The sequence below is a fragment of the Crinia signifera genome, chromosome 6 (genome assembly GCF_055691185.1).
Source record: "Crinia signifera chromosome 6, ASM5569118v1, whole genome shotgun sequence".
NCBI classification, from domain to species: Eukaryota; Metazoa; Chordata; class Amphibia; order Anura; family Myobatrachidae; genus Crinia; species Crinia signifera.
Genome location: NC_139222.1, coordinates 275,547,939 through 275,826,485, shown reverse-complemented (window position 1 = coordinate 275,826,485; position 278,547 = coordinate 275,547,939). Strand labels below are relative to the sequence as shown.

At 45.5% G+C, this 278,547-nt stretch overlaps 2 protein-coding genes across 4 annotated transcripts; one reads left to right on the top strand and one right to left on the bottom strand.

Annotated features, from left to right (window-relative positions):
• Nucleotides 1-35,171: 35,171 nt before the first annotated feature.
• On the bottom strand, nt 35,172-273,414 carry LOC146007290 (killer cell lectin-like receptor subfamily F member 2). 2 transcript variants are annotated; one of them, XM_083145635.1, is made up of 8 exons: nt 273,376-273,414; nt 269,008-269,112; nt 201,451-201,534; nt 80,391-80,495; nt 74,866-74,937; nt 36,105-36,256; nt 35,893-36,005; nt 35,172-35,711 (listed from the first exon to the last, which is right to left on the bottom strand). In XM_083145635.1, the coding sequence occupies exons 1-8, from the start codon at nt 273,386-273,388 to the stop codon at nt 35,594-35,596; spliced, it is 762 nt and encodes a 253-aa protein (XP_083001761.1). In that variant the 5' UTR covers nt 273,389-273,414; the 3' UTR covers nt 35,172-35,593. The 2 variants fall into 2 exon arrangements, with proteins under 2 accessions (XP_083001761.1, XP_083001762.1); XM_083145636.1 differs by lacking the exons at nt 35,172-35,711; nt 35,893-36,005; nt 36,105-36,256; ... (1 more) ...; nt 80,391-80,495; nt 201,451-201,534 and adding exons at nt 259,880-260,577; nt 260,931-261,043; nt 261,148-261,296; nt 262,301-262,384.
• LOC146007289 (C-type lectin domain family 2 member E-like) lies at nt 95,090-118,226 on the top strand. 2 transcript variants are annotated; one of them, XM_083145634.1, is made up of 7 exons: nt 95,090-95,378; nt 96,892-96,939; nt 109,227-109,325; nt 109,432-109,482; nt 111,271-111,443; nt 115,174-115,283; nt 117,359-118,226. In XM_083145634.1, the coding sequence occupies exons 3-7, from the start codon at nt 109,271-109,273 to the stop codon at nt 117,489-117,491; spliced, it is 522 nt and encodes a 173-aa protein (XP_083001760.1). In that variant the 5' UTR covers nt 95,090-95,378; nt 96,892-96,939; nt 109,227-109,270; the 3' UTR covers nt 117,492-118,226. The 2 variants fall into 2 exon arrangements, with proteins under 2 accessions (XP_083001760.1, XP_083001759.1); XM_083145633.1 differs by having other exon boundaries at nt 95,090-95,494.
• Nucleotides 273,415-278,547: the final 5,133 nt, after the last annotated feature.

Below are 278,547 nucleotides of genomic sequence, written 5' to 3'. Positions count from 1 at the left end.
ATCGATTTCAACAGCTTCAGGTGTTGTTGACAAATTGACAGCCATTTTCACTTGGTTGCTGCTGCTGCCGGCTCCTGGTTCCATTGGAGATCATAAATACACAAATGGGAAGCAGCAACCAGGTATAATCACCCAAATGGATCTAGGTCCAGCTGCTATGCTGAGCATTTGCCCATTCCGATATTGCCCTGGTGTAGGAATTTATCCAATATAAAGTCCAGCAAAGCTCATGTGGTCCCAAGATCCTCGGTTGATGTCCATGGCATTCCCCCCTTCTGTGAAGGCTGCCATCGCAGTGATGAAGGTGTCTCATGTATGTCAGCCTATATCCAGGAGAGGTGACGCAAACCTGGTTTTATTGTAATTAGGGATGCCAATCCCGGGGCATTTTTTCAATCCCGGGATTCGGGATTGAAAAATGCTCAATCACAGGATTCCCGGGATCTCGGGATTGGCTTCCCTAATAATAAAAAGCACCCTGGCCGCCCGCATATTTACTTACATTTAGGGGCCAGGTTGCTGAGTGGGCGGCCGGGCTGATTGGGAGGCCGGGATTCGGGTTGCAGAGTGGGCGGGTGGGAGGGCTGCTGGTTTGCCGGGTTTATACGGTGGGGTGGCCGGGAGCCGGGATGGCTGTGCCCTACGCAGCGTGACTTCTGACCTCGTCACGCTGCGTAGTGCTGCACTGCTGGATATGGGAGAAGCCGGGCAGCGCCTGAGCGAGTGCTCAGTCGCTGCCCGGCATTAGACTGCACATGCGCAGTCTAATCCCGAAATCCCGGGTATGGAGTTTCCAATCCCGGGATTGAAATCGGACTTCTGACCTCGTCACGCTGCGTAGTGCTGCACTGCCGGATATGGGAGAAGCCGGGCAGCGTCTTAAGCGAGTGCTCAGTCGCTGCCCGGCATTAGACTGCACATGCGCAGTCTAATCCCGAAATCCCGGGTATGGAGTTTCCAATCCCGGGATTGAAATCCCGGGGTTTTGGGGGCCAAATCCCGGGATCCCGCATATCAAAAATACACATGATTATAGAATAAGTATCTAATAATAAAGAGGACCATATAAGCAACAATAATAAAAATATATATTTTCTAAAAAAGAGAGAAAGAGGGAAAAAAGACATATTAAACATATCTCAAAGCAAAGATCAATGCTACAAATACCATACTCAGAGGGAAGTTCAGCCACCCTTCACCGGCGCAACTTTCAGTCCACACACTAATGACAGAACTCTGGGGTCCGCAAACCCAACTCAGAACCCCGCCAGTGAGTGGGCTTAACAAGTGCTCCTAGTGAAGGAAAGAGATAACGTCACAACCCTCATTCATACCACTAGGTGCAAGTGTGCCAACCGTATATATCCAATAGGTTTCACGCCTACTCAATTTTTTTTAGGAGGTCACCACCTCTCATCTAGGCTAATATGCTCCAGAGCTTTAAATGAATATATATATATATATATATATATATATATATGTATATATAGAGTAGTGGTGGTGGATCGGCACTCCAACAATCATGGGTAAGTACCTGGGTGCCCTCCGGATCAGTATGATAGAGAAGCAGCAAACAAGCAATGGCACTCCCAGGAATTTTTAATGTGCAGAAAAAGAATCTCCAACGTTTCGGGGACTAGCCCCTTTGTCAAGGTGAAAACAAACAAGTGCAGTAAAACAATCCAACTTATATAGGGGGGTGCATAAAAATAATTACCGTGTGATGTCTTCCAGCCTGTCGGGGAACCGCTACCGGAAGTGTCAGCGCCGGAAGCCGGGCGCCGGATTTACGTCAGTGCAGTGTTACCGTCGGAGCGTCTGTGTGTAGTTATGGTTACCACACTCTGGGAGCGGTCATCCGGCTGCTGGGGGACATCCTGGTTACATAAAAAATACAACACAGTGCCATTACAAATATGCCATTACAAATATCATCTAAAATGATGCAAATACATTGCTAAGATCGCGAGCTCCTAGGTCCCGTGAATACATGTCAAAATTGTGTTTCAATGAACTGTGTAAATAAAATACATACACTGTGTGTAGTGTGTAAGGGTGAGTGAAAAAGGTACATGGCTGCGCTGACACGGGCAGAAGAATGGGTTTGTCGCCTAAGCGGGTGTGATTTGGGTCAATTGATATATGAATCAATATAAGACCAATGGGATTCGGAATTAAACAAGTTGCCAGGCTCCAGGTATAACAAATGAGGGTGTCACCAACGCAAATATGCGATGTTGGTCACTGGGAGCTAGTGGGCATTGTTAATGGTGATTAAAATATAACCAGAGTGACGATAAGTGAAAAGCGTTGGTTACGTAATAAGTCCGCAACCAACGTACCCTTTATACCTAGCTACGTGCGAACAAAGCGTAGCGCAGCGTAGCGTACCTTTTATTGTATTATGTATACCAAGAACCAATACCTTATTCAGAGATTCCTTCGCAGTACTTTGTCTCTAATCTGCGAATATACCTTATCGGACTGTGTCCGCAATATACCTTATCGCTATTATGCGAATAAACAGACACGACCACTGAATAGGAATAAGGAGATTAGAACTCCGTAAAAGGTTTGTATTTAAGTCCCTAATGGACAGAAGGGGGTTACAGAAATAAGAATAAACAGGTATAACAGGTGATACAATATACTAACAATGAATACTAAACAGACTCTGCTAAGGGGAGAGAAAACAGATACAAGACACAATCAGCCAATCAATACAATAAGGATAAATACCGTTAATGCAACCGTTTACCCGTCTCATCAAATATGCGAAGCGCAGTCCGGTCAGAGCTCACTATCGTTCAGGAATGAACTATAGTCCGGTAGGAAGGTCCAGGGAAAATAGATGTGCCGAAGAGAGTTTGGCTGCTCTGGGTCGCCTATCTTATAGGGTCAGAAGGGGGAGGTCAAAGGCCATTCTCATTGGTCAGAGATCATATGTCCGGTCCACTGTGATTGGAGGTTAGACGCTGTACCTGGTCTGACCAGGTGCAGGGGAGTGAACTTTAAGAGTCCTTTGTTTGGTGGTTTCGGCGTCAGCAAGGATAAGAACCGGTTTGAGCTAGTTTCCTTTGTTAACTACTTACAACAGAAACTGTCTCTGGAATATGGATTATGTCCATATCTCTCGGGCAATGTACATTGCGATATATTCGCAATGACCGGAATACTTCGCATAATGAGCTGAACGGAACGGTACTAAACACGATACAGATAGATGTATGCAGGGCTAACTAAGCTATGTGTGGCGTTCTAAACCTTTAACTATATTTTACTTAGGGTCAGTATGTATTTATGAATTTATGTGTGATAGTATGGCTACTCTTCTGGTCCACTTTGCCACGCATACTCGGGTATGGAAACTTTATTTGCGCAACTCTGCGAACCAAAATGGCGGCCATACTATCCTAAAATGGCGTGTGTGTAACTCGACTTCCATAGTCCACCCTTTAACAGTAATTATAAAACTGTTACAATACAAAAACATTTCACACGACAATACAGAAATTCATAATCCTAACAGAGAAATTGGGATACATGAATTAAACATATAAGGGGAGTAAACCATCTGCTCTCGGCCGATCCAGGATCATGGATAAACGATGGGCCGCATTTATCGAACAACCTACTCAGGGTCACGAAGGATAATGTACAATTTTGGGATAAAAATAAAAACAGGGGTGGTTACAACATATACACGTTCACAAATATGGTTTCTTTAAAGGGAGGTGGTTTCGATTTTAGGGTCATATACCAAACCCTGGTCTTCCTCTGTATCTCTCGTTCTTACACTCATGATTTCGGTACGTTTTGTCTTTCCCCGGGTCACCACCTTTATACATTTGAACAATAGCACAAAGACTATGATGGCACCACCGATACAGAGAAGGAGTTTTCCTATGCTAGCTATGATCCCTTGCGCCCATTCTCCTAAACCAGAGAACCAGTGCATTGGATTCAACCAGGAGGTCCATTCACTAACTTTGTTACCTATTTCTGCCAGGCTGATATTATGTTCCCTTCTAAATTCCCATTTAAGCTGAAGAATCTCATCCATCCGGTGATCGATGATTTCTTCTGGGTCTTCAGTATTGTTGGTGATGTATGTACAACATTTCACCCCAAACTGTGTAGAAAGGGTGACACAATATCCTCCTGTCATAGCTGTCAGATAGTTCAACACCATCCGATGTTGGACCAGCTCTCTTTTATATGCTTGCAACTCCTTCCCAGTGTATCTAAAGGTGTCATCATAAATCTCTGTGATGTTATCTACCAAGCTGGCTAATGCTTGTATATATTTAAAATTTATGACTCCTCTGGCGGTATGGGTGATGTCTAAAGCAATGAGGAGTTGGATACCGAACGACTCGTGTATCATTTCGGAAGCTAGGGGTACTTTCCTGATGGTTAAATCCCTTTTATGGATTTGGTCATAATGGGTATGAGTGTAAGGAGGAGAAATACCTCTGTGTATGTTCATCATCTCATCATGTGTGAGGGTCATCACTTCCGGTAACACTCTGCCTAGATAACAAATACCAACGTAGTTCATGGAGAGCCATTTGTACGCCCTCCTACCACAAATATAATAAACATCGTCAGGGAGAAAATAGGGGACAGAGTATTTCATGATCTTGTCACACATTATCCATAAGAACATCCCCGTCCCCTGTTCCCTGACTTGTTCCTCACAGATCTCTGGCTGTAGGGTTACATTACAGTAGCCGGCTGATACTCTGCCGGCCATCATTTTACTTCTCTTCACCGTGTAGACATATTTATAGTGTCTCCCACTGGTTCGGATTTTTAACAACAATTCTTTATCAATAGGCTCTCCATCTGGACGTTGGGAGTAAGTTATTGTCTGGTTATGCCATGTCACTTCCCAAGTACCAATCGCTCTGGAACTTGAGAAGTTCATACATACCAGGGATTTATCCACTTGGTATGGGTGTAATCTAAGACTAGGGGACCTGGTATACAGGTATCTCTTATCCAATGGCCTCCCCTTATTTAATACGCTTATCTCTGAAATATTAAGCGGGTATGGGACTAGGCCTACACTACTCCTTTTATGTAACACTTGTGAACACACCCAGCATTCTGTTTGGTTTAAGACCTTACCCACTAGTGAGTGGTAATCACTCAAAGGATGTCGGCCGGTAGTTGCCTTACTTGTCGACTGACATCGCTGGATGCATTCTTCTTCCATTTTAGGTTGACAATATCTACAGACACAGTACTCACCAGACAATAACTCATCACATAGCCCTTGAACTACGTTTCCCTCATACCTTTTACCTTCTCCTGTCATGGGCAAAGTTTCAAGCTGGTTTAGGGATTCTACCTCGCCCATATCTGGGTCCATTATTACACTGTCAGAACTCCGCTCCGATCGCTCTAGGATGTGGCAGCCACCGAGTATCTTTGGGTGAATAAAAGAACACAGAAAGAAAACAAAGACATATATGCATAACTGTGAACCTTTTGCTTGGAGTCCTTCCATCATCTCTACCAGGGGACTTTTATTTTGCTCTGCTCTTAGACCTTTGTTCGCTCAGGTTGCTCGACCTTGGCTGCTTCTCAGTGTTCCCGAAACAATGCTTCTAGCGACACTTCTTCTCTCTCGCTCTCTGCACACTGGGACTCTGGGTTACTGGCTTTCTTGCAGTGGGACGAATGTATCCAAGTCTCTCTCTCTGCGACTTTAATTGATGTAGTGCTGGTCAACAAAACTTGGTACGGTCCTTCCCAACGGTCTATCAAACAACCTGAGCGTAAAAAATTTCGGATCATAACAAAGTCTCCTGGTTTAAGATTATGACAATTCTCTGTAGGCATATCAGGGTTCAGTAGTTTCAGCTGCTTTTGTTGCTCCCTTAGCTGTTTGTTTAGCTTTAGGAGATACTGTACAGTTAGCTCATTGTTACATTTGAGATCATCCTGTGGGTCTATCATGATGTGTGGCTGCCGACCAAACAATATCTCGAAGGGGGACAAGTTGAGCGGAGTCCTGGGAGTGGTCCTAATGCTATACAACACAATAGGCAGTGCCTCTGGCCATAACAACCCTGTTTCAGCCATCACTTTACCCAATTTGTTCTTAATAGTACCATTCATTCTCTCAACTTTGGCGCTCGCCTGGGGACGATATGGAGTATGAAGTTTACTATTAATCCCCAGGAGTTTACACATGATTTGGAAGACCTCTCCTGTGAAATGAGTGCCTCTGTCACTCTCAATGACCTTTGGGATACCATACCTACAGACAAACTCCTGACATATTTTCTTTGCTGTAAAGGTAGCAGTGTTGGAGGCAGCGGGGAAAGCCTCCACCCAGCTAGAAAACATGTCAACACAAACTAATACATATTTCAAATTCCTACAGGGTGGTAACTGTATGAAGTCGATTTGTATTACCTGGAAAGGGCCTTCTGTAGGAGGGATGTGGGATGGCTCTGTTGGGATGGCTTTTCCAACGTTCTTCCTCAAACAGGTGAGGCATGACATTGCCACTCTACCTGCTTGAGAAGCGAACCCTGGTGCACACCAGTAGGCCTTTACCAGCTTGCACATACCTTCCTTCCCAAGATGTGTCAGCCCATGGGCCGCCTCGGCTAGACTAGGAAGGTATGCTCTGGGGGCCACTGGTTTCCCGTGTCCATCTCTCCAAAGTCCGGTAGACTCTTGGCCACATCCCTTCGACTTCCATACTGCTCTTTCCTGTGGGGAACACAAATTCTGCATGTCTATCAGTTTGGATGTGGATACTATGTTCAGTGTACAAAGGTTGGTAGGATGGGTGAAAATATTTACAGGGCATGCGGCCCTTTTTGCTGCCTCATCAGCGCGGCTGTTACCAAGTGACACCGGGTCCTTCTCTGATGTGTGAGCTTTGCACTTGATAACAGCCACTCTGTCTGGAAGCTGAATAGCTCCCAGAAGTCTCCTAATATATGTCGCATGCGCCACTGGTGTGCCAGCCGCCGTCATGAAATTTCGGAGGCGCCATAGGGCTCCAAAATCATGGACTACTCCGAAAGCATATCTGGAGTCGGTATATATGTTGACTGATTTTCCTTGGGCCAGTTCACATGCTCTGGTCAGTGCCACCAGTTCCGCTACTTGTGCTGAGTGAGGTGGTCCCAAGGGTTCAGCTTCCACAATACCTTCTCCATCTACTACTGCGTAGCCTGTGCACAGCTCTCCCGTGTCCGTCTGTCTATGACAGCTACCATCTGTGAATAAGGTTATGTCTACCTCACTTAATGGGCTGTCGCTTATGTCAGGACGTGCTGTGAAGGTCTGATTCAGGTAGGACATGCAATCATGTTTGTCCTCACTCTCACTAAACTCTGCTTTACCATATTCAGCAACATTCCCATCACCCTCCACCCTTTGTGCCTTGGAAGGCACATGAGGAAGGAATGTGGCTGGGTTTAGTGTGTTGCATCTTTTGATGGTAATATTTACTGGGGCCATCAGCGCCAGTTCCCATTTAGTGAACCGTGCTGAGGACACATGACGTGTTTGGGCAGAATTTAGGAGGGCAGAGACAGCATGGGGAGCATGAACAGTTAAATCGTGTCCCAACACTACGTCCTCACTCTTACTTACTAGTTGTGCTATTGCAGCCACACTTCGTAAGCAAGTTGGGAGTGAGCGTGCTACTGTGTCCAGCTGGCCACTGTAGTACGCTATTGGTCGGTTGGCATCACCATGTTTTTGTACAAGCACTCCTGCCGCACACCCACCTGATTCAGTTCCGTACAGTTCAAAGGGTTTTCCATAATCTGGCATTCCCAGTGCTGGGGCCTTTGTTAGGCTCACCTTTAGTTCCTCGAAAGCCAGTTCAGATTCCTCAGTATGAGAGACCCGATCTGGCTTAGTTGAGGAAACCATCTCTTGTAGTGGTAATGCCAGAATAGAGAAACCTGGGATCCAATTGCGACAGTATCCACACATGCCTAGGAACGTACGGATCTGATGCTGGGTCTGTGGTAGTACCATATTCTGAATCGCTTGGATTCTGTCGTCGGTGAGGTGTCTCAGCCCTTGGGTAAGGCAGTGGCCCAGATACTTAACTCTGGTCTGGCATAATTGCAGCTTATCCTTAGATACTTTATGTCCTGTCTCTGAGAGATGCATCAGCAGCTGTCTAGTGTCATCCACTGATGACTCCAGTGACTCAGAACACAACAATAAGTCATCAACATATTGTATCAGTATCGAACCACTCATGGGTTGAAAGGATTGTAAACAATCATGCAAGGCCTGGGAGAAGATGCTGGGGCTGTCTATGAATCCTTGGGGGAGTCGTGTCCAGGTATACTGTACTCCTCTGTAAGTAAAGGCGAACAGATACTGGCTGTCAGGATGCAAAGGGACGGAGAAGAATGCTGAACACAAATCAATGACTGTGAAATGAGTACAATGAGGTGGGATTTGCATTAGGATGACAGCTGGGTTTGGCACTACGGGGAATTGGCTCTCAACTACCTTGTTTACCCCTCTTAAATCCTGCACTAGTCTGTAGCCCCTCCCCCCGCTCTTTTTCACAGGAAAGATGGGACTATTGGCCGTGCTGGAAGTTCTAACTAGGATTTCCTGTTGGAGCAATCGTTGGATCACTGGAAATATTCCTAGCTCAACTTCAGGTTTTAAAGGGTATTGCGGTATTTTTGGGGCTATCCTGCCTTCTTTTAAGCGGATTTCTACTGGTGCTACATTTGCCATTAGCCCAGCGTCCTGTCCATCTTTAGTCCAAAGGGAACTCGGTATTTGTGCTGTAATTTCAGCTACCCTAGATGGATTTGATTCTACAACAGTGGAATACAACATTAGCCTCTGAGGACTGTCCAGCATATCTTGCACTTCTTGTGTAAGATTTTTAGGAGTATCTAGGAATACCCCATCGGGAGTACAATAGATGACACATCCCATTTTACATAGTAAATCTCTACCCAGGAGGTTAGTCGGGGCCGCTGCAGCCAACAGAAAAGAGTGTTTGTTATGCAGAGGCCCGATTGTAACCTCCGCTGGTTTCGTCAGTGGGTAATGTTGTATTTTTCCTGTTACCCCAATTGCCGCTACTGATTGGTTAGTGAAACCCAAGTGAAGAGGAGTGTTGAGAACAGATCTGGCCGCCCCTGTATCAACCAAAAAGGTTTGCCTTACTCCAGCTATATCAACCTTCACCTGAGGTTCTTCTCCAAGGTGTTGAGTTAATCTAACTGGCTGTAGGATACAGGTATGACCTGTTTCCTATTGTCTGACCTGCGTTGCCCTTAGCACAGTGTCAGCCATCAGATGGGGAGGAGGCATGTTGCGTGACCTGTCTGTCTCCTCCCATTGTCTAGGGGCTGGGTATCTCCGTGTCTCACCTCTGTGAGATTCCCATTCTCGCTTATGTGTTTGGTAACTCCTGGGGTTTCCTGCCCTACACTGAGCTGAGTAATGACCTTCCCTATTGCAGTTATAACAGATAATTTGCTTTCTACCTGTGTCCCTGGTGTTTCGTTGGTATGCAGCTTTGTTTGGGGCATTAGTGAGGGCTTGGATGCTAACCATCATCAGTTTGTCAGTTTGCAGTTCTCTGCGTTTCTTGATGTTACGGTCGTGGCCTACAGCAGATTCCCGTAGGGCATCCACTGTCATTCCACGCCAATTTGGAAAAGAAGTTTGGACTCTAGCTCTCAGGTTTTCGTTAAGCCCTTCCACCAGCACAGAGACAATCAGCTCCCTCAGGTGGGGGTCGTCCTTAGGCTCGGAGACACCAGTGTACTTTGATACCGCCATCAGACCCCGGTTGAAATATTCGCTAGCTACTTCACCATCTTGTTGTTTGATAGTGAATATCTTGCTATATTCCACTGCTGCAGGAAAATACACTCCCAACTGTAAGTTAATCAGGCGTATATTCTCCTGGTTGATCTCATCATTTATCTCCTTGTCCACTTTCAATCCACTATCCTGAATGAATTTCGGGATGTCAATGTGAGTGGGGAGACAGGCCCTCAACATGATTCTCCAATCCTTGTTGGTGGGCTCATCAGAGTTTCCCAGATCCCTTACAAATTTCCGGCACAATGCCAGATCTTTCCTTGGGTCAGGGAAATCTGTAATGATGGACCGCAGCTCTAACCGTGTCCATGGGTTTAGCATGGTCATCTTTCTGGTAGGTATCACACCCTCTCTGTCTGCCTTACCATAGGGAACCTCCAGTGTGCGTACAGGGTATGTTTGTACCACATTCGCATTACTGGGACCTGCTTGGGAGTCAATTGTGTCCGTGCTGTGTGGTGCATCATTACCTGAGTCCAATACTATGCTGTTGGCATCAGCCGTCTCCTCCTCCTGTGCTGGGGCCTCAACAGCGGGTTGAGCTTTTCCCTCAATCATATTAATTGCATGAGAGACGGCCAGTGCCAACAGCTGCTCGTTTTCCTCTCGGGCTTCCTTGTAAGGGGATAAGACAGGGTACAGGTTAGCAACGGATACATTGTTACTTATACTTTTCTTATGAGTCATTATCCCCTTCGGCACATATGGGGGTGGGGGAGCTGTTTCTATTGTGGCGGCGGTTGCATTTATATTGTGGCTGATTGCGTCAGGTATTGCCAAACCTCTGCTTCACCATTGTTCCTGTCCTTCCTTCTGCCACAATTTAAGAATATTTATATGCTTCACTCTCTCCTTACGACTGGAGAGTAGGCATATTTCATCTTTTACTGCCGATAAGATTTCTGGATCGAAGCTACCAACACTGGGAAATTCTAACTTGCTGCCTTGTGTCATTTTTCTCCATTTATTTTGGTAAACAACTGCGAGTTCACCGTGCTTCCTGCACATAATAAAAGCAGCCGATCCTTTTGGCCGGCTTGCTTCCTCCCTAACATGCACGTTATCACAGCGTGACCCGTTATTACCCATAGTTACAGGAATAAACGTTCACAGCTTAATAGATAATCGGTGGGTTATTTAAGTTGAGAGCTCCCCAACCACTCACTTCTCCACACAGCGACACTTCAACGCAATCAAGCGAAGAGCCCACAATGCGAGGTAATGTACTCAATCACCAAGTCTTTCAACTAGCAGCGAACTTCTAGCCAACTTGCTTGATGCGGCACAATTTTTCCAGGGTATAACAAACTTGTTTTCCTATACCCCCAAAAATCGGATTTCTAAAGTAGCTAATCGGAAACAAGTGCGTTCCGATATATCTTCTTGTACCCTCCTAGCGGAATTAATTCCACTGAAGGGGCAGTTCCTATGGGCACGTCGTCACGTGAACCCGGGTCCTAACTGGACTGTCCTACACTGGACTACACTGCGCTGAGTCGTGCCGTCACACACCCGTTCGCCTCAGTTATGTTTCACACTGGGCGCTGGTTACACCTTGGTCTTATGCATATATTTGAAATATTTCTGTACAGAAAGTTTTCCCAGGCCGGTAGCTTTTCACTAGATACTTATGCAGGTATAAATCCCTTACAACACTCTATAGGAATCTATTAAAATAATGCTTGAGTTGCTTGTTTAAAAAAAAATGAACAAAAAGAAAAAACTTATTTTCTTTTATTAATCACCGCCTCATTCGCAGTATATTGTTATACTGTTTAAATAAAGCTAGTGGTTAAATACTGTTCACCTTTGAGTTCCTATGTGTGCTGCATGTGCAGTACCAATGAACAGCCACGTGTGTACATGCACTGTTCACAGGCCGCCGATGAATCGGCCACCCACGTGTTCTATAGTGTATTTGCAAGGTTGCACTCGGGTTTCGCTATACGCAGTAATTGCGCTTAAATGTGGAATAAATCCCTTAACTCCGTCCGAAAGTTACGTATCAAGATGCGAAATAAATCCCGCACTTAATCCGTAAATCACGTACAAAGATGCGAAAATTTCCCGATATGGGCACGTGCGTGCGCACCTTGCGTAATACACAATAGACGCTTTACGTTACTGCAAAAGGCCCAGGACTTGTCGCCACGTGGCGGAGTCCCTGTTTTTGCGGTAACTAACAATAAACAATTATAGTTTTGCACGGAGGGGATCCTCTATGTACTATAATAAACACAGATTCCACGTGTGCGAACCTTATCGCACGTGGTACATATACTGTAATGAACAAGCAACTCAAGACACTATACCCCGTTAAACTACTTGTGGCAGACAGAAGTACAGTTTACTAAACACTTAATATATGTTTTAAAAACACGTGGTTTTCACTTATTGTACTCCGGGTTCAGCGCTAGCACTTCCCGAACCCCGCACCGCCGCGGAATCGGCCTATCCAGCAATGGAAACAAATAAATACTTCCACCCTTTTGCTGGTATAGGTCGATCCGCACGCCTGGTACTGAGTTCTGGACTGTGGAGCGGACGGACGAGCCCTCAATTGTTAATGGTGATTAAAATATAACCAGAGTGACGATAAGTGAAAAGCGTTGGTTACGTAATAAGTCCGCAACCAACGTACCCTTTATACCTAGCTACGTGCGAACAAAGCGTAGCGCAGCGTAGCGTACCTTTTATTGTATTATGTATACCAAGAACCAATACCTTATTCAGAGATTCCTTCGCAGTACTTTGTCTCTAATCTGCGAATATACCTTATCGGACTGTGTCCGCAATATACCTTATTGCTATTATGCGAATAAACAGACACGACCACTGAATAGGAATAAGGAGATTAGAACTCCGTAAAAGGTTTGTATTTAAGTCCCTAATGGACAGAAGGGGGTTACAGAAATAAGAATAAACAGGTATAACAGGTGATACAATATACTAACAATGAATACTAAACAGACTCTGCTAAGGGGAGAGAAAACAGATACAAGACACAATCAGCCAATCAATACAATAAGGATAAATACCGTTAATGCAACCGTTTACCCGTCTCATCAAATATGCGAAGCGCAGTCCGGTCAGAGCTCACTATCGTTCAGGAATGAACTATAGTCCGGTAGGAAGGTCCAGGGAAAATAGATGTGCCGAAGAGAGTTTGGCTGCTCTGGGTCGCCTATCTTATAGGGTCAGAAGGGGGAGGTCAAAGGCCATTCTCATTGGTCAGAGATCATATGTCCGGTCCACTGTGATTGGAGGTTAGACGCTGTACCTGGTCTGACCAGGTGCAGGGGAGTGAACTTTAAGAGTCCTTTGTTTGGTGGTTTCGGCGTCAGCAAGGATAAGAACCGGTTTGAGCTAGTTTCCTTTGTTAACTACTTACAACAGAAACTGTCTCTGGAATATGGATTATGTCCATATCTCTCGGGCAATGTACATTGCGATATATTCGCAATGACCGGAATACTTCGCATAATGAGCTGAACGGAACGGTACTAAACACGATACAGATAGATGTATGCAGGGCTAACTAAGCTATGTGTGGCGTTCTAAACCTTTAACTATATTTTACTTAGGGTCAGTATGTATTTATGAATTTATGTGTGATAGTATGGCTACTCTTCTGGTCCACTTTGCCACGCATACTCGGGTATGGAAACTTTATTTGCGCAACTCTGCGAACCAAAATGGCGGCCATACTATCCTAAAATGGCGTGTGTGTAACTCGACTTCCATAGCATCCATCAATAGGCTTTACCCAGTGTTCAGTATCAGACACATTCCTCATTTGTGGACGGTGTTGATCGCTGTGGGCTGCTGGGCATCCTTAGATAGGTTTGTACCCAGTGTTCAGTCTTATAACACAACTATCATGTATGGGCACTGGCATCAGGGGTTCTTTCAAATTACACAGTAATACCAACCAATATGGAAAGATATAGGATAGAAAGATGAGTCTGAGAAGAAAGCAAAGCACACTGCGATCGGCCTTCAAGGGCCCGATGTTAGGGCACCGTAGTTACGATCAAAACGGGAAAAAGATAGGATAGAGAGATAAGTCAGAGATGAAAACAAAGCACACTGCGATCGGCCTTAAGTGGCCTCAGCTGTGAGGTCAGTCCCATATTAGGGCACTCTCATTACATATCAATAACAGTCAATACGAGAAAAGAAAGGATAGAGAGATGAGTCAGAGATGAAAACAAAGCACACTGCGATCGGCCTAACAGGGCCTCATGTGTGGAGTCAGTCCCAAACCGGTATACATGGCAATGACACTCAAAAATCGGAAAAGATAGGATAGAGAGCAAGTTGGAGATGAAAACAAAGCACACAGCGATTGGCCTTGGAAGGCCATATTCTGAGATGTACTACATCTGCATACATGAAAAAGACACTCAAATTTGGAAAAGATAGGATAGAGAGTAAGTCAGAGATGAAAACAAAGCACACTGCGATCGGCCTATAGGGGCTACATGATGGAAAGCAGTTCACATAGTTATGACAATGAGACAATGGAAAAGAAAGGATAGGAAGATGAGACGGAGATGAAGACAAAGCACACAACAATCAGCCTGTCAGGGCAGTGATTGGTCTGAAGAACAGCATATATCATGAATGTTCGCAATAAGCGGCGACACACTAATGTGTGCACTAACACATATATATAGGCTCTCAATTGCTCCAGAACACTTTATAAAAAGATGTTCAAAGGGAGCTTGTCATTGAGCCCATGTGGCTTAATGCTGTTCAGACGGTTTATCCAGGTAGCTTCTCTTTTTAATAGTGCTCCATCTCTGTCGCCTCTCCTTTGTGTCTCTGGTATGTGGTCGACAATGGTATGTTTCAGGTCAGAGAGTCGGTGGGAACTTGCGGCGAAATGTCTCGCTACCGGCTCGTCATTGTCCTTGCCGGACAGTGCTTTGCCAATCGCTGATCTATGTAAAGCCATCCTGGTTCTGAGAGACCTAACAGTTTTACCCACATAAATTAAATTACATGGGCACTGTATAACATATATGACGTGGGTCGTAGTGCATGTCACTATATGGTTAATAGGAAATGTTCTGCCATCGATAGGATGGATGAACCTTGGACCAGTGAGCATGTGTTGGCACGTTGTGCAGTTAATGCACTTGTAACATCCATTCATTTTCCTCAGGAAGTTTTTCGAGTTGTGGTCATATAAAGATATGTTGGTCCGAAATGACATCACAGGTTTTTCATCTCCCTCTGACCACAACTCGAAAAACTCGTCAAATATCCCTCTTTCTGCGCCAATACAAGCCCGCTCACCCGCTATACCTCTAAGGTCCGTCGACAAACTGACGGTAACCGGCCCAGGGCGTTGAAAGTACTATGAGAGAAGGGTGACCTCTCCCATAAAACATACATTTATTCCGCCCTGAGCCCACATGTACATTAAGCTGGGCAGCAGCCGCTTGCTACAGAGGATTACACAGAGCATTCTTTCACTCTCCACCTCTGACCTGAAACCCTACAAGGTTGGGAACATCCCCACAATACCCTCAAAAGCCCACTCTCACCAAGTGGCAGCTGACAGTTGGAGTAGACAACCTGCCAGAGGGGAAAGGAGACTTTCCAGTCTCGAACCAGACTCTCCCTTTTGTTACGGGTATATAAAGTCGGTGGGACTACCCATACCTATTGGGCAGACCGGGACCTCAACCCTTCACTTCTACCTTACCCTACCTTGCTTCTTTCCATCACCCACCCTCCCATACTTCCCCTCCTCCCAATCCTATTCCTGTCTCCTTGCGGGAGAAATAGTCAGTTTATACTGCTACCTTTATCCCGTAATGAAAAAGTGTCTGTTTCAATAACTTTACATATACAATGTAAATACTCAGTGAAGCTTCACAAAGACCAGCTTTTTCGTGCGGGTCTCTCGTGATTCTGTGAGATAGATAACACATCTGCTCATTAGGCAGATTAATAAAATATTCACCCTTCCAAGGGACTACTAGTAACGGGGCCATAACAGGCCTGCATATTGTGTCCTCCTGTACTAGCAACGAGATTTATGATATCCTCCTTTCAAAATTGTGTAGAAATTTCATGACGATGTTGGAGGTTTTTTAATGATGTAATGGTTTAATCAGCACACTGTTGTAAACTGCATACATTGTAATCAACCCTTATATAAAGGTCAAATCTGCTGAGAATATCTCTGCTCAGGAAAGGAAACATTGTAGCATCCCACCATGGCTCTAACTGTGCGGAGTTTGTATATTCTCCCCGTACTTGTGTGGGTTTCCTCCGGGTACTCCGGTTTCCTCCCACAATCCAAAAATATACTGGTAGGTTAATTGGCTCCCAAAAAATTTACCCTAGAATGTCTGTGTGTGCGTGTACATGTGGTAGGGAATATAGATTGTAAGCTCCACTGGGGCAGGGACTGATGTGAATGGTCAAATATTCTCTGTAAAGCGCTGAGGAATCTGTGTGCGCTATATAAGAAACTGCTAATAAATAAATAAATAAATAAATAAGATAGAAAAGGATGTCTGCACTGTGATTCCTCTCAGGGAGGTGAAAAGGATCTAGACCTTCTTTAGGCTAACTGTGCTGATAATCTCCTCCTTTGAAGAGGAAATACTGTGATACAGGATTTATGTTCACGCTTGCATGTTGATTCTTTTTTGAGGTATTTAGCACGTCATGTAATTTTCTCTGCACGTACCAGGTAACCTGACCTGAGACTCACCAGACGATATATCTCTGGCCAGAGATAACAATTACCTGACCACAGTGTGTACGAATCTGTGGGGAATATGAATCTAAGTGCGTGACACTAATACATCAATCCCCTTAACGGGGCACACAGCATAATCATCAAGACATAGTGAACCTTATCTGGTATCAGCTATCCACCCAGCCTCCAAACACAGGTTTCCTTGCATCATCATAACCCTAAGATCTAGCCTGCCCACCGCAGGAACGTCCGAGCCCCAACAGTGGAACCCCTGAGCCTACAAAAACAAACCCCCTCCCCAAACTAGGGACCTACCAAATAGAGGTATATCCACTTTTGGCAGGGGATAGGGCCAAACCACTTTACTGGGGCTTCTATACACAATCTACCTCAGAGGAGGCATCAATTCCACTAGAGACTCTGTACACAATCAACCTCAGTGGAGATACCACAAGAGGACACAGTGCCCTAAGGGCACAGATATTCAAGTGTTACTGTAAACTTGTATATATGTTTATGTGTTTTGTGTTAAACATCTGTAAATGTCTGTCTAGTAATTATTTTATCCGATACTAAATAAAAGTTAATTTTTAGACTTCAATAACCCACCTAGAGGTGGGACATTCCACCCCTTATCACATTGTGCAACTAGCATTCTCCCACCTGACTCCCCATTTTTTGAGCTAGTACCTTTATCCCCCTAATATTTCATCTCTTATTATCTAATAATTAAATTTTCTACTGATTACTATATGTAATCACTAAACTAAAGAGTGCCCCAACACAAAAGAGAGTCGTTCCTTCTTCTTCTTTCCATAAACTCTTACTCTCTAGGGTGCACCTCCACATCCGTGATTTGTGAGGGAACCTCCTGTTCTCATAATTATAATCTATTGTGGACTTCTACAAATTTCTTCCCATACTTATCTACTACGACACTAACCTGTGCACTGGTCCGTCTTCCCCTCCCCCTTTCCCTCAAACGTCATGGCTGAGAGAGCGCTCAGCCAATCACAGGCCGCCCATTCATTGTATGGGCTTTTTTTTTTTATTCAGTGCTGACAGCTCCCGGCTCCCCCTGCCCGGCTCTATGCCGCCTGTGTCCCCCGCAACGTCCCCAGCCGCTGCGTACCCAGAGTCCCGCAGCGTCCCCAGCCGCTGCGTACCCAGCGTCCCGCAGCGTAACCAGCGTCCCCCGCTCTCTCCACCGCCGCCCCACTAGGTCCCAAATCGGGTGGTCGGACGTGCAGCAGGTCCGACCACCCGACGCAGATCCGATGAGCACGGGACCGCGCATCGGATCTGAGGGGACATCAAAACTAGCCGATTTTGGTCCGATTTCGCCCAGATCCGACTGATCTGGCCGAAATCTGACCAAAATCGGCTAGTGTATGGGGGCCTTAAGTCACTGTCTCCTGGGTTATATACTCTGTAATAGGGGGCTGTGGATCCCTTGTTCTCTGCCCCTGATACTTATGTCAGTGCCACCTGCTGATGCAGCTATGGTTGTGTGCCCTGTACTTGTCCTCTATTGTATTCAGCTGTATGTCACTGTCTCCTGGGTATATACTCTGTAATAGGGCGCTGCGGATCCCTTGTTCTCAGCCTCCTGATACTTATGTCAGTCCCACCGGCTGATGCAGCTAAGGTTATGTGCCCTGTACTTGTCCTCTATTGTATTCACCTGTTAGTCACTGTCTCCTAGGATATATACTCTGTAATGGGGAGCTGCGGATCCCTTGTTCTCTGCCCCCTGATATTTATGTCAATGTCCCCTGCTGATGCAGCTATGGTTATTTGCCCTGTACTTGTCCTCTATTGTATCCAGCTGTAAGTCACTGTCTCCTGGGTTATGTACTCTTTAATAGGGTGCTGCGGATCCCTTGTTCTCTGCACCCTGATACTTATGTCAGTGTCCTCTGCTGATGCAGCTGTGGTTATGTGCCCTGTACTTGTCCTCTATTGTATTCACCTGTTAGTCACTGTCTCCTAGGATATATACTCTGTAATAGGGCGCTGCGGATCCCTTGTTCTCTGCCCCCTGATACTTATGTCAGTGTCCCCTGCTGATGCAGCTATGGTTATGTGCCCTGTACTTGTCCTCTATTGTATTCAGCTGTAAGTCACTGTCTCCTGGGTTATATACTCTGTAATAGGGCGCTGCGGATCCCTTGTTCTCTGCCCCCTGATACTTACTGTATGTCAGTGTCCTCTGCTGATGCAGCTATGGTTATGTGCCCTGTACTTGCCCTCTATTGTATATAACTAAGTCACTGTGTTCTGCCACGCTGATACTTTCCCAGTGACCTCTGCTGATGCAGCTTTGGCAATGTATCCAGTATTTGTCCTCTGTCGGATTCACCTGTAAGTCACTGGTTTGCTTATAACACCATACTGTACTCTGTAATCAGATGCTGTGGATCCCTTTTGGCGCCATATAAAAAAAGGATAATAATAATTGTAATTTCATATTTATGATTACATTAACTTGGCCACAACTGCCAGCACTTGATCTGGTAATGTGAGAATTATCATACAGTATAATAACAGTGAGTGGAGGAAAGGCGACATCTAGTGGCTACATAACACAGTGCAGTGCAATTCTGAAAGAAAATGACAAGGCAACTAGAACACTCTGCGGTGTGCATCATCAAATAACCCGCACAGCGGGGAAAATAGGCACAAATTGGTAACAGTAAGAGCTAGTTTTGTCCAAAACTAAACAGAAGTTTTAATATTCTAAATGGCTCTAGAAAAGTAGCAATAATCTGATTGGTTACCTGGTGAGTCTTCACATTCAGGGGAGATTTATCAAACCTTCTGAAGAGGAAGAGCTGAGACGATGCCCAAAGAAACCAAAGGGCCAATTCAGATCTGTTTAGGTCCGAGTTCGTCCCCTTACCTGATGTTCGGGGTTTGTGCATGTGTATGTGTGAATATGGCAATGCGTAAACCCCCGGGAGTGAGCAGTTTCACAGTCACTGAGCCATTCGCACAAGTTGGGGATGGAAGGGGGCGGGCAGGGGCTGGCAACAAGGGAACTGTTAAAGTCGAGTTGCGCACACGCCATTTTAGGATAGTATGGCCGCCATTTTGGTTCCCAGAGTTGCGCAAATAAAGTATAAATACCCGAGTCTGTGTAACAAAGTGGATCATAAGCGCAGCCATACTAAAACACATAAATTCATAATACCATACTTACACCAAATAAAATATAGTTAATTAAAGGTTTAGAGCACTACACATAGTTTAATCAGCAATACACACTATGTCTGTATAATGTTTAGTATCGTTATGTTCCGTTTCTTATGCGCAGCACTCCGGTCATTGCGAAAACTTCGCAACTCATATAGTCCGATAATTACGGACAAAATCCATATTTCAAGGACTATTTCTGCTAAACTGTGTGAGACAAAGGAATCCAGTTATAACCGGTTCTTGTTGCTGTTTACGACCCCCGACGATGATGCCAACACACAAAGGACACCAAAGTACACTCCCCCTGCACCAATCCAAACCAGGTGTAATACTTTTCCCCAATCACTGAGGACTGGACATTCGAACACTGGACCAATAGGAATGGCCTTTGACCTCCCCCTTTTGACCCTATAAAGATAGCGAACCCTGGGCTGGCTCGGTCACTTTGGCACTGCTGTTATCCCCCTCACCATTGACCCGGGCTATAGTTCTATTTGAATATAGCGAGCTCCGACCGGACTGCGCTGCGCTATTCCATGACGGTAACATTTGTATTTCTGTTCTGTGTAATGTGTCTGATTATAGTTGTATCTGTTTTGGTTCCTTTGTAAGTGTTTTAAAGTATACTTATTATTGTTAGATAATTGTATCACGTGTTATCCTGTATTTTCTTCTTTCTGTAATCCCCTTTTGTCCGCTAGGGACTAAATACACTATTTTGGAGAATCTATCTCCTCACTTGTTATATCGTGGTCTCGTCTATTATTCGCAGCTAGCGATAGCGTATATTACGGACATTGTCCTTGAAAGGTATTCGCAGATTAGAGACTAAGTACTGCGAAGGGATTTCTCATTACTGTTATTGATTCAGCGTGTACAATACACGGAAAAGGTACGCTACGCTGCGCTACGTTTTGTTCGCACGTAGCTAGGAATAAAGGGTACGCAAGTTACGGAACAAGTACGTAAACTGCGCATTTCACTTATTGTTCTTTGGTTATATAAATATCAGCTTTAACAGGAACGCTTAGTGTTTTATGGGTGACCCCATACAAATGCTGGGCATTCCCCTGAGAACGCAGGTGAATTCGGAGGATAGCAACGGGAATAACAGCCAGTCTAGACTGACTTATTAACGGAGGGGAGAATAATCATTTGATGGTCAGCGACCATCGAATGAATTCTCCCCCGTTTTGCCGAATGCGAGGGGTTGTTTTCTCGTGCACACACAGAGATTACACGCAGCCTAGTGAACAAGTCTGAATCAGGCCCCTGAATTAAGTTCTTACTATCAATTTATAGAAAGTACTAGATAAATGTTAGCTAGAATCTGATTGATTGCTATTTCTCTCTCTGTTCCAGATAAGCCTGGTGATAGGACAATGGGAGCTCTAACTAGTAACAAACCGCTTGTCCCACAGCCAGGAACTCCATACCCAGCTAATGTAACCTTCAAGGACAGGACCTGCAAGATGGCAGGACATCCGGGGTCTTTAGGTCTAGAATTGTTATACCGTGAGGTCCGGTGGTCTTCGATGAGTAAGGACGTTAAGGACTTGCTTCCGTCCTGTGAGGTTTGTGCAGGGAACAAGTCTCCTTGTGGGTCAACTGTGGGTTCATTGCTACCCTTGTTTGTTCCTTCGAGACCTTGGTCACACGTTTCAATCGATTTTATTATGGATCTGCCTCACTCTTCGGGTCATGATGCCATCTGTGTGGTGGTGGATAGATTTAGCAAGATGGCACATTTCATTCCTCTTGTTGGCATTCCGACAGCCAAGAAATTAGCGGCACTGTTCATTTTGCATGTTTTTCATCTTCATGGGTTACTCTAAAGGTGCCCATATACGCACCGATCCCAGCGTGCATTCTGGGCTAAACTAGCATCCATCGCATCACATCACATGTGTTGCGCATGCAATGCAATGCGTGCGATAAAGACAGTACAAAAAGTATGTGCAGCACATAGTTTTTGTACTGTGCGATGAGATGAGCGAGAGCGCGCATCTGATCGCATAGCATCGCCGGGATCGGTGCGTGTATAGGCACCTTTAGATATTGTTTCTGATAGGGGTGTTCAGTTTGTTGCACAGTTGGCGGCCATTTTGTGAAGCTCTAAACATTAAGTTAAGCCCTTCTCTGAGTATCTCCCACAATCTAATGGTTTTTGCGATGTTATGTTTCTAAGTGCCATAATGATTGGGTTGAAAATGTACCCTTGGCTGAGTTTGCCTACAGTAATGCTTTTCACGCTGCTGCCAGGGTGTCTCCTTTTTTGTATTCATACGGGTACCACCCAAGAGCCAATTCTTTGTTTGCAACGGGGACCCATGTTGATGGCCTGCGCATAATCGCTTATGCGCATGTGAAGGTCGTCACTGCCGGCGGCCTCAGAGCTTGCATGGTCTCCGAGGCGCTCGCGGCAGGCGGCATGCAGGAGGTGGTCGGAGGGCGTTCCTGGGCATACCCACGAAAACGCTAGAAAATGCTGGGCATTCACTGATGAATGGGGACGGTCACCTGCCTTCTTCCCGGGGTGGGCAGCTGAGGTCACCGGATGTCTGCTGCCCGCCTTGTTCTCAGAGCAAGGCGCCGCTACTCTGAAATACCAGAGAGTGACTTAGATTAGTGAGCGCTACAGAAATCATTTGATGGTCGGTGACCATTAAATGATTTCGGGCCAACCTGCAAGGCCGAGAATGGCCAAACATCCATTCACAGTGCTGCGTGAGAATTCACAGACTAGTCGGGGCGGGCGTTCATACGGGCAGCGTTACATGGCTCGCAAAGCAGCAAACGAATGCTGCTTTGCAAGCCAACCAGAATCAGGGCCTGCTAGTTAATAACACCTTCCATTGTTCTCTCAATAAGCCAGCTGTCCGTCCACAGTTTGGGAGGCCTGCCCCGGATATGGTGGAGGGCCACAAGGAATATGTCATTGAATAGATCTTAAATTCCATGTTTGTCCATAATCAGCTTCATTTTCTTATTCATTGGAAGGTTATGGATGGAAGAAAGGTCTTGGGTCCCTGACAAACGGCTCTATGCTTACTGTTTAAAAAAGACGTTTGACCCCTCATCAATGGGGGGTACTGTTAGGAGGCAGCGATTACCCAGGGCTGGCGGCCGGGCAGGTATGGTGTCTGGTGGTGGCACAGAGATTCTGGCTTTGGGCAGGCAGCAGGCAGAAGTGTCAGGGTCATAGCCAGGTGAAGATGTGTAATAAAGGATCCTTGAGACAGACCAATGGTAAGGTGTAATTATTCGATATAAGCGCTTAGAGATATCTGATTCAATATCTGGCTTTAGGCCAATACTCAGTCCCCTTTTATACAATAAGAGATGCTGAGTAATACAATCATCAATAATTGACAAACAAGGCGTACATATTTAATTAAATAGGCGTACGTGGGCATATATGGGCATGCATCATCATAAATCATTATAGTTCTCCACGTATAGATAGATGATTGGTCATCAGATAACTTCTTTCTGGCTGTACTGACACCTGCATCTCCAGAAGATGGCGATCGGTACCACACTTTACAACTCCTTTACTTTAGATCACATTATCACAGGCAACGTCTTGAACTTCCGGCTCCTGACAAATGGCTGTGATGCAGACAGGGTCTGCTGTCTGAAATCACTGGCGCCAGTACCAGATTAAGGTCTAACTGGGCCTGGAGCTGATAACTATCAAGGGCCTATTATGCGCAATAATAGGGGTTGTGGCCAGCACCTAATAATGTGGTTGGTCTGCTCTTGAGTGTGTCTCTATTTATGTAACTACTTTCAACTAATTAGATAGATAGATAATGGTTCTCTTTTGTTAAAGCTAAGTAAAGGCCCAGCTCAGGTGTTTGGCCTCACAGAAGGCTAATCAGCACTTGCAGCTGTGCAAGGCCCATGTAGAGCTGCTGGACTGATCAGTGTGGGCAGACTGCCTGGGGAAACTGCAGAATCTCTGTGAGAGGAACAAGCTTTCTGATGCTATCCAGTAGTGACTGGAAAACTTGGTGTTTTGTTCAGAGATAGTTAGGGATATCCTGTGTTTAGTTAGCGCTGGACAGGCAAGGTATTTTCTTTTGTGTTTGTTTTTATTTTCTGCTGAATAAAACTGGTTGCGGCCAGTTGTACCCCAAAGACTGGACTTGTATGATTTCTCAGCTGCTGCTTGCACCCTTCTACCCCAGGAAAAGGCATCCAGTTCCACTACAGTGTTAAAATATATATATATATATATATATAACCAGATAGACGGCGTAGACGGCACTCTCAAACGGGGATTTGTAATCCAGGTAAATAAGCTCACACCGCAACAAGCTTAAGGTGCTAACAGTTTCGGAATGATTTATTCCTTCATCAGAGTACAATACAAACATGAACACGCACTTACCTAAGTAAGCTTCCCTCCACCTTCCCCACCACCGTGGACTCCAGTGTCCCAGCGAGAGTGACCAGGGGTGACGTCATCGGCGCCGCGCCCCGCATCAGCTCAAGCGGGTATCCATGGAGACCTAACAAACAAAAGATAAAAAAGCAGGATCGTGAATGGAACGGTCGCAAACTTAGGAAGGGAAATGGTTATAACAGTATACTTTTAGCTGCCACATGCAGCGTGCCAATGAGGCCAAAGTCATCCATAACACAAGAAGAGGGTAAAGAGAGATCAAAACAGCAGATGGATACGTATCACTAATAATGCAAAATGTGTATAAAGCAGAAGGCCAGCGGAGGGATAGCAGACATATAAGTTCAAAGATAACAATTCAAAGAGAGATATTCATTTAACCCCGCTGGGGCAATGGTGTTCAGTCTGAATATCCATGCAGCTTCATGCTGCAGTAACAGTTTCTGGCGGTCACCTCCTCTCTTGGGGGGGGGATACCTGCTCGATCATCCAGTAGCGTAAAGAGGGTAAAGTATGTTTGTATTCCTTAAAGTGGCGAGCCACCGGTTGGTCAGATGTGGCACCCTCCAATGCCAATTTGATGGAGGATCGGTGGGCTGCCATCCGTTCTTTAAAGGTTCTAGACGTTTTGCCCACGTAAAGGAGTCCGCAGGGACAGCGTATCGCATACACAACGAATCTGCTATTACATCCCAATACCTGCTTAATGCTGATCCTCTTTCCGGAGTGGGGGTGTTTAAAGGCATTGCCCGTTTCCAGAAACTGACAGGTGATGCACCCCGTACAGCGGTAATTGCCTGGTTTCTTCGTCAGAAAGTGGCCACCAGGTTTATTGCCCATACCATGGACATCGCTTTTAAAGAGATAGTTCCTCAAATTTCTGCCCCTCTTATAACAGGGCATGATTGTGGCTGATTTCAATTGCGGTAGATCAGGATCTTCAGATATTAGAGGCCAGAATTTTCTTGCTGTGCCAACAATCTCTTTGCTGTAAGTGGAGAACGTGTTAATAAAAGGTATCCGTCCCTCTGGGATTAATTTAGTCGTATTTGACTTCAAAGTATCATTTCTTCTCATTAGCAGCGCTCGGTTTTTGGCTGTTTTTAATTGATGAATGTCATAGCCGCGTAGGATGAATTTCTCCATCATAATGTCCATCTTTATCTCCGCATCTGTGTCTGAGCTACAGATGCGCCTGACACGCAGGAATTGGGAGAATGGAAGTCCTCTCTTTAGAGATGGGGGGTGGTGACTGGATGCTGTTAGCAGGTTATTACGGTCCGTAGGTTTCTGGTACAAAGTGGTGGTTAGGTCGGACCCTGATACCCCAATGAGGACATCTAGGTAGTGTATGCTATCACAACTGTGTTCAGAGGTAAACTTGATGTTCTCATCCAAGCCATTCAATCCCTCTAGAGTGGACAGCAGCAAATCTTGAGGTCCAGTCCATATCATCAGGACATCGTCTATGTATCTCTGATACAATGCAAGGTGTTCATAGATGCCTGGCCGAGATAGTAATATGTCCTTCTCCACCTCAAACATGAAGGCGTTTGCGTAGGTCGGAGCCACGCAACTGCCCATGGCACAGCCCCGTAGTTGTAGATAAAATGCCCCGTCGAATTGAAAATAGTTGCGAGTGAGAGTGCATTCCAGCAATTGCAAATAGAAACTGACATCAGGGCCATTGTACTTCTTGCTGCTCACTATCAGTCTGCGCGTAGCCTCTAATCCTCTCTGGTGAGGTATGTTGGTATATAGACTGACCACATCCATAGTACAAAGGATGCTGACAGTTGGTAGTGAGGTCAGTGCTTGCAGTTTTAATATAAGACTTGTAGTGTCCTTCAGGTATGTAGTCTGTTATTGTACTACAGGTTGCAAATAAGCGTCCAAATACTGCGAGACTGAATAATACAAGGAACCCCTCGCAGATATGATGGGGCGACCTGGTGGATGACTGGAATCTTTATGCAGCTTGGGGAGTGTGTATAGTAGTGGGATGGATGGATTGGTTGTTCTGAGAGCTTCCATGCAATACTGGGAAATGACACCTCTGCCGACTGCCTCTTCCAAAATCAAATCAAGTTCTTTCTTGAATTCTGTGGTGGGATCATATGTCAGTTTACGATAGACCTCAGTGTCATTGAGTTGCTTGTAAATGTCATTTTTATAAAAGTCCAAATCCATAACCACTACAGCTCCCCCCTTATCTGCGGGTCTTATAATAATGTCTTCATAGCGGCTCAGATCCCTGAGCGCCTTGTACTCCGAAGTTGACATATTGAGAGTGTTTGATTTCTGCTCCAATGATGCCTTGGCATCTAGGATTTTATTGTAGCTTTTGATGGACATGCTTGAGGATACAGGATCAAACAGGGAGGCTGTGCGAATGGCTGGTGGTAATAAACGAGGAATTGCTACTGTGTCACCAAAGTGTTCCTTCAGGCGCAGGGTTCTGCCAAATTTATGTGCTTCGATTTTGCTGGTAAGGGGATTATGCCGGTTGGTGGGGACAAAAGACAATCCCCGATTGAGGACTGCCATTTCTGTGTCCGATAGCGCCCTAGATGATATATTGTATACTAGGGTTTCTGAGGCCCCCTTGCTCTTGAGGATCCTCTTCCACTGCCCCCCTCTCCGAGACCGGGTTCTAGAGTGCCGGGTCTTGCCCGGGTCTTTGCCCCTAAAGGGGGTTTGCGTTGGTCTGTGGTTGCAGCAGCGGTTGGATGGTCTGTATCCGATGAATTGGCTGATGTGTCAGTCTCAAGGTTTTTCTGACGCCAGGTGCGAGCCCTCCTGCGAGTTTGCTGCGGGTGTTGCCTGGTATTCGGGTTGTTCACCCACTCGTACACTTTATGTTCAGTGTAATCTCTGCGTACAACAGTAACCTTGTCCCGTTTAAATTTAATCAGGTCAGATTGATATTTAGATATCTGTTCCTGAAGTTTGGACACCCAATCAGCAGATTTATCGCTCACTAGGGTGGGTAGATGCAAATGCTCGAAGCCAGCGATCTTTTCTTTGGTTACCCTTAATTCCCTTCCAGCCTCCTCTATGACGAGGAGCATTAAGTCAAAGGATGCCTTGTTTAGAATTGCTGCCCAGCGCCTGCAGAATTCCAAGTTGTGCCTTCCCAATGTCGGTATATTTTTGATTCTGAAACCTCTCGGTATCAGTTTATATATATAAAAAACATACAAAGATGGTCAGGAATTGCGCTAGATATGGTTTTTCAACCAGCTGCACCTCTGGAGCGACTCTCCTGTTAGTGAGAGACAAAAGTAGAATGCACGGAAGGGGGGGTGTCCAGAGTGCGCTCAAGTGATACCACTTAGCCACAGAGCTTGACTAAAAGTCCCAATTCAATGTGATCCTGGAGTCATTTGTATTCAAACGGAATGTTCATGAACTTCATAAATGAAACCGAAGACCTCGAGTATAAAAACCAATTCTTTATTGGAAGCCTAACGCGTTTCGTCTACACGACTTCATCAGGGGCATGGCATGGCCTAATACAGGCCAGAAATCCAGAGAGTAATGGCAGTAATGGACAATTTTCCTTTTACACGTATAGTCAGTTAAAATCTGAATAGGTAGAAACGAAAAATAATGATAACCAAGGATGAAAATCCAAGACCAGGTATTCACAAGACACTTCCTTCAAAGGTCAATACAAGAAAAGCTGTATGTAGCCCAGTACATGAGATCCAGAGAATAGGGAAAAAAGAAACCTACAGGTTTGGAGGTAGGGATTTCCGTTCACTCAATCAGTTAAAAATAGTAGTAAAAATCCGCAGTAGAGGAGTGTAGATGCTTACGAAGTCCGCAGTGATGAAACGCGTCAGGGCGTGGCCTACGACGCTCCCTCAACTCTGATCACTGGTCTCCTGGACGTGGTTTTCCTTTGTACGCTTCCCTGCAAGCCAGCTCTGCAGCGTTTCGAGTGCTACCAAGGTCCCGGTACAGTGTGAGCAGTTTGCCTTTGGTTTTAATAACCTAAGCCTTGTGGTACCCAGTCCACAGTGTTTTAATATATGGTACAAGTCTTTGATAAAGTGTACCTTGGATGTTTTATTCTTAATAAATTTTCACAATCAAAATACTGCACCATGAAGCGCCTTCTTTCTGCCTCTTTCTAGATCTTCTGCCCTGTGGATTCCAGGGATCTCAATATAGAGAAAGAAGCTGCTGCAAGTTTTATTTGAACTTTGGTGCTACTATCCCCTGCTTTATAAAACAGTGGACGTTATTAACTGGTATACTGTTGACTGACATTTTGGGCGCAGTTTATCAAATTTCTTTCTATATATATATATATATATATATATATATATATATATATATATATATATATATATATATATATATATATATATATATTCATTTAAAGCTCTGGAGCATATTAGCCTAGATGAGAGGTGGTGACCTCCTAAAAAAATTGAGTAGGCGTGAAACTTAATGGATATATACGGTTGGCACACTTGCACCTAGTGGTATGAATGAGGGTTGTGACGCTATCTCTTTCCTTCACTAGGAGCACTTGTTAAGCCCACTCACTGGCGTGGTTCTGAGTTGGGTCTGCGGACCCCAGAGTTCTGTCATTAATGTGTGGACTGAAAGTTGCGCCGGTGAAGGGTGGCTGAACTTCCCTCTGAGTATGGTATTTGTAGCATTGATCTTTGCTTTGAGATATGTTTAATATGTCTTTTTTCTCTCTTTCTCTCTTTTTAGAAAATATATATTTTTATTATTGTTGCTTATATGGTCCTCTTTATTATTAGAAACTTAGGTACTTGTGTATTTTGGCGGCGCCCACGATGAGGATCGCGTCCATCGTGTGTGAAAAATCGGGTCCATCGCGTCCATCGCGTCGCGTCGTGTGCATTAACATGGCACACGACGCGACCGACGCGATGGACCCGATTTCTCCATAGGCTTCAATGTTAAAATATTTTAACATTGAAATCGTGTCGGTCGCGTCGGTCTTGTGCCATTATAATGGCACAAGATAAGATGGACTTGATAAAGTCCATTTTACATGGAATAAAATGGGAAATGGGCCAATATGGCCCATTTCTCATTGTATATGTCCCCGTCATGTCCAAATATAACTGCCCCCCCATTGTGAGCGGCACCCCAGTATTGACGTCAACCCGAAGCGTGGCGAGCGCAGCGAGCCCGCGAGGGGCGGCGGTGCGCGTCCTCCGACCTTTTCATACCCCTACTATCCACGTCGGCGTGGAGTTGAGAATAGAATAGTGTGGCGAGCGCAGCGAGCCACCGAGCCCGAAGCGTGGCGAGCGCAGCGAACCCCGCGAGGGGACGCGGACACCTGTGAAGCCCGCGTGGGGGCTCGCCACGCTTCGGGCTCGGTGGCTCGCTGCGCTCGCCACACTATTCTATTCTCAACTCCACGCCGACGTGGATAGTAGGGGTATGAAAAGGTCGTAGGACGCGTACCGCCGCCCCTCGCGGGCTCGCTACGCTCGCCACGCTTCGGGTTGGCGTCAATACTGGGGTGCCGCTGACAATGGGGGGCATTTATATTTGGACATGACGGGGCCATATACAATGAGAAATGGGCCATATTGGCCCATTTCCCATTGTTTTCTATGTTAGATGGACTTTATCAACTACATTTGATCTTGTGCCATTATAATCACAAGTCCGACGCGACCGACAGTATTTCAATGTTAAAAATATTTTAACATTGAAGCCTATGGAGAAATCGCGTCGGTCGCGTCGTGTGCCTTAACTTTAAGGCACACGACGCGACGCGATGGACCCGATTTCTCCATCGGGTTCAATGTTAAAAATATTTTAACATTGAAGCCTAAGGAGAAATCGCGTCCATCGCGTCGCGTCGTGTGCCTTAAAGTTAAGGCACACGATGCCCGCGACGGGCGCCGCCAAAATACACAAGTACCGAAACTTATTCTATAATCATGTGTATTTTTGATATGCGGGATCCCGGGATTTGGCCCCCAAAACGCCGGGATTTCAATCCCGGGATTGGAAACTCCATACCCGGGATTTCGTGATTAGACTGCACATGCGCAGTCTAATGCCGGGCAGCGACTGAGCACTCGCTCAAGCGCTGCCCGGCTTCTCCCATATCCGGCAGTGCAGCACTACGCAGCGTGACGAGGTCAGAAGTCACGCTGCGTAGGGCACAGCCGTCCGCCCGCCCGGCCAGCCTTCCCGGCTCCCGGCCACCCCACCGTATAAACCCGGCAAACCAGCAGCCCTCCCACCCGCCCACTCAGCAACCTGGATACCGGCATCCCAATCAGCCCGGCCGCCCACTCAGCAACCTGGCCCCTAAATGTAAGTAAATATGCGGGCCATGTAACACTCTAGTATTAGCTCAGATCTTTCTTTTCAGGTAATTTTACAAAGGCTAAGATAAAGGTTAACAGGGTTTATTATATTACAACAATCCAGTTTGACAATATTTAAATGTTACATTTAACAGTTAGTTTTGCACAACTAATGAATTATTAAAATAAATATCTAAAATAACAACATTACTATAACATTAAAAATCAAGTATTTTTCTCTAAATTGCGCAATTTAGCTCTTAAAGGAAATATCTATTATGTGCACATAAAGGATCTTCTCCCTGTATTCACAGTTATAATCCTGAGTTTAACTTTTAATGTTTCTTGCACTGACAACTCTGTTTATAGATCCTTTCTGCTGCTCTTGCCTGCTGCTGTATTATATCTCCTACAGTAGTTTAATTAGCAATGAATGTCCTTTGGGGCCCTATAATCAAGCTGCAAAGTCTGCTTCTCTATCCCAAGTCTGTTCTTAAGCCCTAGGGAATAATTTCGGGTCCACCCCTATTGCCTTTCAGGGGTTTCCGGGGCTTGACTCACTCACTGTTTTTGTAGATTAGAGGGGCTCTGCGTAACTGCACACCACTGGCCTCAATCAGCTAGGCCAGGCCTATGACACAGCCCATTTCTGAAGCCCCTCTATGGGATTCATGACCAGCAGGATGGCGCGGCTTCCTGATGGGGACAAACACTGGAAAACTGTGCTGCGTCAATGGGAGTCGTCTTTTGGTAATTCTTGCCACATTTGGTGCCTCTGCAGCTCTCATGACAGTGCACACCCCTGCTCTGTCTCTCTCCTCAGCAACTGCTCAAACTGTCACATGCAGCTCTGCTTTTTAACCCCTCTCATCCTGGGCTTGTGGGGCTCTCACTCTGCCTGTTAGCTCCCTTCAGATTAACTGTCACTTATCAGCCTCCCCTCTCCCTTCAGGAGATTGGTACAGTCCGCAGCCTTGTAGTGGTGAAGTTTCTCCATCAAGACAGTTTGGGATTAACCCACCTCCCCTCCAGAAAGGGTTTCTTATATATTACTAAACTCTCCCTCTATGAGGGGATTGAATCCCTATATGTTCCCTCCATGAGGGATCTTCATCAAATAAATACATTTTACATACTTATTATATTATTTATGCATTTCTGGGATGTCACATGTTTCTCCTCTAGAAATATGGATGTCCTCACGCATTTCATCAACAACGACATAAAACATTACAATTGTTTAATACAATATTTACATTTTCATCTTCACAATTTCCGCGAAACTAAACGAAACTAATATTCTAGACCAACAATATATCAGATAACAAATTACACTCTACATCTGGCTAATATCTACGCTGCCTACGTGAGGTACCTTGGTTATATACCTTAGACCTCTTCAAATCCTGCTGGTATATCAGTTTTATCTCCTCAGAGGTTATAGTGGTGAACTTGAGGTCTGAGTGATACCAGTCTGGAAGAAAATTTGTCTCTGAATCTTTAGCTATGCTACGGGATTCTTCAGGAACCTTAGATTTAGAGTTTGACACAACAGAATCGGGGGAATTGGGTCTAAGGGTTGCCAATCCCCCAGCCACAGCCACACAAATCACTTCTGTATCTTTTTCTTGATCAGATGTGCTTGAAGCTGCTTGACTTGGGTCGACCATACTGAAATCGATGTCTTCAACTTTTAATTTACTGTCACAAACCACTTCTGGAGGCGGTTGCTGTTTGACCACATTCTGCAGGCTTTGCTGCACTGTCTCATTCTGTTTCTCCACAGTTTGTTTGTCTGTTCGTTCCACTAATTCACTTTGCTCAGGAAAATCATGTTGTTGTTGTCCAGATTCTTCTGTTCTCATGTGGCAATAAGGCCGCTGAGGATTAGTACTTTCTTCCGTACTGTGACCTTCTCCCGGTTCCTCTCCACCTCCATTGTGTCGAATATCCTGTTGACAGGTGCGTGGAGAATCTCTACAGTGTGGACAGGGCCAGTATTGGCTGTGATTTGTGACATATTTGTTGCCTTGCACTGGAACACCATTAGGACCTGTTACATTAATCGCTTTGATGCCCTTCTTTCCATTTGCCAAATCAAACTCTACTATTTCTCCCCTTCCCAGACTCTTGAAGCACTCTTCAGGGTTGGTCTTCTCAATGGCAGTATAATGCACATAGACTCTTCTTTTGGTGTCAGTTCGCTTTATAAATCCATACCCACGTGGTACACTAAACCACACAACATGACCTGAAATCTTTCTTGGGCTGAATTGCTGAATATCACTTACAGATGTTACTCCAGATACGCTAATCTGGTTCTGAACTATTGTGTTTGAGCCTATATCTCTGGGTCCTCTTTCCCAGGGTGGACCTACTCTCTCCGCTCTTCTCGTGGGTTGACGACAATTCCTTTTGATATGACCACTTTGGTTGCATCCTTGACATATTGGCCTCCCTTTTGAATCACAATGGTTAGTTGGTACTGCACGTTCCCGTTTTAGGTCTCTTAGCTCTTTTTTGATCTCAGATCTTGGGTGAGTTCAGCGATCTTGTCATTAAGGATCCTGATCCTGTTTTCATCTGTGGTGGGGTTGCCTCCTTGCACATTCATATTCGATCCGGTTCGTGGACGCCAAGTTTGTAACACTCTAGTATTAGCTCAGATCTTTCTTTTCAGGTAATTTTACAAAGGCTAAGATAAAGGTTAACAGGATTTATTATATTACAACAATCCAGTTTGACAATATTTAAATGTTACATTTAACAGTTAGTTTTGCACAATATAATGAATTATTAAAATAAATATCTAAAATAACAATATTACTATAACATTAAAAATCAAGTATTTTTCTCTAAATTGCGCAATTTAGCTCTTAAAGGAAATATCTATTATGTGCACATAAACGGATCTTCTCCCTGTATTCACAGTTATAATCCTGAGTTTAACTTTTAATGTTTCTTGCACTGACAACTCTGTTTATAGATCCTTTCTGCTGCTGTATTATATCTCCTAGTTTAATTAGCAATGAATGTCCTGTGGGGCCCTATAATCAAGCTGCAAAGTCTGCTTCTCTATCCCAAGTCTATTCTTAAGCCCTAGGGAATAATTTCGGGTCCACCCCTATTGCCTTTCAGGGGTTTCCGGGGTTTGACTCACTCACTGTTTTTGTAGATTAGAGGGGCTCTGCGTAACTGCACACCACTGGCCTCAATCAGCTAGGCCAGGCCTATGACACAGCCCATTTCTGAAGCCCCTCTATGGGATTCATGACCAGCAGGATGGCGCTGCTTCCTGATGGGGACAAACACTGGAAAACTGTGCTGCGTCAATGGGAGTCGCCTTTTGGTAATTCTTGCCACATTTGGTGCCTCTAAAGCTCTCATGACAGCGCACACCCCTGCTCTGTCTCTCTCCTCAGCAACTGCTCAAACTGTCACATGCAGCTCTGCTTTTTAACCCCTCTCATCCTGGGCTTGTGGGGCTCTCACTCTGCCTGTTAGCTCCCTTCAGATTAACTGTCACTTATCAGCCTCCCCTCTCCCTTCAGGAGATTGGTACAGTCCGCAGCCTTGTAGTGGTGAAGTTTCTCCATCAAGACAGTTTGGGATTAACCCACCTCCCCTCCAGAAAGGGTTTCTTATATATTACTAAACTCTCCCTCTATGAGGGGATTGAATCCCTATATGTTCCCTCTGTGAGGGATCTTCATCAAATAAATACATTTTACATACTTATTATAATATTTATGCATTTCTGGGATGTCACAGCCAGGGTGCTTTTTATTATTAGGGAAGCCAATCCCGAGATCCCGGGAATCCTGTGATTGAGCATTTTTCAATCCCGAATCCCGGGATTGAAAAAATGCCCCGGGATTGGCATCCCTAATTACAATAAAACCAGGTTTGCGTCACCTCTCCTGGATATAGGCTGACATACATGAGACACCTTCATCACTGCGATGGCAGCCTTCACAGAAGGGGAGAATGCCATGGACATCAACCGAGGATCTTGGGACCACATGAGCTTTGCTGGACTTTATATTGGATAAATTCCTACACCAGGGCAATATAGGAATGGGCAAATGCTCAGCATAGCAGCTGGACCTAGATCCATTTGGGTGATTACACCTGGTTGTTGCTTCCCATTTGTTTATTTATGATCTCCAATGGAACTAGGAGCCGGCAGCAGCAGCAACCAAGTTACAATGGCTGTCAATTTGTCAACAACACCTATAGCTGTTGAAATCGATAGCTGCAGGTGTCGCAGGTGCAGGTGTTCAGTGCCACTAACCTTACAGTGCCGTGCACAATGGAGCTCCATCTTATTTATTTATTATTAGTTTCTTATATAACACAGCATATTCCATTGTGCATTACATTAGGAGACAGTGATACAACAAACTGGGTATTTACAGACAGTCAAAGGTATGAGGGCCCTGCTCGCAAGCTTACAATCAGATACAGTAGTAGCGCCATAATGGCAGTCGTACATGGGTAAGAAGCTGTATCAGTGCACATAACGCACGCTGCTATCACGTCTCTCCCTTAGCGCAGGATACTGTATGTATTTGTATGTTGTTTTGGAAAATAATTTAAGAACAAATGCATACCTCCCAACTGTTCCGCTAATTGGACACCATCCCGTTTTCCCAACACAGGACACAGTGTCGTGCATGCTGGGAGGGGGGAGCCGGCAACAGCCTCTATCAGTGCACTGAGGGGAGCTGGGGGCTGCCTAGCTGTTTGGGGAGCTATGGGCACACCCCCCCCTCCCAGTGCTAGGCCACACCCTTCCACCTGATTCCCCGCCTACACCTTCCATGGCCCTGACCTTTTTTGGGCCCGATTCACAGCAGCCCAATGTTGTATGCTATTGAATTGATTTTTTTTATGTGACTTGTCAGAGATCTTGGATCAGTGAGACACATGTTCTGCAGATGAGGTTTGCAAGCAAAATGTGTTTAATGCGCAGTTGTTGTTGTTTTATTTTTAGTCCTATTTGGAACATACATCAGATGTCGGATATTTATCTTTAGCCATAAATGATCCATCAGCATACAGTATTCTCCTATTGCAGCAATGTCACACCATCACTGCTTTCCTCTGACATGTGAGTGTATGTGCAGAATTACATACACCAGTATAATAACCATATATATTTGTTAATGCACAGCTCCCCCCATTGTCATTCAGCTGGAACCTGTGTAAGAAAAAACAAAAATACAAAAATAAATTCACATTAGAATGTGTTGGAGCGAGGTTATAAGAATAAACCATTATACAATGGTAACTGTACTGACAGAAGCTGATGTTCATGTACACGGCCCGGATTACAGGTTATTGCTAGAACAATGGCTGGGTGTAACATCGGAGTCACTTACAGGCTGGTGTTATAGTGCCGACCATTCACCCATCTCCACCCATCTCCAGCCTGGTATAGTCCAATCCAAATATTGTCCCCTGTCTGTTTTGTGAGATTGTGTCTTATAAATGCCTAGAACACAGTAATACAACACGGTGATTGATTAATAATGAAAATAATATCATATATAAGATTATTACTGAGCCTCAAAGTAGAGCACAGACCGCTCACCTGCTGTCCCTGGTCCTCTATGACTGGTAGGTGGGCTCCCATCACCTCACACTGCTCCTGGCTCTGCTTCCATGTCCTTCCATGTGTAGCATCTGAATAGTAATAACAGATGTCCCTATACCTCAGCCAGTTCTCAGGACACAGTGCGCACCCTGTAACACACAATTGTCTTTGTAATGTTGTCTTATTATTATTCTACAGCTTTACCAGGTTACATTTTGTCTTTGGTTTGCATTGTAAATAAGGCATCAGAGTCCATTACACCCAAACATCAACATTATTTTCAAAGATGAGATCTACTAAATTTTGTGACATAGGGCAGTATTCAATGAGAAAAATTTGCCGTGTTTTATGGCGAGTTTGTGCTTTTCTCGCGTTGGACGGAGACTTTTGCTCTCAAAAAGTGAGCAACCCTATTCAATGTGCACTTCTCGCCGTCTTTCTGAGTGATTTTCGCCGTGTCTCTCTGTGTAGCAATTCTCCATCTTTTCATGGAGAAGTGGAATGTGAACTATTAAAATAAAAGTTTTTTTGTTTTAATTTTGGTGTAAAAAACTCAGGAATTTTATTCTGTGAAGGGGCATGCTATTTTTATATATATTTTAATTTAAAAATAAAATAAATATATATATATATATTTTTTACACAGAGCAGCCAGCAGGGGGCCGGGAGCCGAGCCGCTCATTAGATATTCATATATTCACTGCACCCGGTCATTACATGCATGATCGGGAGCAGTGAAAATACCCGGTCCCCTGCTGGCTCTGGGGGGGGGGGGCAGCTTGTGCTGCCTGGGTCCCAGGGAGCCCACCTCACCCCCCCCCCCCCCCACATACGTTCTGGGGCAGACAGGGAGACTTCAATCTTCCCGCCTGCCACCGTCCCACAGCTCCCTGCCTGCAGGGGTTAAGATTCGCCGCGAGGGGCAACTCGCCCCTCGGACATTGAATACAGAGAGAGCGAGTGGCAGCCAGCCCTCCGGAACACAGCGAGTGTGCAGCGAATCCTAAACAGGATTCGCTGCACACAGCGAAATTTCACATTGAATACTGCCCATAGTGACATAGGAGTAGATTTATTAAAGTGTCTGCTCTTTATCACCGGCCAATCAGCTCCTACTTGTCATTTTTCAAACCAAGCCTGTAACTTCACAGTTGGAGCTGATTGGCCGGTGATAAAAACCAGACTCTTTATCACTTCACCGAGCTTAATAAATCTGCCCCACAGGGTCTTATTCTAGTTCACTCTGTCTGACAAAATCCTTCTTAGATGGACAAAACCATGTGCACTGCAGGTGGGGCAGATGTTACTTGCAGAGAGAATTAGATTTGGGTGGGGTTTTACTTCCAGTGAGATCTATATTGTAGTGTAAAAATAAAGCAGCCAGTATTTACCCTGCACAGAAACAAAATATCTCACCCAACTCTGCGCATGTTACATCTGCCCCCCTGCAGTGCACATGGTTTTGTCCATCTAAGAAGGATTTTGTCAGAAAGAGTGAACTAGAATAAGGCCCATAGTTTGTGAGGTTGAATAAAAGATGTCAATCATTGTCCCGTATCTAGAACCTTCCTACATATTCAAAAACATTTTTTTGGCCAAAATCTCTGTTCTCTACATTTGACCTAATTAATTGTTGCATCTCTGGGTGTTTTTCTCCGTTAAAAATGCATCTAACCCTTTCTGAATTATATTAAGTGAATCAAACATCACAACCTTTTCTGGCAGAGAATTCCAAATCTTGACTGCCCTGACTGTGAAGAATCCATTCCCTCCCCAGCTCCATAATATCCATTAAAGGTGTGGTGCCCAGAACTGGATGCTGAATTCCAGGTGGGGCCTTTCTACCCGGGCCCGAGCCTGTCAGGGGGGCCCTGGTTAGGGCACAGCAGTGGTGCAAGTATGGCGGTACGGCGTAACGCTAAAACATATGGTGCCGGTACCCCGTACCGCCATAACAAATGACCCCCGACACTCACTGCACAGCCGGTGCCTGAGGCGGCGCGCAGGGTCTCCTGTCTCCTCTCCTGCCGTTATAGCAGTACGGCTGCATCCCCACTGCGTGCTGTATGCTGCCACTACGCCTGTTAAACTGCCTGACAGGCAGCGACGCCGGAAGCCCTGTCCAGCAGCTGATAATGTCCCCTCCGTCCCTCTCAGTAGCTGCAGCACAGGCAGGATGGGGTTTCTGCTTACATCACTGCCTGTCTCTCCCTCCGCACGGGCTGGTGCTGCTGCATGACATCCTCCCTCCCTGCTATGAAATACTTTCTGTTCCTGCCGTGCTATGACTACGAGGCAAGGAACTCAACTCCCTGCACCATACCTCCCAACAGTCCCGATTTTAGCGGGACAGTCCCGATTATCAGGGACTGTCCCGCTGTCCCACCCGCGGGCGGCAGTGTCCCGCGGTGTGGGGGGGCTGTTGGGAGTCCCCCCCTGTCAGCTGCTAAGCAGCGGGGAATAAACGCTGTGTGCATGCGCACAGCGTCTATTCTCACAGCCAGGGGGCTGGGGGCATGGCTAGAGGCTCACCGAGCCTCTGGGTCATGCCCCCATAGCGGCAAAATGGGGGCGTGGCCTCGCGGGAGAGCCGCGAGTATAGGCCACGCACCCGAATTAGGCCACGCCCCCGAAAAATTTCGGCACGCAGCAGCGTCCCGCCTGCTGGACTCACAAAGTTGGGAGGTATGCTGCACTCGGGTTACTGAGCCCCCCCCCCCCTTCATGCTGCTGCACGGAGCCCAGCAACCACACCAGTGAGTATTAACCCACTCACACCCTGGTTATATACTTACAAGTGTGTGTGTGTGTTTTCATTTTTTTTCTACCAGAGCTAAACATTGTGTGTATTTGGACCTCTACCTGGGGCAGTGTGTATTTGGGACCTCTACCTGGGGCAGTGAGTAACAGGGGTCTACTTGTCGCAGTGTGTAATGGGGGCTTAACCTGGGGTAGTGTGTAATGTGGGCTTTACCTGGGGCAGTGTGTAATGGGGGCTTTACCTGGGGCAGTGTGTAATGGGGGCTTTACCTGGGGCAGTGTGTAATGGGGGCTTTACCTGGGGCAGTGTGTAATGGGGGCTTTACCTGGGGCAGTGTGTAATGGGGGCTTTACCTGGGGCAGTGGGTTAAGGGGTACTTAACCTGGGGCAGTGTGTAACGGGGGCTTAACCTGGGGCAGTGTGTAACGGGGGCTTAACCTGGGGCAGTGTGTAACGGGGGCTTAACCTGGGGCAGTGTGTAACGGGGGCTTAACCTGGGGCAGTGTGTAACGGGGGCTTAACCTGGGGCAGTGTGTAACGGGGGGCTTAACCTGTGGCAGTGTGTAACGGGGGCTTTACCTGGGGCAAAGTGTAACTGGGGCTTTACCTGGGGCAGTGTGCAAAGGGGGCTTTACCTGGGGCAGTGTGTAAAGGGGACTTTACCTGGGGCAGTGTGTAACGAGGGCTTTTTACCTGGGGCAGAGTGTAACGGGAGCTCTACCTGGCGCAGTGTGTAACGGTAGTGTGTAATGGGGGTGCTACCTGGTGCAGTATAGGGCCGACAAACCGAGATTTTTTTTTGCCCCCCCCCCCCAACCGAAAAAACGTTCTGACTCCCCTGTTTGCAGGTACTTTACAGCAGCAGGAGCCGCAGTATCTCTGCATGGGCGCTGCAGCCACTATATTTTGCACCATTATATATATATTTATATAGAAATCCGCAGGGATGTTGCGGCATAGCAGGGAGCGGTCTCTCGCTCCCACTATGCCATTTACATGAATAAACATTACATATCTGGAAACCCCCCTTTGGAAATCCTAACAGCACCCAAACTTGCACCCTTTGAGGGTTGAAATAACAAACTTCACACGTCTATGGGGCAGCAAGCACCACTTTTTGTGTAGCTTTGGGGGAGTGCCTTGCCCCTGATAAACCACGCCCCTCAAATGGGACCACACACCTTTTTTTTGTCGCAAATGCATTATGGGTGGTCTGGGACCACCCATTACCATAATTCTAGATTCGCCTATGTCCCCAGCTATATAGCGCTGGTGCCTGAAACCGGGCATCGTAAGCAGCAGGAGGTCAGTGCTCTGAGTGCTGCGCTGCTATTCATGTCACTGGGGGATAACGGAAGGCATTGTGACACACAGTCCCCCTCCCCCCATGTACTGTCACCTCACTCTCATGTTCTGTCACTCCATTACACATACCTCTGTGCTCTGCCATTGCCCTATGTTCTGTAACAGTTACAGAACCTTCTGTGTTCTGACTGTCACTCTATCAAACCCCCCTCTCTCTCTGTCCTGTCACCCCACCTTGTGCTCACACCCTTATCTGGGTACTGTCCCCCCCCCCCCCCCCACCTGTGTTCTGTCACTCCCCCCCCCCCCTGTGTTCTGTCACCCACCCTGTGTTCTGTCAATCTCACTTCCTTCTCTGTGTTCTGTTATCTCCCTTGTGTTCTGTCACTCTATCACACACCCCTCAGTGTTGTTACTCTCTCTGTGTTGTGCCACCCTGAAAATCCCATGTTGTCACTGTGAGACACCCCTCATGTTTTATCATTGTGTCACACTCCCCTCTGTGTTCTGTCCCAGCCAGGGGTGGAAGTGTGGCGGTACGGGGTTGTACGGCGTACCGCTATAACATATTGCGCCGGTACCCCGTACCGCAATAACAAAATTCCAACAAGCATGTCACTGCGCATGCGCAGGTTTGCGCAGTGACATGAAGCCGAGGCACGGTGGCAGCACGGGCGGCCCAGTGAGCAACGTGCAGGAGAGCAGCAGGGGGAAGCAAGAGCTTATTGGGGAAGCCGCTGTGTTCCGCAATCCACTTCCCGGCAGCGGACAGGAGGAGGAGCAGGCGGGGCTTCCCTCTCATCTTTCCCCGGCTCCTCCCCTCTGCTTCCTGGATGACTGCCTGGGACTCTGTGTGCTCTGCTGGAGAGGCGGTGCCACCGGAGATCATCGCCAGGCAGCCGCGGCGTGGATACAGAGACAGCTGAGCCCTGCCTGCAGAGAGAGCAAGCCCATCTCACCCTGACCGAGTAAGTAAACTTATGGTTCCAATGCCCCCCAGTCTGTCACCCAATATCATCCTGTTTCTATATTCCTGTTACCTCACCCACTATGTTCCTGTCACCCACTAGCTACCTCACCCACTATGTCCCTGTCACCCACTAGCTACCTCACCCACTATGTCCCTGTCACCCACTTTCTCTGTCACTCACTAGCTTTATCACTCACTATCTCCCTGTCACACACTAGCTAAATCACCCACTTATCTGCCTGTCACCCACTATTACCATCACCTTTATCTCCCTGTAACACACTATCTCTGTCACCCACTAGGAACATAACCCAAAGTGTACCTTTCACACACTAGCTACATCACCCACTTATCTGCCTGTCGCCCAATATTTCCATCTCTTAACGCAAGAGCTGTCCTTTGCCTTAATTATCGCATATGTTACAGCATATGCGATAATTAAATATGCGATGGGCAGCGAAGGGGGGCGGAGATTCTTAGAGAATCTCCCCCTATCTCCCTATCAACCACCAGCTACATCATCACTATCTCCTTGTTACCCACTATCTCGGTCACCCAATATTTCTCTATCACTCGATATCTCCCTGTCACCCTCTCCCTCCTTGTCACCCACTATCTGTCACCCTTTACCAGACACCGCCTGTCTCTCCCACTGTCACCCACTGCTTCATCCCAGTCGACCAGTGCACCCCCCCATTTTCACATATGCAGAAGGACATGACTGATGTGATGGATGCTAGAAGGGATGGAATATCTTTGAAGGTTGTGAAAAGAACCCAAAATATGGGGCCTTAATACATAATGGAAATGCGTCCAGAAGCAGTGTATTATTTGTAATAGGTATTACGGTGTGTGGCATGTGTAATGGGCATTACGATGTGTGGCATAATGTGTAACAGGCATTATGGCATGGGTAATATGTATTGGGTGTGTGACATGTAACTGGCAGTCCTGTGTAGATTTTAGCCACGTGACTTCGGCGGGCAAATCCCTATTTACGGTTTGTCTGGCTCCTACACTTTGATCCTGGCCCCTACATTTTGTGTTCAGGATGCAATGCACAAGCCCAAACAGAAATGTCATTGTGTTCTAAAGTTTTGTCATGTAGCCACTCCCCCTTGTGTCATATGACCACGCCCAAAAACCACAACCATTTTTCGGCGCGCGGCACAGTACCACTAAGAATTTTTTTTCTACTTGCACCACTGGGGCACAGAGTTTTTTTTAATTTGGTGGCGAGTGCGCCGGAGTCAGCTGTTCAGCAGCAGCATAGGGAGTGAAGATGTGGACCAGTGTGGAGGCAGCAGCATCACAGAGGTCCTTCTGTGTCGTTCCGCTCTCCGACTCCAGGGCCTGCTGAGAGCCAGCCATGTGACTTGGGAGTTAACCGTGGCTCGGCGACAGGAGGATGCTTAGGGTTGGTAGTCCCTGGGTGCCAGGAGGAGCTGGGTCAGAGAGAGGCCACCTTCCATGGGAGCACCACCCACTTCACAGAGTCCAGCCCGCCCCCCACATTCCCATCCCAACCGCCACCAGCAGCAGCAGGTGCCGGTGCCATGTCTCCAGTCTAGCAGTCCCAGACCTTGTTCCCTTCCCATGTCCGGGTCACTGTGTTCCAAGGTGGAAGGTAGGTGGCTGGTTGTTCTGTGTCTGCTGCCTCTCTGCATGCTGCTGGGGCTGAGATCCAATTCTGGAAGTCAGCATGTAACCTCTGGCAGAGAATGATAACCCCTGGCAAAGAATGTAAACCCTGGCAGAGCATGTAACTCCATGGCAACGAGCATGTTAACCCCTGGCAGAGCATGTAACCCCTGGCAGAGCATGTAACTCCGGGCAGAGCATGTAACCCCTGGCAGAGCATGAAACCCCTGGCAGAGCATGTGACCCCTGGCAAAACAGGTTAATCCCATGGCAAAAGAGAATGTTAATCCCTGGCAGGGAATGTTAACCCTTGGCAGAGCAGGTTAATCCCATGGCAATGAGCTGTCACGGTCCGTGTGTGTCGCTTACCAGTCTGGGTGGTGCGGCGGGATTTGGTCCAGGTGCGTGGTCTCGGGCGTCTGAGCAGAACGCCAGGAGGACGCGGGCAGTCACCCGCTCTGACTGGTTGTCTTGGGCTGGCGCGGAGTGCCCTGTCCCAGTTCCTGAAGCTGTTCCTTCACTCTGGATGCGGGCACCGGCGGAGCAGCAGCTGCAGTACTTCCGGCCGCCTGTGGGGACTTCACTGACGCAAGGCATACTACCTCAGGCTCTGCCGCAGCGTCTGCACAGCAGGCGCCATCTTGGTGAAGCCAGCCAATGCAATCCAGGCTGAAGTCAGCAGCCTATCAGCGAATCCCAAGGGGGATAAAAGACTCATCTTTAAACAAAGCTGGCGCCAGTTCTTCGCTTGTCAATCCTGACTACCTGTGCACTTTCAGCGTCTTGCTCCAAGTGCAATCAGTCTGTGTCATCTGTGCACCTCCAGCATACTGCCTCAAGGTGCAATCAAGCCTGCTTACCTGTGTACCTTCTGCCTGGGTGCAATCTGCAAGCCACCTCCTGTGCACCTTATGTTTGGGTACAACCTCTGCTATCACCTGTGTATCTTCAGTCCGGGTGCATTCTGCAAACAACCTCCTGTGCACCTTCCGTTTGGATACAATCACCACCAGTCTCCAGTGTACCTTCCGTCTGGCTGCAGCCTGCACACCCCCTACCTAGGTGCTACCTACTGCAGTCACCTGTGTATCCTGGTCTTGCTACGACTGGCCCTGATTCCTGTTCATCATCTGGTCCTTCATCATCTACCCCGTGGCTAACTTCTACACGTCAGTGTCCACCAGCCCCAGGCTCCTCCCCGGTCCCGTATGAGAAGGACTTATATCCGTCCCGCTATCCTGCAAGCTACCCCGGTTCCTGGTCGTCTCCCGGGTCCACAGAATTCCCAGGTACTGACAGAAAGAACTGGCCAGATGGACTCTGCCTCAGTTCAGGAACTAATTAACCGCTTGCAAGCCTTAGAGGAGGGTCAGCGACAAGTGGCTCAGGCCATGCAGGGAATTTCCCAGCGTCAGGACTCTCTTCAAGCATCATTGCCTCAAGCTCCGCCGACTCCTCCTGTCATGGCTCAAGTCAGTAACCCTGCTCGACCCTCAAGTACCTCTGTCCTGCATCTGCCAGCCCCGGCTAAATTTGACGGTACTCCTCGAGCCTGCAGGGGATTCATCAACCAGTGCGAAGTACATTTCTCACTCCAACCCACAAACTTTCCTACAGATTTAACTCGTGTTGCCTACATAGTCTCGCTACTGTCTGGGTCAGCCCTGGATTGGGTGTCTCCCCTATGGGAACGTTCAGATCCTGTACTCACTAACTATTCGAACTTCATTGATGACTTTCGGAAAAGTTTTGATGAGCCCAGCCGGGTGACCTCAGCCGCGAATGAAATTCTGCGCATACGCCAGGGTACCAGGTCTGTTGCTCAGTATGTTATACATTTTCAGACTTTATCCTCTGAATTATCCTGGAATGAGGAAGCCTTGGTGTCGACCTTCTTGGCAGGACTTTCTGATCGTCTTAAAGACGAATTGGCAACACGTGACCTTCCCAGCACCCTCAGTGCCATCATTTCCCTCTGTAATAAATTAGACCTCCGGTTTCGTGAGAGACAAGTTGAGAGGTCCCGGCAAGAACGGACTCGATCTGTGATCACTCCCAGATTGGCATCTTCCGTTCCACCCCCCCGCTCCTGAAGAGCCCATGCAAGTCAATAGGGCCCATCTGTCTCCTGAAGAACGACAATGAAGGCAACGCCAAAATCTTTGTCTTTATTGTGGAGAGCCGGGGCATCTTATTGTCTCCTGTCCACGCCGTCCGTAAATCCGTTGGTCCTAGCTGGTCCTGGAGAAGCCAGGCTAGGATGTGCAGATATTTCTCCACTCAGGTCCGATTCACTTTTGTCTTTGCAACTTTCGTTACCTCAGGGACTAACCAAAGTACAAGTCCTCCTGGACTCTGGAGCAGCAGAAAATTTTATGTCTTTAAAATTTGTCAAGCAGCATCGTCTTGGAACTGTTTTGTTGGAGCAAGCCTATTGTCTTTCTGCTGTGGATTGCAGCTTCCTTCCTTCAGGGGTCAGTTACCCACCGTTCTGTCCCGCTCTCAGTTCAAGTCGGCTTACTGCACCGTGAGTTTCTTCAGTTCTTAGTAATCCCGAAAGCCAGTCACCCGATTGTTTTAGGATTTCCTTGGCTTCAGAGACACTCCCCTTATTTGGATTGGGGAACTATGCAAATCCTATCCTGGGGTCCTGACTGTCACCAATCCTGTCTTCAAAAAATCATGCCAATCCAGACCACCGCTACTGCTGGAGCTTCACTCTTGCCCTCTGCCTATCAAGCTTTTTTGGACGTCTTCTGTGAAAAATTGGCAGATAAACAACCTCCTCATCGCCGATGTGACTGCCCAATCGACTTGATTCCTGGAAAGACTCCTCCCAGAGGTAGAACATACCCTCTTTCTCTTCCAGAGACTGAAACCATGGCATCATATATTAAAGAAAACCTTGAGAAGGGGTTCATCCGACCATCTTCCTCTCCAGCTGGAGCGGGGTTTTTCTTTGTAAAGAAGAAAGACGGTGGCCTTAGACCTTGCATTGATTATAGAGCCTTCAATGACATCACCGTAAAAAATCGGTACCCTCTTCCCCTAGTCACAGAATTATTTGACCGGATCAAAGGGGCTACAGTCTTTTCTAAGCTTGACCTCAGAGGGGCCTATAATTTAATCCGTATCCGTGCTGGTGACGAATGGAAAACTGCATTAAACACAAGGGACGGTCATTACAAATATTTAGTGATGCCATTCGGGTTAAGTAATGCACCTGCTGTTTTTCAAGAATTCATGAATGACATATTCTGTGATCTTCTGTATTATTCAGTCGTAGTTTATCTGGATGACATCTTGATTTTTTCTCAGAATCTTCAAGAACACCGTCTACATGTCAAGGAGGTACTCCAGCAAAAATCTATTGTACTGCAAATTGTCCAAATGTGAATTTGAAAAACCCTCAGTCGCATTCCTGGGATACATTATCTCTGGTTCTGATCTTCACATGGATCCGTCTAAAGTGAAAGCAGTCCTTGATTGGTCCCGTCCTACTACTCTCAGATCCATTCAACGTTTTATTGGATTCTCTAATTATTACCGAAGATTTATCAAAAACTTTTCTTCTATTATCAGTCCTATTATGGCCCTCACCCATAAAGGGGTCAATGCGTCCCAGTGGTCGCCTGAAGCCATTGCTGCTTTCCACCGGCTTAAACAAGTCTTTACTGAAGCTCCTATCCTTACTCAGCCTGATTCTTCTCGACCATTCATATTGGAGGTAGACGCCTCTTCTGTTGGAGTTGGAGCGGTGCTGTCACAGAAAACCTCTAATGGTAAGGTTCATCCCTGTGGGTTCTTCTCCAAAAAATTCTTACCAGCTGAAAGGAATTATCCTATTGGAGAACAGGAACTCTTGGCCATCAAACTCGCCCTAGAAGAGTGGCGCTATATTTTGGAAGGAGCTAAATTCCCAGTATCCATCATCACCGACCACAAGAATCTTCTTTATTTGCGGAAAGCGCAATGCCTGAACCCCAGATTAGCCCGCTGGGCTCTGTTCTTTACAAGATTCAACTTCTCTTTGACCTTTCGGCCTGTATCTCAAAATGGCAAGGCTGATGCCTTATCTCGATCTTTTTCTTCTTCAATTGAGGATTAGTCTCCCGGTCCAGTGCTTCCAGCCACCAGATTTGCCAAGACCAAAGTAGTTTCCGTCCCTTCAGGGAAAACATTCGTAACTACGAAGTTGCATCCTGCCTTACTACTTTGGGCCCATGCTTCTCATTTTGTAGGTCATTCTGGAATCAAGAAAACTCTCGAGTTCATTAAAAGATCCTATTGATGGCCCTCTATGAAAGCCGATGTCACGTCTTTCATTTCTTCCTGTCCTGAGTGTGCTCACCATAAAACTTCTCGTCAAAAGCCATCCGGCCTCCTTCAGTCCTTGTCCATACCCGAACAACCCTGGACTCATCTCTCAATGGATTTCGTTACTGATTTGCCTGTGTCACAAGGACTCAACACCATCTGGGTCATAGTAGACCGTTTCTCCAAAATGGTACACTTTGTTCCCCTCAAGGGATTACCTTCAGCTCCCAAGTTGGCTCAACTCTTTATCAAAGAGATATTTCGTCTTCATGGCCTGAGTGAGGAAATAATCTCTGATAGAGGAGTACAATTCGTGGCAAGATTTTGGAGATCTCTGTTCAGCATTCCGAATTAAGCTTAAGTTCTCCACAGCATATCATCCCCAGACCAACGGGCAAACTGAGAGAGTGAACCAGGATCTAGAGACTTTTCTCCGTCTGTATCTGTCTTCTTCCCAAGATAACTGTGTTGAACTCCTGCCATGGGCTGAATTCGCACATAATAATTCATATCACTCTGCTACAGAACAGTCTCCTTTTCTTATTGTTTATGGCAAGCATCTTCGTGTTCCAGAATTTCAGAGACTCCCAGAATGCAACATTCCTGCAGTTAAGTCGTCTCTTCAATATTTTTCTAATATTTGGAAGAATGTTAATGCGTCTTTGTGCAAGGCCTCTCAGCGCTATAAAAAATTTGCAGACCATCACCAAATGGCAGTTCCCAAACTTCAAGTTGGAGACAGGGTCTGGCTTTCAACAAGAAACATCAGACTGCGAGTACCATCGATGAAATTTGCGCCCAAGTTTATAGGTCCTTATCCAGTAATCTCTGTCATCTTGCAAGTGTCTTATAAGCTTCAGTTGCCTCAGTCTCTACGAATCCCGAACTCATTTCACATATCATTATTAAGGCCTTTGGTTCTCAATCGCTTCCAGAACAAAGTCCCTCAACTACAGCAGCCTCAAGCCGACCATGGTGTATCCTTTGCTGTGAAAAGAATTCTAGACTCCAGAAAATGATACGGTCGGATTCAGTATTTGCTGGACTGGAAGGATTATGGGCCTGAAGAGAGAACTTGGGTAGATGCCACAGACATTGATGCTCCCGCCTTGATAAAGAAGTTCCATCAAAACAATCCTGGTAAGCCTGGTAAGTGTCCGGAGTCCACTCCCAAGGGGGAGGGATACCGTCACGGTCCGTGTGTGTCGCTTACCAGTCCGGGTGGTGCGGCGGGATTTGGTCCAGTAGCGTGGTCTCGGGCGTCTGAGCAGAACGCCAGGAGGATGCAGGCAGTCACCATTATGCGTGGGTGACGCTGCCTGCTCTGACTGGTTGTCTTGCGCTGGCGCGGAGTTCCCTGTCCCAGTTCCCGAAGCTGTTCCCTCACTCTGGATGCGGGCACCGGCGGAGCAGCAGCTGCAGTACTTCCGGCCACCTGTGGGGACTTCAGACGCAAGGCATACTACCTCTGCCGCAGCGTCTGCACAGCAGGCGCCATCTTGGTGAAGCCAGCCAATGCAATCCAGGCTGAAGTAAGCAGCCTATCAGCGAATCCCAAGGGGAATAAAAGACTCATCTTTAAACCAAGCTGGTTCTTTGCTTGTCAATCCTTAGGGAACACCAGCGTCCTGAGCTCTCCTGACTACCTGTGCACTTTCAGCGTCTTGCTCCAAGTGCAATCAGTCTGGGTCATCTGTGCACTTCCAGCGTCTGGCTCTAAGGTACAATCAGCCCATGATCATCTGTGCACCTCCAGCATACTGCCTCAAGGTGCAATCAAGCCTGCTTACCGGTGTACCTTCTGCCTGGGTGCAATCTGCAAGCCACCTCCTGTGCACCTTCCGTTTGGGTACAACCTCTGCTATCACCTGTGTATCTTCAGTCCGGGTGCATTCTGCAAACAACCTCCTGTGCACTTTCCGTTTGGATACAATTACCACCAGTCTCTAGTGTACCTTCCGTCTGGCTGCAGCCTGTCACAGTCTCCTGCGCACCCCCTACCTGGGTGCTACCTACTGCAGTCACCTGTGTATCCTGGTCTTGCTACAACTGGCCCAGATTCCTGTTCATCATCTGGTCCTTCATCATCTACCCCGTGGCTAACTTCTACACGTCAGTGTCCACCAGCCCCGGGCTAATCCCCGGTCCCGTATGAGAAGGACTTATATCCGTCCCGCTATCCTGCAAGCTACCCCGGTTCCTGGTCGTCTCCCGGGTCCACAGAATTCCCAGGTACTGACATGAGCATGCTGACCCCCTAATATGCAATGAGCATTACGGTGTGTGGAATAACATGTAATGGGGATTATGGCATGTGGTAAAATATGTAATAGGTATTACGGTGTATGGCATAATGTGTACTGCCCACTACAGTGTGTGACATAACATGTAATGAGCATTATGGCATGTGGTATAACATGTAATGGATGTGTGACATGTGTAATAGGCATTACGGTGTAATTTTTTGTCCCTGTATCCATCTTGGAAGCAGTGGCATAACAACGGGTCCGCAGAATGTGCAGGGAGCTCTGTCCATGGGGGCCCAATGATTTCTTTTGGTGGCCCTGGCTGCCGCTACATGACAGTGCGTACTACAGCTAAGTTTGTTGTCTATTTGTACCTCTAAGTTCTTCTCTACAAGTGATTCACCTAACTCTACCACATTTAGTTTATACATGATGCATTGGTTTCTGTACTCATAGTGCATGACTTTACATTTATCTATGTTAAATGTCATTTTCCAGGTATCTGCCCATCTCATATTTGTATAATATTTAGTAAAATATATATTATAATGACCCTGTTGTGTTCTCCTCCTTCCTGTACAGTATACTGTACTTGCCTACTCTTCAGGAACATCTAAGAGGCTCACGAAAATCAGGTGACCCTTCTGCTCTGTCCCCCCCCCGGAACCCCGGAAAGGTAGGCGAGTCTCCTGGAAATGCTCTCTCGGCTGTCCACTTACAAAGCACAAGTAGGCTTGCCAATGGGGTTTATTTACTAAGATGGGAGTTCTGCCCATTACAACCAATCAGATTCTACTTCTTATTTATTAAGCAGCTTATAGAAGACTATAGATATAAACTGATTGGTTGCTATGTAAATAAATAAACCTTGATGACTTGATTCGCTTTGAATAATGTCACTGTAGCCCCATCCCCCTACTTGTGGTTCTTCAAATACCTGCATTGGAAAGCTTGCTGAGACTTTGAGTTCCACAGCCAAACCCAATATGAAATCTCTGGTCCAAGAGCTTGGTGCTTATTTTATAAATACGGTAATCTCCAAGCCTTTTTTACCTCGTATTTTTGGAACCAGGACCGGCTAAAAGAGCTCACTGATCTGCACAGGCTTCTGCAAACACAAATGGCAAAATGGTGGTCCTGTGAATATGGAAAGGTCCTGCCGAGTTCGGCCGATGGTCTACTGGTTCATATTCGTGTTTTCAGCAGTGATTTTCATTAGTAAATGAGCAAAATTGGACATACAGTAGTTTTCCCTTTGTAAATTAACTGATGTGCGACTACCATCCAAGAATAGGTACAAATGGGACATTCCTACCCATTTATTCATAGTCATTTCCTTATAATATTTGGGTGGGGTGCAGTGGCGGCTCAAGAGCAAGGGCTACAGCACAGTTCAGAATCCAATTAGGGGAGTCACAACAACTGCCAGTAAGTCAGTTTGGAATGACAGTTGGGGCCTTATTCTGCTTGGTGAGATCCGTTCCGAATTCTTTCGTAAATGACCGAACGCCACGCTGTGCGGGCATTCTAAGAACACACACCCACAGATCGTCCGCATCCGTTCAGACGGACTCTCTAAGAAGAGGGAGTGTCTTCGGACTACATCCAAACGTGCGTGTGCGGTGGGAACACAAAGATTGTGCACGGTCTTACAGCGTCCGAACGGACGGGAAGCTGGCCGGACGCACTGATTTGGTGTATTTCCGCAAACCTCACTACTCTATTCGGAACTCATGCATCTGCAACATGACACACTTATGCAATTAGCCAACCTCATAAAAAATTGATTATTTTTAAATGTAATCAATTAATTCCTAATTGATACTTAAACACATTACTAGCACTTTAGATGAACCCTTACATCATGTTAAGTGGTATTACTTCATTGTTGCCCCTTTACCTGTCTTAGTGGTTCCAATTGAACCTGTGAAAAGAGTGTAATTAATCACTAATGAGTAGAGAAGTGGATTGTATTGTGGTCCGCTGAGAGTGCTTCAGGTGCGGGCATACTAATTGGGCGAACCGAATGCCTGGCGCATGAACAAGTGCTCTCCGCAAACTGAAACTTGCTTATGGACACGCATATTTTATGCGAGTTGGTTCGCTTGCAGTCGATGTCCTGTCCGAATGCACGCCTACCACAGTTCGTGCACTCCCACGTGTACGCCCAGAATTACGCCCACTTTGAAACCTCGCCCTTGTGTACGGCCGCATGACGCCCATATTATGCCCATATTTCCCGAGTCAATTCGGTGCACATTTCTGGACGGTATTGGTGAGAACGAGTGCGGATACACTACGTTGCACATGTGCATTGCATTGCCTACGCATGCGCAGACGGCTAAAATGCGCCCTCCGAAAGAATTCGTAACGGACCGCACCAAGCAGAATAAGGGATCCGATACGTAATGCCGGCGGTCGGAATCCCGACACTGGAATCCCGACCGCCTAAATCCCGATTGCGGGCTCGCTGCGCTCGCCACGCAGCGGGCCCGGTGCCTCGCTACGCTCGGCACGCTATTTTATTCTCCCTCTATGGGTGTCGTGGACACCCACGGAGGGAGAAAGTTTCGGGATTTCGGCGTTCGGGATTCCAGTGTCGGGATTCTGAACGCCGGGATCCCGACCGCCGGCAAATTGACCGCATCCCAGATTAAGGCTCTTGGTGGCCGTGGCTGTGACTCCCCTGTTTGAATTTTGAACTGTGCTGCAAATCTGCTCCTGATGAAGCTGGGAGCATGACCCCAGGGAAATACTTTGAGCCATTATCTGCACATTTGTACCACTGGACAAAGATTTTTGTCTGCCATATCCCAAAAGTATCACTACCAATATCCAGAGGTTGTTCCGAGGCGGCTACAGAACTGCATGATCACTCAATTCTTTCCTCCACCCATCTATGTGAAGCTGTGGGACTTACACCATTTACTCTGCCACTTCTAATTCTGTCTCTAATTTGGTACCAAATTTACTATTTTAGCATCTCTATATATCCAGTGGTAATGTGCTCTGTATGCATTTTTATTGATCTATTTCTAGAATAATATTAACTCGGAATTTCATATGTTTTAAATATCATTGCTTTCTGTTTAATTAACCCCTTGAGTGGTGAGTATTGCTCCAGCAATACTCACCACTCAAGGGCAGCAGCCAGTCCCGACTTCCCCCTCCTGTTGCAGCCCTCCCCCCTGTTGCCCCCCCCCCCTGACCTCCACCCTCATGCAATCTTATGCCAGCTCCCTGCCGCCATTCACACTGTAGCAGTGACCAGCTGGCAGGCCACGCTCCGGTAGGTTCGGAGTGGCTCACGGGAACTTAGACGCCCAAACTCCAGAGCACTTCCGAGTCCCCCTAAACCACCCCGCACCTTCCTGAGTGGGACTTGCCACCTGGTCACTGATGCAGTATAAATGTTGGTGGGAGCAGTGGCAGGGGAGCTCCGGTGTAAAATCACCAGAGCGCAGAGGTCAAGGTTACTGTTACTATCTACATTCTATTCGTTTTTGGTGATTATTTTGATGTTCTTTTCACAGTGGTCTTTCACAGCACTCACATGCAGCTGAGCTCCAGAGGGTGCTGCCGGCCGTCAGTGTGCCAGAGTAACTACCCCCAGCTTCACAGCCAAGTATGCACTGTGTCAGTGTATGCATCGTCAGTTGCTATGGTGATCATGCCTATCCGGCATGAAGCCATGCCTATCCGGGAGGCGCCGGGAATCACTGTGTCACACACAGCCGCGGCGGTGCGCGGCGTGCATATTACTCACACGATCGCTCCCGCCGTCGGCTAGCTGGTGGCGGTCTCCGGGTCAGCGGCAGCAGGCAGCGGCAGTCTGGTGGGCAGCAGGAAGCATGGGACGCCGGCAGGTGTAGCAGTGTGTGCTGTAGTGGCGCCGGGAGGTTAAGGGCAAATAGCAGATTGGCCCAGGTCTGAGGTTTCCGCCCATACTGACCTGACAGCCAATGGCAGCCGCCCTCTAGGGATATAGGGGATCTGCCTAGGGCTGTTCATTGTCAGTACAAAGATTTGCCTATGTATGTACTGTATGTACTGTACTGTTTAATCTGTATTGGAACACATCATTTGCTTGCAAATCTATGGGATCATGGGTGCGTATGCCATGATTCCTCCTGCCAAAGGGCCCCTCTTTCAAGGCATACATGCTGCAGCGCACTGCAAAGATATGAAAGGACCAGTGGCAGCCCATACCTTTTTGGGGGAGGAGGGGGGCGGGGGTACCGTGATGCAGGCAGCCCCCCCCCCCCACCCCCATCGCCGCCGGTTCCTGCAGAGTTCCTGGCACCTGTACTATGATGACAGGTGCCAGGACAGGCGCATGCACAGAACAAACATCTGTACTGTGCATGTGGTCAGCTTCTATGGGCTGCTTGGGCAACAGCCCATAGAAGGGAATCATGGTAACGGCACCTGTATAATACAAATGACAGGCACCGGGACCAGTCTGCAATTTTGCGTCCCGGAGGGAACACCGCCCAATGGGATTGCCTTGGTGATTGGCCGGCAGGGATGCAAGTATGGCGGTCCGGGGTGGTACGGCGTACTGGTAAAATATTTATTGCCGGTACCCCGTAACGCCATAACCAATTTTAGGGACTAATTCAGAGCTGACAGCTATTGTGAGAAACCTGTGAGGAGAGAGCCGCCGATCAGACTGACTCCTCCTGTTAATTTGCGGATGGATCACTAATTGTTATAGTTTTGCCATCTGTGCAGATGTAAGTGACTCTGATCCTTCCCTTATTCTGTGACTGAGACAGGCTAGAAGTGATCATCGCTGATGTCACAGACCCTCCTCAGAAATGCTGGGGCGCGCCAGTGTCTTCAAACCACTCCCAGAAAACGTATGGTTACCACCCCCAAACACCGGCTTCTTGTCATTCACACTGTGAATACACTGCAATTACGATCCATACACATACACTGTCGCTATTCACTCATTGCACATGCGCAGTGCATACAGTACAAATGTGCAGTCATTCAATAATGGCTCAAATGACGAATTTGCGGATTATGGCATCTGAATTACCTCCTTAATTAATATTAATATTTTTGCTAAGTGTATTTTCTACCTTTGCCACAGTGGTTTTGCCTCTATGATATAAAGATGGACACTCTCTTCTTTGCTCAGCTCTCGCCAGAACGTCCCCGCTGGCAAAAGGCGGCCGAGAGGGACTCCATCAGACTGGGATGCACATGCGTCTCACACGCACATGCGCCCCAGTCTCTCGGCGGCTAGGCAGTGGGACCCTGCCCGTCTCTGCTTCAGGGAGATGGGCAGGGTTAGGGGGGTGCCAGGAGTTGCTGCTGCTGTATTCAACCTGGGTCCCCCAGGACTTTTGTGCACCTAGGCACATTTGGACTGACTCTCACTGTGAGTGCCTATCTACACCTATATATATATATATATATATATATATATATATATCTTCTTGGACGGCCGGGCACTCCTGCCCTCATACGATGTAACTTTACCCGGTGCCTTCTCTTTGCAGATAATAATACAGTAGATGGATGAGCGGCACTCTCGGGTTTTTCAATAAAGAAATGACACTTCTTAGGTGCAAATTTCTACGTTTCGGTTTATTTCAATAATCCTTCATGAAGGTGATGAAGGTTTATTGAATTAAACCGAAACGTAGAAATTTGCACCTAAGAAGTGTCATTTTTTTATTAAAAAACCCGAGAGTGCCGCTCATCCATCTACTGTATATAATATACAGTATATATATATATATATATATAGTCAGGACAGATAGGCGGCACTCACAGGTTTTCTTAGTGATCAAAACGTGAAGTTTTATTCAAACACGATCCAACATGTTTCGGGTCTAGCCCGTCCTCAGGGATCAACAGTGTAGGTACAAGTGCACATATTTAAACATCTAGACAGAACCCGCCCCCTAATCAAAGCACACCACACCTGGAACAAGCTTACCTGCGGCGTCCATCGCCAGGTCCGGCTCCCGCCACCTCCACGTGCGTCGCTCCGCCAATGACGTCACATTGGGCACCCAATACTCCGTCCTGGAGCTGCCCGCCACGTCATCAGCCGTTGCCCCACATCGTGAACCGCAGCTCACAGCCAAGCCTCGCTCTGGGCGCCGCGGTGCGCCGTTTCCATGGTGATATTTCTAAAACATAGACAACAAATCAAAAATGTAAAAACCTGGTTAAGAGGCTTAATATAAGCCATTTAAGAGGCAGCGAGCTGCCATATCACTTGTGTTTACACAAAAAGAAGTGAAAAAAGTGACAAATACATAAAAACATGTAAAACATATATTACGCTGGAAATACATTTGTACACTGGGAGTTCTAACAATACTTCATAGAATACATTATCATAAAATTCATCAACAAAATCCTAGTGTAATGCCGATGCTTTAATTAATGGTATACTTTTAATTGACTTCTACCAGTGTAACTAAGAAGACCCCCTAGATCGCTGTCAGGAGTGTACGGACATCACGTCAAGCAGAGCTCAATGCATAAGATGCTTCATTACTATAAAATAAAGGCATTGCCAGAATGTTTTCAGATAAAGCTCTGCAGCCCGTGCTGCTCGTTCAATCCCCTTGGCGATAAGGTGTCCAGAACAAAAATCCATTTGGATTCTGCTTGTAGCAGTTTCCTACTCCTGTTGCCACCACGGACACTTTGGGGTATATGATCAACAATTTTAAATCTTATGCTTGCTATACTGTGTTTCATGAGAGCGCAGTGTCTTGCGACTGGCTGGTCGCTGGTGCCAGTACTGAGGGCCTGTCGAATTGATGACCTGTGGTTCGCCATGTGTTCTTTAAATTGGCATTCTGTCTTGCCCACATAGTATAAACCACATGGACAAGACAGAACATATACCACGTACTTTGTGGAGCATGTCACAGAGTGTTTAATAGGTATTTTACGACCTGTGTGTGGATGACTAACAGTGCTCCCAACAAGCATGGCTCTACAGGTGGTACACCCGATGCATTTATAACACCCCTTAGGGCGGGTTAAAAAATGACTAGATACTGGTCTTTTAGTAAGCTCAGTCACATCAACCTTGACCAGCATATCTGCAAGATTCCTGCCTCTCCTGTACGCTGGCATGATTTTTTTATTGTGCAAGCTTTTTAATTCCCTGTCCGAGGAGACTATGGGCCAAAGGGATTTCACTCTTTTAGTGTGAACCTCACTATTGGCCGCATGCTGTGTTACCCATGGAATTCTGTCTTTAAGTTGTTGGTCTGTATCATTATTTCTCTTTTTATTAGATGTAAGGGCCATTTCCCTAGACATCTGTAAAACTTTTTGTTTGGTGGCTACTAAATTGTCTTTCCTGTAGCCTCTCTCAACAAACCTTTCCTGCATGATGTCTAAGTCCCTTTTTGTCTGTTCCTCATCACTTGTGATCCTTTTGACCCGCAACATCTGTGAGTATGGGAGGCCATAACGCAACGCCTTTGGGTGGCAACTCTCATATCTCAGCAGAGTGTTGCGGTCAGTCTCTTTAACATAAATGGATGTATGCAATTTGTTATTTCTTAAACTGATTTTTACATCCAAAAAGTTAACATCTTGTGTACTCATGTTGTATGTCAATTTAGCGGGGCAGTTACTTTGATTGTGAGTGTCAAGGATGTTACCAAGTTCTTCCTCACTACCCAGCCAAAATATCAAGAGATCATCTATGTAGCGGAGGTACAGTAGCACCTTCCCTACATAGGTTGTCTCATAGATAAGCTTCTTATCCACCATATTCATGTAGGCATTGGCGTAGGAAGGGGCCACATTGGACCCCATCGCCACGCCAAGCCTTTGGCGATATGTTTTACCATCGAAGTAAAAATAATTCCGATGTAACACAAGATATAATAATTTGAAAAAGAAGTCCTGCTCAGGGCCCACATAAGCTGCCGATTCCTGTAACAAATTTCTGGTAGCACTCATACCCTCCTCATGGGGAATGCATGTGTACAGCCCCACTACATCGGCGCTGCACATGATCACGTTGTCAGGAAGATCACCCAGATTCTGTAAACAGGCAAGCAACATATTTGTGTCCTTTAGGTAGGACCTAGTAGATTGTACACAAGGATTTAGCAGTGCATCTAGGTAAGTAGAGACTACCTGATAGAGAGACCCCCTGGCTGATATAATGGGTCTGCCAGGAGGCCTCTCCAGTCTCTTGTGCACCTTGGGCAAGGTATAATACATTGGCATCAGCGGGAAGTCCGTTGTGAGGGCTTTGCCCAGGTCTGACGAGATAGTCTTATTATCCACCGCTGTTTTAATAAGAGAGTCCAACTCTAACTTATACGGGACAGTGGGATCATGCTGCAATAGTTCATACACCGCCGCATCATTCAATTGTCTACGACATTCAAAGAGATAGTCCGATAAGTCCTGAACCACCACTGCACCCCCCTTATCCGCCTTACGGATTATTATATCGGACCTTTTTTGTAGGTCTTGTAAGGCCATTCTCTCCATCTTAGGCAGATTAGGGATGTTTTTTCTGTCAACAGAATCACAGCTGCCAACAGCATCCATCATTCTGCTGAATGCCTTAATGGAGGGGCTAGCGCTGGGAGGATCAAATCTGGACTTGGGCTGTAATTTCTTAACTTGGCTTGGTATGTCCCCGGCTGTGGTAGTGACTGATGGTTTGTCACAGAAAAACTCCTTTAAACGGAGGGATCGCCCAAACTTGTAGCTATCCACTCTCCATTCAAAGTCATTAGACATAAAGCTTGGAATAAAAGATAGTCCTTTTGACAGGACCGCGGTTTCATACTCACTTAACTGTGTGCTTGACAAATTGAAGACCAGATTCTTTATTTGCGGCTGTTTTTCTGGCTTGCTTTGCCTTTTGCTTTGGCCGCCGCGCCGCATCCACCTCCGCTTCCCCCGAGTGGTTTTGGTCCCGCTCGGGTCGTAACCCCTAAAGGGGTCAATTTCTTGGAGGTTGTGGGTTGTTGACCATCAATGTCGCTAGCTAGCTTAGCTAAGCACAGCAGGGCCACAACCGGCATCATACGCCCATAACCGGCAACGCAGAGAAAGATACAAGCAGGCCGAGTTTGAGGGCACCAGCACGTCTGCTAGCGACACTGATGGTCAACAACCCACAACCTCCAAGAAATTGACCCCTTTAGGGGTTACGACCCGAGCGGGACCAAAACCACTCGGGGGAAGCGGAGGTGGACGCGGCGCGGCGGCCAAAGCAAAAGGCAAAGCAAGCCAGAAAAACAGCCGCAAATAAAGAATCTGGTCTTCAATTTGTCAAGCACACAGTTAAGTGAGTATGAAACCGCGGTCCTGTCAAAAGGACTATCTTTTATTCCAAGCTTTATGTCTAATGACTTTGAATGGAGAGTGGATAGCTACAAGTTTGGGCGATCCCTCCGTTTAAAGGAGTTTTTCTGTGACAAACCATCAGTCACTACCACAGCCGGGGACATACCAAGCCAAGTTAAGAAATTACAGCCCAAGTCCAGATTTGATCCTCCCAGCGCTAGCCCCTCCATTAAGGCATTCAGCAGAATGATGGATGCTGTTGGCAGCTGTGATTCTGTTGACAGAAAAAACATCCCTAATCTGCCTAAGATGGAGAGAATGGCCTTACAAGACCTACAAAAAAGGTCCGATATAATAATCCGTAAGGCGGATAAGGGGGGTGCAGTGGTGGTTCAGGACTTATCGGACTATCTCTTTGAATGTCGTAGACAATTGAATGATGCGGCGGTGTATGAACTATTGCAGCATGATCCCACTGTCCCGTATAAGTTAGAGTTGGACTCTCTTATTAAAACAGCGGTGGATAATAAGACTATCTCGTCAGACCTGGGCAAAGCCCTCACAACGGACTTCCCGCTGATGCCAATGTATTATACCTTGCCCAAGGTGCACAAGAGACTGGAGAGGCCTCCTGGCAGACCCATTATATCAGCCAGGGGGTCTCTCTATCAGGTAGTCTCTACTTACCTAGAAGCACTGCTAAATCCTTGTGTACAATCTACTAGGTCCTACCTAAAGGACACAAATATGTTGCTTGCCTGTTTACAGAATCTGGGTGATCTTCCTGACAACGTGATCATGTGCAGCGCCGATGTAGTGGGGCTGTACACATGCATTCCCCATGAGGAGGGTATGAGTGCTACCAGAAATTTGTTACAGGAATCGGCAGCTTATGTGGGCCCTGAGCAGGACTTCTTTTTCAAATTATTATATCTTGTGTTACATCGGAATTATTTTTACTTCGATGGTAAAACATATCGCCAAAGGCTTGTCGTGGCGATGGGGTCCAATGTGGCCCCTTCCTACGCCAATGCCTACATGAATATGGTGGATAAGAAGCTTATCTATGAGACAACCTATGTAGGGAAGGTGCTACTGTACCTCCGCTACATAGATGATCTCTTGATATTTTGGCTGGGTAGTGAGGAAGAACTTGGTAACATCCTTGACACTCACAATCAAAGTAACTGCCCCGCTAAATTGACATACAACATGAGTACACAAGATGTTAACTTTTTGGATGTAAAAATCAGTTTAAGAAATAACAAATTGCATACATCCATTTATGTTAAAGAGACTGACCGCAACACTCTGCTGAGATATGAGAGTTGCCACCCAAAGGCGTTGCGTTATGGCCTCCCATACTCACAGATGTTGCGGGTCAAAAGGATCACAAGTGATGAGGAACAGACAAAAAGGGACTTAGACATCATGCAGGAAAGGTTTGTTGAGAGAGGCTACAGGAAAGACAATTTAGTAGCCACCAAACAAAAAGTTTTACAGATGTCTAGGGAAATGACCCTTACATCTAATAAAAAGAGAAATAATGATACAGACCAACAACTTAAAGACAGAATTCCATGGGTAACACAGCATGCGGCCAATAGTGAGGTTCACACTAAAAGAGTGAAATCCCTTTGGCCCATAGTCTCCTCGGACAGGGAATTTAAAAGCTTGCACAATAAAAAAAAATCATGCCAGCGTACAGGAGAGGCAGGAATCTTGCAGATATGCTGGTCAAGGTTGATGTGACTGAGCTTACTAAAAGACCAGTAGCTAGTCATTTTTTAACCCGCCCTAAGGGGTGTTATAAATGCATCGGGTGTACCACCTGTAGAGCCATGCTTGTTGGGAGCACTGTTAGTCATCCACACACAGGTCGTAAAATACCTATTAAACACTCTGTGACATGCTCCACAAAGTACGTGGTATATGTTCTGTCTTGTCCATGTGGTTTATACTACGTGGGCAAGACAGAATGCCAATTTAAAGAACGCATGGCGAACCACAGGTCATCTATTCGACAGGCCCTTAGTACTGGCACCAGCGACCAGCCAGTCGCAAGACACTGCGCTCTCATGAAACACAGTATAGCAAGCATAAGATTTAAAATTGTTGATCATATACCCCAAAGTGTCCGTGGTGGCAACAGGAGTAGGAAACTGCTACAAGCAGAATCCAAATGGATTTTTGTTCTGGACACCTTATCGCCAAGGGGATTGAACGAGCAGCACGGGCTGCAGAGCTTTATCTGAAAACATTCTGGCAATGCCTTTATTTTATAGTAATGAAGCATCTTATGCATTGAGCTCTGCTTGACGTGATGTCCGTACACTCCTGACAGCGATCTAGGGGGTCTTCTTAGTTACACTGGTAGAAGTCAATTAAAAGTATACCATTAATTAAAGCATCGGCATTACACTAGGATTTTGTTGATGAATTTTATGATAATGTATTCTATGAAGTATTGTTAGAACTCCCAGTGTACAAATGTATTTCCAGCGTAATATATGTTTTACATGTTTTTATGTATTTGTCACTTTTTTCACTTCTTTTTGTGTAAACACAAATGATATGGCAGCTCGCTGCCTCTTAAATGGCTTATATTAAGCCTCTTAACCAGGTTTTTACATTTTTGATTTGTTGTCTATGTTTTAGAAATATCACCATGGAAACGGCGCACCGCGGCGCCCAGAGCGAGGCTTGGCTGTGAGCTGCGGTTCACGATGTGGGGCAACGGCTGATGACGTGGCGGGCAGCTCCAGGACGGAGTATTGGGTGCCCAATGTGACGTCATTGGCGGAGCGACGCACGTGGAGGTGGCGGGAGCCGGACCTGGCGATGGACGCCGCAGGTAAGCTTGTTCCAGGTGTGGTGTGCTTTGATTAGGGGGCGGGTTCTGTCTAGATGTTTAAATATGTGCACTTGTACCTACACTGTTGATCCCTGAGGACGGGCTAGACCCGAAACATGTTGGATCGTGTTTGAATAAAACTTCACGTTTTGATCACTAAGAAAACCTGTGAGTGCCGCCTATCTGTCCTGACTGTCTGCAAGGGTACAATACCCCATCGTGGAGGGCACCAGGTACTACTGAAGTATTCAACAGCGAGTGCCGGGCATCAAGAGTCTATATATATATATATATATATATATATATATATATATATATATATATATATATATATATATATATAGTAATATACATACATACAGCAAACCTGTTAGCAGAGTCTTTTAAGAAGTTTCATTTCTTTTGAATAAGGAAGTGACTGTGGATAGAAGACTCAGACAGTGGAAACTATATGAAAACAAACATTACCTATACACTTGTTACATAAACCACTGACCACAGGGCAGGTTAGGACCAGATACAAAAGGCTACTATCCAGCGGCTGCTCTTACCTCTGTGGAGGAGGGGGGCTGCTGGGATTCAATTTATTAACAATTCACCAATCTTTATCCGGCAGTGGCTGAGCCCTATTAGTAATTAACCTACTATGCAGTATGAATGGGCTTAGAATATAGTACACCCCATTGAGCAGTTATTGGGGGTCAGAGGTGGCTGAGATATCAGTCAGGTTATGCAGTGTAAACAATTCACGCTAGGTGTGGGTAGTATTACCGTCACACGCCTGATGGTTTACCGCTGTGACCCCTCCAGTCTACAGCCACTATCCCCTCCTGCTGGAGGATGTATGAGGTATGTGCCAATGCACGGCCTCAATAATGCAGGTTGCTGATTACTGCTGGAGTGGGGTGACAGATGGCAGACACCACACTCTTGATAAGCGGGTTCCGTGTGCTGTGGAAACCCGGGAACACACAGTTACACTATAACAGATCAAAATGCATTTGTAAGTGGGGAGGGGGTACAGGGGTTTGCACACTGAGTGTTAGGTCGGCGCACAATTCGCAAGAGCTTCGTCAGGACCAACCCGGTGGGCATCCAGAAGCTACTTAAGTACCTATCCTCCTCATCCATATTCATGTGATACAGGACCAGATACAAAAGGCTACTATCCAGTGGCTGCTCTTACCTCTGTGGAGGAGGGGGGCTGCTGGGATTCAATTTATTAACAATTCACCAATCTTTAGCTGGCAGTGGCTGAGCCCTATTAGTAATTAACCTACTATGCAGTATGAATGGGCTTAGAATATAGTACACCCCATTGAGCAGTTATTGGGGGTCGGAGGTGGCTGAGATATCAGTCAGGTTATGCAGTGTAAACAATTCACACTAGGTGTGGGTAGTATTCCCGTCACATGCCTGATGGTTTACCGCTGTGACCCCTCCAGACTATAGCCACTATCCCCTGCTGCTGGAGGATGTATGAGGTATGTGCCAATGCACGGCCTCAATAATACAGGTTGCTGATTACTGCTGGAGTGGGGTGACAGATGGCAGACACCACACTCTTGATAAGCGGGTTCCGTGTGCTGTGGAAACCCGGGAACACACAGTTACACTATAACAGATCAAAATGCATTTGTAAGTGGGGAGGGGGTACAGGGGTTTGCACACTGAGTGTTAGGTCGGCGCACAATTCGCAAGAGCTTTGTCAGGACCAACCCGGTGGGCATCCAGAAGCTACTTAAGTACCTATCCTCCTCATCCATATTCATGTGATACTAATTAGGAGGTGCGTTCGGTAAGCATGTTGGGCAGAAACCTTCCATGTAATTATAGGTGAGATTAATTAAAGTGTACAGATAAATAAGTGAAGAGGACCCATGAAGGAGAATAAAAATACATATACATGATTGTGAAGTGTCACTTCTGAAAGAAGAAGACTGGTTCATGTTGCTGCTTGGATATGGGAAGACAAAAGTGCAGGTGTAACATATGAAAACAAATGATAAAACAAGTGAACTAACAAAGTGAGAAGAGGACCCTCTCTGGGTTAGTGTAGCTGTCAAGAATTGTGACATCGAGATACTGTAGTAGCAAGGGGTTGGTGATGTTATTGTGATTGATGTGATGTGGCCAGTGTAGTGTCATCATTTTGGGTGTGAGATGAGTGTGAATACAATAGGTGTAGCTCAGATATTATCATAAAGGTGAGTGAGTAAATGTATTTGAAGGTCTTTTTATAACAGGCTGCCCTGTCCCCTGTTCAAAGTTTTAAGCCAGGATAAAGATATGAAAATAATCGTCATTTTTTTAGGACATGAAAGTTTTCTCATATTCTCCCGTAGGTAAATAGGCAGCCAAGAGTAATATTATAATGGTGCACAGCCTTATGAGAAGATGGTATAAAAATGTATCGAGAGATGAATCATGCGGATTATTACTGTAGGTAACTATCCCAATCCTGCTGAAAGATCTAAGTGGTCATTATAGCGTGGGTAGGAGGGAAAATATTTGAATGATTCGTTTCATAAGAAGACATGGTGGTGCGGAATTTCTTATAGGAAGACAGTATAGTTATTTTCTTCATTAACCCCTTCACGACAATTGACGTATATATACGTCATGGCCGGGAAGTACTTCCCGACCGTTGACGTATATATACGTCATGGCTTAAAACTGTCACTGCGTCTAGAGACGCAGTGACAGAGGGACGATGTCTGCTGTCCCTGACAGCAGACATGTCCCTGCATGCCCAGGGGGGGCTGCGATGCCGCCCCCCCGTCGCCGATCGCTGTGATTGGCTGTTCAGTGTGAACAGCCATTCACAGCGTTTTCCTGTGTCACCGGCGAATAACGTTCGCCGGTGACACGGGATCGGAGGTGATTGGTGCTGTAAAGTACAGCACCAATCACCGCGGGGTGTAAGGGTGACACTGGTGTCACCCCACCTCACCCCGCCCGCCCCCAAAGGCCGTGATTGGTCCGTCGGACCGACGGACCAATCACAGCCGTGGAGGGGGGTTTAAACTAACGGTGACTGCACTGCAGACGCCATTCCGGTCTGGAAAAGCGTGCAGTGCGGTCACCGTGCCCCACCTGCCGCCTATACTGACCAGAACCCTTACCTGATCATTGATCATTGATATTGTGACATTTTGTGACATCCTGTGCTGCATCTTGTGCTGCATCTTGTGCTGCTGCGATTTATTAGATAGATAGAGAGTTAGAGAGAGTTAGAGAGAGAGAGATAGAGAGAGATAGAGAGGCCTAGTGCTATATTTTGTGCTGCTGCAGTGTGATAGAGCTATAGATAGAGAGATAGAGAGAGATAGAGAGAGAGAGATAGAGAGAGAGATAGTGACAGATTGTGCTATATATTTTTTATATAACTGAAAGAGATAGAGAGAGATAGAGAGAGATAGAGGCCTAGTGCTATATTTTGTGCTGCTGCAGTGTGATAGAGAGAGATAGAGAGAGAGAGATAGAGAGAGAGATAGTGACAGATTGTGCTATATATTTTTTATATAACTGAAAGAGATAGAGAGAGATAGAGAGGCCTAGTGCTATATTTTGTGCTGCTGCAGTGTGATAGAGCTATAGATAGATAGAGAGAGATAGAGAGAGAGAGATAGAGAGATAGTGACAGATTGTGCTATATATTTTTTATATAACTGCTGCAGTGTCATAGAGTGATAGATAGTGAGAGATAGAGAGAGATAGTGATAGAGTGCTAAATTTTGTGTCGGCTGCCCCCGCCTTTTTGTGCTGATCACTATATCTGAGGTGATCAGCAACTTTTTGGGGGTACAGAGGTTTTTTTTTTTTATATATACCTGTCAGTACCACCAAAGGTTGTGCACCTGCTGCCCCTCACTGGTAATCAGTGTCGCATCACTGATCACCTTTTTTTATTTTTTGTGAGTGCTGTGGGGTCTTTTTTACATTTTTTTTTTACACACACTGTGATTTTGTGTGTGTCCTGTGGCCACTGTGCACTGATCAGTGACGTACATCACTGATCAGCTTTTTCGGCACAGGGTTGATCTATTTTTTTTTTTTTTTGATCAAATTCCTGTTGCCTTTGAGCGCTGTTCAGTGACGGACGTTACTGACCAACATCTGTGCTCAATTTTTGGCGCAGGACCTTTTTTTTTTTTTTTAACCCCTTCCATTTTTTTTTTTTTTAACCCCTTCCATTTTTTTTTTTTTTAACCCCTTCCATTTTTTTTTTTTTGAACCCTTCAATTTTTTTTTTTTTGTATTTTTTTTTTCTGCACTACATACACAATACACACTACATACCCCCTGGGTTGAAATAAAGTTTGTACCCCCCCCTACACTATACACGTGTTGAAACATTTCACTACCAGTAACACAAAAATATAAATGGCATCCCAAATGTCATCCCAAATGTCGTCCCAGTCATCCAGGAGAATGTATTCGGTGGAGGAGGCATATGCCATGCTTGCATCTGACTCTGACACAGCCAGTGAGGCAAGCGGGGAATTTGAAGGATTTGTCTTAAGCTCCTCTTCCTCCTCTGATGATGAGGGACCCCCTCAAAGACGCCCCCGTAGAGCAGCTGAGACCCCCCCCCCAATAATTGATCTCGTATGGACCCCACCACCAGACAATTTTGAGCCCCAGGTTCCTGAGTTTTTGGCCATCCCAGGAATCCAATTTGATTCAACAGGTCTCAGAGAAATTGACTTTTTCAAATTATTTTTCTCTGATGATTTTATAAATTTAATGGTGGACCAAACTAATTTATATGCCCAGCAGTTTATTGCTCAAAACCCCACGTCATCATTTGCTAGGTGGACCCCTGTAGATGCAGTAGAGATGATGACGTTTTGGGGTCTGGTGTTACATATGGGCATAGTAAAAAAGCCACAAATTAGGCAATATTGGAGTACAGATGTTCTGTACAGCACCCCATTTCACCGTATGGCCATGCCCCGGGCTCGTTTTGAGGCAATCCATAAATTTATACATTACACCGATAATGCACAGTGCCCACCCAGAGATGATCCCACCTTTGACAGGCTATTCAAAGTCAGGCCGGTCATTGATCATTTCAGTGCCAAATTTGCAGAGCTATACATCCCTGATAAATGTATTAGTATCGACGAGTCCCTTATACATTTTAAAGGAAGGGTTAAATTCCGCCAGTACCTTCCCAGTAAGAGGGCAAGGTATGGCATAAAAATGTATAAGCTGTGTGAAAGCACCACAGGGTACACCCACAAGTTTAGGGTATATGAAGGGAAGGATTCAAGAATTGAACCACCAGAATGCCCCCCCTCCCTCGTAGGTGTTAGTGGAAAAATTGTCTGGGATTTAATGCACCCCTTCCTGGATAAGGGTTATCACCTCTATGTGGATAACTTTTACACCAGCATCCCCCTGTTTAAGGCCCTTGGTTCAAGAGGTACAGCAGCTTGCGGTACTGTGCGCAAGAACCAAAGAGGCCTCCCCAAAACGCACATTGCCCAAGTAATGAGAAGGGGTGAAAGCAGGGGAATATGCACCGAAAATATGTTGTTGGTCAAATATAAGGACAAGAGGGATGTCCTTATACTGACAACAATTCATGGAGACAGTACCACCTCCATCCCTGTACGAGGTACCAGTACCCACACCTCCAAACCAAATTGTATCCTAGATTACAATAAGTACATGGGCGGAGTGGATCTTTCAGATCAGGTACTAAAGCCGTACAGTGCCCTGCGGAAAACAAATATCTGGTACAAGAAGCTGGCCGTGTATATCATCCAGATGGCACTGTATAACGCTTACGTGCTATTCCGTTCTACCGGCCAGAGGGGGACATTTATGCACTTTCAAGAGGAAGTCATAAAGAGCCTAACATTTGGGAATCAGCAGGCAGAGGGCCCCAGTACTTCTAGTACTGGCCCCCGTATTGTACCAGGGCAGCATTTTCCCAACGAAATCCCCTCCACTGCAAGAAAGGGCAGGACACAAAAAAGGTGCAAAGTTTGTTATAAAAAGGGAATAAGAAAGGAAACTATTTTCCACTGTGAAACTTGCCCCGACAAACCCGGCCTATGTATAAAGGAGTGCTTTAAAATATACCACACATCTATGGATTATTAGGTTCATCATTTCACCGTGCTTCGGGGGTCTTGCTAATGCCACATAGCACCCACCATTCATTCCACCAGAATCTGAGCTGCAAAATCCAAAAATCACTCCTTCCCTTCTGAGTCCTGCCATGCACCCAACTGGTATTTTTTGGTCACATGTGAGGCATTGCCGTACTCTGGAGAAATGGGGGCACAGATTTTGGGGTGCTTTGTCTCCTTCATTCCTTGTGAAAATGAAAAATTTTGAGCCAGAAGTACATTTTTGTGTAAAAAAATGTATTTTTTTCATTTTCACTGCCCAGTTGTACCAAAATTGATGAAACCCCTGGGGGTTTGAAATGTACACTATACCCCTAGATGAATTCCCTGAGGGGTGTAGTTTGCAAAATGGGGTGACTTGTGGGGGGGTTCCACTGTATTGGTAATGCAACATAGCACCCACCATTCATTCCACCAAAATCTTTGCTGCAAAATCCAAAAATCACTCCTTCCCTTCTGAGTCCTGCCATGCACCCAACTGGAATTTTTTGGTCACATGTGAGGCATTGCCGTACTCTGGAGAAATGGGGGCACAGATTTTGGGGTGCTTTGTCTCCTTCATTCCTTGTGAAAATGAAAAATTTTGAGCCAGAAGTACATTTTTGTGTAAAAAAATGTATTTTTTTCATTTTCACTGCCCAGTTGTACCAAAATTGATGAAACCCCTGGGGGTTTGAAATGTACACTATACCCCTAGATGAATTCCCTGAGGGGTGTAGTTTGCAAAATGGGGTGACTTGTGGGGGGGTTCCACTGTATTGGTAATGCAACATAGCACCCACCATTCATTCCACCAAAATCTTTGCTGCAAAATCCAAAAATCACTCCTTCCCTTCTGAGTCCTGCCATGCACCCAACTGGAATTTTTTGGTCACATGTGAGGCATTGCCGTACTCTGGAGAAATGGGGGCACAGATTTTGGGGTGCTTTGTCTCCTTCATTCCTTGTGAAAATGAAAAATTTTGAGCCAGAAGTACATTTTTGTGTAAAAAAATGTATTTTTTTCATTTTCACTGCCCAGTTGTACCAAAATTGATGAAACCCCTGGGGGTTTGAAATGTACACTATACCCCTAGATGAATTCCCTGAGGGGTGTAGTTTGCAAAATGGGGTGACTTGTGGGGGGGTTCCACTGTATTGGTAATGCAACATAGCACCCACCATTCATTCCACCAAAATCTGTGCTCCAAAATCCAAAAATCACTCCTTCCCTTCTGAGTCCTGCCATGCACCCAACTGGTATTTTTTGGTCACATGTGAGGCATTGCCGTACTCGGGAGAAATTGGGGCACAGATTTTGGGGTGCTTTGTCTCCTTCATTCCTTGTGAAAATGATAAATTTTGAGCCAGAACTGCATGTTTGTGTAAAAAAATGTAATTTTCCATTTTCACATCCCAGTTATACCAAAATTGGTGAAACCCCTGGGGGTTTGAAATGTACACTATACCCCTAGATGAATTCCCTGAGGGGTGTAGTTTGCAAAATGGGGTCACTTGTGGGGGGGTTCCACTGTATTGGTGCTTGGGGGGTCTTGCTAATGCGACATAGCACCCACCAAAATTCCACCAGAATCTGAGCTGCAAAATCCAAAAATCACTCCTTCCCTTCTAAGTCCTGCCATGCACCCAACTGGTATTTTTTGGTCACATGTGAGGCATTGCCGTACTCGGGAGAAATTGGGGCACAGATTTTGGGGTGCTTTGTCTCCTTCATTCCTTGTGAAAATGAAAAATTTTGAGCCAGAAGTACATTTTTGTGTAAAAAAATGTATTTTTTTCATTTTCACTGCCCAGTTGTACCAAAATTGATGAAACCCCTGGGGGTTTGAAATGTACACTATACCCCTAGATGAATTCCCTGAGGGGTGTAGTTTGCAAAATGGGGTGACTTGTGGGGGGGTTCCACTGTATTGGTAATGCAACATAGCACCCACCATTCATTCCACCAAAATCTTTGCTGCAAAATCCAAAAATCACTCCTTCCCTTCTGAGTCCTGCCATGCACCCAACTGGAATTTTTTGGTCACATGTGAGGCATTGCCGTACTCTGGAGAAATGGGGGCACAGATTTTGGGGTGCTTTGTCTCCTTCATTCCTTGTGAAAATGAAAAATTTTGAGCCAGAAGTACATTTTTGTGTAAAAAAATGTATTTTTTTCATTTTCACTGCCCAGTTGTACCAAAATTGATGAAACCCCTGGGGGTTTGAAATGTACACTATACCCCTAGATGAATTCCCTGAGGGGTGTAGTTTGCAAAATGGGGTGACTTGTGGGGGGGTTCCACTGTATTGGTAATGCAACATAGCACCCACCATTCATTCCACCAAAATCTTTGCTGCAAAATCCAAAAATCACTCCTTCCCTTCTGAGTCCTGCCATGCACCCAACTGGAATTTTTTGGTCACATGTGAGGCATTGCCGTACTCTGGAGAAATGGGGGCACAGATTTTGGGGTGCTTTGTCTCCTTCATTCCTTGTGAAAATGAAAAATTTTGAGCCAGAAGTACATTTTTGTGTAAAAAAATGTATTTTTTTCATTTTCACTGCCCAGTTGTACCAAAATTGATGAAACCCCTGGGGGTTTGAAATGTACACTATACCCCTAGATGAATTCCCTGAGGGGTGTAGTTTGCAAAATGGGGTGACTTGTGGGGGGGTTCCACTGTATTGGTAATGCAACATAGCACCCACCATTCATTCCACCAAAATCTGTGCTCCAAAATCCAAAAATCACTCCTTCCCTTCTGAGTCCTGCCATGCACCCAACTGGTATTTTTTGGTCACATGTGAGGCATTGCCGTACTCGGGAGAAATTGGGGCACAGATTTTGGGGTGCTTTGTCTCCTTCATTCCTTGTGAAAATGATAAATTTTGAGCCAGAACTGCATGTTTGTGTAAAAAAATGTAATTTTCCATTTTCACATCCCAGTTATACCAAAATTGGTGAAACCCCTGGGGGTTTGAAATGTACACTATACCCCTAGATGAATTCCCTGAGGGGTGTAGTTTGCAAAATGGGGTCACTTGTGGGGGGGTTCCACTGTATTGGTGCTTGGGGGGTCTTGCTAATGCGACATAGCACCCACCAAAATTCCACCAGAATCTGAGCTGCAAAATCCAAAAATCACTCCTTCCCTTCTAAGTCCTGCCATGCACCCAACTGGTATTTTTTGGTCACATGTGAGGCATTGCCGTACTCGGGAGAAATTGGGGCACAGATTTTGGGGTGCTTTGTCTCCTTCATTCCTTGTGAAAATGAAAAATTTTGAGCCAGAACTGCATGTTTGTGTAAAAAAATGTAATTTTCCATTTTCACATCCCAGTTGTACCAAAATTGGTGAAACCCCTGGGGGTTTGAAATGTACACTATACCCCTAGATGAATTCCCTGAGGGGTGTAGTTTGCAAAATGGGGTCACTTGTGGGGGGGTTCCACTGTATTGGTGCTTGGGGGGTCTTGCTAATGCGACATAGCACCCACCAAAAAAACACCAGAATCTGAGCTGCAAAATCTAAAAATCACTCCTTCCCTTCTAAGTCCTGCCATGCACCCAACTGGTATTTTTTGGTCACATGTGAGGCATTGCCGTACTCGGGAGAAATTGGGGCACAGATTTTGGGGTGCATTGTCTCCTTCATTCCTTGTGAAAATGAAAAATTTTGAGCCAGAACTGCATGTTTGTGTAAAAAAATGTAATTTTCCATTTTCACATCCCAGTTGTACCAAAATTGGTGAAACCCCTGGGGGTTTGAAATGTACACTATACCCCTAGATGAATTCCCTGAGGGGTGTACTTTGCAAAATGGGGTGACTTGTGGGGGGGTTCCACTGTATTGGTGCTTGGGGGGTCTTGCTAATGCGACATAGCACCCACCAAAAAACCACCAGAATCTGAGCTGCAAAATCTAAAAATCACTCCTTCCCTTCTAAGTCCTGCCATGCACCCAACTGGTATTTTTTGGTCACATGTGAGGCATTGCCGTACTCTGGAGAAATTGGGGCACAGATTTTGGGGTGCATTGTCTCCTTCATTCCTTGTGAAAATGAAAAATTTTGAGCCAGAACTGCATGTTTGTGTAAAAAAATGTAATTTTCCATTTTCACATCCCAGTTGTACCAAAATTGGTGAAACCCCTGGGGGTTTGAAATGTACACTATACCCCTAGATGAATTCCCTGAGGGGTGTACTTTGCAAAATGGGGTGACTTGTGGGGGGGTTCCACTGTATTGGTGCTTTGGGAGTCTTGCTAATGCAACATAGCACCCACCATTCATTCCACCAAAATCTTTGCTGCAAAATCCAAAAATCACTCCTTCCCTTCTGAGTCCTGCCATGCACCCAACTGGTATTTTTTGGTCACATGTGAGGCATTGCCGTACTCGGGAGAAATTGGGGCACAGATTTTGGGGTGCATTGTCTCCTTCATTCCTTGTGAAAATGAAAAATTTTGAGCCAGAACTGCATGTTTGTGTAAAAAAATGTAATTTTCCATTTTCACATCCCAGTTGTACCAAAATTGGTGAAACCCCTGGGGGTTTGAAATGTACACTATACCCCTAGATGAATTCCCTGAGGGGTGAACTTTGCAAAATGGGGTGACTTGTGGGGGGGTTCCACTGTATTGGTGCTTGGGGGGTCTTGCTAATGCGACATAGCACCCACCAAAAAACCACCAGAATCTGAGCTGCAAAATCTAAAAATCACTCCTTCCCTTCTAAGTCCTGCCATGCACCCAACTGGTATTTTTTGGTCACATGTGAGGCATTGCCGTACTCTGGAGAAATTGGGGCACAGATTTTGGGGTGCATTGTCTCCTTCATTCCTTGTGAAAATGAAAAATTTTGAGCCAGAACTGCATGTTTGTGTAAAAAAATGTAATTTTCCATTTTCACATCCCAGTTGTACCAAAATTGGTGAAACCCCTGGGGGTTTGAAATGTACACTATACCCCTAGATGAATTCCCTGAGGGGTGTACTTTGCAAAATGGGGTGACTTGTGGGGGGGTTCCACTGTATTGGTGCTTTGGGAGTCTTGCTAATGCAACATAGCACCCACCATTCATTCCACCGAAATCTTTGCTGCAAAATCCAAAAATCACTCCTTCCCTTCTGAGTCCTGCCATGCACCCAACTGGTATTTTTTGGTCACATGTGAGGCATTGCCGTACTCGGGAGAAATTGGGGCACAGATTTTGGGGTGCTTTGTCTCCTTCATTCCTTGTGAAAATGAAAAATTTTGAGCCAGAACTGCATGTTTGTGTAAAAAAATGTAATTTTCCATTTTCACATCCCAGTTGTACCAAAATTGGTGAAACCCCTGGGGGTTTGAAATGTACACTATACCCCTAGATGAATTCCCTGAGGGGTGTACTTTGCAAAATGGGGTGACTTGTGGGGGGGTTCCACTGTATTGGTGCAACATAGCACCCACCATTCATTCCACCAAAATCTGTGCTGCAAAATCCAAAAATCACTCCTTCCCTTCTGAGTCCTGCCATGCACCCAACTGGTATTTTTTGGTCACATGTGAGGCATTGCCGTACTCGGGAGAAATTGGGGCACAGATTTTGGGGTGCTTTGTCTCCTTCATTCCTTGTGAAAATGAAAAATTTTGAGCCAGAACTGCATGTTTGTGTAAAAAAATGTAATTTTTCATTTTCACATCCCAGTTGTACCAAAATTGGTGAAACCCCTGGGGGTTTGAAATGTACACTATACCCCTAGATGAATTCCCTGAGGGGTGTAGATTGCAAAATGGGGTGACTTGTGGGGGAGGTTCCTAACTTTTAGCACTTATGGTGCCTAAAAACCTACATGGTGCCTAAAAAAAAATCTCATAAAAAGGAGGCTCCAAAATCAAGTAGGTGCTCCTTCTATTATGAAGCCTGTGGTTTGGTCAACGTGCACACTAGGGCCACATATAGGATATTTTTGAAAACAAAAGAATTGGGGGAATCAATTTTTAGTCACATTTCTCTAGTAAAATCTACTGTATTCGTTAGAAAAATGTATTAAAATTGAAACTCTGCAAAAAAAAAGAAATTTTGAAATTTCACCTACACTTTGTTTTAATTCCTGTGAAACACCTAAAGGGTTAACAAACTTCCAAAATGCTGTTTTGAATACTGTGAGGGGTGCAGTTTTTGAAATGGCATCATTTATGGGGGTGTCTCACATACAAGTCCCTCAAAGTCACATCAGAACTGAACTGGTCCCTAAAAAAATCAGTGTTTGAAATTTTCATGAAAATTTGAGAATTTGCTATTCATATTGTAAGCCTCCTAGTGTCCAAAAAAATTAAAAGGAAGTTGAAATAATGATGGAAACATAAAGTAGACATATGGTCTATGTTAGTTATTAACTATTTTGAGTGGTATGATTATTTGTCTCACAAGCAGAAAATTTAACATTTTGCAAATTGCAAAATTTTCCATTTTTTCACGATATTTTGGTATTTTTCACAAAAAAACACAGACTGTATCGACGAAAATTTACCACTAACTTGAAGTACAATGTGTCACGAGAAAACAATCTCAAAATCACTGGGATAAGTAAAAGCAAAAAAAAGTTATCCCCACTTAAGTGAGACATGTCAGATTTGAAAAAAAGGGCTCTGTCATGAAGGCACAAACTGGCTCTGTCATGAAGGGGTTAAGGCCTCTGGGAGACATAGTTCCCATCAGGAATATTAGTCGTGTTTCCTGTTTGAGGAGTTCTCTGTCCCAATCGCCTCTGGGATATGCCCATTACAACTTGGACCATACCATACGCTTTCAGATCGTTGGGACTCCCTTGATGATATTTTAAAAAATGTTTTGCAACAGGTGTGAGAGCCTTCATTTGTCGTTGGTCTCCCTTCGCGTTTCTGATACTGAGAAGGTGCTCTGACGGTCTCTTTTTCAGGGGCCTCCGTGTCTTGCCAATGTAATGTTTCCCACAGGGGCCCTCCAGATTGTAGATTACCCCTGCAGTTCCACAAGTGATGTACTGGTTGATTGATACTAACATACTAACATTCTGTGCAGGGTAAATACTCACTGCTTTATTTTTACACTGCAATATAGATCTTACTTTGAAGTAAAAGCCCACCCAAATTTAATTTTCTCTGCACATGTTACATCTGCCCCACCTGCAGTGCACATGGTTTCATACATTTGAGAAGGAATTTGCCTTTGCGAATGAATAAGGGCCAGTATCATTCCAAATTTACCTGCAGTGGCTGTTACACAGAGCTGCTTCTGTATCTCCATAATCTCACTCTGGAAAGAACGGTTTTGATAAACTGTAAGAGAGAAATAAAGTTGTAACAATTGAATGCAGACAACAGCAAATCCACACAGCCACAGCCATCCACAAAGCCACAGCCACAGCCACAGCCACAGCTATGTATTTTCTGTTTTTCACATTAGGCATAATTATTCTGTTACAGTGTATAGGTATTTCCTTGGAGGATATTTATCATACAGTAGCTTGGAGTAAGAGAACACACACACACACTCGCAGACACACACACACACACTCACAGACACAGTCAATTAGCCTATCAGTATATTTTTGGATTGTGGGAGGAAACCGGAGTACCCGGAGTAAACCCACACAAGTACAGGGAGAATATACAAACTCCACACAGTTAGGGACATGGTGGGAATTGAACCCATGAACCCTAGGTAGCATATATTCGCTATCTAGAGAGCAGGCAAACACCATCTCGGCATACACCCCCCCCCTCCCCCCCATAGCATTTGCATTGGACTGGATGTGTACAGTTACACAACCATTTGCATGCGGCCACAGGAAGGAAAAAACATTCGATGGTCACTCACCATCGAATGATATTTCCTCCGATTCTGACCCATTTTCGATGGTGGGGGGTATTCACATGCGCAGACCCCTGTGCTAACGCCTTCGGTGAGTTTCCCACTCTCTTCTGGCATCGCATGGGCAGGGGGAGGCATCAGAGGAACGCCCATTGTTTTATGGGCATTCCCATGACAACACTGGGCTTTCCCCTGGGGAAGCAGGCGTGGCATCGCCTGGTTGGGGCACGTGGATGATGTCACATGACGTCAGCCCCCGCCCCACATTCAGCAGCAGAAATAAAAGTTAGTTTAGGGTGACTTTTATTTCCAAAGAGGAGAAAAATCATTCGATTGACCATTGATCATCAAACGATTTCTCCCCCCTTCAGCCTCATATGAGGGAATGTGTTCTCGTACACATCCCCTCATATGCTAGAGAGGGGATGTGGGACTGTGGGCGGTGCTGGCTTGTTCGCTCAGGCCTGACTTAGGCCCTAGGTCAGGCATGTCCAAACTCTGGCCCTCCAGCTGTTGTGAAACTACACATCCCAGCATGCCTTGCAATAGTTTTAGCATTCCCTAATAGCAAAACTGTGTAAAGGCATGATGGGACTTGTAGTTTCACAACATCTGGAGTGCCTGAGTTTTGACATGCCTGCCCTAGGTGTACTAGGGCAAATTTACTAAAATAAAAGGGCTCACTGCAAATCTCATTTGTCTGCCCCTAGGCAGTACAGGGCCGGGGCCAGTGTGATCAGCTATGTGTGTCTGATGGCCAGTGTGATCAGCTGTATGTGTCTGATGGCCAGTGTGATCAGCTAGGTGTGTCTGATGGCCAGTGTGATCAGCTATATGTGTCTGATGGCCAGTGTGATCAGCTAGGTGTGTCTGATGGCCAGTGTGATCAGCTATGTTTGTCTGATGGCCAGTGTGTTCAGCTAGGTGTGTCTGATGGCCAGTGTGATCAGCTATGTGTGTCTGATGGCCAGTGTGATCAGCTATGTGTTGCTGATGGCCAGTGTGATCAGCTATATGTGTCTGATGGCCAGTGTGATCAGCTAGGTGTGTCTAATGGCCAGTGTGATCAGATATGTGTGCCTGATAGCCAGTGTGATCAGATACGTGTGTCTGATAGACAGTGTGATCAGTTATGTGTGTCTGATGGACAGTGTGATCAGTTATGTGTGTCTGATGGCCAGTGTGATCAGCTGTATGTGTCTGATGGCCAGTGTGATCAGCTATGTGTTGCTGATGGCCAGTGTGATCAGATATGTGTGTCTGATGGCCATTGTGATCAGCTATGTGTGTCTGATGGCCAGTGTGATCAGCTATGTGTTGCTGATGGCCAGTGTGATCAGATATGTGTGTCTGATGGCCAGTGTGATCAGCTATGTGTGTCTGATGGCCAGTGTGATCAGCTATGTGTTGCTGATGGCCAGTGTGATCAGCAGTATGTGTCTGATGGCCAGTGTGATCAGCTAGGTGTGTCTGATGGCCAGTGTGATCAGCTATGTGTGTCTGATGGCCAGTGTGATCAGCTATGTGTTGCTGATGGCCAGTGTGATCAGCTGTATGTGTCTGATGGCCAGTGTGATCAGCTAGGTGTGTCTAATGGCCAGTGTGATCAGATATGTGTGCCTGATGGCCAGTGTGATCAGATATGTTTGTCTGATGGACAGTATGATCAGCTATGTGTGTCTGATGGCCAGTGTGATCAGAGATGTGTGTCTGATGGCCAGTGTGATCAGCTATGTGTGTCTGATGGTCAGTGTGATCAGCTATGTGTTGCTGATGGCCAGTGTGATCATATATGTGTGTCTGATGGCCAGTGTGATCAGCTATGTGTGTCTGATGGCCAGTGTGATCAGCTATGTGTTGCTGATTGCCAGTGTGATCAGCTGTATGTGTCTGATGGCCAGTGTGATCAGATATGTGTGCCTGATGGACAGTGTGATCAGCTATGTGTGTCTGATGGCCAGTGTGATCAGCTATGTGTTGCTGATGGCCAGTGTGATCAGCTGTATGTGTCTGATGGCCAGTGTGATCAGATATGTGTGTCTGATGGCCAGTGTGATCAGCTATGTGTGTCTGATGGACATACTCACCTTCCCCAGGTCCACTGCTCAGTGCTCCAGTGAGGGCTGACAGTCATCAGGGCTCCCTGCCGTTCCTTCGACACCTGGTGCAGTAAAGTGTTTGGCGAGTTGGGAAGAGTGGTGCGGGCAGCCATGTTGGTGGTGCATACACAGCTCATGGCTGCGACCTAGCATCACAGGGACAGAGCTTTTTTGCAAGCTTATCCCTGCATGTGATAATTGATCCCTCCATGCAATGCAATCAATTATAACATTCAGGATCAGGATGATGATAAGTCCCTAAGGCAGTGTTTTTCCACCACCATGCCGTGTCACACTAGTGCGCCTTGAGCTGTTCTCAAGTGTGCCCCCAGACCTAGAGATGCCCAAACCAGTTTACAGCCACCACCAGTTCAACTATTTACCGGTCTCTTCTTTTCATGTGATGGGCCAATGTATTTTATTTTTGTTACCTGTGGGGACCAGTGTGATTGTTTTTATATATGGAGGCCAATAGGTTTGTTTTTTTACTGTGGGAGCCAATGTCTTTTGCCCTGTGGCAATATTAAAATCTTATTTAGTGTTCCGCAAGGTAAAAAGGTTGAAAATCACTGCCCTAAGGGGTAAATCTACTAATATGGGAGTTCTATTGAAGATGGCATGTTACTCTGGGCAACCAATCAGATTCTACTTATTTATTTAGCACCTTCTAGAAGATAATAGAGAGAATCTGATTGGTTGATATCTTAAATAAAACTCCCATCTTATTAAATTTACCTCTAATACTGTTTTCCTCCAAAATCCTGGATCACACACCCAGGATTTGGGTGGAGCTCCATCCCATGTCCCCGATTCCATTGCCCTGTTTTCCCATTTTTTCCTGGTTTGCCTCCTTTTTATAGGGAAAACAGGGCAGCACGGGGGCACTGGCAGGAGATCAGTGGCAGGGGTCAGTGGTGGGGTGGGATAATTCAGTGGTGGGAGGCCACCAGCGGGGTCAGCAAAGGGCAGGCACTTGGGGGGGTGCTCAGCAACGAGCAGGCAGTGGGAGGCACCTGCACAATGGCCAGCCTCCCCCGCCCGGGTCAAATAACCTGGGTAAGAGCCATTTCAACAGCTCATTACCTGGGTTTTATCCACTATAAACCCTGCTCGAATCCCAGGTAAAAATCCCGGGTCACTAGACCTGGGATTTTTACCTTGTCACCACTTCCACTGACAAAGATAATAAACAGGTGCACGTTCATGTGCAAAAACCCGGGATTTTTAAGTCAGTGGAAAAGCGGTATAAGAATTACACTGCATTTGTTGTCATTGTTCTGGGAAGCAGCATTATCTATTCGTATCCTTATGATGCTGTTTAGATTGTGTTTGTAGCATTTTATTGTACTCTTATCGAAGTTGCGATATAGGCTGCATCATTAGCGCAATTTAAAAGTAATCTGGAAAGTAAAGCCGGCCATACATCTACAGATCGATTGTCAGATTGGGCTGGTTGGAACAAAATCCTGGTAATGGATGAGTGACAGTTTTTAACAGTTTTCCAGCATTTCAAAGCAAACAGTCAACTGTCATCTGCTCTCATCCATTACCAGGTTTTTGTTCCAACCAGCCAGATCTGACAATCGATCTGTAGATGTATGGCCGGCTTTAGTGTATAATTTCTTTTCAGAGTGAAAACTGAAGAAATCATTTGATGGTGAGCAACCATCAAATAATTTCTCCTCTGTGCATCCGCATGCTGTGAGGGGATTTGCTCGGAAGGGGGGGAGGGGGCAGACGTTTCGTGGGGCGGTTTGCCTGCTTGCACATTTTTTATATATCTACCTGGTTCTTACATAGATACCTCTACCCAGCACAGTGATTCGTACCTCCCCACATTGCAGATCATCAAATCAGGTCCTGCCGCGGGCGGTCCAAAAAAATTGCGGGGCTGAGGAAAGAGTGAATGGGGCCTCGAGTAAAGGGGCATGGCCTAGTGCAGAGACCCCCGTTTTAATAATTTTTGTGAGCGTACCCAGCGCTCTCCTAGCGACTGGGCAGCTCCACCGATGCCCTCACTGTCCTCCCTGCGCAGGCATACAGCATTTCTTCAATGATTACCACCTTTCCAATTAAGGTTAAGGGTCCGATTCTGATTCGCTCGCAGTGAACTGAAATCAGCCCTTGCCTCGAAGGTTGGGGTATGCGCATGTGCATTTCTAATGTTGCCGAGCCATTCACAGAGCGGTGCGGGCTGGGGGCCCATGGGAACACCCAGCGTTTCATTGGCGTCCCCATGAAAACGTTGGGTTCCCATGGGATTACGGGTGGGACGAGGTGTGCCGGGGCGGACGGTTGACATCGCATGACGTCAGCCTCCCGCCCTGTCTTCGTGCCGCTTCCCGCAAATATAAATCAGTCTCCACTGGCTTATATTTGTGAAGGCAGGGGAAGTCATTCGATGGTCGGGATCATCGAATGATTTCTCCTACTGCGGGCTCATGCGAGGGGAAACGGCGGCAGTGGGGCAGTAAAGGTAAAGGACTCAGTAAACTGCAAGCTTCTTGTTGGGTAACATAATGTATTGTATAGTCATAGACCATAAGCATCCTTTCACTCTGGCTTTTGTCTCCGTCTGGTAGTCCTTTTATGGCCGGGTATGTGACTTAATTTGCTAGAGAATTTGAGATTGCATAATATATATTGGTATTAAACTTCACATGATGTGAATACATATCTGCCATTCACATCATGGGGTTCTGCTAATGTATCCCAGGAGTTACCTGAATGCAACAGCAGGTGGCAGAGCTGAGCTGAGTATAATACAGAATAAAGGCGACAACCAGAAGCTGACACATCACACCTGTGACATCACTTACCAACCGCTTCAATGATGCGAATGAAGATGATATTGGCTCCAATTAGAAGGGTAATAATCACCCCCTTCCAGGAGGGCAGCCAGGGTTTTATCGGGAGAGCTTTATCTGCAAGAGATATAAATAAAAGGAGAGCGCTGTTACAGTGAAGCCTTTGCTCCAAACGGACGGCTCAATCATGTGCACTGCGTACCGTGCGCATGTGGAATCATTTCATAAACGATCAAGCTGCGAATTCGCTGCCCAGTAAAGGGGGAGTGAAACACGCCCAATATGTGACCTCCTTTTTATTATGCCACCCTGTCCCACCTGTTTCAGTACTTTTGGGTTATGTTTTGTTTGTTTCGTAACAATGTCCTATTTAAAAAAAAATGTAAATAAAAAAAAAATACTCTGAAATGTTTCATTCCCCACCCGACCTCTCTGCACAAGATCTGCATCTCTCATCCACACTTATTAATCGCTCCCACCTACACCTGCAGTATTTTTGTCAGGCAGCACCCACCCTATGGAATGTCCTTCCACACACACTAAGACTCTCCGCTAGCCTCCAAACTTTCAAGCGTTCCCTGAAAACTAACCTCTTCAGGCAGCCTATCATATTCCAGAACCCCCCCCCCCCACACACACACACAAACTCCCGTAGCAGTCATATATCTAACTGCATCCCATCAGGACTGTCTTGTAATCTGCTGGGACTGCCTTGCTATGGAATTCTATCCGTATGTATCCCTCCTATTATCCCTATAGATTGTAAACTTGCGAGCAGGGCCCTCCTACCTCTATGTCGGTTTGTATCTACCCACATAGGCGAATCTAGAATTATGGTAATGGATGGTCCCAGATCTAGACATAATATCAGGGGGACCTTTGCGCGGCGTAGCCGCACGGCAAAAAGGGGGTGTGGCCTCATGGGAAGGATGCATGGCATCACAAAAAGGGGTGTGGTATTACACTTTAGACCATACACAGTAATTCCCATTACACATTTTAGCAAACTCCGTAATACCCATTACACATAAAGCCACACGCCGTAATGCCAATTACACATAAGGCCACACACCATAATGCCCATTACACATTGTGCCACACATCATGATGCCCATTACATACTATATAACAAACCGTAATGCCCATTACATATTTGCCACAAGTGTTGCTTACCTACGTGCTCATTGCATGGGGGTTCTTGCTTGATGGCACCATAGTACCCATTACACATGTTGCCGCACACCATAGTACCCATTACACATGATGCCGCGCACCATAGTACCCATTACACATGATGCCGCGCACCATAGTACCCATTACACATGATGCCGCACACCATAGTACCCATTCTACATGCTGCCGCACACCATAGTACCCATTACACATGATGCCGCACACCATAGTACCCATTACACATGATGCTGCACACATAATGCCCCTTACACATGATGCTGCACACATAATGCCCCATACACATGATGCTGCACACCGTAATGCCCCTTACACATTAAGCCACACATTATGCGTAATGCCCACACATACAGCCACTTGTAGCGTCCCTTAAGCAATGCCCCCAAAAGTGCCACTTACTGTAAATTTTTATATGAGCCTTCGCTGCTGCTTCAGGGAGAGATGGAGAGCGGTGCAGCTGCTTCTATGGGGAGAGGAGCAGAGCGCAGCGCAGAGCACGCTCCCACTCCCCTTCTGGTGTCCCCTCTAGCCGAGTGGACATTTGAAATAATGTGTGCGCTGTTGTTGTGAGTGACATCGGGGAGCACGCCGGGCGCCGCCACCACATTATTAAAGGGGGGGGGGGGCGGGCTGAGGTGAAAGCGGGGAGAAGAATTGGAGCAGAAGCTGCAGAGGTGACAGTCATTGACAGTTCGACAGAGAGCAGGGAGCTGCCCGGCTGTATTCAGAGCACTGCAGGTCACAGCTGTTTGAAATAATACCCCTTTCACAACAGAAAATGCAGGGATTTACCCGGGAATATGGTCCCAGGAACATGCAGGGACATTCCCAGGCTGACCCCTTATACACCAGCATAGTCCCTGCATTTTCTGGTGTGAGGGGGAGAGACAACCACTCCCCTCTCCCTACCCCCCTTTAACCAACCAGCTATATCTTCGGAACCAACTGACCCATTTACATGAGACCAGTATCATATTGAAGAACTTTTGAGTTGGCTTCAAATGATTTTGGTCCCATGAAACTGGGCTGTTTGGTTCCAGAGAAATCTGCCCTCAAAAAACATAAACGTTGTGAAATGACATTTAAGAAATGTAAAAAAATGGTTTAACCTCAATATCCCTGGAACCAATGAACCCATATGGATCCAGCCTGGTATCAGATTGAAGGCCCAGCGATTTGGGTTAGACTGAGATCAACCTCGAGCTTCAGTGATGCCGAAGGGGGAACTGGCAGCCGTTGAACTGGGTGGGGGTCGGAATTAGCAGGTCCCATGTTATCCTCTAGGGAAAACGTTCCAGCTTTGCCTGGCAGTATCTTCAGTTCTAAGGGGGCTAGAGACACGGGGCTGGGCTCGTTGGAAAGCCCCATCCCCCAACTACACCCCCGGACCACCCCTTAGATTCGCCTATGAACATGACTCTTACCTGGCCTCTCCATGTTGTTAGCTGGCAGGGTAATGTCCACGTTCCTCTGGTACAGTAACTATATAGAGTACACACTGCCTGGTGTATGAGGGTTATATGATGGCACAGCCTGCGCTCTCTTCCTGTGTGGTTTACCCAGACTACAGGAACATTGCACGTGGTCACAGACATTCAGAGAACCGGCCCAGTGGTCAGTGGTGGTAGATGTATCAGTGCATTAGCTGCAGGAAACCAACCTCTGATGTGTAATCTGTAATAGGGTTTGGTGGGCATAATGTCTCAGGGCCTGATTCAGATTTAATCACAGAGGTGCGTTTTCGTAGCCCTGGTGATTATTGAATGACTGCACATGCATACGACCCGCAGTACACATGCGCAAGCTAGTGGTCCGACGAGACCATTGCAGGCTGCCCGCAGGGTGATTGACACCCTGTGGGCATTTGTGGGCAGAAACTCAGGGGAGAGTCCCATAAAATGTAGACATTCCTTGGCCGTTGGGAAGGGGGGTGGTCCTAGACACTCAGAAACCTTCTACACTAGTTCTCTGGTATTTGGATTCCATAATCAGTCACCTTTGCTCTTATGGCAATAGCTAAGCATGATGCACGTTACTGATTCTGAATCCAGCCGGTCTTATATTCTTAGGTTTGGTATATGGACATACAGGTACTACAGAAACTATAGGAGGGCTTATCACGGCTATAACCCTAAGAACATGCTCCAACTGATGTTGTGTCCCCTAGAGCAACTATAAGAGAATGGTTCTAGTAAACTTGCCTCCAGATCTACTTGTCTGCTGGGTACACAGTGGACGACATGCAGTATCAATGATATCGGCTGATGATTTCTCTTGAACTTCCCAGAATACCGATATAGGGGCTGATTCACATATATATGCGCCCCCCTGTACGTTTCCCCAATGGTTGTGAAACTGCGCCAACGCAGAACCCATCCTGTGCATGTGCGGTATGGGTCCCGTGATCACATAGCGAATGTCTGATTGAGGGGCAGACTAATTTGTGGGGAGGGGTGGCTGGCGTATCTGGAAATGGGGGGGGGGGTGTCATTCCTATTTTCCAGAGTGGCCAAGCCAAGTACAGTGATGCGATAAGCAGTTTCCTTGGCCTTGAAAGCTAGTCTGCAACAGGCAGCCTGATTAAGGTTATACTTACTCAAGTGGGGTGGGGGGGGGAGGGACTGGTGTGACTGGAGGACACCAGTGATATCTGACTTTACTCCTCATCGCCCTTTCTTCTCTGGCCCGCAGCAGCCAGATGTGCTGGTGGTGGGGATCCCCTTCCTCCTGTCTATCTCTCTCCCTCTCCTTCCCATCAGCCTGCCAGTGAGCAGTTCCACTCCCCTGTGCCCCCTCCCCACGCGTGGCTTCTTCCAGGAAGTGCACAAGGGGCAGGCCCCCCATCAGGAATTTTGGGTCCCAGGACTCATTTCCAGTCCAGGACCTCCCCCCCTCCTCACTTGATTTACTGTTACGCGGCTCCTGTTCCCCCATCTCCTCTTCCGCTGAGCTGCAGCCCAGAGCACAGGCTTATTCAATTCAGGATGCCGGCGGCCAATTAAATTGCAGCATTGGCTGGTGAGCCAATCATAGCTCACGTACAGGCAGCCGCTCTGATTGGCTGCCTGTGAGTTCTGATTGGCTCAAAAGCCAGTGCAGCATTTTAATTGGCTGATGGCGTCCTGGGTTGAATAAGCCTGCGCTCCGGGACCTGCTTTGTTCAGACTGTCAGGGGGAGCTGCATTGGGCAAAATGAGCTGCCCGGGTCCTTCCAGAGGCCGGGGCCAGGTACAGCTGTACCCAGAGAACCCCCCTATTGGCGGCCCTGACAAGGGGTCCCGACACAACAGCAGGGAATCCAAAGAGCCAGGAGGGAGGGAGGAGGTGAATTTCGGCAGAAGGGGCAGCTGTAAAAGCTTTGTTCTATAGAGTGCTAGCTTATAACTGTAGAGCCAGTGGTGGGATGTAGGCCATGCTTGCCAGGGCTGGCAACAGAAATCTTGGGGCCCTGTACAATTATATTTCTGGGGCCCCCACCTAATCCCAAATCCACACAACCCTCTTTCACTGCTCCAGATCCTGCTTTCAGGTTCAGACTTCTCTCGTTCTCAGTCCTGTTGACCTGGCTCCTGGCTGCTGCCTTCTGCTGGCCTGTCACTTTCACAAAAGAATGCAGAACACTACAAGCAGGCACAGAACAGACGACCTGCGCATGTGCTATAAAGTGCAGGAGCCAGAGACTGAGGCTACAGTGCCAGCGGCAGGTATGGCTGTGCACCTGCAGCCACAGGCCATGTGCACACACGGAGTAGATGGCTCTGAGCACCGAATGACAGGGCACACACACAGTATACAGCAGTGGCACACAGTGAGTCAGTCAGACTCAGCCACACACAGATGGTGCACAGTAGACGGCCTGGCCACGAGGGTCACTGACAGGCCAGCATCCGTGATGGGGCATGGAAGCTCTGGGGCCCTTGAGATTGCTGGGGCCCGTCACACTTGTCCCCCTTGACCAATGTTCCCTCTAATTTTATGAAGGCTGTGTGCGGCTAAAGATTTTGGCTGTGCAACTTTGGAATGAAATTAAAATTTTTGTTCGTCACTTATATATAACTGGAAAATGACGTTCAGCATTTGTGTCAACTTTACTTCAAAATGATATTAAACATTTAAACATTCAAAATACAGTACACAATGTAGTTAATTGGTGAAACACACATTAATTGAGTCCACAACTGCAAAAAGGGACCACTTCTGCTTTGTGCGCTCAGTTGTAATGTCTGTGCGCATGCTCCTCAAGGTGTGTGCGCGCGCACGTGCGCACAGCTTAGAGGGAACACTGCCCTTGACCCCCCCTGTCGCCTGCCCTGATGCTTGCTCATCTACAATGTCAGTGTCAGCCGCCTCCGGGTGCTACCTAGACATTTCAGGCAGAAGGACGGGGAAACCCCAAGGAAACTGTATCCTGATGATAGATCTACAGTGTCTAAATAGATAGTTAGTAGGTACACAGCAAAAGGTTGACATGCAGTAGGTCGACAAGGTCAAATGGTCAACATTGAAAAGTTTGACATGTAAAAGGTCGACTGTCTGAAAAGGTCAACATGATGAAAAGGTCGAAATGATTTGTACACAATTTTTTTTTAACGTTTTCATACTTTACCATCCATGTCGGCATAGAGGGAGAATACAATAGTGTGCCCCGCATAGCCAGGCACCGAGCCCTGAGCATGGCAAGTGCAGCAAGCCATAGCAGGGTAAATGTTACACTAATTGAGGATCTATGTCAACAAGTGTCAATGTTGACACCAACATTTTTTTAAAAACCATGTCAACCTTTTCAAGGTCGACCTTTTGACTGTCGACCTTCTGATCATGTCAACCTTTTGACCCTACTGTCGACCTACTGACTATCTAGACGGTGTAAATCTATCAATCCACAACCAAGGAAACAAACCCCAAGAAATCAACACGCATTAGGATGGGAAATACATTTTATTGCGCTGGAATTAAAGGGTCACAGCTTCGAAGTCATTAGGTTACATATGGTCACATATCAGTAGTGACACATACATCAGGGTTGCCTACCCTCCTGAAATGGCTGGGAGGCTCCAAAAAAATAGGGTCCCCCTCCTGGCCGCCCGGAATGGTGGGCAACCCTCCTGGATAAAAAAAAAAAAGCAAATCACGTGATTTAGCTCCACCCCCTCCTCGAAGTCCCCCAAATTGCGGGATTTGCAGTACAGGGGGCAGAGCTCGATGACATCTACTTCTGGCCCCACCACCGGAAGTGCTGCTGAAAGTCTTCTCTTCTGGCTTGTCCCAGAGAGGAGACTTTAAAAGTAAAGTAGGCAACCCTGACATACATGCACATTAAATGTGAGTTACAATAATATAATCAGCAATCCCGAACACAATCACCTGCATTCACTGCAGCACAATGCTGAAATCACAAATGTTAAGCATCCAATAGAGGGTGATAGGGAATAAGCTGCTCACTGAAAGGAATTTAGCACCCAAGAGGGCAAGTAAGAATAAGCTGCACAATGGCCCTTATTCTAGTTGATTCGGACGGATGCGTATTTCGGACAGGAACCGAGTGTTCTTAGCCCCGCCTACAGTACGGATCGCTCACACCATCCAAATGCGGTAAGACGCCAACGGATGTTTCATGTAAACACCTCCTGTGGGAACCTCCCCATCCTCCGATGGTTGCCGACCATCGAAGGGATGTACCGAGCGGTCAGGCAGCACCGAGTGCTCCAGACCATTCGGACATTTCTCCGTATGAAAGCAGATATATGGGCGGCCAGCTCACATCCGGCTATGTCAGATGTCCGCCCCCCACACGTGCGTCACGGCCGCATTACCATACATACACCCAGCGTTATCTTTGGAACACCCATGAAACGCGGGGCATACGCATATGGTAATGAGCCCAAACAGCCCTTCACGCCCCTCTCCACCCCCTGCTGGGATGGGTCCGACCGATCATTTTCTGCACGGACTTCAGGCCGTGTTCGGACGTGCGAGGCGTTCGCACATACGCAGATACACCTCTGCACATGCGCAAATACCAAAAATTGGCTGTCTGACCGCACACGGAGCCGTCCGACTCAATCAGAATAAGGGCCAATGTACAGTAGGGGCCAAAATTGTGGAAACCGTTTTGAAAAAGTGTATTTTTGAGGTTTGATGGCTCATAACATTTTTTTTAAGTAATACCATTAAATGATGTATCAATTCTCAGGGCCCTCACTCAGGATATAGGGGGTTATTTTGATCCATTTGGACGGGCATGACGTCAGCCACCCGCCTTGTCTTCAGAGGAATGGCCACAAATATAAGTCGGTCTCCACTGACTTATATTTGCGTAGCCTGAAGAAATCATTCGATAGTCTGTGACCATGGAGTGATTTCTCCACCAGCGGGACATGCAAGGGGATGTGTCATGGTTGCGAGGGGATATGACAGCAGGGGGGAGCGGCAGGAGGAGCGGCAGGGAGTGCCCTCTGGGATTTAGTAAGCTGCGAACCAGAATCAGGGCCATAGAGCCTATACAGGAACAGGAACGACCAGAAACACTGTCCTCACACTCATATCCCAGAGAGAGCTGAGAACAATCAACAAAGCTTTAGCTAATCAGACAGGTTTGACCTCGAGGCCCTTGGGGGAATACCACAGAAGAGCATACCTCCCAACTGTCACGATTACAGCGGGACAGTCCCGATTTTCGGGTACTGTCCCGCTGTCCCACCTGCGGCAGGCATTGTCCCGCTGCGGGGGGTGGCAGTTGGGAGACCCCCCAATCTAATAGAATAGACGCTGTGCGCATGCGCACAGCGTCTATTCTCGTATGAAAATGAGGTTGCGGCTAATTAGCATAAGCCGCGCCCTCATTTGCATACGCCCGCCGCCCTTTTCGGGCGGTCAGGCGGGGAGTGTCCCTATTTCTGCAACAGAGAAGTTGAGGGGGAATGGAACAGCACACATTCCAGTACAAAAATAATTCTAATAATGTCATCATGCAGGCATGTACAGATCCAGGTTGGTGGGAAGAGGAGAAGGTTGATCAGTCAGTGTTACACACACACACACACACACACACACACACACACACACACACACACACACACACACACACACACACACACACACACACACACTTTCATGCCTCTCTAATAAAGATAGTAAAAATTGATGAATGAAATCAGGCTTGTGGATATGCCCCCTTACATGCCATCTGCTCCACAAGACCCTCTATATGATATCAGAGCCACCACAAGCACTTTAAATGTCATCCTGTACATGCCACTGTATATGTAATCATCATGTCTCCCTATAAACCAGGGAGCTGCAGCAGACCAGCAGCTGCAGGCTTCAGCATGGCAGTTGTGGGTTCCCAGCCTGGAGGAACTTGCATCCAGGAGGATGCAAGTTCCTCCAATGATACCACAGGATTTTGAATCACGCACTCAGCATCAGGGCTCGGAACCCCATAGCTCCTGCCTCTTTTAATGGTCGCTGCAAAGCAAGATAGCTTAGTCCATCAGCAGACCTGTAGTGACTTTCATTCATACTGCACTTTGGGCCTTATTCTAGTTCACTCTTTCTGACAAATTCCTTTTTAGATAAACAAAACAATGCTGCACTGTAGGTGGGGCAGATGTCAAATGTGCAGAGAGAATTAGATTTGGGTGAGTTATTTTGTTTCTGTGCTGGGTAAATACTGACTGCATTATTTTACAATGCAATATAGATCTCACATTGAAGTAAAACCCCACCCAAATCTAATTCTCTCTGCACAAGTAACATCTGCCCCACCTGCAGTGCACATGGTTCTGTCCATCTAAGAAGGATTTTGTCAGGAAGAGTGAACTAGAATAAGGCCCTTACTGTTAATGTTTGTTTCAAAATGTACCTGATACCTGATTTGGTTGTACAGCGTGTACTACACTGTAATAAACAGTTTTGCATACTCTACTGTGTTTATTCATTCATTAATATTATGCTGTTGCATATACTTTACTAATTATTGATTTAGAAATGTGATGAAGGTGTAAAATCACTAAAAAACTAGTCATCCATAAAACCATCGATAATGCGGAAAAATCGATAATCCGGAACGGCACTGGAATCGATGATCCCGGAAAATTGGTGGTTTACCTGTATGTATATATATATATATATATATATATATATATATATATATATATATATATATATATATATATATATATATATATATATATATATATATATAAAGAAAACAGGATACCCAGCGCAAATAGTCCTCAAAAATGCAGTGTAATGTCCACAATCTCCATAAATGTGTGCTGTCCTCTCCAAAATTATATGCTTGCCAGCCTGGTAGTACATATAGCCACTGTCGACCTCTCCGATGGTACAATACTTTCACACAGAGTGTGACCCTTTTTATTGTGCTATTACTTTAAAAGTCACTGCCCACGCCCACATTCAGTATATAAGCAGTCTACTGTACAACAGAGATCCTGGCTGCTATGCAGAAGTACAGACGGATACTATCAGTTATCACACCCAATGTTCCAGTGCTGGACAGGGAGGAAACATGATTCCTGCTGGTGAAATTGGTCAGTATTACTGGTTATACAGCCATAGACTGGGAAATACACTGTAACATCTCCTCACACCGCGGACGTTATGTGAGCGAGCAGCGCTGCTACTGAGGACGTTATGTGAGTGAGTGGCAATGCTACTGAGGACGTTATGTGAGTGAGCGGCGCTGCTTCTGCAGCATTATGGGGTAAATTTACTAAGATGTGTCACCCCAGTTTGTCTGCCCCGTACCTTTAGAATGTAAGCTCTAACGAGCAGGGCCCTCTCTCCTCATGCGCTTTTCTTAGAATATATCTCTGCCACTGTTATAATAGCGTCAGTGTCCACTGTTGTAACTGTCTTTTTTATTTACCATGTACTTGTCCTAATTTGCATTTGTACTGTAAATCACAATCTCTCTTGTATTGTTCTTTGCTCCTCTATGTATTGTCAGGCGCTGCGGAACCCTTGTGACGCCATATAAATAAACAATAATAATGAGATCGAATGGGTATGAATGCTCTCATTCATACCCATTTAATGTGTTATATGGCAGGGTCCCATGCATCTGCTGATTTACAATCAGCCGAATGCAGCTGAGCAGCCGGATGCATTCGCCATGGATAGAACACTATAGCCGCAGAAGGGCCATGTTCTATGTGATGAGCAAATTTACTATCATTCGTACTGGTGAATTCAAATATGAATTCACCAGTAAATACGAATAAGTAGAACATGTTTTTGCGGCGCGTTTTGCTGAGCCTGGATGGATCAGTCTGATCCGTGCAGGCTTACAAGTGTAAAAAATAGAATAAATATATATATTTTTTAAATGGTGTGGGGGCCTCCCTGCACGGTTATATCCAGCTCACTGAACCAGTCCTGTTTTAGACATTCAGGGGGACAAAAAAGTTGTTGGTCCTGATTCCCAAAATATGGGGGACAAAATAAAAAGGGGTCACCTGTATTTTGACAATCAGCACCAGGTCCAAACAGCAGGGTAATGCCAAAGCCGGGGGAGACTTTTTATACAAGCCCCCCTGGTCAAAGCATCAACCCCCTGACTGGTGCTAGCCACACCCACAGTACAGGTCACACCCCCACATAATTGATTAAATCCTTATCAGTAGACACCCCCACACCATGCTGACCACTCCCCCTGTGCCAGCATACAATAGGCCAAATCCCAATATGCCAAACATTGTAGGCGCACTACAATGTTTGGCATATTGGGGGTTATTCTGGTTGACTCACAAGGCTGCAAATTCTCAGCCTTGCAAGCCCACCAAACCCCGCCTGGCAAATGCCGGGCCGCCCACTCCTCCCCTCTGGCTGCCCACACTGGCTGCGAATGGATGTTTAACATAAACATCCATTCACAGGCTCTGGGGACCCACCCCCATTATTCGATGGTCGCCGACCATCAAATGATAGCGAAGGCCCACGCATATGTAAGGTTGCTCTGAGCAACCTTACATATGCGTGTCTGCTCGGGGGGAAGTAGGCGGGCAACTGACATCCAGTGATGTCAGCTGAGTGCCCCCTGCCTGTCCGTCTTGCCCTCATTACTGTGAAAATGCCCAGCATTCCCATTGCCATATGGCAATGATTCTGCCCAGCGCCCCATGCCCTTCTCTGCCCCCACCTGCTGTGTAGGGTGTGTGCACGCACCCTGCATATGCACATGCGCAGAAATGCACACAGCACGACCATCGGTCCGGCTGCGAACGTATTCTGGTTGCAAATGGGGCATTAGGGTGTGTGGCATATTTTGTGAAGCGCATTACAGTGTATAGGATATTGTGTGAGGGGCATTACAGTGTGTCACATTATTTGTCGATGGTATTATAATGTGTGGCATATTGTGTAAAGAGCATTACAGTGTGTGGCATAATGTGTAAGGAGCATTACAAATAATGTGTGGCATATTGTGTAAGGAGCATTACAGTGTGTGGCATAATGTGTAAGAGGCATTACACATTAACAAAGGTGACATCGACTAAGATGGGAGTTCTATTTTACATAGGATGTTGCTATGGGCAACCAATCAGAATATTAATTTAACACCCGCTAAAAGATAGTAGACAGGATCTGATTGGTTGCCCCTAGCAACAACTCTTAGTAAATTTTACTCTGTGAGGGAGATGTACCAAGCCTTGGAGAGTGATAAAGTAGAGACAGATATGGAACCAGCCAATCAGCTTCTGTCATGTTACAGACTCTATTTGAAAAATGTCAGGTTGGTACTTTAACTCCATTAACTTTATCTATATAGTCCAAATCAAATTGAAAATGACACTGATGAATTGAACAGTGTTAGCTGCATTCGATGCAGATTCGAGCCTGATGTGCTGCTCCGCGGCAGCGGGATTGAAAGCGGCAATAGACTTGGCAGGGAAGCCTATTTCTGCATCGAACTGCCAGATTAAATGCAGCTCAATGCAGCATTCCCCCTCCCTCCCCCTCCACACTGTCCTCCGGTTATAGAACAGGTCAAACGACATTCATGTATAATGAGCTATGAGCGTGTGGTGCAAGCAGGAAGCATCTCACAAAAATAAAATATAAAATATAAATGACTAGGTGATTCATTGTGCCCTACGGGCGCTCTTCACACAGTTGTAGGGGGCTCCGCTCCCTTGACCTTGGAACGCCTGTATTGTGTGAGATATTATGGTTACTATTGTATGGAGTATTCCCTGGTGTGGGGGGCGGTGTGGGTGGGGGAAGGAGGGATGGGTGCGTTGGTACGACAGGTGATGGATTGGAGGTTGTGGGGTTGCTGTGGTTGGGTGCAGGTCTATTGCGAGATGAGAAGGTCTGGGTGCCGGGGTGCCGTGGGTGCATTAGTACCATGGGTGGGGGAGTGGAAGGTGCGAGGTTGCCGGAGGTGGGGGAGGGTGTTTAGTAGTGCTGTGGGTGTGTGAGGGTCTGGTGCGGGTGGTGGAGTTGCAGGCGCAGGGGTGCCGCATGTGGGTGGTGTGGTGTGGGTGGGTAAGGGGCGGGGGGAGGGTTTGCTGGTGTTGGAGTGCTGCAGGTGGGTGTGGGATTGGAAGTACCAGGGTGGGTTATGGAGGAACCCTGCATGCCTGTCAGGGATGAGCTGCTCCTTGATATGGTAAGTGCCCCCCCCTGCCGTGATCTCACCATTGCAGTACTGAGGTGGTGTTATAGAAGCTGCTGCTGTAGCTGGGAAACCCGTCCTCCATCACACCTGTTCTCCAGCCCCCTCACACAGACACCCTGGATCCGGATTCTGTGTCCGGGTCTCTGTCCTCCTGCCGCAAATATTTGAAATCTGGAAGCTGCATTGTCAACTGCTGACACACTCCTGGCTAAAGACAGATACCCATGTCTACCCAGGCAGCAGAGTTGACACGCACCTCCTGTTAGATAGCAGCTCAGGCACTCACCGGAGCAAGTCACCTCATAAGCCTGTGACAGACATGGTTATAATATACTACATGTCTGCCCGGGCAACACTGCAACACTAGCTTTGGTGACTCACGGCCACAGTGCTGCGATTAATAGCAAATTTGAGTCACAACTAGCCCAGTGTCGACATTGCGCTGTCAACTGCTGATACACTCCTGGTTAGGACAGACATCTATGTCCACCCAGGCAGCAGATTTGACACGCATTGTCAGGTGAATAGCAGCATATGCACCAGAGCAAGTGTCACTTTAAAGAGCCTGTGACAGACATTGTTACAATACAATACATGTCTGCCCAGGCAAACATTGTAGCACTAACTTTGAAGACTCAGTACATACAGCCATGGTGCTGAGACCAACAGTTACTTTGAGTCACAATTAGCCTAGTGTCTACACCAGAGCTGGGCAACACCGGCCCTCCAGATGTTAATGAACTACACATCCCAGGATGCCTTGCATCAGTTTCAGCATGGCCACATAGCAAAACTAATGCAAAGCATCCTGGGATGTGTAGTTCGTTAACATCTGGAGGGCCGGTGTTGCCCAGCCCTGGTCTACACTGATAGATCTACAAAGTGGACACCGAAACTGTAAATTGACAGCACTGTCTGTATGACTGATTTAATTATTCATTAAAGGTGCACCACATCTGTTTGTCCACCATATGTACCCATGATTGTATTAGTACCTCAGACTGTGCCCTACCTTGATTTTTCCTAAATTGTGGAATCACAACCACCATCAGTACTAATACCCCAGACCGTGCTTCATTCTCAATACCTCTTTCGAAAAGTGGAATTATAACCACGCATAAAATACAGTGAACTCTGCACATATGTCTATAAATGACCTTATGAACCAGGTATTACACTGATGTAAGGATAATTTTAGGGCATACAGACAGTCTTATAACGTGGACATCAGATTTTAAGATCATTGCCATACAGCCATAGTTTTGAGAACATCGGGTGTCTGCTACACATTTGAATTGCACCACATCTATCCGGGTGCACTGACTTACAATTTCCTTGTAGTCCTGAGACTGCGAAAATTAACACTGTTTCCGTGATACTCTATTGACACAGTAATAATAAATACAGCATCCATCCCCATACATATGGGACACGAGACTTACAGTGTAAAGGCAGTTTAACCCACTGTATAGAGAGTTAGGCATTTGCAACCCTCTCTTTAAGCGGATATAACATTACAACCTGTGACATCATACAATACAGCATAACTGAATTAGAACAGATAAAAGTGCGTTGCCAAGTAGCCACCGTCCTTTTAAATACACCAATTCTATCTTTTGTCCATCACTCTCGCTTTGTTTCATGTGTGTTTTATATTTCGCAAGTTTTTAAGATTAATAAATAAAGGTTAGATTTTATTGTTTAATTATTCCTGTAACAGGTGCACCACACCAAGGACAATCCTTTTTCTTGTTTCTTTTTGAAACGTTGCGTCCATGATCTCACCATTGCAGTACTGAGGTGGTGTTATAGAAGCTGCTGCTGTAGCTGGGAAACCCGTCCTCCATCACACCTGTTCTCCAGCCCCCTCACACAGACACCCTGGATCCGGATTCTGTGTCCGGGTCTCTGTCCTCCTGCTGGCCGGGGCTTGGGTACTGCTGCTGCTGTGTCCGGCTTCCGCCTGCTGAGCCTGGTTGCCATGACAACCTGCGGCCAGCGGCGGTGGGTTCTCCGGGCACACAGCAGGCTGCCTCCTGCGCTGACACCGCCGTGGAGGTGCTGGGCCACGGGCGGGGAAAAGAAGATGGCGGCGGCGGCTCCGGGATTTTGGGGAGGAGGAGTTTGAAGTTCCTCCATCCCTGCCTCCCAGTTGCAGGGAAGTAAGGCACGGCTGTGTTTTGTTTGCGCAGGCAGCGGCAGCAAGGGTCTCACGGCTAAGTGACTGCTGAGAGTGGGGGTGCTGCAGGAAGCAGGGGAGTTGGACCGTCGGAACCAGGTGGGGGTCAGAATTAGTGGGTCTCATGTTATCCTAGGGGGAAACCGTTCTCCAGTTCCCAGGGTCTAGCGATGGGGGGCCGGGCTCGTTGGAAAGCCCTGGTCCTCAGCTACAAAAATAAAATAATCTATGTCTTCAATGACAGGGGGGCACATGCCCAGGTGCCCCCCCCCCCCCCCCCCCCCCCGAATCAGCCCTTGGCTTCTTCTTGGGACCATAATAATAAGGCATTTATATCCAGGGCTATTTTTGTGCAGGCTCCAGCAGGAACTGAGGCCCTTATTCTAGTTCACTCTTTCTGACAAAATATTTCTTAGATGGACAAAACCATGTGCACTGCAGGTGAGGCAGGTGTTACTTGGGCAGAGATAATTAGATTTGGGTGGGGTTTTACACCTGCCTCACCTGCAGTGCACATGGTTTTGTCCATCTAAGAAATATTTTGTCAGAAAGAGTGAACTAGAATAAGGGCCACAGTTCCTGCTGGAGCCTGCACAAAAATAGCCCTGTTTATATCCTTATAGTATTCCAAGGTGGGTGGCAATAGTGTGAAAGAGACAACAATACAATAATCATGAGAGAAGCCATGCTGTCTGCTTTGAACTTCCACCTACTGTAGTTTCAGAAGTTATAAGTAATGCTGAACACTCTATATTCTTTGTTCTTGTATAAGTAAGTTAAGCCCTGCACCCACACTAAGGGCCTTATTCTAGTTCACTCTTTCTGACAAAATCCTTCTTAGATGGACAAAACCATGTGCACTGCAGGTGGGGCAGATGTTACCTGTGAAGAGAGAATTAGATTTGGGTGGGGTTTACTTCAAAGTGAGATCTATATTGCAGTGTAAAAATAAAGCAGCCAGTATTTACCCTGCACAGAAACAAAATAACTCACCCAAATCTGATTCTCTCTGCACATTTTACATCTGCCCCACCTGCAGTGCACATGGTTTTGTCCATCTAAGAAGGATTTTGTCAGAAAGAGTGAACTAGAATAAGGCCCTAAAACAGAGATCACATGAAGCAGCTCCAGATTAAGGTCCAGGATAGGAATGTCTTGGTACAGGTAGACACCAGGATGGCAGGGGTGTGGGGGCATACAGATTCAGCATCTTCCCATGTATTTCCTTATCAATATGACGTATGGAAACTGTATATGCATGTATCTTTTGAGTATATAAATCCTGTCGGACTCACAACTTGTGTGTGGGTGCTTTAATTTGTCTCCCAATCGATTGGTATAGTTCTTACAGATCTAAGAAGGACATTATTTAAAAAGTGGAGGTTAATCCTCTGCAAGTGTAGGACATGTTTCCTCGCCTCTTTCCAGTGTCAGCGCTTTCTTCACATAAGTATCCCTGTCCATTTGCTTAAATGTAAATTTTTCTTTCTTTACAGGTTATTGCGAACCACTAACGGGGAAACAGTTCAATAAGTCTCTGTCAGGTAATAATAGGATGATAAAACTAATTGTATACAGTAGTAATCTACATATTATTGTTTTAACAATAACCTAAACATTGATTCTTGCAATAAAATCCCTTATAAATAAGAAGGACTCGTACCCTATAGGTTGGTCTACTGGACAAGCCTTGAAAAAGAAACCATTGTGGTTTGGAAACGCGTTGGCCATGGAGCAGAGGGTGGACAACACTGGACTGAACTGGGAGAGGCTTCAGAGAGGCCTGGTATATGTACTGTATTTGCTGGCGTATAAGACTACTTTTCCCCCTGAAAAACATGCCTCCAAGTGGGAGGGTCGTCTTATACACCGGGTGCACTTATATAACAAACTCTATATTTTGAGTGGAAATGTTGGGGGGTCGTGTTATATGACGGCAAATATGGTAACATCTGCCTATTTAAAATCACATACATTTCACTGACTTAAGGCCCCCATACACTAGCCGATTTTGGTCAGATTTCAGCCAGATCAGTCGGATCTGGCCGAAATCGGACCAAAATCGGCTAGTTTTGATGTCCCCTCAGATCCGATGCGCGGTCCCGTGCGCATCGGATCTGCGTCGGGTGGTCGGACCTGCTGCACGTCCGACCACCCGACTTGGGACCTAGTGGGGCGGGGCGGCGCGGCGGTGGAGGGAGCAGGGGGGGCTGGGGACGCTGCGGGGGACACAGGCAGCATAGAGCCGGGCAGGGGGAGCCGGCCGGGAGCTGTCAGTAATGAATAAAAAAAAAAAAGCCCATACAATGAATGGGCGGCCTGTGATTGGCTGAGCGCTCTCTCAGCCAGTCAGCAATTGGCTGAGAGAGCGCTCAGCAGCCAATCACAGGTTGCCCATTCATTGTATGGGCTTTTTTTTTTTATTCATTACTGACAGCTCCCGGCCGGCTCCCCCTGCCCGGCTCTTTGCCGCCTGTGTCCCCCGCAGCGTCCCCAGCCCCCCCTGCTCCCTCTACCGCCTCGCACAGACGCTGTCCCCCGCAGCGTCCCCAGCAGCGGGGGACACAGACGTGTCCCCCGCCCCCCTGCTCCCACCAGCTCCCACCTCTGTAGCCCCCCCCCCCTGCTCCCCGGGTTTTTTACATGTGATAAATCGAGACGATTTATCACATGTAAAGAATGGCACATCAAGTGCCAATCTAATCAAGCTCCCCCGAGGAGCAGCCGGGGAAGCTCAGGGGGAAGTCGGGGGCGACTTGTCCTAAGGACAAGTCGCCCTAGTGTATGGGGGCCTTAACACGCTAGACCCGGCGGTAAACCGCTCAACAACGGGTATATGAATAAGGGTGTAATATTATCCAAAAGGGTGCAGCATACTGATTCCCATAAATAAAAACTTCTGTATCAAGGCCGAAAATGAGAGAGAAAGCCACATTAATCCCGGTGGTAATACCGCTGACTGACGGGTGGTAAATCCTGTACGGACAGACAGAGGCTATTAAGCATCAGACTCCGAGTTAAAGAAAAAATTGGGAACAAGTATAGTAAATGTATGCATGCATGCCCCCTCTATTTACAAGATCCGGCGGATAAACCGCTTAAACACGGATACAGCGCATTTCTGCAGAATTAAAAGTGACACCCTTAACGGTATACAGCGTGGCTTACAGTGATTAATGTTCTGTACTTGGAACAGTGGATAGTGGCACCTACTGTCTCATACCTGGGATAATGCACTCTCCCTAAACCGGCCGGATTTGCTACATCAATATTAGATGCGCAGGTATACAGTGCGAGTATATTAATATGGCAACCACGTTAGCAAGCATTCTGAGGTGAATTGTAAGGGCTGAAACTTGATTGTTGTACAGACATTCCTCACTTAACAACCTACCTGTTTACCGACCACCCGGACTTACGACCTGGGCCTTCGTTTAGCGTCCGTGCTGTGACTCTTCGGACTTACGAGTCACGACCCCGCCTGCTCTGATTTACGACCTGCCCGCCTACCCTCTCGCAGTTACGACCTGCCCTGCCTGTTTAACGACAAGCGCCTCAGAAGTCTTAAAGGGTTTTATATATGCTCGTTTAACAACCAATTCGCTTAACAACTGGGTCGTAGGAACCGAACCTGGTCGTTAAGTGAGGAATGTCTGTATATTTAAAAGCACAGATATGGTTATGAAAACCCCCGTTCTCTGTATTTGACAAGAGAATGGCAACAATATACAACAAGCCCGACAAGGATATAAAGCTAAAAAAATTCCATGTAATAAGGAAGCTGCCACTAATTAAATGCAATTTGGCAGTAACCAATATCAGTTTATGACACAGGACTATTTATGCCGAAGATATTTGATCCATAAACTTGTTCACACACATGCATCCCTCTCTCTCTCTTTAATGAATTTCACAAATATTTTCATCTCTTTATTCACATATGTATCTTTTTAATATTTCACCACGTCAAGGAAATCAGGTCTCCTTTCTATATGAGACTCTTTTAATTATAATAACAATAAAAGTTAATTTTTACGTAAGAATTATTATTTGGTCCTCAGTGCACCCGTAAGGATACTTCTTGTCTTTGTGGGTGTTTTAGGTCTTTATTTAAGTAATGGGTAGCACCCCCTACACTAATCTTAGGGAAGATTTTATCTCCCTAATTTCAGAAATTTCTGGGGGAAGAGGACCATTATTACAGCAATAGAAAATACGGTACTTGTTTCCTAGCACGGCGCCCGTCGTGGGTGATCGCATACCTTAACTTAAGGTATGCGATGGACGCGACCGACACGATTTTAGGGCTATTTTTAGCCTTTACCCCCGACAATGAAAAAATCGTGTCCATCGCGTCCATCGCATGCCTTAAGTTAAGGTCCCGATGTGACCGACGCGATTTAACATTGAATGCATTGTATTCAATGTTAAATTCCTATATAAAATCGGGTCCATTGTCTGCCTTTATAATGGCAGACAATGTAACCGATGCGATGGACCCGATTATACATAGGTAATAATGTTAAATGGTCCAATGGACCCAATTTTTGATTGTATACCCACCCTGATGGGTAATTAGTATGTCATATGCACCCCCATTGTTAATGCCACCCCACGTTGAACGCCAACCCGAAGCCTGGCGAGCGCAGCGAGCCCGTGAGGGGCGACGGTACGCATCCTCTGACCTTTTCATACCCCCACTTTCCACATCAGTGTGGAGTCGATTTTATATAGTGTGGCTCGCGGGGCTCGCTGCGCTCGCCACGCTTCGGGCTCGGTAGCTCGCTGCGCTCGCCACACTATATAAAATCAACTCCACGCCGACGTGGATAGTGGGGGTATGAAAAGTTCGGAGGACGCGTGCCGCCGCCCCTCGCGGGCTTGCTGCGCTCGCCATGCTTCGGGTTGGCGTTCATCGTGGGGTGGCGTTAAGAATGGGGGGGGCATTTGACCCATCAGGGTGGGGATACAATGAAAATTGGGGTCTGAGGGGCATTTAACATTGGGGCCAATGTAAAAATTGCGTTGATCGCATCGCATGCGATTTGGTTGCATGCGATGCGATCGATGCGATTTTTTAGCACCCGATGGATACAATTTTCATCGCTTGCGCCGTGCTAGGAAACAAGTACCGAAAATACTAGTGCGGGAATTCTTCCCTTATTTTGTGTCCATAACATCTGCCTATTTTTCTACATATGCTATGTGGACATTTATACTCGCTCTGCTTTCTTCCATATACTGCAATTGAAATTGGATACCTGGGTGATCTAACAGTGATGTGACCACCCCCCAACAAGCGATTTGGGTCTACCTTAAACAGTAGACCAACCTATAGGGTACAAGTCCTCCTTATTTATAAGGGATTTTATCAAAAGAATCAATGTTTGGGTTATTGTTAAAAGGATAATACACTATTGTGTTTTTTTCTTTCTTTATTTTGGGTACCAATTTAATGAAAATAAGTTTCAGTGCCAAGGAAACTGTTGGTATATTTTTTTGTATTTATTTATGTTTTGTATGTAAGGTGATTTGTACAACTTGACAGTATCCTTAGCAGGGACTAGCGCAAGGTTATTCCAAAAATCTTTCCTTTTCAACATATATTCTATTTACTTTCATCTAGCTCAGGCATGTCCAACGTTGGCCCTCCAGATGTTGTGAAACTACACATCCCAGCATGCTTTGCCACAGTTTTGCTATTAGAGAATGCTAAAACTAATGCAAAGCATGCTGGTATGTGTAGTTTCAAAACATCTGGAGGGCCAACGTTGGACATGCCTGATCTAGCCCCTTAACAAAAATCAGAGATTGACATTTTTGCCAATCTGCACATGTGACCGAGTCTAAGGTGCGACTGGGTTCAGTGACCCTAGTAGTGTGGTTGTGACCAAGCTTTTGTGGTTCAGTCTGAACAATTCAGTCTTCTGCAATGTGAGTGGTGGGCAGTGCTGCTGCTGATGGGAGCGACTGTCCGTGTCCCGCCTGCTGATGCTCTCTCAGCTGAGGCTGCATACATGCCATGTAAAGTGGTATGCTTATGTACATGGCGAGGGATCCGCGTGTGTGTCTGTGGGGTCCCAGTGATGAGCATCTCTTACAGTCCCTCCCCCCAAGGTGATCTAGGAGACAGGGCTGCCATCAGAAATTGTGGACTGACACCTGAAATGCCTGGTGGGACCTCCGGTGTGTGTAGCACTGGCCACACTACTCAATCTCTACATTACTTCAAGGGAAATGTGAGCTTTGTTTATGACAAATTATACTTTATAAACTCCAGTCCTGGGTCCCCTTTCTTTCCAGGCCCGGGACTTGAGTCCGCGCAGTCCCCCCCACCACTGATGGCTGCCCTTCTGAGAGATATCCCTGCCCCTCCCCCCACTGACCCCCTTCCCTCCTCATAATTTTCTTCTCCCCCTCACTCCTCTCTATCCTGACCTCACCCCTCCCAATGCCCTGAAAACTCACCATCCCCTGAGACAACCCCACCCTGTGACTCCCCTCACACCTCCCTGTGCCTCCTTCACTACTTTATCGTGTGTATTAGGGATACTGTACATGCAGATGACCGGCGGTCAGAATACCAAGTGCCCAAGGCTGCAGCCTTATCAGCCTATTGGTTAATCAGGTCTGGTCTGGGCCTCAGAAGAGGGTCACCAGGCATCCATGGGTGTGCTGGGACCATAGTATATTAAAGTCCCCCATATTAGCTGTTTTCCCGGAGGCTGCAGCTATGACCGGTACCACAGCTTACTGTTTCAGTGTTACTTGGGGACCAAAAGGTGGTTCCTGTGGCAAGGAAAGGGCATAAGCAGGGTCCGGTCACTTTATGGGTTCTCCTGTTACCTCTAAGGGGCACAGGAGGCACAGTAAAGTAATTGAAAAAAGTTGCTTACCTGTATAATAAAGGCTCCATCTAGTCATAGTGGATGTCTTCATGCCCACGCTGCCAGTGACCTTTGTGAGGGCCTTCCGGATTAGGTGATTCTTTGGGTTGATTAAAAAAGGAGGAGGCCAGAGGCTGGGGAGCGTGGTATAGTTGAGGAGGCCAGAGGCTGGGGAGCGTGGCATAGTTGAGGAGGCCAGAGGCTGGGGAGTGTGGTATAGTTGAGGAGGCCAGAGGCTGGGGAGCGTGGCATAGTTGAGGAGGCCAGAGGCTGGGGAGTGTGGTATAGTTGAGGAGGCCAGAGGCTGGGGAGCGTGGTATAGTTGAGGAGGCCAGAGGCTGGGGAGCGTGGCATAGTTGAGGAGGCCAGAGGCTGGGGAGTGTGGTATAGTTGAGGAGGCCAGAGGCTGGGGAGTGTGGTATAGTTGAGGAGGCCAGAGGCTGGGGAGTGTGGTATAGTTGAGGAGGCCAGATGCTGAGGAGTGTGGTATAGTAGATTTCTTGCTTTGGTTTCTTATTAAAGTTGCTACAGTAGTGCAGTTAAGTGAGACTTTTTTTAAGTACTTACTGTACAGTAGGTTTTCTTTATGTACCTATTTGTGAATGAGACCACAAAATGTTGCATTTTGCAGTTGCTCCTTGCATAGGCGCCAAAACCGTGGGTGCTCCGGGGCCCGAGCACCCAGGGAAAGCGAGGAGCACCCATGGCACGGACCACAGCAGCGGGGTCCCAGCAGCGGATATGCTGTCAGCAGCGGGGGTCCCTGCGGCGCATAGGAACTAGTAGCGGTATTAATACCGCTGCTAGTTCCCATCTTCCGAAGGGACCCTGCTGCTGACGGCATATCCGCTGCTGGGACCCCACTGCGGGGCATCGTATATATTACATTACGCTTGCTGGGTATGTATTTGGCGTGCAACGTAATGTAGTTCTCCAAACACATATGTATTTTTTGAGCCAAAACCCTGAAGACGGGAAGTGAGGTGGACTTCTGCCTGTTCAAGGCAAACGCCACACAATATGCTCCGAACCCAAGCTGCTGGCCATCACTCCGCGCACCAATGTACGTGCCAAAACCCATGGCGCCTGCTGCATCCATGAAAATCTCAAGTACTAATTTGGAAACCGCCTCTTCCTACCATAAACAAACTCCATTAAAGTCAACAAGAATTCTCCCATGTTGCTAAATCACGCCTAATTTTTTGTGATAGGCACAGGAAATGATGCAGCCTACGAATGCCAACCGTTGCTCTTTCCAAAATCCTACCCATGGGTATTACTCTAAAAGCAAAATGAAAGAAGCCTAATAATGACTGGGCCTGTTTAAGTGTAAGCTTTCCCGCCGCTAACACAAAAAGAATCTCGCCGTGCAAGCGTTTAACTTTATCCGCAGGGAGTCTGCAGAGACCCTCTAATGTCGATGCCTAAATACACTCTTGATTCACTCTTGTTTTGTCCTCAGCTAACGGGACCCTGAAACTACTAAAAAGTGACAAGCCATTTCTTGCAGAGATCCGAACCCGTCGGACCCACCAACAAGAAACCATCTAAATAATGAGTTATGCTATTATCTCCAGTAGCCTCCTGCAAACAACATTGCAGGACAGTACTGAAGAATTCAAAATAGGCGCAGGAGATAGAGCAACCCATGGGCAGGCACCTAACATTGCAATACTCCTTAGCAATGGCATCATCACTGAAGCCCCCAAGGACAAGACAGATGTTGAATTAGACAACATTTTCTGGGTACTTTTTGGGGTATCAAACAGGCAGGGACACTAAATCTGGAATGGGTGCTAACTCGAAGGGACCGATCATTCTACTGAATGCTACTTTGACCCATACCTTTTCCCTAATGATATCCATAAATTCCAAAGCCAAACGCAGGTTCCTGACCGGACCCTGCCCAATCACACCCAAGATTGGCAATGGAAAGCCCTTCAAAGATCCAAATTCAAAATTCTGCCTCTACCCTCAAGGGAAAATTAGACAACCATGGAAGAAGCAACAATAACTTTTTTGGAGTTGGAGCCCTATTCAACGACGGGAGCCATGGGACAGCGACTTTGCATCGCGAGGGATATGACCCCTGCTCCTGCCGTTGTCAGTTTGGACAGTCCTTAATGGCATGGCTATTACCGCATCTAAGGCAGGAATGTCGAAAACAACATTTTACACCTAATCTATACTGGCCTTTGGTAAATGCAAAACATTTCCCATGGTCAGATGTAGATGCGCCAGACGTATTACCGTACTGACGAGTTCCTGACTGCCTAACCCAATTCCTGCTATCCGCTTTGCGAGCCGTTCCCGTGGTTTGAGTGACTTCGACATAAAGCTCCATGTCCTTTTTCCCAAACTCGTAAACAACCTGACCGTGTTACTTCCGCCTGAATTGCTCAACAAAACTTCGCCAGTTTATACAAGGTAACCAACAGGTGAAAAATAAGGATTTGGTAGCGAACCAAATTCATGTATTCTTCTGGATGGGTCTCTAAAGCTGGCCATACATCAGAAAGATCGATCTTAAGAAATCCCAGGCAGTCCTTGGTGGTTTTGGGACACACAATCTACTCACAATCCATCATACAATCAGTCATACAATCCATCTGCTGATTGATTGTATGATTGTGTACACAAGATGTGCACACAATCTGCATACAATCCATCTTACAATCAATTGAGATTGTATGATTGGGTACAATATCTTTCTGATGTATGGCCACCTTTAGTAACATGCTGCAAATAAGAGCAAATTAGTGCAGGATCTAAAGGAATCTTCACTAAAGGAGCAATTTTTTTAGCAGCTAGTAGGGCTCTCCTATCCTTGCTGGTAAGGGCAAATATATTAACATAACGACCCTTCCAAATCCTATCCTGAGCACGAGGGCACAATGCACTGAGTCCGATTCAATGGTCACATTAGAAGAGTCAAAGCTAGAAGCTTGATGTGACCTACGCTTCCTTCTCTTAACCCTGTGATCTCCACCATCAAGGTAAAGTTTGGACGTCAAGGTAAAGTCTGAACCCCTACGCCTTCATCTTTTTTTATGTGAGCCTGAGGATTTTCCTTGCGTGGAAACCCTCTTCCCCGAGGAAGATGTCGAGCAACTCATGGACTAATTAACTGAGTCGCCAGCCACAGGTTGTCCAGAGGAGGAAACCCCGGCTATGGCAGCTAACGCAGGTGACAAAACCTGCAAGATAGCAGCGGCTAAAGCGCCCCCGGCTGAGCTAGTGTGACCCTGTACACCTGGACCGATGATTAACAGGGCATAACCACCGAAACTACAGCGGTGCAAATGGAGGAAATGGCTGATGCGTCCTATACCCACTGATGAGAAGCACTAGAAACCCCGTTGATTTCGTTGGCATAAGACCGACCCTAAACCACTCTATTCCTGTCAGAGGACATCAAGGCTTCCCCACCACCATCCATGGATGAAAGTCCAGAAGCAAAGCATCTCCTATCTTGTCTTCTGCTCCTGGTATTAACATGTGCTGCGGGTGATCCAAGGTATCTGACCTCACATCATGATTATTTTTGCCACGCCTTTTATGACCCGCTCCATCCAGAGCCGGGTCACTCGCCTGAACAACAGCACATCACGTCATTCCCCTGGTGAATTAATGGCATTGAAGGACTCAGGACTCATCACAGTTATACCACTGTGGGTGGGTCTAATCTGCCCCAGGCTGTGGCACTACTAACCCAGCAACACGCCTGTACCTAGCCAACATGACAATGCAAAACAATAATCCAAAAGAGTGACAGAAAAAGGGGGCTAAGTATAGAAATAGGAGCACAGAGTGGAGGGCCAAAGGTTCCCCGTCCCTGGTGAAGATGATTATACAAGAAGCAATATCCAGCATGGGATGCTGCTGCTTTATACAAAGCCGGCCTTGCAGCCTGAGCTCCTCCATCTCCCCCTAAATTGGGCTGATGGCCGATGCACAGGGGGTTTCAATGCACTCAGAACCCCCCCTGCATGCGCATAGTGATGTATTTATAACTTCAGGGGTCCGGTGCCAGCTACTCTGTGCCCCCCAGACGGCAGCAGAGAAAAACAATTGAATAAGCAGTTTCCCACTGCAGTTTACTGTGAGTATATTTATTGGGACTACTCTTTATAGAGTTTGATGGCAGATAAGACCCACATGGCCAATCTAGTCTGCCCATGTACATAACTAAATGAAAAGGGTTTTTTGTTGGGACCCAATAAACCTACAGTTTAATTTTGGAGTGGATTCATAGTGCTATCAATACTATAAACCAGACCTGGCCAACCTGTGGCTTTCCAGCTGTTGTGAAACTACAAGTCCCAACATTCCTTGCCAGAGTTTTGCTATCAGGAAATGCTAAAGCTGTGGCAAGGCATGATGGGATGTGTAGTTTCACAACAGCTGCAGAGCAACAGGTTGGCTAGGTATGGACGGTGTAATGGTTATATTACTGCCTCACAGCGCTGAGGTCATGGGTTCTATCCCCACCATGTGTTATATATACGGGGCAGTATGGACGGTGTAATGGTTACATTACTGCCTCACAGCGCTGAGGTCATGGGTTCTATCCCCACCATGTGTTATATATACGGGCAGTATGGACGGTGTAATGGTTACATTACTGCCTCACAGCGCTGAGGTCATGGGTTCTATCCCACCATGTGTTATATATACGGGGCAGTACGGATGGTGTAATGGTTACATTACTGCCTCACAGCGCTGAGGTCATGGGTTCTATCCCACCATGTGTTATATATAGGGGCAGTATGGATGGTGTATTGGTTACATTACTGCCTCACAGCGCTGAGGTCATGGGTTCTATCCCACCATGTGTTACATATACAGGGCAGTACGGATGGTGTAATGGTTACATTACTGCCTCACAGCGCTGAGGTCATGGGTTCTATCCCACCATGTGTTATATATACGGGCAGTATGGATGGTGTATTGGTTACATTACTGCCTCACAGCGCTGAGGTCATGGGTTCTATCCCACCATGTGTTACATATACAGGGCAGTACGGATGGTGTAATGGTTACATTACTGCCTCACAGCACTGAGGTCATGGGTTCTATCCCCACCATGTGTTATATATACGGGGCAGTACGGATGGTGTATTGGTTACATTACTGCCTCACAGCGCTGAGGTCGCGGGTTCTATCCCACCATGTGTTACATATACGGGGCAGTACGGATGGTGTAATGGTTAGCATTACTGCCTCACAGCGCTGAGGTCATGGGTTCTATTCCCACCATGTGTTATATATATACGGGGCAGTACAGATGGTGTAATGGTTACATTACTGCCTCACAGCGCTGAGGTCATGGATGGTGTAATGGTTAGCATTACTGCCTCACAGCGCTGAGGTCATGGGTTCTATTCCCACCATGTGTTATATATATACGGGGCAGTACAGATGGTGTAATGGTTACATTACTGCCTCACAGCGCTGAGGTCATGGGTTCTATCCCACCATGTGTTATATATACGGGCAGTATGGATGGTGTAATGTTTACATTACTGCCTCACAGCGCTGAGGTCATGGGTTCTATCCCACCATGTGTTATATATACGGGCAGTATGGATGGTGTAATGGTTACATTACTGCCTCACAGTACTGAGGTCATGGGTTCTATCCCCACCATGTGTTATATATACGGGGCAGTACGGATGGTGTAATGGTTACATTACTGCCTCACAGCACTGAGGTCATGGGTTCTATCCCCACCATGTGTTATATATACGGGGCAGTACGGATGGTGTAATGGTTACATTACTGCCTCACAGCGATGAGGTCACGGGTTCTATTCCCACCATGTGTTATATATACGGGGCGGCACGGACGGTGTAATGGTTAGCATTACTGCCTCACAGAGCTGAGGTCATGGGTTCTATTCCCACCATAACTCCAACTGTGCGGAGTTTGTATATTCTCCCCGTAGTTGCGTGGGTTTCCTCCGGGTACTCCGGTTTCCTCCTACAATCCAAAAATATACTGGTAGGCTAATTGGCACCTAACAAATTAACCCTAAAATGTCTGTGTGTGCGTGTACATGTAGTAGGGAATATAGATTGTAAGCTCCACTGGGGCAGGGAGTGAATGTTCAACTACAGTATACTCTGTAAAGCGCTGCGGAATATGTGTGCGCTATATAAGAAACTGTTAATAAATAAATACATAAATAATAGGCCTGTTATAAGCCTTCCGGCAAAGTTAGTGGCTGCCTATATTTTGCCTAATCAAAAATCTTTCAGTAGGAGGGCCCACCAGAGAAGAGATGGGGGCAGAGCATTGTAGCATAAGGCTGCTTTGGTCCCCAACATAGGGAAGGATTAAGTATTCTCCCTACATAGGGAAGGATAAGTACCATCTCCTTTTCTTGTCCCTCAGAGTAACCTAAATTAATATTTTTATATTAAAAAAATCTAATAAAAAATCCCAAAACATGAGATAACCCGATGAGGCAAATTATCTTCAAGCTTCTGCCCAATCTGGCGGAGCTACAGTCACTATTACATTTGATCTGTTGGGCCATCAGGAGCTGCTGGTACCCTCATTGGATTATCTATATTTTACTTTGCACAAATAACATATTTTCAGGTTAAACCATTAATATATTATTGTACAGCTGCTGTTCCTTGCTGTCTGATTATAGATATCTCTACGTTTGGGTTAATCTTATAAGGTGCGATATGCGGTCAAGGCATTGAACCTACGGTTGGCAATGGCACCCAACCTTGCACCCTTCCTGGACTGGTTTGTTTCATTCAAACAATATAGCTTGGAGCCTTATGTATGAATTCAGCCTGCATAAAGTGTTCTGCAATGATTTGCACCCACAAGGAGATCACTGTGGGTAATAGGAGGGACCCCTTTATGTTGTCTTAGAATTCTTTTTGTCTAAATCTTTTTATCTTTTTATATATAATCAATTTTAGAAGGAAGAAGAAATCTGCGTCTGATCCTGGCTAATGGGTTATTGATGACCGTTCTTTTAGTTGTGCAAATCCTTGTAACAGCTGTTCTCGTCGGGGCAGGTAAGCACCAACATCTGAGCGCAGTAACACCATAATCTGCAATACACAGACAGGACGGCGGTGCCCAGAGGACGCTCATTAAACTGTGATCTTTCTTGGGTTCCAGGTCACCATCCTAAAGAAAATAATGAGAGATCCACACCAAATACTTCTTTATGTAAGTTAAATGTACACATGGTTGGAATGTACACATGGTTGGAATGCGCACATGGTTGGATTTTACTCTTTTATATTGTGCTTCACTTAATAAACCTGTATCTGTAATGCTGCCCACTAATGACACTAAGATGACCGGATTTACCGGGCTACTTCTACAACGCAGCTATTCCTTCTCCCATAGACACCCCTCCTGTATTTTCTTGCCCCTGGGACTTCTGCCCATGTCAGGGATGGCAGCCTCTGTAGGCAGATGGTCAGAGCAGGCAGAGATGGTGCAGCAACAAAATAAAAATGTAATCAAGGCAGCATTGTTGGAATGAAAGCATAAAAAGTTTATTTCATTTGTACAATATGGATTAAAACACTGTAATCCGTCCAGTGGTGGAATATTAATAGGACACTTATATCAATTAATACCACAATGCAACACACCAATCTAGAATTCAATTATAATCCTGGCTCATCGCTGCAACAGGGGAAAATCATTTTATGGTGAATCAGTGGGGGGGGGGGGTCACGTGTTCGGCAGTTACCTGCTCTCTGGGCACTGGCCACCCAGTGAGCAGGTTTAAATTGGGTCTAGTGTGCCCACATTTGGATAGTCCATTACATTCTGGCCCTTATTCATGTCCGTTTGTTCGAACCCCGTCAGTGGGGGGGGGGGGGGTGCGAGTGACCAGTGGGGACTAGTGACGTGGGATGGGGGGTGTTACCGACCAGTGGGGACTAGTGGCCAGGGGGGGGGGGGGGTTTGCAGTGCTAGTGACCCAGGGCATAGGTGCCGATTCTGTGGGTGCTCAAGGGCCCAAGCACCCACAGGAATTAATGAGCACCCACATGCCCGTAACTCCAGAGTCCCAATGCCGGGCCACTGTATTTGCTTGTTGAGCCTTTCAACAGGCTTGAGCACCCACCAGCAAAAACATAAATAGGCACCTCTGACTCAGGGAGGTGTGTGTGTGTGTGTGTGATAGCGCTACTGACCCGGGGGGGGGGGGGGGGGAGGCGAGGTGGTGCCGCTGCTTACCCTGCTTCGGTACCATGCTCGCCGGCACCATATACTGAAGCTGTCGTGAAGCTTGATGACGTCAACCATGAGCGACCAGCAGGCGGCCGTGGCCATCGGCAAACTGGTCAAAGCCGCGGCCATTTTTTCATGGGGCCAAATGTGGTCCAGCACACCCAAATGTGGTCCAGCACACCGGGAAATGGCCCAGTTTACCGGCGGCCCAATCCACCCCTGGTGGTGCACCAGCCCGGGTCATTTGCATATGGCAACGCCTAGCGTTTCATGGGCGTTCCCATGAGAGTTCTGGGTGTTCTCATGCAAATGCTCCGATGACGCGGGTGCTGGGGGTGGCTAGCTGAGATCACCGGATGCCAGTTGCCCGCCCACTTCCTCCCGAGCAGCCACGCATATGTAAGTGACTTCACACGTAAATGTGTGCACCTTCGCCATCATTCGATGGTCATCGACTATCATTGATGAGGGTGGATCCCACTAGGCTACGAATGGATGTGACTGTGCATCATCCATTAGCAGGGCCTGTGAATTGGTGGCGGCCAGGCCACCATTCGCAAGGCGGGGTTTGGTGGACTCGCAAGGCTGCGAAATTGACCAGAATAACCCCCTCAGTGTAGCATCAGTCACACAGACACAGACGTCACATGGATTATTTCAAAGATTCTAGAGAACACATCAGTAGAATTGCTGTGATCTTTTAATGTAACTTTGCAAAACCAAAGACGATAAAATGCATTTTTCCCAATTATTATGTGGTTACAGCACAGTTGCCAGAAAAATACATAATAACAGCTTCACCATGTGTGGATGACTGGGTCTGGTTCCGGGGCAAATGTTACTATTTCTCTGAGACTGATGACACATGGACCCACAGCCAGAGCTTCTGCTGGTCACATAATTCATCCTTGGTGACGATTGATACTGCAGAGGAGCTGGTGAGTGTGACCATAAATGTTTTAGCTGTACATGCATTACACTACATTATACTGGGGACACATTACTATGCTCCATTAACGGTTTTCCTTGAACTCTGCTGTCATTGACGATATCGGGTCTCATTCAGGTTGGATTGTTAATCGGAGAAATTGCAGTTGATTGCCCCACTAATTAGGTGTAATTAGGTGGCATAGAGAAATGAGTTCCCCCAGCTCTGCATGACCACTTTAAGCCCTGTCAAGGATACAATTAGAGGTTAGAATTCAGCTTTTTTGCAACATTATTGTCAGCAGCAACAATGATATTGTGAAAAACCACACTAAGCAGCTCCCGCACTTGCCTGCGGCATCACGGGCCTGGTCATAGGCGTGCGCAGCCCATTTTATTAGTGGGTGCACAATAGAGGGGCGTGTCTATCACCGCCTACTGGGCGTGTCTAGTGCTGCCTACTGGGCGTGTCTATAACCGCCTACTGTGCATCAATGCAAACTAAATAACATTAAATAGAGTATACAGTGTTGGCCGGAACTCACGCAGATGATTTAATTGTATATAACAAAGCAGTGATATCAGATAGCCGCATACACACTAGGCAATATTTGTCACAATATTGCTCAGAAAGGGGCATATTACATGCTAGTTGCTAAGGGGATTACATGATCATTCCAGTGGGGATTATATAGTTGTTGTCAGGGGGGGTTTACAGGCTTGTTGCCACACCACCAAAGCACCTCCCTCCCTACGGCAGTGGCACATACACAGACGTTGATAACATTGAACATGGGCATCTGCTGCCGGCAGAGAGGAGGGGACAGGGTGGCAGCGGTGGAGAGAGAAGAAGCACGGAGGGCCAGATGTATCAAGCTTCAAAAAGGGATAAAATGGAGAGTGATAAACAGCTAGCCAATCAGCTCCTACCTGTCATGTTACAGGCTGGGTTTGGAATATGACAGGTAGGAGCTGATTGGCTTTTTGTTTATCACTTGCCACTTTATCACTATATCACTTTTATGAAGCTTGATACATCTGGCCTTGAAGGAGAAGGGAGTCCCGGGCAGCCAGGTCTCTCCAGTGGGGGACCGGACATTACACAGTGTGACCTGTGTCTGCCCTGTTAAAGCACCATCCGCACGTGAGCCCCAGTAACTACTACCCCTTTACCTCCATAGAAGAACTGTGTGCGGAGCTGCAGCTGGGTCATGCAGCCGCCAAGGACAGGAGGGAGCAGGGAAGCCACTGATACAAGCAGCGCCACTGGTATTTCACATGCGCCACTGCACTGCCTACTTTAAACAAATCAGTGCTTGTAGTCTGGGTCCAGAGCCAATCAGGTGCTGCCACTGCCTCACTGAAAATTCCAGCTAGCTTGCAGAAGGCGACGGCGCCGCATGAAATACCAGTCCGACGGCACTGTTTGTATTAGCGGCTTCCCTTCGCTCTCCTGTCTGTGAGTGGCAGCGTAACAGGCATCACCGCAGCAGGAGGAGGGGAATGCAGGCGGGAGGTCGGGTACGCGCTGAGCCTGTGACACCACAGCATTGTGCGCCGTGAGGTCTATAGGGGCAGAACCTGGTGCTGACTTCAATGGAGCCCCTACCGCACCTCAGGTCTGTGTGCCGCAGCAGCAACACCCGGCCATCGTGACCTATTTGGTGCGCGGGCTGGAGACCGGCGGCAGCAGGCAAGTAATGCAATCCTGACTGCCACCGGCCATGAATGAATTTTGCATGCAACTGTGTGGGGGGTGCTGGCGGTCATTAGGAGGTGCCTGTGCACCCCCGGCACCCCCCGTGCGCACGCCTATGGGCCTGGTACTCCTTACAGACTTCTCCGGCGCTGGCTCCCCCAAGCCGCCGCGGGGTCTGCAGGGGTCTTGTTACGCAACTGCTGCACCCCACTGCCCACATACATTACACTACTAGTGCTAACTTGCACCTCTCTCCATGCACACACTACATTATTCTACCACTTCGACCCCAAACCCCCCCACACACAGGCCCTGTGTGCATTCATTTACAAACACGAAACCTCTCTGCCATGTTACGTTGCTACGTGTTATACATCTGTGAGCAGCTGATATTCATATAATATATTGGGTGAAATGTAATAGGGTGCGATTTTTTTTTTTTGCGTTTTTTTCCGAAAAAATATGCAGTTTTCGGGCATTTCCCGAAAATCGCATATTTTATATGGTGCGATTTGCGGCAAAAAATTCGCATTTTTTGCAGCGAAATCGCACATATTGAAGTGGTGATTTTAAGTCACACTTCAATTCGCATCCAGATGTTTTCCCATTGGAAAGCATCTAACTCGCACATGTAATAGGGTGCGAATCGTGCGATTTTTTGTAAAGGTTACCAAAATCACAAAAAAAAATAGACCAGGTTCTGGCTGGCGAGTTTGACAGAACCATGCACAGATCATTGTGATCTTTGCATGGTTCTGTCCAAAAAAAGGGTTAAAAAAAAATTAAAAACAAAATGCGTGGGGTCCCTCCTCCTGAGCATAACCAGCCCCGGGCTCAAAGAGCCGGTCCTGGTTTCATAAAATCACAGAAACAAGCAAGTCAGGGTTCTGTGTATTTTATAAAACCAGCACCAGGCTCAAGGTCCGGGACTGGTTCCCAAAATACAGGTGACAAAATGACTAGGGGTCCCCCGTATTTCAAGAACCAGCACCGGGCCCAACCAGCCAGCAGGGTAATGCCACAGCCTGGGGGAGACTTTTTATACAAGTCCCCCCCGGCCAAAGCATTCAGCCCTCTGACCGGTCAGCATGGGCAGGGGTCCTGGGGAAGTGGGGACCCCCCAAAGAAGGGGACCCCCCCCCCTCCAGAACTTACCTGCCCATGCTGAAGCCCGGGGCTGTCCTCGATGCCCCTGGGCTGTGGGCATCGAACTGATGATTGTGTAAAAAAATAGAACAACTATTGTATACTGCTGTGGCACTATGAGTCCCAGCAAGCCTGCACCACATGCAGGGACTTGGAGAACCACAAGTCCCAGCATGTGGGGAAATAAAGGGCCGCTGGGACACACACCTTGAGGAGCATGCGCACAGACATTACAACTGAGCGCACAAAGCAGAAGTGGTCCCTTTTTGCAGTTGTGGACTCAATTAATGTGTGTTTCACCCATTAACGTCATTGTGTGCTGTATTTTGAATGTTTAAATGTTTAATATCATTTTGAAGTAAAGTTAACACAAATGCTGAATGTCATTTTCCAGTTATATATAAGTGACGCACAAAAATTTAAATTTCATTCCAAAGTTGCACAGCCAAAATCTTTAGCCGCACACAGCCTTCGTAAAATTAGAGGGAACATTGCCCGCGATACCTGTGATGTGGGCTGCAGGGGTCTCTGTCACCTCCCAGCAGCTGCCAGCGTCCCCCTGCATCTCCTCCTCCCCCCTGAAGCCGGATGTCCTCCCGGCTGTGACACCAGGGGGAGGAGGAGATCAAAGGAGGACGGGTGGGGGGAGGGCGCGCGGACGGCCATAGGCTTCTATACCCTGCCTTGCGAAAACGGGGAGGACGGGTATTGATACGTAGGAAAGTGCAGTAAAACGGGGGTTTTACCGCATTTTCCCTTTAGTACATCTCGCCCTACATATGCGAAATCGTGGCAAAAAATTTGATTTTTTAATGTGCGATTTGGTGCGTTTTTTCTCTTACGAAAAAAATCGCACCCTATTACATTTCGCCCATTATGTCTTCTATTCCCGACAGAGGTTTTTGTTCAGATTTAAGGGCATAGACAATCAGTGGATCGGTCTGAGGTGGAGCAGTGATCGGAATGTCTGGACCTGGACTAACGGAACATTATACAATGAGCAGCTGTAAGTGACTATGTTATAGGCTTCATTACCAATCTTACTGCATGTTCTGTTCTGTCCCGACAGCAGCACCAGTGATTACATATTTCTATACCAGTGGTTCGCCCAACAAAAGGTAGATATGGCCTTAGGTCGACACCTTATTAGGTCGACATGGGCCTCAGTTAGACAGGGTCATTCATAGGACACAAGCATTAGGTCGACATGGGGATGGTCAACAGTCAAAAGGTCGACACGGGGGTTTCACATTTTTTTGTCTGGAATGTTGACACATTCAACATGGACACTGAAAAAGTGGACCGCTCCGCACACTATTATATTCTCCCTCCACGCTTTAGTGGATTGTATGGCATGAAATACCACCTGTCGGCATATATCGACTCCCCCAAAAAGGTGAAAATCCCATGTCGACCTTTTGGCTGTTGACATTACCCATGTCAACCTAATGCCTGTGTCAACCTAATAACCATGACGACCAAAGTCTATGTCGACCTAATCAGGTGTCAACCTAAGGCCAAGTTGAACTTCAGTGGTTGACCTAAGGTATGTCGACCTTTTGACTGTCAATCTAATGACCGTTACCCTATAAGAGACAGTAAGTGACTAGAATACCGTTTTCAGACCGCAAATGCCGGGTTACACCGGCAGTTGCGGGGGGGGGGGACACAGGTCCCATCCCCAGAGCTACATGGCATATGCGGTCTGAAAGCTCTGACACTGACCCGGCTTATTGCCATGTCGGTGATGTCACACGGGGCGGAGCAGAGCGGCGGCGCGTCATCAGGGGCTTGGGAGGAGGCAGCACTTGGAGCTGACAGTGCTGCCTCCTCCATACTTTTCTAAGTACATCCCATGGTGGCAGGCTGTGGGGTGTGTGTGTGTGTGTGTGTGTGTGTGGGGGGGTAATATGATTATGGGAATACTACTGCTGCTGTTCTACATATTAGTAGTAGTTCTGGTACTCTTTACCTAGAACGGCGCCAGCGATTGAAATCGCGGTCGTCGGGGGTAAAAATCGTGGTGATCGCGGGCATCGCGGGTAAATCGGGATGGCCGCGATGCCCGCGATGACCGCGATCACCGCGATTTTCCCATAGGGAACAATGTTAAAACGGCAGATTGACCGCGATTTTACTGTTAAATGCCTCAATGGACCCATTTTGGGGCCAAATAGGCCAAATTGACCCTTAAATGTCCCCCCAAATTTTTAACGCCACCCCACGATCCACGCCAACCCGAAGCATGGCGAGCGCAGCGGTACGCGTCCTCCGACCTTTTCATGCCCTACTATCCACTAGGGCGTGGTGTGAGAATATAATAGTGTGGCGAGCCACCGAGCCCGAAGCGTGGCGAGCGCAGCGAGCCCCGCGAGGGGACGCGGATACCTTCACAGGTAGACGCGTCCCCTCGCGGGCTTCACAGGTGTCCGCCTCGCCACGGACACCTGTGAAGCCCGCGAGGGGACGCGCATAACTGTGAAGGTATCCGCGTCCCCTCGCGGGGCTCGCTGCGCTCGCCACGCTTCGGGCTCGGTGGCTCGCTGCGCTCGCCACACTATTATATTCTCACACCACGCCATAGTGGATAGTAGGGCATGAAAAGGTCGGAGGACGCGTACCGCCGCCCCTCGCGGGCTCGCTGCGCTCGCCACGCTTCGGGTTGGCGTGGATCGTGGGGTGGCGTTAAAAATTTGGGGGGACATTTAAGGGTTAATGGGCTCTGTGGCCCATTTAACATTGATTCCTATGGCCAAATCGGGTGGATTGAGCCATTTAACAGTAAAATCGGGTCCATCGCGCCTTTTAACATTGATTCCTATGGGAAATCGGGGGCATCGCGTCGCGGGCATCGCGGGTACATTTATGGCCGGCCGCGACGCGACCGACACGATTTCCATGTTTAACATTGGTTTCAATGGGAAATCGCGGGCATCGCGTCGGTCGCGTCGCGGCCATACATAAATGTACCCGCGATGCCCGCGACGGGCGCCGTTCTAGGTAAAGAGTACCGTAGTTCTCCCTATTGTAACATTGTGATGCTTTCAATCACAACTCACTGTTACCTTTTTGATTCTCCAGATTTCCAATCCATAGCTTGTCCGGCCATGCTGATAAATCCGAGTGTGTTTTCCTGCATCAGAATCAGGTCAAGAGTGAGAACGGAAATTATCCCAAAAAATGGATTTGTTCCACGGCTAGTTGTTTTTCCTGAGCAGAGCAATGATCATGTGATTCATGTTAGTGTATGAAACTGGCCAGACAGGGAAGACTTTGGCGCAGTTGGCCGGCTTAGCAGGCATTATTCCAGTGCGTGTGACTAACATTCCCTGTATTATCTCCATTGCTGATGAGGGTGGGGTAGCAGAGATCGGTGGGGAGGCAGTGGAGGGCTGCGGCGGGCTCCATCAGAACGGGGTGTGCAAGCATTTCTTGCAGATGGCGGCGATTGGTGATAGAATCGCAATCGCAATCTAATGAGAGCTGCTCCATCTGTATGTAATAGGGTCCAAACCCATCATAGGTGGGAGCCGACCGCCGGTATCTGATATTTTCTTAAACCTGCAATCATTTACAAGGTGGTATTGGTTGGTTTTGCCTTGTGAAAGGTTGCCGCTTTAAAAAAAATATATAATTCTATATGCCCCTATAGTTGAGTGTAGGTATAATATTGCAGCACACAGGTGTATAATAGTAAACCTACTGCATTAGATTCGGCACCCATTCTTCTTTTTAGTCACAGTATGGGGATATGTGGGGTTTATATTCCTGGATGTGGATTTTTGTGTTTGTGCTGATTGTCATTGTCTAAAATCTACGGTACTCTTTCCTAGAACGGCGCCCACGATTTTGATCTTGGGCATCGCAAGGTAAAAAATCGCGTCAGTCGCATCGCATGCGGCCAAAAAAACGCATGCGATGCGACCAACGCGATTACCGCGATTTTACATAGGGAACAATGCTAAATGGCCCACAGACCCCAAATAGCCACCCTGAAGTGTGAAATGGCCCCCCCAATTGTTAAAGCCACCCCACGATCAACGTCAACCCGAAGCGTGGCAAGCGCAGCGAGCCCGCGAGGGGCGGCGGTACACGTCCTCTGACCTTTTCATACCCCCACTATCCACGTCGGCGTGGAGTTGAGAATAGAAAGTGTGGCGAGCGCAGCGAGCCACCGAGCCCAAAGCGTGGCGAGTGCAGCGGATACCTTCACAGGCTTCACAGGTATCCGCGTCCGCTCGCCACGCTTCGGGCTCGGTTACTCGCTGCGCTCGCCACACTTTCTATTCTCAACTCCACGCCGACGTGGATAGTGGGGGTATGAAAAGGTCAGAGGACGTGTACCGCCGCCCCTCGCGGGCTCGCTGCCCTTGCCACGCTTCGGGTTGACGTTGATCGTGGGGTGGCGTTAACAATTGGGGGGGGCCATTTCACACTTCAGGGTGGCTATTTGGGGTCTGTGGGCCATTTAACATTGTTCCCTATGTAAAATCGCGGTAATCGCAGGCGATGTGACCGACGCGATTTACATTTTAACATGGATTTCTATGTAAAATCGCGGTCATCGCATCGGTCGCATCGCATGCCATTATAATGGCATGCGATGCCCACGATGGGCGTCCTTCTAGGTAAAGAGTACCAAAACTACTAAAGGCGCCCATTGGGGCTCATTCAGGCGCTGCAGCAGTGCAGCTATATAATGATTTATGCGCATGTGCAGGCTCTCTGGGCGAATGGACTCGGAGACTTGCATAGTGTCCAGTGTTGCCCATGGGGGCGCCTATGAAACACTGGGTGTTTCCATGGGAATGCGGATGGGATGAGGAATACCAGGGGCGGCCGGCTGATGTCACATGAAGTCACCCCCCTGTCCTGTCTTCGGCACGCAGCCCACAAATATAAGTCGGTCTCCACTGACTCCATATTTGCGAAGGCATAAAAAAATCAATTGACGGTTGGCGTCCATCGAATGATTTCTCCTGCTGCGGCTGCATGCGAGGGGTTGCGTCTTCATGACGAGAGGGGTTGGTATTTTCGCAACACATCCCCTCGCATGGTTGTGAGGGGATACGGCGACGGCGGAACAGGCCCTCTGGGAATCTGTAAGCTGCGATGCTCGAGTCAACCAGAATCAGGGCCTGGGCGTTCTCCTGGTGATCAGCCGATGACGCGGGGGTGGTCAGCTGACATCACCAGTTATCAGCTGCCCGCCCACTTCCTTCAGAGTACACACCCACATCTATGGTTGCTCTGAGCAACCTTAGATATATGTGCATGTTCCACATCATTCGAAGTCTCCTCTTCTGACCAATCCATACACTGACTCACAAAGACACGATAATTGCTCTGCATCCGCTTCCCCCAGCGTTTAATTCTATTTGTTTCCAGTAACCTGTTAATTACTTCTGTGCAGAGAAAGCTGCAAGTAGCGATCATTTTACATTTGTGTATTATGTATTATTACAGTATATCGCTAAGATGTCTTTCATATCTTGTTGTGTATGAAGTAATAATATATATTTTTAAAGTTAGTTTGTTTAGCGGCTTCAAAATGTAACCGTTCGCTTTGTACATATACATGTGCACATCATGTCCTATAACCATACTTACCTACTTTTGAAAACTAGTTTCAGGGAGAATATAGTTGGTAGTAGAATTTTAGACAGCGCCCTATTGAATGTGTCATGCTCCACCCAAAGGGCGTGTCTAGTTCCAAATATGGAGAGATTGTTAAAAGAGATTGTGAACGTGGCACCTAGAAGCGTGGGTGTGTACTGCGACATCTGAGAGGAATCTTGTAAAATGACTTATATCCAAATGTAGATGAGCCCCAAAGCAGTTAGTAAGAGATACTATACTTGGTAAAGTGCTGGGAAATGGTGCTGATGATTCAATGTAAATGTATCTGTCTCTCATTCCTTTTTATCCCCAAAAAATTAATAGTGAAATGGGGGCTAGGTTACATGAGGGAGATTGCTAGACTAATGTGGGAGAGAGGGAGATTACTGCTGTTTCAGAGGGCCTTATTCTGATCGGTGCGGCCCGATCAGAATATGCGGCCACGACCGTGCAGGCGAATCCCCGCCTTCCATACGGATCGCCACCTCCGTCCGTACGCGGATATGTGGCGATCCGCATGAAATTGGACGGGGATACGCCTCCTCCGTCTTGGGAGCAGCCCCTGCATTCGATGGTCGTCGAACATCGAATGCAGGGCCGCACGCTCCACCAGGTCCCGCCACACAAGACCACACGGACACTTGTCCGTGTGAAATCATGTATGGGGGCGGGCAGCTGACATCCGGCGATGTCAGATGCCCGCCCCCTACACACGCGTCACGGCCTCATTACCATGCATACGCCCCGTGTTTGCAGGGGAACGCCCATGAAACGCGGGGCGTATGCATAGGGTAATGAGGCTAAGTAGCCCCTCACGCCCCTCTACGCCCCCTGTGCGGCGTGTCAAGAATACGTGCGGCGAAATCGCCTGCACATGCGCAGAGTGACCTCTGCACATGCGCAGACGATCACCATCGGCGGGACGAACGCATGCGGAGAAATCCGCACCGATCAGAATAAGGGCCAGAGAGTCTCCTGCAGAATGAAAGAGGGTAGGTAACTATGATGCAACAGTGTAATGTGGGCTAGGTGACATGAGGGAGATTGCTATACTAATGAGGGAGAGAGGGAGATTACTGCTGTTTCAGAAAGTCTCCTGCAGAATGAAGGAGGGTAGGCAACTACACCTCTAACATACTGTACCAGTATAACAGTGTCCAGGGTACAGATAACTAGTCCCCTCTAGTCAATACCAGGAGCCATTTGTAGTCTGCTTGCCTGCAAATTAGATCCTGACCTGCAATCCCACTCCAGCCCACCATACCCTGCTGGTTCCTGTATACAGTACTATGCTTGAGAACTACATACCCTGCACAGTTCCCTACATACTAGCATTTCTACCAGTGTCACCCTGGACTGTAGATTGTAAGCTCCACTGGGGCAGGAACTGATGTGAATGTTCAAATATTCTCTGTAAAGCGCTGCGGAATATGTGTGCGCTATATAAGAAACTTAATAAATAAAGCACTTCCTCGCACTCAGCAAGTCCAGACCAGTCTGTCTGACTGTTATCCAGTTTAACTTTTCTTCTCTACATTTCCTTGTTCTCCGCAAGTCCAGACCAGTCCACCTGGTTACCTAGTTATTCTTCATATATTCTGTATCATTGGAACTAATGTAAAGGGGGCCACAATCTGTACTAGGGATGGCCGTCGTTGCCATTGCCATCGATGGTTTCCATCGATGGCAATTCTACAACTGGCCATCGATAGTGCTAAACTATGCAATAGATGACCATCGATATTTTTACATATCGATGATCTTCCATTGTGTTTGATTGATTGGCCTGTGGGCTAATCAAAACACGGGGGTGTTGGGGCGGAGCTATGCTCCGTTTCCCGCCACTTTGAAAAAAAAGCAAAACATAGTCTTGTTGTTCCATCGATGGAGGGAAACCATCTGGTTCTCCCCATCGATGGCAAAAGTATTCGGTGACGAACCATCGATGATTTTGAATCATCAATGGTCGATGGCCATCCCTAATTTGTACATCAGATGCAGTGAAGACCTGCAGTGTGTTAGATTCCACACCCCTGCACCGGGTTTCAAAAATCTCTAATACTAGTGTCTGATTTTACTTTAGCTCATGCAAACACAGAGGGTGCCTCCAGTGTGAGTAGGAGAGTGACAGGGAGAGGCAGGGGATGACACTATAGAGAGGTTGAGAGTGAGAGTGTCAGTGAGAGGCAGAGGGTGATTCAGTGGAATGGTTGACAGTGATAGGAAGTGGATTATATCAAGGGGAGGTAGTTGGTGATGTAAAGGATGACGGGGAGATGCAGTGGGTGATGCCAGGGAGAGAGACTAACAGGGAGATGCAGTGGGTGATGCCAGGGAGAGAGACTAACAGGGAGAGGCAGTGGGTGATGCCATAGAAAATGATGATGGGGGGGGGGGGGGGCACGAAGATATAATCACTGCGGATGGGGACATGAAGAAATACATGCTGGGGACTGGTAGGGACATACAGATATACAGTACTCACTGCTGAAGGAATACACACTGGTGACTGGGAGATGGGATCTTGAAGAAATACACACTGGTGGCCAGGGGCACAGGAAAAAATACACACTGGTGGCCAGGGGCACAGGAAAAAATAGACACTGGTGGCTGGGGGGCACAGGAAAAAATAGACACTGGTGACTGGGAGGTACATGATGAAATACACACTGGTGACCAGGGGGCACATGAAAAAATACACACTGGAGACAGGGGGTACATGAAGAAATACTCACTGGTGACTGGGGGCATGAAGAAATACTCACTGGTGACTGGGAGGCATGAAGAAATACTCACTGGTGACTGGGAGGCATGAAGAAATACTCACTGGTGACTGGGAGGCATGAAGAAATACTCACTGGTGACTGGGAGGCATGAAGAAATACTCACTGGTGACTGGGAGGCATGAAGAAATACACATTGGGGACTGGGAGATGGGGGGCATGAAGACACACACTGGTGACTGGTGGGGACATTAAGAAATACTCACTGGTGACTGGGCGGACATAAAGAAATACACACTGGTGACTTGGGGGGAGGGGGGGCATTACAAAATACTTTGAGCCCCCTCCTTGGACTGGAGATGTCGAGCCCCCTCCTGGGGCTGGAAACTCTGAACCCACTCTTGGGGTTGTACATTTGGAACCCCCACCCAGGGCTAAAAACTTTGAACCCCCATTTAGGGCTGGATGTCTTGAACCCCTTGCTGGGGCTGGAGGTTTGAACCCTTGGGACTGGAGACCTGACACTCCTTCTTGGGTTGAGGCATTAAACACTTCTCTTGGGGCTGGCAACACAGATACCCCACTTGAGGTTGGCAAAAGTGATGCTGTTCTTTCTGCTGCGGTAGTCCTACATCCATCGATAAAAATTCTTGTCCTAGGACCGAAGTTATAGACTCGGGTCTCCCTCAGAACAGAAGTGGTAGAGGATAGACTATTCCTAGTCTTTTGAAGGGAGCATTCCACAATAAAGTGGTCTGGATACCTACAATAAAAGAACAAACCCAGCAGTCTGCAATTCTACTTCAGACAGCATGGAACGTGGAGCAAACAGGAGTGTGGTACCTGTCACACAGGACACTGAGTGAATAAGAACGGACCACAAGTAATCTATATAATAAGTTAAAGAGTGTGTGTGTCTGTGTGTGTGCGTGTGTGCGTGTCTGTTGCATTGCGAACACACCGTGGCACTCAGAGCCACCAAATTCAGCAACAAGACACCTCTGGACCCGGTGGTGTGCACATCGAAGCCGTTTTTGGGAAATTTCACTTAGAAATTTTAAAAAACACCAAGTTTTAATTTGCCTTCATTGATGATCTGAGGAAAATATTGACGATCTGGGAAACCCTTGACAAAGGAACAACTCCACACCTGGGGCGAGATTTATTGTGTTGACCGTTTTTCCGAAAATGCGATTTTTGCTCAAATCGCCCTGTATCGCCGTTTTTTTAAATCAAATTTTTGCCGCGAAACCGCATATTTAATGAGGTGTGTATTCTGGCATGAAAAGTGCGAGAAAGTGCGATGTAGGGTGATTTTCGTGATGAAAAGTGCGATTTTTTTAGTCATGAAAAGGTGCGATGTTGTTAAAATGTGCGAATGATGCAGTAGCGCACACAAGGGGGGTTTCTGAGTACCCAGAAACCCCCCAGGAATATAAGGGCCCTAGTATGAAAGCTGAGGGTCCCCTCTTTCCATGGGTACAAGAATTTTAAAAATCGGCCCTGGGGAACCGGAGATATCTGACTTCAAAGCAGTGGTCCCCATCCAAGCCTGTTAATTGCTCTCCCCAGTCATATATTTCAGTTTCTGTCTGACTTAGAGTTTTTCTGAGGGACACTAGAATCTGGTCTATACTGTGCCCAGAACCAGAGATATCAGCCTTCAAGCAGCTGGTTACTGCTCCAGCTCCACACACCTGGTATGTGAATTGGTATGCTCCAACTCAGTTGGTAATATCCTCAATTCCATACCTGAGCCCTCTGAAGCATTTGCTTCATTTGATCCCACAAATGAAGATGAAGTATCTGCACTTTTCTCTGCCTCCCACTCTACTACCTCTCCTCTTGACCCTATACCCTCGCAAATAAGTAAATCTCTGTCTCCTGTGCTCATCCCAATCTTAACTATAATCTGTAACCTCTCTTTCTCTACTGGTGTCTTTCCTTCTTTGTTCAAACAAGCAGTTATTACTCCGATTCTGAAAAAACAGAATTCTGATCCAAGCTCTCTCTCAAACTACCGTCCCATTTCTCAACTTCCATGCACCTCCAAACTACTTGAAAGACTTGCCTATACTCGCCTCACACACTTTCTTAACTCGCACAACTTAATGGACCTGCATCAGTCAGGCTTTCGTGCCCAACACTCCACAGAGACAGCACTGACTAAAGTTGTGAATGATCTGGTCACTGCTAAGTCTAAAGGCCACTGTTCACTTCTTCTAGATCTCTCTGCTGCTTTTGACACTGTTGATCACACACTTCTCAGACAAACACTACAATCCATAGGTCTTAAAGATACAGCCCTCTCTTGGTTCTCATCCTACCTATCTAACTGCTCCTTTAGTGTTCGTTTCTCTGATTCTACCTCCCCTTCGCTACCTCTTTCAGTTGGAGTACCTCAGGGTTCAGTTTTAGGTCCCCTGCTTTTCTCAATCTATACCTCATCTCTTGACAAACTAATCAGCTCCTTTGGATTTCAGTATCATCTGTATGCGGATGATACTCAGCTCTACCTATCCTCCCCGGACCTTTCCCCATCTGTATTGAGCCGTGTCTCTGAATGCCTTTCTGCTGTTTCATCCTGGATGTCATCTCGCCACCTCAAACTTAATATCTCAAAAACAGAACTAATTATATTTCCGCCAATAAATAGTAGTTACCAACCTGATACCTCTATCTCTGTTGAGAAGATGACAATCACTCCTACCTCTCAAGCTCGCTGCCTAGGTGTTATCCTTGACTCAGAACTTTCCTTTGTACCCCACATTCAATCTGTCTCAAAATCATGCCACATGCACCTAAAAAACATATTTAAAATTCGCCCTTACCTTACACAAGACACTGCAAAAACTCTAATTCTTGCTCTCATCATCTCACGCATTGATTATTACAATAGTCTCCTTATTGGCCTTCCCCAATACAGACTCTCACCACTTCCTAGCCAGACGTTCATCGTCTGCAAAGCTACTCTGTCATTCACTTCATTGGTTACCTGTATTCTACCGTATTCAATACAAAATTATTTTACTTACACACAAAGCCATAAACCAAACACCACCAACATACATATCTTCTCTTATCTCAAAATATCATCCAACACAACCTCTACGCTCCTCCCAAGATCTGCGTCTCTCATCCACACTCATTACTCGCTCCCATTCCCGACTGCAGGACTTTCTTCGGGCTGCACCCACTCTGTGGAATGCCCTCCCAAGCACAATAAGACTCTCCTCCAGTCTCCAAACCTATAAGCGTTCCCTAAAAACTCATCTCTTCAGGCAAGCTTATCAAATTCCAGAACCAGTCATAGAACCTTGCATTCTGGTGGAATCGATGCAATAAAGAATACAGTATCTATCTTTATGTATCAATTCCTATTTCCCTATAGATTGTAAGCTTGCGAGCAGGGCCCTCCTACATTTTGACTGTCTGTAAATACCATGTTTTGTTGTATCACTGTCCCCTTTGTAAAGCGCAACGGAATATGCTGCGCTATATAAGAAACTGTTAATAAATAAATAATAAATAAATAATGTCGTTTTATATACTCGTTGGCGGATTGCTCTGCCACCTGAACTCTGATCTCCTAGTCCCCAATACCATTTGATAGGTGGGATTCTCTGGTTTTTAATTCCATTAAAATCTAAGAAATCTATTTCCTGGAACTGGAGATATCCGCAGTCAAGCAAGCTGTCCTCCCACCAGAAAATTATGAATAATAAGCCCACTCCACTATACACCCCTCCTCTGCATATTAAACATCCTCTACCACCCTGGAAGTTATGTATCAGGGCCCCTTCATTCAGCCCAATGCCCCCATCTCCCACCATCTGTGCAGTAAAGGGGTAATTAGTGGAAATTACTGATCCAGGCCACCCGCAGGACATCAAAGCTTCCGCTTATAGCACCCCCCACCCCTACCGCTGGAGGATAGGTAGGGGCCCCAATACATTGCTATGCCCAGGGGACATACACTGCTGTTATGTATATATATATATATATATATATATATATATATATATATATATATATGTATATATATTATTATTATTATTATTATTTATATACATTTGGTCTATCTATAATACTTTAACTGACCCGGCATATACTCGGTCACGTAAGTGTCCATCTCCGTGCTTTGCTCCGCCCCTCTGGAAACCCCCTTCTGAAATCCTGCGTTTGCCCCTGTCCTGTACATAACCAGCCCCGGGCTCATTGAGCCGGACCTGGTTCCAAAAATACGGGGGACAAAAAGCGTAGGGGTCCCCCGTATTTCTGAAACCAGCCCCGGACTCCATCAGCCAGCAGTGTCATGCCACAGCCGGGGGACACTTTTTACACAAGGTCCTCCGGCCGTACCATGAGCACCGTGGCTGGTCAGCCTTGGACGGGGTACCTGGAGGAGTGAGGACCCCCCCAATAATGGGGTCCCCCCCCAGGCTTCACCCGTCCAGGGCTGAAGCCCGGGGCTGTCACCGGCGTCCCTGGCCATTGGACGCCGGCCTGATATGGTTAAATTCACATTCCTAACATTGCTTAATACAGGAGAACTACAAGTGCCAGCAGACCTCCCCCGCATGCTGGGACTTGGAGAACCACAAGTCCCAGCATGCGGGGCATTAATGGGCCCGCTGGGACTTGTAGTCCACCTGTAAAAAGAATATTAAAATAAAACACACACACAGAAAAGTAAAACTTTATTACATACACATCCACACACCTCACTTTTACACCGCTATACATACCGATCCAGGATCCAGCGCTGGTCTCTCTGCAGCAGAGCCGGACAGCCCGCACTGACAGCGTATGCAAGAAAGAGGAGATATAGAAATCTATATCAATTGTTTAAGGCGCTTCAATATGAGTGTGCTTTGGCTTGTAGCAGCAATCTAAAATTGGGGGAGTCACCTCCAATACAGTAAACAAGAGAAACAAAAGAGTGGGTGATTGCGCTAGAACATATAATAGTATATATTTAAATAAAATAAATATAAAATGGTCAGGTGTGAATATATGATGGAAAATACATTTATTATACCATATTGAAAAAATATAAAATTAGATAAAAATGAGATTAAAAATAGGGACAATGATACAATAGTCACCCAAATCCTTGGAGAGGTGTGAATAGGACTTATTAGGGAGTTATCCCATCAGGATGAGGTAGTCCTAGATGAATATTTTTGTAATCCAAATTGGTGAGAACACTCGAGGACCGTTGCCGCTTGCACTCCACAGAATGGTTCCCGGGCGTGGTGTAAGAAGGGTGCTGGTGATCAGAGTCCCATTTGAGGTGCAAATCAAATGGGACTCTGATCACCAGCACCCTTCTTACACCACTTGGAGTTGGAAAATCAACAAATACATCCTTTATTTGGGACACTCGCTTTACAAAATCCAGCTGACCAGCCCACAACCACTATCCGAGGCAAGGCAACATCGTGGAGGCACGCCACCTCCTAAAAGAAGCCCGGGAACCATTCTGTGGAGTGCAAGCGGCAACGGTCCTCGAGTGTTCTCACCAATTTGGATTACAAAAATATTCATCTAGGACTACCTCATCCTGATGGGATAACTCCCTAATAAGTCCTATTCACACCTCTCCAAGGATTTGGGTGACTATTGTATCATTGTCCCTATTTTTAATCTCATTTTTATCTAATTTTATATTTTTTCAATATGGTATAATAAATGTATTTTCCATCATATATTCACACCTGACCATTTTATATTTATTTTATTTAAATATATACTATTATATGTTCTAGCGCAATCACCCACTCTTTTGTTTCTCCCGCACTGACAGCGGGCTGAACCGGCTTCCTCCGATGCAGCTAACAGCTTCTGTCGCGCTGTCCCAGCGCGACACAGGCTGAGAGCGTGATTGGGCGATGCGTCTCCATGGAGATGCATAGCTCAGCCCTGATTGGCTGAGCTATGCGTCTCCATGGAGACACATAAGCCGGAGACGCTCTCAGCCTCTGTTGCGCTGGAACAACGCGACAGAAGCTGTTAGCTGCATCGGAGGAAGCCGGTTCAGCCCGCTGTCAGTGCGGGCTGTCCGGCTCTGCTGCAGAGAGACCAGCGCTGGATCCTGGATCGGTATGTATAGCGGTGTAAAACTGAGGTGTGTGGATGTGTATGTAATACAGTTTTACTTTTCTGTGTGTTTTATTTTAACATTCTTTTTACAGGTGGACTACAAGTCCCAGCGGGCCCATTAATGCCCCGCATGCTGGGACTTGTGGTTCTCCAAGTCCCAGCATGCGGGGGAGGTCTGCTGGCACTTGTAGTTCTCCTGTATTAAGCAATGTTAGGAATGTGAATTTAGCGATATCATTCCGGCGTCCAATGGCCAGGGATGCCAGTGACAGCCCCGGGCTTCAGCCCTGGACGGGTGAAGCCTGGGGGGGGGGTATCCCTTTATTGGGGGGGGGTCCCCACTCCTCCAGGTACCCCGTCCAAGGCTGACCAGCCACGGTGCTCATGGTACGGCCGGGGGACCTTATGTAAAAAGTGTCCCCCGGCTGTGGCATGACACTGCGGGCTGTTGGAGCCCGGTGCTGGTTTCAAAATACGGGGGACCCCCAGACTTTTGGTCCCCCGTATTTTTGGAACCAGGACCGGTCCAAGAGTCCGGGGCTGGTTTCAGAAATACGGGGGACCCCTACGCTTTTTGTCCCACGTATTTTTGGAACCAGGTCCGGCTCAATGAGCCCGGGGCTGGTTATGTACAGGAGGGGGGACCTCACGCCAATTTTTTTTTTTTTTTTTTACTTTTAAACATATTTTACCAAAGAACCATACACAGATCACAATGATCTGTGCATGGTTCTGACAAAATCGCCATGTTTCTGACAAAATTGCCAGTCAGGATCAGGTCTATTTTTTTTTTTGAAGTTTAGACCATTTTTTTGGGCGATTTCCAAATTCGCATCTCATTAAAAATGCGAATTGTATATTTTTCAATGGGGAAAACATCTGGATGCGAATTCCGGAGTTAAAAAAAATCACACTTTCAGAAAGTGTGATTTTGCGGCAAAAAGTGTGATTTATGCCGCAAATCGCCACCCATTAAGTAGTCAATTTGGGAAAAAAATGAAAAAACGGCCGTTTTTGCGATAAAAATCGCCAAAAACCCAACATCGATCTCTAATAAATGTCACCCCTGATTTCATTGCTGTCAATGAGTACGAATGACACATTCTAACAATATGTTGAAGGCTTTAAACAATTAGGAATAATTGAGGATATACATAGACCACACATAACACACACACGTACACATTGTACACGCACACACACACACACACACAGTACACCATATACGCACACGTAGCACACAACACACACATATATACGTAGCACCCCTCACACACTTACACATTGGAGAGCTACACACAACAAAACACACACATAACACACTACATGCAGTACAACACAACACAGAACACACACACACTTAAACATTGTCCGGATACAGAAACACACAGAACACACACACTTAAAAATTGCCAGGATATGCACAGCACACTACACATACATATATACGTAGCGCACCTCACATACTTACACACAACACAAATAACACACAACTCACAGTACAACACGCACCCACATTCACTACAACACACACCCAAAAACAGTACAACACACAGAACACACACACACTTAAACATTGCACAGATACAAACAGCACACTACACACTCACATTTATATGTAGCACACCTTACGCACTTACACATTGCGCAGATACACACAACACACACACACATAAAATACCTCTAACAGCATTATACACACCCACATTCACCACACACACCCAAAAAACAGTACAACACACACTAAAACATTGCACAAATACACAAAGACACAACACACACATACACATACTGTATATACATAGCACACCTCAAACACTTACGCATTGGACAGATACATACAACACAACACACTCAACCACATACACTACAACACACACACAAAAACAGAACACATAAAAAATAATTTGCCATTTATTTAACAGTCTGTACCGGCAAATAAAAACTGTAACTAATGTACTGTTTTTTTTTTTTTTTCGTTTTTTCCATTATCCGTCTCTCCCTGGCCGGTTGCACTGATAAATTTTGTTGTGGACATTGCACCCGTTGATCAATACAAAGTGGGTACACTGCACTCACCCTGTTAGTCATTTGGATGTTAGGCACTGCTCTGCCTTAAGGGTTTCCCAGACCCTTTTGGTTCATAGATAATGTTTGGTCGATGGGCATGAGCGCTGCATGTATTTGTTTGAATGTTATGAGTGTAAGAAGTTGAAGAATAAGACTGAGATGAAGATTTATACAAACAAACAAAGAGTAATCAGTCCCAAGGCACAGTCACTCTTCTTCTGCCGGTCCGAAAGAAGGGGTCACCACTCAACCCCACGTGGATGCAATTCGTACAGAAAGGGACCAGGGGCGATGAAGAGGTGTTAACACATCCGACGAAAGGAATGGAAAGAAATGATGATAAAGGTTAGAACCTTGATGATAGGGATATAATCTTTATCACAACACGGGAGAGGGTTTTTCAATGGCGTACCCGTACTCACGCTCAAGATTGAAATTTGGTGCTCATAAAGGTATCTTTTGCAACACTAGGGGATTTCACCACAGGTGGATTAGAGTAACTGGATGCGTACCGTACTCACAAGTCGGAATTGCTGGTACAGGCGCATCAAGGTTTCTTTACTTAGGGAAGGGACCCAGGTCTCTCAATTGCAATATGAATCCATAATTTGCACCATATAAAAGACAAAAAGGCTTCTTTCAGGAAAGGGGTGTACACATTTATTGGTGTAAAAACAGAATATTGGGGAACACCAGATGGAAGAAGCACGGTACCTGGTGACTGGGGTATTGGCCTTATACCCCAATCATAACCGCATGCAAGTGGTGGATTTCCCCAAAGAAGTACAGCAAGGCTCCTCTCCTGCCAACGCGTTTCGACAGGATAACCTGTCTTTTTCAAGGCTTGGAGAGGAGTACACATTAAGCCGATATTTATACCCTGCACCCATTAGACCAACCCCGGAAGTAAGGGGAGGACCGGAAATGTGGAATTGTTCCTTCAAACACCGTTAGCCCAGTGTTATTAAGCCTTAAACACCTCTGGGGATATGTGGAGAGGTCCCCCTATTACCCTATGGTGTTTTCAGCTAGAAACGAGGGTTGTAAATCATAGAAATAAAGCCCTTCAGCCGCGTGGAACGCACGCACTTCGGGCTGTGGAACGCATGACGCCTTCCGGCGTCTGCGTCATATCCGGGTTCACAACGCGCCCAGCCGCATAATGTTTTCATGGAGCGCGGGGATGCTGTGTATATGCATAGATAAAGCTATAAACCAAGCGCAGAAAAACAAATAGGGCTAGTGATTGTCCTTGCTGCTGTCCTAGAAGGGATACTCAGCCCTTCTTAAACTCAAAAAGCAAAAATACACACAAATAGACAGCGCAGACTGGACACTCAATAACCCAAGAAATTAAAATTTTAAATTTGTTTATTTGTGCAAATCTCTTAGAAATATAGACAAATTTTAAAAAAGAGGTCACCGGCCGGTGGGGTTCATACAATACATGGCATTTTACATAAAATAACAAAAATATAATGATAAAAATAAATAAACATTGGAGCAGCTTTCAATAATGCATAATTCCAGCTTGGTTAAGCATATATAGGGTTAATTGCTTTTTCTAGCAGGGTTAGATTGAAATCAAGCTTTTTGTCAGAAGGCTCTTAGTTGACAAATTATGCTGTGCTACCTGCACAGAACTTGCTTTCAGCAGTTTGTTAGAAGATTAGTCAATCAGCCATACTATTTAGAGTTAGTGACAATTTGGCACATATAAGCAGAAAGAAAGCAAATGGATATACTTATGCTCTTGCTCTGCGGCTTGTGTGATGCTGTATAATTGTAATCCACTTTGGGGAGTATTTGCTGGCTCTGCCTTGAGTGTGTTCCCAGCTGATTTGGTGGAATTCTTATCAGCTTTATCCAGAACGCTCCGGCTTCCAGGTCCCCCACAGCAGTGCCTTTCGTGCCTCTCTTGTCAACAAACAGGGGCTGATGACGCGTTTCCCCGCCTCTCCTTAGTCAGCGGCTTCCTCAGAACGATCTGAGGTAGGATATTGGCAAGGATTGGATCTCGGAGTAGTAGATCCCAATTTTTTTGAAAAATGGATTCTACTTGACGGTGGTAACTATTGTAGTTTGAAATAAAGGCCACCTTTGTTCCTGTTTCTACTGGCTCTTTACTTTTTTCTTTTTCTTCCAATAATGATACTCTAGGGATACCGTCAACTTCCTCCAAAGCTTTATCTAATTTAATGGATTTATAACCTTTTTGTAAAAATTTCAATTTCATTTCTTTGACACTTTGCTCATATGTCTCGGGCTTCGAGCAGTTTCGATTCATTCTTATGAATTGTCCCTTAGGAACATCGGAAAGCCATCTGTTAAGATGATTGCTCTTATTGTTGATGTAAGTATTTGAGTCAGATGGCTTTATAGAGAAGCCTTTGGGAGGATTAATTAGAAACAAGGGTTTCCATAGATGCGGGGATTGCTCTATGTGTAAATTGTGTGTTACCACTGATAAAAAAACAGTGGAATTAACTTTTAATGGTCAGGTTTTTAAACTTAATCATTTTATGATATGTAATTCTAGATATGCAATATATGTCATTATGTGTACCTGTGATAAATTGTACGTGGGTAAGACCACCAGGACATTAAAGGTCCGGTGGTCTGAACATATAAGAAATATAAAAAAGGGTAATGTGGACCACCCCTTTTTCGCTACATTTTAAAGAGGTCCACCATTGTTCCCCAAATGAAATTAAAGGTTTTTGGGGGTTGGAACTAATAAAAGACAACTGGCGCCACAAAAATAAAGATACTAACTTAGCCAGGAAGGAGATGAAATGGATTTTTGACTTAAAGTCACTTTCTCCATATGGTTTGAACTCTGACTTCGAGCTCAAGTGGTTCCTCTAATTGTAAAATAATCAGTCTATTTTATGTGTTTTTTAATGTTTTCTAATAAATTTTAAATAACAAAATCAAATAATCTTTTTAATACCCACATACAATTTAATTATTTTTTTATGTATTTTTATTCTGCTGATATTTGTATTTGTATTCTGCTGAAATTTTCAATGTAAAAGCCGTTTTTTATTACCCTGGCACTTTCTGCACCATTGTTCTGCACTTTAAAAAGTCCTCAGACTTTCCAATATGGCCGTGCGTTCCAAAGCCTTGTTAATCATCCAGTCCTTTTCCATCAAAATGGCCGTGCGTTCCACGGCTATTATAGCATAGGGATCTATGCATATACACAGCATCCCCGCGCTCCATGAAAACATTATGCGGCTGGGCGCGTTGTGAACCCGGATATGACGCAGACGCCGGAAGGCGTCATGCGTTCCACAGCCCGAAGCGCGTGCGTTCCACGCGGCTGAAGGGCTTTATTTCTATGATTTACAACCCTCGTTTCTAGCTGCAAACACCATAGGGTAATAGGGGGACCTCTCCACATATCCCCAGAGGTGTTTAAGGCTTAATAACACTGGGCTAACGGTGTTTGAAGGAACAATTCCACATTTCCGGTCCTCCCCTTACTTCCGGGGTTGGTCTAATGGGTGCAGGGTATAAATATCGGCTTAATGTGTACTCCTCTCCAAGCCTTGAAAAAGACAGGTTATCCTGTCGAAACGCGTTGGCAGGAGAGGAGCCTTGCTGTACTTCTTTGGGGAAATCCACCACTTGCATGCGGTTATGATTGGGGTATAAGGCCAATACCCCAGTCACCAGGTACCGTGCTTCTTCCATCTGGTGTTCCCCAATATTCTGTTTTTACACCAATAAATGTGTACACCCCTTTCCTGAAAGAAGCCTTTTTGTCTTTTATATGGTGCAAATTATGGATTCATATTGCAATTGAGAGACATGGGTCCCTTCCCTAAGTAAAGAAACCTTGATGCGCCTGTACCAGCAATTCCGACTTGTGAGTACGGTACACATCCAGTTACTCTAATCCATCTGTGGTGAAATCCCCCAGTGTTGCAAAAGATACCTTTATGAGCACAAAATTTGAATCTTGAGCGTGAGTACGGGTACGCCATTGAAAAACCCTCTCCCGTGTTGTGATAAAGATTATATCCCTATCATCAAGGTTCTAACCTTTATCATCATTTCTTTCCATTCCTTTCGTCGGATGTGTTAACACCTCTTCATCGCCCCTGGTCCCTTTCTGTACGAATGAGATGAAGATTTGTCACGTTAAAGTGTAAAATTTACTCAATAAATCGTGAAAAAAATATATGTACATAGAAGTACAATCAAGAAATGACAGTAGGATTAAAAAGTAAATTCTGATTCAAACTGATAATTGTTTGGATGGAGGTAGGTTACGAAACAAATCTATAGGTGGAGGAGAGTATGGATATTGGTGGCATAATTGGTGTTTGGTACACCTACAGGTGGTCCCCAGTTGATGAGAAATTTTCACTACAGTATCACCTTAGGGGGATTTCCAATTGAGGTTCAGGTGGTCTTTTGGGGACCCCTTTACAATCCCGCTGGTCTCTTCTCCTGGAGCCTACGGTCTCCCTCAGTGATTGACTATCATTAAGGGAGACCATAGGCTCAAGGAGAAGAGACCTACAGGATTGTAAAGGGTCCCTAAAAGACCACCTGGACCCCAATTGGGAATCCCCTATGGTGACACTGTAGTGAAAATACCATCATTTGAGGACCCCCCTGTAGGTGTACCAAACACCAATTATGCCCACAATATCCATACCCCCCACCTATAAATTTGTTTTGTAACCCACCCCCATCCAAACAATTATTAGTTTGAATCAGAATTTATTTTTTAATCCAACTTTAATTTCTTGATTGTACTTCTATGTACACTTATATTTATTTTCACGATTTATTGAGTAAATTGTACACTTTAACATCTTTATCTCAGTGATATTCTTCAAATTCTTACACTACAATCCTTATCAATACACCCATTGATGATTGCGATGGCTGCATCGGTGGATTGGCCCGGCGGGTGTAGGGAAGAATTTGGCCCATTGCACCCATTGCAGTCCAGGTAGCGTGCCTCACGTCATGACATCTTGTGGCCAGGCCCGTGGACCTGCTCCCACACTCAGGGGCTGCCCCACTGTTTGGTAGAGATGGCCGGTGCATGTGTTTTACAAGTCTCCAGACCTCAGAAACTGCTGCAGGCAGAATCGGTGAGGGGAGCGGCAGTGGCAGGGAGCAGTGAATTTTTTATTAATTATGGCACGGTAAGTAACGCCCACCCCGGTCTCCACCCACTCAGTGCCTGTAATTACACACCCTAGAAACTGTACCATTGAAAGTATAGAAATGGAGGTGTGGCCACATCCCTTTCTGATTTTGTACCGATTTTTGACCCTCAGATGTTGGAGGGTATGTGATAGGTGCTAAATCTCAGGAGTGGATGTGGAATTCATCAACACATTCAAGTTATCAACTCAGGAGCGTTGTGTTTCAAACAACAACACCACACCTGATTTCATTGCCGTCATTGAGTATTAATGCAAACACATTCTAACATTATGGTGGAATCTTTAACAAATTCTGTAAGATGACATTTTCCAGCAATTTTGGAAATAAAAACCCCCCAAGGTTTTCCCGGGCAACGCCGGGTGGGTCAGCTAGTCATATATATTTGAGTATTACTGATATGGGTGTGTGCTACCACTGGACAAAAATTATAGAGAACACTTGGGAGAGGAGACATTGGCCCTTACTTATATCTGATCGCAGTACAAATTTGTTCTCAAAATAGGCAAATCCATGTGCACTGCAGGTGGGACAGATGTTACATGTGCAGAGAGAGTTAGATTTGGGTGGGGTGTGTTGAAACGTAAATCTAAATGGCAGTGTAAAAATAATGCAGCCAATACGTATTTACCCTGCACAGAAACAAAATAACTCACACAAATCTAACTCTCTCTGCACGTTACATCTGCCCCACCTGCAGAGCACATGGTTTTGACCATTTTGAGAACAAATTTGTACCGCGGTCAGATATGAATAAGGGCCATTGTCCTTAGTGTGGTGCACCTAATGGAATCTAATATATTTATTAGAGTTCAATAAAATTGTGAAATATATATAAAAAAACACACAAAACATATAGGAGGTTATTCTGGTTGGTGCGTAACTTTCCGAATTCTTTCGGAGCGGACCGCATGCCACGCTGTGCGGACATTGTAAGAACAAACGCCCACAGGTCCTCCGCATTCGGACGGACTCGCTCTCTAAGAAGAGGGTGTGTTTTCGGACAACATCCAAACCGTGCGTGTGCGGTGGCCACACAAAGATTCTGCACGGTCTTACAGCGTCAGAACGGACGGGAAGCTGGCCGTACGCACCAATGCAGTGTATTTCCGCAAAACTCACGACTATTATCTGAACTCATAAATCTGTCACATGACACACTTATGCAATTAGGCTACCTCATAAAAAAGGGATTGTTTGTAATTGTAATCAATTAAATCCTATTTGATACTTAAACATATTACTACCACTTTACATTAACCCATACATCAAGTGCTATTCAATCATTGTTACCCCTTTAAGTAATGGTCCCTTTAGGCAGCAATGCTTCCAATTGAAGCAATGAAAAGAGTGTAATTAATGAGTAATGAGTAGAGGAGTGGATTGTATTGTGTTCAGCTGACAGTGCTTCAGGTGCGGGCGTACTAATTGGGCGAACCGAATGCCTAGCACATGAACAAGTGGTCTCCGCTAAGTGAAACTTGCTTATGAAGACCGCATTTCATTCGTGTTGGTTCGTTTGCAGTCGGTGTGCTGTCCGAATGCACGCCTACCAGAGTTCGTGCACTCCCTTGTGTACGCCCATATTTACGCCCAGTTTTTCCCACTTTGAAACCACGCCCTTGTGTAAGTCCGAATGACGCCCAAAAACGCCCATATTTCCCGAGTCAATTCGGTGGACATTTCTGTACGGTATTAGTGAGAACGAGTACGGAGACCATGCGTGGCACATGTTGCCTACGCATGCGCAGACGGCTAAAAAGCGCCCTCCGAAAGAATTCGGAAATTACAGCACCAAGCAGAATAAGGCCCATAGTGATAATAACTCAGAGTAGAAAAAGGAAGAAGTGTTTTTTTTTAAAATAAGGTGGCAAGCAAGTGGTACACTGTATTAACTTTGTATATATCAATGGAAATAAAGGTTTGACAGTCTCCATCATTTCATTCAAATAAATTACAAGTGTTTGCGTTTTATTTGATAAGTATATGGGGTGTTTTAGCAGTATCTCACTTTATTGTAAATTTTAGGGTGTCTCACACTAAGGCCAGGCCAGGCATCATCTGAAACTGGTGTCTGATAACCACATTGCTGAAGGCAACTTCCTGGTCCTGGAGCTGAACTTTGCACTGATTGGAAGGGAGTACAAAAGCAGAAATAATCCATGGTGATGACTCAGGGAGCTACAGATGGAACCGCTCTCATCTAGCCTGCCACGGCATGCCTAGTTGCAAGGCAGCACAATAAGTGGCACAGCTTGGCATTTGGTGAAGGCGTTACCGGATGAGTGCAATACCAGCGATCATCCACCAAAGGTCGCTTTTTAAAATGTCCACTGCGCATGTGCACTGCAAAGATTTAGCGAGAGAATCCGGATTGCGTGTGCGTGAAGTGACTATTGAAATGCTCTGTAGTGCAGGAACTACTTTGCTACTACTGTGCATTACTGTACTGTCAAGTAAGTTAGACAATTTTATTACCAAAATACAAATGAATGGACGTGTGTATCATTACACTATTTTATAACTGGTTATGGGAACAAGAGAGCGAATACTGAGCATACAATTAATACTTTGCCAAGAATATGGCGTACATGCATGTGAGCATAGGCGTGCGCAGCACATTTTATTAGGGGGTGCACCGTCAAAGAGGTGTGTCTAGCACCACCTATTGGGCGTGTCTAACCCTGCCCATTGGGTGTGTCAATCAGGCATGTCTACCATCATCTATTGGCACTCGCTACAATATAAAACATCTCTCCGCCAATTTCAGTTATAATCTTCTAATTACTGTGTAACAGTACACGCAATTAAAATAAAAAACATATATGGATGACATATGTATGTAGTGAGTTGACAATGGTCTAATACAATTAACATTGCAAAACACATAATTAATTGATGGGTGCTCAGGGCCGGTGCAAGGCACCGGAGCGCCCCAGGCAAGTCGGGGTGGGGGCGCCTTGGTGTCTGCCGCCCGGGTACCTTTCCTGCGGCGCTGTAAAGCTGGCGGCGGCGGCAGCGGGGGGTCCCTGCAGTCAATAAGAAATAACAAGCGCTATCCGCCGGGCTATGCGGAAGCGCTTCTGTTTTGGAAACACTGGCCGCACGGCGCACGCTGATTGGCGGAATCTCAGCCAATCAGCGTGCGGCCAGTGTTTCCAAAACATAAGCGCTTCCGCATAGCCCGGCGGATAACGCTCGTTATTTCTTATTGACTGCAGGGACCCCCCGCTGCCACCGCCGCCAGCTTTATATACGCACATATACGCAGCAGGACAGGTACCCGGGCGGCAAGGGGGGGCGAAATACCGCCCTCCAGTGGCCGGCGCCCTAGGCAAATGCCTGGATTTGCCTAGTGGTGGTGCCGGCCCTGTGGGTGCTTCTTTTAATGGAGTACAGTTTTAAAAAGTAAAAGGTATTTCTAGCGGCCCGAGAGGTGTTCATAAGGGTGTGCACAGCATTAGGGTGTGCCTGTGCACCCCTAACACTCAATGTGCGCACGCCTATGCATGTGAGGCGTTTGTGAAAAAATAACCTACTGTATTGTACAGTAAAGTATGAAGCTACAGTACAGTTACTGTGGGCACAGTATAGGATCCACAGATACAGTATACCGTGTAATACAGCAGGAATGACATACTGTACAGCAGCGGTTCCCAAAATGTGCTCCGTGGCTCCCTGGGGTGCCGCGACGCTGTGACAGGGGAGCCGCCGCGCCAGAGTCCCGATAGGTAGCCGCATGTGGAGTGAGAACGGTGCCGTCAGTGAGTGACAGGCAGCCGTCTTTAGTGTGCACCGGGCGGGTGCCGGAATGAGCGTGGCGGGGGGCGGGGGGGCTGCCTGCGTTCTCTTCCTCAAGATTGGCTCCCTGGAGGGTGTCAATCAACTGTGCAGCCACTCCGCGGTGTGAGATGCGGACTGGACTTCCGGGGCTCCCTAGAGGAGGAGAAGATTGCTGAAGGCTGCTGATAAAGGGTGGTGAGTGGCAGCACATGTGACAGCTGTGGGTGGGGGTGGGGGGGGGTGCTGGTGGGTTATGTCTGGGTTTGTTAAAGCCACACAGTTAAGTGCTATGGGGGGGGGGGGCTGGGTTTGTAAAAGCCACACTGTGAGTGCTGGGCTGTGTGCCAGGCCCACAGCAGGGGTGTGATGTCCTTGCTGTCCTTGTCCCTATTGTCCATCTGTGTCCCTGCTGTTACTCTCTGTCCCTGCTGTCCTATTCCATCTTGGTGTCCCTGCCATCCCACTGCCTGTCCCCGCCATTCCACTGTCTGTCCCCGCCACCCCTCTGCCTGTCCCCGCTGTCACTCTGTCTGTCCCCACCACCTCTCTGCCTGTCCCCGCCACCCCTCTGCCTGTCCCTGCCGTCACTCTGTCTGTCCCCACCACCCCTCTGACTGTCCCCGCCACCCCTCTGCCTGTCCCCGCCACCCCTCTGCCTGTCTCCACCATCACTCTGACTGTCCCCACCACCCCTCTGCTTGTCCCCGCCGTCACTCTGACTGTCCCCACCACCCCTCTACCTGTCCCCGCCGTCACTCTGACTGTCCCCACCACCCCTCTGCCTGTCCCCGCCATCACTTTGACTGTCCCCGCCACCCCTCTGCCTGTCCCCGCCGTCACTCTGACTGTCCCCGCCACCCCTCTGCCTATCCCCGCCGTCACTCTGTCTGTCCCCACCACCCCTCTGCCTGTCCCTGCTGTCACTTTCACTGTCCCCGCCACCCCTCTGCCTGTCTCCGCCGTCACTCTGTCTGTCCCCGCCACCCCTTTGCCTGTCCCCGCCGTCACTCTGTCTGTCCCCGCCACCCCTCTGCCTGTCCCCGCCGTCACTCTGACTGTCTCCGCCGTCACTCTGACTGTCTCCACCGTCACTCTGACTGTCTCCACCGTCACTCTGTCTGTCCATGCTGTCAATCTCTCTGTCCTGACCAGAGCCTCCTCCGCACAGCTGCAGAAGACAACCACAGCCTCCTCCACACCACCGCTGACCACAGCCTCCTCCTCCACACCACCGCCGCTGAACCCAGCCCTTTCCTCTGCAAGGTACTATACATGTGGGGCATAAAATGTAATGGGCATTACAGTGTGGTGTCGTGTAATAGATATTATGGTGTGGCATCCTGTAATGGACATTACCGTGTGTGGCGTCATGTGTAACGGGCATTACGCTCCTATTGTCATGTAGCTACTCCTCTAGCTTTGTATCACCACACCCCCCTCATGCCACGTGTCCATTTCTGCATCAATGTACAGTTTCCCCTGTTTTCAGATGACTAATCTGAACGCCATGGAGTAGAAAGCATAAGTTTTCATTCCTTCATGAATCACACTCGCTATACTAAAGTATGGTGAAGCGATTCAGACGCAGAGCTTTTTTTGCACAGCGCCCCATTGAGGGGCCGTGTCATGCTACACCCAAAGGGCGTGTCTAGTTCCATATACAGATGGGTCAGGTCCCATCTTTGCAGGGGATGGCGCTGGCGTCGCCAGCCGCCATCCCCCACCAGCGCCATGGCGCTCGTGAGAAGGGGGCGCGCGCGCACGAGAGGCGCGTGCGCCCCCTTCCGACGGCGCTTCCAACCGTTTCCCCGGGTCCCCGTCGGCTTGCCGGCGGTAACCCGGGGTCCCCGCCTGCCCGCACCCCCCCTAACCCCCCCTAACCCTGTCCGTCTCCCTGAGGCGGAGACGGACAGGGTTTCCGTCACGCTAGCGACGGAGACTGAGACGCGCGTGCGCGTGAGACGCACGCGCGTCTCAGTCTCCTCGCTGGCGAGGCTGCTGGCGGGTCGCCAGCGCGTACGTTCTGGCGACCCGCCAGCAAGGATGAAAGCAATAACATACTGTATGGAGAGATTGTGAAAATAAATTGTGAACGTAGAAGCGTGGGTGTGTACTTCTCCATCTGATAGGAATCTTTTAAAATGACTTATATCCAAATGTAGAGTAGCCCCAAAGCAGTTAGTAGGAGCTACTATACTCTGTAAAGTGCTGGGAAATGGTGCTGATGATTCAATGTAAATGTATCTATCTCTCTTTCCTTTTATCCCCCAAAAATGTAACAGTGTAATGTGGGCTAGGTGACATGAGGGAGATTGCAGGACTAATGAGGGAGATTGCTGTTATTTCAGGGAGTCTCCTGCAGAATGCAGGAGGGTAGGCCGCTATGGTGCAAGGTCAGATAGGAACAACAGTGTGAGGGGTTCCGGTCGCTTAAAAGGGCTGACCCAGGTTATGCATATTCCAACAAATCATATGTATTATTTATAGAAGGTGAATTCTGTAAGATGACATTTTCCAGCAATTTTGGAAATAAAAAAAACCCCAAGGTTTTCCTGGGCAACGCCGGGTGGGTCAGCTAGTCATATATATTTGAGTATTACTGATATGGGTGTGTGCTACCACTGGACAAAAATTATAGAGAACACTTGGGAGAGGAGACATTGGCCCTTACTTATATCTGATCGCAGTACAAATTTGTTCTCAAAATAGGGAAATCCATGTGCACTGCAGGTGGGACAGATGTTACATGTGCAGAGAGAGTTAGATTTGGGTGGGGTGTGTTGAAACGTAAATCTAAATGGCAGTGTAAAAATAATGCAGCCAATACGTATTTACCCTGCACAGAAACAAAATAACTCACACAAATCTAACTCTCTTTGCTCGTTACATCTGCCCCACCTGCAGAGCACATGGTTTTGACCATTTTGAGAACAAATTTGTACCGCGGTCAGATATGAATAAGGGCCATTGTCCTTAGTGTGGTGCACCTAATGGAATCTAATATATAACGTATTAGAGTTCAATAAAATTGTGAAATATATATAAAAAAACACACAAAACATATAGGAGGTTATTCTGGTTGGTGCGTAACTTTCCGAATTCTTTCGGAGCGGACCGCATGCCACGCTGTGCGGACATTGTAAGAACAAACGCAAACAGGTCCTCCGCATTCGGACGGACTCGCTCTCTAAGAAGAGGGTCTGTTTTCGGACAACATCCAAACTGTGAGTGTGCGGTGGCCACACAAAGATTCTGCACGGTCTTACAGCGTCAGAACGGACGGGAAGCTGGCCGTACGCACCAATGCGGTGTATTTCCGCAAAACTCACGACTATTATCTAAACTCATAAATCTGTCACATGACACACTTATGCAATTAGGCTACCTCATAAAAATGGATTGTTTGTAATTGTAATCAATTAAATCCTATTTGATACTTAAACATATTACTACCACTTTGCATTAACCCTTACATCAAGTGATATTCAATCATTGTTACCCCTTTAAGTAATGGTCCCTTTAGGCAGCAATGCTTCCAATTGAAGCAATGAAAAGAGTGTAATTAATGAGTAATGAGTAGAGGAGTGGATTGAATTATGTTCAGCTGACAGTGCTTCAGGTGCCGGTGTACTAGTTGGGCGAACCGACTGCCTTGCGCATGAACAAGTGGTCTCCGCAAAGTGAAACTTGCTTATGAAGACCGCGTATTTCATGCGTGTTGGTTCGTTTGCAGTCGGTGTGATGTCCGAATGCACGCCTACCAGAGTTCGTGCACTCCCTCGTGTACGCCCATATTTACGCCCAGTTTTTCCCACTTTGAAACCACGCCCTTGTGTAAGTATGAATGACGCCCAAAAACACCCATATTTCCCGAGTCAATTCGGTGGACATTTCTGTACGGTATTAGTGAGAACGAGTACGGAGACCATGCGTGGCACATGCTAAAAAGCGCCCTCCGAAAGAATTTGGAAATTACAGCACCAAGCAGAATAAGGCCCATAGTGATAATAACTCAGAGTAGAAAAAGGAGGAAGGGTTTTTTTTTAAAATAAGGTGGCAAGCAAGTGGTACACTGTATTAACTTTGTATATATCAATGTAAATAAAGGTTTGACAGTCTCCATAATTTCATTCAAATAAATTACAAGTGTTTGCGTTTTTTTTTATTTGAAGTATATGGGGTGTTTTAGCAGTATCTCACTTTATTGTAAATCTTAGGTTGTCTCACACTAAGGCCAGGCCAGGCATCATCTGAAACTGTACATAGGGGGAAGGGCCCTAAACTGCACACCCTGGACATATGAGGTGCTACCTGCTGAGACTTGTAGTGCAGCAAGCAGGAGGAGGAGTTTGCAGGTGCACACTAAATATATATGCTAGACCTTTTAATATCTTGCTATATTGCATTGGAGGTTATTAGCATATTGATGGCCATTATTATGGGCTTGTACACCGCGTCCAGGTTACCTCAATAGGACAAGTTCCTAACACTACTCTGAGACAGGTCCAGGGCACAGGACCCCCCAGGCCAGCCCAGCAGAACCACCCCATGGCATCACATTAGTGTGAAATTAAAGTGATAGTAAAAGGGATAGGGGAAATTATATGTGGTAGGACTTACCTAGGTAAGAAGTAATAATAAATGTGAAGGGTGCTACATATATATTAACCCCTTCCCGCCGCAGCCAGTTTTTGCCTTCCTGACAGAGCCCTTTTTTTCAAATCTGACATGTATCACTTAAGTGGGGATAACTTTTTTTTGCTTTTACTTATCCCAGTGATTTTGAGATTGTTTTCTCGTGACACATTGTACTTCAAGTTAGTGGTAAATTTTCGTCGATACAGTCTGTGTTTTTTTGTGAAAAATACCAAAATGTCGTAAAAAAATGGAAAATTTTGCAATTTTCAAAATGTTAAATTTTCTGCTTGTGAGACAAATAATCATACCACTCAAAATAGTTAATAACTAACATAGACCATATGTCTACTTTATGTTGCCATCATTATTTCAACCTCCTTTTAATTTTTTTGGACACTAGGAGGCTTAAAATATGAATAGCAAATTCTCAAATTTTCAAGAAAATTTCAAACACTGATTTTTTTAGGGACCAGTTCAGTTCTGATGTGACTTTGAGGGACTTGTATGTGAGACACCCCCATAAATGATGCCATTTCAAAAACTGCACCCCTCACAGTATTCAAAACAGCATTTTGGAAGTTTGTTAACCCTTTAGGTGTTTCACAGGAATTAAAACAAAGTGTAGGTGAAATTTCAAAATTTCATTTTTTTTGCAGATTTGCAATTTTAATACAATTTTCTAAGGAACACAGTAGATTTTACTAGAGAAATGTGACTAACAATTGATTCCCCTAATTCTTTTGTTTTCATAAATATCCTATATGTGGCCCTAGTGTGCACGTTGACCAAACCACAGGCTTCATAATAGAAGGAGCACCTACTTGATTTTGGAGCCTCCTTTTTATGAGATTATTTTTTAGGCACCATGTAGGTTTCTAGGCACCATAAGATGCTAAAAGTTAGGAAGCCCCCACAAGTGACCCCATTTTGCAAGCTACACCCCTCAGGGAATTCATCTAGGGGTATAATGTACATTTCAAACCCCCAGGGGTTTCACCAATTGTGGTACAACTGGGCAGTGAAAATGAAAAATTAAATTTTTTTACACAAAAATGCAGTTCTGGCTCAAAATTTTTAATTTTCACAAGGAAGGAAGGAGACAAAGCACCCCAAAATCTGTGCCCCAATTTCTCCCGAGTACGGCAATGCCTCACATGTGACCAAAAAATACCATTTGGGTGCATGGCAGGACTCAGAAGGGAAGGAGTGATTTTTGTATTTTGCAGCTCAGATTCTGGTGGAATTTTGGTGGGTGCTATGTCGCATTAGCAAGACCCCCAAAGCACCAATACAGTGGAAGCCCCCCACAAGTGACCCCATTTTGCAAACTACACCCCTCAGGGAATTCATCTAGGGGTATAGTGTACATTTCAAACCCCCAGGGGTTTCACCAATTTTGATACAACTGGGCTGTGCAAATGAAAAATTAAATTTTTTTACACAAAAATGCAGTTCTGGCTCAAAATTTTTCATTTTCACAAGGAAGGAAGGAGACAAAGCACCCCAAAACCTGTGCCCCAATTTCTCCCGAGTACGGCAATGCCTCACATGTGACCAAAAAATACCATTTGGGTGCATGGCAGGACTCAGAAGGGAAGGAGTGATTTTTGTATTTTGCAGCTCAGATTCTGGTGGAATTTTGGTGGGTGCTATGTCGCATTAGCAAGACCGCCAAAGCACCAATACAGTGGAAGCCCCCCACAAGTGACCCCATTTTGCAAACTACACCCCTCTGGGAATTCATCTAGGGCAGGGGTGTCCAAACTTTTTGCGACGAGGGCCAGATTTGGTGAAGTGTAAATGTGTGGGGGCCGACCATTCAGCCTGACATTCTTTGAATCATTAATCACATCAGAATGGTCCCCCACTCTGCCCCCGTTCATTCTATGTCCCCCAGCCTGCCCCTTCACTGTATTTCCCCCAGCCTGTCCCCATTCACTGTATGTCCCCCAGCATGCCCCTCCTTCATTGTATGTCCCCTACTCTGCACCCATTCACTCTGTCCCCCAGCATGCCCCCCTTCTCTTAATGTCCATCAGTGCCTCCATTCATTGTATGTCCCCAAGCCTGACCCTCCTTCACTGTATGACTCCCATTCACTGTATGACCTCCATTCACTATATACCCATACCTCCCAACAGTCCCTATTTTAGCGGGACAGTCCCGATTATCAGTGTCCCGCGGTGAGGGGGGGGGGCTGTTGGGAGTCCCCCCTGTCGGCTGCTAAGCAGCGGGGAATAAACGCTGTGCGCACAGCGTCTATTCCCGCTGCCAGGGGGCTGGGGGCATGGCTTGAGGCTCACACAGCCTCTGGGTCATGCCCCCATAGCGGCGTCCCGAGTCCGGCAAGAAGAAAGTTGGGAGGTATGCGTACCCCATTCTGCCTCCATTCACTGTATGTCCCCCAGCCTGCCCCTGCTCCCTCTTCTCTGAATGGCCATAACTGCCTCCATTCACTGTATGTCCCCCAGCCTGACCCTCCTTCACTGTATGTCCCTCACTCTGCCCCCTCCCTTTTCTGTATGTTTATCAGCCCCCTTGTGTGAGCCAGAGGACGGAGAAGCAAAGCAGGCACTGCAAGGACAGGAGATGCTCTGCATGTTACGGGAGCAAGCTTCCCCCTTGCTGCACCTCCTCCCCACACACTGCTGTCACTGTGATTGTGGAGTATGGTGATATACGATTGCAGCAGTAGGGGTAGGAGGCCAAACACATCTGACTGTGGCGGCCGGCACCTCCTCACTGCAGCAGACAGCACGGTAAAGGCACGCTCGCCGGGGCCCCACCTTTAGTGTCCTGTGCTGTGCTTCCCACATCTGATGCTCTGCCCGCTTCCAGATGGAGGCTGCGGGCCGCTTGAAATGACAGCATGGGCCGCAATTGGCCCCCGGGCCTGACTTTGGACATGCCTGATCTAGGGGTATAATGTACATTTCAAACCCCCAGGGGTTTCACCAATTGTGGTACAACTGGGCAGTGAAAATGAAAAATTAAATTTTTTACACAAAAATGCAGTTCTGGCTCCAAATTTTTCATTTTCACAAGGAATGAAGGAGACAAAGCACCCCAAAATCTGTGCCCCAATTTCTCCCGAGTACGGCAATGCCTCACATGTGACCAAAAAATACCATTTGGGTGCATGGCAGGACTCAGAAGGGAAGGAGTGATTTTTGTATTTTGCAGCTCAGATTCTGGTGGAATTTTGGTGGGTGCTATGTCGCATTAGCAAGACCCCCAAAGCACCAATACAGTGAAAGCCCCCCACAAGTGACCCCATTTTGCAAACTACACCCCTCAGGGAATTCATCTAGGGGTATAGTGTACATTTCAAACCCCCAGGGGTTTCACCAATTTTGATACAACTGGGCTGTGCAAATGAAAAATTACATTTTTTTACACAAAAATGCAGTTCTGGCTCAAAATTTTTCATTTTCACAAGGAAGGAAGGAGACAAAGCACCCCAAAATCTGTGCCCCAATTTCTCCCGAGTACGGCAATGCCTCACATGTGACCAAAAAATACCATTTGGGTGCATGGCAGGACTCAGAAGGGAAGGAGTGATTTTTGTATTTTGCAGCTCAGATTCTGGTGGAATTTTGGTGGGTGCTATGTCGCATTAGCAAGACCCCCAAAGCACCAATACAGTGGAAGCCCCCCACAAGTGACCCCATTTTGCAAACTACACCCCTCAGGGAATTCATCTGGGGGTATAGTGTACATTTCAAACCCCCAGGGGTTTCACCAATTGTGGTACAACTGGGCAGTGAAAATGAAAAATTTAATTTTTTACACAAAAATGCAGTTCTGGCTCAAAATTTTTCATTTTCACAAGGAATGAAGGAGACAAAGCACCCCAAAATCTGTGCCCCAATTTCTCCCGAGTACGGCAATGCTTCATGTGTGACCAAAAAATGGCAGGACTCAGAAGGGAAGGAGTGATATTTGAATTTTGCAGCACAGATTCTGGTGGAATGTTGGTGGGTGCTATGTCGCATTAGCAAGACCCCCAAAGCACCAATACAGTGAAACCCCCCCACAAGTGACCCCATGTTGCAAACTACACCCCTCAGGGAATTCATCTAGGGGTATAGTGTACATTTCAAACCCCCAGGGGTTTCACCAATTTTGATACAACTGGGCTGTGCAAATGAAAAATTACATTTTTTTTACACAAAAATGCAGTTCTGGCTCAAAATTTTTCATTTTCATAAGGTATGAAGGAGAAAAAGCACCCCAAAATCTGTGCCCCAATTTCTCCCTAGTACGGCAATGCTTCATGTGTGACCAAAAAATGGCAGGACTCAGAAGGGAAGGAGTGATATTTGGATTTTGCAGCACAGATTCTGGTGGAATTTTGGTGGGTGCTATGTCGCATTAGCAAGACCCCCAAAGCACCAATACAGTGGAACCCCCCCACAAGTGACCCCATTTTGCAAACTACACCCCTCAGGGAATTCATCTAGGGGTATAGTGTACATTTCAAACCCCCAGGGGTTTCACCAATTTTGATACAACTGGGCTGTGCAAATGAAAAATTACATTTTTTTACACAAAAATGCAGTTCTGGCTCAAAATTTGTCATTTTCATAAGGTATGAAGGAGAAAAAGCACCCCAAAATCTGTGCCCCAATTTCTCCCTAGTACGGCAATGCTTCATGTGTGACCAAAAAATGGCAGGACTCAGAAGGGAAGGAGTGATATTTGGATTTTGCAGCACAGATTCTGGTGGAATTTTGGTGGGTGCTATGTCGCATTAGCAAGACCCCCAAAGCACCAATACAGTGGAACCCCCCCACAAGTGACCCCATTTTGCAAACTACACCCCTCAGGGAATTCATCTAGGGGTATAGTGTACATTTCAAACCCCCAGGGGTTTCACCAATTTTGATACAACTGGGCTGTGCAAATGAAAAATTACATTTTTTTACACAAAAATGCAGTTCTGGCTCAAAATTTGTCATTTTCATAGGGTATGAAGGAGAAAAAGCACCCCAAAATCTGTGCCCCAATTTCTCCCGAGTACGGCAATGCCTCACATGTGACCAAAAAATACCAGTTGGGTGCATGGCAAGACTCAGAAGGGAAGGAGTGATTTTTGGATTTTGCGGCTCAGATTCTGGTGGAATGAATGGTGGGTGCTATGTGGCATTAGCAAGACCCCCGAAGCACGGTGAAATGATGAACCTAATAATCCATAGATGTGTGGTATATTTTAAAACACTCCTTTATACATAGGCCGGGTTTGTCGGGGCAAGTGTCACACTGGAAAATAGTTTGCTTTCTTATTCCCTTTTTATAGCAAACTTTGCACCTTTTTTGTGTCCTGCCCTTTTTTCCAGTGGAGGGGATTTCATCAGGAAAATGCTGCCCTGGTACAATACGGGGGCCAGTACTAGAAGTACTGGGGCCCTCTGCCTGCTGGTTCCCAAATATTAGGCTCTTTATGACTTCCTCTTGAAAGTGCATAAATGTCCCCCTCTGGCTGGAAGAACGGAATAGCACGTAAGCGTTATACAGTGCCATCTGGATGATATACACGGCCAGCTTCTTGTACCAGATTTTTGTTTTCCGCAGGGCACTGTACGGCTTCAGTACCTGATCTGAAAGATCCACTCCGCCCATGTACTTATTGTTATCCAGGATACAATTAGGTTTGGAGGTGTGGGTACTGGTACCTCGTACAGGGACGGAGGTGGTACTGTCTCCGTGAATTGTTGTCAGTATAAGGACATCCCTCTTGTCCTTATATTTGACCAACAACATATTTTCGGTGGATTGTGCCCTGCTTTCACCCCTTCTCATTACTTGGGCAATGTGCGTTTTTGGGAGGCCTCTTTGGTTCTTGCGCACAGTACCGCAAGCTGCTGTACCTCTTGAACCAAGGGCCTTAAACAGGGGGATGCTAGTGTAAAAGTTATCCACATAGAGGTGATAACCTTTATCCAGGAAGGGTGCACTAAATCCCAGACAATTTTTCCACTAACACCTACGAGGGAGTGGGGGCATTCTGGCGGTTCAATTCTTGAATCCTTCCCTTCATATACCCTAAACCTGTGAGTGTACCCTGAGGTGCTTTCACACAGCTTATACATTTTGATGCCATACCTTGCCCTCTTACTGGGAAGGTACTGGCGGAATTTAACCCTTCCTTTAAAATGTATAAGGGATTCGTCTATGCAAATGAATTTATCTGGGATGTACATCTCTGGAAATTTGGCACTGAAATGATCAATGACCGGCCTGACTTTGAATAGCCGGTCAAAGGTGGGATCATCTCTGGGTGGGCACTGTGCATTATCGTTGTAATGCAAAAATTTAAGGATTAACTCAAAACGAGTCCGGGTCATGCCCATACGGTAAAGTGGGGTGCTGTACAGAACATCTGTACTCCAATATTGCCTAATTTCTGGCTTTTTTACTATGCCCATATGAAACACCAGACCCCAAAACGTCATCATCTCTACTGCATCTACAGGGGTCCACCTAGCAAATGATGACGTGGGGTTTTGAGCAATAAACTGCTGGGCATATAAATTAGTTTGGTCCACCATTAAATTTATAAAATCATCAGAGAAAAATAATTTGAAAAAGTAAATTTCTCTGAGACCTGTGGAATCAAATTGAATTCCTGGGATGGCCAAAAACTCAGGAACCTGGGGCTCAAAATTGTCTGGTGGTGGGGTCCATACGAGATCAATTATTGGGGGGGGTCTCAGCTGCTCTATGGGGGCGTCTTTGAGGGGGTCCCTCATCACTAGAGGAGGAAGAGGAGCTTAAGATGAATCCTTCAAATTCCCCGCTTGCCTCACTGGCTGTGTCAGAGTCAGAGGCAAGCATGGCATATGCCTCCTCCGCTGAATACATTCTTCTGGATGACTGGGATGACATTTGGGATGACATTTGGGATGCCATTTTTATTTTTGTGTTTCTGGTAGTGAAATGTTTCAACACGTGTATAGTGTAGGGGGGGTACAAACTTTATTTCAACACGGGGGGTATGTAGTGTGTAGTGTGTATGTAGTGCAGAAAAAAAAAATACTTTATACAGGAATTTGATCCCAATAAAAAAAAAAAATTGAAGGGGTTAAAAAAAAAAAAAAAGGTCCTGTGCCAAAAATTGAGCACAGATGTTGGTCAGTAACGTCCGTCACTGAACAGCGCTCAAAGGCAACAGGAATTTGATCAAAAAAAAAAAATAGATCAACCCTGTGCCGAAAAAGCTGATCAGTGATGTACGTCACTGATCAGCGCACAGTGGCCACAGGACACCCACAAAATCACAGTGTGTGTAAAAAAAAATTAAAAAAAGACCCCACAGCACCCTCAAAAAAAAAAAAAAAAGGTGATCAGTGATGCGACACTGATTACCAGTGAGGGGCAGCAGGTGCACAACCTTTGGTGCAACTGACAGTGCAACTGGCAGCAACTGACAGGTATATATATAAAAAAAAAACCCTGCACCCCCAAAAAGTTGCTGATCAGCACAGATATACTGATCAGCACAAAAGGGGGGGTAGCAGACACAAAATATAGCACTCTCTATCACTCTCTGTCACTATCTCTCTCTATCTCTCTATCTCTCACTATCTATCACTATCTCTCACTATCTCTCACTATCTATCACTATCTATCACTCTATGACACTGCAGCAGCAGCACTGACAGTTATATATATATAAAAAAAAACCTGCACCCCCAAAAAGGGGGGGTAGCAGACACAAAATATAGCACTCTCTATCACTATCTCTCTCTATCTCTCTATCTCTCACTATCTATCACTCTATGACACTGCAGCAGCAGCACTGACAGTTATATATATATAAAAAAAAACCTGCACCCCCAAAAAGGGGGGGTAGCAGACACAAAATATAGCACACTCTGTCACTATCTCTCTCTATCTCTCTCTATCTCTCTCTATCTATCTATCTATCTATCTATAACTCTATCACACTGCAGCAGCAGCAGGAAGTCACAAGAAGTCAGATCCAGGAAGCATCCAGCACGCTACAAGCAGTGATCAGGTGATCAGGTAAGTATTTTGCAAGGATCAGGTCAGTATATCACGGCAGATAGATACGGTGACCGCACTGCACGCAATTCCAGACCGGAATGGCGTCTGCAGTGCAGTCACCGTTAGTTTAAATCACCCTCCATGGCTGTGATTGGTCCGTCGGTCCGGCGAACCAATCACGGCCTTTGGGGGCGGGTGGGGTGAGGTGGGGTGACACCAGTGTCACCCTTACACCCCGTGGTGATTGGTGCTGTACTTTACAGCACCAATCACCACCGATCCCTGTGTCACCGGCGAACGTTATTCGCCGGTACACAGAAAACGCTGTAATTGGCTGTTCACATTTGAACAGCCAATCACAGCGATCGCCGACGGGGGGGAGGCATCGCCACCCCCCTGGGCATGCAGGGACATGTCTGCTGTCAGGGACAGCAGACATGTTTAAACTGTCACCGCGTCTATAGACGCGGTGACAGTTAAATGGCATGACGTACATTTATGCCATGTGTCGGGAAGTACATCCCGGCCATGACGTAAATGTACGTCAAATGTCGGGAAGGGGTTAAACAAACTAAAGGGGTGATTGAAAGTGTACGATATGATGCCATGGAGCAGCCCAGCAACAGAAGCCCAAAGAGCCCAGTGCCCCAAACACAGTCCCACAAACCAACACTCAGCATATATTTACAGTAGGACTTACCCTCATGGTGCCAAGCTGAGGTGTGCAGTCTTGAATGTTGGGACTCCAACCTAATTAAAAACAATCTGGGACAGGTGGGTGGGGTGCTAGTTAAGGAGGAAGGCGTCTCTAGTTCCTTCCAGTGTGTATGAATACACAATATATAGTACATAGGGGGAGGGGCCCTAAACTGCACACCCTGGACATATGAGGTGCTACCTGCTGAAACTTGTAGTGCAACAAGCAGGAGGAGGAGTTTGCAGGTGCACACTAAATATATATGCTAGACCTTTTAATATTTTGCTATATTGCATTTGAGGTTATTAGCATAGTAATGGCCATTAGTATGGGCTTTTCCACCGCATCCAGGTTACCTCATTAAGACAAGTCCCTAACACTACTCTGGGACAGGTCCAGGGCACAGGGCCCCCCAGGTCAGCCCAGCAGAACCACCCCATGGCATCACATTAGTGTGAAATTAAAGTGATAGTAAAAGGGATAGGGGAAATTATATGTGGTAGGACTTACCTAGGTAAGAAGTAATAATAAATGTGAAGGGTGCTACATATATATTAAACAAACTAAAGGGGTGATTGAAAGTGTACGATATGATGCCATGGAGCAGCCCAGCAACAGCAGTCCAAAGAACCCAGCACCCCAAACACAGTCCCACAGACCAACACTCAGCATATATGTACAGTAGGACTTACCCTCATAGTGCATATTGTTTTTAATTAGGTTGGTATCCCAACATTCAAGACTGCACACCTCAGCTTGGCACTATGAGGGTAAGTCCTACTGTACATATATGCTGAGTGGTGAGTGGCAGCACATGTGACAGCTGCGGGTGGGGGGTGGGGTGGGGGGGGGGTGCTGGTGGGTTATGTCTGGGTTTGTTAAAGCCACACAGTTAAGTGCTATAGGGGGGGGGGGGGCTGGGTTTGTAAAAGCCACACTGTGAGTGCTGGGCTGTGTGCCAGGCCCACAGCAGGGGTGTGATGTCCTTGCTGTCCTTGTCCCTATTGTCCATCTGTGTCCCTGCTGTTACTCTCTGTCCCTGCTGTCCTATTCCATCTTGGTGTCCCTGCCATCCCACTGCCTGTCCCCGCCATTCCACTGTCTGTCCCTGCCACCCCTCTGCCTGTCCCCGCCGTCACTCTGTCTGTCCCCACCACCCCCCTGCCTGTCCCCGCCACCCCTCTGCCTGTCCCCGCCACCCCTCTGCCTGTCCCCGCCGTCACTCTGACTATCTCCAGCACCCCTCTGCCTGTCTCCGCCGTCACTCTGACTGTCCCCGCCACCCCTCTACCTGTCCCCGACGTCACTCTGACTGTCCCCACTACCCCTCTGCCTGTCCCCGCCGTCACTTTGACTGTCCCCGCCACCCCTCTGCCTGTCCCCACCGTCACTCTGACTGTCCCTGCCACCCCTCTGCCTATCCCCGCCATCACTCTGTCTGTCCCCACCACCCCTCTGCCTGTCCCTACCGTCACTCTGTCTGTCCCCGCCACCCCTCTGCCTGTCCCCACCGTCACTCTGACTGTCTCCGCCATCACTCTGACTGTCTCCGCCGTCACTCTGACTGTCTCCGCCGTCACTCTGACTGTCCATGCTGTCAATCTCTCTGTCCTGACCAGAGCCTCCTCCGCACAGTTGCAGAAGACAACCACAGCCTCCTCCACACCACCGCTGACCACTGCCTCCTCCTCACACCACCGCCGCTGAACCCAGCCCTTTCCTTTGCAAGGTACTATACATGTGGGGCATAACATGTAATGGGCATTACAGTGTGGAGTTGTGTAATAGATATTATGGTGTGGCATCCTGTAATGGACATTACCGTGTGTGGCGTCATGTGTAACGGGCATTACGCTCCTATTGTCATGTAGCTACTCCTCTAGCTTTGTATCACCACACCCCCCTCATGCCACGTGTCCATTTCTGCATCAATGTACAGTTTCCCCTGTTTTCAGATGACTAATCTGAACGCCATGGAGTAGAAAGCATAAGTTTTCATTCCTTCATGAATCACACTCGCTATACTAAAGTATGGTGAAGCGATTCAGACGCAGAGCTTTTTTTGCACAGCGCCCCATTGAGGGGCCGTGTCATGCTACACCCAAAGGGCGTGTCTAGTTCCATATATGGAGAGATTGTGAAAATAAATTGTGAACGTAGAAGCGTGGGTGTGTACTTCTCCATCTGATAGGAATCTTTTAAAATTACTTATATCCAAATGTAGAGTAGCCCCAAAGCAGTTAGTAGGAGCTACTATACTCTGTAAAGTGCTGGGAAATGGTGCTGATGATTCAATGTAAATATATCTGTCTTTCTTTCCTTTTATCCCCCAAAAATGTAACAGTGTAATGTGGGCTAGGTGAAATGAGGGAGATTGCAGGACTAATGAGGGAGATTGCTGTTATTTCAGGGAGTCTCCTGCAGAATGCAGGAGGGTAGGCCGCTATGGTGCAAGGTCAGATAGGAACAACAGTGTGAGGGGTTCCGGTGGCTTAAAAGGGCTGACCCAGGTTATGCATATTCCAAAAAATCATATGTATTATTTATAGAAGGTGATTTTTGGTGACAATCCCATTTTAACCACAATCGATAAATGAGGTACCATTTTAAGATTAAGTTCTCTGTTTCTGGCAAATTGTTAATTTGCAACTGTACATTGTATTTTTTGTTTAAAAATCTGTGTTAGAAAATTGACTTTTGGCCCTTAGAGTGCTTTCCCTGGATGCGTTCATATGGCACGGCTAACGGGGCCTACAAACGTAGTGTTTTAGGGGCATTTTGTAAGTGATCTCACTAGATTGCTTACAACATGCCATAGTGTTAGTGATGCGTTGCCCTGCACGCCGTTATTGCCCAGTGATTAATATCCACCACGTGGGATATTAATCGGTCCGGTCAGGGCCAGTTTTTGCTGTGTGCTGAGCAATATTGCTGAGCGATCTAGCATCAGTCAATATGGTCAGCTGCATCTCCTCGTTTGTAGGCCCCTTAAGATGATCAGTTTTGCTCGGCTAATCAAAATGGTTACAAATTAACTGTCTCTTCTTTCATCCTACTACAAACCACCAACTTCGCTATAAAATGTATTGTATTTTATTTGCATGCAAAATTGTTGCACGGGACACCTAGTTACCTATATTTGTATGCTAAGCAACTGGGTATGATCCATTGATCAGCCTTAATTGTATGATTTCCCCTGACATCTCCCCTGTTTTTATGGTGCTGCTTTTTGGAAGCACAATTTAACTTATCTGATAGAAGCTACAAAGGATTTGCCTTCAACTTAAATTCATTTATTGTGATTGCTCCAGTACAAATGGAAAGGTTTTTGAACACTGGAAAGAAGACTGGTAGTGAAGAAAAGGATGAAGAACCACAGACCAGTGGCGCAATTGGGAAGAAAAGGAAACATCGCAGATACGATGATTCTTATCTAGACATCGGTTTTACATCTGTAGATGTCAACCATGAAGAGCGTCCACAGTGTGTAGTTTGCCTGAAGATATTATCAACAGAAAGCATGATTCCAAGCAAACTAAGACGCCATTTGGAGACCAATCACCCTACCATGGCTAAGAAACCGCGTGATTTCTTCATCAGAAAAGCTAAAAGAATTAAAAGATCAAAAAGGCACATTTTTTAAACAAGCATCCATACCAAGCAATGCTTTGCTTGCATCCTACAAGATGGCACATAGAATTGTGATGTGTAAAAAGCCTCACACCATCGCAGAAGAACTGATTCTACCGGCTGCAATGGATTTGGTTAACACTATGGTTGGGGAATCAGCTGGAAAACTGCTTTCGAAGGTACCTTTGCCAAACAATACAATCAGTCGCAGAATCCAACATATGGCTGAAGATCTACAGGACCAGTTAATTGAAAAAATGAAAGGGAAGGATTTTGCACTGCAACTAGATGAGGCAACAGACAGCAATAAGGATGCTCATCTGATTTGCTACGCACGCTTTATAGATGGTGACAAAATTGTGGAAGACCTTCTCTTTTGTAAAACTATAACCGCCGGTATAAAGGCACAAGACTTGTTTCAGATCATTGACACTTTTATGATTGAAAACCAGTTAGACTGGACAAAGTGCTGTGGTGTCTGTACTGATGGTGGCCGTTCTATATCTGGCTGTTATGGAGGATTGCAGGCACTGTGGACCCACTGCATTATCCACAGGGAAGCGCTTGCATCGAGGCATCTGAGTCCTCCACTGAATGCAGTGATGGAAAGTGTGCTGAAAGTTGTAAATTTTATAAAGACTCGGCCACAGAAGGCAAAGTTTTTTAGAAAAATGTGTGAGGATATGGGCTCTGAGCACACATCTTTGTTGTACTACTGCAGCTCACGATGGCTCTCCCTTGGCAATGTACTTTCTCGTGTTTTTAGATTACACCAGGAACTCTACTCCTATCTTGCCGAAGAAGAACACAATTGTGCCAATAATTACTTGGATACTGTTTTTTTGTCCAAGTTAGCCTACCTATGTGATATCTTTGATAATCTGAATGCACTGAATCTCTCACTGCAGGGAAACAACACCCACATTCTGAAACTCTCAGAGAAGGTATCAGCATTCAGGAAAGAATTGTTTCTTTGGAGAAGAAAAGTAAATGAAGACGTTACGATGACTGTTTCCCCATGTTGCATCAGTTTGTTACATCCAATGATGTTTGTTTGACACATGAACTTAAATCAGTTTTTGAGCAGCACCTAAAAAACCTCAGTGACCGGTTTGAAAAATATTTTCCTGAAAATATGGAAAAGTTTGTATGGATCCAAGATCCATTCAGTACTAGCGCCCCAATGGAATTTACTTCTGTAGAAGAAGAAAAACTAATCGAGCTGTCCTGTGACAAGACCTTGAAAGCAAAATTCAGCAGCAGAATTCAAGAATTCTGGATATCCATTAAAGATGAATATCCGATGCTCAGTGCTAAAGCACAGCAAATCCTTGTTCCTTTTGCAACAACATATTTGTGTGAAGCCGGGTTTCAGCAGTTGCTGTAATTAAAAGCAAGTATCGTTCAAAACTCAATGTGGAACAGGAAATGAGGGCAACAGTGTCCAAGCTGATCCCAAGGTTTGAAAAGTTGTGTAGTGCACAACAGGCTCACATATCCCATTAATAAGTTTTAGTGATTGTTGATCACTCTTTAATAAATGCCTCTTATTGTTGTTTATTTTGTTTAATGTTATTCCTGTTAACGAGTGCTGTCAATTGTTCTTTGAAAGAAATCGAATTAAAGAAATATATTTTTTTCTTGAATTTATGTTTATTATTTTTACAAACAAGTTAATAATAATTTTAGCATTAACTACTTTAAAAAAGGGACAGTTCGGTTATTATTTTGGCTTAGGGGTGCTTTGAAAAAGTCATGGAGACCCAAAGAGTTCCTTGGACTGAAAAAGTTTGGGAACCACTGCTGTACAGTACAGTACAGTACAAGCAGGACAGACTGGAGCATAGAAGAGGTTAACATACTGGCTACCGGCTGTCAGCTAAGGCTTCATGGGAGCACACAACTATTGAGATACAGTAGCAAAGGTATACAGTAGAAAACTAGTTTCAGGGAGATTTTAGCTGCTAGGAGAATGCGCCACTGAGAGAGTGTGTCACGCTCCGCTCAAAGGGCGTGTCTATTGCAACTAAGGGGTGTGTCCTGCAGTGGCAGAATAAAACAATCGCACAAGACTTATGGATTGTGATAAGAAGGTTTTTATCTGGCTCTGTGCCAGCAAAAACGTTAACTGTTTGTATGCACCTAGTGCAGGGGCTGGCTGGCAACTTTTAGCCTGGGGGGCAAGTCAAGAGCACTGGCCCATAAGTAGCGCATAAGTGGCCCATAAGTAGCGCATTGTTAAATGCAGGTTTTTAATTAAAACACCACAGGCAGCTCTCCTGCATAAATAAATAAATAACAGGACACCACAGGCTGCTCTCCTGCATATGCAAAGAACAGGACACCACAGTCTACTCTCCTGCATAAATAAATAATAGGACACCACAGACTGCTCTCCTGCATATATAAAGAACAGGACACCACAGGCTGCACCCCTGCGTAAAAGACAGGACACCACAGGCTGCACCCCTGCGTAAAAGACAGGACACCACAGGCTGCTCCCCCTGTATAATAATAATGCCATGATGCCACAGGCTGCTCCCCCTGTATAATAATAATGCAATGACACCACAGGCTGCTCCCACTGTATAATATAATAATAGTAATACCATGACACAAATTATTATACAGAGGGAGCAGCCTGTGGTGCCATGGCATTACTTTTATATTATACAGGGGGAGCAGCCTGTGCTGTCATGGCATTATTATTATTATACAGAGGGAGCAGCCTGTGGTGTCATGCCATTATTATTATACAGATGGAGCAGCCTGTGGTGTCATGGCATAATGCCATGACACCACAGGCTTCTCCCCCTGTACAATAATAATTATGACACCACAGGTTCCTCCCACTGTATAATATAAAAGTAATGCCATGACACCACAGGCTGCTCCCTCTGTATAATAATAATGCAATGACACCACATGCTGCTCCCGCTGTATAATAATAATGCAACGATACCACAGGCTGCTCCCGCTGTATACTGTAATATAACAATAGTAATGCCATGACACAAATTATTATACAGGGGGAGCAGCCTGTGGTGCCATGGCATTACTTTTATATTATACAGGGGGAGCAGCCTGTGGTGTCATGCCATTATTATTATACAGAGGGAGCAGCCTGTGGCGTCATGGCATAATGCCATGACACCACAGGCTTCTCCCCCTGTACAATAATAATTATGACACCACAGGTTCCTCCCACTGTATAATATAAAAGTAATGCCATGACACCACAGGCTGCTCCCTCTGTATAATAATAATGCAATGACACCACATGCTGCTCCCGCTGTATAATAATAATGCCATGATGCCACAGGCTGCTCCCCCTGTATAATAATAATGCAATGACACCACAGGCTGCTCCCGCTGTATAATATAATAATAGTAATACCATGACACAAATTATTATACAGAGGGAGCAGCCTGTGGTGCCATGGCATTACTTTTATATTATACAGGGGGAGCAGCCTGTGCTGTCATGGCATTATTATTATTATACAGAGGGAGCAGCCTGTGGTGTCATGCCATTATTATTATACAGATGGAGCAGCCTGTGGTGTCATGGCATAATGCCATGACACCACAGGCTTCTCCCCCTGTACAATAATAATTATGACACTACAGGTTCCTCCCACTGTATAATATAAAAGTAATGCCATGACACCACAGGCTGCTCCCTCTGTATAATAATAATGCAATGACACCACATGCTGCTCCCGCTGTATAATAATAATGCAATGATACCACAGGCTGCTCCCGCTGTATACTGTAATATAACAATAGTAATGCCATGACACAAATTATTATACAGGGGGAGCAGCCTGTGGTGCCATGGCATTACTTTTATATTATACAGGGGGAGCAGCCTGTGGTGTCATGCCATTATTATTATACAGAGGGAGCAGCCTGTGGCGTCATGGCATAATGCCATGACACCACAGGCTTCTCCCCCTGTACAATAATAATTATGACACCACAGGTTCCTCCCACTGTATAATATAAAAGTAATGCCATGACACCACAGGCTGCTCCCTCTGTATAATAATAATGCAATGACACCACATGCTGCTCCCGCTGTATAATAATAATGCAATGATACCACAGGCTGCTCCCGCTGTATACTGTAATATAACAATAGTAATGCCATGACACAAATTATTATACAGGGGGAGCAGCCTGTGGTGCCATGGCATTACTTTTATATTATACAGGGGGAGCAGCCTGTGGTGTCATGCCATTATTATTATACAGAGGGAGCAGCCTGTGGCGTCATGGCATAATGCCATGACACCACAGGCTGCTCCCCCTGTGCAATAATAATTATGACACCACAGGTTGCTCCCCCTGTATAATATAAAAGTAATGCCATGACACCACTGGCTGCTCCCTCTGTATAATAATAATGCAATGACACCACATGCTGCTCCCGCTGTATAATAATAATAATGCAATGACACCACAGGCTGCTCCCGCTGTATAATAATAATGCAATGACACCACAGGCTGCTCCCGCTGTATAATATAATAATAGTAATACCATGACACAAATTATTATACAGGGGGATCAGCCTGTGGTGTCATGGCATTATTATTATACAGCGGGAGCAGCCTGTGGTGTCATTGCATTATTATTATACAGCGGGAGCAGCATGTGGTGTCATTGCATTATTATTATACAGAGGGAGCAGCCTGTGGTGTCATGGCGTTATTATTATACAGCGGGAGCAGCCTGTGGTGTCATGGCATAATGCAATGACACCACAGGCTGCTCCCGCTGTATAATAATAATGCAATGACACCACTGGCTGCTCCCTCTGTATAATAATTATGCAATGACACCACAGGCTGCTCCCGCTGTATAATATAACAATTGTAATGCCATGACACAAATTATTATACAGGGGGAGCAGCCTGTGGCGTCATTGCATTATTATTATACAGAGGGAGCAGCCTGTGGTGTCATGGCATTACTTTTATATTATACAGGGGGAGCAGCCTGTGGTGTCATGGCATTATTATTATGCAGAGGGAGCAGCCTGTGGTGTCATGGCATTACTTTTATATTATACAGGGGGAGCAGCCTGTGGTGTCATGGCATTATTATTATGCAGAGGGAGCAGCCTGTGGTGTCATGGCATAATGCCATGACACCACAGGCTGCTCCCCCTGTACAATAATAATTATGACACCACAGGTTGCTCCCCCTGTATAATATAAAAGTAATGCCATGACACCACTGGCTGCTCCCTCTGTATAATAATAATGCAATGACACCACATGCTGCTCCCGCTGTATAATAATAATGCAATGACACCACAGGCTGCTCCCGCTGTATAATAATAATGCAATGACACCACAGGCTGCTCCCGCTGTATAATATAATAATAGTAATGCCATGACACAAATTATTATACAGGGGGAGCAGCCTGTGGCGTCATTGCATTATTATTATACAGAGGGAGCAGCCTGTGGTGTCATGGCATTACTTTAATATTATACAGGGGGAGCAGCCTGTGGTGTCATGGCGTTATTATTATACAGAGGGAGCAGCCTGTGGTGTCATGGCATAATGCAATGACACCACAGGCTGCTCCCGCTGTATAATAATAATGCAATGACACCACAGGCTGCTCCAGCTATATAATAATAATGCAATGACACCACAGGCTGCTCCCGCTGTATAATATAATAATAGTAATGCCATGACACAAATTATTATACAGGGGGAGCAGCCTGTGGCGTCATTGCATTATTATTATACAGAGGGAGCAGCCTGTGGTGTCATGGCATTACTTTAATATTATACAGGGGGAGCAGCCTGTGGTGTCATGGTATTATTATTATGCAGAGGGAGCAGCCTGTGGTGTCATGGCATAATGCCATGACACCACAGGCTGCTCCCCCTGTACAATAATAATGACACCACAGGCTGCTCCCCCAGTATAATATAAAAGTAATGCCATGACACCACAGGCTGCTCCCCCTGTATAATAATTTGTGTCATGGCATTACTATTATTAATAGTAATGCCATGACACAAATTATTATACAGGTGGAGCAGCCTGTGGTGTCATGGCATTATTATTAATATACATGAAACTGAACAGCACAGCAGATATGTAGTTTTTTATGTTAACTTACCACTGTGTCTGTCACTGTCTGTCAAATTTCAGTTCCCCTCTCTGCGTCTCTGCGGCGGCGGCCTCCTGAAGTGTCCCCCACGCCACGAGTAGTTTAACGGGCGGCCCCAGCCTTCCTCCAGTCCAGTGCAGACGCGTGGGTGGGAGGCGTCAACGTCATGACGTCCCCACCGCACCTAGCGTCTGCCGACTGCCACTGCCGCCCGCCGGGGACAAGAGGGAACAGGCTGCCGGCCGGGGCCCTCCTCCACGTAGCCGTGGAGGCCGGCGGCCATGTTCCTGTGGCCGCAGCCCGCAGATATCATATAAAAAACCACAGGAACATGGCCGCCGCCGGCAAAAAAAAAAAAAAAAAAAGCAAAGCGGCCGCGGCGGCGCGGCCCGCAGCACAGCAGCCAGATCGGCCTGGGGGGCAGATGGCACCCTGCCCCCCGGCCCAGCCCGCCCCTGACCTAGTGGGAATTTGGAGTGTGCAAGCAGCCTGCTGCATAGTGCTCTGCTTCATATATTGCTCACACAGCAACAGCCGCTCTGGCTTCTGACTATTGCAGAACCTATACACTGCAATACTCAGTCTGTGTATATCACCACATAGGCATACTGTCATTGTTTGTATTTAAGTGGGGACATTACAATCTAACCATTTGTGGCAGGAGGGCACGAGCAGAGAACTCATATCTGCTGCAGTAACCTGACCACACACTGGTTAGTCTGTCTCCCGCAGGTCTGGCACACAATCTCTGCTTAAGAGCAGGATTCATGGTAATAAGAGGGAATACAATATAATTACAAATCCCCAATATTTAGCTTAGATTGTGTGAAGCCACAGACCAATATTGTATAATCAATCCTCAGGCTTGAGGACAATTTCAGTAGAACAGAGCTTATTGCAGTGTAACCTATCTGGGTTAATTGATACACTCAACACAATCTGCATAAATTGTTTCCAATTGTTACCTGAACTGAAGAACACAGCACCATAGAGCTGTTTAGCCAATATACTTCTAATAACTGTGTCTGTTCAAGGGAATCTTATAAATTCCCAGATTGAATTAAAACAGGAGCCTGTCTGACAGTGGACTATATATACGTACGGTTTAAGCACACACAACACGCCCGCACGTGCTAAGTTTTTAACACACTTTATTGTCTTTTGTTTGTCTATCTGTGTTTTTTTAATAATTTTTCGCTTGCTTCTAATATAAATAAATAAAAGCTAAGTTTTATGTACAACATTTCTTGTTGGTGCACCACACCAGGACAAATTCTTTTCTTTTCTTGTTCTCCTTGAATAAAACACTGGAACACTCTGGGCCTGATTCAGATGTGGATGTAGCTGCCCTTGGCACTGCACTAAATGTTTGAAAGAAAACTCTTCTGATTCTCTTGCTACCTAACTGTGTGTGTCTGTGTGTGTCTGTGTGTGTCTGTGTGTGTGTGTGGGTGTGTGTGTCTGAGAGACAGAAGAAAATAGAGGTGCATATATCAGAAATTGAGAAGTGTGAGAGACACAGAGGAAGGAGAAAGAGGCAATGTGTGTGAGAGAGGCAGGGAGATAGAGGGATGCAGTGAGGCAGGGAGGGAGATGGAGAGAGAGGCAGGGAGGGAAAGGGAGAGAGAGGCAGGGAGGGAGAGGGAGAGGCAGGGAAAGAGAGGGGGTAGGGAGAGAGAGGTAGAAGGAAATATTGCACTGTGCCCTTTATCTTGTGTATAGGCAGCATTGTTTACCTGAACCAATGGTCGCCAGGTCTTCTGCTCACCAGGGCTGGCAGCTCAGAGTCTTCTGCCTGCCAACACTGATGGGGAGAGAATGGGACAATTGGCTTCGGCAGGGTTGCTGGTGGCGGGCAGAATGGGACTGTGGCAGCACCACTTACTGGGGGATAACGGGACTGTGGCGGCGCTGCATGCGTCACTACATTTACAAAGGAAATAAAACTTCAAAAGGATGCAGGGGAGTGCCTGCTAGGCCTTGGGGCCCCCCAAACACCCAGGCCCCATAGCAGTTGCACCCTCCAATAGTTACACCACTGCACCCCTATATTACATAACACATCCCCCCTATATTACAGCCAGTACACGCACTCCCTGTACTACATTATACACAGTCCCCACTGACCCTTTCCACACTGCGCCCCCACTGACCTTGTCCACACAGCTCAAGTACACACAGTCCCCATTGACCCTGTCCACACAGCCCCTGTCCACACTGCCATCAGCCTTCACTCCCCCATACCACACAGCCCCCACTGACCCTGTCCACACTGCCCCCCCCCCCATTGACCTAGTCCACACAGCCCAAGTACACACAGTCCCCACTGACCCTGTCCACACAGCAGAATGTACAGCACCCACTCCCCAGCATGCACAGCTCCCACTCTCCCAGGATGCACAACACTGACATGGCCATGTTGCTTACTGCTGCTGGTTACACGGATGATGCTGTCAATCCTGCTCCCACTGTTTGCCGCTGTTCGCCTCTCCTGCTCCCGATTTCACTGCTGCAACTGATAAAAGCACTACTGCACCTTAGTTCACTGTCGCTCCTGCTCCCGCTGCCTCTCCTGCTCTCAGCGCTCCCACTGCTGCTGCTGATTGTGCAGCTGCCCTTCCAAGTCTCTTCTACACTTGGCAGTATGGCTCCATCCTTACAGCCACCGCTACCCACACAGCCCCACGGCAGCCGGCATTTAAATAACATGACAGGTTGTCACAATGTTGCCCACGCAGGCCCCGCCCCCAGGACTTTGGACTTGCGCATGCGCAGTCTACATTTCTAACAAACTGTGCGAAAAACCGGGAGGATGTGGTGTATTTCTGTGGGAGCGGGAGGTTAATTGAAAAACCGGGAGCCTCCCGTAGGCAACCCTGCAGTAGGTTCCACATGTGTAAGGGCACTGCTGTTCAACCTCCTTCTTTTTAAAAAAAAGAGCAGAATACTGTGAAAACAACTCCAGAAGCTCTGAGATGCTCATGCATCTGACTGAATGTTGTATTGGTGCTTCATTTGCATTCAGGCCAACCTTCTTTGTGAAATGAGCAGTCTACTGTAAAACAAATAGAGAATGGGGGTCTCGTTTTATCTGAGATGCTGGTGCGTCGCATTGCTTCTGATTGGGAGCACTGTTTACATATACTCAGGAGCACCAGTCGCTATCACCAAGAGTCGTGTTCTCTAAAAGCAGAATAAAGTATTCACAAATGTATGTTCTTCACACAGGAACTACAGTTGGACAACATGCCTGCAATTATCAACAAACCTATGAGCAAGAGAATTGCGAACATGAAAAAAGACCAAAAAAAAACCTACCAAAGAGATCCAGGCTTGGCTGAAGGAAAGTGGGATTGTAGTCAGTTTACAAACAGTGGGGCAGATGTATTAAGCCTTAACAAGAGATAAATGCAAGGGTGATAAAGAGAGATAAACATCCAGCCAATCACCTGCTAACTGCCATGTTACAGGCTGTGTTTGAAAAAAGTCAGTAAGGAGCTGATTGGCTAGACGTTTATCTCTCCTTATCACACTTGAATTTATCTCTTGTTAAGGTTTAATACATCTGTCCCAGTGTGCTTTCATGCTTTGGAGAGAATAAAGGCCAGAAATGAAATATCTGCTATGAAATGCTCATGGTAAAACCTGCACTGTACAGTACTGTTTGTTTAACTGACTTACAGTACTGTATATAGTATTAACCTTTTCTGTTATAATACTGTATAGTGAAAACCATAAAACATTACTTTTCAGTCATTGCGCAGTTCATTCATTCTTAATTATCAAACTGTACTGTAGGAGAGCGCAACACATTGTGGAGGAATTAACTAGTGAGAATGATGAATGCACTGCTCTACAAATCAAACACATCTTCAAAGCCAAGTATGACTATGACATATCACTCACCAGCATTAGAAGATTGCGTCGGAAAATAGGATGGTCCTATGGGGCTACAAGGTAAAAGACTGTACAGTATGCAGTGTAAAGCAGTAATGCACACTTTTCACAGTTTATAATACTTGTAATGCTGTATACTGTATTTAATGATATTTTTGTACTGTGGACAGAACATCTCCCATGATTAGCAATGTGAATATAGAAAAGAGAGCTGACCAGGTACGACGATGGATTCAGAGCAGTGAAACATTTGTCATTTTCACTGATTAATCCTCAGTTGTGTTCAAGAGGTTCTCACAAATGTCATTCTGTAAGCATAACCAAAGCATCCATTGAAGATCCACGTGTGGGGAGCCAAATCACCATTAGAAGCTGGTGCCATGTTAATGTTTAAAGGTACAGTACTACTGTCTATTTGATTCAGTGCTTGTGTTTGAAACAAATATTGTACTGTACACTACAATAACAATAGAATTTGGTGCTTATTAATAAAACAACACTGTGTATTGTTATTCATAGTAACATAGTAATTAAGGCTGAAAAAAGACGTTAGTTCAACCTGTCTGACTTGTAACTACTGACGTGAGTAAGTCATATCTATAGGATTCCCTTAGTGACCAAACATGTATCCAGTTTTTATTTAAATTCATTACCAGTAGTTGCTGTAACCACCCCACCGGCAATGAGTTCCAGAATGTTACTGTGTTAGAGGCCGCACGAGCAGCTCCGGCGCTCGCCCGGCGGCCTCTAAGCAGCGTGTCCCGGCTGTTGCTAGGCAGCCGGGACGCCGCTGCCTCATTGCTCCCGAACATCCGGCGGGCGTTACAAAGCGCCCGGGATGTTATGCACGGCCTCTTCCTCCCCTTTCTCCGGTTGCCTAGGCGACGGGGGATGCCTGGCGGCCGCAGGGAGAAGGAGGTGGAGAGCTCAGCTGCACAAACTTCTAATTAGCAGCAGCAGCTCATTGGAGAGCTGCCTTATTTAAGCTTCCTGGGCAGGCCGGTCAGACGCCGGTTATAGTTCTGACCTGTGTGTCCAGAGTGTCCCCAGTTTCTGGGTCCTGGTTGCTCCCGTGTCTGTCCAGCCTGTCGGCGTTCGTGCGCTAGCTTTTTCCCAGCGTTCCAGTACTCGTTTCCTGGTGTTCCTACCCAGTGCTGCTCCCACTTGTCTGCTGCATCTCATCTCACAGATAAGTTGGGGGTCTCCCCACCTTTTGACACTTGCACTTATATTTTCATTATTACATCTACCCTACCCCGACATCCTTAGATGATCTCATGCAGTTAGCCATCAAGGTGGATTGGCGGTTTCGGGAACGCCAAAGAGAGAGAGAATCTGGGGTACTGCCCTCACACCCTTATGGGGATACCCCGGAGGATACGGGTGAAGAACCCATGCAGATAGGGGCCACACGCCTGTCCGCCTCCAAAAAAAATCGCAGGAGGCTCAAAGGCCTGTGTCTCTATTGTGGTGGCCAGGGTCACCGTGCCTTGGTCTGTCCTTTAAAGTCGGGAAAAGACAGTGCCTAGGTGATTTCAGGGAAATTCACTTACGCCTATCAAGCTTTTCTCCCCTAGATTCAGTCGTAATTCATGTAGTTATCTCTTGTGGTGATAAGGTTTCAGCAGTTGCTGCCTTTTTGGACTGTGGTGCGGCTGGCAATTTCATGGACGTTAGTCTGGCCAACACGTTAGAGGTTGAGCCCATACCTCTTGGGAATACCTTGTCAGTCTGTGGATGGGATGGCCTCCCGCTCTCCAACGGCAGCATTTCCTCATGCACTCCTCCTCTCAGGCTGTCGTGGGGGTGCTTCATTCTGAAGAAATCTCTTTTTTTCTTTTTCATTGTCCTTTGGCTCCACTTGTCCTGGGATTGCCTTGGTTAAGGAAACATAATCCCAGCATTAACTGGGCTTTGGGGGAGATCACACGGTGGGGGTCCTCCTGTTCCGACAACTGTCTGACATTACCTCTCCGGACCTCTCACCCTGTCTTCTTGTCCTTACCTCTTCCCTATAGGGAATTCTTAGACGTGTTTTCCAAGAAAGAAGCCGATATATTGCCCCCTCATCGCTCATTTGACTGTGCCATTGACCTTGTCCCTAACGCTAGGCTGCCCAAGGGGCGATTGTACGCCCTATCTGTACCAGAATCCCATGGACCTTTATATTAAAGAAAAGCTCGAGAATGGGTTTATTCGCCCATCAAAGTCTCTGGTTGGCGCAGGTTTTTTCTTTGTGGAGAAGAAGGATGGGACACTGCGCCCCTGCATCGACTATCGGGCCCTAAACAAGATAACTGTAAAAAATTCCTAGCCTTCATTTCGGTCTTGTTTGATCAAATTCAGGAGGCTGTAATTTTCTCCAAGATCGATTTAAGAGGGGCATACAATCTGATTAGAATTCGCCAAGGAGATGAGTGGAAGACAGCATTTAATACACACACCGGCCACTATGAATATCTGGTGATGCCGTTTGGGTTGGCCAATGCTCCCGCTGTCTTTCAGGACATTATTAACGGCCATTCCTGGGGATATTTACAGTAGTGTACCTGGATAATATTTTAATCTTTTCCAAGAGTCTTTCGGAGCAATCAACAGCATGTCAGAATGGTGCTCCAGAAACTGCACGAGAACCATCTGTACGCGAAGTTGGAAAAATGTGAGTTTGAGGTTACACAAATCTCTTTTCTTGTCTATATCATCTCTCCCAAGGGTTTTTCGATGGATCCTTGCAAAGTTCAGGCTATCCTGTCTTGGGCACGTCCCACCAGTCTGAAAACGGTCCAAAGGTTCTTGGGATTTTTGAATTACTACCGCAAATTCATTTGTTTGTTTTCTGATATTGTCGCCCCCATTGTGGAATTGACCCGAAAAGTGGCAAATCCTTGAGTTTGGTCCCCACAGGCCATCGAGTCCTTTGACAGACTAAAGAAAGCCTTCTGTTCAGCCCCCATTTTACATCATCCTGATCCTAGAGTTCTGTTTCTAGTCGAAGTTGACGCCTCGGATGTCGGGGATGGGGCAGTCCTTTCTCAGAAAGATGATCATGATCAGAAAGTCCACCCTTGTTCCTATTTCTCCTGCAAATTTTCCTTGGCAGAGAGGAATTATGATATCGGTAATCGGGAACTACTGGCCATTAAATGGTCCTTTGAGGAATGGCGTCATTGGCTGGAAGGAGCAAAGCATGTCATCACTGTGGTTACTGACCATATTTGGCCTCTTGCATTCTCACCTCTCAGTCATTAGCTCCCGAGGAGACTCCGCAAGATCGGCTGTTTGTCCCTGAGAAGCTGCGGGAATTGGTTCTCAAGGACTTTCATTCTAGTAAGGTTGCTGGACACCCAGGAGTTACCAAGACCCTTGAGCACTTATCCAGAGTGGTCTGGTTGCCTGCCATGAAGCAACACGTTTCACGTTTCATTTCTTCTTGTCTCGTTTGTGCTAGACATAAATCCTCCAGACTATCACCGGTTGGTCAGCTTCTTCCCTTGTCCATTCCTGAGAGACCATGGTCCCATATTTCCAAGGACTTTATTGTCGATCTGCCTCAGTCTCCCCATTTTACCACAGTTTGGGTCACGGTCGATCGGTTCAGCAAGATGGCACACTTCATACCATTACGCAAGCTTCCCACAGCCAGAGAATTAGCCCAGTTATTCATTATGCAGATCTTTAGGCTTCATGGTCTCCCCAAGGATATTGTTTCGGACAGGGGATCTCAGTTTGTGGCCAATTTTTGGAGACGTTTTTGCTCCAGTTTGGGGATACAGGTCAGTCTTTCCTCTGGGTACCACCCGCAGTCCAATGGACAAACCGAGAGAATCAATCAGGCCTTAGAACAATACTTTTTATCCAAATGTCAGAGTAATTGGGCAGAGCTTTTACCATTGGCCGAGTTCTCTTATAATAACACCTATCATGTGGCAACCAAGAAGTCTCCTTTTCTTTGCAATTTCGGTTTCCACCCCAAATGTATTCTTTCGACATCCCCATGGACTCCTCCTGGTCCTCTTCCTCGGTGATGTCACAGCTTAGAAGATCATCATCAAGCCCTTAGACAGGCCTCGGCATGATCCAAGATCTTCTTTGATAGACACAGAAGACAATGTCATTTTAGGGTTGGTCAAAAGGTGTGGTTGTCTACTCGTCATATCAAGCTTCGCCAGAGATGTCCTAAACTGCGACCCAAGTTCATTGGACCGTTCCTCATCACCGAACAAGTCAACCCGGTAGCGTTCAGGTTGTGGCTACCCAGATCATTGAGGGTCAATAATGTCTTTCATTGTTTTCTTTTCAAACCGGTCTCAATTTTTTCACAGTCTTTGCCCGGTCAGACCGTTAAACCAGTCATTGTTCAGGGCCATAAAGAGTTTTTGGTTGAGCGTATTCTGGATTCCAAGTTGGTCCGGGGTCAGCTTAAATTTCTTTCCATTGGAAAGGCTTTGGGGACGAAGAGAGATCTTAGGTGCCTGAGAGATCTTTACATGCTCCTAGGTTAAAGGCGGAGTTCTTTAAACAGTTCCCATGGAAGCCTGGGGCCAAGGGTTCGGTGACCCCTCCTCAAGGGGGGGTACTGTTAGAGGCGCTCGCCCGGCGGCCTCTAAGCAGCGTGTCCCGGCTGTTGCTAGGCAGCCGGGACGCCGCTGCCTCATTGCTCCTGAACATCCGGCGGGCGTTACTAAGTGCCCGGGATTTTATGCACGGCCTCTTCCTCCCCTGCCGCAGCGGTTGCCTAGGTGACGGGGGACGCCAGGCAGCCGCAGGGAGGAAGAGGTGCAGCGCTCAGCTGCACAAACTTCTAATTAGCAGCAGCAGCAGCTCATTGGAGAGCTGCCTTATTTAAGATTCCTGAGCAGGCCGGTCAGACACTGGTTATAGTTTTGACCTGTGTGTCCAGAGTGTTCCCGGTTTCTGGGTCCTGGTTCCTCCCGTGCCTGTCCATCCTGTCGGCGTTCGTGCGCTAGCTTTTTCCCAGCGTTCCAGTACTCGTTTCCTTGTGTTCCTACCCAGTGCTGCTGTGGTGCTCCCACTTGTCTGCTGCATCTCATCTCACAGATAAGTTGGGGGTCTCCCCACCTTTTGACACTTGCATTTATATTATCATTATTACATCTCCTGTGTATTGTTACATCTGTTTGGTATTATTACATCTTCTGTGTATTGTTACACCAGTTGGGTATTGTTACATCTCCTTGTGTATTGTTACACCTGCATAGGTTATTCTCTATTTCTTATTTCACTTATACCATCCCTGAGTATTGTTACTCCTGTACAACCTTGTATATTGGGGGTCTGGGGGCTCCTCGCCTCATTTGAGTTCTAGTTAGCATTTCCCCTTGCAGTGGCGTAAATTCATCCCTGTTGCCCAGAGGCAAGATGAATATTGGTGCCCCCCCCAGCACACACACACACGTTATTCAAAATATATATATAGTCTGTTATGAATATATATTATATACTGTATATATATATATATATATATATATATATATATACAGTATATATAGAGAGAGAGAGAGAGAGAGAGAGAAAGAACATATATATATTTCAGAACTCAGCCACAGAAGCATATTTGATTGCTTTCAATTAATGTATTTAAATTAGCAGAGGAGGGTAGGTGTCCCCCTTGAAAGCAGGAGCCCGTCGGCAGATGACTCTATTGCCTCCCAGAGTTCTGCCTCTGTCCCCTTGCTCTCTCCTGGCCTTGGCGGGCGCGTTATCACTCATAAGACCTGTTGGCATCGGGGTTGGAGCCGGACTAACTGGCTCCTTTGAACGCGGCTATTAGAGGTGAAGCCTAGCTCTGCACGCGTCCGCCAATTCCAGTCTGAGGCAACGGAGGTAGGGCAGGCGAGGACGCCCCCAGATCCTAACACTGCTCTAATGGTGAAGAATCCTCTTCTTAATTCAGTGCAGAATTTATTTTCCTCGAGCCTCAGTACATGGCCGCGTGTCCTAAGTATAGGCCTGTTAGTGACCAATCATCTCCCTGTTCCATATGATTCCCAATCCTGTATTTGAATATACTAATCATATCACCTCTCAACCTCCGTTTCTCCAGTGAAAACATATTCAGCCTGGTTAACCTATCTTTACATTCTAGTGATTTGAGACCTTTCACTAGCTTAGTAACCCTTCTCTGTACCTGTTCCAATTCATTTATGTCCTTTTTAAGTTGCGGTACCCAGAACTGAACACAATATTCCAAGTGTGGTCTCACCAATGCCTTGTAAAGAGGCACTATCACATTGGCATCCCTTGAATCCATTCCCCTTTTAATGCATGCCAGTGTCCGGTTTGCTTTTGCTGCTGCACTTGAGCAGTGTGCACTATTACCCAATTTTTCATCTATAATGACCCCCAAGTCCTTCTCTACAGCAGAATTCCCTATAATAACTCCATTTAGCCTATAAGTAGCTTGTTGATTTTTGTTCCCATAACAAATTACTTTACATTTTTCAACGTTAAACTGCAGTTTATTTAAGTCACTTTGTAGTGTTTCCACAACCTCTCCTGAGTTAATTTCCTTACTCAACTTTGTGTCATCCGAAAATATTGCAATTTTACTCACTATGTCACTTTCAATATCATTAATAAATATATTAAACAAGGTGGGTCCCAATATTGAACCTTGTGGGACTCCACTTTGGACCTTACCCCAACTGGAATGTATGCCATTTACCACCACTCTCTGTCCCCAATTGTGCAACCAGTTTTTAATCCAATCTTATGTCTTTTATGTCTCTAAGGATCATGGATAAACAATTTTTCCAAGAAAAATTAGTAGAGGGATGTATGGTCCCATTCGTGCAAAAACATTACCAATTGCATAGACTTTTACAGGATAAGGATCCCAAACACTCTGGTGGTGTGCATTCCAAATTGTTGAATATCCCTGAGGCAGAGTGAGTATTGCTTTAATACCTTTAATACTTTAATGCTGTACTTTTATGGTTTAATAAAGTATTTTTGTTTTAAAAGTTTTTTTATTTTCTAAAAAAAAAAAAAAATGTAAATACTTTACCGTACTAAGAAGAAGTAATTTGGATCACCCTCGGGCGCAGCTGCTTGTGGGTCTCAAAACACTTATTTGAGGAGTCACCACCCCTCACAACAAGGATACACAGTACAATTTTATAAGTGGAAACCCTCTAGCGCTTAAACATGAAAGATGGTACTTCCCTTTATTTAGCGTGGATACTTCTTTACAGACAGGTGTATGGGATTGTTCGTCCTTGTGATTCAACTCTCATAGATTTTTATAGTACATGTAAAAAATGGAGAGTACAGACATCAATATTCCACACTATATAATTAATTTCTACACCCGTGCGAATGGATGGAGGCTGTGAAGTATTCTTTCTTCCACCCGACAAAGAAGGGGACAGACAGATGTAATCTGTAGGAATGGTGCGTACCAAAACTCACATAAAAATGTGGCTGGTTCCACACATCAAGGTATCTTTAAATCTTAGGTGCGTACCCAACTCACAATTAGGAAGAATGATATCCTCACATAAAGGTATCTTTTAACCAAACGAAATAAAGAATTCTGTCAAAGGGGTGCGTACCCCAACTCACTGGTGCAAATGTTGTAGTACTCGCATCAAGGTATCTTTTGAGGCCACTCAGTTGATAGATCAGAAAGGTGCTTTAATAACTTCCACATCCAGAAGTGACAATATAAAATAAAATCAAACAGAGTGATCACTGTGACTGCCGTGTACAATAGAACAGTAGTGAAAACTTGGAGTCTACAACCTGGGGGGTCTTCCGGACGATCCAGCCAGGGAGTTGGTCAGTCAGAGTTCCAAGGTCCAGCAGTCATCCAGGGATCACCTTCCTCTCAATACACACAACGCGTTTCGATCCACTCTGGGATCTTTTTCAAGTGTAAAGAGGATCAACTCAGATGGGTTTATATACCCATGAACAGGAAGTGATAGGACTTCCTGTTTCCTGTGGTCCGCATAATCATTACAACGATTTACAATAATAAAAAGCATATAGTACATTCTTTCCTGTTACAGTCTTTAATAACATTAGCCCCAGGTCGATTATCCTATAAGAAATATTAATATAAAAGCACCAGCGTGCAGCAGACGCTGAAAGCCGCGATCCCGGAAGTGTAGTGCGTTCCACCGCACACACTTCCGCGTGTCAGCGTGGCCGGAAATTCGGCTGCCGCTATCCCAGAGCCAGAGACGTCATGACTCTGTTGTATGGATACGCGGCGCCCGCTGATGATGTGTGCGCTCCAGCGCATCACAACTGGGCTGGATATGCGGTTCAAGCCCACCTAGAATGGTAAAGCCGGCCGCGTCATATAGATACGCGGCGCCTGCTATTGATGTGTGCGTTCCACCACATCAGAAATATACGATAAGAAGTGTATGTGTTTATTAAAGCACAAACACTAGTCAAAAAGGTGCGATTAGGCACACAGTAAAGAGTAAATAAGTACAAAATATTGATAATTAAAAATTATTAAAAAACTGGAGATAAAAAATAGAGATAAAAAAACCTATTTGGAGAATTGACCATGGGCTGTACATAAAATACATAAAATCACATATAACATTTGATAATAACAAAGTGCGTTAGTGAAATTCATTAGTTGCTTCCAGATAGATGAAATGATATACTAGGGAAAAAGAAAACATATCTCAGAATGCATATAATGAACACATAAACAATATGGAAACTGTTCATAAAAACCACTTTAATTCAAAGTCACTATTGTGGCCGCTTGGAGATAATGTATTGAATTTGAAAATATATTCCATCTCCGCCTTTGCTAATTTGCTTGCCACATCTTTATCTCTTAAATCTGAATTCACCATTTTTAACCCATAAAAACCTGATATGTAGGTAGGGGAACAATTATGTGAAGTTTTAAAATGGGCGGACAGAGCATGTGTTTCAACTCCTTTCTTTATATTGCGCACATGTTCGGCAATGCGGACTTTTAAAGCCCTTGAAGTGCGGCCAATATAAAACTTATTGCATGTGCATCTAATAGCATACACTACATTTAGGCTATTACAGGTGATGAAGTCACAAATTTTTGCCTCTTTCCCATTTATTGAGATCTCAGTAATTTTTAAAGAGTAAAATTACTGAGATCTCAATAAATGGGAAAGAGGCAAAAATTTGTGACTTCATCACCTGTAATAGCCTAAATGTAGTGTATGCTATTAGATGCACATGCAATAAGTTTTATATTGGCCGCACTTCAAGGGCTTTAAAAGTCCGCATTGCCGAACATGTGCGCAATATAAAGAAAGGAGTTGAAACACATGCTCTGTCCGCCCATTTTAAAACTTCACATAATTGTTCCCCTACCTACATATCAGGTTTTTATGGGTTAAAAATGGTGAATTCAGATTTAAGAGATAAAGATGTGGCAAGCAAATTAGCAAAGGCGGAGATGGAATATATTTTCAAATTCAATACATTATCTCCAAGCGGCCACAATAGTGACTTTGAATTAAAGTGGTTTTTATGAACAGTTTCCATATTGTTTATGTGTTCATTATATGCATTCTGAGATATGTTTTCTTTTTCCCTAGTATATCATTTCATCTATCTGGAAGCAACTAATGAATTTCACTAACGCACTTTGTTATTATCAAATGTTATATGTGATTTTATGTATTTTATGTACAGCCCATGGTCAATTCTCCAAATAGGTTTTTTTATCTCTATTTTTTATCTCCAGTTTTTTAATAATTTTTAATTATCAATATTTTGTACTTATTTACTCTTTACTGTGTGCCTAATCGCACCTTTTTGACTAGTGTTTGTGCTTTAATAAACACATACACTTCTTATCGTATATTTCTGATGTGGTGGAACGCACACATCAATAGCAGGCGCCGCGTATCTATATGACGCGGCCGGCTTTACCATTCTAGGTGGGCTTGAACCGCATATCCAGCCCAGTTGTGATGCGCTGGAGCGCACACATCATCAGCGGGCGCCGCGTATCCATACAACAGAGTCATGACGTCTCTGGCTCTGGGATAGCGGCAGCCGAATTTCCGGCCACGCTGACACGCGGAAGTGTGTGCGGTGGAACGCACTACACTTCCGGGATCGCGGCTTTCAGCGTCTGCTGCACGCTGGTGCTTTTATATTAATATTTCTTATAGGATAATCGACCTGGGGCTAATGTTATTAAAGACTGTAACAGGAAAGAATGTACTATATGCTTTTTATTATTGTAAATCGTTGTAATGATTATGCGGACCACAGGAAACAGGAAGTCCTATCACTTCCTGTTCATGGGTATATAAACCCATCTGAGTTGATCCTCTTTACACTTGAAAAAGATCCCAGAGTGGATCGAAACGCGTTGTGTGTATTGAGAGGAAGGTGATCCCTGGATGACTGCTGGACCTTGGAACTCTGACTGACCAACTCCCTGGCTGGATCGTCCGGAAGACCCCCCAGGTTGTAGACTCCAAGTTTTCACTACTGTTCTATTGTACACGGCAGTCACAGTGATCACTCTGTTTGATTTTATTTTATATTGTCACTTCTGGATGTGGAAGTTATTAAAGCACCTTTCTGATCTATCAACTGAGTGGCCTCAAAAGATACCTTGATGCGAGTACTACAACATTTGCACCAGTGAGTTGGGGTACGCACCCCTTTGACAGAATTCTTTATTTCGTTTGGTTAAAAGATACCTTTATGTGAGGATATCATTCTTCCTAATTGTGAGTTGGGTACGCACCTAAGATTTAAAGATACCTTGATGTGTGGAACCAGCCACATTTTTATGTGAGTTTTGGTACGCACCATTCCTACAGATTACATCTGTCTGTCCCCTTCTTTGTCGGGTGGAAGAAAGAATACTTCACAGCCTCCATCCATTCGCACGGGTGTAGAAATTAATTATATAGTGTGGAATATTGATGTCTGTACTTTACCGTACTGTTTTCTTTAGATCCCCGGACATGAATCCAATTGAATTGGTGTGGGCTCAACTGAAGCGATACATCGGGAATGTTGTGAAGCCAACAACAAAACAGCAGCTTTTGGATGGATCTGTCATTTCTGGGTAGATGTGCTGACACTGGAAAACTAATAATTATATAAATCATCTGTATAAAGTATTGCCTGTTATTGTTGAAAGAAATGGTCAAGCCGCTGGTATGTATTACTGTACTGTACGCAGAGTGTTATGAATAAAGTGGAATCTACTGTTAAGCATTATTATAAATGATTGAACTATACACTGTATCTCATATCATCTGCTGTCATTAAAAAGTTTATTCTGTGTGATGTCACCTTTTTTATTATCCTGTACCTCTTTACCTTGTTCTCACTGTTTGTACTGCATCCCATATCATCCATCTGCTGTCAATACCAAGTGTTTCTTTCCAGTAGTGGCTGAGTCCATTGAGCTATGGTGCATCAGTGTTACGACCCCCCGTCCCCCCAAAAATATAAAATACAAAAACTAGATAAAATCTTAGAACAAATCAACAATTTGGTGCACCAGCACAAGAAGGATTGTGAGGACCCTTCACAGCTGTTCTGTGGGGGAGGGGGGAGGAAAGTATTATTGTACAGTACAGCACAAATATATTGTACAGTGTAGTATTGGTAATACAGTACTGTACTCTATCTTGAGGGGAGTATACACAGGGGTCTTAGTCCTGGCAATTTGCACTGAGCCCCCATACCCCAATGCCTAAACCTAACACTTCACTAGGATTCGGTATGAAATCCCGACGGTCAAAATCCCGACAGGGTCAAAAACCTGAATGGGTCAAAATACCGACATGGACAAAATCCCGACATGGACAAAATACCGACATGGACAAAATCCCGACATTTAAAATCTCAACAGGGTCAAAATCCCGACATATAGAATGTACAGGTGAAACAGTCTACATGCCTTTCGGTCGACATGGTTTTTTTAAACTGTTTTTTTACTCGAATGTCGACACAGTCGACATGGACACAGTTGCAAGTGAACCGCAGCCCCTCGCATCGCTCGCTTCGCTCGCAATGCATCGGGCACGGTGCCTCGCTGCGCTCGGCACACTATTTTATTCTCCCACCACACCATAGTGGATGGTAGGGAATGAAATACCGCCTGTCGGCACATGTCGGTTCAAAAAAAAGTGAAAAAACCCATGTCGACCTCGCACCTGTCGACCGAAAGGCATGTAGACAAATTCACTTGTACATTCCATATGTCAGGATTTTGACCATGTCAGGATTTTAAATGTCGGTATTTTGTCCATGTCGGGATTTTGACCCATTCGGGATTTTGACCCTGTCGGGATTTTGACTGCATCCCCTTCACTAGAAGCCTTAAACTCCCCGCTAGTGCTAAACCTAATGTGGCTACTTCCCCCTCTCCTCCCCCCCCCCCATAGTAGAGCAGTGGGGCTGATCAGAAATCCTCCCAGACCCCCGTGGAGTGGCGGCTTGGTGGCAGCCGCAATCCCCCCCACCCTACATGGAGGGTGTGTGTTGGTGAGCAATTTGGCGGCCCGACTTTCTCCCCAAGGAGCGATCCGGTGGTGGTGGCCGCATCACCCCCCCCCCAAAGCGGGTGAATGTTGGGGTGCCACCCCACACACACCTGGGGTGCTGCAATGACTTGCCCAGCCCTGACCACACCACCTAAACCTAGCTGCCCCACAGCATAACCCTCCCTCCCCTTCTAGCTGCCAAACCCACTCTTGCCACAGCCTAAAGTCCACAGTGCATAAAACCTTAACACTACTGCTACCTGCATGCTTGCATCGGGATGCCAGTATTCAGGATCCCGTGCATGCACATTTGGGGGGTAGTGAGTGGGCAGCTAACATCCGGTGATGTCAGCTGCCCGCCCCCAGCACCCTTGTCATGGGGTGATTTCCATTTATTTATTTTTTTAGTTGCAGTTTCTAATATAGCGCAGCAGATTCCGTTACAGTGTCTTATATAGCGCAGCAGATTCCGTTACAGCGTCTTAAATAGCGCAGCAGATTCCGTTACAGTGTCTTATATAGCGCAGCAGATTCCGTTACAGCGTCTTATATAGCGCAGCAGATTCCGTTACAGCGTCTTATATAGCGCAGCAGATTCCGTTACAGTGTCTTATATAGCGCAGCAGATTCCGTTACAGTGTCTTATATAGCGCAGCAGATTCCGTTACAGCGTCTTATATAGCGCAGCAGATTCCGTTACAGCGTCTTATATAGCGCAGTAGATTCCGTTACAGCGTCTTATATAGGGCAGCATATTCCGTTACAGTGTCTTATATAGCGCAGCAGATTCCGTTACAGTGTCTTATATAGCGCAGCAGATTCCGTTACAGTGTCTTATATAGCGCAGCAGATTCCGTTACAGTGTCTTATATAGCGCAGCAGATTCCGTTACAGCGTCTTATATAGCGTAGCAGATTCCGTTACAGTGTCTTATATAGAGCAGCAGATTCCGTTACAGTGTCTTATATAGCGCAGCAGATTCCGTTACAGTCTCTTATATAGCGCAGCAGATTCCGTTACAGTGTCTTATATAGCACAGCAGATTCCGTTAGTGTCTTACATAGCGCAGCAGATTCGGTTACAGTGTGTTATATAGAGCAGCAGATTCCGTTACAGCGTCTTATATAGCACAGCAGATTCCGTTACAGTGTCTTACATAGCGCAGCAGATTCCGTTACAGTGTCTTATATAGAGCAGCAGATTCCGTTACAGTCTCTTATATAGCGCAGCAGATTCCGTTACAGTGTCTTATATAGCACAGCAGATTCCGTTACAGTGTCTTACATAGCGCAGCAGATTCCGTTACAGTGTCTTATATAGAGCAGCAGATTCCGTTACAGTGTCTTATATAGCGCAGCAGATTCCGTTACAGTCTCTTATATAGCGCAGCAGATTCCATTACAGTGTCTTATATAGCGCAGCAGATTCCGTTACAGTGTCTTACATAGCGCAGCAGATTCGGTTACAGTGTGTTATATAGAGCAGCAGATTCCGTTACAGCGTCTTATATAGCACAGCAGATTCCATTACAGTGTCTTACATAGCGCAGCAGATTCGGTTACAGTGTGTTATATAGCGCAGCAGATTCCATTACAGTGTCTTATATAGCGCAGAAGATTCCGTTACAGTGTCTTATATAGCGCAGCAGATTCCGTTACAGTGTCTTATATAGCGCAGCAGATTCCGTTACAGTGTCTTATATAGCGCAGCAGATTCCGTTACAGTGTTTTATATATTGCAGCAGATTCGGTTACAGTGTCTTATATAGCGCAGCAGATTCGGTTACAGTGTCTTATATAGCGCAGCAGATTCCGTTACAGTTTCTTATATAGCGCAGCAGATTCCGTTACAGTGTCTTATATAGCACAGCAGATTCCGTTACAGTGTCTTACATAGCGCAGCAGATTCGGTTACAGTGTGTTATATAGAGCAGCAGATTCCGTTACAGCGTCTTATATAGCACAGCAGATTCCGTTACAGTGTCTTACATAGCGCAGCAGATTCCGTTACAGTGTCTTATATAGAGCAGCAGATTCCGTTACAGTCTCTTATATAGCGCAGCAGATTCCGTTACAGTGTCTTATATAGCACAGCAGATTCCGTTACAGTGTCTTACATAGCGCAGCAGATTCCGTTACAGTGTCTTATATAGAGCAGCAGATTCCGTTACAGTGTCTTATATAGCGCAGCAGATTCCGTTACAGTCTCTTATATAGCGCAGCAGATTACATTACAGTGTCTTATATAGCGCAGCAGATTCCGTTACAGTGTCTTACATAGCGCAGCAGATTCGGTTACAGTGTGTTATATAGAGCAGCAGATTCCGTTACAGCGTCTTATATAGCACAGCAGATTCCATTACAGTGTCTTACATAGCGCAGCAGATTCGGTTACAGTGTGTTATATAGCGCAGCAGATTCCATTACAGTGTCTTATATAGCGCAGAAGATTCCGTTACAGTGTCTTATATAGCGCAGCAGATTCCGTTACAGTGTCTTATATAGCGCAGCAGATTCCGTTACAGTGTCTTATATAGCGCAGCAGATTCCGTTACAGTGTCTTATATAGCGCAGCAGATTCCGTTACAGTGTTTTATATATTGCAGCAGATTCGGTTACAGTGTCTTATATAGCGCAGCAGATTCGGTTACAGTGTCTTATATAGCGCAGCAGATTCCGTTACAGTTTCTTATATAGCGCAGCAGATTCGGTTACAGTGTGTTATATAGAGCAGCAGATTCCGTTACAGTGTCTTACATAGCGCAGCAGATTCCGTTACAGTGTCTTACATAGCGCAGCAGATTCCATTACAGTGTCTTATATAGCGCAGCAGATTCCGTTACAGTGTCTTATATAGCGCAGCAGATTCCGTTACAGTGTCTTATATAGCGCAGCAGATTCCGTTACAATGTCTTATATAGCGCAGCAGATTCTGTTACAGTGTCTTATATAGCACAGCAGATTCCGTTACAGTGTCTTATATAGTGCAGCAGATTCCGTTACAGTGTCTTATATAGCGCAGCAGATTCCGTTACAGTGTCTTATATAGCGCAGCAGATTCTGTTACAGTGTCTTATATAGCGCAGCAGATTCCATTACAGTGTCTTATATAGTGCATCAGATTCCATTACAGCGTCTTATATAGCGCAGCAGATTCAGTTACAGTGTCTTATATAGCACAGCAGATTCCGTTACAGTGTCTTATATAGCGCAGCAGATTCTGTTACAGTGTCTTATATAGCGCAGCAGATTCCGTTACAGTGTCTTATATAGCGCAGCAGATTCCGTTACAATGTCTTATATAGCGCAGCAGATTCTGTTACAGTGTCTTATATAGCACAGCAGATTCCGTTACAGTGTCTTATATAGTGCAGCAGATTCCGTTACAGTGTCTTATATAGCGCAGCAGATTCCGTTACAGCGTCTTATATAGCGCAGCAGATTCCGTTACAGTGTCTTATATAGCGCAGCAGATTCTGTTACAGTGTCTTATATAGTGCATCAGATTCCATTACAGCGTCTTATATAGCGCAGCAGATTCCATTACAGTGTCTTATATAGCACAGCAGATTCCGTTACAGTGTCTTATATAGCGCAGCAGATTCTGTTACAGTGTCTTATATAGCGCAGCAGATTCCGTTACAGTGTCTTATATAGCGCAGCAGATTCCGTTACAATGTCTTATATAGCGCAGCAGATTCTGTTACAGTGTCTTATATAGCACAGCAGATTCCGTTACAGTGTCTTATATAGTGCAGCAGATTCCGTTACAGTGTCTTATATAGCGCAGCAGATTCCGTTACAGCGTCTTATATAGCGCAGCAGATTCCGTTACAGTGTCTTATATAGCACAGCAGATTCCGTTACAGTGTCTTATATAGCGCAGCAGATTCAGTTACAGTGTCTTATATAGGGCAGCAGATTCCGTTACAGTGTCTTATATAGTGCAGCAGATTCCGTTACAGTGTCTTATATAGCGCAGCAGATTCTGTTACAGTGTCTTATATAGCGCAGCAGATTCCGTTACAGTGTCTTATATAGCGCAGCAGATTCCGTTACAATGTCTTATATAGCGCAGCAGATTCTGTTACAGTGTCTTATATAGCACAGCAGATTCCGTTACAGTGTCTTATATAGTGCAGCAGATTCCGTTACAGTGTCTTATATAGCGCAGCAGATTCTGTTACAGTGTCTTATATAGCGCAGCAGATTCCGTTACAGTGTCTTATATAGCGCAGCAGATTCCGTTACAGCGTCTTATATAGCGCAGCAGATTCCGTTACAGGGTCTTATATAGCGCAGCAGATTCCGTTACAGTGTCTTATATAGTGCAGCAGATTCCGTTACAGTGTCTTATATAGTGCAGCAGATTCCGTTCCAGGCCCTTATTCTGATTGACGCGGACTTTACCGCGTACTTACGGATCGCGTCTTTACGGCGTCTGCGCATGCGTGGAGAACGCTACGCGCATGTGCCACGCCTTGACTCGGTACCAGTTCGGGCAAATCCCGTCCAAAACTGTTCACCGCTATCAGTCGGGAAATAGGGGCGTATTATGGGCGTCATGCGGAATGACACATGGGCGTAGTTTCAAAGTGGGCAAAACGGGGCGGAAACATGGGCGGACACGGGGGAGTACACTTATGTTGGGGGGCGTACATTCGGAAACCACTCCGAATGCACGCGATCAAAAAGGGCAGAAATGTGCGGTGTCCACAAGTGTACTATTGCTTTGCGGACACCACTCGTTCATGCGGTAGGCGAACGTACGCCTAATGACTACAACCATTAACACCTGAACCCAATAGAATCTACTCCTTTACTCATTACTCACTAATAGGCCGCTTGTCAGTGCTTTAATTGAAACCATTGCTGCTTCAAGGAAACCTTAGTAATCCCCTACATATGCTGTACTTGTCCCACACTTAAAAACTGCTAACAATGGACATGACTGAATATTAATACTATCAATACACATGTGTATTAGACATGTATAATAAGTGGGTCATGTGATGTATTGCAGAAGATACTTCATAGTGGGTTGTTTGGCGTAAATACTCCGCTTACGGGCGGTAGCACCGCTTGGCTCCCGTTCGGATGCGGTATTTCCGAGCATATACTCTGTAATACTCTGTAATACCGTGCAGAATCGGAGTGTTTCTCCCGCACACGCATGGTTTGTATGTCGTCCGTAAACACGCCCTGTTCTTAAAGAGTGAGTCCGTCCGAATGCGGAGGACCCGTGGGCGTTTCTACGGACGATGGCCGCATGCGGCAAAACACCGTGGCGTGCGGACCGCTCCGTAAGAATGCGGGAATATCCGCACCAACCAGAATAAGGGCCACAGTGTCTTATATAGTGCAGCAGATTCCATTACAGTGTCTTATATAGCGCAGCAGATTCCGTACCAGCGTCTTATATAGCGCAGCAGATTCCGTTACAGTGTCTTATATAGCGCAGCAGATTCCGTTACAGTGTCTTATATAGCGCAACAGATTCCGTTACAGTGTCTTATATAGCGCAGCAGATTCCGTTACAGTGTCTTATATAGCGCAGCAGATTCCGTTACAGTTTCTTATATAGCGCAGCAGATTCCGTTACAGTCTCTTATATAGTGCAGCAGATTCCGTTACAGTGTCTTATATAGTGCAGCAGATTCCGTTACAGTGTCTTATATAGCGCAGCAGATTCCGTTACAGTGTCTTATATAGCGCAGCAGATTCCGTTACAGCGTCTTATATAGCGCAGCAGATTCCGTTACAGTGTCTTATATAGTGCAGCAGATTCCGTTACAGGGTCTTATATAGCGCAGCAGATTCCGTTACAGTGTCTTATATAGTGCAGCAGATTCCGTTACAGTGTCTTATATAGTGCAACAGATTCCGTTACAGTGTCTTATATAGTGCAGCAGATTCCATTACAGCGTCTTATATAGCGCAGCAGATTCTGTTACAGTGTCTTATATAGCGCAGCAGATTCCGTTACAGCGTCTTATATAGCGCAGCAGATTCCGTTACAGTGTCTTATATAGCGCAGCAGATTCCGTTACAGTGTCTTGTATAGCGCAGCAGATTCCGTTACAGTGTCTTATATAGCGCAGCAGATTCCGTTACAGTGTCTTATATAGCGCAGCAGATTCTGTTACAGTGTCTTATATAGCGCAGCAGATTCCGTTACAGTGTCTTATATAGCGCAGCAGATTCCGTTACAGTGTCTTATATAGCGCAGCAGATTCCGTTACAGTGTCTTATATAGTGCAGCAGATTCCATTACAGCGTCTTATATAGCGCAGCAGATTCCGTTACAGTTTCTTATATAGCGCAGCAGATTCCGCTGCGCTTTACAATAGTAGACAGTGATACAACAAACTGGGTAACAACAGACTTAGAGGTAGGAGGGCCCTGCTGCAAGCTTACAATCTATAGGGATATAAGAGGGAAACACAAGGACAGGCACCAGTAATAGCATAGCAGTCCCACCAAGTTACAAGTCCAGAAGGGAAGCTATATAATACATAAGTGCCTCAGAGGGTTTTGTGTGCGGTACTTAAATATGATAGGCTTGCCTGAAGAGGTGAGTTTTCAGGGAATGCCCAGTGATTGCACGGAAATGCCCATGAAATGCTGGCCATTCCCATTAGCATGACTTTCTGCCACTGCCCCACGTCTGCACCACAGTCTTGTGTGCATGCGCCCAGTGAAGAGTCTGTTCGCCATGGCCGCATGCACCCAGCGTATGCAAATCAGTCCCAATAATCAGTCCCAATGTGAACATGCGGCCGGGTATGGGCATAAGGTCCATAGACCAGATGTAAATTCAGCCTATTGTCAGAAAGTGCCAATGTTTCTGGCTGTCAGACATATCAGCACATTGAGTATCCCCCCTACGGTGCAAAAGAATTAGCTCTATTGTATGTGCTGGGATACCATGGGATATCTTACTGCCTATTACATGTACACATGACACGATAGAGGACAATGTATCAGATATACACTTCTGGCAAAATGCGATCAACCTCTGTTCCCTAGCAAAATATTGAATAGCTCATTCCTAACTCACTACCTATAGCCTGGCTCACTACCTATAGCCTGGCTCACTACCTATAGCCTGGCTCACTACCTATAGCCTGGCTCACTACCTCTAGCCTGGCTCACTACCTCTAGCCTGGCTCACTACCTCTAGCCTGGCTCACTACCTATAGCCTGGCTCACTACCTATAGCCTGGCTCACTACCTATAGCCTGGCTCACTACCTATAGCCTGGCTCACTACCTCTAGCCTGGCTCACTACCTCTAGCCTGGCTCACTACCTCTAGCCTGGCTCACTACCTCTAGCCTGGCTCACTACCTCTAGCCTGGCTCACTACCTCTAGCCTGGCTCACTACCTATAGCCTGGCTCACTACCTATAGCCTGGCTCACTACCTATAGCCTGGCTTACTAGCTATAGCCTGGCTCACTACCTATAGCCTGGCTCACATGTTGTGGCTATCCCCCCTGAAAGGATAGAGACAGCAGCATATGATCACACAGGGTCTTTTTTTTTATCTGTGTTGGTGTGCATTATGTGCTGCTCCCGCTATTTATACCCAATTCAGACATACACAAAAAAAACTTGACTGTATGTCTTAAAGGCTATTTCCGGGATTTTAGTCGACTAAAATCCCAGGTCCTGATTACCCAGGATTTAAAAAAAAAAAACTGAATTGTACCGGGTTTAAAATCCCGGATGGTATGTCTAAAAGGGGTATGAGTGACTTCAGGATAAAACTTATTTTTTAGTTAATTTTAATATTTGTTTAATTAGAGTATCTGGTGTCCATAATGATTTGGCTAATGCTAGAATGGTATGAAAAACTGCATAGCCAGCTGCAAGTTGCCGACAGTCAGTGTTCCCAATAAAATAACATTCAATATAATGAATACATACTTATATACTTATAACATGACATGACATAAGGTCAAATTGCATTTGGAATTTATTGGATGGATTTATTGCATATATTGTACAGTATACTGTGCTGAGTGAGCAGAAAATAAATATCACAGTCAATACATAGTTGCAAGCAAGAAATCCCATATTTCACACTTCAATGTATCAATACTTGCAAAATGTACAAAAAAAAATGTTACTAACGTTATATAGAAATATCTTGCAACAAACATTTATACATAAACACGCCCACATGTTACCACCTGCAACAGCGCACCCTACTGTAACCTCCATGATACTTTTCAAAAGTAAGCAAGTATGATAGAAGTTTGAATATTCAATGCACTGATTGAGAGGGATGTAAAGTATTTTTGAGAGGTGAATGCCTTGAATATACTCAATAATTACTTCTATTATAAACGTATAGTGATGTTACTCAGGACTATTTTTCAGCAGGCTCCAGCAGGAACTGAGGTCCTTGTTCTAGTTCACTCTTTCTGACAAAATCTTTCTTAGATGGACAAAACCATGTGCACTGCAGGGGGGGGCAGATTTAAAATGTGCAGAGAGAATTAGATTTGGGTGAGTCATTTTGTTTCTGTGCAGGGTAAATACTGGCTGCTTTATTTTTACACTGCAATATAGATCTCACTTTGAAGTAAAACCCCACCCAAATCTAATTATCTCTGCACAAGTAACACCTGCTTCACCTGCAGTGCACATGGTTTTGTCCATCTAAGAAGGATTTTGTCAGAAAGAGTGAACTAGAATAAGGGCTTCAGTTCCTGCTGGAGCCTGCTGAAAAATAGCGCTGCTTATACTTAAATAATATGCTGATCTAAACCTTTAGTAAGTTTGCTCAGAGATAAATTCATATATATACTAAGTAATGGTGTAAAAGTATTATACTCTGAGGATATTTGCAGGTATAACACTTCCTGCTTCATCCCATACTTGCCTACCCTCCCAGAATTGCCGGGAGAATCATGAAAATCGCCCAGAAAGAAGGGCAAGTCTACCGCATGCTCTCCTAGCTCCTGTACCTCCTTCCACTCCAAGACAAATGCCAGAACTCTCGGCTCTCCAGGGAGGGTCTAAAATGGCACAAATCGCGTCATTTTAGCCCAGCCCACTTCCATGGGAGCTGCAAATCGCATGCTTTTTGTGAAAAGGGGGCAGGGCTTGGTGACATCCACCTCCTTTTCACACCTCCGCCCCCTCCCCCCAGCCATTTGTGTATTCGTTCTAGGATTCTACCGGAGAGGCATTCCAAAAAGTAGGCAAGTATATTTCACCTCTTTATTAAGGCGAAGCAGGAAGCTGTATTAACATCTTGGATGCTGAAGTGGGGGATTGAAAACTCCCTCCTCAGGCGACTGCAGCCAGTGCCTTCACAGCTCATCAGCTTAGTGCTGGCACACTGTGTCTCACCCCCTGGCCAGCTCAACGGGTATGCATGTGTTCTCGTTACTCATGCATATCTCCCGTGGACCCAGGAGCCGGCAGCAGCCAGGTTAGAGTGACTGTTAATGGGACAATGACAACTGCAGCTGCCGAAATTAATAGCTGCAGGTGTTGGAACGTTCAGTGCCACCAACCTTCCTTTCCCCACACACTGGAACGCAATCTTACAGATAGTAGTGCCAATAATGGCAGTCATACATGGGTAAGAAGCTGTATTAGTGCACATAATGTACAGTGTATGTACCCCAATGTACAGCATATTTGCTGTTTTGGTTTTTGTGTGTTTGTATGTTATGAAAAACACATTTAATAACAAATGTTGCTGTTTATGTAATGTGGCTGTCTGCCTCAAGGAGCGCATACACTACAGCGATTTGTCCATGAAACCGTCCCAAATTAGATGTGTATGACATGCCATCGGGTCCGATGCAGGTCCAACCTCCTGTGATGGGAAACGCATCCTCCCCTCCCCTCCTGTGATGGGAAACGTATCACGTTCCTTCCATCACATGTGAAAGGACCGCATGCGTGATCCTGGCACCCGGGAAGGTGCGGGGCGGCTCGCGAGGGATCGGATGGCCATACACTGCTGAGATAAATCACAGTAGTGCATGGCCAGCTTTAGATCACTGAGACACCGGCTCTACAGATGAGGGTTGCAAGCAAAACATGTTTAATATGCAGTTGTTGTTTTTTAATTCTTATTCCTATTTGGAACATACATCAGATACTGTATTTACATAAATGATCCATCAGCATACAGTATTCTCCTATTGCAGCAATGTCACACCATCACAGCTTTCCTCTGACATATGAGTTTATATGTAGAATTACACATACCGGTATGATAACCATTTCTACTCATTAATGCACAGTTCCCTACATTATCCTCCAGATGGAACCTGTGTAAGAAAAACAAAAACACACACACACACACAAATCGCATTAGTATGTTCTGGAGGTTCTAAGAATAAATAATATTACAATGGTATAATAAAGGGACAATAGAACCTGTGGAAGGCGCAGTGAGCCACCGAGCCTGCATCGTGGCGTGCGCAACATGGCGAGCTCAGCAGGCCAACAAGGGGCTTCACTGAGCTTGCCCCAGTACTTGCCGGAGTACCGGCAGTTGGGATTCCGTTGTCAGTATACTGACCATGGGAATCCCCACTATTGGAGCGTCAAACCACACCCATGTTCATGTACATGGCCTAGATTACAGGTTATTTGGTAGAACAATGGCTGCGTATAACATCGGCGTCACTTACAGGCTGGTGTTATTGTGCTGGCCGTTCACCCATCTCCACCCATTTCCGGCCTGGTATAGTCCAATCCAAATCATGTCCCCAGTCTGTCTTGTGACATTGTTTGTTATAAATGCCTAGAACACAGTAATGATTAATATTCTATTTAAATATAACAAATTATTTAAGATGGTTTTATTGTGCCTCAAAGTAGAGAAAAGACCACTCACCTGCTGTTCCTGGTCCTCTATCACTAGTAGGTGGGCTCCCATCACCTCACACTGCTCCTGGCTCTGATTCCATGTCCTCAGTGTAGCATCTGAATAGTAATAACAGTTGTCCCCATACAGCAGCCAGTTACTAGGACACAGAGCGCACCCTGTAAGACACAATTGTTTTTGTAACATTCTGTTTTTAATCTACACCCCCCTGTGACCAAGCGCACCGCGAAACGTACGTTAAAGAAGGGATACCGATCACGTGGTGCACACACGTGACTGGCCGGGCAGGAGCTCACACAGGGACATCGCTACAGAGAGACGGCAGCAGACCTGACACCAGTCAGACCGGGTCAGGTCCCCAGGTAACCACTGGCTTAGTCCAGTGGCTTCCCTCCTTATCACCCATCGGTCTCACTAGGGACCAGCCATTTATGTCTACCTGCTATTTAATGCAATTTTCCTATATCTGTATCTGTAGCACTATACCGCCCCCCTGTGAGCACAAATAGTATTACAGCTCAAGAGCTACACTTCTTGAACATATCTCTGCCTGATAGGTGACTACCGATTTTTAAGAAAATGATCCAATGATTATAATCCTTATATACCTATACCAATACCATGGTGATATCATAGGATACATGAGGATCAATAACTAATCACTGGAAACCGGTTGTCTCCTTTCCCCTAGGAGGCAAAGTTTGCCCCTCACCAAACACCACACATTTTTGCGGCGCTCTAAACACAAAGGTGACATACAATAAGGAACAATATTTTAGAGCATATCCAATAAAGATTTATTAATTTTTAAATTGTATCAAAAACATTCACCAACAACAGTGACATAAGGGTGCCCCCACCCAGAGTTTTATTTTCCACTTTACCTCCCTTGGCAAGCCTACATATTGCTATTCTAACTCCGGGGTGCACCACTGACTGTCCCACAAATAGGCACCCATTGGCTCAGAGCCACTAAGGTGCACAGGGACACACAGATCCTATCTAACAGGTAAAAGTCAGTTTCTCATTGTTGTCTATTTATATTAGAATTTTCATACATACTTGTGCGGTCATACTCCTTTTCCCAATTCCCCTTTCCCACCTTTATATAATCTACAGCTTTGCCAGGTTACATTATGTTTGGTTTGCATTGTAATAAGACATCAGAGTCCATTACACCCAAACATCAACATTTTTTTGTCAAAGATGAGCTCTACTAAATCTTCACATTGCACTAATGGAACTTGGCATATTGATCACTGATTGGGCGCAGCAAGTATATAGTATCGTGACCCTGTCATGTTCTCCTCCTTCCTTTACAGCATACTTGCCTACCCTCCCAGAATGGACAGGATGCTCCTGAATATCGGGTGGCTCTCCAGGACCCTAGAGAGGTGGGCAAGCCCCCTGCATTCCCCTCGACCCTCATCCTTGGCCATTTTCTTAAAGAGCACAAATTGTATGGAGGGTGAACCAATGACGCGATTCTGCATTTCACAATCTATACCTCATCTCTTGGCAAACTCATTAGCTCTTTCGGATTTCAGTATCATTTATATGTGGATGATACTAAAATCACCAGTGGTTTTGAGTCTCTGAATGCCTCTCTGCCATCTCATCCTGGATATCTTCTCGCCTCCTCAAACTCAATAGTTTCAAAACTGAATTACTTATATTCCCACCAGCTAAGAACAGTTACCATCCTGAGATCTCCATCATTGTTGACAACTTGACAATGTACCCAACCCAACAAGCTTGTTGCCTAGGGGTCATCCTCGACTCTGAACTGTCCTTTGTTCCCCATATTCAATCTGTCTCAAAATCATGTTACATGCATCTAAAAAATATATCCAAAATACGACCCTATCTCACATAAGACACTACTAAATCTCATCCATGCACTCATTATATCCCGCATTGATTATTGCAATAGACTCCTAACTGGTTTTCCCAAGAACAGGCTTTCACCAGACTCTACATTCCCCCCAGAGAGGTGGGCAAGCCTCTTGCATTTCCCCTGACCTCCAACCTCGGCCGTTTTCTTATAGAGCACAAATTGTTGTATCAAAGGTGAACCAATGACTCGATTCGCATGAAAACATGTGAGGGTGGCTTTGCAAAACCAAAACACTACAAAATGAATACAGCAGGAAAGCCATCGGGGAGTGACTGTGTAGACTCCAGTCTCGGGCCAAGACAGAAAGGGGGCCCAGGACTAGAGTCTGTCAAGTATAATTAGTCATTTCCCTTGAAGCAATGTAGAGGTTGAGAAGTGAAGCCAGGGCTGAAGACACAGGTCTCACCAGGCATGGCCAACTGTTCAAGAAAATGAAGGGGACCCTGCCTATGTTGTCAGTCCTGGGCCCTAAATTTCTGATGGAAGCCCTGGCATACTGTAACTCTAGTCCTTATAGATGATGTAATCAAACTCTTCTGATGGCGTTGTCCAACTGTCATATAAATATGAAAAGTGAAAATACCTACAATAGTGTAAACCTGATGGAGCATTCGGTACTTGTTTCCTAGCACAGCGCCCGCAATTTTGATTGTATTGATCGGGTCGGAAAAATTGCATCGATCGCATCGCATGCCAACCAAATCGCATGCGATGCGATCGACACGATCGACCCGTTTTTTCAATGGAATCAATGTAAAATGGTCACTGAGACCCGATTTTACATTGATTTCAATGTAAAAAGCCCCAAAAACCCCCATTTTAATAGCAACCCCCCCTCATGGTTGAAATGCCCCCCCCCCATTGTTAATGCCACCCCACTATTGACGCCAACCCGAAGCGTGGCGAGCGCAGCGAGCCCGCGAGGGGCGGCGGTACGCGTCCTCCGAACTTTTTATACCATCACTAACCACGTTGGCGTGGAGTTGATTATATAAAGTGTGGCGAGCGCAGTGAGCCATTGAGCCTGAAGCATGGCGAGCGCACGCGCATAACTTCACTAGTATACGCGTCCCCACGCGGGGCTCGCTGCGCTCGCCACGCTTTTGGCTCGGTGGCTCGCTGCGCTCGCCACACTTTATAAGATCAACTCCACGCCAACGTGGATAGTGGGGGTATGAAAAGCTCGGAGGACGCGCACAGCCACCCCTCGCGGGCTCGCTGCGCTCGCCACGCTTCGGGTTGACGCCAATAGTGGGGTGGCGTTAACAATGAGGGGGCATTAACCATACTTTATAACCATATACAATGAGAAATTGGCCATATTGGCCCATTTCCCAATGTTCCCTATGTAAAATTGCTTTGATCGCGTCGGTCGCATCGCGGCCCATTATAATGGCCAGTGATGGACGCGATCAACGCGATTTTCTGTTTCACCGGCAAATAAACTGATGATTGACAGAAAATCGGGTCCATCGAGTTGATTGCATGCCTTAAGTACCTTAAACTTAAGGCATGCGATCAGCGAGACGGGCGCCGTGCTAGGAAACAAGTACCGAGCATTCTATACCACACACTTGTACAGATTATAAAAGTAGTATTGGCCAAGACTCTCCCAGATGTGTAGAGCACCACACTGCAGTAACTGACACCCCTGTGTAATCTACAGTATATATTACACTGTGAGAAGGAGCTGATATTATGCGTATTTAACACAATACTGGCTGACACATAAAGGTTTCTTTAGACCCTTCGGGTTTTCAGAATGATAAAACTGTGATGTAGCATTTAATATGCAACTACAGGCATGGTCGATATATATAGGCATACCTACAGATGGAACAGCTCTCATTAGAGCTGCCCCTGGCGATTCTATCACCATTCACCGCCATCCGGCACCCACCAGAAAGGGCATGCATGTGCTCAAGATGCTTACATTCTCTGTTCTAATGGAGCGCGCTGCTTGCCTGACAGCTGCCTGCACCCCCCTAAACCTGACCATCTCCCTGAAGCAGAGAATGGCAGGGTTTCCACCATCCGCCGCTGAGTGAAGGGGATGTGCGTGCGCGTGAGACGTTCGTGCATCCCTATCTGATGCAGCGCCTCTCCGCCAGCGACCACCAGTGCAGGGAATCTGGTGATTCCCTGGGCTGGCTGAGAGGTGCTACATCTGTATATCATTTGAACTTCTTGAGTGCCAACGTTGCTGTGAGAGCTGGCGCTGCTTATATATATATATATATATATATATATGACAAGGGGACAGCACTCCAATAAGGGCAGAACTGAGCCGGGGTGCTGCACTAAAGAGACAGGTAGCAACAAGGGGACAAGTGGCACACACTCGGTCTTTCAATACAAAAGGTAGAAGATACTAGGACCTGTTATCAACGTTTCGAAGTTTATTCCGTTTTTAAGATAAGAACCTTCTTATCTTGAAAACGGAATAAACCCCGAAACGTTGATAACAGGTCTTAGTGTCTGTTACCTTTTGTATTGAAAGACCGAGTGTGTGCCACTTGTCCCCTTGTTGATATATATATATATATATATATATATATATATATATATATATATATATACACACACACATTTTAATGTACAAAAAAAGAATGGATTTTAAAAAAAGAATCACTCCTGTGCGGGATCCGAGCCCTAAGCACAGCTGCTTGCCTATTAAGGCCTGTCATCTCATTGACACCTGATGCAGGAACCCGTAAGTCTTTTGTAGGAGGTGGCCGGTAATTGCCGGTGGTGCTCCGGGCTACGTTCAGAGTTTTTCACAATGTAAGCAATACTATTCAATTAAAAAACCCTGTATTTAATGTACATGCTTTTGTAAGTCTAGCAGTAGTTTCTGCCCACCGCCATTTTGTAAATATGATTTGTAGTTGCTCATTCAGCCCTAGGGACTCGGTGGAGAAATGTCTGCCGGGCTTAGCCCATACTTACAGAGCTAAGCTTCGCATTTACTATATAGGATCATAAATCCTATGGGTCTGGGTCTGAAGTAGCAACAACATAGCATATAGGCCCTTATTCTGATTGGTGCGTACTTTCCCGAATTCTTACGGAGCGGTCCGCACGCCACGCTGTGCGGACATTGTCCGTAGAAACGCCCACCGAGCCTCCGCATTCGGACGGACTCACTCTTTAAGAGCAGGGCGTGTTTACGGACGACATCCAAACCATGCGTGTGCGGTGGACACACACATATTCTGCACGGTCTTACAGCGTAAGCACGGTCTTACCGCGTCAGAATGGACGGGAACCTGGCCGTACGCACCAATGCGGTGTATTTACTCACAAATCCACACTATTCTCATAAGACCCAAATCTGTGCCATGACCTGCTTATGCAATTAGGCAACCTCATTCAAAAGGGATTGTTTTTAATGGTCATCTATTATTTATCTAATTGATAATTAAACACTTTACTTCCACTTTAGATTAACCCTTTCATCATGCTAAGTGCACAACGTTTTTTCTTGCCCCTTTACGCCCATGTGTTATCTATGCATATACCTTTTGCACCTTACATAACTAAACACCATTATTTAAAGTTATATACTTATAGTTATATTTATACTGTAAAATAAAATAATAACACACAGACCACTTCGAACTTTCAACACAAATATTTATTACAACAGAACAAAATATTTAACTTTAAAAAAAAATACTCCAGCAGGTCACAGACAGCCTCCACCTCTGCGGCCATCACAAGAAGGTGCTGCCGCAGTCTGAGTAGGGCCCCTCTTAAGCCCTCGCCTTCTTGCCTCTGTGGATCTGTGGGCATGTTAAAGGGGGAACAACATTAATTATGCTATTCAGGTTGACCTTGTACAGTCAATCCTAAGTACCTACAGCATGAGAAATCATACATACAAACAATTACATAGCCAATACTGTTTGTTATGGTAAAAATAAAAATGGGCCCACACACCCACACACACTGGCTTACACAAATGAATATGTGACTGATAAAAATCTCCTGCCTTAACACTCACCAATCTACTAGAAAGCTACATCCAATACAACATGCCACATTTTGCCATACATATATACCTGCATGTCGCTGCTTAATAGCTAAACTGCATGATAGATACATACATAGATGGATACATGGATGGATGGATGGATGGATGGTTACATGGATGGATGGATGGATACCACATTTAAAGGCTAGCCTAGTCCCTCTACCCCGTACTTCCGGATTCATAGTCACATTGCCAGATAGGTGAAGCCAAACAAATAGAAAGGCCCTCCATAAACAAAAACGCATCACCTACCTGAGGCTTCAGATTCCACGTTTGCAGCTTGGGCCTATAACCCCTATGTGTGTCTGTTGTAACCCACTTTTGTTTATTTATTACTAATAGAGTAAAACACACTAGATTCACCAGTGGTACCTAACAAATAGTACTACCACCAATTATTAATGATGCCTTATGTTTACCTACCAATTCCTTCTTCCTCCAGCACTTCACATGCCTCCTCCTCTTCAAGAACCTCCTCGGCCACCTCCTCGTGGCCCATAAACTCCTCGGCCACTTCGTCTGTGGCCTCCTCCATGGGTTCTGTGGCCTCCTCTTTGGCCACCTCTGTGGGCTCCTCCTCGGCCACCTCTGTGGGCTCCTCCTCGGCCACTTCTGTGGCCTCCTCCTCGGCCACTTCTGTGGCCTCCTCCTCCTGGCCCTCTTCACGGGCCCGTCTTGCACGGTCACGTGCTGTAAGGGAAATCAAAATGCAGAGTGTTAAATAAGTCACATGAATTGTTCATTCATCCTGCATCCCAAAAAATGACATATTACACACACATTACAGCATGTCTAACATGAGGTACCACACAGATAGAGTATGTCATGGTTAACTCATGATGAACCAGGTTACCTTATTGGGACAAAAAAGGTCATGTAAGCATTAATGTACAATTGCCCATTTAATGTGTAAAAACTTACATCGTGCAATGCTGGCCCTTATTTGCTGGAGCTTTTCGGGCTCCAGGCGCCTCAGATCAGGCCATCGCCGCTCCAGCTGGGCGATGGTCCTGTGCACCTGGGTGCACGCGAATATGCGCCTGCGGGCAGCCACATATGCTTGCCGCTTCTGGCGGTTGCTAATGAAGGGCCCCGCACGCCCCAGCCTGCTCTCCATAACAGAGACCAGTGCCCTCAGCTCCGCGGCAGAGAAAGGTGCTGCTCTGCCATAGGCCGCCATCTTAGCAATGGCACAATTCAAGCAATCATGTCCTGTAATTGGTTGTTCAGAGTAATATTTGGTATTAACTTTATTGTTCATTTTGGCATTAACAGCGTGTATGCGCGACAATAGACGGCTAACCCATTGCATCGCAAAACAACACTTGCTGTACCTTTGCATAGTTTAGCAGACCATGCCATTACTAAGGATCTCCTAAACAGACAGGGTGAAAGAAGTTTGCAACCCATTATATATAATCTATTACATTCACCAAACATGGGTGAAAACAACAGGTGAAATAGTCTGCATCACTGGCCAGTTACACCGAACTCTACAAGGTACTAAACAGCTTTATTATAGTGAAAGCTATACAGCAGAAACATAGCAAATAGTGCCAGACCTTTTCCCAATATTAGGCCATGGTGCCATGTGTACACTTACCTTCTACTGGCCCACACTAGAGATGTTGAAAGAAATGTAGCTAGCATCAAGGCAGAATTTGGAGACCTTTCACATGTGATTTTGATGCTAGCACTGATTACTTGTGCCTAAGTGGTGGACTGGATTTACATATGGAATGGGTAGTGTCATTTGTACTACATACCACGTGCTCAGTACAGATGTACATTCACATATACATGTCATGTGTGACCTCAGTTTTATTTGGTCATTGGAGTACAAATCTGCAATTACCTACTAAATCAGACTTACTAAGTTTGCCTGTTTTTTTTTAAAAAATTTCCGCAGCTAGGGGCATGGCCTATGCGCCGCACGGATGATGCTGCCGTACGGAACGCGGCCGTACGGAACGCAGGGTGTCGCTGATGTACGCCAATTACAGAAATAGGATATAAAGGTGTGTTAGACAAATGCAATGTTGTTGCAAACATGGCTGGATCTCTATCTGAGGAAGAGCAGGAGTGCCAGGACCTGTTCGCCCGCATGGACTCCAGCACCACCTATGTCCCCATCAACCCAGACCAGCCATTGGGAGAACAGCAGCAAGATGGGCCATCTACATCAGGCCAATCGGTGGCTGGCCCATCTTCAGCCTCAGCAGAATCATTGGGATCACAGCAGGTGGCTTCCCAACAGAGTAGCCTGCCCAGCACTTCGAGTACAGCGACAGGTGGCCGTGCCAGTGGCAGTGGTGGTGCCAGTGGCCGTGGCCGAAATAGGGCAACAGAGGAACCAACCACCAGAAACATGGCATTCGAAGCGCAGGAGCTTGCCATCCTGGTGCCCCGCGCACGGGATTGGATCGAGTGTCCACAGGACCGGTTGACACACACAAGGAGATGGAAGATCTGGGAGGACATAACGGCGGAGATTAATGCGGTGGCTCCACAAGTTCGTGAGACGGAGCACGTTAAGAAGAGGCAAGTTCATGTGTGTTACATTTGAGCAGTACAAGACCAGTCATGTTTACATTAGATGTTAGATGGAGTTGGTCAATGGACGGTCACGTTGCTTGGAGGCATAGACATGTTTGCCATGTCATTTAATTGATAGTTATTGTAGGGTGAGTGTGAGTGTATCTTCTAAGGGTTGGGTGTCAAATTTAATATCATGTAAGTTTGGTGTCACGAGGCACATGTTGTAATCTGTTGCAGATTGCAATGGGTGCTACAGCAAACATGAGGAGTGACATGTATTAATATGTACACTTTGATTGCAGGTGGCACGACTTCAAAACGAACCTCAAGAAGAAATTGACCCAGCGGTGGGAACACAGCCACACCTCTGGGGCTGGCCCCATGCCATCAAAGCTGAAGCTCACCCCCCTGGAAGAGATGGCAGAGTGCTGCATTGCAGTCGAGGAGGTCCGGGGGGTGAGCACCATGGACAGCGAGGCCCCAGCGGAAGTCATGGCTTCTTTGCTTGAAGGTAATTATTTGCCATGCCATAAGTAGCTGGTTCTATTTTTGCATGGAATGTGTTGTAATTGTAATGTTTTCTTTCACCAGCATCCCCACCGCTTGGTCAAGAATCTCTTGAGGAGGTTGAGGAGTCTGTGCCACCTGCCACCAGTACCAGGCCCGTGCAGCAGCAGCAGCCACTGACCGCGGCTGAATTGAGCAGCTGGGGGCAGGTGCTTGGCCCTATTCAGCAGCAGGGAGAGTCGGCATCAGAGCGGGTGCGTAGGACCGAGGAGGTCTTGCAGGGTTTGGTCAGCAGCCACCAGAGTATCGCTGGGAGCCTGCAGGCTATGGCTGCCACCCAGCAATCAATTGCTGCTAGCCTGCAGGTGCTGTCTGATCAAGCCCTGCGGCAAAATGACCTCCTCCTCCACCATAATGAGCTTATGGTGGAGCTAGTTGCCAGCAATAGGGTCCTATTGTCATCCGTTTCTGGTGCATTCCCACCATCAGCACTCCCTGCTGCCAGAGGGGGAAGACCATCCCCCCCCCCTCCCCAGCATCTGCTCCACCTGGCTCACCATCTGACCGTGGCCGTGGCCGATGAGCTGCTGCACGTGGCAAGGAGCCTGCCAGGGGCAAACGTGCCCGCAAATGAAAAATGAACTTGTGTCCGCATTAATCTCCACCCTTATGTCTTCCCAAATCTTTCATTGAGCTGTGTGTGTCAGCTTCCTGTGTCCAATTCCGTGCAGAGGGTACCCACATTTGCCCTCGTTTCGAATGTCATGTTTGGTTCCCCTGTTGCCCTGTTTCGGCTACCATTACTGTGTGCTGTACTTGAAGTGTTGGTGCTATACTTTTGTTGTGAAGCCACCTGATGTGTTCCTAATGATTCTGCTGTGGCTATGTATGTCTACAATACATGTATTTATTATATATTATTTACTTTTATTCCTGCAATGGTACCTTTTAATTTGTGACGGTTTCTAAATTATTTTTTAAGTTCATTTAATAAATGTTTTGTTTTTTCCCCCCAAATGTGTGGTTTAATTGATACATGTAGAAGTGACATGTGTATTTGTATTATTAATATTAAGTTGTGTTCATTAGTTGCAGTGTGAAAGTGTGTGAAAAGTGCAGCATATATGTGTGTGCTTAGTAATGTTCCATTTAAGCTGCAATGGTTCCAATTGAAGCAGTGAGAAGCGTGTAATTAACAAGTAATGAGTAAAGGAGGTGATTGTATTGTGTTCACCTGATATTGGTTGTAGTGATTAGGCGTTCCGTTTGCCTAGCGCATGACCGAGTGGTGTCCGCAAAGCAATACTTGCTTATGGACACCGCATATTTTTTGCCTTTTTGTTTGCGTGCATTCGGCGTGCTGTCCGAATGCACGCCTACCGAAATAAGTGCACTCCCTCGTGTCCGCCCATGTTTCCGCCCAGTTTAGCCCACTTTAAAAGTACGCCCCTGTGTATTTCTGAATGACGCCCATAATACGCCCATATTTCCCGAGTGATTGCGGTGCACATTTCTGTACGGTATTAGTGAGTATAAGTACTTAGAACATGCGTGGCACATGCGCATAGCGCTCCCCACGCATGCGCAGATGGCTAAAAAACGCCATCCGAAAGTATTCGGAAATATACGCACCAACCAGAATAAGGGCCATAGTATTTATAAAATGGTTGCAGGCTGAGACTATCGGCCACAAGGGAGCCCACCCTTGGAGCTAAGTTCAGCATAACCAAGTAAAGTGGAAGCAAGGAGGTTGGTATATGGCGATGGTACTTCACAAATCCATCTCTGACAGTGTACGGTAATTTTAATTAGTGGATCAAATGCCATCCAGCCAAGAAGCAGTGTATTGTATTATGCCTTAGTATGCCATAATGGGATATTTTAAATGGTGGGACAAGGAAGCCAGGATGGTGGTCCAACATGATACATAAGCATGGCTACATCTGTATGTTGTGCTGATTGGCTCACCACGGCTGTTTCCCATTGGTCGCCAATTCAGTCTTGCAAGCTGCCAGGAACCGGCCAGGCTGGGTAACCCTCATTTTATGCAGCCTGCCAAACCAAGCTGTTGGTCACGATGGTGATCTGAGGCAACATCCATGTGTACAGCACTTTGATTGCAAATGGAAAGAATGAGGTTTCTATTTCATATATTGTAGGAAGCATCGATTTCATATAAGCACCTGCTGCATTCGCATTTTGGTGGACAGATTTACAAATCCCCTTGTGTGAGCCTCTGCAATTCCTCCGATCTCTGAATCAGGCCCACATTGCACAATTATTTATCAGTTGGTCTCCATGAGATATCCATAGATGATAGAGCACTTACCTTGTAGTGTCCCATTGGAGCTCACACAGAGCTGCTTTATCTCTGTTTTACAGGTCACATCATTTGTATTGTTATACTGATACACTGAAAGAGACAGAAGAGCGATTTAGTATCTGTTATTTAGGTTGGAAAATGATGCAGAGCCATCCAGAGGGGGGAAGCGGGTACTTTTTACTTGGGCCTGGGTCTGCTGGAGGGGCCCAGGGCCTGCTCCCCCTTCCCACATTGCAGGGAGCCGGGCAGTGGGGAGAGAGATACCATCCACTAGGGCATGAACTGAGAATAGAATAGTGTGATGAGCGTAATGAGGCACCATGACCAAAGCATGGCAAACGCAGCATGCCATGTGAGGGGATGCGGGGCACCGATATAGTGTCCATGTCGACTGTGACGACATTCGGGACAAACAAAGTAAAAAACCCATGTTGACCTTTTGACTGTTGACCTTGTCCATGTCGACCTAATGCATGTGTCGACCTTATGACCCTGTAGACATTAGCCAAGTTGGCCTTTTGTTTGTGTTGACCTAAGGCCTGTGAACCTTTATTTGGTGACCTGTCCTCTTTTGTTCAATTACTGGGTTTCCCACCCCCGGTCGGTGGCCTGCCCACCCGCTAAGGTTTTTTTGATTTTATATGGGGCATGGCTATGCCCCCTCCCACAGGCCACCCCCATTTTACGGGACTCAGCAGGGCTGTCAGCACCCCCAGTATTACCAAACAACTTGAACCATCATCTTTAACACACTTTTCATGAAGTGGGCAGTCACGCCTTTATCTGATAAATACAATGTTATATGGGGTATATTTACTAAAGGTCGATTTTCCTAGATTTACATATGTAGCTGGCCTCATTCATTGCTGGCGCCCATCAGATCCTCTCCTCTGGTGAGCGCCAGCGATAGGGACACGCGTGTGTCTCACACGCATGTGTGTCCCAGTATCATGGTGGCTGGGCAGAATCTCCCTGCCCGTATCCGCTTCATATACCTTTTAAAAACTGAGGTCAAGATGGGAGTGTATCCAGTAATACAGCGATTGTTACAACAGGAAATCCTAGTTCAGACGTCTAGCATGGCCAACAATCCCATTTTTCCTTTGAAAAAGAGTGGGGGGAGGGGCTACAGGCTAGTGCAGGATCTTAGAGGGGTAAACAAAGTAGTTGAGAGCCAATTCCCAGTAGTGCCAAACCCAGCTCTCATCCTGATGCAAATTCCGCCTCACTGTACCCATTTCACTGTCATTGACCTCTGCTCTGCTTTCTTTTCTGTTCCTTTACACCCTGACAGCCAATACCTTTTTGCTTTTATGTACCGATGAGTACAGTACCCTTGGACCCGCATCCCCCAGATATACAAAGACAGCCCTAGCATCTTCTCCCAGGCCTTGCATGATTGCTTACAGTCCTTTCAGCCCATGAGTGGCTTGATACTGATACAATATGTTGATGATTTATTGTTATGTTCTGACTCACTACTGTCATCAGTAGCTGACACTAGACAACTGCTGATGTATCTCTCAAAGACAGGACGTAAAGTATTGAAGGACAAACTGCAGCTACTGTATGCCAGACCAGGGTAAAGAATCTGGGACACTGTCTTACCCAAGGGTTGAGACATCTCACTGATGACAGAACCCAAGCAATTCAAAATATGTTGCTGCCACAGAATCAGCAGAAAATCTGTACCTTTTTAGGCATGTGTGGATACTGTTACAACTGGATCCCAGGTTTCTCAATTCTTGCATTACCACTGCAAGAAATGGTCTCCTCTACTAAGCTAGACCGAGTCTCACATTCTGAGGAATCTGAGCTGACTTTTGAGGAGCTAAAGGCAAACCTAACAAGGGCTCCAGCCAGTGGCGTAACTAGAAATTTTGCTCCCCCCTGCCAAAATAAATTCTGGCGCCCCCCCCCCCCCTTTTTTTTGGTAAAACAAGCAGGACTGGCTCTTGCCAATTCAGTTCCCAGTGCAACCTGTAAAAATATCCCCTCACAAACTTTTTTTTTTTAATAGACTTTTTATTGAATTTTTAAGAACAAGAATATAACATACAAGATTGTTATACACATCAAATAGCGGTCAGGCAATAACCAGACAATTTCCATCCAACATACTAATATCTTGACCACATTTGCCTTGAAGTTGAAGTTCTTGGATGAACAAGATCATCAGAATTGAGCATAATGAGAATATAGCAATTCCTATCAGAACCTCTATTTTGATCAACTCTTATTTAAAACAAGCCATTCACCCTCTCCCGGCCCTTCACAGCGTTCCATATGGCCAGGCTAGCATGGCATAAAATCTTTATCCAGACATCCTAGACTGGATGGATTATTTCAGTACAGGTCAGTTAGGCATCACTTCTAATTTGTAAAGATACTGCTAAGGCATATGTTACCTTAACTTAGCAAAAGGGCATCTCTAAATAATCCTTGATTTAAGCCCAGAGAATTTTGTATTATTATAAAAGTGTCTTAGGACGAGTAAGTATCCGGTGAGTGGATGGCGGTAATTGTGAAACTAGGCACTAATGTCACCCAAGATTGGAGTTAAACAGTGCAAACCTTCAAACATATAAACATATAATATAGCTACGAAGACAGAGAGGGAGGGGGAGGGGGAGGGGAAGTAAGTGTTTTGATAGGGGTAGCAGCGATCAGCCAGAACAACATTATTTGTACATCATAGGTCTTACTTTAATCAATTCGTATATAAGCATTGAGTTTCATCAAGCTAATGCATTATCCTTTTCCATACAGATCCCGACAGATGTGGAAGACTAATAATTCAAAATAGAGCAGGTTCCTGAAATCATAATTATCATGCTATTGGATGGCCAGTAGGGAAATGGCATGGTAGATTCTACTCTCCTGTCGGTCTATCCAGTATCAGAGGGCTGACTTTACTCCACGAAGAGGCTTCAAAGTAATTTAAGATAATGTGTCTAGAGTCTTCATCTAATGACATTATGTAATCGTGCCATTTTTTTTTTAAATTATGTATAGAGCTATTTTATTGTAAGATGACGGATTTTAAATCGAAATACAGATATTGCAATATTAAAGATTTTAATTCGTGAATACTGGGTGCAGACTTTTTAATCCAATATTTTAGAATTAATTTCTTTGCTAGAGTAAAAATTAAAACTAGAATAGGGATATTTTGTGAAATGGTAGGATGTACATTTGGAATTTGGAAGTTCAGTAAGAGACAAATCTCAGGTTGCATAGTTATAGATGTTTGCAGCATGGAATTAGTATATATAATTGTTTTATTCCAAAATCTACGTACTTTGGAGCATTCCCAAAAGCAATGAAGATATTTAGCATTAGTCATGGAACATTTATAACAATGCCCTGGGTCCTCCGCTACCATATATTTCCTTTGAGCCGGAGATATAAAAGCTTTATGTATAAATTTTAAATGCGTTTCTTGAAGATATGCCGAAGGCAAGAATTTGGTTAGTAAGCAATAGTTCTCTATATAATTTGCCGGCGTATCTAGTCTAGAGGATAGGTCAGGTTGCCATTTATTTTCCAAGTTTTTCATTTGAGTGCTGAGAGGGAAATTAGCCTCTATTAGGTGAGGATATAAGAGGTTTAGTCTGTATTTCCTTGAGACTCTGTGGTGTAAAATATTAAGAATCGGGTGAGAGGGAAAAGTGTTATTTGGTGGAAAGTTTAAAGATTGGGCATAGTGTCTTACCTGGAGGTAAAGATAAAATTGGGTGTTTGGGATTGAGTAGGATTGAGCTAGTATATTAAAAGGCAGAACTCCACCGCCTGGGTCGAAGACCTTGGTCACCAGAGACAAGCCACTTTGTTTCCACTTTAAAATTGTAGCATTAGAAAGGGAGGGGGGAAAACTGGGGTTACCCCAAAGCGGGATATAAGGGGAGACATATGGATCGCGTCTAAGTTTCTTGTGTAAATAAATCCAATTTAAGTAAGTATCTTTAAAAATAATATTATCTAGTACCACTTTCGGAATATCCGCAGACCTCTGGTGAAGTAAGGCTGCCGGTGAAAAGGGGTAAAAAGTGGCACAATCTAAATCGTTGTCCGTATAAACGGATTGTTCTAACAGCCAATCACCCGCGTATCTGAAAAGAACCGAAGCCGTATATGCTTTAAAATCGGGTAGTCGCAATCCTCCATGCGATTTAGGAAGTGTTAATCTATTCAATGCAATCCTTGACCTCTTGCCCCTCCATAAGAATTTCGATAGGGAAGAATTTATTTTTTGTATATCTGCCTGTTTCAAGGCTATAGGGAGGAGTTGGATAAAATAAAATATTTTGGGAAATATAATGGACTTAATTACCGCTGCTCTTCCGAGCAATGAAAGAGGCAGTTGGTTCCAGGTTTCCAGAAGCGCTAGGGTTTTAGTGATGATCTGTGTGTAATTTGCCTTATAAAGGTTTTCAATTCTATTTGTTATGGTCACTCCTAGATATTTTATCTGGGATTGAGCTATTTTAAATTTATTAAAAATAGGGATATTAGAAGTATCTGCCGTAAAATTCCCCACAAAAAGTAGTTCAAATTTGTCTAAATTAACTTTATAGCCCGATATTTGACTAAAGTCTCGAATCAAGGTTAAAATAATAGGTATTGATGTTTGGGGTTTCGTGACATATAGGATCATGTCATCAGCAAAAAGTGATAACTTTAGTTCATACTTATTGATAGAGATACCTGTGAACCCCTCAGACTGGCGGAGGAGAAGAGCTAATGGCTCTATAGCAATGGCGAATAGGAGGGGGGATAGGGGACAGCCCTGCCTCGTTCCCTTGAACAATTGAAAGAAATCTGAAATCTGTCCGTTACTAACTATTTGGGAGACTGGTTTGCAATAAAGTAATTTAATATAGCCAATAAATTCTGTCGGAAAACCAAACAATTCCATCGTTTTATATAGATGGGGCCAAAGGACAAGGTCAAAGGCCTTTTCTGCATCGATAGACAAGATTATACCAGGAGGGAGAGGGTTATTAACATTTTGCATTTTTTGTATAGCCGTTATTACTTTGCGGACATTAACCACAGACTGCCTTCCCACAATAAAACCTGTCTGATCAGGATGTATTATTAGGGGCATTAACGGTTTCAAGCGTTCTGTCAAGATCTTTGCTAATATCTTGTAATCGGAATTTAACAAAGAGATCGGCCTATAGGATCCTGGATTCGTCAAGTCTCTTCCCGGTTTCGGAAGGGTCTTGATAAATGCTGCATTAAAAAGAGTTGGGGGAGATTTGGTTTGCAATATGTGGTTAAAGGCCTTAGTCAAGGGTTGGACTAACTGACTTTCCATCATTTTATAAAAATTATTGCCAAAGCCGTCTGGGCCTGGAGCTTTCCCTTTTTTCAGAGCTTTTATCACTTGCGTTACCTCTTCCGGTGTTATTGGATCCGAAAGTGTTGCAATTTTATCTGGCGGGATTTTCGGGAATATAATCCTAGAATATATCGATGGAGAGACATCTTCGTCTCCCTCCGCCGGTATATTGGGGGGGGGTTCGTGATAATATAAAGTGGAGTAAAAATCTTTCAAAACCTGTGCTATTTGTGAGTTGGAGGAAGTCAATGTCCCGTCCGCCAGTCTGAGGGGTTGAACCGTAGACGGGTTCCTAGTACCATTTAGCATGTTGGTTAACAGCTTACCTGTTTTGTTACCGAAACTATGATAGCGGTAGTTGATACTGTAGAGGTATTTGTTACCTCTATTGTGTAAGTACTCATTTAAATGCGTACTGGCCGTATTATATAATTGGCGGTTGGTGGTTGTGGGGTTTTGTTGGTATCTAGTGTACGTTTCTGTTACTTTTTGTTGGAGGGATAAGAATGCAGAGGAATAATTTTTATTTAACTTAGCTACATAAGATAATATATTGCCTCTTAGCACTGCCTTAGCAGTCATCCAAAACAAGGAAGGATTGGAGTCGGCATGTGACTGGTTATTAACACAATACTCACTCCAATCTTTTTTCAGCTTATCTCTAAAAGCGGTTGATGTTAGGAGGTGGTTCGGGAAACGCCAGGTAGATCTGGTAGAAGGCTCATCGGTCACAAGCAGTTTAAACCAAACAAGTGAATGGTCTGAGACCGTAATTGGCTCAATCTCGGTGGCTGTGACTCTCGGGAGCAAGGCCTCCGACCCCATAACATAGTCAATCCTCGAAAAAGTATGATGTGCAGCTGATTGGCATGTATACTCTCTAGCTGTGGGATTTAATACTCTCCATATGTCTATAAGTCTAAGTGTTGTGGCCAGTTGGGGAACACCGAATTTAGGTAAAGTTGCAGTGCGTGTGTCGCGATTTGATCTGTCTAAGTAAGCGTCAGAGACCAAATTAAGATCCCCACAAACTATCATCTTCGTATCCATAAGAGGGGTTAGATCTCTGATTAATCCATTAAAAAACACTTTCTTATATGTTGTAGGGGCATAAATATTACATAAGGTGTATAGGTGTGTATATAAGGATATCTGAGCAATTACGTATCTCCCCTCTGGGTCCTCTATTGTCTTCACCAATTCATAGGGGATATTCTTTTTAATTAAAATAACTACCCCTCTAGACTTTGAATTATAACTTGCAGCAGCTAACAACTTCCATCCTAGCATCTGTAATTTGACCATTTCTGAGGGGATAAGATGGGCCTCTTGTATATACATAATGTCTAATTTTAGTTTATTTCCGTACACCAATATCTTACGTCTTTTAGCGGGAGAATTAAAACCTCCCACATTGAGGGATCCAATCTTTAATTCTGCCATGGCTTACATTGATGCTGATAAAATACGTTGCCATACCTGAATAGCTGTACCCATACATTAATAAGCACGTCACTGCAGCTGAGAAAGGGAAAGAACACAAGGGAGGGGGAGACAAGACAACAATTCCTAATAAAATCACAAATAAACAAATAGAGCTCGAAAGGCGAGCTGCCCAGCTGTAAATAACCTAATGTCGGGCCACGGCCCAGTCCAAAAGACATAATAATAACTTTAGTGTGTCCTGCACACTCAAACATTTAAAACTGGAGCGAGCTCCCTCCGGATCGGCTTAGAAGTAGCTTTAGCTAAGCTCGCCTGAGTCGGGGGGTGAAGATGGGGGGGGGGGGAGGAGGGGGAATAGGGGGGGAAGAGAGAGGCAAAGGAAGGGGGGGTGGGGAGGGGAGGTAGGTGGAGGGGCACAGGATTAAGAAGAAAAGGAGGAGGTGAAAAGGAGCATGAAAGGGATGTAAATATCGGCAACTATCGTAACTAACAACCATACAAAACATTTCCTCACAAGATTGTATCTCGTCAAATTTAGCAGAAAGAGAAACAATAAACAAAAAACAAAGGATATACGTTACTATATCCGTGAGAGGTAAGTTAAGTTGACGCCAGGTTATTATAGGAAACTTTCCCTAAAGTTAGCCACTTTAAGGCGTATCAGAGATGTTTTCCCCATTGTGGTGAATTTCATTACGTAGAAATTCAATGGCGTCAGCTGGTGAGGTAAAGTCACATTGGGAGTCTTTATGGAAAATTCTCAGTATGGCAGGATAAAGTAACGCAAATTTGATCTTTTCCGCAACCAATCTGCTACAAATAGGAGTGAAGACTTTACGGGCCTTGGTCACTTCCGCCGAAAAGTCTTGAAACAGTCGTAGGCTATTACCTTCCCATTTTAAATTCGAAACTTTCCTGGAGGCTCTCCATAAAGTCATTTTATGAGTATAGCTTAAGCATTTGAAGATGAGGACTCTAGGTCGTGTGTTGCCAGGGCGTGGAGGGGGACCCAACCTGTGGACTCTCTCTATGACCATTGAGGAGCATTCAGCTTTGACATTTAGCAATTGTGGTAGAGTCTGCCCCACGAAAAGGTCTAGGGCCGGGCCTTTGATAGATTCCGGTAGTCCTATTAATCTCAGATTGCTCCTCCTCGACCTATTTTCAATTTCCTCGAGCTTATTAATGATGTTATAGTTTTCTTTTTCAAGTCGTTTTATCTCACATTGGGCCTCAGCTAGATCATGGGCTATGGACCCAACATTATTCTCAACAATGTCAACCCTATGTGTGAGGTTTTGTAGTTGGGATGTGATGTCAGTCACCGCTTTAGCCAATAAGGGGGCCATAGTAGAGGTAATCGCATCTACCATGTCATCATAAGTTAGCGGGACCAAATTGGGGGGATGATGTATGTCGGTGTCGTCATCTTGGTGTTCTGGCGTAGCCTTTTTTTGCGCAGGGAGAGATGATTCGGCTTCAGAAGATTTAGAGTTCCCAGGCCCTCTTTTCACCTGTATTCCGCTCTGTTGAGCTGAGCGTTGGGGAAGTGGGGTTGTCTTAATCCTTTCCATTCTATTATTATTTGTATTATTTATTTAAAGAGGTGCAGATATTATGAGGGTCAGGCAGTGTAAAGGCGGATAGCCGTATTCAATATTCAATGAGAAGGTCGCATCCGGAGTGGAGCTAACTCAGTTATTTGTCACTCCATGTCATGGATCTGGATCTCAGTTCTCTCTTAAACCTCCCTTGCAGCAGCTCTTGTAATAAGCAAATGTTTATGCTTAGAAAAGGGGGTCAGGGAGACTCTGCAAAGTAGACTCCAGCGTCTCTATACAACCCAGGTATTATCCAGCTGTACCCCTCTATGCACAGGCTGTATAGGAATACTCTGTTTACCCACTCACCTCCAGCTGAAAGTATACTAGTGGGAAGCTGGTGCATCAATAGGTGCAGTTGATGACCATACAGGGAGCAAGCATATATTCCCCTCTTTTTTTCCTTTTATTATTTTTTTTTTTTTTTTCTTTTTTCCGTTTTAATATTACTGGAGGGGGGATTAGTCTGTAACACAGGGCATATAGGTGCTGAACCTGTGACCCTGATGCGATAGATATGTATAGGGGTCAGACCGGCAGGTACCTTTAGTGTAGCAGTTCTGAGGTACTGGTGGAGATGGTCGGAGTGTCCAGGGTGCTCTGGGAGGGAGCCAGCTTGAAGGGATTGATCGGTTCAGGCAATCGGTCCGGGCCGCGGCCTTCCAAAATGGCGGGCGCTGCTGACAGGCGCCGAGCGTCGCAACCCGCAGGAGGAGATGGAATTCCTCCCCGGCTCTGCGGCTAGCTCGGGCGGCTCTGGGGGTGTTCACACGGCGGCAGGAGTGTCCGGAGATCGAAGCAGGCAGAGATTACCGGTCTTTAGTTCGGTGTGTCACGGAGCTCCGATGGAAAGCCGCCTCCCAATATGGCTGCCAAGCCACGCCCACTTCCCCCCCCCTCACAAACTTAAAAAAAACACACAAAGAATTTATGAAGAACATAAAGAACCTATAGCGTGGCAATGCTTAGTAGAAGATATGCCGCACACTGTAATACCCCTTACACAAGATGTCAAACACTATAATGCCCTTTACACAACATGCCACACACTGTAATGGCCCAGTACTCCTGCTTATACATAGGATGCCTACAGTAGTGTCCATTACACAATGCCCTTCATACAATGCCCCCAGTAGTGCCTCTCACTGTTCTGAGTAGGCCCCATACTCCCATAGGTCATAAATGCGACATTCATGAACACAGTATCTCAGCACTGCCTTATTGCTTGCTAGGACCCAAATAATATGCAAAAAAAGCCCAAGAAAGGGGGGATTGGGTTTAGGTACTAGTGATTTAGGGTTAGGCTGTGGATGGAGATTTTAGGACATGCAAGGCAGGGGTTATGGTCAGGCTTAGGGGTTCGGGAGGCTCGGTTTAGACACAGCCCAGTATATTAAGATTCACACGCGGCACAACAAACCATGGGGTAAAGTTCTATTGAAGATAGAATGATGCCCATAGCAACCAATCAGATTCTAGCTTTTATCTTGTAGAATGTGCTAAATAAATAAGTAGTAGAACCTGCTTGGTTGCTATGGGCATCATCCATAGCACATACACAAAAACAAAGAATGATTCCCGCACCAGTCTTTTATATTCGTGAGACTGTCCTATCTCCTCTAATATGAGTATTTTCTGGGGAAATTCCCCTATATTTTTTTCAAAAAGGAGGTGCCACCTACTACTTAAGACACACATTTTTACAAGAAAAGTAAGTATATTGTAGGTGCACTGAAAGTCACAATGTTTGTTTTTAAGATTTAACTTTTATTTTGTTCATTAAAAGGTGAAATATTTAAAATATGAAAAAGATAAAGAAAGAAATATAGTTTAAAATATCAATGACCCCTGCTCCCCAAACAAAATTATTGTAGGGTTCTCTTATCCCTGTGTGCTTCCTATATGATTTGTATTAGCACTTTTCTCCCTGTTCAGTTTAAGTAAGAGATATTTTGTGCTTAAATGTTGCGAATTTCTATATTGCAATAGATCTTTATGTATCAGATCTTGTCTTTTCTGATTCTTTCAGATTAATGTGTGTGTTCAGAGTTTAATTTCGTTATATTTAATTAATACAACAAACTGACATCTCATATTTTCTGCAGACAGATTTTGTCAAATATTTTGCAGAGAGAAGTGCAGTTTTTTATTGTATATATCTCTCATGCAGCTGTACTATAGTTTATCAATCATAATAGATTATACCTTGCGGGCTGACAGGGGCTGTGGGTTGGCTGTCAGAAATTGTATTGATGTTGTTATGATATTATTATTACTGACAGTATTTTACATATCCGCAAATAATGCCCACTGTATTATATATTACAGTACTTGGGGTTTAAGTTTTAATATTACTGATTGCACAGAGGTGATGGATAATTCATAACCTCTTTATTCCATGCTCATGTATTGGATAGGCTCTGATTGTATTATGATTAGCTGTCGCTGTATATATCTCCAAGGCCAAACATTGTCTATTTATTATACAGATTTTAGTTTTAAGGTGTACAGACACTGAGCTATATCTGTTATTAGTGCTATTCAGTAAGCGATTATGTAACCCAGCTCATAAATATAATACCTAGTGCTTAGGTTGTCTTTTCACGGATTGTACAAGTGTAATATACAATAAATAACCACTTTATTCCATACTTCTGTATTGAACATATACAGTTATTATTGTGACTAGCAGTTGTTATATATTCTCCAAATTTCAGCACTGTTTATTAATATTGATTTTCAAGTGCTCAGTCACTGAGCTATATCTGGTATATATGCTATATAAATAATAGTCATATAACCCAGCTCATGAGATGGAGATGGATGGTTATTATTACGTTTGATATGCTGCGGTAATGCAAAAATACTGCCGCTGTCAGTTATTTCATAAATGTTATTATTGCCCACTGCGTTTAGTATTGCCGTATTGCGGGCTTATTTAACAGTTCTCCAGCGGCTATGAGTCGGCTGTAACAAGCCAGAGAATATGCTCATACCGCCGCTGTCTATTATGAATGTCCGGGCAGCTCCGTGTCTCACGGGCTGCACGGAGGCTGTGAGCCGGCTTCTGTCAGCCGGATACGCACCCACGCCGCTTCTGTCACTGTATCTCGGCTACTAGTACAGACTGCTTAACTCCGTAACACATCACATACATTTCATTTCATTTCTACAACATTAGGTGCATTTTTAAAGAAGCATAGGATAGGGAGCTGAGGTCATTGCTAGCCAACGACCGTTTCACCAAGCTTCCTCAGGGCATCCTTAGCACGCCCATCTTAGTAAATGTGTGCCCAGGTTGCGTGGGTACATCTGTAGGTGCTGGATTGCATGAATACTTTGGATAAGATCATTCTTTTGGGACTATATATAAATAAATATATCTGATATATATAGATATAGAGATGATATATATCAGAAATCGTCAGACTCCATAACAGATCCATTCATACATATACACTTACCCCCCCCCCCCCAACACACATGTTCCACACATGCTTTCCACACACTCACATAAACAAATAAAATAAAGGGGAAAAACAGCTCCCATGTACTGTACACACACGCACAACAAATAAATACACAAATGATTGCCACACTGACACTCCACATATACAGTATATTTGCGCCTACTAAAGCAATTACCTGTAGTGTATTCTAAAAGTGAAGAGCCTTGCAGGACTCGGAGGCTGGGCTGATGCTGGCTGGGAGGAGACGAGTCAGTGCTGCAGAAGGGAGGTCAGGGGACAGGAAAGAAAGAATTTGTAAATGAGCTCAGCTCATTGGTGGCTGGTCTCTGGGGAGGGGCTGGCTCCATATTCACGGACACAGCAGCTGTGTGTAAATCAGGAAGCTGCCTGTGACACTAACACTGCCAACTGTTCCAGCCCTGAACCTCTACATCTGAGGACATGCTGGGGCTGCGGGGCAGGTGTCAGACTTTCAGAGCAGCCAGGAGAGCACTCATCATTCCTCCCGGCCGCCCCCTGCCCAGCCCGCCCTGTCTGCCAGCATATAGCAGTCAGCCACTAAAGCAAAGCCACAGGGAGCCCGGAATAGATAGCAGCACAGCGTGTAAGGTGGGTGGGCAGCGGGCAGGGTGGAAGGGGGAGTGCTCTCTGGCTGTCTGTGTGAGGACGCTCAGTGACCCTGTCACTGCGTCCTCACACAGCCAGAGCCGTATCCTTATTGGCTGCTGCTGCTCTCTTGCTGCTGGCTTTGGAGCGTGAATCTGCGCCCCGGGGCACCTGCTCCCCCCCGCCATTGCGGGGGCTGCGGAGCATTAGCTACGCCACTGGCTCCAGCACTGGGAATGCCAGACTATGGGAAACCATTTAAATTGTACTGTACATAGTCAGCTGGATGTGCGGCAGGAGTTCTTACTCGAAAAAAACATGGTGATGCCAATAGACAAATAGTGTACTACAGTGGCCAACTGGACACAGTGGCACGCTAACTCCCCACTTGTTTACATAGTGTAGCTGCAATAGCGCAACTAGTAAACAAGAGTGAGGTATTACAGTAGGACACAATTTAACTGTTTATGCTCCCCATGCTGTATTGGCTCTCCTAAATTCTGCCCAGACTCGACATGTGTCATCAGCTTGGTTCACCAAGTGGGAACTGGCCACTGATGGCCCCAGTCAATATCACCATAAAGAGATGCAGCACATTAAACCCAGCCACATTCCTACCTCATGTGCCCACCAAGGCATTGAGTATCAATGCAAACACATTCTAACATTATGGTGGAGGCTTTCACAAATTACAATCTGGGGCCTCTGGCACAGCATAAGATGACATTTTACAGCAATTCTGGAAATTAAAAAAAAACAAAACAAGGTTTTCCCGGGCAACGCCGGGCGGGTCAGCTAGTACAGAATAAAAGCGACTAAAAGAAGCTGACACGTCACACCTGTGACATCACTTACCAACCGTAATGATGCGAATGAAGATGATATTGGCTCCAATTAGAAGGGTAATAATCACCCCCTTCCAGGAGGGCAGCCAGGGTTTTATCGGGAGAACTTTATCTGCAAGAGATATAAATAAAAGGAGAGCGCTGTTACAATGAAGCCTTTGCTCCAAACGGACGGCTCAATCATGTGCACTGCGTACCGTGAGCATGTGGAATCATTTCATAATCGATCAAGCTGCGAATTCGCAGCCCAGTAAAGGGGAATGAATCGGGCCCAATGTGTGACCCCCTTTCCATTATGCCACCATGTACCACCTGTTTAAGTACTTTTGGGTTATGTTTTGTTTGTTTCGTAACAATGTCCTATTTTAAAAAATAAATAAATAAAAAAATACCCTCAAATGTTACATTCCCCACCCGACCTCTCCGCTCTGCACAAGATCTGCATCTCTCATCCACACTTATTAATCGCTCCTTTCACAATTGCAGGACTTTTGTCAGGCAGCACCCACCTTATGGAATGCCCTTCCACACACACTAAGGGCCTTATTCTGGTTGGAGCGGCCGGGCCGTACGCGTACGTCCCGGGGTTTTTCATGATCTGCGCATGTGCAGATACGCTAATGCGCCGGCGCGAACACTCCACAACGCTTACGGCCGGTGTCTCAACGTGCGAAAAAACCTGTACGCGAGTGTACGGGTAATGGGGCGGCATAGGGGCGTGTTGATGGGAGCGGCCGAAATAATGAGGGAAAATGGGCGTAAATATGGGCGTACACGGGGGTGTGCACCAGAAATGAGCGGTGCTACTACCGCACGATCGACTAAGGCACCGTTCATTTCGGACACCAAACAGGCGGCCGCCAACCGCCAGCTCAAACCACCCCTACAGATACCGCATTCCAGCGTGCGCCTGAGTTGGCTAATTAACGCTGATTACTACTCAAACACATACACCTGAATGTAATAAGCAATGCTGCAGTCTATTAAGTCCAAACCATGATTTCACTACCTGCAAGCCACACACACAGCACGCAAACACATTGGAAGCTTATGTTTCTATACTTCTCCACAATTAAAGGTTTGTTTAATTTAAGGTAAGAATCTTTTTATACGCTAAGGTAGGTATTTGCTAAACAGACACATTCACTACGTGCTTTCATCGACTTTACGCAGTAGCACACTCAATCTACACAAGTCGACATGTGTCAACGTGTTCACTCTAATACTAACATAGGTTTTGTATTTAGGATACAATAACATAAACCACATCTAACACCTACAAAGGATGTTTCAGCAATGTTTGAAGCCCATGACCACTATTTTCCACACAATCTTTGTATAGTACCCAAAATAATGACCTGTACCACTATCTCATCTGCTATGATTTGGATTTGACTACACTCTGGATGTAAGATGCCACCAATCACATTATTGCACTCTCATCTCTCTAACAAAGGATTCCTACATCTGCTTATGACACTGTCAAATCATATATATTTAAACAGTTATGCATGTTTGTTCACAAGCTAATTTATCATGTTTGGCCCATTCACACATCTTTTTTTAGGGAGGACACATATGCATTCCTACACAAATGTACCTTTTCACCCTTGTTTGTCTGCCTCACCCACTCCATGAGGAAAGCATTGTTCTGGACCTGCTTTTACCTACTACTGTAGGAGCTACCTCACCTGCACACAAACTGCTTTCTCACCTATTAAGTTGCTCTGCACATGTGCTGACACAAACTAATTAGCAGGGAAAAGTTGGATAGGAACATGGGAATGGCCATGGAGAGGGTTACACATGGGAAACTTCGACCACACTTCAACAAATGTTCAAAAATACCCTGGTCAGTAAGTACACATAAATCTAGTATTTGTTTCACACAAGAAATGACACATACCACAATTTAGATTTAATTAGTAAAATAAATGTATTTGCTGTTCAGCATCACAGCTTGACACTTTAATGTGAGAAATCAAATAAACAAATAAAATAGACACACAAAAAATAAAACAGCCAGAACAAGAGGTTGCATATCTCCAAACATGTGTTGCCCTGCAAATGCAATGGTGAAAGAAATGGGGACACCAGAATACGTACTGCAACAACCAGGGTGAATACTAAGCAAGATACACACCACCAAAAAAAAATATCCTGCATTTGTAGAGGTCAAAATACGAACTTTCATGCCCATGGCACGCAAATGGATCGATGGCCAACTCAGGAAGCGGATGTCCAGTGCAATTTAAACCTTTGGCCTCCAACCACAGAGGAAGTGAACCAGGTCTCATTTGGGCCCTTTTTTGCCCCTTTTAGATGGGGCCTTGGGGACAGGGGCCTTTGGCTCAGCTGGCTTTCGGCGTCTTCCCCTAGTCGACACAGGAGGGTCAGCCGAGGTGGAAGGTTGGGGAGCAGTTTGGGGTGGGGCAGCAGATGGGGGATTGTCCCTTAGGGACCTGGCGGTGGACAGCTGCTCCGCAAGAAGTTCATTCTGGCGGCTGAGGTGTTGGCCAATGCTTAGCATGCCAGCCGCCAGAGTTTCATTAATGCGGTTCAAGGCCTCAACCTGCAGCTGGTTTGTGGCCTTCCACTCCGCCAGAAAATCCGCCACCTGCTGCTGACGGATCGCAGCATCCACCCCTTGCTGCTCGATCCTGTCCAGCGTCAGCAACAGGCTCTCATTCCATGTCTCCTGTGGCTGGGGCTGGGGGCGACGTCTTGGTGGAGGCTGGACCACTTGCTCCACCTGTGGCTCTGCAGAGGAAGATGCTGCCGGTACATCCTGGCTTTCTGCTTCTGCTAGGATAAGATTGAAAACAATGTCACCATCACATACGCAATAAAAAATATCTTTCTAAATACAATGCATTACTGTGACTTACCATCAAAAGCAACATCAAAGACCTCCGCCGGGAGCTCACTGTCCATATTGGAGATCCCCCTGATCTCCCCCATATCGATCACGTCACAGGAGTCCAGCTCCAGGGGGGTATACTCCAAATGGTCAGGCATAGGACCTCTCCCGGTGGACATGCTGTGGTTGTACCGGTCAGTCATCTTCCTCTTCAGTGCACTTTTGAAGTCAGTCCACCTACAAGTTTAAAAATACAAATATCACCATGAGATATGTGCACCACTGTGCTACGTGTAGGGTTACCACCTAGTCCCTTTAATTCCGGACACATGTTACTTACACAGGTTCTGTGGCAGTTTAAAATTAGGTGAAGTGGAGTCTTGAAGTCAGCCAGCCACAGAACCTGTGTAATTAATATGTGTCCGGAATTAAAGGGACTATGTGGTACCCCTAGCTACGTGACATTTCCTAGTGTGGGTGATCTTATGTTTTTTTGCCATATGTGTCCCACACACACATTCATGTCTCAATTAGGAGGCATTTCAGTGTCTCATCTCATTCATTAGGCCACTAAATGCACATACATACATCACTATGCAGAAATGACATCATCCATGGCCAAATTAGGCACCTCCACCTGGTGTGAAACTACACATTCCACCATAGCTTGACAATGTGGTTATTATGGAGTAATTTAACTATGGAATGGCATACTGGGATGTGTAGTTTCTCACCAGCTACATGTGCACAGTTTGCTCATTCTTGTTTCAGTAGCATCATATGGAACATGTTACAACAACTCTTTCAAAAACACACTTTCTCTTGTCCCATCACATACTTCACATGAGCAGAACTGTGCCCATAACCTCACATCACACCAATGGTGCATGTTTCATATATCAATGTGGGTTTTTAGACATGGTTGTGTTCACATGTGACATTGAAGTGTAGCACTATCTACAAACACACCTTTCTATTAGTCTCAAAACATACATGTAACATATGTACACACATATGACATTATCAGGGGGACAAAGACCAGGGCAATTTTTCAGCAGTCTCCAGCAGGAACTGAGGCCCTTATTCTAGTTCACTCTTTCTGCCCAAATATTTCTTTGATGGACAAAACCATGTGCACTGCAGGTGAGGCAGGTGTAAAACCCCACCCAAATCTGATTATCTCTGCACAAGTAACACCTGCCTCACCTGCAGTGCACATGGTTTTGTCCATCTAAGAAATATTTGGCCAGAAAGAGTGAACTAGAATAAGGGCCTCAGTTCCTGCTGGAGACTGCTGAAAAATTGCCCTGACAAACACACTAACCTTTTCTTCACCGCGTCCCAAGTTCTGACCACTGGTGACACCTGGTTCACTTCCTCTGTGATCTTGTCCCAAAGGTTTCTCCTTGCACTGGCACCCGGCTTCCTGGTTGCCAATTCAATCCATTCGCGTGCCCTGGGCACTAGAATTCGCATTTCGGCCTCTACAAATGCAGGGTTTCTCTTTCTGGTGGTGGTATCCTGCTCAGTCCTCACCCTAGATGTTGCAGCCTGTTTTCTGGTGGCCCCATTTCTCTCACCATGCACCTGCTGGGTCACACCTGTTTGGAGAGATGCAACCTCTTGTTCTGGCTGGTTGCTTGGCCCTTGTGGAGCTGGTGGAGGTTCACCAGGGCCTGTTACTGAGGAGCCCGCTTGATCTTGCAGGCTACTCCTCTCTTGGGCCCTCCTTCTCCGCTCCTGTTCCCTCTTGTTCAGTGCATCAAGCAGGGATTGTGCTGTAGCTCTCTGCAGAGCGTCCTCAGCTGCGGAATCGTCTGAGTCAGACATGTTTGCAGCAATTGTGGGCTGCATCTGACTGAATATTTATATGTTAATCTCCCGCCATGAACAAGGGGGCGTATATTTTTTCCCGCAAGGTAGATGCAAATTTACGCCGATATTTCCCGCCGATAATTCCCGCTTAAATTACGCAGGTCTCAACGCACCTGATCAATCACCTGTATATGCATATACACAGGTTGTGGAGCATTGTGGGCTACATCGTGAAATGTGTGCACCTGTCATTCCAATGATGAGTGTTGTCAGCTGGTATCTGTTGGAGTTCGTGTATGCCTTGTGAGTCACATTTCAAAACATCACGTTACAATGCTTTCCTTACATATGTAATGTGTATGAAATTGTCATACAGCAACATGTCGCATTGTGGCCCTTTAAGCAGCGTAGTTATGAGTAGAGGGTTGCGTGTATTAATTTCCGCACACTGTAAATACAGTACTCCTCTCCATGGATATCGGTGTATCGTGCCCCCTTTAAGCAGCGTAGTTATAAGTAGAGGGTTGCGTGTATTATTTTCCGCACACTGTAAATACAGTACTCCTCTCCATGGATATCGGTGTATCGTGCCCCCTTTAAGCAGCGTAGTTATAAGTAGAGGGTTGCGTGTATTAATTTCCGCACACTGTAAATACAGTACTTCTCTCTTCATTGAATGCATGCTGTTGGTTGTGGTGTGTGTATATCGGAACGGTCCGCGTAAGTTTCTATTCGCATCCAGTTTGTTAATGTAAGAAGGATTAATAAAGTTAATACCAAACAAACAATTTTTTACACCAATCAGCAAGCACCAAAAGTGATATATGTACCTGCAATTAATAACTGCGCCATTGCCACCATGACTTCAACCAGGGCTAGGGCGTTTTCTACCCAGGAGCTATTGGCCTTGGTTGAGGTCATGGACCGCCGCCTGGGGCCCAGGGGCCCTTATGTGGCAAATAGTGAAAAGCGGCAGGCATACAATGCTGCCCGCCGGCTAATTTTCGCCAGGACCGGCATGGATAGGAGCCTGGGTCAACTGGAGCGGCGCTGGTCGGACCTGCGCCGGCGGCAGCCAGTGTTGCTCTGCACACTTCGCCGCCATATTGCCCGATGTAAGTTTTTATTTACTAGTATGCCTGCGTTATTTTGCAAATGTTTTCTGTACTTTTTATAAATATGTCCCTGAGTATGTGGGTCTATATGGGGTGTATATGGGGTGTATAGGGGGTGTATAGGGGGTGTATAGGGGGTGTATATGGGGTGTATAGGGGGTGTATAGGGGGTGTATAGGGGGTGTATATGGGTGTATATGGGTGTGTATGGGTGTATATGGGTGTATATGGGGGGTATATGGGTGTATATGGGTGTATATGGGGGGTATATGGGTGTATATGGGTGTATATGGGTGTATATGGGTGTATATGGGTGTATATGGGTGTATATGGGGGGTATATGGGTGTATATGGGTGTATATGGGGGTATATGGGTGTATATGGGTGTATATGGGTGTATATGGGTGTATATGGGGGGTATATGGGTGTATATGGGTGTATAGGTGGTGTATAGGGGGGGGGTTTAAGTAGTTGATCAGTTTTTGGGTGTAGGATATCAAATAGTTTGCATGATAAATGTCTGAAATATCACAGCAATGATAATTTTGAAGGTTATGAGCATGACTAATGTGAATTTTTCTTTCCCCCTTTTTTATGAAACCCAATCTTCGATTTCTATGCCATCAACATGAACATTTCAGCACGGGCAAGGGCACGCATGGAAGCCCGGGAGCAGGCAGCCCGGGACCAGGCAGCCCAGGAGCAGCCGGAAGAGGAGGAGGAGGAAGAGGAGGAGGAGGAAGAGGAAGAGGAAGAGGAGGAGGAGGAAGAGGAGGAGGAGGAGGAGGAGGAGGAGAAGAAAGAGGAGGAGGAAGAGGAGGAGGAGGAAGAAGAGGAGGAGGAAGAAGAGGAGGAGGAAGAAGAGTAGACACTGGGTGCAGTTTGGACCCACACAATTTCCCCATCCCCTTCCCCCTCCACAACACCCACCCCCTCCACAACCCCCACCCCCTCCACAACCCCCACCCTCTCCACAACCCCCACCCCCTCCACAACCCCCTCCCCAACCCACACCCCCTCCCCCTCCCCAACACTGGAGACACTGGGTGCAGTTTGGACCCACACAATTTCCCCATCCCCTTCCCCCTCCACAACCCCCACCCCCTCCACAACCCCCTCCCCAACCCCCCCCCCCTCCCCACCCCATTTCCTACCCCCCTACACCTCTCCACCACCCACCCCCAAACCTCTCCACTCCCCACTCACACCCACTACCTCGGTCCAAACTCCAGGACCATCCCCCTTGCTCCTGACCCCCCCAACCACTGCAAGCCAACCAGCGGCGACCAGGATGGCTCAAGTAGCCGTAAGTAAATAATGTGTCTAATGTTGACCTACACATTTCTACACATAAACAATCACAACAACCACATATGTGTATCCAACATCAACATTAGTTGCAACATATCACTGCAGGCCGACCATGAGGTGTGTCCTGTCCTTTTTCAGGAACAAGGCTCCCCTTGGTGGTTTTTTTGAGTGTGGCCATGCCTCACCCCTTGAATAATTGACATAACAGTAAATCCAATGAGATATCCGACATTAGTGGTGTGGTAGTTATGTGGCTCCAGGTGTTGGGTAACTCCAGTTCCCAGCATGATGTGCAACACAGGGCCGGATTATAATGGAGGCGCAAGGGGTCAGTGCCCCTGGGCCCCCCTCTAGCTAGGGGCCCCCTGTGGTTGTCATGTATTTTTTAAAAATAAAATGTTTAAGTTATGTTTTTTTTTTTTAGCTAAATGTTTTGTGCATGGGTGGGGTAGTGCTGCAGCTTCACCTATCTGCCAATGTGACAATGATTTATGGTGCTGAGCATCGGGAGCCAAGGCACACTGATTGCACAAGTGTGCAGTGCATTTCTGGGAGTTGACTAAGTCCCATGACACTTTGCACCAGAGGACAGAGGCTGAGAAGTTTGTGCTGAGCTCTGATTGGTGGAGCTCATTACATGCTCCTCAGGTCCATGGAGAACAGCAGCAGCAGCTTAGTCATAGGAGGGTTTTTAATCAGAGGCAGCACTAGGACTGTGAGGTCTCCTCCAGAGTAAGGGGTAGAGGGACAAACACAGGCTTTTCATGTGGTGTGTGTATATATATATATATATATATATATATATATATATATCCCCTGCAGGTAACCATTGACCAAGTTTATTCTGCCTTTACTCTGTGTTTTGACAGTATAATATTCGCCCATGCAGTGTGCGGCCAGTAATGACAAGTGCAAGGGGGCCCCCCGCTCTAAAGTACCCCGGGCCCCCCAAAGGCTTAATCTGCCACTGGTGCAACTTAAATGTAGAGATTGTTTTGGTAATAGTGTGTGAGGCCATGCGGATGCATGCTTTACAAACATAGCTGTAGGCCTATAATTTGTACAGCAATGTCCTAAATTTAAAATACTAAGGAGTGCTTAAGCCACAACAATGTCATAACCCTTAAATAGCACAGGCTAATTGTGAGGTTAGAGGACAGTCCCCCAAAACCAAAGTACCAATTGGGATACAGCATACATTCATTGATGAAGGAGTAATTGAATTAATGTTATTTACTATGTACAGTATGTGTGTGTTAACATATTATTTTTTAGTACTGTGTTTACAGCAGACCCATCTTCAATGTAGTTTACAAATGTATGTGGCCTTCACACATAACTCTGAACTTTTTATTATGTACAAATACAACAAACATTTGTGTATGTTATATATTAATTTTTTTTTTTTATCCCTTCACTACAGACACTGAACAGCACCAGGAGGAGGTCGCCAGAATCATGAGGGAAATGTTCCTGACCCTCCTCTATTTATTTATTCTTTTTGGGCAACTGGAGGCCCTCATTTAATTTATTTTTATCCCCCCCCCCTTATTATGTTTGTTACAAATAAAAGTTTCGATTCTGTTATAAATTGCCTGTGTTTTTACTAATAAATATGTTAGAGGGCTTGTAAGGGTAGGTACATACAGATGTGTACTGTACGTTATACTTGTAATTTGAGGTGAGGGGTAATGATTGATGTGTGAATGTGTGTGCTTTTGAGTAAAATAACACATAGTGAAAATGCATGCATGTTTAATGTTGTTAGATTAAAACATCACACATAACATCAGGGTAGGTATACATGTTACACATTGTGGACAAAGTAATTATGGACATAATTTAGTACATATACAGAAACACCAACATAACTTGATGTAAAAGTAACAGCAATATGGGGACACATAGATAGTGATTAAAATGCCACATTAGAACATAACAAATATACATGTAATGAGGGTTCAATGCAGTTTTATTAGGTCTTTATTAAATTAGACAATTGAGTTAATAGAAAACAATAATTGAATAACAAATAGATTAATTAATCAATTGTCAGATTAGTAGTTGAGAGGCAAGATTTGCAGGTCCAGATATGTGAAGGGTATGCCAGCGTGCACGGACGTACGCTCACTCTCACGAGCGGTGACATAAGCTGAGTTTTCCATTGAAAACAATAGGGACCCGTCCGTGCAAGCTGGCGTACGCTCAGATCTCCGCAAGAAGTCGTTGGGAAGACGGACGAGAGACGTCCGTAAACGGCGCCGTACGCTCAGTTGTACGCCAGTTGTCGGAGTGTAAGGGCTGGGCCGTCCACGTACGTTGCCGTACGCTCATCTGTACGCCACTCCCCTTCTACGGTATTTCTGCCCGTACGTAAGCGGCTGATTTGTGGGTGGACCTAACCCTAACGGCCGCGTACGGCTAGCGTGCGGTAATGGCGAACGTACGCACGTTTGGCCGCTCCGATCAGAATAATGCCCTAAGACTCTCCACTAGCCTCCAAACTTTCCAGCGTTCCCTGAAAACTCACCTCTTCAGGCAGCTTATCATATACCGGAACCCCCACACAACCTCCCGTAGCATTCAGATCTAATTGCATCCCATCAGGACTGTCTTGGTGACTGGTGGGCCTGCCATGCTATGGAATTCTATCCGTATGTATCCCTCCTACTATCCCTATAGACTGTAAGCTTGCGAGCAGGGCCCTCCTACCTCTATGTCGGTTTGTATCTACCCAGTTTGTTGAATCACTGTTGTTTCCAATTGTAAAGCGCAACGGAATTTGCTGAGCCAGTCCCTCTTTTCCAGTTATACTGTGTGTCACATGGCACAGTTACCATGGCAATAGTTTGTAAATCCTATCCTAAGTACCAACAAACTAATTATCTTTTGAAAGAAAAATGTTGATTTGGAAAAGGACGATGCATCAAAGGGTTGACTTTTTTGTATCAGTGTCGACACCTGCACACGTGGATCCCAAAATAGTGTACCGTGTAGCCACGCAAGGCTCACGTCACTCGTCATGCTTCAGACCACAGTTACCATTCCCAATGGCATCCAAGTGGAAGGAAAAGCATAAAAAAGTCAAAATAAATCAGGAGAAAATTATAAAAATGCATGACAGCTATTGTCATGTCGACCTTTTGCTTGTGTCGGCCATTGTCAATATTGACTGTTGACCTAGACATTGGACCTAATTCAGACCTGGTTACAAGACTGTGAATTAGCAGGCCGGGCGATTATTGTTAGACTGCGCATCTGTACCGTCTGTAGTGCGCATGCGCGAGGCCATCCTCCTGCTCCATTTTTAATCACTGGCCATTCACAAGTAGATTGAGAGGAAGCCGGCCGTTTACTGGGAGTGTCAGGGAAAGCACAGGCGCACCCAGGCGTTTTCAGGGAAGTCATGTGACGTCAGCTCCGGTCCCGATTCGCCTGATTCTATCACAGCCGCGTGTAAGTCCTGGGCTATGCACACAGGAAGATCATTAGATCGTCAGCGGCTTGTGCATGGATTTGCAGCTACTGTATACGCCGGCCTGCAATATTTTCTCAAGCTGTGCTAAGCAATTCGCAGGTTTGTGTGGGTGGGACAGCAGAACCCTGCACAGAACATTGCGATCTGTGCAGGGTTCTGGCTAATTCGCCTAACAGACCCAGGTCTGAAATAAGTGCGATAATTAGGCACCTAAAAAATGCGATGTGCAAATGCACATTGCATTAAATAAGCGACTTGTATAGTTTTCTATACGAAAACATCTGGATGCGATAAAAATGCGAATTTATCTCGCATTTTTATTCAGCATACCTTGACGCACATAATATGCGATTTCAGTCCCTTAGCACATCCCATTAAATTAACGATTTAATGGGAAAATGCGATATCGCCATTTTGTGGTCTAATTACGATAAAAAAACGATAATCGCACAGCATAGAATGTCACCCGTAGTGTGACATAGAGGTGCATATCCCTGCGTCACCCCACCATCTCTTTCCCTGCATCACCCCGCTATTTCTGTGCATGTGTCACCCCACCGTCTCTGTCCATACGTCCCCCCACCATGTGGCATAATGTGAATTTTGGATCAATCCGGGTGGCATAATGTGATTTTTTTGCTCAATCCGTGAGGCATAAAGGGAATTTTGGCTCTTTCAGTGTGTCATAATGTGAATTTTGGTTCAATCCGGGATGTATGATGTTAATTTCAGCTTATTCCAGGTGGCATGAGGTGAATTTTGGCTCAATCCGGGTGGCATGATGTGAATTTTGCCTCAATCCATGTTGCATAACGTGAATTTTGGCTCAATTTATGCAGCATAACGTGAATTTTGTCTCTCAGTTTTTTGTATAACATGAATTTTGGCTCAATCCGGGTGGTATAATTAGAATTTTGGCTAATTTTTATGCTCGTTCTGTGTTGGGAATTTTGGCTCTTTTCGCATGTCATGTTTAAGGGGCAAGTGTAAGGGGGTCTACTACTGTTTTGCATAATGTGTATAAGGGGCATATGGTGGGATATCACTCTGGGAGGGTGGTGTAAACCTGATCGTAGGACTCTGCAAATTAGCCTCCCAGCACTCAGGTCTGAATTAGACCCATTTTCTGCGAGCCATCCAAATACCAATGCATCTAGTGTAAACTTAGGCCCTTATTCTGGTTCACTCTTAGAGGCAAATTCCTTCTCAAATGGACAAAACCATGTGCACAGCAGGTGGGGCAGATGTAACATGTGCAGATAGAATTAGATTTGGGTGAGGTTTTCTTCAAAGTGAGATCTATATTGCAGTGTTAAAATAAAGCAGTCAGTATTTTCCCTGCACAGAAACAAAATAACTCACCCAAATCTAATTCTCTCTGCACATGTTACATCTGCCCCCCTGCTGTGCACATGGTTTTGTCCATTTGAGAAGGAATTTGCCTCTAAGAGTGAACCAGAATAAGGCCCTATGTCCTTGCCTTACAGGGGCGGATCCAGGATAAAATGACAGGGGGGGCACCATGATAAAAAAGGGTTTGGGTGGGGGAGGGGCGGTGTTAGTGGTGCCAGTGTACATGCTAAGAGAGCGGTAGAAGATGGTGGGAATGGAATTAAAAATAGGCCCTGGCATTTAAAGTACGCAGGCCCACCATGGCGACAAAAGTGAAGGATGTAGTTGTGCGCGTGCCAAAGGCGCGCTCCGGAAAAGGGTGTGTGGCCACTCAACAGGGGGCGTGTCAACACCATATACAACTTCTACACATTATGCAACAAAATACTAGACCCCATTATACTTGCCCCTTACACATGATGCCAAATGGAATGAGCCAAAATTGACATACAATAATGCCACATGGATTGAGTCAATTTAAATAATGCCACTTGGATTGTGTCAAAATTCACATAATGCCAAATGGATTGTGTCAAAATTCACATAATGCACACGGATTGAGCCAAATGCATAAAATGCCATATGGATTGAGCCAAAATTCACATAATGCCACCAGGATTGAGCCAAAATTCACATAATGCCACACAGATTAGGAAAAAATTCACATAATGCCACACGGATTGAACCAAAATTCCCATAATGCCACATGGATTGAGCCAAAATTCACATAATGCCACACAGATTGAGACAAAATTCACATAATGCCACATGGATTGAGCCAGAATTCACATAATGCCACACAGATTAAGCCAAAATTCACAATACACATAAACAGGGACATTGTCCACCAAAGGCTCACATTAAACATTTACACCATAATGTCCATTACACGTTAAGTTACACGCCATTATGTCCATTATGTGTTATGCCAAACACCATAATGCCTATTAAAAATTATGCTACATAAGTGCTGCTTCTCTACATGCTCATTGCCAAGGGTTCCATGCTCATTGCCAGAGGTTCCATGCTCATTGCCAGAGGTTCCATGCTCATTGCCATGTGGGAATACATGCTCGTGGTAAATGGGGGACAGCCGCCGCCAGGCAGAAGTGATAGCCACTGACAGTGGCAGAGCCTGGCTGTATTCAGAGCACTGCAGGTCCCGGCTATTTGAAATAATACCCCTTTCACACCAGAAAATGCATTCCCAGGTTGGCCCCTTTTACACCAGCCTAGTCCCTGCATTTTCTGGTGTGAGGGGGAGAGAAAACAACCCCTCCCCCCTTTAACCAGTTATCTCATTTAACCGGCTATATCTTCGGAACCAACTGACCCATTTACATGAGACAAGTATTATATTGAAGAACTTTTGAGTGGGCTTTGAATGATTTTGGTCCAGTGAAACTGGAACGTTTGGTTCCAGAGTAATCTGCCCTCAAAGAACATGAACAGCCATGAAATTACATTTCAAAAATAATAAAATCGGTTTACACCCAATATCTCTGGAACCGATTGACTGATTTGGACCAGCCTGGTATCATATTGAAGGCCCAGCGATTTGGAATTGAATGAAATCAACCACAAGCTTCTGTGATGCCAGGGCGGGAACTGGCAGCTGTCGGAACCGGGTGGGGGTCGGAATTGACGGGTAACATATCCTATGGGGAAAAAACGTTACAGGTTTGCCAGGCGATATCTCCGGTTCCCGGGGGGCTAGAGACACGGGGCTGGGCTCGTTGGAAAGCCCTGGTCCTCAGCTACAAAATAAATGCCAAAGGGGCACGTGCCCGGGTGCCCCCCCCCCCTGAATCCGCCACTGTTGCCTTATATTATAATCTTTCAGACGGTTTTCAGGAAAAGGTAAACCCCCGCTCAGAGACCAAGGACCTTATTCAGGTCGCAACGGGGTCCGATGTTGTGTCACACACAGGACAGCGTGCGGGGGGGGGGGGGGGGGGGAGGGGTGTTTTGGGTGGCGGGTGGCTCCATTAGCATATGGGAATGCCCAGCATTTTCATGCTAATGAGGCCATGGTACGGGTGCGGGGGACAGGCAGCTGACATCACCGGATCTCAGCTGCCCGCTCACTTCCTTCAGAACGTGCACGCATATGTAACGATGACTCAGAGCAACCTTACATATGCGTGCACGTTCCACATCATTCGATGGTCAGCGACCATCAATAGATGCGGGCGTTCCCCCCTGGCCTGTGAATGGATGTTACTGTGTAACATCCATCTGCATGCCCTGCGAGCGAGTCGCACTTGCGAATGAGTGGCGGCAGCCAACCATTCGCGAGGCGGGTTTTGGTTGACTCGCAAGGATGCAAATTCGCATCTGAGCGCATCAACCAGAATAACCCCCCAAGGATGTTCCATGATCTTCATAACTGTGATTATTAGATGTAAACTACAAACATTATTAAAATTTGCCGGATTTGCGTTGAGCTCTTCTCTGGGCAAATAACTACATTGCATTCTGCTATATAGGGCCTTATTCTGATTGGCTCGCAAGGCTGCAAAATTCACAGCCTTGTGAGTCCATCAGACGCCGTCCACCGCCCACAGTGCCGCCCCCCCTCTTATGCAGTACCCCCCGCATGGCTGCGAATGGATGATTTACATAATTACGGTGGTAGTCACGGCCTCATTAGCCTAAGAACTCCCAGCATTCTCATGGGAATGCCCATGGAACGCTGGGAGTTCCCATATGCTTGGCATATAGGGTGCGTGCATGGAGGACCGAATCAATCTGAATAAGGTCCAGAATGTAAAAGGGTACGTATACAACATGAGTCTTACCTGGCCTCTCCATGTTATTAGCTGGCAGGGTAATGTCCAAGTTCCTCTGGTACAGTAACTATATAGAGTACACACTGCCTGGTGTATGAGGGTTATATGACAGCACAGCCTGCGCTCTCTTCCTGTGTGGTTTACCCAGACTACAGGAACATTGCACGTGCTCACAAACATTCAGAGAACCGGCCCAGTGGTCAGAGGTGATAGATGTATCAGTGTATTAGCTGCAGGAAACCAACCTCTGATGTGTAATCTGTAATAGGGTTTGGTGGGCATAATGGCCCTTATTCTTGTTCACTCTGACAAAATCCTTAGATGGATAAAACCATGTGCACTGCAGGTGGGACAGATGTTACTTAGATGAGAATTAGATTAGATTAGGCGGTACATATTTTGTATTATTAGACAAACTGTACACTGTGAATACTGTTTTTCTCTTTCTGAAACCCCTGTTGTCCGCTAGGGACTAAATACATTGTTTGGAGACTCTATCTCCTTATTTCTTGAGTTATACTTGAGTCTTGGCTTTTATTAACATTTAGCGACAAAGGTGTAATACGGACATTATCCTTTAAAGGTGTACTCAAATTGGGAACTAAGTACTGCGAAAGGATACTGTTTTATAAGTATTGGTATAGCGTGTATCATACATGGACAAGGTTCGCTACGCTGTTACCCTTTGTTCGCACGTAGCTAGGGATAAAGGGTTAGTGGTTTACGGACAAAGTACGTAAACGTCGCACTTCACTTGTTATCCATCTGGTCATATTTATATTGTGTAACACTGTAGGGGAATTTAGATGCCTTTTCCTGGGGTAGAAGGCAGCCACCAGCAGCTGAGTAATCACACCAGTCCAGTCTTTGTGGTACAACTGGCCGCAATCAGATTTATTTCAGCAGAAAACAAAAATAAAAATAAAAAGAAAATACCTTGCCTGTCCGGCACTAACTATACACAGGATGCTCCTAACTGTCACTAAAGAAAACTACAAAGTTTCCCAGTCAACACTGGGGACTCACTTGTAAAAGGCAGGTTTGCTTCTCACACAGAGACTCTGCAATCTCCCAGGCAATCCCCTCACACTCTCACTCTGGCAGCCTTTTTACAGCTTGCTTGCTGATTAGCCCTCTGTGAGGCAAAACACCTGTTTCTAAAAGGTGTATGACAAAAACCTGGGACAAATATACCTGCCCTGAAACACTACTCCAGTGTTCTTGTCACATATCCCCCTCCCCTGTTTCGACCTAGGGGCCGGAACACTTGTAGCCCCAAACAGAAGGTGCGGGACAATGCATCTGCATTGGCCAACTGTGAACCTGGTCTATGTTCGACCTTAAACTTGAAATCCTGTAATGTTAGAAACCATCTGGTTACCCGAGCATTCTGACCTCTGTTTACATGCATCCATTTTAAAGGGGCGTGATCTGTCACTAGCCTGAACTGTCTTCCCAAGAGGTAATACCTCAAGGTATCTAATGCCCATTTAATGGCCAAAGCCTCCTTTTCCACAATGACATACCTTTTTTCATGCTCATTGAGTTTCCTACTCAAATAGATGATAGGGTGTTCATCCCCATCTCTGGTTTGGGACAACACAGCCCCTATCCCTACCTCTGAGGCATCTGTCTGTACAACAAATTATTTTGAAAAATCTGGCGTTATCAGTACAGTTTGTGAACACAAAGCCACTTTTAACGCTTGGAACACTATTTCTGCATCAGGGTTCCATTTCACCGTATTTGACTGCTTCCCCTTGGTAAGGTCTGACAACGGCACTGCTGTGGCTGCAAAATTAGGAATAAATCGTCTGTAATACCCAGTTATTCCCAAAAAAGCCCTTACTTGTTTTTTATTCACTGGCCGAGGCCAGATATGAACAGCATCGATTTTATTTAATTGGGGCTTAATCAGACCTCTACCAATGGTGAAGCCCAATTACTTAACCTCCTCCATTGAAAGGCAGCACTTCTTTGGGTTAGCAATAAACCCTGCTTCTCTGATTGAGTCCAGTACTGCTTGTACTTTAACCAAATGGGACCCCCAGTTCGTACTGTGAATTACCACATCATCCAAATATGCAGCTTCATATTTTCTATGGGGCCTCAAAATTTTATCCATCGTCCGTTGAAAGGTTGCTGGAGCCCCATGCAACCCAAAAGGTAACATCTTATACTGAAACAGCCCCTCTGGAACCGAAAAGGCTGTTTTTTCTTTTGCGCTATCAGTTAGGGGTATCTGCCAGTAACCTTTAGTCAGGTTCAATGTGGTGAGAAACCTGGCTGTTCCCAGCCTTTCTATAAGCTCATCCACACGGGGCATGGGGTATGCGTCAAATTTGGACACCTCATTTAATATACGAAAATCATTACAAAAGCGTATGCTACCATCTGGCTTCGGGATGAGAACTATAGGACTGGACCACTCACTGTTGGATTCCTCTATGACTCCTAGTTCTAACATGTTGTTTTTAACTTCTTTAGAGACAACTTCTCTCTGAGCTTCAGGAATCCTATATGGCTTTAAATGAACCCTGACTCCTGGTTCAGTGACAATGTCATGTTTTATGGTCGTTTGGCCAGGCAGCTCTGAAAATATCTCCCTGTTTCGGTTGAGAAATTCTTTAACCTGATTGTTCTGATCAGCTGACAATGTCTCTGACACCTTCACCGTGGGAAGCAACTGAGGTGAAGACGCCAAAGAGCAAGGCTCCGCTGACAGAGACAACCTATCTTTCCAGGGTTTGATTAAGTTAACATGGTAGATTTGTTCAGGTTTTCTCTTACCTGGTTGGTATACTTTATAATTGACCTCATTCACTTTTTCCAAAATCTCAAATGGTCCCTGCCATTTAGCTAGGAACTTGCTTTCCACAGTGGGCACCAACACAAGAACTCTATCCCCCGGAGCAAATTCCCGTATCTTGGCACTCCGGTTATATACCCTCTGTTGAGCACTTTGGGCTTGTTCCATGTGCTCTCTGACAATAGGTACCACAGTTGCAATCCTATCCTGCATTTGTGATACATGTTCAATAACGCTTTTATAAGGGGTGGGTTGTCCTTCTCACGTCTCCTTAGCAATGTCCAACAGCCCTCTGGGGTGTCTACCATACAACAAATCAAATGGAGAAAACCCAGTAGAGGACTGCGGAACTTCTCTGATGGCCATCAACAAGTAGGGCAACAAACAATCCCAGTTTTTCCCATCTTTGTCAACAACCTTTTTTAACATACTTTTTAACGTTTTAGTAAATCTTTCCACCAACCCATCAGTTTAGGGATGGTAGATAGACGTCCTGAGGTGGGTGACCATAAACAATTTGCACAATTCTTTTATGACCCTTGACATAAATGGAGTACCTTGGTCAGTCAAAATTTCTTTTGGTATTCCCACTCTACCGAAAACCTGCACCAGTTCCCTAGCTATCGCTTTGGTTGTGATAGTGCGTAAAGGGACAGCCTCAGGATATCGAGTGGCGTAGTCCATTATTACCAAAATATACTGATGGCCCCGAGCGGATTTTAACAAGGGCCCCACGAGATCCATGGCTATTCTGTCAAATGGGACCTCTATAATAGGCATGGGAACTAGTGGGCTCCTGAAATGAGGTCTAGGGGCATGATACTGGCATTCAGGACAAGAAGAGCAATATTCAGACACTTCTTTATACACCCCTGGCCAAAATAACCTTTGTAAAACTCTTTCAGTGGACTTTTCTGCCCCTAAATGTCCTGCTGTAACATGACTATGGGCTAAATCTAGTACCGTTCTCCTATAAGTTTGGGGAACTACCAGCTGATCCACCACTTCCTCACCCTTTTTGACAACGTGGTACAAAAGCTCATTACAAATAGCCATGTGGGGATAAGAAATCTTGGCACCAGGTACCACGGGTTCCCCATTAACAACCTTAACATTTTCTCAATAAAGTAGGGTCCTTTAACTGTTCAGACATAAACAAATCCTTCTTTACCTCCAGATCGGGCACTACTACCTCTCCGTTTCCAGCAAGAGGGTCCTCACTGGACTCTCCATCTGTCCCCTCCCCAGCCAAACTATCAAAAGGTAAAGGGTCAGAAGGTTCAAAGGACCCACATACAGCCACAAAATCATTGGCATTAACTACTGGCTCTTCACTTCTCCCATCTGTGGCTAAACGGGATTCCCACAGCTTCCAAAAATGAGGAAAATCCCTCCCTATTATGGCCTCATGCACCAGAGAGGGAACCAGTCCTACTTTCACAATTGCTGACCCACAACAAGTTTCTATATGTACTTCAGCAGTGGCATAATGTTGGGTATCCCCATGTATACAAGTAACCCCAATAGGTATTTGCTGGACCTTTTAGGGATTCACTAATCCAGCTTTCACAAGGGTAACCAAACTTCCTGAGTCCAGCAAAGCCTCTACCCGGTTACCCTCTAAGAACACATCACACATTTGTCTTTCGAGTTTAGGAGAAGGCACCACAGTAAATCTAATCTAGCAAAGAAAGACATTCTGCGATTTTCAAAGGCAGCATCACATTGCATGGGTTCCTGCGTAACTGGGCAATTAGCAATAATATGACCTGGCATACCACACCTGAAACATTTAATCACACGATTATCAACCCGTTTGGGCAGCATAGACCTTTGTAGTCCCATTGGCCTGTCTCCAGGGCCACTGTTTACAGTCTCTCCAGCCTTGCGCTCTCTTAACCGCCCAGCAACATTTTCCCATGGAACAGTCTTACCAGTCTTCACTGAAGGGCGCTGTCGGGGATCTGTGGGGTGCTGGGTGGTCATCAGTAACTCCTCTGCCGCCAGATACCTCTCTACCATGTCCACTAACTGGTCAGCAGTATCCGGATTTCCATGGCTCACCCACTTGCGCAGGACCACAGGCAAGGATCTCAATAAGCGGTCCATGACGACTCTTTCCACCATCTGGGGACCAGTTAATGTCTCTGGCTGTAACCATTTTTTGGTTAGCTGAATAAGGTCATGCATCTGTAAGCGAGGAGGCTTCTCCAGGGCATATACCCAGTGTTGCACCCGTTGGGCTCTTACGGACAGTGTGACTCCCAGGCGGGTTAGGATCTCAGTTTTTAACTTGTCATAGTCCCGAGCATCTGCAGGGCTTAAATCAAAGTATGCTTTTTGGGGCTCACCCGAGAGAAAAGGTGCTAGCAGACTGGCCCATTGTGCTTCCGGCCAGTTCTCATGCTCAGCAGTCCTTTCAAACGTGGTCAGATAGGCCTCCACATCATCAGTCTCTGTCATTTTCTGCAGGAAGTGACTGGCCCGGATAGAACTAGAGCTGGCTGGAGCACTGATGGCCATATCACGATCCGTGTTGCCAGGCTTCGCACCACCTCGGTTAAGTCCTCTCTATCCTGATGCTGTTGCCTGCAAAGTTCACCCATTGCCGCCTGCTGCTCTCTCCTATTTTCCTCAATGGCCACCTGCTGAGCTGCTGTGGCCTCCCGCTGTACCGCTGTAGCTTGCAGCAAGGCTTTAAGCAGTTCCTCCATGTTGACAGATTTTTCAGGTGGCTTTGTAGCTGCTTTCACCCAGGACATATACGAAATCCTCAGGCAATTCTCAGCAACTTCACACTGGGCTGTATCTGCAAAAACCACTGTTTTCTGCAGGGCTCACACAGCTGCGGCTCTCACTTATGCACAGAACGGAGTGCTCGCATTCTCCACCAAGTTGTAACACTGTAGGGGAATTTAGATGCCTTTTCCTGTGGTAGAAGGCAGCCACCAGCAGCTGAGTAATCACACCAGTCCAGTCTTTGTGGTACAACTGGCCGCAACCAGTTTTATTTCAGCAGAAAACAAAATAAACATAAAAAGAAAATACCTTGCCTGTCCGGCACTAACTATACACAGGATGCTCCTAACTGTCACTAAAGAAAACTACAAAGTTTCCCAGTCAACACTGGGGACTCACTTGTAAAAGGCAGGTTTGCTTCTCACATAGAGACTCTGCAATCTCCCAGGCAATCCCCTCACACTCTCACTCTGGCAGCCTTTTTACAGCTTGCTTGCTGATTAGCCCTCTGTGAGGCAAAACACCTGTTTCTAAAAGGTGTAGGACAAAAACCTGGGACAAATATACCTGCCCTGAAACACTACTCCAGTGTTCTTGTCACAATTGACATTGATAATTGGGGCTGCGTCCAAGCGTTACATACTTTAAAGCACTGTACTAAGTGCAGTACTTGAGCCTATACCAGCAAAAGGGTGGAAGTGATCAGTTAACCATTGCTGGAAAGGCCAAGTCGGCGGCGGTACAGAGCTTCAAAGGTGCTAGCGTGTGAATCCAAGGGACAATAAGTGAAGTGAAGAAATAATTGTGTGTTTAAAGTATATACAGTGTTTTATATTGGGTCTGTTTACACTTCCGTTTGCCACAAGTAGTTTAACAGGGTATAGTGTTTTGAATTGCTTGCTTGTAGTCACGGTACATGCGCATGTGCGATATTTTCGCACAAGCGGAGGCAAAGGCCTGTGTTTATTATAGTGCATAGAGGATTCTTTCTGTGTAAAACTATAAATTGTCAGTGGTTACTGCAAGGATGAGGACTCCGCCACATGGCGGCAGGTTTTAGGCCGTATCTGGTAGCCGGACCCCCCTCCTGAGTCTGCAGCTAGCCTCAATACAGGCTGCCGCTGGCTCTGAGTAGGGCAACGGTCCTTCTAATTTTTTTCTCCATTTTAATTGCCTATTTCTTGTTCTGCCTTTCCGTGTATGTAGCGGTGTGCCTGTCGGGATTGCCGGCGGCTGTCAGTACAATTGGACAGATGCTATATTAATATCTTACCTACTGCCACGCATTGGCCTGAAGGCAGAGGGCAACAGGCTGGTTATTGACTGTGAGAGGCAGTTATATTTGCTGGTTTTTTTCATTGCCGTTTATGTGCTGTTTTCCATATACATAGCTGCACATTTGTGAATATTATCGGTGACTACCAATGTAGTCAGGTATGTGGTGAATTACCATCTGATTAAACCGAGTGTGTGTGTATATATTGTGGTTAATAAGCAAAGATTAACAGGCCACCTGCCAAATTGAGAAAGAGAGTTGCAGATTGTTGCTAATTGAAGGAACATCCTGCTCATAGTGAATTACTGCTGGAAAGATTGATACAATTTTACCACCCTATATGTGTAATTACAAGCAGCAAAATAGGGCATGAAGTGCAGTCTCTTAACATAAGGAGAATTTGATAGAGGCAGATATTGTACATATGTAAATATAGATTGGTGTATATACTTTGTTTGTCTGTTTATGTAAGTTTCTTTTTGACCAATGATTAGACCCTTATCACTTATATAAGTGACACCCACATCAATGGTGTATGATTGATGGGGTATATGATGGTCATTTTTTTCAAGAAATTTGACAGACAGGCGGGGTATTAATGATACAGTACGTATTTTCTTGAATATATATCCACAGGAATATTGATAACAAAAGCACACAGCAATTTGTTAGTTTAAATATTTTTATTATTATTCTCTCACAATTTTGCATATTATCTTACATATAAATTAATTTATGCACAAGCAGAAAAAAATAAAAAAAAATATAAAAATACTTATTCCATCAGAATAACTTAAATAGGGGACTTAGAGTGCACCCCACCCGAGTTTCTTTTTCTCCCCCCTTGTCTTTCAGGTTTTAGGCCTATACAGTAACGTGAAGCATCTGCACTGTATTACGTAAGGAATGCACACACGTGCTTACGTCGGGCATTTGGGCCTTTGTACGTAATTTACGTAACAAGTACATGATTAATTTCGCATTCGCAATATTACCGGTTCTGCGAAATATGGTCACAAGCTTGTAAATACACTGTAGAACGGCGTCTTGTGAACAGGATTAAGTAACAAAGACACGTTCTGTTAAAACTGAAATAACGCATCAATAATTCTATACTTTTGTTATACTCTGTTTTCTCAAATATTGTTATTTATTGCTGCAGGTGGCGTTAGCTTGTTGCACAAGGTACTAGCCACGGCGTATGAGGCCTACCCTTTGCGCTAAGCAGCAGGTGTTTGTTAGAAGCAGCAGCCATTTTGGTGAATCATGACTTGCATAATAATATTATAAAATGGCTGATCATTCACAACAGTGCTGTAAAAGTGATTTCTTATAGAGAATTGTTTTTGGTTTTAGAAGCTTAAGAATGTGATGTTGACAGTATAATGGAGCAAGGACAGACACCTAGACTCCACAAACTGAATAATATGGGAACAAGGCCACACATGCGTAGACCCCCAAGGCCACTGAAGTTGGGTGTTGGGTTAATTATGACATCATGATTGAAAGCAGAGCTTTCCAATAAGACTCAATGCTTATGAGTAATTAATTAATTAATGTGATTAAGGTTTAAATATCAGAGCTATAGAAGGAGGGGAAAGGCAGTTGAGGAAGAACAAGGAAGCACAGGGGGCTGGAGGTAATTATGAAGGAGGTTTAATCATGGCTGATCACTGTCCTTGAAAGGTGTCCATTTTGATTTGATTTAGAATTACTGTTTAAGTATTAGCTAATCAATTTTATGTTTCTTGTGTTAGTCTGCATTTGCAAATACCTGTAATGAAGCTATTCTTTAAGTAAAGCATTGTCATACATTTTATAACAAGGTTGTGTGGGTGTGCAAAAAAAAAAATGTATATATAAATTATAAGGGGACAGGTTCAGTGGCTGCTGAGGAGTAGTGTGAATGTTATACAAAACCGAAGACAAAACTTCAAGTCAACTCATGGTAATTTCCACACCCTAAATAAAGTGATCTTGTTCCATTTGATAACAAAAACAGGATGACCACTGTTGTGAATCACACCACTATACAATTTAATGTTTTTACAATTGACCAGCAGAATCTCATAAAACATCAAGAGTTGTGTATTTAACAGGAATGTGCCAATGGATGATGAATGGATGCAGTCAAAAGGCTAATGGCCTATGGAAAGATGGTGGGGGCAGACCAGTAGCTCCCCAAACCCCTCCTCCTGGCATATGCGGAAGCTGCCCATGGGATGACCCATGTAAGGAGAGAGAGGGCATGTATTTTGATTTCATCTTATGCAGAGAAAAGGAGTCCCAAACTCATCTGCAAGAGAATGAACTCAGGAAAATTATTCCTATAGAACCATCGAACATTTCTCCTACCACTGGTTCATTCCTAAGGTTAAAAATAAATTTATTGAATTTATATGCATACAAAATTGTCATTATATTTAAATGGTATCTGATATGTTATCTTGATTATAAGGAACATCCCAGCTGTCCCATGTACAGCATCCTTTACAGCAAATAAATTTATTGAGAAATTAGGATATGTTATCCCATAAGGTATATGGTATTAAAAAAAAAAAATCATAGAGGTACATATTTTGACAGGAAAGATATTCTAAGGAATAAGTCAAAATATATGGGTAAGAAAATTTGGTTGCACTCACCACACACTAAAAGGTTTTAGTCAAAATTGAACATGTTAACAAATGCACATTGAGAACACATTATTTAGGGTGGGTGTGGAAATTACCATGAGTTGACTTGAAGTTTTGTCTTCGGTTTTGTATAACATTCACACTACTCCTCAGCAGCCACTGAACCTGTCCCCTTATAAGATCATTATTTTAATTTATATATACATTTTTTTATTTTTGGGAGAACATCAAACCCTATTCAACATCCAGCAGCAGACTTGTCACTCTAATTCTCACATCATCTAAAGACTTTACCAGAAAAGCAAACAAGCTTATGAAGGGATGTTGTTATAAGGTCCAGCCTGGAGACTACGCAATGGTGAAAAAATTCGGTACTTATGTAATATCTGGGCCCCCGTTTTTCTTATGAGACCGCGTCCCCTCGCGGGGCTCGCTGCGCTCACCACGCTTCGGGCACGGTGGCTCGCTGCGCTCGCCACACTATATAAAATCAACTCCATGCATAGTTGGATAGTAGGGGTATGAAAAAATGGGGTGCATTTAACATAGGAGCCCAGATAATACATAAGTACCGAAAATTCTTACAATTAAATGTCTCGTAGATCAAAGGCAAGACCCGTCCCTGTAAATCAATCCGATTGGATTAATGCGTCTCACTGCAAGAAGGTTTCCGACCCGGTGGTGATATCAGTTGAAAGAAATAGAAACTGATGCAGATAAATATTGTGACTTTGATTTTAACTTAATAAACTTATTGGATGATGGGCCTGTCCAGGGCCCCCGTACAGACCAAGACAAGGTCCACGGAATCGGGGGGCATCCTTAGTGGTGTCCCTGCGGGTTGTGGGCAAGAAGAGGTCCACGGAATCGGGGGATACCCTTAGTGGTGTCCCTGCTGGTTGTGGACAAGGTGTAAAACAATGATCCCCATGAGTGACCAAGTTTCCCATACACTCACTAACTGAAGAAGTCATTTTTGTTTTTTTAAGTTTTTATATTTTTATAGTGAATGAGGGTTACCAGGGATTGGTTGCTGGCAAGGACAGTGTGTATAGTTATCAAATAGGTATTACTAGAGTCATGGTGGTGTATTCTACTTCTGCTTTTAATTTTAATCCCACAAGTATAATCATAACAGACACACATATACATCATACTACTGATGCTCCCAGGTTTTGGTATGCATCAGAGGATGGTAAAAAAAAAAAAAAATACTGATGGCCAATATGTTAAACTAATTAAAAGGTTTAAAATAAATATATGAGTAATAACATAAAAGTAACTAAGAACATCCACACCAGAACCATTGATAGAATACATCTAGTAAGGTATCAGTAAAGAAGAGGCATTCTAAGTAAGGATGGTAACAATGGTGCAAACATAATATCTATATGCAAACTGACATTTCTTCCTTAGACGCTCATCATGAGCTGATAGAAAGAACAATAAGGTAAACTGATTGTTGGTTATATTGTCATCTACGGTATCACTCCGGTAATGTTGGGTTAATGGCTGCTTATATTTGCAGTCAAATCAAACAACACTTCATTTTCTATGTAGGATTTACACAAGTGAATCTTATAAGGTTACTGACTCTCCCTAGGTTTAAAATTGGTAAAGAGTGTTATAACAGGAGATATTTTGGAGTACAACAAAACATGTAGTTATCATGTGACAGAGTTGGGTGAGCTAGTGGAAAATCTTGATAAAAAAAAGGGTACTCATTGAATTGTTTCTTATGATGTTTTCTCAAACATACGGTCTCATAAGCCATGGACATTACCACAAGGATTATATTATATTTACAAACTTAAGGTTTCTAAATGGTTACAAACAAGATCTATTGTAATAAAATGTACTTTTACTAATTAATACAGTGGTGATTCAACATGAAGATTTGAAAGTAACACATGGTATACTAAAGAAACACACTTATTTACATTATCCCAAGTTTATATAATTGTATTTGAATTTTGTGAATATAATTAAAATATGGTACAAGCATCACAAATACTAAACTGATGGTGACGTTAAAAGGAAAGTTGAATTAAATTATTTGGGTTGAAAAAAAAAATTTAGTTTATTGAACAGGTGTGAGTGATGTGATTCCCTACAGTTGGTTTATTTGGTTGAACCCCAATAACTGGTTCGCATAAGTCAATGTTATATATGCTTTAAGAAGTTTGATGTTTTTGCCAAGATAATATTATTGATTTTTCTGTATGCTAGTGAAATGCTTCAAGAAGGTTTTCTGATGTATTAAGAGAGAAACAAATGATGCGTTTTGCAAGAGATATGAACTTTCTTTGGAGATTTCAAAGTTCAGAGGATGGATTGTTAAAACTGAAATAACGCATCAATAATTCTATACTTTTGTTATACTCTGTTTTCTCAAATATTGTTATTTATTGCTGCAGGTGGCGTTAGCTTGTTGCACAAGGTACTAGCCATGGCGTATGAGGCCTACCCTTTGCGCTAGCAGCAGGTGTTTGTTAGAAGCAGCAGCCATTTTGGTGAATCATGACTTGCATAATAATATTATAAAATGGCTGATCATTCAGAACAGTGCTGTAAAAGTGATTTTTTATAGAGAATTGTTTTTGGTTTTAGAAGCTTAAGAATGTGATGTTGACAGTATAATGGAGCAAGGACAGACACCTAGACTCCACAAACTGAATAATATGGGAACAAGGCCACACATGCGTAGACCCCCAAGGCCACTGAAGTTGGGTGTTGGGTTAATTATGACATCATGATTGAAAGCAGAGCTTTCCAATAAGACTCAATGCTTATGAGTAATTAATTAATTAATGTGATTAAGGTTTAAATATCAGAGCTATAGAAGGAGGGGAAAGGCAGTTGAGGAAGAACAAGGAAGCACAGGGGGCTGAAGGTAATTATGAAGGAGGTTTAATCATGGCTGATCACTGTCCTTGAAAGGTGTCCATTTTGATTTGATTTAGAATTACTGTTAAAGTATTAGCTAATCAATTTTATGTTTCTTGTGTTAGTCTGCATTTGCAAATACCTGTAATGAAGCTATTCTTTAAGTAAAGCATTGTCATACATTTTATAACAAGGTTGTGTGGGTGTGCAATCATTTCAGCGTTGCCGTTATATTTAATGGTAATAAAGTAAATATATACAGGTTTGGGTTATCAATCAAATCTCTGTGTTATCAGTTCATATGTGGCTGTTCACGGGCACTGCACACACAGCACACATAGTAGCCCAGTGGTGGCTGGTATGAATTACAAGCACTATTAAGCAGTATGTTAACACATTAACCTACTAAGCGATAGAACAGTAATTAATACAAGAAAGTTTAGTAGTTTCGGTTCGTTTCCAAAGCAAGCAATTCAAACAGTATTTTAATAAATTCCTATAGTTGTTTAAGGGGGTTTATACTCACATAAGCATCTGGTGAGAAACTGCAAACCCGGGAAGGTTTTTCTGTACAGAAATATATATATTTTTAATATTATTTAGAAATAGCCCAAAAATAAATAGGACCAAGAGTGTTAAGATAACACTGGTCGTGGACCCAGCGTGTGAGTACACGGGGTTAATGGGCGCATAACGTTGTGACCCATAGCGCTATAGAAATAGTAAAGTGTGTTAAAGAGAAACATACGTGGTTTTGTGGTGACATACCATTTATTTTTTAACTGCCCCTTTCATAGGTACGCCTATTTGAATCTATCGAAAGGGTAAAAGGAGCGAAAGCAGAACCAAGATATCTGCCTAGCTCCTCATTCAAAATACCGATTTTGAAGAATACAGGAAAAATAAGTTTTCTTGTGTTCTGCGAAGTTGGCTGCACGATTGTGGAACGTGACTAAGGAACGCCGACGTACAGGCGGGGGTCAGACACAATACGTGATTGAGAAAAAAAAAGGATCCTCGCAGATTGTGCTCAAGCTTAATTGTGGAAAAGTTTCACCCTGTAGAGAAGGAGTGTCTTGGGTGCTTCTCATGGACAAACCACCCACCAGTGTTTTCTAGCTGTGAGCTACTGATTCTCATAAACCAAAGGTTACCTAGAGAGGTATTGGAAAAATGGGAAACAGTTGCTCACACAAGGAGGTTGTGCTACGTAGGGAAGAAGTAAGCCGACCGAAGGGGTCGGCTGCGTTCATAATGAAAATGAAATATGGAGAATTTGCAGTATCTCATATCCAGAAATGGGTTAAAATGACAAAGGGCAGTAAAATAGAATTTCCCGGTGTTGGCAGTTTTGATCCAGAAGTCCTATCCACTGTTAGAGATAAAATATGTTTGCTCTCATCGCTAAAAATGAGGGTGAAGCAGAATGAGGTTTTAAACTTGTGGCAAAGGGAAGGACAAGCTCAACTTGGAAGTGGGTGTTTAGCAGATGTAAATGCAATCAGCCCCAGTAATGCAACTGCACCCCCTCCTCCATACAGTATGTGCCAGAGGGGGCAGCTACCGTTAAAAGAGAAACAAACAAAAACGCACATGTAACTAACCTGTACCCTGTTTTATCCCCTTATAAGGAAACTGCAGAGCAGAATGAGGTGTTGTTGACATCAGCCGTCTCTTATGCAACCAATATGAATGAGGGAAAAGCTGAGCCAGCAAAGGCTGCTGCCGCTGCTGCTGCGGCTGCTGCTCTAGCAGAGGAGACTGCTGATCCCAACAACGCAACCAAGGAAACAGGTGAGAATGCTCAACACAGCACAGAGACAATTGCCCCCAAGTCATCTTCTAGCGGCACAGATGTGGTACAAACCTACCCTCTGCATACGCTGGAAGTTCCTTATGGAAAGGTGGATAGAGACGGAGTGATACCCACAAGGAACATAAATATGTTAAACCCCTGGACACGGTTAGAACTGCGATCGATCATCTCAGATTTCCCAGATCCCAGGAAGGATCTGATACTCTGGCAGAAATTTATGAGGGATCTGGGAAACTCAGACGAACCTACCAATAAAGATTGGTGGATTTTGCTGAGAGATTGTCTTCCCCCACACATAGATATCCTAAAATTCATTGAGGATAGTGGTGTGAATGGTGATGAGCCGTGGAGTGATAAGGTCAACCAGGAAAATATACGCCTAATAAATGTACAATTGGGAGTATATTTTCCTGTTACAATTGAATACAGCAAGATATTCACCATAAAACAAAAAGATGGTGAGTCTGCTGCTGAGTACTTTAACCGTGGCTTACAAGCGGTGTCAAAACATACTGGTATCCCTAACCCCAAGGACAACACAAACCTTAGGGAAATGATTGTCTCTGTGCTGATAGAGGGATTGAGGGAAAGTTTGAAGAGTAGAGTACAAATTTCCTTCCCAAACTGGAGGGGAATGACCGTAGAAGCATTGAGAGAATCTGCCGTTGAACATGACAGAAATATTAAGAAACACAAAGAGATGCAGACTGAGAAACTGATGACAGTTAGTATCCTGGCACTCAGTAATGCCCCAATCAAATGCACACAGCACACAGCACCTAGAGATGCCACAAAGAAACAGGTAGTATGTTACAAGTGTAACAAAGAGGGACACATATCTACAAATTGCATGTCAGAAAGACAAAGGAGAAATGCCACACATAAAAGGGAGTGGGAACCCCACAGAGGGGAAACCCATAGGTATCCACCTCAAACACAATGGGAACAGACAGATAGATCGCGACACATGCCTCCACCCCTCCTTTTAGCCAACACTGTCCTTAGGGCGACACAAATGCAACAATAGGAAACAGGTCATACCTGCATCCTACAGCCATTTGGATTGACACAACACCTTAGAGAAGAACCTCAGGTAAAAGTAAATGTAGCTGGTGTAAGACAAACCTTTTTGGTTGATAAAGGGGTGGCCAGGTCTGTTCGTAACACTGCTCTCAATGTGGGTTACACCAATAAAATGGTAGCTGCAATTGGGGTAATAGGAAAAGTGCAACATTACCCATTGACGAGACCAGCCTTGGTTACAATCGGGCCTCTGCATACCAAACATTCTTTCCTGTTGGCTGCGGCAGCCCCGACCAACCTTCTGGGTAGAGATCTACTATGTAAAATGGGATGTGTCATCTACTGCACCCCTGATGATATATTTCTGGACACTCCTAAAAACATTGCACAAGAAGTGCAAGATTTGCTGGACACTCCTCAGAGGTTAATGTTGCATTCAACTGTTATAGATGCTAATCCATCTAAGGTAGCTGAAATTACAGCTCAAATACAGATTTCCCTTTGGACTAAAGATGGACAGGATGCTGGGTTAATGGCAAACGTAGCTACAGTAGAAATCAGTTTAAAAGAAGGCAGGATAGCCCCCAAAATACCACAATACCCTTTAAAACCAGAAGTCGAACTAGGGGTGTACCCAGTGATACAACGATTACTCCAACAGGAAATCCTAGTTCGAACCTCTAGCACGGCCAATTGTCCCATCTTCCCTGTAAAAAAGAGTGGAGGGAGGGGCTACAGATTAGTGCAGGATCTAAGAGGGGTAAACAAAGTAGTTGAGAGCCAATTCCCCGTAGTGCCAAACCCAGCTGTCATCCTGATGCAAATCCCACCTCACTGTATGCATTTCACTGTTATTGACCTTTGTTCTACTTTCTTTTCTGTCCCTTTGCACCCTGACAGCCAATACCTCTTTGCCTTCACCTACAGAGGAGTACAGTACACCTGGACCCGACTCCCGCAGGGATTTATAGACAGCCCTAGCATCTTCTCCCAGGCCTTGCATGATTGTTTACAATCCTTCCATCCCTTGAGTGGTTTGATACTGATACAATATGTTGATGACCTATTGTGTTCTGAGTCACTGGAGTCATCAGTGGATGACACTCGACAGCTACTGATGCATCTCTCAGAACCAGGACATAAAGTATCGAAGGATAAATTACAGTTATGCCAGACCAGGGTTAAATATTTGGGCCACTGTCTCACCCAAGGGTTGAGACACCTCACTGACGAGCGAATCCAAGCAATTCAAAACATGGTACTGCCGCAGACCCAGCATCAGATCCGTACGTTCCTAGGCATGTGTGGATATTGTCGCAATTGGATCCCAGGATTCTCTATTCTGACATTACCACTACAAGAAATGGTTTCCTCCACTAAGCCAGATCGGGTCTCTCATACTGAGGAATCCGAGCTGGCCTTTGAGGAACTAAAGGCGAGCCTAACAAAAGCTCCAGCACTAGGAATGCCAGATTATGGAAAACCCTTCGAAGTTTACAGTACGGAATCAGCTGGGTCTGCGGCAGGAGTACTTACCCAAAAACATGGTGATGCCAACCGACCAGTAGCATACTACAGTGGCCAATTGGACACAGTAGCACGCTCACTCCCAACTTGTTTACGAAGCGTAGCTGCAATAGCACAACTAGTAAACAAGAGTGAGGATGTGGTGTTAGGACACGATTTAACTGTTTATGCTCCCCATGCTGTTTCTGCTCTCCTACACTCTGCCCAAACTCGACATGTGTCCTCAGTGCGGTTCACAAAGTGGGAACTGGCACTGATGGCCCCAGTAAATATTACCATAAAGCGATGCAATACATTAAACCCAGCCACATTCCTACCTCATGTGCCCTCCAAGGCACAAAGGGTGGGGGTTGATGGGAATGTTGCTGAAAATGGTAAGGCAGAGTTTGGCGAAAGTGAGGACAAACATGATTGCATGACCTACCTGAATCAGACCTTTACAGCACGTCCTGACATAAGCGACAGCCCATTAAGTGAGGTAGACATAACCTTATTCACCGAAGGCAGCTGTCATAGACAAATGGAGACGGGAGAGCTGTGCACAGGCTACACAGTAGTAAATGGAGGTATTGTGGAATCTTGGACCACCTCACTCTGCACAAGTAGTGGAACTGGTGGCACTGACCAGAGCATGTGAACTGGCAAAAGGGAAATCAGTTATCATATATACCGACTCCAGATATGCTATTGGAGTGGTGCATGATTTCAGGGCCATATGGTGCCTCAGAAATTTCATAAAGGCAGCTGGCACACCAGTGGCGCATGTGTCATGTCAGAAGACTCCTGGGGGCTATCCAGCTACCAGACAGAGTGGCTGTTATCAAGTGCAAAGCTCATACATCAGAGAAGGATCTGGTGTCCCTTGGTAACAGCCGCGCTGATGAGGCAGCGAAAAGGGCCGCATGCCCTTTAAATATCTCTTCTTCCCCTATGAATCTTTGCACACTTAACATGGTATCCACATCAAAACTGATAGACATGCATAATTTGTGTTCCCCACAGGAGAGGGCAGTATGGAAGTCGAAGGGATGTGGTCAAGAGTCCACTGGACTCTGGAAAGATGGACATGGAAAACCAGTGGCCCCCAGGGCATACCTTCCTAGTCTAGCCGAGGCGGCTCATGGGCTGACACATCTCGGAAAGGAAGGTATGTGCAAATTGGTGAAGGCCTACTGGTGTGCACCAGGGTTTGCTTCTCAAGCAGGTAGAGTGGCAATGTCATGCCTCACCTGTTTGAGGAAGAACATTGGGAAAGCCATCCCAACAGAGCCATCCCACATCCCTCCTACAGAAGGCCCTTTCCAGGTAGTACAAATCGACTTCATACAGTTACCATCCTGTAGAAATGTAAAGTATGTGTTAGTATGTGTTGATATATTTTCCAATTGGATGGAGGCTTTCCCTGCTGCCTCCAACACTGCTACTTTCACGGCTAAGAAAATATGTCAAGAGTTTGTCTGCAGATATGGTATCCCAAAGGTTATCGAGAGTGACAGAGGCACTCACTTCACAGGAGAAGTCTTCATAATCATGTGTAAACTCCTGGGAATAAATAGTTAACTTCATACTCCATATCGACCCCAAGTGAGCGCCATAGTTGAGAGAATGAATGGTACTATTAAAAACAAACTGGGTAAAATTATGGCTGAAACAGGGTTACTATGCCCAGAGGCACTGCCCATTGTGCTGTATAGTATTAGGACCACTCCCAGAACTCCACTGAACTTGTCCCCCTTCGAAATATTGTTTGTCCAGCAGCCACACATGATAGACCCACAGGATGATCTAAAATGTAACAATGAACTGACTGCTGTGCAATACATACTAAAGGTGAACAGACAGCTGAGGAAGCAGCAAAAGGAATTGAACTTGTTGACACCTGACATGCCTGTTGATAACTGTCATAACCTTGAACCAGGAGATTTTGTTATGTTACGAAATTTTTTACGCTCAGGTTGTTTGATAGACCGTTGGGAAGGACCATACCAAGTCTTGTTGACCAGCACTATATCAATTAAAGTCGTAGAGAGAGAGACTTGGGTACATTTGTCCCACTACAAAAAGGCCAGAAACTCGGACGTTCCTTGTGTTAAGAGCGAAAGAGAAGAAATATCGCTAGAGGCATTGTTCCCAGAGGACTGAAAAGCAGCCAAGGTCAGGCAACTTGTACAAGCTACAGAAAGACAGCGTAACAAAGACCCCTGGTAAAAAGGATGGAAGAACTACTATCAACAGGTTCTTGGTTCTATTTTTGTTCTCTTGTTTTACATAGTTACATAGTAGGTAAGGCTGAAAAAAGACTTACGTCCATCTAGTTCAACCTAGTTTCTTTTTCTCATTTTACCCAAGGACATTCTGTGGCTGCTAAACCCTAGAGCGAATAGAGCAGAGCTCTGGAAGTGTATTAGATGACCCAGATCAGGGTGAGATAGAATCTCTAAGTAAGCCTGATTCTTTACCCAGTGCTGGAGATGGTAAGAGGTATGAGGAATATGTAGTTCAAGGGCGATGTGATGAGTTGTCATCTGGGGAATACTGTGTTTGTATATATTGCCAACCAGAGATGAAGATGGAGTGCATCAAGGTCTTAAACCAAACAGAATGCTGGGTGTGTTCCCAAATACTACACAAAAGGAGTAATGTAGGCATAGTCGCATATCCATTAAAGCTATCAGAGATAAGCGCTTTGAATAAAGGGAGGCCACTGGATAAGAAATACCTGTAAACCAGGTCCCCTAGCCTTAGGTTACACCCATACTAGGTGGATAGATCCCTGGTGTGTTTGAATTTCTCCAGTTCCAGACCAATTGGAACTTGGGAAGTAACATGGTTTAACCAGACGATAACTTACTCACAATGTCCAGATGGAGAGCCCATTGATAAAGACTTGTTATTGAAAATCCGTACCAGTGGAAGGCACTATAAATATGTTTACACGAGGCGTGGCCACGGCAGAGCAGGAGTAGAGGAGTGTGAAGACGGAGCTCCCTGGACATCCATCCGACCTAAAATTGGACGCCCTGGCTGGCTAGCGAGGCTGTGCGAGGACCCGGGCTAATACTACAGTTTGCACCCACCTGAAAGGGAGAAAAAAAAAAGCAGAGCTTACCGGCGGCCGGACGGCCGTACGAGTAGGAGCAGTGGAGCAGGGATCGTGACGATGCCGGAAGTGGTGCAGTATCCAGCTAGGCGCTTGGCGTGATGCGAACCCCCCAGCCGCAGGACGCAGCGTGCAGAGATGAGACAGCGCGAAAAAGGCGCCTGCAGCACCGGAGTGAAGCGGGGCAGCTGGCGGCTGGTATGACCGGTGGGGGAGCGCTATCCCTTTCACTTTGGCTCCCACTCATTACCTTAAAGTGCTATATACCGAGAAGAGCAAGCAGGAGTGGGAGAGAAGGTGACTGGGGGCAGGTGAAAGCGGAGCAGCTGGAGAGGAGAGCCTGGTGGAGAACTGCAGCAGGGGCTTTCTGGAGACTGCCAGGCACTGGGCTGAAGGGGCAGACCAGAGAAAAAAATAAAAACATGCATGTCCAGCCACAGACATATATTGCTAAAGCGAGAGTGTGAATTATAATATCTGGTACAGTCGCAAGTGGGTCTATAGTATTCCGGGACCTTTTTGCATTTCATTCAAGAAAGTGTTTTGGGAGAAGCAAGGGGTTAAAATTTGTGGATTAATTATGTTTATACTTGCAAAGTAAAGTGCAATCCCCTGCCAAGTAGGGAGGGAGACACTATAGCAAACTTTGCTTGATTGGAGAAATTCAAGGGCCTTGGGTCCGGTACGTTAGTCAAGCCACCTTGCCAACTGTGCAATTAATTAAAGCATACCCGCTGCACTCCCAGATTAAAAAAAAAGGGGTCGGTATAAAAAGGACACACTATAAAATTTACCCATGTTGCGAACTGTGAACCAATAAAACGCAGATGATAATGGAGAAAACGGGTAACGCGACCGCAGCAGCAGCGCGGTTGGAGAGATATGCTAGAACATAGGCGGGTGAAAGTACAAATACTTTAAATAATATGTATTATCGGGAATGGCCCAATGAAACGAGGTGCAAACTTCATCGATGGAACACGTAGACGAAGATTTCGGGTGGAAAGCCATACCTTGTCGCCTACTCTCCAAGTAGGAGCAGCTCTTCTTTTTCGATCTGCAAACCTTTTATACCTTTGTGAGGCTTTTGTTAGAGATTTCCTGACTTTTCTCCAATGCTGTCGAAGCTGCTGGAGAGACAAAGTTACTGCTGGTACAGATGTCACAGGTACTTGCTGGAAATCAGGAACCCTAGGATGGAAGCCACAATTAACAAAGAAAGGAGTAGAAGAAGAAGACGAATGGTATTGGTTATTATGCCCAAATTCGGCCCACGGCAATACCTCCACCCAGTCATCTTGAGAGGAGGAGACATGTAAACAAAGGAAAGCCTCTACGTCTTGATCGACCCTCTCCGTCTGACCATTAGACTGCGGGTGGTATGCTGTACTGAAATTAAGCTGGATTTTGAGAACTTTACACAGAGCTCGCCAAAATTTTGCCACAAATTGTACGCCCCAATCGGACACAATTTCCTCAGGTAACCCATGTATCCTAAAAATTTCTTTAATGTATAATTCAGCTAGTTTGGGAGCTGAAGGTAGACCTCGTAGAGGTATGAAATGAGCCATCTTGGAGAATCTGTCTATGACGACCCAAATGGTGGTATAACCCTCTGATGGTGGAAGATCAGTGATAATGTCCATCGATAGATGAGACCAGGGTCTTTTGGGAATAGATAATGATCTTAATGGACCTACTGGAGCAAGATTGGAGGATTTGTGTTGGGCACAGTGAGGACAGGAAGCAACATAGTCTTGAATATCTTTTTTCAGACCCGGCCACCAATACTGACGTGACAGGAATTCATAGGTTTTCTGAACCCCTGGATGGCCAGAAAACTTAATCATGGGCCCAACGAAGAATCTGTTGTCTTGAGTTAGACTTGACAAAAGTTTTACCTGGTGGTACTGGAACTTGCACCATTGTTATGGCAAATGCAAGTGGATCGACAATTGGACTTCCTTTATAGGATCTCGCTTCCTCCTCAGTCTCCCACGATCTAGACAAGGCATCCGCCTTTCGATTTTTTGCTCCAGGAGAGAAAGACAATTTAAAATTAAATCTTGAAAAGAACAATGCCCATCTGGCTTGACGGGGATTAAGACATTGAGCATTTTTCAAATACAGCAAATTCTTATGATCAGTAATGATATTAATAACATGAACTGCCCCTTCTAAAAGATACCGCCACTCCTCCAAGGCCATTTTAATCGCTAATAATTCTTGTTCCCCTATGGCATAATTCTGTTCAGCCGGGGAAATTTTTTTGGAGAAAAAGCCACATGGGTGCAACTGTCCATCAGCTCTCACCTGGGACAGAACTGCACCTATGCCAATGGCAGAGGCATCAACCTCGAGAGTAAAAGGCAAAGAGACATCTGGTTGAGTCAACACTGGTGCAGAGATTAATTTCTTCTTGAGCAATAAAAAGGCGTCAGCAGCTTCAGTATCCCATTTGGAAGGTTTGGCATTTTTGCGAGTGAGGGCAGTTATTGGGGCAACGATGGTGGAAAAGTCTTTAATGAATTTCCTGTAGTAATTTGCGAAACCAAGGAATCTTTGGATACCTCGGAGAGTGTGACTGAATGGCTTCTACTTTTGCAGGATCCATCTCCAGACCGGACCCCGATACAATGTAACCTAGAAAAGGTATGGAAGACACTTCAAAAGTACATTTTTCCAATTTACAGAAGTGAAAAATTTTCCTGAGGCGGGAAAGCACCTCCCTGACAATCTCTCGATGTTTTTGTAAACTGTTGGCCAATATTAATAAATCGTCGAGATAGACCACCACATGTTTGTAAAGCAGATCACGAAACAGTTCGTTCATATAAGACTGGAAAACTGCTGGAGCATTAGTTAACCCAAAAGGCATGACAAAATATTCATAATGTCCATCTCTTTTGTTTTTCCACAATGCGGTTTTCCACTCATCCCCTTCACGGATGCGGATGAGATTATATGCACCGTGAAGATCCAATTTAGTAAAGATGGTGGCTCCTTTAATTCTGTCGAAAAGTTCCGTGATGAGTGGTAGTGGATATCGATTTTTGATAGTGATTTAGTTTAACCCCCTATAGTCGATACAGGGACGTAGTCCTCCATCCTTTTTCTTTATGAAAAAGAAGCATGCCCCTGCAGGAGATGACGAAGGGCTTATGAAACCTTTGGCCAAGTTTTCCTCAATGTATTCTGACATGGCCTGTGTTTCAGGTACAGACAAAGGGTAAGTACGACCTCGTGGAGGCTTTTTCCCTGGTACTAATTCGATAGAACAGTCCCATGAACGATGAGGAGGCAATTTATCAGTGACCTGTTTAGAAAAAACATCAGAGAACTCTTGGTATTGAATAGGTAACCCTTCTGGTACTTGAAGAGAGACTTGACGGGTTGGAGCAAAAGATTTAAAACATGATTTTGTACAATTAACAAATAACAAATAACACAGACTAATTAACAAATAACACAGACTTAGTTTCAAACACAAAAGTAATTGAACAATTAGGGAACAGTGATCACAATATGGTTTTCACTGGAAATCAACTTCAGTAAATTACATCAAAAAGGATCTGCAAAAATACTAAACTTCAGAAAAGCGAACTTTGAATTATTCAGGGAAGCCCTAACAGGAACTGGGTGGGAAACGGTTATGGAGGGAAAAAATGCAGAGGAAATGTGGGATACTCTAAAAAAAGGTGCTTGATTCACTAACTATTGAATACATTCCTAAAGTAACTAGAGGTAAATTCAACAAAAAAAAGCCACCATGGTTGGACAAAAAAGTAATGTCAGCTATCAACAATAAAACCAGAGCCTTTAAATTCTATAAAAATAACTTGAATGAGGAGGCGTTCGCAAAATACAAAGAATCAAACAAAACTTGTAAAGGGGTAATCAAAGCAGCTAAAATATTATATGAAGAGTGCATAGCCACTGAAAGCAAAACCAACCCAAAGAAGTTTTTTAAATACATAAATAGTAGACGTTTATGCTACAAAATAAACCGCTTCTGGCATAAAGTTACTAACTTTCTCTCAGATATGTTCCATGTGCGCTTCCATGTAGAACCGTTGGCGCTTATGGGCATATCCCTTGATAAATGGCAAATGGAAGGGGTTACAGAGCAAAATGTACCAATGTTAATACTGGTTGTAACGATAGCTAGAAAATGTATCCTCATCCACTGGACTGCAAAAACTGCTCCCCAGTTAGCAGCAGTTAAACAAAAGCTGTTGCAAATTCTCTATTTTGAAAGAAGATACGCAAAACTGGACCTGTCGTATGGATCAAGTAGATTTTTCAGGAAGTGGACACCTTATATTGACTCTCTCGACCCTACAGTAAAATCTCATATTTTATCGGTCTTTGACACTGTTTGAAGCAATCGATTGTCTGATTCACGTACATACTCCTCTTGATGTCAGTTGCGGTTGGCTTAGAAGTGAAATGCCTCGAACTGGTACTCTCTTAGATGTGAATTATGCTATTCTCTGCATTCTAGTTGAAACTATAATTAGGACTACTGTATATCCTATAATACATTTAAAAATGTTAAACTAAAAGGTTATAACTGATGTTGATCTCCATTGTATCCCTCCCCTTCCCCCTTCCCTCCCTCCCCCCCTTTACTATTCTCTCCACCCCTCTCAACCTCCTTGAACCTTACCTAAACAATCCCCCCTGTCTTTGTCTTTTGTCTGCGTGATTAGGTCTGTCTGTCTTGTTTGTCCTGTCTTGACTTGGCCCGCGATGTTGCCTCTAATTGTTTAGTACCTTGATAATTAGATACTTTAATTGTAAACTTAGTCTGATAGGAAAATTTTTCCACTATTATGATGGTGGTTGAGACTGATATTACAAAAGAAATCCTGAATATCTTGGCAAGCCACAGGGCTTATCTTCAGAACATAATGTAGATATTATTGATGTATATTGTAATGAACATTATGTGCTATTATACATTGTGTGATTGTAATGTTATATTATGATGACCTAATACTACTATTGTTGTTAATGTCGAAAAATTTTCAATAAAGAAAATAAAAAAAAAAAAATAGTAGACGTTTAATTAAGGAAAACATAGGCCCACTAATTAATACTAGTGGAAAAAGTGTTACTGAGGACAAGGGAAAAGCAAAACTGTTAAATGAGTTCTTCTCATCAGTATTTACTAAGGGAGAGCAGACTGTGGAACGAACATTTACCACAAACGGGACAAATAAGCCAGATCTCATTGTGGATTTCACGCCGAAGGAAATAATACTGAGGCTCAAAACAAATAAATCACCAGGGCCAGATGGGATTCATCCGAGGGTATTAATGGAATTAAGGGATGAACTAGCTACCCCCCTACATTATATCTTTAGCAAGTCACTATCGTCAGGTATAGTACCAAAAGATTGGAGAATAGCAGAGGTAGTGCCAAAATTCAAAAAAGTAAGATCCCGCTAATTACAGACCCGTTAGTTTAACATCAATTGTGGGTAAACTATTTGAAGGATTTTTAAGGGATGGTATCCAGGAATATTTAGACCATCACCGTCTACTCAGTACTAACCAACATGGGTTCGTGAAAAATCGTTCATGCCAAACTAATCTACTAGGGTTCTATGAAGAGGTTAGCAAAATCCTCGATAATGGAAATGCTGTAGATGTGATTTTCCTAGATTTCGCTAAAGCATTTGATACTGTCCCACACAAGAGATTGATTAATAAAATGGAGAACCTAGGATTGGGTGAAAGTATCTGCAGATGGGTAGGGAATTGGCTATGTAATAGAGAACAAAGAGTGGTTGTGAATGGTGCCGTATCAGATACGATACCGGTACTAAGTGGAGTGCCCCAGGGTTCGGTTTTGGGGCCCATTTTGTTTAACATTTTTATTAAAGATATTGGGATAGGGTTACTCAGCAATGTATCCATCTTTGCGGATGATACAAAACTTAGCAAAGTCATCAAATCATCAGAAGATGTCACCATGCTTCAAAATGATCTTGCAATTCTTGATGAGTGGGCAAAAAAATGGAAGATGAGGTTCAATGTAGATAAATGTAAGGTTATGCACCTTGGGAGACACAACCAGTGTGCAAGTTACAACCTTAGCTGAGAGGAACTGGGTAATTCCATACTTGTAAAGGATCTAGGAGGCCAAATAGACAGCAAACTGGGATGTAGTGCCCATTGTAATGTAGCTACAAAAAAGGCCAACAAAATTCTGGCATGTATTAAAAGGGGAATGGAAACTAGGGACTCAAGGGTAATTATGCCACTGTATAAAGCATTGGTGAGACCTCACCTCGAGTACGGAGTGCAGTTCTGGGCCCCACACTATAAAAAGGACATCATAGAATTAGAAAAAGTCCAAAGGCGAGCAACAAAGCTTATTAGGTGAATGGAGAATTTAAGCTACTGGGAGAGATTAAGCAATTTGGGACTATTTACATTGGAAAAGAGACGTTTAAGGGGGGACATGCTCAACATGTACACGTATATCAAGGGCCATTATAAGGAACTGTCACACACCCTCTTTTCTACTAGAAAGGAATCTAGGACACAAGAGCATGAGTATAGATTAGAAGAAAAAAGATTTCATTCAGCTAGTAGAAAGAATTTCTTTACGGTCAGAACAGTCAAACTCTGGAACTCTCTTCCCAGAGAGGTGGTAACGGCTGGCTCATTAAATGCGATCAAGGCAAAGTTGGACAAACATTTACTGGAGAAAAACATCCATGGGTACAAATAAGAAATATAATCTGTAAAATCTGTAAAATATCAGAACCTACCAAATCAGCAATGGATATCTATACCAGGTTGAACTAGATGGACGCAAGTCTTTTTTCAGCCTTACCTACTATGTAACTATGTAATTAGTACTCCAAGTTTGGATTTGAGAAGTTACCCAATTGATACTGGGATTATGGGTACATAACCAGGGGAGTCCCAGGACGATTGGGTAGGAGGATTTGGGGATGACAAAGAACTGTATTCTTTCTGTATGTAAACCAATTTGCAGAGTTAAAGGTTGGGTTTTTTGTGTGACATCTCTCCCAATATATGACTCCCATCCACTGCAGTGAGATATACAGGGCGATGAAGCGGTGTAGTGGGTAGGTGCCAATGCTTAACAACATCAGTAGTGATGAAGCTTTCTGCTGCTCCTGAATCGAGAAGAGCTGGCAACTGTCTGAGCTGATGTTTAACCTGCAAGGAAACTTGAAGAATACAATCTTTGTTATTTAGAGAGGTAAGGACAACCCCTAACCTGCCCTCTCTTTTACAGGTTAGGTTCTAGCGTTTCCCGGCTTCTTAGGACAGGAATCGACGGAGTGCTGGGGATCAGCACAATACAGACAAAGGCGTTCAACTTGGCGATGTTTACGCTCAGCTGGAGTTAGTTTGGAACGGTTAACCTGCATAGGTTCTTCCTCTGATAAAGAGGATGGCTTGGTAGCAAGAAAAATAGGGTTAGGATCAGATCGGTTTCTCTCTTGATTCCTTTCTCTGAGCTTCAGATCAATTTTTGTGCATAATGAGATTAGATCTTCTAGCTTAGGGGGTAGGTCTCTAGCACCAAGCTCATCTTTGATTTTGTCTGAGAGTCCATTCATAAATGCAGCTAAAAAGGCCTCCTCATTCCACGCCAACTCGGCTGCTAGGATTTTGAACTGAATTAGGTATTGATTAAGGATCAGCAGCCTTAGGATTTTGAACTGAATTAGGTATTGATTAAGGATCAGCAGCCTTAGGATTTGACGCAGCCTTAGGATTTCTGTAGCGGCGAAACTGACACGCCCTGGTTTATCAAAAATGATTGTAGCGATAAACCAGGCATAATCTGCTAGTAGAGGATTTTTCCCATAAGGGAGATGCCCAATTGAGGGCTGAACCAGTAAGAAGATATATCACATAGGCCACTTTGGACCTCTTGGTGGGAAAATATGAGGATTGAAGTTCAAAATGAATCTCACATTGATTGATGAAACCCCTACAATTTTTAAGGGTTCCCATCAAATTTAGCTGGAGTAGGTAGTTGAAGGTGAGCAGTAACTCCTGTGGCAGTAGGCATAGGTCTAGATGATGGTGCAGATGTAACTACAGGCCCTTGACCTTTTTGCAACGTACTTTGAATAGTGACCAGTCTCTGGGTCAGGCCCTGAAGGGCATGAATAACCTGCTCCTGAGCAGCCTCCTGTTGATCCAGACGAGCTGCAAGTTGTTGTACAGGAACAGCGCCTCTCTCCGGACCTGATGCTGGATCCATGGAGTCAGTAAAAACTGTCTCGCTTTTAGAAGCACCAGCTGCAGAGTAACGTAGGCTGGGTGCTTTAACGTAAAGGGGTTGCATCCACGACAGAATGGAGTGAAACAAATAGGATAAAATGAAGTTGGTTTAATAAAGGTATTGCAAGACAATGATACTGATGGCACAAATGATATATGGCAGATATGCAAATATAAAGTCAATAGTCCAATATGTTATTGCAGAATATGATGATGCTTGGTACTTGAAAGAATATTGGAATATTGCTTGAAGAGTTGAAGAATAAATAAAAGAATCGGATTGGATAATTGAAGATTGAATAATTGGTTGAAGATTGGATGACTGTATTGAGGATTGGAAGATTGGATTGAAGATTGGAAGATTGGATTAAGGATGGGATGATTGAATTGAAGATTAGATGGTTGGTTTGAAGATTGGATGATTGGATTGAGGATTGGATGATTGGATTGAAGATTGGATGATTGGGTTGAAGATTGGATGATTGGATTGAGGAGTGGATGATTGGGTTGAGGATTGGATGATTGGGTTGAGGACTGGATGATTGGGTTGAAGATTGAATGATTGGATTGAGGATTGGATTATTGGATTGAAGATTGGATGATTGGGTTGAAGAGTGGATGAGCGGATTGAAAATTGGAAGATAAATGAATAATGAAGATAATGAATGAAGAAGACTTATCCTTGCTGAGTAAGATCGTAGCTGCAGACAGAGGTGACCGTGGAAATAACCATCGTGAATGTGAAGCAAGGTGAGACCCCTTGGGAGGGCTAACCTTGTTGAATCCTCATTGGTGGCAATGGAGTCAGTGGCACTTGGAGCAGTTGACGATCAGAAGGAGACATTCTTTGAATATGCTCAGGATTGTAGTGGACAACTACAGAGCCAGACCGGAGCAATGATGCTGAGAGATCGACATCATTGTACTGACTGCCGGTCTAACCTGGCCAGTCAGTACTTAACAGGTGGACTGTGCAGAGATAGGTCAGGCAATCTGACAGGGGAGGCGGAGCCGCACAGGAGAGTCTGAGGTAACCAACAAGATGACGCCCGCCAGAGAGGGCGACAGATTTCAGCCATTCCGGATTGTATGCAGCTGCGCAACGCCGGCATTCATTCAGAGAGCTAACCAGGCACAAACACATATGGCGGCACGCCACTCATACCCTGCATGGAACCAGAGCACACAGCACCGGTGTCACCACGCGGTGACAGCGCAGCCACATGTACCGCACTGGAGCCAGGGACACAAGCAGAGGTGAGCGCCATGGTTTTATAAGTGCAGCTAGAGAGCCTAGGGCTGAGTACAGCACAGGGGTTTTGGGTAAATGCCATGGTGGATGTGACATATTGGTATGGATAACTCGTTCATAGCCTCATATTAACTCTTTATCAGCCTCTCGTTGTCAATTCATCATATATATTTGTTTACTCCTCAGCTCGCCACTTCAAAATTACATTATTTGATACATATGTGGCTTTACTTAAAAAGATACATAAAAAGTTCCCTATATATAAAAAACTAATTTATATATGGATATAAACCCACATATACAGGCATACAGTATAATCATAAAATTGTATAAACATCTGCATGCACATACATTAATCCACACATATGCATGCACATGTTCACCACCATTACATATTAACCTTATTTCATATCTCAAGCACTACCCCTAGACCGATTTTTATTGTTTTTTTATTTTTTATTAGTTGGCTAATGCCCTCTCCTATACATAACATTGAATAATCACATTAGAAAACAATCATAATAGCGATATCCACATAACCCCTACATTGGATTATCTATCTGACTGTAATTTCTTAATCATCCCACTGATCTTATATACAGATGAATTTTGGCAATTCTATTCTATCCTGACTATAACTATTGTGTCCCACATATTATCCTAGATGTCTTAATGACACGATTGAAATGAACAACATCTAGGATAATATATGGGACACCATAGGTGCTGATTTCTGTTTTTGCTGGTGGGTGCTCAAGCCAAAAATCCGCTATATAATTCTAAGAAATCTCTGAAAGGAACCCTGCAATTTAATATACACTGGGACTGGTAACTATACAATGCCTCTGATATATATTGAACACTCATTATGAAATAGCCTCAGTATATAAGAATATACTGAGCCTCGTCACTTCTTTGTGTTATATGTTGTATCATTGTATGTCTTGTCTGTCAGTTGTTTTTATTATATTGTATAAATGAATGATGCTTTTTATAATAAACAAGTGATATCACAAATCTTGGTATCTTAATGTTTTTTGGCTAAGCAGCGCCACCTAGAGGTACCAGCATATAGCTGGATACCAATTCCTTGTTTATGTAATGTGGTTGTCTGCCTCAAGGCCCCCATACACTACAGTGATTTGGGCCAAGAAACCAGCCCAAATTAGATGTGTATGACATGCCATTGGGTCCGATGTGCGGTCTCATGCGCATTGGACTTCTGTCGGAGGTCGGACCTGCATGCAGGTCCGACCTCTGACTCGGACCCCCTACGGCGCTGAGGAATGGGTCACATGCACTACATCACATGTGAAAGTACCGCATGCAATGTAGCATGCGATCCTGCTGCCCGGGAAGGTCCCAGACGGCTAGCGAGGGATCAGATGGCCATACATTTCTGAGATAGTACTGTATGGCCTGCTTTAGATCACTGAGACACATGTTCTGCAGATGAGGTTTGCAAGCAAAACATGTTTAATACACAGTTGTGTTTTTTTAAATTTCAGCCCTATTTGGAACATACATCAGATATTTATCTTTAGCCATAAATGATCCATCAGCATACAGTATTCTCCTATTACAGCAATGTCACACCATCAAAGCTTTCCTTTGACATATGAATTTATATGTAGAGTTACACACACCAGTATAATAACCATTTCTACTCATTAATGCACAGCTTCCTGCATTATCATTCAGCTGGAACCTGTGTAAGAAAAACAAAAACAAAAAAAATCACATTAGAATGTTCTGGAGGTTCTAAGGATAAATAATATTACAACGGTATAACAGAGGGAGAATAGAACCTGTGGCAAGCACAGTGAGCCACCAAGCCCCCATCGTGGCATGCACAGCATTGCAAGCTCAGCAGGCCAACTAGGGGCTTCACTGAGTTTGCCCCACCTGTCCGATTATCGGCAGTCGGTATGACAATGTCGGTATACTGACCATCAGCATCCCCACTGTCGGAGCGCCAAACCACACCCATGTTAATGCACACGGCCTGGATTGCAGGTTATTGCTAGAACAAAAGCTGCCTCTAACATCAAATTCACTTACAGGCTGGTGTTATGGTGCCGCCCGTTCACCCATCTCCACCTATCTCCAGCCTGGTATAGTCCAATCCAAATCATGTCCCCAGTCTGTCTTGTGAGATTGTTTGTTATAAATGCCTAGAACACAGTAATATAACAAGGTGATTACAATTCTATTTAAATATAATATATTAAATTAAGATGGTTTTATTGTGCCTCAAAGTAGAGCACAGACCACTCACCTGCTGTTCCTGGTCCTCTATCAGTAGTAGGTGGGTTCCCATCACCTCACACAGCTCCTGGCTCTGGTTCCATGTCCTCAATGTAGCATCTGAATAGTGATAACAGTTGTCCCCATACAGCAGCCAGTTACTAGGACACAGTGCGCACCCTGTAAGACACAATTGTTTTTGTAATGTTGTCTTATTATTATTCTACAGCTTTGCCAGGTTACATTTTGTCTTTGGTTTGCATTGTAAATAAGGCATCAGAGTCCATTCACTCCCTAACATCAAGCTGCTAATCCCTCCCCCAGCCATCCAGGTCCCTCATACTTGAGGCAGAATAGGAACGGATCCAAGCGGGCTCATCATTCTCTGCCCCCCATCCAGCTGGACTCTGTCAAATATACGGTACCGTATGGACACAATTTTCAGTCACTTTAGGAATTTTTAAATTCCCCCCATTTTTTCATTTTGCATTATATTTATTATTATTTTTATTTTTATATGTGCACAATATATGTAAAACCTTTGATTTTAACCTGAGCTGCTATATTTGTTTATATCTACATTAAACCATGTTCAACTTTTAGGTTACTGGCATTTCTTTAATACCTTTCATTCAAAAATTAGCGCAGTCTATTGTATTTCTTTTTTGTATCTTCTTGTAGGGGAGTGACAACCCCCTTTTTTTGTACTGCAGCTTCTTTTTTGCTAACCAGGTCTAGTAATTGCGCCCCTACCTGATATCTTGTTATCAGCTCTCTTTCATATGAGCATGGCTACATCTGTAGGTTGTGCTTATTGGCTCACCACGGCTGTTTCCCATTGGTTGCCAATTCAGTCTTGCAAGCTGCCAGGAACCGGCCAGGCTGGGTAACCCTCATTTTATGCAGCCTGCCAAACCAAGCTGTTGGTCACAATGGTGATCTGAGGCAACATCCATGTCTGCAGCACTTTGATTGCAAATGGAAAGAATGAGGTTTCTATTTCATATATTGTAGGAAGCATCGATTTCATATAAGCACCTGCAGCATTCACATTTTGGTGGACAGAATTACAAATCCCCTTGTGTGAGCCTCTGCAATTCCTCAGATCTCTGAATCAGGCCCACATTGCACAATTATTTATCAGTTGGTCTCCATGAGATATCCATAGATGGTACAGCACTTACCTTGTAGTGTCCCATTGGAGCTCACACAGAGCTGCTTTATCTCTGTTTTACAGGTCACATCATTTGTATTATTATACTGATACACTGAAAGAGACAGAAGAGCGAATTAGTATCTGTTATTTAGGTTGGAAAAAAATGTTATTGATGCAGAGCCATCCAGAGGGTGGAAGCGGGTACTTTTTACTTGGGCCTGGGTCTGCTGGAGGGGCCCAGGGCCTGCTCCCCCTTCCCACATTGCAGGGAGCCGGGCAGTGGGGAGAGAGATACCATCCACTAGGGCATGAACTGAGAATAGAATAGTGTGATGAGCATAGTGAGGCACCGTGACCAAAGCATGGCGAACACAGCATGCCATGTGAGGGGATGCGGGGCACCAATATAGTGTCCATGTCGACTGTGACGACATTCGGGACAAACAAAGTAAAAAACCCATGTTGACCTTTTGACTGTTGACCTTGTCCATGTCGACCTAATGCACGTGTCAACCTTATGACCCTGTTGACATTAGCCAAGTTGGCCTTTTGTTTGTGTTGACCTAAGGCCTGTCAACCTTTATTTGGTGACCTGTCCTCTTTTGTTTAATTACTGGGTTTCCCACCCCCGGTCGGTGGCCTGCCCACCCGCTAAGGTTTTTTTGATTTTATATGGGGCATGGCTATGCCCCCTCCCACAGGCCACCCCCATTTTACGGGACTCAGCAGGGCTGTCAGCACCCCCAGTATTACCAAACAACTTGAACCATCATCTTTAACACACTTTTCATGAAGTGGGCAGTCACGCCTTTATCTGATTAATACAATTTTATATGGGGTATATTTACTAAAGGTCGATTTTCCTAGATTTACATATGTAGCTGGCCTCATTCATTGCTGGCGCCCATCAGATCCTCTCCTCTGGTGAGCGCCGGCGATAGGGACACGCGTGCGTCTCACACGCATGTGTGTCCCAGTATCATGGTGGCTGGGCAGAATCTCCCTGCCCGTATCCGCTTCATATACCTTTTAAAAACTGAGGTCAAGATGGGAGTGTATCCAGTAATACAGCGATTGTTACAACAGGAAATCCTAGTTCAGACGTCTAGCATGGCCAACAATCCCATTTTTCCTTTGAAAAAGAGTGGGGGGAGGGGCTACGGACTAGTGCAGGATCTTAGAGGGGTAAACAAAGTAGTTGAGAGCCAATTCCCAGTAGTGCCAAACCCAGCTCTCATCCTGATGCAAATTCCGCCTCACTGTACACATTTCACTGTCATTGACCTCTGCTCTGCTTTCTTTTCTGTTCCTTTACACCCTGACAGCCAATACCTTTTTGCTTTTATGTACCGAGGAGTACAGTACCCTTGGACCCGCATCCCCCAGATATACAAAGACAGCCCTAGCATCTTCTCCCAGGCCTTGCATGATTGCTTACAGTCCTTTCAGCCCATGAGTGGCTTGATACTGATACAATATGTTGATGATTTATTGTTATGTTCTGACTCACTACTGTCATCAGTAGCTGACACTAGACAACTGCTGATGTATCTCTCAAAGACAGGACGTAAAGTATTGAAGGACAAACTGCAGCTACTGTATGCCAGACCAGGGTAAAGTATCTGGGACACTGTCTTACCCAAGGGTTGAGAGATCTCACTGATGCCAGAACCCAAGCAATTCAAAATATGTTGCTGCCACAGAATCAGCAGAAAATCTGTACCTTTTTAGGCATGTGTGGATACTGTTACAACTGGATCCCAGGTTTCTCAATTCCTGCATTACCACTGCAAGGAATGGTCTCCTCTACTAAGCTAGACCGAGTCTCACATTCTGAGGAATCTGAGCTGACTTTTGAGGAGCTAAAGGCAAACCTAACAAGGGCTCCAGCCAGTGGCGTAACTAGAAATTTTGCTCCCCCCTGCCAAAATAAATTCTGCCCCCCCCCCCCCTATTTTGTGGTAAAACAAGCAGGACTGGCTATTGACAATTCAGTTCCCAGTGCGACCTGTAAAAATATCCCCTCACAAACTTAAAAAAAACACACAAAGAATTTATGAAGAACATAAAGAACCTATAGCGTGGCAATGCTTAGTAGAAGATATGCCGCACACTGTAATACCCCTTACACAAGATGCCAAACACCATAATGCCCTTTACACAACATGCCACACACCGTAATGGCCCAGTACTCCTGCTTATACATAGGGGGCCTACAGTAGTGTCCATTACACAATGCCCTTTATACAATGCCCCCAGTAGTGCCTCTCACTGTTCTGAGTAGGCCCCATACTCCCATAGGTCATAAATGCGACATTCATGAACACAGTATCTCAGCACTGCCTTATTGCTTGCTAGGACCCAAATAATATGCAAAAAAAGCCCAAGAAAGGGGGGATTGGGATTAGGTACTAGTGATTTAGGGTTAGGCTGTGGGTGGAGATTTTAGGACATGCAAGGCAGGGGTTATGGTCAGGCTTAGGGGTTCGGGAGGCTCGGTTTAGACACCGCCCAGTATATTAAGATTTACACGCGGCACAACAAACCATGAGGTAAAGTTCTATTGAAGATAGAATGATGCCCATAGCAACCAATCAGATTCTAGCTTTTTTCTTGTAGAATGTGCTAAATAAATAAGTAGTAGAACCTGCTTGGTTGCTATGGGCATCATCCATAGCACATACAAAAAAACAAAGTATGATTCCCGCACCAGTCTTTTATATTCGTGAGACTGTCCTATCTCCTCTAATATGAGTATTTTCTGGGGAAATTCCCCTATATTTTTTTCAAAAAGGAGGTGCCACCTACTACTTAAGTAAAGACACACATTTTTACAAGAAAAGTAAGTATATTGTAGGTGCACTGAAAGTCACAATGTTTGTTTTTAAGATTTAACTTTTATTTTGTTCATTAAAAGGTGAAATATTTAAAATATGAAAAAGATAAAGAAAGAAATATAGTTTAAAATATCAATGACCACTGCTCCCCAAACAAAATTATTGTAGGGTTCTCTTATCCCTGTATGCTTCCTATATGCTTTGTATTAGCACTTTTCTCCCTGTTCAGTTTAAGGAAGAGATATTTTGTGCTTAAATGTTGCGAATTTCTATATTGCAATAGATCTTTATGTATCAGATCTTGTCTTTTCTGATTCTTTCAGATTAATGTGTGTGTTCAGAGTTTAATTTCGTTATATTTAATTAATACAACAAACTGACATCTCATATTTTCTGCAGACAGATTTTGTCAAATATTTTGCAGAGAGAAGTGCAGTTTTTTATTGTATATATCTCTCATGCAGCTGTACTATAGTTTATCAATCATAATAGATTATACCTTGCGGGCTGACAGGGGCTGTGGGTTGGCTGTCAGAAATTGTATTGATGTTGTTATGATATTATTATTACTGACAGTATTTTACATATCCGCAAATAATGCCCACTGTATTATATATTACAGTACTTGGGGTTTACATTTTAGTATTACTGATTGCACAGAGGTAATGGATAATTCATAACCTCTTTATTCCATGCTCATGTATTGGATAGGCTCTGATTGTATTATGATTAGCTGTCGCTGTATATATCTCCAAGGCCAAACATTGTCTATTTATTATACAGATTTTAGTTTTAAGGTGTACAGACACTGAGCTATATCTGGTATTAGTGCTATTCAGTAAGCGATTATGTAACCCAGCTCATAAATATAATACCTAGTGCTTAGGTTGTCTTTTCACGGATTGTACAAGTGTAATATACAATAAATAACCACTTTATTCCATACTTCTGTATTGAACATATACAGTTATTATTGTGACTAGCAGTTGTTATATATTCTCCAAATTTCAGCACTGTTTATTAATATTGATTTTCAAGTGCTCAGTCACTGAGCTATATCTGGTATATATGCTATATAAATAATAGGGGTTGGGATCATTTGGTCTATTGCATTATGGTAGAAAGTCATTAGGTCGAATCCATTAGGTCGACATGCTAAAAGGTCGACATGACTCTAGGTCGACATGGGAAAAGGTCGACATGATTCTAGGTCGAAAGGTCATTAGTTCGACAGGTCATTAGTTCGACAAGGTCATTAGTTCGACATTGTCTATGTCGACATTCACAAGGTCGACATGGGGTTTTTCACTGTTTTTTTTTACCTGAATGTCAACACATTCGACATGGACACAGTTTAAAGTGCACTGCATCCCCTCGCATCGCTCGCTGCGCTCGCGATGCGTCGGGCACGGTGCCTCGCTACGCTCGGCACACTATTTTATTCTCCCACCACGCCCTAGTGGATGGTAGGGCGTGAAATACCGCCTGTCGGCACATGTTGGCTCAAAAAACAGTGAAAAACTCCATGTCGACCTTGTGAATGTCGACATAGACAATGTCGAACTAATGACCTTGTCGAACTAATGACCTGTCGAACTAATGACCTTTCGAACTAGAATCATGTCGACCTTTTCCCATGTCGACCTAGAGTCATGTCGACCTTTTAGCATGTCGACCTAATGGATTCGACCTAATGACTGTCGACCATAATGCAGTAGACCAAATGACCGCATCCCAAATAATAGTCATATAACCCAGCTCATGAGATGGAGATGGATGGTTATTATTACGTTTGATATGCTGCGGTAATGCAAAAATACTGCCGCTGTCAGTTATTTCATAAATGTTATTATTGCCCACTGCGTTTAGTATTGCCGTATTGCGGGCTTATTTAACAGTTCTCCAGCGGCTATGAGTCGGCTGTAACAAGCCAGAGAATATGCTCATACCGCCGCTGTCTATTATGAATGTCCGGGCAGCTCCGTGTCTCACGGGCTGCACGGAGGCTGTGAGCCAGCTTCTGTCAGCCGGACACGCACCCACGCCGCTTCTGTCACTGTATCTCGGCTACTAGTACAGACTGCTTAACTCCGTAACACATCACATACATTTCATTTCATTTCTACAACATTAGGTGCATTTTTAAAGAAGCATAGGATAGGGAGCTGAGGTCATTGCTAGCCAACGACCCTTTCACCAAGCTTCCTCAGGGCATCCTTAGCACGCCCATCTTAGTAAATGTGTGCCCAGGTTGCGTGGGTACATCTGTAGGTGCTGGATTGCATGAATACTTTGGATAAAATCATTCTTTTGGGACTATATATAAATAAATATATCTGATATATATATAGATATAGAGATGATATATATCAGAAATCGTCAGACTCCATAACAGATCCATTCATACATATACACTTACCCCCCCCAACACACATGTTCCACACATGCTTTCCACACGCTCACATACAATCACATAAACAAATAAAATAAAGGGGAAAAAACAGCCCCCATGTACTGTACAAACAAACACACACACACAACAAATAAATACACAAATTATTGCCACACTGACACTCCACATCTACAGTATATTTGCCCCTACTAAAGCAATTACCTGTATTCTAAAAGTGAAGAGCCTTGCAGGACTCGGAGGCTGGGCTGATGCTGGCTGGGAGGAGACTCAGACGAGCTCAGTCAGTGCTGCAGAAGGGAGGTCAGGGGACAGGAAGGGAAGACTTTGTATATGAGCTCTGCTCATTGGTGGCAGGTCCCGGGGGAGGGGCTGGCTCCATAATCACAGACACAGCAGCTGTGTAACTCAGGAAGCTGCTTGTGACACACTGACACTGCCAACTGCTCCAGCCCTGAACCTCTACATCTGAGGACATGCTGGGGCTGCGGGGCAGGTGTCAGACGTGCAGAGCAGCCAGGAGAGCACTCATCATTCCTCCTGGCTGCCCCCTGCCCAGCCCGCTCTGTCTGCCAGCATATAGCAGTCAGCCACTAAAGGAAAGCCACAGGGAGCCCGGAATAGATAGCAGCGCGGCGTGCAAGGTGGGTGGGCAGCGGGCAGGGTGGAAGGGGGAGCGCTCTCTGGCTGTGTGAGGACGCTCAGTGACCCTGTCACTGCGTCCTCACACAGCCAGAGGCGTATCCTTATTGGCTGCTGCTGCTCTCTTGCTGCTGGCTCTGGAGCGTGAATCTGCTCTCCGGGGCACCTGCTCCCCCCCCCACCATTGCGGGGGCTGCAGAGCATTAGCTACGCCACTGGCTCCAGCACTGGGAATGCCAGACTATGGGAAACCATTTAAATTGTACTGTACATAGTCAGCTGGATGTGCGGCAGGAGTTCTTACTCAAAAAAACATGGTGATGCCAACAGACAAATAGTGTACTACAGTGGCCAACTGGACACAGTGGCACGCTAACTCCCCACTTGTTTACATAGTGTAGCTGCAATAGCGCAACTAGTAAACAAGAGTGAGGTATTAGGACACAATTTAACTGTTTATGCTCCCCATGCTGTATTGGCTCTCCTAACTTTTGCCCAGACTCGATATGTGTCATCAGCTTGGTTCACCAAGTGGGAACTGGCCACTGATGGCCCCAGTCAATATCACCATAAAGAGATGCAACACATTAAACCCAGCCACATTCCTTCCTCATGTGCCCACCAAGGCATTGAGTATCAATGCAAACACATTCTAACATTATGGTGGAGGCTTTCACAAATTACAATCTGGGGCCTCTGGCACAGCATAAGATGACATTTTACAGCAATTCTGGAAATAAAAAAAACAAAAAACAAGGTTTTCCCGGGCAACGCCGGGTGGGTCAGCTAGTAAAGAATAAAGGCGACAACCAGAAGCTGACACATCACACCTGTGACATCACTTACCAACCGCTTCAATGATGCGAATGAAGATGATATTGGCTCCAATTAGAAGGGTAATAATCACCCCCTTCCAGGAGGGCAGCCAGGGTTTTATCAGGAGAGCTTTATCTGCAAGAGATATAAATAAAAGGAGAGCGCTGTTACAGTGAAGCCTTTGCTCCAAACGGACGGCTCAAGCACGTGCACTGCGTACCGTGCGCATGTGGAATCATTTCATAATCGATCAAGCTGTGAATTCGCAGCCCAGTAAAGGGGGAGTGAAACACGCCCAATATGTGACCTCCTTTTTATTATGCCACCCTGTACCACCTGTTCTCTCAGTACCTTTGGGTTATGTTTTGTTTGTTTCGTAACGACTTCCTATTTTAAAAAATAAATAAATAAAAAAATACCCTCAAATGTTACATTCCCCACCCGACCTCTCCGCTCTGCACAAGATCTGCGCCTCTCAGCCACACTCATTACTTGCTCCTTTCACAATTGCAGGACTTTTGTCAGGCAGCACCCACCCTATGGAATGTCCTTCCAAGCACACTAAGACTCTCCACTAGCCTCCAAACTTTTCAGCGTTCCCTGAAAACTCACCTCATCAGGCAGCCTATCATATTCAGGACCCCCACACAACCTCCAGTAGCATTCAGATCTAATTGCATCCCATCAGGACTGTCCTGTAATCTGCTGGGACTGCCATGCTATGGAATTCTATCCTTATGTATCCCTCCTATTATCCCTATAGACCATGGGTCCTCAAACTGCAGCCCTCCAGATGTGGTGAAACTACAGTTCCCAGCATGCCTTGCCACAGTTTTAACACTACCTTATAGGAAAACTGTGCCAAGGCATGCTGGGATTTGTAGTTTCACCACATCTGGAGGGCCGCAGTTTGAGGACCCATGCTATAGACTGTAAGCTTGCGAGCAGGGCCCTCCTACCTCCATGTCGGTTTGTATCTACCCAGTTTGTTGAATCACTGTTGTTTCCAATTGTAAAGCGCAACGGAATTTGCTGAGCTATATAAGAAACTGTAAAAAAAAAACAATAAATAACCTCGCCAGTCCCTCTTTTCCAGTTATACGGTGTGTCACATGGCACAGTTACCATGGCAATAATTTGTAAATCCTTTCCTCAGTACCAACACACTAATTATCTTTTGAAAGAAAAATGTTGATTTGGAAAAGGACGATGCATCAAAGGGTTGACTTTTTTGTATCAGTGTCGACACCTGCACACGTGGATCCCAAAATCGTGTACCGTGTAGCCACGCAAGGCTCACGTCACTCGTCATGCTTCAGACCACAGTTACCATTCCCAATGGCATCCAAGTGGAAGGAAAAGCATAAAAAGTCTAAATAAATCAGGAGAAAATTATAAAAATGCATGACAGCTATTGTCATGTCGACCTTTTGCTTGTGTCGGCCATTGTCAATAATGACTGTTGACCTAGACATTGGGCCTAATTCAGACCTGATTACATGACTGTGAATTAGCAGGCCGGGCGATTATTGTTAGACTGCGCATCTGTACCGTCTGTAGTGCGCATGCGCGAGGCCATCCTCCTGCTTCATTTTTAATCACTGGCCATTCACAAGTAGATTGAGAGGAAGCCGGCCGTTTACTGGGAGTGTCAGGGAAAGCACAGGCGCACCCAGGCGTTTTCAGGGAAGTCATGTGACGTCAGCCCCGGTCCCGATTCGCCTGATTCTATCACAGCCGCGTGTAAGTCCTGGGCTATGCACACAGGAAGATCATTAGATCGTCAGCGGCTTGTGCATGGATTTGCAGCTACTGTATACGCCGGCCTGCAATATTTTCTCAAGCTGTGCTAAGCAATTCGCAGGTTTGTATGGGTGGGATATCACTCTGGGAGGGTGGTGTAAACCTGATCGTAGGACTCTGCAAATTAGCCTCCCAGCAATCAGGTCTGAACATAGGCGAATCTAGAATTATGGTAATGGGTGGTCCCAGATCTAGACACAATAGAAGGGTGAACTTTGCGCGGCGTAGCCGCGCGGCAAAAAGGGGGCGTGGTCTCCTGGGGAAGGAGGCGTGGCATCACAAAAGGGGGTGTGGTATTACACTTTAGACCATACACAGTAATACCCATTACACATAAAGCCACACGCCGTAATGCCAATTACACATAAGGCCACACACCATAATGCCCATTACACATTGTGCCACACATCATGATGCCCATTACATACCATATAACAAACCGTAATGCCCATTACATATTTGCCACATAAGTGCTGCTTACCTACGTGCTCATTGCTAGGGGGTTCTTGCTTGATGGCACCATAGTACCCATTACACATGATGCCGCACACCATAGTACCCATTACACATGATGCCGCACACCATAGTACCCATTACACATGATGCTGCACACCATAGTACCCATTACACATGATGCCGTGCACCATAGTACCCGGGAATATGGTCCCAGGATCATGCAGGGACATTCCCAGGCTGACCCCTTATACACCAGCCTGCATTTTCTGGTGTGAGGGGGAGAGACAACCACTCCCCTCTCCCTACCCCCCTTTAACCAACCAGCTATATCTTCGGAACCAACTGACCCATTTACATGAGACCAGTATCATATTGAAGAACTTTTGAGTTGGCTTCAAATGATTTTGGTCCCGTGAAATCTGCCCTCAAAAAACATAAACAGTCATGAAATTACATTTAAGAAATGAAATGAATATCCCTGGAACCAATTAACCCATAAGGATCCAGCCTGGTATCAGATTGAAGGCCCAGCGATTTGGGTTAGACTGAGATCAACCTCGAGCTTCAGTGATGCCGAAGGGGGAACTGGTAGCCGTTGAACTGGGTGGGGGTCGGAATTAGCGGGTCCCATGTTATCCTATAGGGAAAACGTTCCAGGTTTGCTTGGCAGTATCTTCGGTTCCCAGGGGGCTAGAGACACGGGACTGGGCTCGTTGGAAAGCCCCATCCATCAGCTACAAAATGGGCTAATGGGTGGTCCTGTGCACCCCCGGACCACCCCCTAGATTCGCCTATGGGTCTGAATTAGACCCATTTTCTGTGAGCCATTCAAATACCAATGCATCTAGTGTAAACTTAGGGCCTTATTCTGGTTCACTCTTAGAGGCAAATTCCTTCTCAAATGGACAAAACCATGTGCACAGCAGGTGGGGCAGATGTAACTTGTGCAGAGAGAATTAGATTTGGGTGGGGTTTTTCTTCAAAGTGAGATCTATATTGCAGTGTAAAATCATGCAGTCAGTATTTTCCCTGCACAGAAACAAAATAACTCACCCAAATCTAACTCTCTCTGCACATGTTACATCTGCCCCCCTGCTGTGCACATGGTTTTGTCCATTTGAGAAGGAATTTACCTCTAAGAGTGAACCAGAATAAGGGCCTATGTCCTTGCCTTATATTATAATCTTTCAGACGGTTTTCAGGAAAAGGGAAACCCCCGCTCAGAGACCAAGGACCTTATTCAGGTCGCAACGGGGTCCGATGTTGTGTCACACACAGGACAGCGTGCGGGGGGGGGAGGGGGAGAGGGGTGTGGGGTGGCGGGTGGCTCCATTAACATATGGGAACGCCCAGTGTTTTCATGCTAATGTAGCCATGACGCGGGTGCGGGGGACGGGCAGATCACCGGATCTCGGCTGCCCACCCACTTCCTTCAGAACGTGCACGCATATGTAACGGTGCCTCAGAGCAACCTTACATATGCGTGCACGTTCCACATCATTCGATGGTCAGCGACCATCAATAGATGCGGGCGTTCCCCCCTGGCCTGTGAATGGATGTTACTGTGTAACATCCATCCGCATGCCCTGCGAGCGAGTCGCACCTGCGAATGAGTGGCGGCAGCCAACCATTCGCAAGGCGGGTTTTGGTTGACTCGCAAGGATGCAAATTCGCATCTAAATGAATCATCCAGAATAAGCCCCCAAGGATGTTCCATGATTTTCATATCTGTGATTAGTAGATGTAAACTACAAACCTTATTACAATTTGCCGGATTTTCGTTGAGCTCTTCTCTGGGCAAATAACTACATTGCATTCTGCTATATAGGGCCTTATTCTGATGGACTTGCAAGGCTGCAAAATTCGCAGCCTTGTGAGGCCATCATACGCCGTCCACCGCCCACAGCGCCGCCCCCCTCTTATGCAGTACCCCCCGCATGGCTGTGAATGGATGATTTACATAATTACGGTGGTAGTCACGGCCTCATTAGCCTAAGAACTCCCAGCATTCTCATGGGAATGTCCATGGAACGCTGGGAGTTCCCATATGCTTGGCATATAGGGTGCGTGCATGGAGGACCGAATCAATCTGAATAAGGTCCAGAATGTAAAAGGGTACGTATACAACATGAGTCTTACCTGGCCTCTCCATGTTATTAGCTGGCAGGGTAATGTCCAAGTTCCTCTGGTACAGTAACTATATAGAGCACATTGCCTGGTGTATGAGGGTTATATGACAGCACAGCCTGCGCTCTCTTCCTGTGTGGTTTACTCAGACTACAGGAACATTGCACGTGCTCACAAACATTCAGAGAACCGGCCCAGTGGTCAGAGGTGATAGATGTATCAGTGTATTAGCTGCAGGAAACCAAACTCTGATGTGTAATCTGTAATAGGGTTTGGTGGGCATAATGGCCCTTATTCTAGTTCACTCTGACAAAATCCTTCTTAGATGGATAAAAACATGTGCACTGCAGGTGGGACAGATGTTACTTAGATGAGAATTAGATTAGATTAGGCGGTACATATTTTGTATTATTAGACAAACTGTACACTGTGAATACTGTTTTTCTCTTTCTGAAACCCCTGTTGTCCGCTAGGCACTAAATACATTGTTTGGAGACTCTATCTCCTTATTTCTTGAGTTATACTTGAGTCTTGGCTTTTATTCACATTTAGCGACAAAGGTGTAATACGGACATTATCCTTTAAAGGTGTACTCAAATTGGGAACTAAGTACTGCGAAAGGATACTGTTTTATAAGTATTGGTATAGCGTGTATCATACATGGACAAGGTTCGCTATGCTGTGTTACCCTTTGTTCGCACGTAGCTAGGGATAAAGGGTTAGTGGTTTACGGACAAAGTACGTAAACGTCGCACTTCACTTGTTATCCATCTGGTCATATTTATATTGTGTAACACTGTAGGGGAATTTAGATGCCTTTTCCTGGGGTAGAAGGCAGCCACCAGCAGCTGAGTAATCACACCAGTCCAGTCTTTGTGGTACAACTGGCCGCAACCAGTTTTATTTCAGCAGAAAACAAACTATACACAGGATGCTCCTAACTGTCACTAAAGAAAACTACAAAGTTTCCCAGTCAACACTGGGGACTCACTTGTAAAAGGCAGGTTTGCTTCTCACACAGAGACTCTGCAATCTCCCAGGCAATCCCCTCACACTCTCACTCTGGCAGCCTTTTTACAGCTTGCTTGCTGATTAGCCCTCTGTGAGGCAAAACACCTGTTTCTAAAAGGTGTAGGACAAAAACCTGGGACAAATATACCTGCCCTGAAACACTACTCCAGTGTTCTTGTCACATATCCCCCTCCCCTGTTTCGACCTAGGGGCCGGAACACTTGTAGCCCCCAAACAGAAGGTGCGGGACAATGCATCTGCATTGGCCAACTGTGAACCTGGTGTATGTTCGACCTTAAACTTGAAATCCTGTAATGCTAGAAACCATCTGGTTACCCGAGCATTCTGACCTCTGTTTACATGCATCCATTTTAAAGGGGCGTGATCTGTCACTAGCCTGAACTGTCTTCCCAAGAGGTAATACCTCAAGGTATCTAATGCCCATTTAATGGCCAAAGCCTCCTTTTCCACAATGGCATACCTTTTTTCATGCTCATTGAGTTTCCTACTCAAATAGATGATAGGATGTTCATCGCCATCTCTGGTTTGGGACAACACAGCCCCTATCCCTACCTCTGAGGCATCTGTCTGTACAACAAATTCTTTTGAAAAATCTGGCGTTATCAGTACAGGTTGTCAACACAAAGCCACTTTTAACGCTTGGAACGCTTTTTCTGCATCAGGGTTCCATTTCACCATATTTGACTGCTTCCCCTTGGTAAGGTCTGACAACGGCACTGCTGTGGCTGCAAAATTAGGAATTAATTGTCTGTAATACCCAGTTATTCCCAAAAAAGCCCTTACTTGTTTTTTATTCACTGGCCGAGGCCAGTTTTGAATAGCATCGATTTTATTTAATTGGGGCTTAATCAGACCTCTACCAATGGTGAAGCCCAAGTACTTAACCTCCTCTATTGCAAGGCAGCACTTCTTTGGGTTAGCAGTAAACCCTGCTTCTCTGATTGAGTCCAGTACTGCTTGTACTTTAACCAAATGGGACCCCCAGTCCGTACTGTGAATTACCACATCATCCAAATATGCAGCTGCATATTTTCTATGGGGCCTCAAAATTTTATCCATCGTCCGTTGAAAGGTTGCTGGAGCCCCATGCAACCCAAAAGGTAACATCTTATACTGAAACAGCCCCTCTGGAACCGAAAAGGCTGTTTTTTCTTTTGCGCTATCAGTTAGGGGTATCTGCCAGTAACCTTTAGTCAGGTCCAATGTGGTGAGAAACCTGGCTGTTCCCAGCCTTTCTATAAGCTCATCCACACGGGGCATGGGGTATGCGTCAAATTTGGACACCTCATTTAATTTACGAAAATCATTACAAAAGCGTATGCTACCATCTGGCTTCGGGATGAGAACTATAGGACTGGTCCACTCACTGTTGGATTCCTCTATGACTCCTAGTTCTAACATGTTTTTAACTTCTTTAGAGACAGCTTCTCTCTGAGCTTCAGGAATCCTATATGGCTTTAAATGAACCCTGACCCCTGGTTCAGTGACAATGTCATGTTTTATTATGGTCGTTTGGCCAGGCAGCTCTGAAAATATCTCCCTATTTCGGTTGAGAAATTCTTTAACCTGATTGTTCTGATCAGCTGACAATGTCTCTGACACCTTCACCGCGGGAAGCAACTGAGGTGAAGATGCCAAAGAGCAAGGCTCCGCTGACAGAGACAACCTATCTTTCCAGGGTTTGATTAAGTTAACATGGTAGATTTGTTCAGGTTTTCTCTTACCTGGTTGGTATACTTTATAATTGACCTCATTCACTTTTTCCAAAATCTCAAATGGTCCCTGCCATTTAGCTAGGAACTTGCTTTCCACAGTGGGCACCAACACAAGAACTCTATCCCCCGGAGCAAATTCCCGTATCTTGGCACTCCGGTTATATACCCTCTGTTGTTGGGCTTGTTCCATGTGCTCTCTGACAATAGGTACCACAGTTGCAATCCTATCCTGCATTTGTGATACATGTTCAATAACGCTTTTATAAGGGGTGGGTTGTCCTTCCCACGTCTCCTTAGCAATGTCCAACAGCCCTCTGGGGTGTCTACCATACAACAAATCAAACGGAGAAAACCCAGTAGAGGACTGCGGAACTTCTCTGATGGCCATCAACAAGTAGGGCAACAAACAATCCCAGTTTTGCCCATCTTTGTCAACAACCTTTTTAAACATACTTTTTAACGTTTTAGTAAATCTTTCCACCAACCCATCAGTTTGGGGATGGTAGATAGACGTCCTGAGGTGGGTGACCTTAAACAATTTGCACAATTCTTTCATGACCCTTGACATAAATGGAGTACCTTGGTCAGTCAAAATTTCTTTTGGTATTCCCACTCTACCGAAAACCTGCACCAGTTCCCTAGCTATCGCTTTTGTTGTGATAGTGCGTAAAGGGACAGCCTCAGGATATCGAGTGGCGTAGTCCATTATTACCAAAATATACTGATGGCCCCGAGCGGATTTTAACAAGGGCCCCACGAGATCCATGGCTATTCTGTCAAATGGGACCTCTATAATAGGCATGGGAACTAGTGGGCTCCTGAAATGAGGTCTAGGGGCATGATACTGGCATTCAGGACAGGAAGAGCAATATTCAGACACTTCTTTATACACCCCTGGCCAAAAGAACCTTTGTAAAACTCTTTCAGTGGTCTTTTCTGCCCCTAAATGTCCTGCTGTAACATGACTATGGGCTAAATCTAGTACCGTTCTCCTATAAGGTTGGGGAACTACCAGCTGATCCACCACTTCCTCACCCTTTTTGACAACGTGGTACAAAAGCTCATTACAAATAGCCATGTGGGGATAAGAAATCTTGGCACCTGGTACCACGCAGTGGCGTAAGTTCATCCATATAGCCCGGAGGCAAGATATAAGCTGGTGCCCCCCCCCCCCCCCCTGGTGGTGGGTGAGAGCATGGGAGGAGAGAAATGGTTAAATAAAGAGGGGTGACAGAGGGTTATATATATAGAGAGGGGGTGAAGCAAAGAATGAAGGGGGTCAGGCAGAGAGAGGGAGTTGAGAGAGGGGTGTCAGGCAGAGAGGGTTCAGGCAGAGACAGAGGGGTGTAAGGTAGAGAGAGGGGAGTCAGGCAGAGACAGAGAGAGAGGGGGTTAAGGTAGAGAGAGAGGGATGAGGGGTCAGGCATATAGAGAGGGTGGTGAGCCAGAGAACAAGGGGGGTGAGAGAGGGGTCAGTTAGGTAACATGCATGTAATGTATAGCTCCCGGCCACCAGCAGCCCCCTGACCTTAGCGACACCGCTAGAGCCGCAGTGCCGGAATTTGCATGACCTCCGAAGCCTCTGCTGACTTCAAGGCCTCATGGCCTGCACGCCGTCCCATAGATGATAGACTGCCGGCGCTGCAGATCTAGTACGGCCTTCAGGGGCTGAACACCCACAGACGCTGGGCTGCTTCTGGGCACCCTCTCCCTGCAGCCGCGTTCCCCTGCTCCCGCTGCCGCCACGCACTGAAGTCGGAGACGCGGGGCAGTGTTACCCTGAGCTAGCCCCGGCGCTAGAATAAGAACTGCAGGGGGCGGCTACAGCGGCGGGGAGTGTGTGACAGCCGAGCGAGTGCTGATACCTGCTGAGGGGAGAGGGATGGACGGATGGTTAGTAGCGCTGCCGGGGATGGGGACCGGAGAAGTCAAGTGCATAATGAATGAGCGCCGAGCGGGTCCTCCGCAGCGCTACTAACCATCCGTCCATCCATCCCTCTCCCCTCAGCAGGTATAGGCACTCGGCTGTCACACACTCCCCGCCGCTGTAGCCCCCCCCCCCTCCCCTGAAATTCTTATTCTAGCGCCGGGGATAGCTCAGTGTAACACTGCCTGACAGGGGCTGTGGAATCTCTGGCCGGACTCCCAGGAGGCAATGGAGCCAGTGCCCCCTTAAGGCTGGCGCCCGGCGGCAGATGACTCCATTGACTCCGGGAGTTCCGCCACTGGTACCACGGGTTCCCCATTAACAACCTTAACATTTTCTCTAGCCTTCAATAAAGTAGGGTCCTTTAACTGTTCAGACATAAACAAATCCTTCTTTACCTCCAGATCGGGCACTACTACCTCTCCGTTTCCAGCAAGAGGGTCCTCACTGGACTCTCCATCTGTCCCCTCCCCAGCCAAACTAGCAAAAGGTAAAGGGTCAGAAGGTTCA

Bases quoted from the DNA above. Each gene is read 5' to 3' on its own strand.
- LOC146007290 (XM_083145635.1), bottom strand. The intron at 74,938-80,390 runs GTAAGTGATGTC...TCTCTCTTACAG, and splicing joins TCGCATCATTGAAGCGGTTG to TTTATCAAAACCGTTCTTTC. The intron at 35,712-35,892 runs GTAAGTGACTCC...TTTCTTACACAG, and splicing joins CGGCACTATAACACCAGCCT to GTTCCAGCTGAATGACAATG.
- LOC146007289 (XM_083145634.1), top strand. From the start codon at position 109,271: ATGACCGTTCTTTTAGTTGTGCAAATCCTTGTAACAGCTGTTCTCGTC. The intron at 111,444-115,173 runs GTGAGTGTGACC...TATTCCCGACAG, and splicing joins TTGATACTGCAGAGGAGCTG to AGGTTTTTGTTCAGATTTAA. The intron at 115,284-117,358 runs GTAAGTGACTAT...TTGATTCTCCAG, and splicing joins ACATTATACAATGAGCAGCT to ATTTCCAATCCATAGCTTGT.